The sequence below is a fragment of the Myripristis murdjan genome, chromosome 11 (assembly GCF_902150065.1).
Source record: "Myripristis murdjan chromosome 11, fMyrMur1.1, whole genome shotgun sequence".
NCBI classification, from domain to species: Eukaryota; Metazoa; Chordata; class Actinopteri; order Holocentriformes; family Holocentridae; genus Myripristis; species Myripristis murdjan.
Window position 1 is genome coordinate 9,694,257 of NC_043990.1, and position 243,793 is coordinate 9,938,049.

General features: G+C 42.2%; 9 protein-coding genes and 1 long non-coding RNA gene across 18 annotated transcripts; 5 read left to right on the plus strand and 5 right to left on the minus strand.

The window, feature by feature from the left end:
• The first annotated feature begins 19,055 nt into the window (after positions 1 to 19,055).
• Positions 19,056 to 74,480, plus strand: pleca (plectin a). 6 transcript variants are annotated; one of them, XM_030063396.1, is made up of 34 exons: positions 19,056 to 19,292; positions 31,552 to 31,613; positions 35,727 to 35,816; positions 38,327 to 38,404; positions 38,584 to 38,676; positions 42,886 to 43,052; positions 45,941 to 46,056; positions 46,347 to 46,453; positions 46,881 to 47,000; positions 47,295 to 47,390; positions 47,496 to 47,623; positions 48,370 to 48,463; positions 48,929 to 49,083; positions 49,540 to 49,876; positions 50,384 to 50,461; positions 50,738 to 50,899; positions 51,020 to 51,124; positions 51,846 to 51,941; positions 52,094 to 52,219; positions 53,214 to 53,366; positions 53,673 to 53,827; positions 54,215 to 54,341; positions 55,126 to 55,309; positions 55,556 to 55,576; positions 56,234 to 56,391; positions 58,260 to 58,438; positions 58,546 to 58,684; positions 58,940 to 59,296; positions 59,590 to 59,673; positions 59,776 to 59,880; positions 60,211 to 60,309; positions 62,577 to 65,927; positions 66,270 to 73,408; positions 73,542 to 74,480. In XM_030063396.1, exons 1-33 carry the CDS (start codon positions 19,190 to 19,192, stop codon positions 72,483 to 72,485), a joined length of 13,641 nt encoding a protein of 4,546 aa, XP_029919256.1. In that variant the 5' UTR covers positions 19,056 to 19,189; the 3' UTR covers positions 72,486 to 73,408; positions 73,542 to 74,480. The 6 variants fall into 6 exon arrangements, with proteins under 6 accessions (XP_029919256.1, XP_029919255.1, XP_029919251.1 ...); XM_030063391.1 differs by lacking the exon at positions 19,056 to 19,292 and adding an exon at positions 24,036 to 24,487; XM_030063393.1 differs by lacking the exon at positions 19,056 to 19,292 and adding an exon at positions 28,939 to 29,363.
• An 8,204-nt stretch (positions 74,481 to 82,684) lies between these two features.
• On the plus strand, positions 82,685 to 98,225 carry eppk1 (epiplakin 1). Its single transcript, XM_030063398.1, has 2 exons — positions 82,685 to 82,759; positions 86,893 to 98,225. The coding sequence occupies exon 2, from the start codon at positions 86,907 to 86,909 to the stop codon at positions 97,548 to 97,550; it is 10,644 nt and encodes a 3,547-aa protein (XP_029919258.1). The 5' UTR covers positions 82,685 to 82,759; positions 86,893 to 86,906; the 3' UTR covers positions 97,551 to 98,225.
• A 489-nt stretch (positions 98,226 to 98,714) lies between these two features.
• fbxl6 (F-box and leucine-rich repeat protein 6) lies at positions 98,715 to 103,946 on the minus strand. 2 transcript variants are annotated; one of them, XM_030063890.1, is made up of 10 exons: positions 103,794 to 103,946; positions 102,675 to 103,259; positions 102,364 to 102,522; positions 102,168 to 102,231; positions 101,882 to 102,013; positions 101,530 to 101,637; positions 101,291 to 101,404; positions 100,565 to 100,796; positions 99,919 to 100,162; positions 98,715 to 99,765 (listed from the first exon to the last, which is right to left on the minus strand). In XM_030063890.1, the coding sequence occupies exons 2-10, from the start codon at positions 103,199 to 103,201 to the stop codon at positions 99,636 to 99,638; spliced, it is 1,710 nt and encodes a 569-aa protein (XP_029919750.1). In that variant the 5' UTR covers positions 103,202 to 103,259; positions 103,794 to 103,946; the 3' UTR covers positions 98,715 to 99,635. The 2 variants fall into 2 exon arrangements, with proteins under 2 accessions (XP_029919750.1, XP_029919751.1); XM_030063891.1 differs by having other exon boundaries at positions 103,734 to 103,851.
• Positions 103,930 to 108,539, plus strand: LOC115367950 (uncharacterized). Of its 2 annotated transcripts, none has more exons than XM_030063888.1 (3): positions 103,930 to 104,010; positions 105,006 to 105,072; positions 105,402 to 108,539. In XM_030063888.1, the coding sequence occupies exons 1-3, from the start codon at positions 103,948 to 103,950 to the stop codon at positions 107,993 to 107,995; spliced, it is 2,724 nt and encodes a 907-aa protein (XP_029919748.1). In that variant the 5' UTR covers positions 103,930 to 103,947; the 3' UTR covers positions 107,996 to 108,539. The 2 variants fall into 2 exon arrangements, with proteins under 2 accessions (XP_029919748.1, XP_029919749.1); XM_030063889.1 differs by lacking the exon at positions 103,930 to 104,010 and adding an exon at positions 104,266 to 104,390.
• Positions 108,540 to 109,114: 575 nt separating this feature from the next.
• On the plus strand, positions 109,115 to 113,503 carry LOC115368339 (solute carrier family 52, riboflavin transporter, member 2). The gene is made up of 4 exons (XM_030064407.1): positions 109,115 to 109,469; positions 110,312 to 111,173; positions 111,575 to 111,698; positions 111,800 to 113,503. The coding sequence occupies exons 1-4, from the start codon at positions 109,340 to 109,342 to the stop codon at positions 112,007 to 112,009; spliced, it is 1,326 nt and encodes a 441-aa protein (XP_029920267.1). The 5' UTR covers positions 109,115 to 109,339; the 3' UTR covers positions 112,010 to 113,503.
• A 501-nt stretch (positions 113,504 to 114,004) lies between these two features.
• Positions 114,005 to 119,092, minus strand: LOC115367251 (uncharacterized). Its single transcript, XR_003928896.1, has 3 exons — positions 119,051 to 119,092; positions 114,389 to 114,553; positions 114,005 to 114,090 (listed from the first exon to the last, which is right to left on the minus strand). It is a non-coding gene; the product is annotated as an uncharacterized LOC115367251 (long non-coding RNA).
• On the plus strand, positions 114,718 to 120,733 carry LOC115367250 (riboflavin transporter 2). Its single transcript, XM_074933726.1, is given in 5 exon segments — positions 114,718 to 114,735; positions 116,466 to 117,507; positions 118,463 to 118,541; positions 118,543 to 118,587; positions 119,074 to 120,733. Coding segments are annotated over 4 exon segments (1,356 nt in total). The 5' UTR covers positions 114,718 to 114,735; positions 116,466 to 116,485; the 3' UTR covers positions 119,284 to 120,733.
• Positions 120,734 to 121,624: 891 nt separating this feature from the next.
• On the minus strand, positions 121,625 to 159,617 carry nfatc1 (nuclear factor of activated T cells 1). Its single transcript, XM_030064450.1, has 10 exons — positions 159,189 to 159,617; positions 156,542 to 157,577; positions 155,429 to 155,588; positions 150,711 to 150,913; positions 148,004 to 148,176; positions 146,778 to 146,918; positions 138,429 to 138,484; positions 135,069 to 135,201; positions 130,718 to 131,356; positions 121,625 to 123,204 (listed from the first exon to the last, which is right to left on the minus strand). Exons 1-10 carry the CDS (start codon positions 159,205 to 159,207, stop codon positions 123,149 to 123,151), a joined length of 2,616 nt encoding a protein of 871 aa, XP_029920310.1. The 5' UTR covers positions 159,208 to 159,617; the 3' UTR covers positions 121,625 to 123,148.
• Positions 159,618 to 166,909: 7,292 nt separating this feature from the next.
• On the minus strand, positions 166,910 to 219,327 carry atp9b (ATPase phospholipid transporting 9B). 2 transcript variants are annotated; one of them, XM_030063534.1, is made up of 30 exons: positions 219,230 to 219,264; positions 218,671 to 218,750; positions 213,920 to 214,093; positions 211,251 to 211,401; positions 209,960 to 210,073; positions 209,050 to 209,158; positions 208,214 to 208,272; positions 207,121 to 207,172; positions 204,750 to 204,844; positions 201,516 to 201,596; positions 197,648 to 197,723; positions 194,977 to 195,053; positions 191,709 to 191,869; positions 191,322 to 191,464; positions 189,621 to 189,733; positions 185,579 to 185,830; positions 181,410 to 181,571; positions 180,582 to 180,674; positions 179,477 to 179,560; positions 176,967 to 177,137; positions 176,302 to 176,400; positions 176,089 to 176,178; positions 175,457 to 175,601; positions 173,832 to 173,896; positions 173,344 to 173,499; positions 173,123 to 173,187; positions 172,666 to 172,774; positions 172,321 to 172,378; positions 170,498 to 170,701; positions 168,915 to 169,051 (listed from the first exon to the last, which is right to left on the minus strand). In XM_030063534.1, exons 2-30 carry the CDS (start codon positions 218,676 to 218,678, stop codon positions 168,915 to 168,917), a joined length of 3,303 nt encoding a protein of 1,100 aa, XP_029919394.1. In that variant the 5' UTR covers positions 218,679 to 218,750; positions 219,230 to 219,264. The 2 variants fall into 2 exon arrangements, with proteins under 2 accessions (XP_029919393.1, XP_029919394.1); XM_030063533.1 differs by lacking the exon at positions 218,671 to 218,750 and having other exon boundaries at positions 166,910 to 169,051; positions 219,230 to 219,327.
• A 1,251-nt stretch (positions 219,328 to 220,578) lies between these two features.
• On the minus strand, positions 220,579 to 230,612 carry sall3b (spalt-like transcription factor 3b). The gene is made up of 4 exons (XM_030064391.1): positions 230,408 to 230,612; positions 222,919 to 225,903; positions 222,342 to 222,685; positions 220,579 to 221,872 (listed from the first exon to the last, which is right to left on the minus strand). The coding sequence occupies exons 1-4, from the start codon at positions 230,487 to 230,489 to the stop codon at positions 221,480 to 221,482; spliced, it is 3,804 nt and encodes a 1,267-aa protein (XP_029920251.1). The 5' UTR covers positions 230,490 to 230,612; the 3' UTR covers positions 220,579 to 221,479.
• Between the last annotated feature and the right edge of the window lie 13,181 nt (positions 230,613 to 243,793).

The following is a 243,793-nucleotide window of genomic DNA, read 5'->3' on the forward strand; positions in this document are numbered from 1 at the left end:
TTTCCCCTCAGGGATCAATAAAGTATTTCAGATATTGATTCTGATTCTGAGGTTAGGTTTTAGCAGTGGGGTGGGCTGCCGTTGTGTCCAGGCGGTGAAATGGAAAAAAAGTGTCAATGGAATAAACCAAAATAAAATGTTAAAACGCTTCCCCATACTTGTGGAAAAGGCAGAGTGTACTGAGTTGACCACACCCCGTGCTGGCCCTGCAGTTCACCGATTTTTTGGCTTTTTATGATTTGCATGGTGATGAGTCACTGAGCTGCGCTCGATTCTAGGAAGAGACGGCCTGTTTTCTGTGTTGCCAGTAGCAATAACAGTGACTCTGACCACTGTTCTGGCCTTGTACTGTATTTACTCATATTTCTGTGGTGTCTCATGTTTCCACGGATACAGAGCATTCCTGACCAGCCACACCCTTGTTCGGGCTTTGATGACTCACTGCAGTGGACACACACACACACACACACTCACAATCTCTCAGATTTCCTCCTCCTCGGTTGCCATGGCACATTAAATGCTCTTATAATCACATCTGAACTTTGGCAAAGTAAAACCATCCATTAGCCGCTCTCACGGTCCGCCATTTTAGCTCAATGATTTTTCAAACATTAGGCCTGTCTTGTCGACACCCTCTTAATGTGGTGTAGCTGCTCTGTGCCGCTCTGCCTCGCCGCACGGGGCATCCTCTTAAAGATTCATTGGTTTTGTGGAACCCATGACACACAGCAGCACCAGCATCCATTAGCTGTTGGTACAGTCAGCCATTTTAAATTAAAAGCGAAATCCAGAAAGAAACTGCAGGCACTCATGGATAATGTGCTTATAAATAGTTTTAATTCAATGCATGGGACGCATAATTAATAGTCTAATCAGTCGAATTTGTTGTAAATAAACGGATACTGCTGCTGCCCATGCACTTAGTAAAACTGAACTGAATGACACTTATCAGTTATGCTCATCTAGACGGTGCACCCAGACTTTTTATATTGCAATTCATTGTGTTCAGTCAGTGCAACATTAAATTATTTTTTGTAAGAATCGTGAATGGATTGATTCCGAGCATTTCATATATATTTAGAAATAAAGAAATAAGAACAAAGTAAGAGGAGTTATTCTAATTCTAATGATAAGAAATTCTATTTCTTTCTTTCACTGTTTTTTTTTTTTTTTATTTATAATCAATGCACTGCTGCACACCTCTAGTTTGCATCATACAAATGCATTGTACTGACAACTAAAACCTATGTGTCTAGCTGGCCTGTGCTGCTCTGTTTCATGTAGTTTCAACATGCTAGTGAGGCCTTGGTGCATGATGCAGCTGCAGCATAAATTTTCATTTTTGTTGTCGAGGAAATTGCATCCAGAAAGCTTTGAGCCACTTGGCAAGTGAACTATTTTGCTCCAAATGATATTTTATTTACAGAGGCGAATGTCACGCATGTTCAAGCAGCGTTCCAGCTGTAAATGCTCGGTATCTTTCCACGCTCCTGTGCAGGAGTGGTGTTACAAGTCATTTGCATGTAGACAATTTGCGTCTATTCGTTTGGAGTTTTGTATGAACCTGAAATCTCCCCGTTCACGACGTTGCCCCGCAGCATAAAGTTGTTGCTGCTGTTGTGTTGTTCAGTTTCACAGAAGCCTCAAGGCAGTTTTTGACAAGTTGTGCATTAGTGATTCAACAGAATGGAAACCTCAGGAAAATATGTACCGTGAAGCATTAAAAGGATCCTTGAATTCAGTGAACAGGAGGGAGGCAGATGCACGTTTCCACTCCAGATGGAACAGAGAAGAAAGAGGAAGTTATAGGCTGTGATACATACTGTACACATCCACATGAATCATGTCTTTATTTCTGTGCAGACACTGCTTATCAAGCACAATGGCAATGGGAACTGAGATTTGAATATTGTGTGCATGCAAGTCTGTGCATGTGTGTGTGTGTGTGTGTGTGTGCATCGTTGCATGGTCTCATGTGTAGGCATGACAGTTGGGTGTGTTCACATGTGAATCTGTCAACTGATGTGTGTGTATATTGCATATGCACCAACATCCCCTCCAGCATTTTCCCCATTGCTCCGTTTCCAAATGTCACAATGCGGAGCTGAGTTTTTTAACGACTTGGAAGACAACCATGCATCTTAAATTGCTCATTATAAAGTAGGAACTGGAGCGGTGGGAGCGTTTCATTCGCCACAAGAGTTGAGCAAGTTCTTCTAAAAGAGCGTTAGAAGAAGAAGAAGTTGTTTCTATTCTCCAGCTCTCTGCCATCTCCACCAGGGCAATGACTAAACACTATTTAAAGCCTTGGATTAGTGATTTACGTCGTGTTTCTGGTGCCATGTTGTTGACTGATCTTGTATATGTGCCGGCCCATTGGCTCAAGAGTGTAAAAGTGAATCCACTGACATCACTGGAAGACATGACATTTAATGGTAAAATGAAAATTTAGCACCTTAAAGCAGAAGTGTTAGCTTTCATGTTTCAGCGTCAACTGCTAGACATAAGGCTTCTAGGCAGCAGTGTTAAGAGTTTACCAAGAAAAAAAAACAACAACAACAAAACACCCATGGAAACACAATGTAAGTCACAAATGTGATTTTAAACAGTTTAAACATATTTTAGGGTGGAATTTTCCTTTACGACGCCCACAGTTGGCAATTTATAAATTCTCATTATTCATCCAGGTAGGGGTTTAGGGTTCATAAACGCTTCGTATCAAAGTGCCTTGCTTATGGGCACGATGGCAGGAGTTGCTAAGAGGAGGATAGTACTCATCACTTTTGTTTTCCCATGTGGATTTTCTCAGTTGGATTCTCTAAGCTTAACTGATGACCTTCTTGTTGACTATGGATGTGTACCTTAATGAATAGCCTTTATTCACAGTGTATATTTGTGGTTGTGGTGTGGCCAACGGTATATTAAAGGTTGAGACTGTGATCTGAAGCTGGTTGCTGTTTGATGCCGGGATCGACTTTTTTCATTGTTCTCCATCTGGACTAGGTAGTGCAGTTGTAACCAAACAAAGATCTGTTGTTGCTGCTGTTTTGTTTGATTTAGAGCCACAGAACAGGTAATGGGGAGCACATGGAGATGGAATCTCTTTTTGCAGCGAATCAATTCAACACAGGCCTGGCGTTTTTTGATCAAACCAAAATACCCCCGAATTCCTGGACTGTAAATTATTTGCTCTCTTCAGCTTCATCATGAATTTTAACCTCTGCGCCCTACAATATATCAAGCCTTAAGCTATTTATTCTAGATAAAAATGAGGATTTCAGACATGTCCTATGATTCATTTTTTGTTTATTTCAAATATTTTTCACTGAAAGATTACAACATGCTATCAAAATACCAAAGAACTGGCAGCGCACAGTTTGCTGTGTGTGATCTGCACTGGCCTCCTGTCCCGGGGGAGGAGGCCGCTAATCATGTTTGTGCACCAAACAGACCGGCTTTACGCCACCTCCACACTTCACACAAGTTCAGGTAAGATGTCAATCACTAAAGAGAACAGGAAAATGACTTTCACGCACTTTCCCGTGATGAGCTTTGTTTTTCCCATATATTATATTTTCAGCTGTGGGGAACCACACCCATCTGGCACTTAAAGTCGATTAAACAAACACAAAAAATGATTTGCTAATGCCATCTCACCCAGGTTTAGTGCTTCTTTGGCATGCTTTTACTCCTAGTGATTTGCCATGAAACACAGGCGCACAGCAGACGAGGAATCTGTTTTGCATTCAGATGCACTTTTTTGAGAGTTTGCGACACACAAACATGCAAAAGTGCATTTCATTATGGAGGAATTATAAAAAGGGTTGCAATAGATAAATCATTTGGATGATGATTGCTTTAGACAACACAGTGGTGCCAGATGCTTGCAAAATGTGAGGCAAGTCTTGATTATCTGTCAACATTTTTCCATGTGTTGGTGCCATGTCGCTCTCTGGGTGATTTTCCTATTTATTTATTTGTTTATTTATTTGGTACGTCCCCGTCAGTAATCTGCAGAGGGCACTGTGGGCTGGCATGTAACACCCACCCTGCTCTAGATGCTTGTGTGTAAAACAGGATCATAGTGAAACACTGCAGTTGTCGGAGGAGGGCACAATTCCACCACCTTACTTAAGGCAAATGAAAAAAAAAAAAAAAAAATTATATATACTGTATATATCCACCAGAACCTCCAGACATTTTCCGAGCCGATTGTTTGTATTTTTAGCCCCTGAGGTTGGCGGCCGTGCTGATCCCGGGCTCCATCTTGCTTTCCAGTCTTGATCAGTCTCAGAGGAGGTTGAGTAACAGAGAGCTGAACACAGGCACAATTGTCCTCTTTCTCAAGACAAATAATGAGTGTATGTCTTTTTCCGTGCAGGTTGGCACACTTGGCTGGCCGGGGAAGTGGGCTATGACTGTTGAGGGAGCAGGAGGGAGAGCTGGGATTACCGACTTTGTCTGACTTGTCAGTGGCTGAACTTTAGCTTTCGTGTTTTATTGAGTAATCCAAAGGAAATATAAGAAAAGGAACAGGGATTTTAACACGTGTTGGGTTTTACCCTCCACAGTTAAACTACCATGCGGCTGATAAACAGTGTCCTTTTGTTAATTTCGAATCAAATCTTTTCATCAAATGGCATTTTACACTGACGTCTTAGTTTTTTTTCTACAGGCCAGTGGAAGACACAGTCCCTCTTGAACGTCATGTTTTCTATGGACGGTGGTTTCCCCCTCAGGCTTGTTCTGTCTATTGATAGCGGCTTGTGTGTTGTCTCTGCCACTTATAAGTACAACTTCCTGTTTATCTGTCAGCTCCCATCATCCTCTCCTCTGGACTCTCTTGACCTGCTCTTGCAAACAGGGCATCAATTGTGAACCAGTTTTCTCAGTAGGAGCTGTTGTAGGGTTTCTGATTTAAATCTTTACAACCCCAAACAAGAGGATCGAATGCTGATGACTGACACAAATGAGCTTTTTTTTTTTTTTTTTTTGTCACTTATGGTCTCGAAGATGAATAAATGAAGAGACAGAAGTAATTTTTGTCTTTGTCTTTGTTTAGTGGCCTGCACATCCAGGTCCAGTCTGTGAAAGTGTCATTATTTCTCAGCAGAGGATTTAAGCTCCTATATTTAAATACATGCCATACATTGTTTGCATTGTCAGTCATTTACATCATCATCAAACTTTTATTTCAACTCAAAGTAATCATTAAGGAAGACACATCATTTTCAGTGGTGTCACACTTACAGATAAAACACAATAAAATGATAGTTGTCCATATCAAGTAAGGACTAAGAACAGATAAGCTGCAGAACAGCAAAGGAATGTAAAAAATAAAATAAAATAAATATCTATCTGTTAAGACACTTTAAAACACAATTAAATATCAAGAGCATTTACAATCAGTGTCAGCGTGCTCTGAGATCAGGCTCTTGAACTGTAATATCAATAATGATGATGATGATGAGCAGAAGAAGAAGAAGAAGAAAGTATACTTGGTAAGAATTGTAAGTTTTGGTGCAGAAAGACGTTTTGTCGTGACTTTATCTTCCGTCTTTTGTTGTACTTGAACCTCCTCTGTCCACATCTGGTCCAAATTCTGCTGAATCTCCCTGTCAAGAGTTTGATTTTTATAAACTGTGCTGCACACATGAGCATCTGTTAAAAATGAAAGTTTGAAATAATTAAATAGTTTCACAACTGCCCTGTTAAATAACGTTAGTCTGTGGAACTGTCCTGTTGTTCCAAAGCAGACTAAAGCCGTGGTCAATGTGGAACTCAAACCAGACGCATTTTTGCCATGTTTTGCAAATCATTTCCTTGATCGTGTATGGGAGACGGTTTCCTTATAATTGTTAAAACTGCACCCTGTTTGAGATAGAGGTAAATTTTTCTTTTCTTCTACCCTGAATCACATGTGTCTCTCTCTCTCAACCTCAAAAGATGCATCTCTTATTGTTTATTACTAGAAATGGTGTTTTCTGTTCTTCTTTCATCATTTCATCTTACGGCTCTCCAAGTATACCACCATATTTAATTTGCATATTCCAGCATAATGGGACACAGATAATAAAGGCAGTTTTACCAATTAATAAAAGGAGGATTTAATGTTTTTTCAAATAGATGATGTCTTATTTTGTAAAGAAATGTAACAGCAAATGAGCAGGAGGATTCAGGAAACTTGCAGGAAGCTTGTAGGAAATCTTCCTATGTGTCCTCCGGATGGCAGGCTCCCTGTCTGCAGGTACATAACTGTGCACCTCTGATGTGGGTCACAGTGTGGGGCAGAGTCGCACCACAGACTGCAAACCAGGCCACTGGGACTGGAACATCATATTATGTCTGTTCCCCTTAGACTAGATACTAGATGTACCCATATGTGTGTCCTGATTCTGCTTTTTTACTGGACTGCAGAGGTGGAAGTAACTCAATGCTTTTACTCACACTGTTGTAATTGAGTAGCTTTTTTGTGTGCTTGTACTTTTTACCTTTACTTCAGTTGATTTTTGCTTGACTTTTATTCTTCACTACATTTTAAATCAGATCCATTACAGAGAACAAAATGATCAGCGACAGATTGTGGAACCTTTCACAATAAAAGCTCAGTCAGCAGAGATGAGAAGAGGAATCTACTTCCACTTTGTTTGTTCTACTTTTAGTCGTTTCCAGATTTCACAATAAAAGCTGCCCGATGAAACACTGCAGATGGTCGATGGAAGTGCCGACCACTTAGACTCAACTGGCAAAAAATGTGGAATTCAGTTCAGTTTAGTGTAATGTCCCTTTAAAAGAATGTAGTTTGCAGCGTGTTCTCTCCTCCTTTTCTAATTGCATGGAAAAGATCACAGCTAACACAGTTACTGTTTGGAAAAAGGAGCTCAGTCACTCTTTATTTTTACTGCAGGAGATTTTTACAGCAGTACTTCTACTCAGGTAAAATATCAGCAAAGTAACAGTACTTCTACTGCAGTAGTAGTTTGTAGTACTCATTCCACCTCTGGTCTACTGTACTGCATCACATAGTCTATTTCATTAATTAATAAAGGAATATCCTATTTTAGGCTTATTTAAGTTAAACTACAGCAACTACCAGTTGTTATACTCTCCATGCATTAATCCTAGCTTCAAGTTTTTATATGCTATGAGTCAGTATCGCTCTCTCTCTCTCTTTCTCTCTCTCTCGTTCTTTCTCTCTCTCTCCCTCTCTCGTTACTGCCCAGTCAGGATTTTTTCTTCTGGGAAAACGAATACTCCCCAACCAGTTTCAGCAATTGCCTTTAAGGTGCTGAGTAGTGCTGCAGAATTTAAACTCAACGTCTGTGTAGAATATCAAGGGACACTTTTAGACCACAGTCCCATGCAGTATGCATTTTAGCAACTTTAAAAACAAAAAATGTATTACAAGCCCATTATTTACATGTTTATGCCCAAATGAATGCTGACGGCTCAGTGTGTGTTATAGCACTGCAGTGCCAGCCTGCTGAGTGTCTACTGGTTTTCCCAATAAGTTCTCCAATACGTACTGTAGCAGCAGACTATTTACTTTCTTAAACCCGCAGGGATTGATTGACAGTTAACTTTAGCTTCATGCAAATGTAACTGCTACCTCTCCTCTGCCCTTCATAGTCATATAACTGGTGCTTGTTTTTGGATCAGTGGAACAAAAAGCATTCAGCAATTCAGGATTCATAAAGAGCTTCAGTGAAAAGGTCTGAGTGCCCAGGTTTGCCCAACAAGGCACAGGTGGAGGAAATCCAGCATTTTCAGTACCGATACAGTAAAGTGTTCATTGAATGCATCACACAGGCAGAGGCTGTTTTCTCTCCAGCTGTGACAGTGGTAGAGCCTTGAACAGTTTCATCGGGTAACAGTGGGGTAGGATGATGTGATAATGAATTAACCATTTTTTCAAAAATTTGCTGTGTTTCCTTTGTGTTCAGATAATGCAGAGACAAGAAATGTCAGTTTAGTATTTTGAATAACAGTCAGACATTATTGCCACCTATTATTACCATTATGATTTTGTTGTTTGCGCCAGGCAGCGTCCCCTTCATCTAACATTGCAGCAATTTCTGATCAAAAACCAATAATTTTTCCTGTTTTTGACTCTGAATTTCTTAAAAAGCTCATACTTGTCTGCCATGGAATTAAATGTTCTCATAAAATAATCAAAGACCAAGCGTGGATCAGGAATTGCACATAACCATTATCAAACCAATATCACTGTGGTACAAATCAAGCAGTGTTTGAAATTCCTTCTGACAGTGATATGCGGTTTGGATCTTATTATCTTGTTATCTTATTTTGTGTCGTGGACGGAGGCTGCTGGGCAGTGGTCACTGAAGTCTGAGAGGAAAAACACCATTAGATGATTTATGATGCTGAGGTCTACTGCTCAAGAACAGCGTGGTCTTTCCTGCATTTTTCAGATCCAGCCAAGTAGGGGAATAAGCTGTGTGAGATTTAATTTATTGCAGATCCCCCTTAATGATCAGAGGTTAGGTAAGAAATAATAATTTCACCCAGGATAAGAAATTCTGAATTGTCATAGCTGGATATCAAAGCAACTGAATCATCTATCACAGAGGGTAAATGATAAAATTCAGTAACAGGTAGCCCACCTTTCCACTAGGCTCTTAGGTCAAAACATTTCGGCTTAGATACAGAGGTAACAATGGAGACAGATAAACAATGCCTTCCGTAGTTATCATGACTAATTTCAGCTTTTTTAACTTTGTTTGACAACCAAGCTTCAGTTTGTTGTTCAGAATTTCCTCCGAGTGGAGTCACGACCACCAGAGCTGCAAGGGGCGCTACTCGTAAGCAGACAGCGTAGTAACAGATTAGTACTTTGCTTTGGTTTCCTGCTATAGTCCAGTAATCACCTCTCTAACTCCGGCTCACATGTGCCAGATTCTGAATGTCTTCTCAGACTAGTTTAACAGGCAACTTGGTCTCTCTCCAGCATTTACTTGTTCATGCCGTAAGCAGCATATTTGAAGTGCAACAGCCACATGCATATTCAAGTTGACTATGAACTAATTAAAAGATAACCACAAACTACCATGAAGAACACAGTGCCTTCATCTCACAAGATTTTTCATTAGTTTGCCAAGTAAGCTCTCAACTTTTGATTGATAACAGCCTCACTGATAAAACCCCTGTTAGCCACTGACAGAATAGTAGTCTGTTTTTTGGGTGTTTTTTTTTTTTTTTTTTTTTTTTTTTTGTGGGAGATTAATCCATTATTGCAATGGTAGTATTCTCTCAGGGAAAAGATGAATTACTTTCATAAAAATATAAAGTGTGGGATTGTACAGGATTATGCAACATTGAAGAATTCATCCAGCAGGACATAGTGTTCTCAGATGTGCTCATACAGACATACATTTGAACACGGCATTCACATTTGTGAATCAGTTATAAGAATTTGCATGTTGCATTGTTTGTCTGTAAGGACAGCTATCCGGCCATTCTAAGATGACTCAAAGCTTCAGAAAGACTTGGGAACAGAATGTACATTTGTGTCGCCCATTACCACGACTTTATTACTTACAGGACCCTGATCATTGCAAAAGAGGCTTCTAAAAGTGTCAGCAAGTCTAAGATGATCTGAACTGAGGATGAGTGAATGTATGGCGATGTTATTTTACAGCTTCTTATATCTTAAATACAATAAATGAGATTTGCTCATGTGCTGAATCTTTCACATTCTGCTTTAGGCTGCCTAAAGGTGGGTGTGTCATGGCAGTAATGGGGGTGTCCCCCTCAGGCACACAGTGTACAAACTCATGTGCTCTGTTGCTCAGGAGGTGTGTCACTCCTACCTCTCTTGCTTGCCTCTCCCACTTGGTTCCCTTTGGTTTCTTTGCATCTTGTGTGCACACACCCCCTCGGATTTTCCCCCTCTCTTCCCTCTCGCTTCTTGCCCAGGCTGTTTCTCTTTCAACCAGAGACAGAGAAAGGTAGGAGGGGTTTGTGGCATTGCTTTTTCTCCATGCTGACTCAGATTATTTTGGTAGACAAAAACCTTCTTAGTTGCAAATAAAATTGATTCAGAACGAAAGATTTCCTAATTTTGACAGGTGCTTTTGGTTTCATTGTAGTGCATGTGAAATGACTTGGCAATACAACAGTAGGCAGAAATATTTATGGCAGTTGGCCCCCTCATTGTGTATCAGAGAATGACAGTTGTGCTTTTTGTTTTTATAAGTTGATCAAGAGCTAAAGGAACAATAAAGACGTCAAAATGGTGGCTGGAATGGTAATGCCATTAGCAGACCTGAGGACCATCTATGAGCTCCTCTTCCGTGATGGTGTCATGGTGGTGAAGAAGGACAAGCGTCCGCAGTGCATGCATCCTGACCTCAAAGTGGTTACAAACCTGAAGGTGATTCGTGCCATGGGCTCTCTCAAATCCAAGGGCTACGTCAGAGAAACATTTGCTTGGAAACATTTGTATTATTATCTTACCAACGAGGGCATTGTGTACCTCCGTGATTACTTGCACCTTCCCCCCGAAATCATGCCTGCCTCCCTGCAACGTGTGCGTCGTCCCACATGGACCCTCGATGTGATGCGCCGCGCTGCTCGAGTCCAGACTGTGGAGGGCCCCACATCCTATGTCCCAAAGCCCAGGTATAGGGAAGAGAGCCAGGAGGCCATGACAGATCGTCAGAGTTACCGTCGCAGGAGAGCTGGAGACGAGGTGGGCCAATCTGACAGACCTCCAATGAGTTTCAGAGGCTCCTACCAGCCGAGTGCTACAGTTGGGCAGCCTGGGGTTCAGACTCAGACCTTCTTCAGGAAAGGCCAGCGTTTCCACAGAGGAGAGGAGCGAGAGGTGAAGGAGGGCCAGAGGAAAGGTTTTGGAATCTCCAATCTCCCTCCAGAAGAGAGAGCCAACAGATATCCTGCCCCAGTCAAGGAGGTCAAGCTACCATCAGTCCCTGTTGCTGCTCCAGTTATACCAGAGATCCCCAGACAGATGCCTGTGGCAGAGCTGGTGGCTCAGCTTCCATTGCAGGAAGTAGTGCAAGAAGTAGTTGAGGAGATTGAAGTTCAACCACCTGCTGCTTTTGAAGAGCCTGACTCTGTGGTGGATAAAATGAAGGTGAATGTGGAGGTGGAAGAGGCTGTAATTGAGGAGCCCACAGAAGAGCTGATTGCAGAAGTAACAATAGGAGATGTGCAGACACTAAATTTGGAGGAACCTGTTAAGGTAATTGAAGAGGTGATAACTGAAGTTGACACTAGTGAACTTGTAGAGGAAGACCAACAACAATTCCCCTTGGTGGAGGAGCCCTCCGAGGAGGAGGAAGAAGAGGAAGTAGAGGAGGAAGATGCTCTTGAGGAAGTGATTGTGACTGAGATGGATGAGCCTTCTGAGGAAGAAGAGGAAGTAGAGGAGGAAGAGGCTCTTGAGGAAGTGATCATGACTGCGATGGAGGAGGCCTCTGTGGAAGTGAAGGAAGTAGAGGAGGGAGAGGCTCTTAAGGAAGTGATCATGACTAAGATGGAGGAGCCATCTGAGGAAGAAGAGGAGGAACATGCTATTGAGGAAGTGATCATGACTAAGATGGAGGAGCCATCTGAGGAAGAAGAGGAGGAACATGCTATTGAGAAAGTGATCATGACTAAGATGGAGGAGCCTTCTGAGGAAGAAGGGGAAGAAGAGGAGGAACATGCTATTGAGGAAGTGATCATGACTAAGATGGAGGAGCCATCTGAGGAAGAAGAGGAGGAACATGCTATTGAGGAAGTGATCATTACTAAGGTGGAGGAGCCTTCTGAGGAAGAAGAGGAGGAACATGCTCTCGAGGAAGTGATCATGACTAAGATAGAGGAGTCTTCTGAGGAAACAGAGGAAGAAGAGGAGGAACGTGCTCTTGAGGAAGTGATGACTAAGATGGCCGAGCCGTCTGAGGAAGTGGAGGAAGTAGAGGAGGAGGATGCTCTTGAGGAAGTGATCATGACTGCGATGGAAGAGTCTTCTGAGGAAGAAGAGGAGGAAGAGGAGGAACATGCTCTTGAGGAAGTGATCATGACTAAAATAGAGGAGTCTTCTGAGGAAATAGAGGAAGAAGAGGAGGAACGTGCTCTTGAGGAAGTGATCATGGCAAAGATGGAGGAGTCTTCTGAAGAAGAGGAGGATGTGCAAGATGAAGATGCTCTTGAGAAAGTGATCATGACTGAGATGGCAGTTGTCAAAAATATCCCTGAAAACACTGCTGAGGAGGTGCCAGATGACTGTGATGCGACTGAGATGCTGAAAGACACTAAACAACTGAAGGTTGAGGCCTCCATCCCAATGACCAAAGCTGACACGATGGAGTCTCATTCTGACTTTGACTTAACAGCCCCTCCACCTCCAGCTACAGACGACTTCACAGAGCTGACAGAGGAACCACAGGTGGTCTATGACACCGTTGCTGATGATTTCCATAGCATGACGATCACTCATCAAGTGACTACGGTGGTGGAAGAGGCCGTTCTTACCAAAGTCATCTCTCAGTCTCATGTCGTCACAGAGACCTCCTCCTTTTTGGTGTCTGACATGGTTTCTGACCTTGGGCCTCATCAGCAGGAGAGTGCAGTCTTCGAGGCAGACAGTCCTGTCCCTGTTGTCCCCTCTGGATGCCCAGTAGTTGCCCTGAGGAGCTCTCTGCCTCAGGGAGACTGGGACTTCCTCACAGAGGACCCTGAGGTGGAGCAGGAGGTCATGAAGGTCTGGCCTGATTCCCTCGAAGGTTTGAACTTATTCTAGTTGTTTCACCTCCTCTTCTTCTTGCTGCTCCTCCTCCCTCTTGTCTTCTCCTGCCTTAATGACAGTCTGGGCGTTGCTATGGCCACTGTTTGTGTTTAGGAACATCTGTGAGAGTGAAAGCAGAATCATTTAATTTACTCATGATACAAGTAATGGTCTTGTCATTTTCCATACAGCTAAACAATAACCACACATCCAATTATGTATCATTATTTATAATGCATGAAGAATTATGCTTGTGGCTTCTGACCTGCGGCTTGCTTGAATGGCAAGTGTAAGTTTTATAACAAGTTTGAATTCCATTTAACACTTCCTTATCTAACTCTGGTATGCGTGACATCTTGCATGCATCTTGAATTCCTTTAGCCTTATTGTACTGTTTGTACTTGTCTTTCAGTATTGTTTATAACTGCTAACATTATGTATCATGTGTGCAAAGGACATGCAAAAGGCTGGAGATTTTTTTTTTTTTTTTTTTTATAACTGAACATATGCCCATTTGGCTTCACCATTCACCATTCACACTCACCTACTGACTGAATATCACAGTGCAACTAAGCGAAACCACCGATATGCAACTCAACTGGAATTACAATTCACAAACATTCACGAGCATATGACAATTGCATAGTACTTTTGTTGAGCCTGTGTGTTTTTGTGCTGTTTTGTTACCACGTTTTGCCTATAATCAATATGGCATGGAGCTTCAGTCTGAGATGTGTTGCCCCATGCAGCCCCACTTCCCTCCCTTGCATCTGCTCTTTCGTGTGGCCTGTGATGCTTAATGTCTGTTCTGTTTTATTCACGCTGCAAATATTTACAGAGGCTTTCTTTGTCCCTGGCTTCCCATTATGATAGTGTTAAGGGAGGTACCAAAAAGAAAACTGTGAATCATCTCTATATAGCACCTATTTCTATTTGTCCAAGGCAAACTGATATAGAAATATTCTCTGTACACAGTGGATAACACATGCACACAGAAAAGCACATGCAGATAAGCACTGGCCTATACTTGCCATTGAGCCTGCATGTCCAGTTTTTTGACATTAGTGTGACTAAGGGGTGTGCGATATATTTAATATAACTAGAGCCTTTTATCTCTGACAGATTTATCATAGTTTATTGTACTGGATTATAGAGTAAATTTTTAATGTAGCTATCTGTTTTATATAGATGTTAAATTAGTTAGATAACAGACATTGGAAACATGGATGTAAACTTCTCTCAGTGCTATGGAGGGAAGAGAGTAGTAATTTACTCCCACACAAACCGTGTGGCAAAGGAAGCCAACAGGGCTCATGAAGTCTGAACACTGGCAGGTCTTAATAATGTGAGCCTGTTGCTTTCAACTAGTTAGTATAACTCAATGCAGCATTTGAATTTGTTATTTTATTTGTTATTTTTAGTTTATTTGAAGCAGCACAGCCTAAGCAATCCCCCCTGGTAATGGAGATACTTGATGAAAGCAGAAGTATATAAAACTAAAAAAGCCTTCAAAAGCTCATCCCTCAACATCTCCTAACTAAAGTTCAATCCAAAGAAAATTGAAAAATAGGGACTTGGGATACTTTAAGTTATGCAATTATGTAATGTGTAGTTATGCAATTATGTAATTGATGTATTGGTTATGTAACATGAAATTTGCAGGTAGTTTTCCCCTTAATTATATATTTTAGCTTTTGGCTATTTTTTTTTTTCAAAGCTTTTACAGAATCAGTTTTGCAGACATTACAGTGTCTGCAAATGTATCCATGGATTTGAGGTTTTAGCCACTGAAGTTTCTGTCTGCATTTATAATGCAAACAGACACTAAAGACAGAGCCTGTACCCCCAATATCCATGTGCTTCCTGTTCTGCTGGTATTTGCACACTGTTAAAACAAGTGTTTCCAGTGGGGATGACTTAGGTGCACTCATATATCATGGAGTTACCACTGCCATCTGCTGGGAAAGTAACTACTCTACTGGAAATACTTTAGCTCTGCTGTTTATGCATCATTTATATGAGCCAGAATAATAAAAAACTAAAATGGTGATTTACAGAGCAGTATTTCTGCTGTAGACTCGTGTTAAACGTTAAAAGCTGACTGGCTCAGGCAATACCTTGATACACAGCCCGCTTGAGAACTTTCCATTCTCAGGGCTGATATATGACTAAGCAGAGACTGGGAAATGTGAGTCCAATTAAGCCACACTCCTTTTCCTGCTTGTATGCCTCCGCAAGAAGGGCGAAGCAGCAGAAGCAGTCCAGATGAGAACATGTGGCAGCTGCCACCTTTAGTCTGGCCTTCAGCGCTGTCAGTTTTAGCCCAGCCTTCTGTGAAAGTAAACTCCAAAATTTAGAGGGACTATTCCTCAATGGAGTAGCAACAGCAGCACACTGAGAGGAGTGTTAGCCACTCACTGTGTCACATCTCTGTGTGTTACATTTAGTGTGATGTAGTGATAAAGAAAAAATCAACAAGGAAAAACTACAGCTCCGGTGGAAATGAATTATCTTAGAGACTTCATGGAGACTTTGATTCAACATGGCCAAGGTAGGAAGCATTTAATGTTGGAACAGTTCTTCTTCTTACCAAGAGGTGTCAGCACAGAAATACTTAATGATCAGTCTCGACCAGGGAAGGGGAGTGAGGAGGATGGAGCAGGTATGGGTGTGCTTCTCACAGCCAGTGTATCATGTAACAGTATAGGGAAAAAGGCTATGGCTCTGTGGAAGAAGCAGCAACACACTGTTTTAAGTCGTCTTAAAACAGAATTTATAATAATGCATAACAGTGTATTGTGATTTCCAATGCATTCCCCCTGTATTTACTGTTGAAGCAGTATTTGCAGAATAAGACTGAGGAAAATCATAGTTCAAAACTTTTTTTTTGTTGAAGACCTTGAGTTTAACACCACCCACGCTGTCTGGAAGTGGCTGGGATCATGTTCGCTGGTGCTAAATCCAGGGGGTGTGAGCAGGGAGAAAGCCCCTGAATGGCTGCTCCCCCACCCTGCCGCCCTGCCCCTCATACATGATTATTGCGAGGCATCGTAGTGGGGCATCAGTCCCGGGTGGCCTGGGTGGGCTCTAATATGAAACAGTGTATAGCCATGTAAATGATATGTCTTTAAAAAAACACATTTTCCTTTTTTTTTCTTTTTGGTGGTGTATGATAACTGGTAGTGCAATGTGGTAGTAGTACAAGGAGAACTTAACTAAAATTGTGATATAACTGTTCACAACTATTATGAGATAGGGGATGTAGGCAGGTCCAAAGCATTACATTCATACAGAAGCACTGTTTGTGCTATGCCACATGGAAGCAAGACCAACATGTCAAATTTGGACTATTCTATTGTTTTCCAATGTTACTACAGTCTGCCAGGGCTCCTGTGAGCTGTTCCCATTGCCACCTTAAATCAAAGACGGCTCTAATTGTCCGAGACAGCATGATTTGAAGTTCCATATCCTGTGGAGATGCAGAGATAGCCGCACTGCCCCCCAAACCTATTATGGTCTCCACAGTGAAACCTTTGTTATAGTAGCGAGCTGGCGAAAATCATGTTTTCCGCTCTTTGTCTCCATGCTGTAAGAAAATGAATGTGTCCCTCGGTATTTGTGCAGCCCCGCACATGGACCCCATCCAGTGGTGTTCGTCAGAAAACCACCACACACACCAGCAGTGCTGTTTCCACTGCACAAAGCCTCACAAATTAAACCTAAACTTGCGAGGCTGCCTAGTTCTTTATCTCCCAGCCTTTCCTTTGCTCTTCTTTTTTTCATGGCTTTTTAGCACGCCCCCCTGGTTTTAATCAGCGTGCTGTGTCGTGAGGTCAGCTTTGACTCTTTGGCAGTTCAGTTTTTTCCCTAAATGATGAGAACACGCTGAATGAAGATGGACTTGCGCTGTTGTTTCTGTGTGCCGCGGCCACATGGTAGGTTTTTTTCTTCTTCTTCTTCTTCTTTTTTTTTTTTTTTTTTACAGAAATGGATCATTTTAGGATTTATATTGTCGTGGTTAGTGATGCTCCATGGGTGGTTAAACAAAGTGGAGTTGGTTTCCTCTGTGATGCATGCCACCACTGACACTCCCATCATCAGTATGTTTGTGTTAATCTGAAGGATTTTGGTTTAAAAACATTGCTGACATTCTTGTCATTGCTTTCCTAAACGTACCTGTGCTGTTCTGAGGATGTTGGGTGTGACTCCAAGTTAATTATTTTGGCATTATATCTGATCTAAAAAGGACCGGGACTGTAGTTAAGTGGTCGGCTCTAAGTACAGGCTGCATGTGAGAACGCAGCGCCTATATCTCAGTACGGGACTCACTGAGCAAATGCATACCATGTGAAGAGAGTAGGAGTGGGCGGACTCCTCCCGCGAAGGAGTGGTGGAATGAATTTATTCCAGACATCTGTATTGCTCTCTTGGTTGTAGTCCCATTGTTCACTGTTCGCTGCAACTCATTTTCATTTTACTAGTTTTCAAGGCTTTGGGGGATTAAGCTGGCATTTTCCAAAAGGGATCATCTAAGGTCTCACTCAGTGTGTTCTGCCAAACACTGCCAGCATGACTTTGTCAAAACCTCATGATCACGTCTCCTCAGCCTCTCATCTACAATCTGTTTTCTTTTGAGGTATAATTCATATTCAGTAATCTAGTGACTTAACTTTGTGTAATTCTGCCATAGTTTTTTTTTATAAGCCAAATGCCACTCGACATTCTCCTCGGCATTCAAACGGACACAACTCGAGCCATATGTGGCTTGAGGTCTAGGCTGTAGGGAATATTTCTGCTTTTTTATGGAACATGGTTTGCATGTGGCATTGCATAGCCATCACTCTGCAACCGTGACACTGGCCTTGGTGTTGGGTTTCTGCATGGCATTAAGGATGTAAGCCACACTCTCTCTGCTGTGCCTGAACCAAAGTTTACAGCAACCGTGTTCTGGTAACAGAAAATACTGACAGTGATATCATTTTGCCCGCAGCACGATGCTTTTGATGATGGCGTTTGATGCCTATGGGTATTATGTGTGTACACTTTTGCAGCTTAGGTCAGGAGTTACGGTTTGTTTCGTGACAGAAGATACCCTCCAATGTCAAGGGCTTGCAGTCACAGCGCAGTTCTAAAATGAGAGCTGACCCACATGAGCTTATGGAGCACTGATTACAAAAGGAGCGTTGCTTAACCCAAGAATCAGATGATATGAATACGGAAGAATTTACTGATGACACAGTGACAAAGAAAGCAAGTTGTAATTATAGATGTTTGACACACTGGTGAACTAAAATAAAAACTTGAGAGTGACATTTCCAGTATTGCCTCGGTCCACTTTGAAGAGACATTTTGCCCTAAAGCTGCTTACTGTCTTAATAATCGGCTGTCTAGAAAAACATGAAACGCGACTTCTGATTTAGACACACGAGGGTTAAGAAGCCCTGTGTGTGGTGACACATGATCCAGTTATACAGGCTTCTGGGAGGCTTATAGGCTCTGCTTGTGCTGTCCAAACATAAGGAAGCAATCAGCATTTTGAGAAACATAGTTAAGTTCGATAATGAGAATGAATGGATAGTGAACTGTTTTTTTTCTGCAAGGGGAAAATATAATGGGAAGCATGGCTTTAGTATAAACATTTGGAGAGAAGGGGGTTGGCTTTGGATGAGCTATGACTCGTAAACCACGATGGAAAATAACTGCAAGGGGCTTTACTGGGCAAAGAGGAGAAAAATTCTGTGGAGTGAATGAGTCGAAAACTTTGACTCCCGTTCAAGGTGTATCTCCTTTTCCTGCAGTCGCACTGCTTATCAAAGCTGGCCTGCAGTGAGAGTGTTGTGTGTGTGTGTGTGTGTGCCTGTGTGTGTGTGTTACACAAAACAGCCTCATGTATTATTAACTCCTGCAGATAGGCTGCAGCGAGCCAGCCGAGCACCGGGAAAGGCAGCGAATCTTCCTGTGAGGGCAGACCAGTGGAGCCACTTCAGATAGAGAACAGGACGAAACTTCTTTTCAACGTGATCAGGGCTGCAGTGTTGCTCGTGCTGGGGAATTAGACTCAGTTGTGAGCTTGAAACAACAAAAAGGACAGTAGATGGAAAAGAGAGGGGAGTTGTGTAAGAAAAGTTGAGTGGAAAACGGGAGAGAGAGAGAGAGAGAGAGAGAGAGAAGAGGGAGGGAGGGAGGGAGCTTGGTGACTTCTGACTGAGTCACAGGGAGGAAAAAAGAGGGAGGGGTGCTCTTTCATTCTGCTCTCTCTCGTAAAAGTCGTGGGCAACTTGGCTGCTGCTGGGGTTTTAAAGTCCGGGATGGCACCACACCCCTAGGCGCCCCCCTGCCCCGCACCCTTCCTCCACTCCCCCTCACCTTTCACCCCCCTGGCCGTCCCACCTGTCTCTGGAGCCTGTGGTGTCTCTCCACTCTGTCCCAGGCCCGATGCCGGCAAGCCCCCCTGGAAATGTGTTCCCAACCCTGGTGGTTGTGGGCCACATTGTTACTCTGATCGTCGTCTGGCAGTGGAGACAGCGTAAGAGGCAAGGTAAGAAAGCTGGAAAAGCGTCGCTACAGGGCTTACTTGTGGAGAGACGACGGTACGGTGTTGTCCCGCGGGTCTTAAAGGAAGTTAGATTAAAGGGTTTTTTTTCTGCGCAAATAAATACTTCTTCATCCCGTTGTCTCTGCCTTCCCTTGGTCTGTGCATTTGTGGCGCTCACTTCTTGTCTCTTCCCTCACTGCCCCCACTCCCCGTCTCAATTTCCTGCCCTATGGAGATGGTGTAGTTAACCCCGTAAATGCTGGTTTGCAATGTGATGACGTAGGGGGCTGGGGTATTTTGGTCGACTGGAGTGTTTTGGCTTCGTCAGGACTTGCACATCTCAGCATTAGCTCTGCTCTTCTACTGCACTGATTTGGTCTTTTTTTTTCTTCCTTCGAGGAGTCTCTGGAAAGTTGTTGCGTCATTTCGTGAAAATTATTTTGATGTTTTCACAGATTTGAATTGTCTCAGGGTTAGGTTCTGTTCGTGTGACTGAGCGATATTCTTTGATTTTTCACTGCAAACTTGTCCTTGATGGCAAGTCGTTTAGTCTCAAATCCAAGAAACAAGAAAGTGAAAAAAAATCTTCCAGTAAGATGAGATGATCCTGATTGTTTCAAATGCAGTTTCACTTGTTTCAGGTTTATCTCATCTCATTGGTAGATTTTTTTTCCCTTGTTTGTAAAAACAAGATGTTATCAGACTAAATGACCTCTTACATGTGTACATGCTGAGTTTTTTTTTTTTTTTTTTTTTTTTTTTTGCTGCGTTCACAGTGTTGTCATCTCAGCTATGGTTACTCTCACTTTGTTTATCAGCCTGTTCAACAAGCTGGTTTGTGGAATGCATACAGCAGTAGTTAAACATGTACCAATCACACACCCACCATCTCTTCCTGTGAAATGGGGGCCACAATCTGTTTTGTTCAGCTAACAGCCTCAAGGTTATCTCTCCAAAGCCGTGGATTTTATTGTCAGACGCTGATGTGTAATTTATTGTTGACACAGCCTGTCACAGAAGACGCTGTCAAGCATACCTTCACAGGTAACCCGACGAGCCACGCCCTGGGGCAAATTACAGGTTGTTAGACTGTCTGGGGGTGTCGACAGGGGACAATGTTTTTTTTTTTAACCATTATTATTATTATTATCCTTGTTATTTTTACTGCAGAAAGTATTTATGCTATGAGAAACTTGCTCAGCAGGCGGGCATTCTCACTTGTTCGGCAACTTCACGTAAGAGAAAAGACAATAACTCTCTTCCACCTGGACGGTGCCGGTGCCGAGCAAACCCTAACAGCTGCTCTGCCTGCGAAAAGGTGGGGCCTTAAGCTTCATGTACACAAACGGGGGTAGAAAATAGTCTTTGATATGATGCACGCAATCCTGAAATGGCATTTTGAAGCAGGTGCTGTGGTTTAGGAAAGGCAGGCATGACAGGTTTATTATCAACAGTCATCTTTATAATAGAGAGCACAGTCCCTCCTCCAGGAAGTCAAGCAACACCCACCCACGGCTTCCACCTCAGGTAGATCAGGGCAGCTTCTACAACAATGACTCACCTGTGTTTGGTATAGTGTTGAGGGATAACCTTGTTAATGACACACCTGCAGGACTGTGTAAAGTACAGTCAGTAAAAAGGAAAATGTCCACGCTTAGGCTTCAAACAACAGCAACAAAAAAACGTGACAGCTCTTCTTTTTTTTTTTTTATCTTCGGAGCAGTATGCTGCGGACTAGCTTGCACAGATGAAATACTGATCAAATAAAGGTCGCCCTGTAGAGAGCTTTGACTGGTAAATTGCAGGCAAACACTGCGTTGCAAAACTAGACCGGCTGCTATCTGCCCTCTGTCAATATTGAGCTGCTTTGCATGTGAGGAGATCTGCTTTCAGCACTGGACTTGCTGCAGTGCAGACAATGAACCTACACCCTGTGCTCAGGCAACGCTAATACTCCATTATCACAGTCTGTGCGTTGTTTGATGCATGTATTTTTTATCAGGAGTGGCGGGTGTTGCATCAGATTACCGGCCATCTGATAGCACGGTTACTATTTACATTGTAGGTCTAGTGCAAATCAAAGATCTGAAGTGTGTGTGTCACATGCTGGCTGACGTAAAGGGGACATAACCTGGCTAAGATCACTTGTGGAAGAAAGGCTGCAGTTTGCCAGAGCACCAAGGTGCCTTTGACGTAATTCTCTTAGGGGGGAAGGTGAAAGTGGGTAAAAGGGATTTGCCTAGAGCCAGGTTAAAAAAAGCCCAGTGGATGTCCCTGGCCCTGCCACACACACAGTTTGGGAGATGGTAGTAAACTCAACACTGCGCTCGGGCGTCTGTGTGTCTTAGATACGGTCATAACAAACCGGTAGCTGCCTTTGCTTTTCCTCTACAAGGTCCCAGGCTGATCCCCAGGACCTTTAAGGAATCTTAAGGTCTGTGTGTGTGTTTGGACGACCCAAGAGTCATTTGCACCGCGTGTGTTTCCAGACGGTCACAGTTGACTGGGCTGTGTGTGTTTGCTCAGAAATTTCCTGAGATGGAGCAAACCGAAGGAACATCAGAGCTGTTCCTAAACGAGTGGCTTTCCCTTGATTCGAGCCTCTCCTTGAATGCCCTCTCTTTAACTGTAAGGCAGCAATAAAGGTTTACACATATTTACGACTTTTTATCTTGGCACAGCATCATATCGCCTCTTTTCCACTGACTTTTTTCTGCCTTAGATTTCCGTCAACATTTCTTTACGATGGTCTGTGAAAACTCTGAGGATTAAAGAGAGCCATTGACTTTACAATTTAAACCTAATACTAAATTGGCCCGATCGGTCCGAGGAGCCACACCCAAAGCAGCATCAAGTGTCCGTGACGGACAGACGCAGCCCTGGGAAACCGGTGGCTGCATCTGCCAAAACCACACGGCACATACTTTGTAGGAATGGGTTCAGATTCTGGCTCATGCTGAGCTGCTGTGACTCATTTTTCCGGTCTCCTGTCACTGCAGCCTTCAGAATAACTAATAACAGACTTGACGAGGCCGGACCGCCCACTCTCCATTACGAGAAAAGTGAAAAAGATGCTAGTGAAGGACACCAATGTTGAAAACAATGCACGCCCATCGTGTCCTCACATGGCCTCCACAATAATCTACACACACACACACACACACACACACACACACACACACACACACACACGGGGGTTCACTAACCTCTCCAGCGTCTTGGCATGTCCTCTGTCATACGATGCATTATGCTTGTTGTTACTGATGCCATGTTGAGGCAGTGGAACAGCCTCTCAGCTCTGTCGATTATGTCTCATAGGGTGAAGAACCAGCTGCGCACGTCTCGTCAACGCCCTTTCTCAACAAATCTGGCTCGCTCTTTTCAGGGAAACATCACCAACTACCTCTGGCAAAATCTGGACTTGCATCCTCCATCAACCCATGTCTTAATCCAGGATAACTAAAGGGAGGGCTCAGAATAATCTAGTTTCTTTTAGGTGATAAGGATAAGTTAAGGGAGCTTTAGATCAATCTAGTTTCTTTTTGGTGCTAAGAATTTTAAAAATCATAACCTCATTTCTCATGGTCTTAAATATTGTTTGTAGTTTTCTATAAAATTTGAATGCTGCCGAAGAGCAGAGGTATGGTGCACAGAATTTATCAGACAGACTCAGTAGTTATGACTCAAACCTTCAATAGTGCTGAACTGAAATGTCGGCCTGTTTTTCAAATTTAAAACCTCCACAAAGAATATCATTTTTTACCCTGTGTTGCTTCTCTTTATTAATTTTACTTAAGTCATGCAGTTAAAGGGGAACAATTAGAGATATTTAAAGCAAATACATGTCATAATAAATATGTAAATTCATAATGGGATTGTCAGACTAGCAAATTGCTTAGTAACTACTGAGTCTGAGTGGATAAGTGAAAATATTTGGGGTTTTGCAATTTACAACTAAAATAGCTTCTTTGCATGTTTATATTGTTTTTACATTTACTTTTTTGGGGTTAATCGGTGACAGATATTTTGCTTTGCTGTCACAGGAAATTCACAGCCTATTTGTTGTTTCTTTAATGAATTAAAATACATTTGGGAGAACACGTGGCTGCTTTTTCTTTTAATAATTACCCCCGCTATAACTTTAAAAGGGACTTGTGTTATTGAATTTTATGGTTTAGATCATATCTCGGAGTCAGATTACGATATGGAAACGCCCCCCTTTTTAACTGCCATAACATCAGACTGCACCGACAGGCTTTGTGGGGGAAACGTGTTTACTGTCTTGATTTGAAAATGTGCCAAAACTTGCTGTTCTAGGTGAAATATTTCTCATTGTTATGGCGAGAGAGAAAGAAAACAAGACTCCTCTGTTGTGAAGTTATTTATGACTCACAGCTGTCGTGAAAGTATAATTTATCACCCATGGGCAAATGCTTGTTACTGTCACACAAAGGCGCTCTGCCCTTATGTGAAGTCACTTTGTGAGATAATGGAAATAAGGAGAAATTACACATGAGGATAGTGTGTTAGTGGTGGTAACAATTACATATGATATGTTCTATCCTGCCAAAAGTTAGTCTGGTTCACAATCTGAAAACATCCGTTATGTAATCTTTGGGGAGGCATTGAAATTACACCGTCATACTAAAATAGAGGCGTCCCGTGTCGGGCTCATGCAGTCCATGTAGCCCTCTGGACGGGGTATTTCGGGGATGTCCTTCACGGGAGCATTTCAATGGCACCTAACGGGAGCGCCGTGTCCCGGGGCGACGGCAGATAAGAGGCGCGTAAAAAATGGAGAAGGGGAGAGTTCTCTTGTTCGTGTCGCTGGAGAAAACAAATGTGGGCCGGGCTTGTGAGAAAGAGAAGATTTGACTCTGCTATCTGATACGGCCCCTCGCGTGTGTTTTGCCTCACTCCATGTGGCTCGGATAGGAGAGGGAGAAAAGTTTTGCGGAGTCGGGGGCTGCAACCGCGCGTATTTCTCTCAAGTTTGGGGGCGTTCTCCTGAAAGTCCAGCGCGCTGCGCATTACGCGCCGCGGCACACACAGGATGGCTGAGGCCAAAGAGACGGTGTGCGCCGCGGCTCCGGCTTGGCACGGAGACCAGGGATTTATTTATCAACGCGCTAATTTCATCCACGAAATGAGCTGCGGAGAAGTCGGCTCCCATTTGTACAGCAGGATGTGTTGTGCAGGTAAGCAGCTGGAGGTCCGACCGCTCGGCCATTCTCTCCCCATCTCTCAGCGGCTGCAGGAGGAGGAGTTCAGTTTGGGAGGGGCTGCTGGGTACTGATGATGACATTAACCTTTTCCGTGCCAGCAGTAATGGATACCAGCAAGCCTCGGAGGTCACAGCCCAGTTAGGATGGAGTGAGCAGTATTGTTTATCAGTGATTAACAAAGTGGGGCTCCAAGAGGGTCATTTAAAAAAGTCACTTTATCTCCTTAAAAAAAAAATACAATGACGCTTTTTATGATGACTGTTGTATGGTTTCACTTTCCCCACTTCTTCATCCCTAACTCATTGTCTATCTAACATATGGATGCTGTTATTTAGGACAAAATGTTCCTTTCTCTCAAATGGAAAGGATTGATACTGAAATGGTTCGGAACAACTTTAGTGACCATTTTATGAAATGATAGAATGAAAAATGTCACCATATCCTACCATATCCTTTTTCTCTTGATCACTACATTACCTCTGAAGAGGCCAGGATTTCCTTCAGTGTTGACAAATGATATGGCTGAGTGCATGTTTACTTTGTGCCGCTGAGCTCCAGGTGGACAACTGAAAAATGATAGCAGATGCAGATGATGCTTAGTCACGTCTTACAACTGCATTATAAAGTGAATTTAATGCCTTTGATACGACAAATTAATTGATTTCCCTGCTCATACACCAGTTTTACACTAATACACTGAGGGAGAAGCTTTGTTTCTCAAGATGTTTTACAGTGATTTCTCACAGATTCATTTTTTGTGGAAAAAATTTGAGGAAAAAATTTGTATGTTTGTGTGTTTTGATGGACATTATTCAATCCAATTATCCGCTATGGAGCAGTTCCCTTTTTCCTACTAAAATCCCCAACTCTCCAGTGGTTTGGGGCCAGAGGCACTCACTATAAATATTGCACTAATGGGCACACAGCTTTCTTTTGTTTTGGTATGTTGCCATGGCGACCCGTCTCAAACAGCCACAATCAGAAGTGACTCTCCATTAACATGAGTCAACACTGTCGGCTACTGGTGTACTTGGACTTTCTCTCTCAGAGGCAGTCGCACAAGGCAGAGGAGTGTTGTCTGTGATGAATCAAACATTATAGGGCCTTGTAGTAGATTATCACAAACTCAGATTTTGTAAATAATTCACAAAACTGACTGGGAATTGGTGTATTTATTCAGTTTATATGGAGTCACTAATCACTACCTCGAGGATCAATGCAAACAGGTGGAGCGCTTATCTTGCTTTGTAGTGGCCAAAGTGCAACAGCAGGGGGAGACAACCAGCGCTGCTTGTTAAATCCCTCTCCCCATGTTTAATTGATCTCCTCTGTCACTTCTGAAGATCCTAATCCCCCTTAATTATTCACTTATCATAGTTTCATAACCACAAGACAGTAAACACATTGTGTGCCTAACTGGTTTCATATGGAGTTTTTTTTTTCATGCACACTCTCTGCAAATGATGCTCACACTGCAATGCGTTTTCGAGGAGATTTAATGTAATTCGTCCCTTTATGCTTGGTAAAGAAAAACACATAACATGGACGGCCTCAAAGGCAATTTGAATGGGAAGCAGCGCCCGATATATTGCCGTAGTAATTTTGCTTTAATCACATTGATTTCCAAATCTGTGTCATTTAGTTGCTCACTGTGAAGTTTATTTTCCATATTTTCCATATAGAGAAATAAATACCACCGTAATAATATGGACAACAGATAACAGTGTTTAACGTAGTCATGCATATTTTCATGAGGTCCTCATTGCCTGTGCAGTTTGGATCTGCCCCATGATGCCTTGGGGCTGCCATTCCATTCCATACCTGGGCCAAGTTGCTCCCTGAACCATCCAAGATTCCTTCCACCGTTCCTCCATCATAAATCCAATCAGGACCTGCGAGCCAAATTATACCCAGTGTTTGTTAACATTCCTGTCCTCAGTGGGGCTGACACTGCATGCTGTCACTTGCACACACACACACACACACACACACACACACAGATACAGATATCTTGGTGGGCTGGGGTGTTATCGCAGGGAGGCGGCTCCCCCTGTCTGCGCGGAGTATGGGCACACCCTGAAAAGGAATGGATAGACTTACATGCTTCTCACGCCAGAACTGTCATCATATAACTCATATCAGCTCTTACTGCTTTGGCTTATCTCTTTTTGTTATCTGCAACAGAGAGGGGAAAAAAATTCCCACATTCACTCACTCAGTGTGTTACAGCCAGCCTGCTGTTGCTCTCAAAATGCCCAACAGTGTTTGAAGGAGAGGACTTTTCTCTTTTGCAATACTCTTATAATTACTTCATAAAACTGTTGCATGCCATAATGAGATACTGTCACCTCGTATCATGCAGTTGCACCAGTGTTAGAAGTCGTCCATTCTGCATTTGTCCCTCATTAGCTCTGCATCAGCAACTGGGTTCAAGCCTCTCTCTCTGCAAGTGTGATGCAAACAAACAACACTAGACTGTAAATCTAAATGAGTCTCACTTCAATGCTCGATTGCCTCACAATTCTAAGTTGTTTTGGATGTGGGAAAAGCCGTCCAGGAGCAGTAAAAAAAAATGCAGCTGAAGCAGGGAGAGGAAACTATTTGCAAGTGTATGTTTTCAGTTTGGAGCTGATGAGCTTCTGGGCAACTAGTTCTCGCCACTTTCGGACACAGTTTCCATGTAAAGCGTAGTGTATTTTTGCACCAGGCGTGACATTCTTTGATACACGTTTCACTTTGCCTTTAGGTGACGTTACAGAATCTAAAGCTGCTTGCTATACTTAGTAACCACAAGGAATATCTTTAGGTCAAGTGTTTAATTTCAGGCATACACTATACCAGTCTATAGTTGGGCCAAAGCCTGTGGGGAAGGTGTAGTATCAGCAGTACCGATTACTCGTGTCTCAACAAGCCGCCTCCCTCAGAAGGCATGCAAAAAATCTCTCATATAGTCTTGGGTCAACATCTTTTTGGAAAATAGATGCTTTTAAAGGTGGAAGGTGTCACAGGTTTTGAGGTGAGGTGGGACACATCTGCGGCAATGTGAATGTGCTGATCCAAAGCAGTGGAGACTTTGGCGTGGACTGCAGATTTTACACCTTGGATCATTTGCCCCTGCACTCACATTCATCGGAAGCCATTTAAGATTTTGTGTGAAATACCACATTGTTTGGGAAGACGGAAGATTTAGGAGTGCAGCTGTTTAAATAGTGTTACTATATGAAACAGATGCTGACCTAACAATCTTCCATTGCTTTAGTGCTCGTGCACATAGACGAGCTGTGCAGTCAATCCACAGACACAATAGGCGCTTTGTGATCGGACTGATTTGCTGCAGCCGTGTGATTATTCTCGTATGAGATGCTGGGCGACAGTCTTGCGGCCTTTTTAGTCTGCCTTTTGTTACTCCCTGCTTATTGACCGGGCTCTACAGACGCTTTGGCATAAGATTTGAAATCCATCTGTCCAAACCAAGCGCTTGAAATAAACCCTTCATCTGACACGATATATTTTTGTTAGACATGTAAAAATGCCTCTAGTCTTCCTGCTTCTTCTCTTCTGCAAACCCCCCACACACAAAGTATGCCGTCTCTCCCTCACTTGAGGAAACAAAGCCCTCAGCAGCGGGTTCCCTCTAATTGTGTCCTGATGGAGAAAAAAACATTCCTACTCAAGGTTTCATTCGTCATCGCGCCATGTCCTGAGATGGCTGCGGACGCATTTCCACAGTCCTGCTGCCTCGCTCTGCGCCCCCCTGGCCTGGCCCGGCCCGGTCTCCTCTGTTCAAGAACAGGTCTTTCATTCAGTCCTGTGGCGTTTCGTGGCCCGTCCTGCCTCTCCGCCTCTCACTCCACATTGGGACCGGTAGCTTGATGTTCAGTTCGTGCTAACACAGTTTCTGCAGAGCTCCCAAATAAAGTGATGCCCACTATTCTACATTAGCGATCATTCTCTCTAATTGTTTGGGATGTTTTTCACTCGCTTTGAAAAAGAAACGACACTGAGGTGACATTTGATACAAGAGTGAGACAGAACATCTGCATTTATAGAGCAGGGGTGAGTGAGAAGTGACTTTCCTTATGAACACCAATAAATAAATAAATAATATGCAGTTGTCATCTTTGGCAATTAACTGCTGATTTTGTCCAGAATCACTTAAAATCAATGAATTAGTATGTATTTTGATATACCCAGTGCAGTTTATGTAAGTACACCATTTGCTTTCTTCTCCTCCCTTGTCTTCCTCCAGTGACTGGGCTGGGAGATGCACTTGGTTTGGGGTTTTGCTTTGTCACAGCAGGCTTGGGTGGGGTGTGCTGGGCGGGGTTAGGGTGCACGGGGCCGGGCTGGGCCACGAGAATCTTCCCTCTCCTTCCCTGCACAGTCCGCTCTGTGCTGAATGACAGGTTCTGACATTGTAGCCTGCAGGCAGGCATTTTGCAAGAGCTGGTGAAAAACAAGGAGACAGGGCATAGAATGTCACAGGCAGCAAACGGAGAAAGGGAGGAAAAAAGAGAGTAAGACGTGCAGGAACTGAATCAGTGGCTTGAACACTCCCACTTAACTGCAGGCTCCCTCACTGTGAAGCAGCATTTTGGGCAATAAGGAGAAGTGGAAGTTTATCATAAAGTAGTCAGCGTCGCCTCTCAACCTGCATAGACTTCTGTTTGTTGTTTTTTCTTTTTTTTTTTTTTTTTTAAATCACTGAGTTAACGCCGCCACGGTAGCAGTGGAATGGCGATGCAGCAGAGCTTCAGACACTACTCCTCTGACAGTGTGAGTAGTGACGGGGTCTTCATAGAGGACTCCTGCTACCAGGGGATACTCAAGTCCATGGATTACAGGAAAGGTAGAGCTTTGTAATCATCTTTGATTCTTTCAGTAGCACTGCCTGACATTTTCATGTGTTTTTTTTTTTCCTGTGCAGTTCCCTTCTCTGACTGGGACATACAGCTTAATTTCACTAAACCTAAAATCTGTCATACAAGTTTGAAAGTCTTCATCATTCTGCTGTGGCATTCTGCTGTGTTTTGTTTAATAAGTAGATGGTAGTTAATGTGTAAATTTGCTCATCTTGTGGAGTCTTAATTTTGCCTGTGGTCTCCTAATGCCTCCCTTTTATCAAACGGGCCACACCCCTCGATATGTCACGGCTTTTCCTCTTTTTATTGGTTAACTATGCTGACACCCATATTCAGGAGAGAGACGGACCAAACAGCAGAAGATATGAGAGATTTTGTCTTTGTGTAACTTAAGCTTCACAGTCTAACCACTGACCGGAGCAAAATCTGCACTTTTCACAAAGGCAGAAGTAGAAATACAGAATAATTGAAAGATCATTGAAATGATTGAAATTTGCATTATGGCTACTGCTTTTCCCAGATCATTAAAGGTTGCAGTTGTCATCAGTTTAAGTGTTTGGTTTTTTTTAATGAACGTCTAAACAATGTGTTCTAGTTTAGTGCCTACAAATCCAGTTTCACATTGGAGAAAAAAATCTGTGTAAAGATGCATTTTCTCTAGAAAAATGATCTTCTTCAAAATGCTTCAGGCAAAAAAAAAAAAAAAACACATTTGGCAGCTCACGTCATATGTTCAGCACAAGAATGACAGCAGATTTGTCAATACCGCGCAGCCCAAGTGCAAAGAACAAAAATGTACTTTGAGGAGACCTGATATCTCTCACCTCATCTTTAAAGTCTCCTTGACTCGGGCGATGAAAGGCATCATTCATGGCGCAGTCTGCAGCTCCAAGCTACAAAAGTCCAGCAGACAAAAGCAAAACTTTCAAGAGGGATTAGCACGGTTTGTTTTTACTGGACATGCACTAAACAGGATTGTCTTTGCTGATCCTTTCTTACTCATTTGATGGCCCAGACAAGTGGAGGTGTCTAGTTCAAACAACATCAAAGTCTTAATTGGGTTGAACTATCATGTGTTTATTCAGGATTTCGGTTTGTTTTTACGGGATACCACCCTTCATTGCCAGGACGATTTCACATTGATCTCGCTTTTCCGTCTTTTGTCTTCTTCTGTTTGGGTATTGATTGCATGACCTGATGACATGTATTATTAATCGCTTGGTGCTAGGGTTTTTGTTTCCACTTCTCTGTTGAGGTTGGGATCTGAACCAGTCATGAGTGGGGATGTGAGTCATCGACACAATGCCACGCTGAAATGGGCGTTGGCACCTCGGGATGTTGTCCTCTTTGGTTGCTTTTTTTTTTTCCTTCTCCATCCGATCAGTTCTGCTAAATAAATAATGCTTAGATCGTATCCAAATCATGCAACCAAACTCCTGCCCCCATATCATGTATAAATAAATTTTCATTTTATTTTGAAATGCCATAACAGTGAGTTGCATGGCCTCAGATCTAATCATCAATTCTTGTTCCAAGACACATATTTTGTTAGATTACTTACAGCCGACTGTCTTTGACCTCACCGATACCTTAATCACTTATTACAGAGCCACAGGGAGGAGGAAAAAGCTCCTCTTCCAGTCATGTTGGGGTTTTAAAAAATAATTGCACAATATATGCCTACTGGTGTGTGATAAGAGGACAAGAAAGAGTCTGTCTAGCCCTGACAAACCCTTAGCTGAACTAATCAAAGTATGAAATCAAACCAGAGCGGCGATAATATTGCAAGGTGGAACATGTTCCTTGAGGATGTTGGAGGTAGAAAACACATTCTCTCCATTCACAAATATGGCACCTTTCTTTCCTTTGAATACCTCAGTTGAATCTGCCTTAAAGAAGCATACCAGCCACCGTCAAAGTCACTTTTATCATTTTCCGCAGTTTGTCGTCTCTGCAGCAGCAGTGGACGGATTTTGTTTCTGCTGCTGTCACATGTTCAAGATGTAGTTCTCTGGTTTGTAGCTCGAGGGGATTGGCTCATGTTCAGAAACACTGCATGGACAGACCTTGTTTTTAGGGGAAACATACATACTGTGTATGAATCTTCAGATCAGAAACTCTGCAGGAGCACATTTGAGCCTCTGCCTTAACGATCTCTACCTCTCTCTCCCCCAGACGAACGGGACCGTGTACAGAAAAAGACCTTCACAAAATGGGTCAACAAGCACTTGATGAAGGTAAGACCCCGTCGCAGCACCAATCACTAATACCAATACTGTAATAATTTGGACACTAAGTGGAAATATGCTGTTTGGCTAAAATAAATAAATAAATAAATACATTTTTACTACTAGTGCCGTTTGGAAGTTCAGCTCCACTTTGGCACCAAGATCAAACTGCAGGGAGTCCTCGTGTCCTTAAAGGACCCCAGGAGCTATCACATGGGTTGAGTCAAACTCAAACTTTCATATCCCTCGTGGTTACAAAACCTCACATTACGCAAAATGGTTTTGTGACGAGACACCAACACAATTTGAATCAGCAGAGAGTATGACAGTGGAACTACTTTCTTGACAGCGACACCAGACGAACCGGAGAGAGACTACTTCAAAAAAAAAAAAAAAAAAAAAGTGAAATCTCCTGGTGAGAAAGATTACCCGTACGAGTCACTTCTCCGCACAATGAGCTCCACACATGCTGGTTGTGTTAACTGTACACATGTGTGAGGGTGAGTCATGAACACCTGGTCTCGCTTTAGCCGGCTCTCAGGAACAAGCGGCATTGTGGGTCAAGCTGGAGCGCCGGGCACGGGTCAGGTTTCACATCTGGGCTGCAGACGGCCGGCCTGTCCTGTCGGGGCTCTGCGGTGCTTACGGAAGCGCCGAGATTAAACTCCTACACTGATGTGGGCCCACCCGTGCTAAAATCTGTAGCTGTGTTACTGTAAGGCAGTCCCGCCAAACCTTTTTTGGCCCGAGACGTGTAAACAAAACATTTCCTATAATTTGCAGGACCCCTGATGCACGTGTGCACACACAGAGTATAACACCCACCAGCGATTTTTATTTTTCCTTTTTCGGGCCGTTACACTTGATATATTGTTGCTGGGAGCCAAGAGGTGGATTCAGGCTCAGCAGAGATATTATTAAATGTTTTTTCCATGTTAGAAGCTTTTTTAATGGTCACCACTGATAAATTATGTCGCGACCACGCACTGGAGCCGTGGAGGTTGCGGTTGGAAGAGTAAGCCACTTTGGATAAATGCATTCAACGATGACTTGTACTATTTGTGTTGTTTTGACCTCCCAAGGAGAAAAGAACGGTCATATTCTCACTGACACCCATACATTTTTGAAATTGTATAACAGGGAAGTATCAGGTTTGAAGGACCTGGAGGTAATGAGTATCACCAAAGTTGCGCCAACCGGTGATATGCTGCAGCCTGCTCTGGCCATATTTTTAGGAAAATTTCTTAGCAACCGCTCAACAAAATACAGTAAGTACCGGCTGTGTCTTAGAGCTGCTGAACCAGCGCGGCCAAGTTGAGTCGAGTCGAGTCCTTGTTTTTCACCGGGGAACTCAAGTGTGTTAAACTCTGTGTGGAATGTCGAGTGTCCTCCGTGGCCGAGGTGCCGTGGACGTCCTCTGACACGGGGCTCCGGTTTACATGGCTCAGAGGCTTTGTCATTGTTATTCCTTTGTCGGGACATTCTTCTCATTTCTCTCCAAAAAGACGTGCGTGGGTCGCTGCCCTGGCTGCCCCCCCAGGGCTTTTTGGGCTGATGGCACAACAAAGTCATGGGATTGAACTGTAATGCCTGGCAAGAAACACTTTATTCTTGTGACCCTCCCGGTGTTTCAAAAGTGCCATCTGCTGCAGCACGGCTCACATGTCACCTCGGATTATGGAGAAGTAAAAAGTACTCATTATTCTCTAGGCTTTTATTTAACCGTCATTTATCCAGGTTGATCACACTGTGACCAAGAGTTGCGGCACATTTAGTTTGACTTTTTTTTTTTTTAAAGTCGACATTCTTCCATTAATCCAAAGTTAAGCTGAAACAAAGAGACAAGAGAGAAAATATCCTAAGAAAATGATCTCGCCTGTGTTTGTCTGTATCTGTCGAGTAAAACCGATGTCCGTGCGTTTCTGTTTCTTTTCTCTGTCCCCTCGTACTTCACAAGAACAAGTTAAGCAGATGTTTTATATCTTCTCTCATCATACTATTTCTTCTTTCCATCCTTCATCCTGTCTTCCCACCCTTTCCCACCAGCACTGGAAACCGGAGGTAGGTGCTGTCTGTGAGCAGAGTGCTGAGTGGACATCCCTTTGATAATTTCTGCCTGAATGTCTGTGTCGCTCTTTTGTCCCCCTCGCTCATTTTCGCTGGGTGTCCGAGCTTCTAACCTGTCCCGTCCCACCCCTCCCTTCTCATTTTAACACCTTGACACCTTTCTAACTGCTGCTGGAGCCTCTCTGCAGTGCAACAAGCCTTTAGCATGTGTTGTCAAACAAATTGCAAACTACAACAGTAAGAACATCTTCAGCTAAATGTCAGCGGAGTGACTGTGAACAGGCCATAAAGCTCTCAGCCAGTACAAAACGGTAACCAAGTACATTTACTCCAGTACTTTACTTAAGTACATTTTTCCAGTATCTGTACTTTATTTGAGTATTTTCTTTGCTTTGAAGTCAACTTTTTCTTTTTCTTATCTAAAATGCGATAGGCCACACGCTTTCTTTCTCACAGGAGAAAAAACAATCACAGTACCGAATCTCAACTGGGTTTGATATAAAGGTGGAAATGTGTCACTCAGAACATCCGCTTTTCAAAATAAAACGCATCTGTTCCATTTGGTTATCAGAACACAAATGACTAACCTGGCAATGGTCAGTGTGTTTATGTAGCAAAGTTGTTCTACAAGCAAGTCAATGCATCATTAAGCGGTTTCAGAGAGTTACCAGGTTCTGTAAATACATCGTGAAAACAATACAACAATGCGTTGATATTAAACAGCAAATGTACTTAAGTATTTTTAAAAGTAAGTACTCCAGTACTTTCACTCAAGTAAGAATTTGACTGAGCAACTTTCATTTGTAGTGAAGTAATATTTAACCATAAGTATATTGAGTATTTTGTCCACCACTGGGTTTGCATGTAACCTGTTGGCAAGTTTCGGTTCATAAAAAGACACAATCAGCACCTTTAACTTTACCTCAGTGGTTACAAGACTCAACAAATCCTCAGTAATGATTTAGTTGCCGCTGCAGAAAGCATCGCTCTCTGTGTTTGTTTAGGTCCCTCCCTTTAAAGGTCGCTTTATTTATTTTTATCAGGTGAGGCTTAAAGAATTTAGCCAAGTATGACTTTGCTTAAACACTGCGGCACAGCTTGCTCACTATTAATCTTGAGGCTACCCTGTGGATTATCTGATGTAATTATAGTGAGTGATGTGCTTGGTGTTACGTATAATAAATTAAATGACTCAGACGACACACGTTATTGGGGTCAGGCTTTTCCAGATTCAGTACTTTTTAATACACTTTCCAGAAGGAATTTTATCAAGCGCTGCTGCATAGCAAGTCTAAATCTCCCACATTTCCCACACACTCCCACATTTTTCCAGCCATTGATTTTCAAACTCTAGTTCTTCATCAGATATTTGAGAAGATATCTGAAGGAAGCCATGTGCAGTTTCGGTGGCAATGATCATTTTTGTAGCATAATTTTCATTTTCACTGTAAGAACTGCTAAAATGATGATGATGATGATGTGATTTTTGCTGGGATCTGTGCCAAGCAAACATGTTTTCCTACATCTGGAAAATACGGTTTGTAGGGCAGGGCACCTTTGCAGCATCAAAATACATCCATAATGGTATTTTGTCAAACATTTCTCCTTTATTAAAAAATGCTTCTTCTGGTATTTGGATAAGGCACTTGGCCATATTTTGAGTTCATGACGGCTTGACTGAACCTTTATTCCATTAAGATGAATAAAGTGTGTGTAAAAAAATGTGTACTTTTTTTTACATTAACATGCATTGTACCAATTTTGAACCAGATTTTCTTTTATTTGAACTGAGATTTGATCTGTTTAATTCAGAGTCATTAACTAGCAGACTGTCAGCAGAGCAGCCTAGTTGTTGTCATCTTGCGTTGCTGGACTCTTTGTTTTGGCACTTGTCGGGGTGCCCTTGAGCAACACTATGAATTCCTGCTCTATACTTGACCCTGACCTCTGAGCCAACCAGGCGGTCAAGTGATCACAGGGGTCAGTAGAGGGCCGTAACACACGTCCAGTGCCTTAAGTGATCTAAAGTGTGTGTGTGTGTGCTTCGCTCCGCAGGCCCAGCGGCACGTCACCGACCTGTACGAAGACCTCCGAGACGGACACAACCTCATCTCCCTGCTGGAGGTGCTCTCTGGAGAGACACTGGTGAGTGCCGGTGATCTCTGGCCCTCGGATGGTAGGACGTCTGCTTCTGCTGTAACCCACCTTCCTGTCTCACCCCGTTCTTCTTACTCCCCTCCTCCCCCCCTACTGACTTTCTTTGCGTCCCTGTTTAGTCGTCTCATCGGGAGTTTTTTCTAATGCACTTGAACTGCTGTAACTGATTACCTTGTCTTGTCTAATACTACTCAGCCTGTCGGATTTTCCTGTCACCACTCTTGCATGTGTTGTATTTGAACCTTAAGAGATATGTGAACAGTTCAGTACATGCTGAAGTTATGCGCACCATTTTACTTATCACTTATCCAAGCACTGGTCTTTTGGGAACTCACCCATGTGGTGACGTACCTCATAGCCTTAAAACACTATTTTTTCATTATTTGCTTCCATCTCGTAACCTTTTTGCACTGACTTGTTTGACCCCTGGTTTTTCCTTTATCTAATTCCTGTTTGCTGACCTTTACCCTGACCTTTCCCCCCTCTGCCTCTGCCTTCTTCTCTTGCGATGCTCTTGCTGTGGTAGCCGAGGGAGCGTGACGTTGTGAGGAACGTGCGGTTGGTGAGTGGCGCCTGGACTGTGGCTGGCCGCCTCCTCGGGCGTGGCATGTGTCACTACCCCAGGTGGCTGCTGGGTCGTGCATGATGTCAGTCACACTCCCTGTATTGTCCCTCTCTGTGTCAACATCGTCCTCTCCTTCCATTTTGTCGATGGGCTGCAGCAGAAAGTCTTAATCTCTTCTTAGGACTAAGTGCCGCGTCACGAGATAAGAAATCCCTCAGGTTGTGTTGTTACATGGCGCCTGTAGATTATGAAGTCATTTTTATTGCAAATAAACTGTGCGGTAGGACTTTCTCGCATGTGGAGTGGAGCCGCGGGTTCAGGTGAATTTTAAAGGGACAGTTTACACAAAATGCACAAAAAAATATTTTCCCATGTACCCCTTGCTCTTGGGATACTGAGGAAAAGAAGTTTTTTTGTATTTGCAAAATTTGCAAAAAAGGATAACAGTAGCATTATATATCTCTGCTCACTTTAAAGTCCCCCATCTAGCCACTGATAATCTCTGATCATCAATATTAAAATTTTTCCATGAGAAAAACATCCTTTACTAGCTTAAAACTGCTTAAATATAACTCCAAATCTAACAATGAAAAAAAAAATTAAATATTTGTTCAGTGAATTTCGTAGTTACACCAACATTTTTCATGTGGAGCAGCCATTTTGAATTATTCTGGTTGAGCTTTTCAAAATAAAACACTCATGTGGGTCAGCTTTGGGAACGTAGAAGAAGGAAGTCCCGTCCCGCGATATTCACGAAAACTGTACCATATTTGATAATCTAACCATGAAAAAAATGATCTTTTGTTAGTGAATCTCTTAGTTACTGTAATATTGAAGCCGCCATTTCGAGTTGGTCTTGTTGTTTCTTGGAAAACAAAAACTGCTCTGGATACACTGACAGTGACCGGCAGAGCTGGTGGTAATGATGCACAGAGCGCCAACCTGTCAGCTGACGGGATTGGCTGTCGGATTTGTGACGTTCCAAATCTCGCTGGCTCGGGGTCCGTCTGAATCTCAGAGTGTAACACCTCTCTAGTGACAGACATTTTAGCGAACATAAACATAAGAAAAACATCTTTTCGAGTAGAGGGGGACTTTAAATTCCAGCCCTTACACTTTTCATTTGTCTGGGGTCAAAAAGGAAATGCAAGTATTGGGTTAACTCACGATATTGAAAGCAAAGGCCAATGTTTCATCACTGCAAACTAATAATATCTCCATCAAACACTGCGGCACAGCTTGTGATTGGCTTAGGGCTTACAACTTGTAGCACCCAATGCATGCAACAGCCATCACACTCGTGGCGTCATTGTATCATGTGCTTTTCAGCAACATACTCAAATTGTGGATGCGTGGAAAATGCTGCTCGGCCTGGGGAGTCTTGCTTGAATGGACTGCGTTACAGATGAAATAGTGCAGTCGTCTTTTTAAGCATCACATGCTCAGTTATCAGTCGAGGAACGACAGCGAAAGACGGACCAGGGCATTTTAGCAGGCAGAGGGGAGAAAAAGGCTGCTCATGGGTGCCAGAGAAAACAAGGGTTTGTGACTGATGTGTTAAAGAGCCACAGAGAATTGTAGTTTAATTATCCATTATCATGCATTCACTTTCAAACATCTTGGCTGCATCTGCAATGCGTGTCAGAGTCATGTGCAGCCAGATGCCGCGTGAAGGACTGGCCAGAGGAAGTTGTACACAAATGAACGCAGCCGAATTTGAGCCAGACCTCAAATTCATTTGTGCTTTCATTTTAGTTTCCAAGACCATGACTGCAACGATGCGCAGGGTTAGGCCTACTGCTTGTTGTAGATAGGAAAGGTGTTGTGGGACACTCAAGTGCCTGTCCTCAGTCATGGCGCCGTGCAGTTTGCTGATTCATGCCCCGGGCTGTTCTCTCTCCTTTCAACTTGTGCATCGTCTCGTCTTTTCCAGCCGCGGGAGAAAGGCCGGATGCGGTTCCACAAACTGCAGAATGTACAGATCGCCCTGGACTTCCTCAAACACAGACAGGTGCGGAAAGTATCATCACTTTATTTTTATTCTGTCACCATCTATTCATTTTTCTTTTTTTTGGTGTCATGTATTCATCCACCCACACTGTATTTTCCCCACTTTTAACTCTGGAAATAAATTCAAATAAGATAAAACTTTACCTCTAAACCAGTTCATGGTCACCCACATCCTTACAGGTCAAACTGGTCAACATCAGGAATGATGACATCGCAGATGGAAACCCCAAACTGACCCTGGGGCTGATATGGACCATCATCCTTCACTTCCAGGTAAAGTTTGGCATCACACACTGCTGGGATCAGTTCACTTCATTTATTTTTAATTTTAACCTCCATCAAAAATAATCTCCACAATGACCAGTTATATCAGAAAACTGAATGAGATTCCTGCCATTACTTTATGAATGACAGTTTTGCTTCATGTTTTGAATGAAGTGTAATCTGCCTGCAGCTCGTCTGGCAGCTGCATCATTTTTACTTTTCAGTCACGGTGTTTATCTTTTCAACTCAGCGGTGCCACTTTATTGCGTAAGATTGGATCAAATTCTTCCTTTGTTTGAACGACATGCGTTTTGTTCATTTGGCTTTCATTACGTGATGACTCGCTTCCGTGTCGTGGTTGGGAAAATCAGAGTAGCGTTGCTTGTTTGGATTCATCAGCCTCAATTTAGCCTGATGTTGACACAGCAGTTAAAGCACGAGTCCAACACACAAATCATCTCAGATGGGCTTTATTCAGCATTTGGCAGCACTTATGCTCTTTATATACAACTACCACCACTTCCCGTGCTCTTGAGTGCACAAGACTAAACAATAAAAAAAAAAAAAAGCTATCGATTTACTCATTTAAATTGGAAGCTTCACTCAAGTCAGTGACTTTTTGGAGCCATTTTCTCTGTTCTTGTGTAGCTTTTCCTGTCCGGGGCAGTGAGACGGCGAAGGTTGTGGGTTTGATTTAATCATGGGCTACTCATACCATGACATGCATAGACTACTGTATATACCACCTATGGCAGTGTAATGCACTTTGGATTGGACTCTCGTGTGAGCAGTGTGTGGAGAGAGATGTTTGGATGCTCATTTCAGCAGATGTTTTTTTAGATTATGGAAAAAGAGAGGGAGCGCAGGAGGATTCTTTGATGCTTTAATGGTTATGGTGGTTCTGCTGGGATGTGGATCTGGCATCCTTTCCCTTTCCTCTGTGACTCAGTGATTCCCTCGGGAAAGCTGGGAAGAGATGTAGGCGCGACATTTCGGTGCTCGAAAAAAAATTGAAAAAAGGGGAAGCTGCATTCGAAGCGGGAGAATTTATCTCACGCTACCAGCAGATGATTTTAGAAACCACTTTGAGAATTACATAGGACGACATAATAAAAGTTAAATAATGGGCATTTTTCCCAGTGTCTTCTGTGGTGTCCAAGTGCAAAAAAGCGTTTACAAACTCCCACAGCTTAAAAGCGCTTAGTCATCTGGCGGCCATTATTTGTTAAAAACAAAATCGTATCTTTGTGGCGGCACATGGTAGTCATCATGAACAATGGTGAATTTCCTTTGAGCTCCCCGGGTGCAGCTTAAACTTTGTAGATACACAGGTGAGTGATTGAAATAATAGCTCCTGCTCCGTGACAGAGGAGGGGGGCAGGATTCTCTCAAGTTTTTTGAGATGTGGATAGAGAGTGCGAGGGCGGAGGTCCTGTTTCCACTCAGAGTCTGAGTCACTCGCTGCCCACGCACATAGCAGTGGGGTTTCCCTTCTGGAGGGAAAATAAAAGAGGGAAGGATGGTGTTCTTTTTCCCTCCTCCACCCTTTCCTGCAAAAAAAAAAAAAAAAAAAAAGTAAGTGAAGTGAAATTACTGCTGCTTCTGTGACTCATCAGCACGCCGAAAATCGTTGAAACTACTGTGCATTGGTAACAAAGACATTTTTGTTTCAGTAGGAGCCGCTGAAATCAATCAGGACCGGAGCTCCTGCACTTACTCAATGCTCCAGCTGCACCAAAGTATTTGTTTTCTGCAGGCAGTTTTGGGAGTACTGCTGAAAAAATTCTCATTTTTGAACAATCACCATAAGTGACCAAACACTTAAAGCTTAAATAGCATTTGCCAGTGATTCTTCTTTTGACCTGATTGGAGTGATTTAGGGGTTTCCTGCATCCCAACAATTCAAACTAGAGGATATAAAGTTTCTGAAGAAACTTTGATGTGCTTGCCTTGCGAGCGCCTAGACATGTGTAAACTGCCAGCCCTATGCTGTTTGAGGGTTGTGTAGTGTTGTGGCTCTTGTCCAGGCGGGGAGTTGAACCCTGGTCTCCTGCATGGCAGGCAGAGACTTTATCCGCTGTGCCACTGGTGCTTGTGTGGGCGGGGCCAGAAATGAGGCCCTATAAAGTGTGTGAGCACTCAGCATGAGTGACAGTGCTGCTTCTGTGAAAAATCACCTAAAACTAGTGGTCAAACAAATGCTTTCTTCTCAATAATAGTAAGTCCGAGCAGAAAATAAAACGTACCATGAGAAAGGCAAGGCTTTGGGCTTTCAAACTGTGTCAAAATTATTTCCCAACTCCCAAAAATTCCCCCGCCTAGAGCGAGTTGAAAAAGTGTGTCTTTCTGCTTCTCTCCCGAGACTTTGCATTTCAGATATAATGGGAGTCTATGGGGGAGAGAGCTGGCACTCCTGCCTCGTTAAGGGTCATAGTTTAAAAAGTTGAAGCTACTTTGCTTTTGTATTTACATTTTTCAAAGCACAACTATTTTTCCTACAATTTGATCCCAAATTTATGCATGTGGAGTGAAAATTGTGGCCAGGAGAGCAAGTTAAAGACAAAAGTTTTAGGCGAATTTTAAGGGCTGCTCCACTCTAGCCCTCAGGAATGCCACTCTAGCTCACGCAATACACACTCATTCAAAAGTCAGAGGCGGCTCAAAAATAACTCCAAACTTAAACTGTGTTTTATGGCAAACTAAAGCAGACATGAAAAATTGAAGATGACACACATAAAGTTGAACATCTGCTGAGTCATTTAAGCTTTGAATGGAGTCTGTGGGCCAAAGAATGAGGGAGCTGTGAGGCTTTGAAAATGCATGAGTGTCTGCCGATTTCCCATTCTTTTTCAATGAGGGCAAAATCGTGATTTAAATCGTGAATTATGAAAAATCGCAAAGTCCAATCGGTCTGAAAATTGACACACCTCTTCTTCTCCACAAGACACACATTTTTCGTATTTGGTGCGTGGACGCAGGTCCAAAGCTCTGGGCTCTGGAGCCTTCCAAAGTTTTGGCCATTCATTTCCTATGGCCGAAATTTTCAGAAAAATTGGAATTTTGAGAATTCCGTGAGTGGGATTCCTTATAAAAGTAATAGCACACTTCTCCCAATGGGGCCGCACATTTTCCCAATTCATTGTGTGGGCCTAAAACCAAAGCTGTAGGAGGAGTAGCGCGCCGAAAAAAGAGTGGAATAATAACCTATAATAAAAATAAAAAGTATGCAAGATTTTAAGATGTGTTGCCTTTTCAAGGCAAGCACATAATAATCAAGTCAGCTGTTAAAAGTGCATGCAAATTGAATTTAAGTACATTTTCCGCGACTTTTTTAACTATTTGCATTGTCCTGCGGGTAAAAACCCCACCCACCTGATACATGAAAGTGATGAAAACAACGTCCCTCAAAACTAATGCTGAATTAATGCGAAGTAGACGCAACACTTAAACTGTAAGCCAGCTGCAAAGAGGAAACCATGCCAAGTGTACTAATGTAAACACACTAGTGGCGCTGACCTTGAAATACCTTTGCACTGCTTAAGGCTACCGTGTGGTTTGTTATTTCATTGTTTTCTCTCAACAAGCAAAATTATATTGCTGAGGGATTTTCGGCAAGATGTTTGCATGACTCATAGCCTCGACTCCCAGCTTTTAAAAACGAGGAATTTGCCTGTGGAGGTTCTGTAACTAAACGAATCCAACATCCATTTGCAGCTGCCAAAATGGGTAGTGGAAGATTTACCTTTGTGAAAATCAGCAGCCTCCCAAAGTTTTCGCTCATGTGATTTCAATTTGGCTCTTATATAAGTATAAAGTATTTTTTTTTTGTTTTTCTCCAAAAACAGTAAGTGTATTGTATTTCATGTGCCCTTCAAATAAAACTGGTGGTGGTTATTTGAGGTTTGAAATGTGACTCATCTCAAGGCTGGAAGAAACCAGCAAGCATACTGGAAAAAGTTTTCCTTTCCCTCAACCAGCACTTCATCCGTAATGAATATAGCAAACCAGTTTATGCCGATATGAAAATTCACTTAAACATGAAAACATATTTAGCACATATGCTACTGTTTATGGCTGCTTTTATGAAAAAGCTCCTTCATTGCTTGTTTTTATTCGGCAGCCATGTCAGTGTCAGGTCTTTCCTCCCTCTGGTTGAAACGTTGATCACACTGATGTGTGTTCAACACGGCTAACCGGCTGCACCGTCTCCCCGCTCAGATCTCAGACATTCAGGTGAACGGCCAGTCAGACGACATGACGGCCAAGGAGAAGCTGCTGCTGTGGTCGCAGAGGATGGTGGAGGGATACCAGGGCATGCGCTGTGACAACTTCACCACCAGCTGGAGGGACGGCAAGCTCTTCAACGCCATCATACACAAACACAGGTGAGCTGCAGGAGCACGCCAGCGAGACGGCCACAGTCCCACTGCTGCAGCAAACCATGTTAAAATGCATGTCTCCATGTTTGTGTCTTGGATGCAAGTGTTCAAGGCTAAAGACAGCTGATTATAACATCACATAGTATAACAAACATTTTAGCATAACATAACAAAAGGGGCAAGATATCCACCACATGTATAACAGACAGTTTATACTGCATGAGAAGCCTACAAGCTTGTGGTTTGTGTTCATTCTTTGGCTCCTTTATTCGCTTTATGCACCACATGTGCAATTAAAGCTGCACTAAATGAACCGATTTTACATCCAAGGTACTTCCAATCCCCTTGTTTTGAGTATTTTCAGTCATTTTAGAGGCTTTTTTCCCCTCTTATTTTTAACTGGCTACTTGGATACACTGGAAGTGTGAAAAGATAAAGGAAGTTTTCTTTCATGCAGTGTTGTGAAAGAAAAAAGGGAAGGATACAGAGCATTTTACGGGAATGTGGATGCACCATAGACTAAACCAAAATTGCCTAACGGTGCTTTGGAATAGAGTCTGATTCATATTAGGGCCACACAAACAAACAAACAAACAAAAAAATTACCGCCTGTTAGAAATGAGCAACTAATGCAAATGTTATTGAAATGACAATATGGCCAGGTGCAGTGTTCAATTTGCAGAGGATGCAATGTTTTGTCAAAGGTAGAATGTTTTACAAAACATTGTTATAAATTAAAAGTGTTATGGTGCTACAGAGAAGCCCCGGCCTACAGATTACATTTTCCAGATGAAGGAAAACATGTTTGTTTGCTACAGGCCCTAGCACAAATTGCACCATCATAATTTTAATAGCTGTCTCAGAGAAAATGAAAATTATGATGCAAAATGTGTCCATCCTTCTGTATGTAAAAATAATCGCAATATGATTTTTTACCATATCACTCAGCTGCACTGCCAATATTGCAGTATAGCCTTTTTTGAGCCATGCAGAGGAATTTTTATGGTCAGACAGGCTTGCCTGAACTTGGGATCCTGCAACACCATTGGACATCAGTTTTACAGACTGTGAAAGGTCAAATCTGTGACCTTTTTAAGACTCTGTGTTATTGATGACTTTTTAATTTGTTGCTGTAGGTTCAGAGACAGGAATGTCAAATTCCTCTTTGCGAGCCTTACAGCTGGATGTCTGACTTGTCAGAACAGCCGGGCGATCAGACACAATAAATCCAGCATCAAGATAAATGTCAGCACTAGCTTAGCAGATTATGTTGACTCTCCATTGCAGGCGAGCAATCATTCACGCCTGGATTTAAAATGGCATGCTTTTGACATAACACTTGGGTTTCTATCAGCTGAGCAGAGCGCTGTTTGTTGTGAGAGGTCGTGATAGTTTTAAATCGTTGTGGCTGCACAGACATGCACTACCTGAGCTGGCACCATTAAATATGAAAAAGGAGAGTTTTTTTTCACACTGTGGGTGTATCACACCAATTTGAGAATAAGATGCCCTGAAGGAGTGGGAACTGCACTTTGGCAGGTTGTAGCAAAACACAGGCACACTAACCTTTCTGCCGTAGTTTCTTTCTCGGGGAAGGACGAGCAGGACGCGCAGAGCTTCAGAGCTCTCAGGCAGAGGCTCAGAGTATCGCAGTTTTATATCCCAACAGTGATGAAATCTATCTGACCGGAGAAAGAAGAGGACTTGGATACAGGCAGAAGGAATTACCAATCGACCAAAGTGAAGCTTCTTCCACGTCTTCAGGATGGGAATTCGCATCAGCTGCCGTTTGAAATGCATCTGCACAGTTAAAAGTTCAAAACAACAGTAAATCGTGGACGCCGCTCCGCTCGGAAACCTACAGTGCAGTGCAGCGTTGTGACCGTTATCGCAATGTTGAAGCTGAAGAAGAAGTTGCACCCGAAGAAGCGGCGCCTGCACAGCGCCTCCAGCAGTGTGGCGGGCTCCGTCAGCGACCTGGACGACAGGGTGGTCATGCTGTGCGAGGACGTCCCGCCTGAGAGCTCCTCCGACTCGGGACAGGGGTCTCTTAGTCCTGGGGCACGTTCCAGCCGGGGGTCCCAGAGCGGGGAGCAGGAATCAGGATCCGAGCCCAACATCATCCACCTGAGCAGGGACAGATACTCGTACAGGCAGGCCTGCTACGTAGACAGAGAGCCAAGCAGGGGCCATGGAGAATATTACATTCAGAGAGTTGTGAAAGTGTATGGACGCTTTTTTTACAAGCTTTTATTTCGGCTATGCTCACTTAACTTTGTGTCTGTCCCTCTGTGTCTTCAGAATCATTGCTGTTTTATTTATTACATCTTCATATCTTTCTCTCTGGTATTTCTCGTGCAAGAGATGCATTTATTTCATTTTATTTTCCAACAGCCATGGGGGTTTTCTTACCTGTTCCAGCATCCTTTAGATGCTCTCTGCTTGTGCCTGCATGCCATTGGACTGCAATTACCTTCTTGGCAGTGTGCTTGTAAAGTCTGTTTTCTGTGTATAAAATAATAGGGGAATTTTTGCTCTATATGGTAGTGAGGACTCTTGTTTTTTCCTGCCCTATCTGGCATCAAGTTGTCTCTTGGAAAGGCAAACTGCTCATCATCAAACTGCCTCCAGCAACATCTAAAATGTCTGAAAATGATGACCAGCAGCTAAAAAATTAAGAGATGAAGGACCTTTCATGGAGAAAATGTCACAATCATATCATGAGTAGCTTATATTACAGACATTTTTCATCATTGTGTACATCTTTACCCAATTTGGAGTTGAAAAAGCTCCATAATCTGTCTCATAACTCTGACTGATATTGACAGGCATAGTAATTAAAGCGCAACTACCCTCCTCACTTTACTTCTTTTCTGTCTGGTTGCTTCCTCCAGGCCCACGCTGATTGATATGAGTAAAGTTTACCGACAGTCCAACCAGGAGAACCTGGAGCAGGCCTTCAGCGTGGCAGAGAGAGAGCTGGGCGTCACCAGACTGCTGGACCCCGAGGGTGAGGAGACGATAATCCGCAGATTATTTGAATCTTCATGCAGTCTTTTTTTCCTGCAGCAGGCTGCTTCACACTCATAAAGTAACACACAGTCAAAATTACCCAGCCTTGTTTATGGTCATGTCAAATCCAATCAGTTAAAGGAGCATTCCCGCTATTGACTCAGTTATTTGTCCCAGTTACCAGTTAGCATCAACTCTGTCATAAAATCCCTCTTTACTTCTGGAATTCACTTGCAAATCAGTAAAACAAAATGTGTTTTATTTCATGTTTTTTGTTCCCCTGTGCAGATGTGGATGTGCCCCATCCGGATGAAAAATCCATCATCACATACGTCTCCTCTCTGTATGATGTCATGCCCAGAGTGCCAGATGTGCAGGACGGTGTCAAAGCTAACGTGAGTCCCTCTCATCAGCCTTTTCATCACTTTGCCTCTCCCTCTGCTTCACTGTAAGGCCTTATGAGCAGAGCCTGGAGATGAGCTGGTACATCTGCAACATCAGACTGCACAGAAACAACAGAGTCACATCAAAATACCAAAGGAGTCATCAGTGCTTCTCTACAAAAATAAACAATCAGTCATATGTGCTTTCTGATTTTAACCATTAGCCATTTTCTGTCATCAAAGCATGGCCAAATTTTACATTTTACATGTACACTGTGGGCATAGCTCATGTGCTTATCGAGAGGAACTTTCAGCAAATGCACAAGTAGAGCCAGTATAGAACCAGTGGCTCTGTGTTTATAACTGGGCTCTTTCAGCTCACGCAGATCAGCCTTATCCTCAAGGTAAACCTGTTTCTCCATCTGCTCCTGTCCTGCAGGAGCTGGAGCTGCGTTGGCAGGAGTATTACGAGCTGGTGACCATGCTGCTGCAGTGGATCAGGCACCACATCCTTGTCTTCGAGGAGAAAAAGTTCCCCACCAGCTATGAGGAAATTGAGGTGAGCGGATTTGGATTGTAAAGATTTAGTTGTCCAGCAAAAGTGGGTTATATCTTACATTTTATAAAGCCTGTACATCTGTTTTTCCCACATTCATGGTCAAATGTTAACTGAGACAAGAGATAGATAACTTTATTGTCATTTCAAGGACACGTGTAAAAAAAACATTCATTCATTCTTTCATTCAATCGAATTTCGTTGCAAATGGCTCAAAACAGCAGTTAAAAAGTACAATTATAAGATAACTTGAGTCAACAAGCGATGACTGAATTCATCCCATTTTCTTATCTGAAGGTTCTTTGGCGTCAGTTTCTGAAGTTCAAAGAAACAGAGCTTCCTGCCAAGGAGGCAGACAAGAACCGCTCCAAACACATCTTCAAGTCTTTTGAGGTGAGCGCTGTCAGCGTAGCTCCATTATGCAGTTTTATCATGTACGCAGCTGAAAATCTTCCGAAGAAACCGGTGTTTTTATTGCGTCAATGTCTTTTCTTACAGAGTGCGGTCCAGGCCGGCCACGTCAAAGTGCCACCAGGGTATCACCCCCTCGATGTGGAGAAGGAATGGGGCCGTCTGCACGTCGCCATCCTGGAGAGAGAGCGTCTCCTGAGGACAGAATTTGAGAGGCAAGTCGGCCATGTTGTAAATGGAGTCACATGCTTTCTGTTGCTAAAGCAGATTCATATTTATTACCACGAGGCATAAAAAAAAAAGCCATCAAAAATACATTCTGTGTCATCATGATGGTGACTCATATCCTAATGATTAAGTCCACTGAGGCATAAAAAAAAAAAAAGAAAAAAAAGGAAAAGAGACTGAGTCGGCATTGTGATGTGGAAGTAAAAAAAAACGTTAGGGCAACCACATGATGACTGTGCCACTGCCATGGCACAGAGCTTTCAAAACTCTGGTGATTTGATTGTTCAAAAACTCTCCTGATCACAAGTTGGGAGTAGTCTTTGCAAAGGGTTGGTCTTTTTTGTCACGAGTCTCAAGCAGCCACTGTGGACTGTTCAGGACATCGTCTCTGCATTAGTGGACAGTCAGAGCTTACACAGAGTAGTGGCCTCCATCATGGCCTTCTTGCATCAAGGCTATGCACTACCGTATTTATTCCGCCAGAGGACGGAGTGAGTGCTTTGCTTTTTTCACTTTTTGCCGTCTATTTATACAAGCACTGTTGCAGAAATGGACAATATATTTATATACTCTGTTTTAATTATTTTTAAGGAATATAAGACTTGCACTGCATTCACCAAGATAATGGTCGCAACTTTTTTTCTGGAAAATTTTACACATGAAATACTAACTGGACTGTTTGTTACTTTCTGTTGTCTGAACTGATTTGTGACCTCTGACCCCTCCGCTGCAGGCTGGAGCGTCTTCAGAGGATCGTCAGTAAGGTCCAGATGGAGTCGGGTGTGTGTGAAGAGCAGCTCAACCAGGTGGAAACTCTGCTGCAGACGGTGAGACTCACACCTCTGTTGGGAAAAAATAAAAAAACAAACCTCAAATAAAACCAGAGCATTGTTGACCATGCATGCTCACTTTCTCGGGATGCATCACTTAATGGTGCAACTGAACGTTTATTACACAGTAGTCAGTATGATCGCATGGGAGTCAAGTCACATCAGCACTGTAAGGATCTAGAGTTGCACCAGTGCGCCCCCTGCTGACACACTGATGCTTTACTGTTAGTGGTTTTAGATCATTTAACTTAGATTGCAGCTGCTTTTATTTTATAATATATTGTCTGAGCTTTTGAAACTAGGGTTGGCAGTATGTGACATTTTTAATGTTTGAGCAAACTAGATCTGAGATTAGTGTTTATTTGCACTTTCTTGATAAATCATAGCAGTATTCTTACCAAAAAATCATTGCAACCACTGTAGCTACATGCTTAGCTGTAACTGTGTGTGTCTCTGCTGCAGGATGTGAGGATGCTGAGCTCAGGGAAACCTGCTCAGCACACAGCAGAGATGGAGGCGGACCTGGAAAAGGCAGAAGGAATGATCCGGTTCCTCTTCAACGACGTGCAGCTGCTCAAAGATGGACGCCACCTTCAAGCTGAGCAGATGTATCGCAGGTCCGAAATACACATTGCTGTCAAAATCTACACTGCTCTCATTATTTGTAATATTGATTGAAATTAGTAATTTCTTACCACACTGATTAAATTGAAATCTTCATTTATTCTCCGGAGACAGTTAAGGTTTCCCTCCTTTACAATGCCGCCGAGATATCACTTTAAAATACATCATCAAATAAGCTATACCTCATACATTATAATGACAGGAAATACACGTAATAAGCCGTTAATAAAAGTTATAAAACTGGCATATGCAGAATACGGGTGCGCCTGGGCTTCAATTAAAACCGTTACAATTAAAAACACAGTGGCTAGTGAGAATAGAGTTAATTTCAGCATAAGAGGGTAGACTTTCCAGTTTTAAGGTGCTTTGGAGAGCATTCCAGGATTTTGGCCATCATGAGAAAAAGCAGTCTTTGATATGCTGGATTTGTGTACCTGCTGTGTTTCCAGAGTGTACCGTCTCCATGAGAGGCTGGTGAACCTGCGCAGTGAGTACAACCTGCGTCTCAAGTCGGGCGTGACCGCGGCCCAGGTGCCGCTGACTCAGACCCAAACCCTCACCATCCTGCAGCAGGCCCCCATGAGGGTGAGGCCCGAGCTGGACGAAGTGACCCTGCGGTACATCCAGGACCTGCTGGGCTGGGTGGAGGAGAACCAGCAGCGGGTGGACCAGGGTGACTGGGGCTCTGACCTGCCCACCGTCGAGTCCCAGCTGGGCAGCCACCGCGGCCTGCACCGCTCTGTGGAGGAGTTCCGCGCCAAGATCGAGAGGGCGAAGGAGGATGAGGTACGCTCAGTCGAGAGGAATAAAGTGATCCTTGATCCTTTCAGATGGCATTTGTCATTCACTTGCATGCAGTATCGTTGGGGTCGAAGGAAAATTGGGGATGCCGCCTTTATTACTTACGCCCCTAAGCTTTGGAACACACTACCTTTAGACATCAGGGAAGCCAGCTCACTAGACATCTTTAAAAGAAGATTAAAGACCCACCTTTTTACTTTAGCCTTTAACTAGCTCCTATTTTATTCCATACTGTTGTCTTTTATTGTTTTATTTGCATCTTTTGTTTTATTTCAAATTTTATTTCAATTTTTAGCCTTTTCTTTTTAATTCCACCCTGTGCTGTGTTTTATTCTTTTTAATGTTTTATTTAATGTGTTTTCAAATGTTCTTCTTTTTATTGTGAAGCACTTTGAGCTGCAGTTCTTGTATGAAAGGTGCTATACAAATAAAGTTTTATTATTATTATTATTATACTCAGTGTGTGTTCTTGTTGCCTTTCGTCCGATCCAGAATCAGGTCTCGCCTGCCGGTAAAGCTGCCTACCGTGACTATCTGGGAAAGCTGGAGCTGCAGTATGGAAAGCTCCTGGTAAGTTACACAATTAAAACAGAGACTGCAGACTTAATTAAGTTGCTAAATTTTAAAAAAGAGAGAGAGATTGGAATCTTACTCTTACTCTAATCTTTCCTAAACTCTTAAAAACCTCAGTAAACTGTGCCCTTGCTGAACAATCAGAAAGACCGTGGTGAAGGCGATGTATTGTATTTAAAACATCACTAATGAATATAATGAGCTTGGTTTTTCAATCCAAGCTCAGACTTTGAAGTTTCATCACACTTCTCATTTGTATGTTTTATCTTGTAGAACGCATCTAAGGCCCGCCTGCGCTACCTGGACCAGCTCCACGCCTTCGTCACCGCGGCAACCAAGGAGCTGATGTGGCTGAACGAGAAAGAGGAAGAGGAGGTGAACTACGACTGGAGCGAACGCAACACCAACATGACAGCCAAGAAGGACAACTACTCGGTAAAGTGACGCTGCCGGGGTTTACTGCATTGAGGCGATGGCGTCATGGTGACTTTGAGATACAGGGTGAAGCTGGTGATGTAATTCATGCTGGCGTGTGTTTTTGTTGCCACGGAGCAGGGTTTGATGCGAGACCTGGAGCAGAGGGAGAAGAAGGTGAACATTGTCCAGGCCACAGGGGACAAGCTGCTGCGGGACGGACACCCTGCCAGGAAGACAATCGAGGTGAGATTATTTAGGCCGGAGTAGGACTCACTACTAATTCACCACAGAACATTTACAGTATGTCATCACAATGTCAGATTTTTTTGTCTTGTGGAAATTATTTGCATCACTGAAGTGTCTGTAAACACAAAGGAACTCATTTTAACTACATACTGGACTTTTACAGTATTAGTTGACACCAACACAAGTACTGTGACGTCTTTTTCCTTGGATTTTTTGTTAATAACGACTGAGGGTCTGTAGGGTCTCTGCCTGTTCACGACTACCCAGCGTTCACTCTGTTTATTGTAAACAAACTGCTCTTGGTAATAAATATCACATAATCTCCTGTATCCCAGAGGATTTTTCCTGGGAAAAGCCAAACTGACTCTGTTCAGGACAGCAAATTTAGTAAATGAAATGAAATGAAAATATTTATGTAGTGGCTACAGGTTGAACAAATATTGTGTTAAAACAATCTGTCATTGAGAATGGAAAAAAAAAAAAATTAACTCATGTGGAAATGTCATGGATTATTTAAGATGTATGTCTTTTTTATATTGGTTTTAAAGGTGGGGTGTTTTAGAGTGTGTAATAACTTTGCCTCCCCATCAGTACACACTCTAAAGCTCTGCATGTTTTTTTAACCTCAGTGACACTTCAGTGGTTTTCCTGCTTTTTGTTTATATTTGTGTTTTAAAATGTACGTTGCCCGTGCTGACTCTGTAAACCTCTCTCCCAGGCCTTCACCGCAGCGCTGCAGACTCAGTGGAGCTGGATCCTTCAGCTCTGCTGCTGCATCGAGTCCCACCTGAAGGAAAACACCGCCTACTTTCAAGTACGTTTTTGATGCATTCCAGAGTCCAGTTGATGTGATGTGATTACTGTATCTATATAAGTAGTTTACTTTGTTTGTATATGTATTATATAAATCAATGAACACTGAACTCTAAAGGACACTTAAACTTAATTTCTCTTTTTTCCATCTAGTTTTTCGCTGATGTGAAGGAGGCAGAGGAGAGGATGAAGAAGATGCAGGACACGATGAAGAGGAAGTACACATGCGACCGCTCCATCACTGTCACGCGGCTCGAGGACCTCCTACAGGACGCAGCTGTAGGTTTATTCACTGTTACTTTAAAGACAATATCAGCACAGTGTTACCACAGGTAGGACGGGGGGTTTGGGTAGGGACATCTGAAGGGCTTGTAGGATTGGAGATGTGGGAAAAAATATTTTATTTCCATGTTCAGTCCTCACTTGGGAGTTCAGCTTGCTTTCTAGCTCAGTGCAGTTTAGGAAACAGTTTAATGTTTTGATTTTAAGGTTTGATTTGTCATTTCCATATTTCCACCAGTGACCATATCTGACACCAGAAATAAATTTAAGCAGATAAGGCAGATGGGATGCTCATGTTTTGCAGCCTCAGTTTCTGAATTTGGCTGATATTATTATTATTATTAATATTTTGACATAGAAATCTTGCCTGATACAACTGTAACTATATTAATGACATCCAGATTAAACACTCAGTGTTCATTTTAGATTAGGTCCACTTGTATAATCTAATGCAGTTCAGTGCAACAGCTCTGTCATAAATTTTTACCTTTTAACAAAGTTTATAATGTTCAGTTTTTCTTGACATTGTGGTGAAAATGTGTAAATTTAATTCTGTGTTTATTATTGTGGTTGTAGTTTACAGAGGTCTTGTACTGTACTACATTATATTGAGAGGTGTTTCTAATTTTTTGTCCTCCACTATTTATATACATGAGGGAGGACAGAATACTGGAAACACCTCTTAATAAAATGCAGTCCAGTCCAACAGCAGCACTAACTATGAGCTCAGTGCCAAACATAGAAGTGAATGAACACCTCTGTTACTGTGACAACAAGAAAACCTGAGCATTACAGGCAGCAGGAAAGTAAACTTTATGGCAGAACAGCTGGATTAGATTGGATTAGATTGTACAGGTGGAGCTGATAAAGTGGACACTGAGTGTATATATTATTCTCTAACAAGCTGTGCATGAAATACCACACAATATCAATTTGTATATTCACTTTTAATAATCCCCATATTCTGTTTTTTTTTCTGTGATCTTCAAAGGATGAGAAGGAGCAGCTGAAGGAGTTCAAAACCCACCTGGAGGGTCTGAACCGCCGCGCCAAAACAATAGTCCAGCTGAAACCACGCAACCCGGCTACCCCGATAAAGGGCAAGCTGCCGGTCCAAGCTGTGTGCGACTTCAAACAGATGGAAGTAAGTTGCAGAGAAAATGCTCCCACTGTTCATTCTTGTTAATCACATCCACATGTGCAGTAACAATCAATACATCAGCTGCAGTTTTCTACTCATCGTGAATATGGTTCAAATTCTTGGACATACCTAGGATCACCGGAGTTATAATGACATACGTTATTGTATTCTCTTTTTAGAAAACCACATTGGAGAGTTAAACATAATATTGTCCAAAAACATATCAATACAACATTTTAATTACAGGTTCAGGATTTGACTGCTGTGTATCTGAAACAATGAAAGAGTCTATTCTCTGTTTCCCTCCAGATCACAGTTCACAGAGGAGATGAGTGCGCTCTGCTGAACAACTCTCAGCCCTACAAGTGGAGGGTGCTGAACAGCAACGGCAACGAGGCCACAGTGCCCTCCATCTGCTTCCTGGTTCCCCCGACCAATAAGGAGGCAGTGAACAGCGTGGCAGGGTGAGCTCAACCCCTCCTGGCCCGGCCGTATTCTGTAAATGACTGAAAACCTTCGAGGAGCCCAGTTCTGATCTGTTTCATACTTGATATACTGAAGACATTAATCTATTTATGTGCACACACACACACACACCAGGGCTGGCTTCAAATCCTGATCCATTCAACACATGCAGACAATTTATTATAAATTTTCTGTCTGTCTGTCTGTCTAATTCAGATATCTGAGAAATTTTAAAGTGTTATCATGTGTCTATGTCATTAACAAAGACACTAATTTTACACTTCAAATGGGTGACTTGGCCCAGACACACACACACACACACACACACACACACACAGACACACACACACTAATTTGTGCACTAATCTGTCCTTCGCCGTCCCCAGGCTGGACGGTAACCTCCAGAGGCTGATGACGCTGTGGCAGACGATGCACGTGGACATGAAGAGTCTGTTGTCATGGCAATACCTGATGAGAGACATCCACATCATCAACTCCTGGAACATCACCATGGTAACAACACAACGCATTAGCGATCGCGACAGGAGCGATAAGAAGAATCACAAATGGCTTAATGAGAGGCTGCACCGCTTGATATCACTGTTGTTGTTTGTATTAGTGACATCTGGTTGTGCTCACATATTTCTGTCTGTGGTTGTCGCTGACCTGGGAGACAAATTACAAATGAACCCCGTTACACTATTATGTTTGTTTCTGTGATGTTAAACTACGCGGTAGGTTTTTCCTCTTTATCCCTTGTTATTGCGTAAGTTATCTGACACTGACTGTGACTTCGGGACAGCAAACATTGATTTTGGCATGAAAAAAATTGTAAGTCAGTATTTTTTTTTTTTTTTTTTTTTTAGTTGGCTCTATGTGCTCTGCTACTTAAAATGGACCTTTAATCTCCAAGACGCCTCTCAGCAAAGACACAGCTTTATTGTCAGACTGACTTTTTTCTGCAGGCAATCTTAAAAAAAAATCATGATTTATACTTTAAGAAAAAGGCACTAATAGCTCATTTAAAAGTGTTTTTTGGCTCTAATGTCACTGGCACCCAATGTGTTTATTCTGCTGTTAGTCAAAACAACTTGCCTATACTGTAATAAACAATAGAAGAACCCTTCTTAAGTAAACTCTATTTTTTTTTATTCAAAATACAACAATCAGCATTTTGTGCATTTCAGTGTCAGGAAGAGTTTTCCAAAACAAGTCAGCTGGTCTTAATCGAGGTGAGGACACTCTCTCATGCCTTCCTTGTTGTTTTACCCCGACCTCCCTCGGTGTATCTCTGCAGTTCAAGACCCTGAAAGTGGACGAGTACCGGCTGGCGCTGAGGAACCTGGAGCAGCACTACCAGGACTTCCTGCGGGACAGCCAGGACTCCCAGCTGTTCGGGGCAGAGGACCGCATGCAGGTGGAGAGCGGCTACAACAAGGCTAACCAGCGCTACAACACGCTGGTCAGCTCCGTGGAGCAAGGTGTGTATTTGTTTGTTGCAAGAAACAGTGTTTGTTTACAAGTCACACATCACCCTGGGGTCATTTCTCATACTAATACATGAATACTGTTTCCTGAAACAGTCATTGTCGGGCACATGCCTTTTGTTTTACATTTTTTGTTGGACACATGTTTTGCTATGAAATTATTTGTTGGCTATTTGCTGTGAGATTCGTCCATGGGCTTTTTTCTATAAGTTGTTGCTGACTGTTGAATTCACATTACAGGCTATGTGGCACCCACAGGAGGTAAGGAGCTGTGGTTCTAGTGCCACATGTGGTACCACTTGTTTGGCTGAGTGTAGGACTTGTGGCTGCTGTGCTGTCATGTTTTCATGTTTTCTGCATCGGTTTAGTCATCTAAATCATCCTCATTAATTCCAGTTTTCCTCCTAACCTGTCATTGCATTCTTGTCTGTGTGCATGGTCGTGATTGCAGGATGTTTCCAGAATCACTTTTAATCAATCAATCAATCAATCAACCAATTAATCAAATTTATCAAATAATTTGAAGGATAACGGACATGAAAGCAACCATGCATGAGGCAGTGAGTTTGCTGTGTGCAATACTACAGTATGTCAGTAATACAAATACTGTTAATGTGCAGATTTACTACTAATCATGCCCCTGCAGTTTTAACCATATTAATAATAACTTCTTGTTGTTTGCAGATGATTTCGACTGATTATACAGTTTCTATATTCAAAGAGTTTCATTTTAAAATTCTACACCAGAATACAGTGATTACATTTTCTAGATTGTAACTTAAAGATAGCTAATTGGTTCAGTAATGTGCCAAGCAGGTCTCAAAATTTTACATTTTAAAATGAAACTCTTCATTTATTGTTCTATTAATTTTACAAGTGTTATCTTGTGATGTAACGATCTTTTCCTGACTCATTCAGGCGAGCAAGACGAGTCTCTGTGTAAGACCTACCTGAGCAGGATCAAGGACCTGCGCCTGCGGCTGGAGGGCTGCGAGACTCGGACGGTCACCCGCCTCCGGCAGCCCGTCGACAAGGAGCCTCTGAAAGCCTGCGCCCTGAAGACTGCAGAGCAAATGGTAATGTCAGGAGAGGCAATCGTAGTTATGGAGTAATGGCTCTGTTTTGTGAAAGTAGCAGTGAACACAGAGGAAATGACACTTCACTGGCGATGCTGACTGGACTGTCAGCCTCTTCTGAGATCCAACAGCTGTCCTCCAGCCCAGCAGCAGCTGAGCTCCTTTTGTTTTCCTGGCAGTTTGTTCCTCCTCTTCCCATGTTTTTGTAATTTGCTGTGAAATGGCACATGACAGAGAAATGAAACTTTTCAGAATAATAATGTTGGAAACTTCCTACATGAGAAATATGACCCCAGTTGCCCAGCTGGTGTCAATAAAAGAATTAGCTTAAAAAGGGCCATAAATCCCAAGTAGTCAGTCTGATTTGCACAGAATGATCACACAGCATTCAACTGGACTCTAAAGCTTAACCAGTGGAGTCATGCCTGCTGAGATTCATTTTGTAGAAGTAGTAGCAGTAATAGTCGCATTTTTTTAGTAGTAGTGTTTTTATTCAGTCAATATCATTAAGAGTCTAGACAGTGTACTGTAAACAAAGTAATTAAAACTGAGAGTTAAGTAATGAGTGAAAAGGCACAGGCAGAAGCATAAACCTTATATATATGCGTGTCCTACATTCTTATCAATTTAAGCTATCCTCCAGAAATAAAAATTTAAAAAGTACAACATTATTCACACTTGTAACTCAAAAATAGCTTTATAAACCATTCTTTTGAAAACCAGATCAAGTTACACATTCTTAAGATACATCTGTGTTTAATCCCTTTTTTAACTTTTTTAAGAAATTTTTAGCTCTGAACATAATTTGCATTATTTAATAATATATCAAATAATTTAATATCATAATATGGGATTTTATACACAGTGGATTAGTATGATCATAGTAACCAGCTTTATTAATAATACATATGGCGTATGGTTTTGCACTATTTTTAATCAATTCCTATATTACCTGATTGCCATCAAACATTGCATTTTTGGACTACTTATCAAATATTACCGAGAACTTTTTCATTGGATAAATAATGCAATAACGCTGCAAAATACTTTTCAACTTCATGACAGTTCGTCCAACCATCATAAATTTTGGTGGACGATTTTAAATCAACCAGAAGGGGGCAGCACAAATGCCAAAAATTAACTTGAAATGGGGCAGGCTCAATTTATCTCACAGATGTAGGTGCAGGTTTCACAAATGAACTGGTTGAACTCTTTAGGATGTCAGTCTGAAATATGTCACATGGAGGCCAGCTGGCAGCGCGTTAGGTAGAGAGGAAGCCGGTGGCAGTTGGAGCCGTCACGTCATGCCGCTCTGACACCGACTCCAAATCTCTATCAGCACCTGAACCCTGTAATTACTACTTGCTGACGTGCTTTAATCTTAGTTCACCGTGCTGTTTTGTGGCCAAGATTTCAACACGCTCATCTGCAGCATGCTATCCTTACTATTTTTATTCTTTTATTTTTTATTAATATGTCTTATTGCTGAGCCTGTTCTGAGTGCCACACATTTAGGACAGTTTTATCGCCTGTTGTCGGAGGATCATCATTTAAGTTAATGCCTGCTTAGCTTTTATACCCCTCACATTAAATTCACAGCTGGTATTCAGAGAGTCATTAAGTTATTCGATTAGGCAAAATGTTTAGTACAGTTTCCATCTTTTTCCTGTCTTCCTGTTTTCCAGTTATAACACAAACCAGTAAAAGTATTTCAGCAATAATACAGACCAATTCCATTTATTTTTTGTCCACATGTTGCCGCTGAATGCTGAAAGTTCAGTTTATAACGCATGGTAATTGCTCATTTTGTATTATTAGTGATGCAGAATATTTGTTCAACAAATCGTCTCCCTTTTACTCGATGACAGAAAGTCCAGTCCGAGTTAGAGGACTTGAAGAAAGACTTGAACAACATAGCTGAGAAGACGGAGGAGGTGCTGGCGTCTCCGCAGCAGTCCAGCAGCTCCCCGATGCTGCGCTCCGAGCTGGACGTCACGCTGAGGAAGATGGACCAGGTCTACGGCCTGTCCTCCGTCTACCTGGACAAGTGCGTCTATGTGACTCTACGTCCATGCCCATAGTGACCAATCATGACTCTCAGTGACGGATTTAGTGTCGCTTAGACTTAATAGAGTGTATCCCTCTTACTTTCAGGCTGAAGACCATCGATGTGGTGATTCGAAGCACCAAAGATGCTGAGGACACACTAAGGAATTATGAGACTCAGCTTCGAGATGTCACTAAGGTGCCAACATCTGAAAAGGAGGTGGAGAGCTACCGCAGTCAGCTCAAGGTATTTTCACATCAAGGGGAAAAAAGATGCTACCACAAAGTGTAGATGTTTAATGGATGCTTCTATCCAGCAGAACTCACCAGGAGTGTGTATGCTTTAACACTGTTGTTAAAAAAACTTTTATGGCTTTCTTGAGAAGTAATCCTGTAAGTGACCATCAGGTCCAGGTGGTCAGTCATCCGGATACACTGCATTAAAGAGTAATATTGTTGTTGTTCTCTTACTCTCCCTCATCCTCTCTTCTCACTCTGACAGAAACTGCGCGGTGAGGCCGAGGCCGACCAGGTCGTGTTTGACCGCCTGCAGGACGAGCTTAAGAGGGCAACCACCGTCAATGACAAGATGACGCGGGTCCACAGCGAGCGTGACGCCGAGCTGGAGCATTACCGGCAGCTGGTCAGCAGCCTTCTGGAGCGCTGGCAGGCTGTGTTCGCACAGATAGACCTGAGGCAGCGAGAGCTCGACCTCCTGGGCCGCCAGATGCGCTCCTACCATGAGAGTTACGACTGGCTCATCCGCTGGCTGGGCGAAGCCAAGCAGAGGCAGGAGAAAATCCAAGCTGTGCCAATCGGAGACAGCAAGGCTCTCAAGGAGCAGCTGGCACAGGAGAAGGTACTGCAGACTGAAAAGGGCTCAGGCTGTGTGGGGTTCAGGGAGGGAGAGTCCATGTTGCCCCCTGGTGGTTAAACAGACTCATTGAATCACACATGACAAGGACGCAGTCTCCTTTTGCAAACAGTCTTCCTGTGTTGGTTTATTTCAAACTGTTAATAAGGAATTTACCTCTCTCCCTGTAGTCAATGTAGTTTTTTCATGAATTAATGTTGCATTTGAAATTTGAATGAGGGTTTTCAAGAATACAAACAAAAATAATAGTAAGCACAGATTTTTATGTCTCTTTACAGAAACTCCTGGAAGAGATTGAGAACAATAAGGACAAGGTTGAAGACTGCCAGAAATATGCAAAGGCATATATTGATGCAGTCAAGGTATGTGCAGATATGTGCAATCTTACCAAACAAACAAACCAAAAAAAAAAAACCTTTAAAAATTAAACTGCTAACATAACTTTTTCCATCTCCTCTGTTTAGGATTATGAGCTTCAGGTTGTGACTTACAAAGCACTCCAGGATCCAATTGCGTCTCCCATGAAGAAAGCCAAAATGGAGAGTGCGTCTGATGACATCATCCAGGAGGTGAGTTTGACAAGCAGGTTTGCCTCAGATGCCGCCTCTGTCCGCTGTTCTTGCATTAAAAGTGTAAAGCCTGAAAAGAGCAGAGATACACACACCTCCAGTACAGGTGCTGGGTTGAGTGGAACAATACTGTATATAATTATAAGAACCTGCACACTGTCAGCTACATTTTCATCATTATTGTAGGTCTTTGTGTTTTTGTGCATCTTAACTTTTATCTGCAGAACCCTGACAACTCAAATCTGCATGAATGCAATGTGAGCAAGACTGGCTGTAAGAAAATATGCTCACTTTACCGCTCACTGTCCTATACTGCTGAATTTATTCCAGTATGTTACTCTGAGAACCCGCTACAGCGAGCTGATGACTCTCACCAGCCAGTACATCAAGTTCATCATAGAGACACAGCGCCGCCTGGAGGATGAGGAGGTAATTGCACACACTCTGAAGGCACGCGGCGGCAGCAGCAGCAGCAGCCGCCTGTCAGAAAGTTCAAACCCCACTAACACAAACGCAGATACCCACAACCAAACACCTGCTATCACCGATTAATGTATGGGAAATCATTTGTCATTATTTATCAAATACTTGCAGAATGTTGGCACTCAAAATTTAGGAATCAGTCATTTTGAACATTGATGCACTGACAATGACGGAACAGCCCGCAGTGGCGAATGTGAAGTGTTTAGTGAATATTATACCAGTGTTAGTGTTGCAGCACATCACATCCCCCCAACAGTACCTGTCCTTCATTCCTCTACACTGTGTATTTAGTCAAGTCATAATCAGCCACTGAGTTACAAACCTGTATGTGCATACGCTTCTGATTTGGCACGGGCAGTCGACCACTAATTCAGCTGCATCTTCCAACTGCTCAACTGCTTGTCCTACAGTTTTACTTTGTTATTTGCTTCCTTATTTATTCTTGAAATCACCCACACATGTAATTAAGAGGCTTCCGTTTGGCTAACTCCCCTTTCAAATATATGGTTTGTCAGACTTTTCTTTGCCCTTCCCTTTTTCTCCTAACTTTGTATTTTGTTTTGTTCTTTAAACTGCCCACCAGTGCTTTGTCATGATGAATATTAATCATGAGCTTAAGAGATGAATTAACCCGAAAGCATCAGGTATTTAAAAAAAAGACCCTCTGTGTCCATATCATCCCTCTGTACATCAGACCCTTGTCTTGCTCTCATGAAAGGGAAGGTTTATGATTTGTGAGGTCTATCCTATTTAAGCCTCCGGTCATTGAAAAGCTCTAATAGCATAGTTTTTGTTTCTGAGAAACTGGCACCAGCTTCCTGTTAGCATTTGCGCTAGTGTCAATGGAACTGAAACTTAAATTTACAAGCCATTTCACAGACTTCCATCATCATAATACTACAGTGAATAAGTGCACCAGCTGTGTGAAAGGACCATCCTGCAAATTTTGTGAGGAATGGCCTGATTCCATTGACTTACTAGCATTGCTTATAGATGGTGTCAGTGTCTCAAACAAAAACACTGGGCTCCAGATGTTTGAATATCCCGAGACAGAGCTCAATTAGTATCAATAGGATAGGCTTCTAAAATTTGGAACCTTCCCTTTAGGTTTCTGTCACTCATGTACAATTACATGATACATGTAGTGTTATTAGTGAAGATTAATACCCATCACTTGTTGTTTACTTTATCTTAGACTCAACGCAACCTTATCTTGGATTTTTGTCATGTGAATTACATCACGCAGTAAAAATCCAAGCTCATTTTGTTGCTCTGTGCTGCGTAAAAATCATATTGTGTTTGCTGCATCACTATGCTATTCCTCATAATGAGGTTACTCCGGATTGGTGCACTTGCATAGCAATACTGCAACTCCATAGGACAGATTATTTATTTATTTTTGTTATATTACTGGGCTGTTTTGTAACTATTGCCTGCTTTATGAAGTTATGGTTAGCTTACTAGCTGTGCTTAATATGCTTTGCATGATGCTATTTCTTCTCTGCCTATCCATTTGCAGTTACAATACACATTTTACAGAACACTGATTTAAGGGCTGAGACTGATTTATCTTGAAAATGTAAAGGTTGTGTTGCAAAATCTCACCCCCAGATCTAAAATTATTGTGCTATTATAATATGGAATTATGAAACTCAGAGTAGTGTGCCTTAGAAACTAATTTTCATTATGGCAATATGGCAGCAGCAACATTTGTATCTTGCTGCATAAAAGTCATTAAATTAGGTTTGGTATTATGGTATTGTTATTGTTATAGTAATGTGTTTCTACATAACATATGTAGAATTTGCTGTAACTTGTCATTACCCCTTAATCACTATGTTTAATGCAAATTTATTTGGTGTACAGACAATGGGCAACTATCTAGAACATCAATATGGAAAAATACCTCAATTGCATGAAGCCATTCAAAATCCAAAGTGTAGTGTTGTGCCGTGTTGTGAAGTAAAGTCTCATTCTGTGTGCCATACATTAAATGAACATGACAAGCATTTCCCAATACAGTATTTTCCCAACCCAATATAAATGTTTACTTGTTGTAGGTAGATAGTCATAACCGTAACATATTCTCATGTATTTACATTTCTATGTACCTACATGTATTTATAACTTATTAGATAAAGAATATTTTATATTCTAACACCCCTAACATTGTCTCAATTCCCTTTGCTCCCTCTTTGCTTGTACTAATACAGAAAGCTACTGAAAAACTAAAAGAAGAAGAGAGGAAAAAGATGGCAGAGATGCAAGCGGAGTTAGAAAAACAGAAGCAGTTAGCTGAGGCCCACGCTAAAGCTGTGGCCAAAGCAGAACAAGAAGCCCAGGAGCTAAAGTTGAAAATGAAAGATGAGGTCAGCAGGAGGCAAGATGTCGCAGTGGATGCTGAGAAACAGAAGCAAAACATACAGCAGGAACTGCAACATCTCAAGAGCCTGTCAGAGCAGGAGATCAAGTCCAAGAATCAGCAAGTGGAAGAGGCTCTGCTCAGTCGTACAAAGATTGAGGAAGAAATCCACATCATTAGAATCCAGTTAGAGACTACAATGAAGCAGAAGTCCACAGCTGAGACTGAGCTACAGCAGCTTAGAGACAAGGCGACTGAGGCTGATAAGCTGAGGAAAGCTGCACAGGAGGAGGCTGAAAGGCTTCGTAAGCAGGTGACTGAAGAGACTCAGAAGAAGAAAAATGCAGAGGAGGAGCTAAAACGTAAATCTGAAACGGAAAAAGAGGCTGCCAAGCAAAAGCAGAAAGCACTGGATGAGCTGCAGAAATTCAAAATCCAAGCTGAAGAGGCAGAGAGGCGCATGAAACAGGCTGAGGTGGAGAAAGAGAGACAGATTAAGGTAGTGGAGGAGGTCGCCCAGAAGTCTGCTGCCGCGGAGTTACAGAGCAAACGCACATCATTTAATGAAAAGGCAACAAAGCTGGAGGAGTCCCTGAAGAAAGAGCAGGGCACTGTCCTCCAGTTGCAAGAGGAAGCTGAGCAGCTCAAGAAACAACAAGATGAAGCTAACAAAGCCAGAGAGCAAGCAGAGAAGGAGCTTGAAACATGGAGACAGAAAGCCAATGAGGCTCTACGGTTGAGGCTTCAAGCTGAGGAGGAAGCCCACAAAAAGAGCCAGGCTCAGGAGGAAGCAGAGAAGCAGAAGGTGGAGGCTGAGCGAGATGCCAAAAAAAGGGCTAAAGCTGAAGAGGCAGCACTTAAACAGAAGGACAATGCAGAGAAAGAGCTAGAAAAACAGAGGAAATTGGCAGAACAGACAGCCCAGCAAAAGCTGTCTGCGGAACAAGAATGCATACGCTTAAAAGCTGACTTTGAGCATGCTGAGCAACAGAGGGCCCTACTGGATAATGAGCTCCAACGCCTGAAAAATGAGGTGAATGCTGCTGAAAACCAGAGAAAACAACTGGAAGATGAGCTGGCCAAAGTGAGAAGTGAAATGGATGTTCTTCTTCAGATGAAGATAAAAGCTGAGAAGGAGACCATGTCTAACACAGAAAAAAGTAAGCAGCTCCTTGAATCTGAGGTGCTGAAAATGAAGCAGCTTGCTGAGGAAGCGGCCCGGCTGAGATCAGTTGCTGAAGAGGCTAAGAAGCAGAGGCAGACAGCAGAGGACGAGGCAGCTCGACAAAGAGCTGAGGCTGAAAACATACTCAAGGAAAAACTGGCTGCCATCAATGAAGCAACCCGTCTGAAGACTGAAGCGGAGATTGCTCTGAAAGATAAAGAGGCTGAAAATGAAAGACTCAAAAGAAAAGCTGAGGATGAAGCTTATCAGAGGAAGCAACTGGAAGACCAAGCCACTCAGCATAAGCAAGACATTGAGGAGAAAATTACACAGCTCAAGAAAACATCTGATACTGAGTTAGAGAGGCAAAAAACAATTGTGGAAGAAACTCTTAAGCAAAGGAAGGTGGTTGAAGAAGAGATTCGTATCATTAAACTCAACTTTGAGAAAGCATCAAGAGGCAAGTTAGATTTGGAGCTGGAATTAAACAAACTTAAGAGTGTTGCAGAGGAGGCACAGCAGAGCAAACTTAAAGCTGAGGAAGAAGCAGAAAAAATGAAAAAGCTTGCTTTGGACGAGGAGAAGAAAAGGAAAGAAGCTGAGGAGAAAGTCAAGAGGATCACTGCAGCGGAGGAAGAGGCAGCTCGACAGCGCAAAGCTGCTCAAGAGGAACTTGAACGCCTCAAAAAGAAAGCTGCTGAAGCAAACAAGCAGAAAGAGAAGGCAGACAAAGAAGCAGAGAAACAGATTGTTATAGCCAAAGAGGCAGCACAGAAATGCAGTGCTGCAGAACAGAAAGCACAGGATATGCTCAGTAAGAAAAAAGAGGACATTCTTGCTCAGGAAAAGCTTAAAGAAGAATTTGAAAATGCCAAGAAACTTGCACAAGCTGCCGAGAAAGCCAAAGAGAAAGCAGAAAAAGAGGCTGCCTTACTTCGTCAAAAAGCCGAGGAGGCTGAAAAACAGAAAAAGGCTGCTGAGGATGAAGCTGCAAAGCAAACCAAAGCTCAAAAGGATGCAGAGAAACTAAGGAAGGAAGCAGAGAAGGAGGCTTCCAAGCGAACAGAGGCTGAGGCAACAGCTTTAGAGCAGAAGCGACAGGCTGATGCAGAGATGGCCAAGCACAAAAAACAAGCTGAACAAACACTTAAGCAGAAGTCACAGGTTGAAAAGGAGCTAACAAAGGTTAAACTACAACTGGATGAGACTGACAAGCAAAAATCTGTCTTAGATGAGGAGCTTCAGCGAGTAAAGGGCGAGGTAAATGATGCTGTTAAACAAAAAACGCAGGTAGAGGATGAACTGTCCAAAGTCAAGATCCAGATGGAGGAACTCCTGACACTTAAGCTAAAAATTGAGAAAGAAAACAAGCAGCTTGTACAGAAAGATAAAGATAATACACAGAAACTCCTGGCAGAGGAGGCAGAGAAAATGAAGATACTGGCGGAAGATGCTGCCAGGCTTAGTGCGGAGGCTCAGGAAACAGCCAGACAGAGAATGATTGCTGTGCATGACCTGGCTGAACAGAGGGCACTTGCAGAGAAAATGCTAAAGGAGAAAATGCAGGCTATCCAAGAAGCTACAAAACTAAAAGCTGAGGCAGAGGAGCTCCAGAGACAAAAGAACCAGGCACAGGAAGAGGCTCAGAAACTACTACAAGACAAACAACAGATACAACAGCGCCTTGATCAGGAGACAGAGGGCTTCCAGAAATCATTGGAGGCAGAGCGCAAAAGACACCTTGAAATTTCCGCTGAAGCAGAGAAGCTGAAACTGAGGGTAAAAGAGCTCAGTAATGCTCAGTCTAAAGCTGAAGAGGAGGCTAAGAAATTCAAGAAACAAGCTGATGAAATTGGAGCTCGTCTTCAAGAGACAGAAAAACAAACTGTACAGAAAGTTGTTGTGGAAAAGCTGGAGACACAGAGACTGCAGAGCACCAAAGAAGCTGATGAGTTACGAAAAGCCATTGCTGACCTTGAAAAAGAGAAGGAGAAATTGAAAAAAGAGGCAGAAGAGCTTCAGAATAAGTCAAAAGAGGTATTGTGGCATGAATTAACACTGTACAGCAACATATTCAAACCCCCGAGGTTAACATTAATCTTGCCGTATGCTCTAACTATTACTACTATCATTATTTGTAGAAGCTCACATTAAGACATTAAGACCTCATGTAAATTGCAGAGACACAAATTAACAATACCCAGCAATTTATATGAATGTCATTAAAACCTAATATTAAATAATTAAAATTATACTTTTTCACATGTATTATACAAATGTAGGATTTTTAATCATTTGTGTAATTTAAACGAACATGCAGTTTTTAAGTAGATATTTTGTTGATATTGTACTAATCTTTTTTCTTCTTTTTCTAATTAGATGGAACAAGCCCAGCAAGAACAAATTAAACAAGAGAAGACTATTCTTCAGCAATCTTTCCTCACAGAGAAGGAGCTATTGCTGAAAAGAGAAAAGGCCATTGAGGAAGAGAAAAAGAAGCTTGAGAAACAGTTTGATGATGAAGTGAAGAAGGCCAAAGCTCTCAAAGATGAACAAGAGCATCAGATGAAACAAATGGGAGATGAGAAGAAGAAACTTCAGGCTACTATGGATGCAGCTTTGAAAAAGCAAAAGGATGCTGAGGCTGAGATGAAAAATAAGCAAAAAGAGATAGAAGAGCTTGAAAAGAGAAGATTGGAGCAAGAAAAACTTTTGGGAGAGGAAAACAAAAAGCTTCGAGAGAAACTTCAGAGTCTTGAGGTTGTTCCAAAACAAGCCACATCGAACACCAAGGAAATTGAAGTCCAGACTGATAAGGTTCCTGAGGAGCAGTTAGTTGCTATGACAATGGTGGAAACTACAAAGAAGGTTTTCAATGGCTCTGTTGAAGTGGACGGGGTGAAGAGAAATGAAGAATCAGCTTTAGCTTTTGATGGGATTAGGGGGAAAGTTCCTGCTGAAAGGCTCCTTGATGTCGGTATCCTGACCAAAAAGGAATTTGACAAACTTAAAAAGGGCAAAACCTCTGTGCAAGACCTGGGAAAGACTGATAAAATTAAGTCATGTCTCAAGGGACAAAACACTGTTGGAGGTGTACTCACTCCTTCGAAAGAGAAAATGAGTGTTTACCAGGCCATGAAAGAGAAGAAGATTTCTCCCAACACTGCCACAATGCTCTTGGAAGCTCAGGCAGCTTCTGGTTACATTGTAGATCCAGTCAAAAATAAAATGCTATCTGTAGATGAGGCTGTCCGGGAAGAGTTAATCGGCCCTGAGCTCCATAACAAAATGCTTTCCGCAGAGAGAGCTGCAACTGGCTTCAAAGATCCTTACACTGGAGCCAAAATATCTCTCTTTGAGGCCATGAATAAGGGACTAATTGAAAAGGAGCAGGCTACCAAATTCCTAGATGTGCAGCTTGCAACTGGTGGAATCATTGACCCTATCAACAGTCACAGAGTACCCCTTCAGACAGCCTATAAGCAGGGTCATCTTGATGCAGACATGAACAAGAAGTTAACTGATCCCAGTGATGACTGCAAATTGTTCATTGACCCCAGCACTCAGGAGCAAATCACTTACAAGCAGTTACTGGAAAGATGCACCAAGGACGCAGAGTCAGGCCTCCTAATATTACCAGTAACAGAAAAAGCTGCTCCAAGTGAGAGAACATACACAGATGAGGAGACTAAAGAAGTATTCAGTAATTCAAATGTCGTTGTGCCTTTTGGAAAATTCAAAGGGAAAACAGTCACCATTTGGGAAGTCATCAATTCAGAATATTTCACTGAGGAGCAAAGAAAGGAACTGATTCGGCAGTACAAGACAGGCAAAATCACAGTGGAAAAGATTATCAAAATTGTCATTACTGTTGTAGAAGACAAAGAGAAGAATAATGGAAATGTGTTTGATGGTTTGAGAGCTCCAGTCTCTGCCAGTGAACTTTTGGACTCCAAGGTTATTAACAAAGACTTGTTCAACAAGTTGAGCAATGGCAAGATAACAGTAAAAGAGATCTCTGAGATGGAGTCTGTGAAAAAGGCACTAAAAGGCACACCTAGCATTGCTGGAGTGATAAATGAATCAACCAAGGAGAAAATGCCATTCTATCAAGCTATTAAGAAGGAAATACTGTTACCTGAGACCGGCATGAACCTTCTTGAAGCTCAAGCAGCAACTGGGTTTGTAATTGATCCTGTCAAAAACGAGGAGGTCAGTGTTGATGAAGCCGTTAAATCAGGTCTTGTTGGCCCAGAGCTGCATGAAAGACTTCTGTCTGCGGAGAGAGCTGTCAGTGGCTATAAAGATCCATACACAGGCAAAAAGGTATCTCTGTTTGAAGCAATGAACAAGGGCCTTATTAAGAAAGACCATGGTATCCGTCTGCTTGAAGCACAGCTGTCAACTGGTGGAATAATTGATCCCATTAAAAGCTATCGCATTCCACATGAGATTGCTTGCAAACGTGGATATTTTGATGAGGAAATGAGCAAAACCTTAAACATGAACACTGATGAAACAAAGGTATTTTATGATCCTAACTCACAGGAGGATGCAACCTATGCACAGCTCATCAAAAAATGCGTCACAGACAAAGAAACTGGACTTCCATTGCTTCCTCTGTCAAAGAAAGCCTTACGCCAAAAGAAGCCAAAACAAGAGCATGCGATTACTGAGGCCAAGACAAAAGAAACTCTGAACCAGACAACAATGGAGTTAGAGTATGGACCTTTCAAAGGAAGAAAAGTCACCATTTGGGAGATCATACACTCTGAATACATTACTGAAGAACAAAGAATAGAGTTGATTAGACAGTACAGAATGGGGCAGGTGACAATCGAAAGACTGATTAAAATTGTGATCACAATGGTTGATGAAAAAGAGGATAAAACAAAAGAAAAGGCACTTTTTGAGGGCCTGAGAGCACCTGTCACTGCCAGTTCATTACTTGATGCCGACATCATTGATAAGGCTACCTTTGATAAACTCCAGCAGGGCAAAAAGCAGCCTAAAGAAATTAGTGACACTGACACTGTCAAGATGTACTTGCAGGGCACAGACTGCATTGCAGGTGTCACCGTGGGAGAATCAAAAGAGAAAATGAGCATATATCAAGCAATGAAAAAGAATATTTTGCAACAAAACACTGGGCTTGCACTGCTTGAAGCCCAAGCAGCAAGTGGTTTCATAACTGATCCTGTCAAAAATCAAAAATATACTGTGGATGATGCTGTGAAGGTTGGAGCTGTTGGCCCAGAGCTTCATGAGAAACTTCTCTCAGCTGAAAAGGCAGTGACTGGATACAAAGATCCATACACGGGCAATAAGATTTCCCTATTCCAAGCCATGAATAAAGAGCTAGTGCTGCGGGAGCATGCGATTCCTTTTCTCGAGGTGCAGTTTACCACAGGAGGAATCATTGATCCTGTCAGCAGCCATCGGGTTCCAAGTGACGTGGCAATTCAGCGTGGCTACTTCAGCAAACAGATGGCTAAGTCCTTCAATGAACCCTCAGGTGACGTTAAAGGTTTTACTGATCCCAACACTAATGAAAGTGTTACTTACAAGCAGTTATTGGAGAAATGCATAAGAGATCCCAACTCTGGTCTGTACTACCTGCCTCTGTCAAAGGCTGAAGCCCCTGCTCCTGTCGAAAAGTCCTATAAGTACACAGAGGAGCAGGCCCAAACAGATCTAGCTAACACTCAAATTGATATCCCTCATGAGAGTTTTGCAGGTAAGAGTATGACCGTATGGGATGTTATGAACTCAAACATGCTTCCAGAACAGGAAAGGCGTCGGCTTATGGAACAATTTCGCTCAGGGCAAATTTCAAAAGACAGAATGCTTATCATCATCATTGAAATCATTGAACAAAGGGAGACTCTGAAGTCAGAGCAGAGCATGTCATGTGATGTAATAAGAAGGAGAATTACCATCGAGGAGCTTTACAGTGCTAGAATCATCGACTTGCAAACATACAACCTGTTGAAACAAGAGAAAATTACCATTCGTGAAGTAATGGAAATGCCATCAGTGAAACAGTACCTCTTTGGTACTGGTTGTATTGCTGGAATTATGTCAGACAGCCCCCCAAAGATTAGCATTTACCAGGCTATGAAGAGAGGACTCATCAAACCTGAGGTTGCCTTGAATCTCCTTGAGGCCCAAGCAGCAACAGGATTCATGATTGATCCAGTGAGAGATGAACTTCTAACAGTTGATGAGGCTGTGCGTAAGGGGCTTGTTGGCCCTGAGATTCATGACAAACTTCTTTCTGCTGAGAGAGCAGTTACAGGTTACAAGGACCCATACAGTGGAAAAGTGATTTCTCTCTTCCAAGCAATGAAAAAGGACCTTATCCCTGAAGACTATGCCTTGAGGCTTTTGGAGGCCCAGATTGCCACTGGTGGACTAATGGACCCTGAATACTACTTCCACCTGCCCTCAGATGTTGCCATGCAACGCGGATACATCAACAAGGAGACTTATGACAGAATATCCGATCCTAATGGGGATGTGCAAGGTTACACTGAGCCAACTACAGATGAGAAACAATCCTATGCCCAGCTTCTGAAAAGATGCAAAGTTGATAAAGAAAGTGGTTTACGGCTGCTCTCACTGGCAGATAGAAGGCTTCTCTTTAAAGGTCTGAGAAAGCAAATCACTGTGGATGAGCTGCTTCGCTCTCAGATTATTGACCAAAAGACATACACTGAATTGACTGAGGGTGTCACTACAGTGGAGGAGGTCAGCAGAGACCTTAAGAAGTACCTTGAGGGTTCCAGCTGTATTGCTGGAGTGTACATAGAATCTAGCAAAGACCGGCTGTCTATTTACCAAGCAATGAAGAAGAACCTGATCAGACCAGGGACTGCCTTTGAGCTTCTTGAGGCTCAAGCAGCCACAGGATATGTCATTGACCCCATCAAGAACTTGAAACTAAATGTCAGTGAAGCTGTTAAAATGGGTATTGTTGGCCCTGAGTTCAAAGACAAACTCATCTCAGCAGAGCGTGCCGTAACAGGCTACAAAGACCCTTATTCTGGCAAGATCATTTCTCTATTCCAGGCTATGAAAAAGGGCCTCATTCTAAAAGACCATGGCATTCGCTTGCTAGAGGCTCAAATTGCTACTGGTGGAATCATTGATCCAGAGGAGAGCCACCGCCTGCCAGTTGAAGCAGCATATGAACGTGGACTCTTTGATGAGGAAATGAATGAGATCCTCACTGATCCATCAGATGATACCAAAGGCTTCTTTGACCCCAACACTGAGGAAAATCTCACCTACCTACAGCTCTTGGAGAGATGCTTTATAGACCCAGACACAGGACTTGCTCTCCTGCTGCTGAAAGAAAAGAAGCGTGAGAGGAAGACATCATCAAAGTCATCTGTGCGCAAACGCAGAGTAGTCATTGTTGACCCAGAGACAGGCAAAGAGATGTCTGTGTATGAGGCATATCGCAAAGGACTCATTGATCACCAGACCTATTTAGAGCTTGCAGAGCAGGAGTGTGAATGGGAGGAAATCACCATCACCTCATCTGATGGAGTTGTGAAATCCATGATCATTGACAGGAGGTCCGGTCGGCAGTATGACATTGATGATGCAATCTCAAAGGGTCTTATTGACAAGTCAGCACTGGATCAGTATCGGGCAGGAACTCTGTCCATCACAGAATTTGCAGACATGCTCTCTGGAAACATGAGTGGTGTCAGATCACGGTCATCCTCCTTTGGCTCCTCTTCCTCATACTCCATGAGCCCAGTACCTGCTCTGAAAACTCCAGCAACCACATGGAATGACCCAACAGAAGAAACTGGTCCTGTGGCTGGGATCCTAGACACAGACACTCTGGAGAAGGTGTCTGTTACAGAGGCTATGCACAGAAACCTTGTGGACAATATAACAGGTCAAAGGTTGCTGGAAGCCCAGGCGTGCACAGGAGGCATCATTGACCCAAATACAGGAGAAAAATTCACAGTTGCAGATGCAGTGAACAAAGGGCTTGTGGATAAGATCATGGTTGACCGCATCAATCTAGCCCAGAAGGCTTGTAATGGATTTGAGGATCCCAGAACAAAAACCAAAATGTCAGCAGCTCAAGCACTAAAAAAAGGATGGCTGTACTATGAGGCTGGGCAGCGATTCCTTGAAGTCCAGTATCTTACTGGTGGATTAATTGAACCAGACATCACCAGCAGAGTTTCCATAGATGAGGCTGTAAAGAAGGGCACATTAGATGCACGCACTGCACAAAAGTTACGAGATGTTAGTGCATACTCTAAATACCTCACATGCCCTAAAACAAAGCTTAAAATATCTTACAAAGATGCCATGGATAGAAGCATGATAGAAGAGGGGACTGGTCTCCGTCTACTGGAAGCATCATCCCAGTCAAGCAAAGGCCTTTACAGCCCCTATAGTATTAGCGGGTCAGGCTCTGCTACTGGTTCACGGTCTGGCTCCAGGACTGGCTCCAGGTCAGGCTCTAGAAGGGGCAGCTTTGATGCCACAGGATCAAGTTTCACTACAACAACCTTCTCCTCCTCCTCCTCTTACAGTTCACCAAGCTATGGCCGCCGATACTAATGACCTCACTTGGTAAAAGTAAAGGAATGGTTTTCTGAGGGAAGGATAAACAATATAACCACAGTGCTCACCAGATGCCTAATTCAAAATGGAATAAAGACTACCTTTATTCTGCTCTGCATGTGGTTGTTACAAGACTTTTAACATGCATTTCTTTTACAAGTTGAAACAATTTCTTCATTAATTTTTATGTTTAGTTACATGTATGATGATATCATTTAAACTATCATATCAGGTTCTTTTCAGAAATACCATACTTTAACCAATTGTATACATAAAAGCTGTAGTTTTTTTTTTTTATTTAGAATATCTATGACAAAGGTTTCAAGTATATATGATATATTTTCTATTTTTAAAGTTTGTTATTGAAAGTATATAGTGTTCTGCAAACATAAGATGGTATTTGCTTTTGATTTTTTTGTGCCATAACTGAAGCGTTCATGTCAGTTTACTTTTTTGTTAAAGTGAACCAAATTAGGTGTACAAACAAGCCATGAAACAGAAATTTCTGTATATGTGTACATTACTGAATTTTAAAAGGAAAAAAATTGTTAAAGAAAGATGAATGCCACTCTGCAGAGCAGAATAAGGAGTCTCCTAAAGAACACTAACACTAAAGGTGTCTGCTGTAAGAATACCAAGCTTCAAGATCTTTTTCCATTCTGGGCTACGCTGCTGCATTTACCCTGCCAATGCCAACGAATTCCGCCCCATTCCCAATTCTCATTCTCATAAAACCTGGAGTTACAGCGACATGAATAAACAAGGAGCAAGCTACTCTACATGTGGATTATGTAGCCCAGCATGACCATCAACACCCATCAACACCATCTGACAGCTTTCGACTTTTCATGCCCAACTCCACAACCATCAAAAACAAGACCATCACAAACAGGCCGCTGTCTTCCAGACATTTCAAACATGTAAGTGAAATTTCCACTTGGAAATGTTAAATATCTGATCAATCTATCATTACTTTGCTAGCTCTTTGTGTGTTTCCTTAAATCCTGAAGTCTAATTCTTTTGTTTGGCATTGTTATTTTCTCTCTATTTCAGATATGCCCCTCATGATTCATCCTCTCTCAAGCTTTTTCTTCAGATGTCTTCCAGTGACCCACAGGAGCAATTTGGACTGTGGCATATATTGTAGTCAAAGCCCAAGGCTGGATAAACTTTGAACCTGGAATCTAATCTGTAGGTCATTAACAGTTTCAGGGAAGCCCTAACCCAGTCTTTGGAAGTGCCTGCACAAGACTGTGATGAGATATTTAGTAGTCTAACATGGTGCAGTGATTAAACTGTAAATTGATTGATGCTTGACTGAAAGAGGAATAATATCCATAACCCATGACTGATATGATTACTGTGCTATCAGGTAAAGCCATTCTACAGTCCAGCTGTGTCACATTCTAACTTTAAGATAATAGTTTTGGTGTCATAATTCTCATATTCCCACAGGGCTAAAATATATGGTTTGAATGTTTAATGTCTGTAACATTTTAATGAGCAATCTTTTTTTTCTGGAAGAACTCTTCTCTGACAAATAATGTAATGTATTGTATTTACTGTATATTGCTGTTTAGATCGCACTATCGCTGAAAGCCATTAATTAACATTTCCTTGAGAAAGATCTTTAAGCTTTGTCACTTATTGCCACCAGACCCAATATTTGTATTTGCCACCAAGTACAATTGTTTTGATGTTAATTTTCCTTTGTAAAGCATTATATCCTATTGATATCACTTTATTTTCATATTATATATTTTTTTTGCTTTGCATGTTTTACTAACATTGGAAAGATGCAATACGAAACAGTAACATCCATTAAAGCATTTCTTTTGTTATTACATTTTAAAAAGTTTGAAGGATGTATTTTAATGAGTTGAGTTACCACGCCTTGTTTAAAATGGTGTATTTATAGTCAAATGGTAACAAGGAATTTTAATGTAACACCTTAAATGATGTAAATAAACATGGAAATGAGATATCTCTCAAGTCTTTAGTGATGATTTAGAATTTCTTTAATTTTGATCAGTCATTTTAAAGATTTTTTTGTGGGCATTTCTGCTTTATTTGATAGTCACAGTAGAGATAGACAGGAAAGGCAGAGAGGGAATCATGTGCAGCAAAGGACCTGAGGTCAGATTCGAACCCTGGTCGCTGCGATTGGGAGTAAGCCCTGGTACATGGTGCCCGTGCTTTACTGGTGAGCCACCGGGGCGCCCCTTGATCAGTCATTTTAAATATGCCCAGACAAATCTGACTTTCTGTCCACATGTGGCGTAGGTCTGATTTTCTGAATTGGATAGTTTCATGATCAGATTTGAAAGTGCCTCAAATTGGATACAGTTATGACACAAGTGACTTGCCTCTGAATGTTGGCCTACTTTTAATGTTATGTGTTGTAACAAGTATTATTTGGGACAAAGTAAAAGTGCTCCCTTTGATAGCAAACCTGTATTCATAGCGGAAAAAATAATGACCTCCAAAATTTATACAAAGATTAAAGAGGTTGAACTCCTTTTTTATTAATATGCAATCAAGTACGATCAAGTTTGAATGATCCTAGCTGGCTCTGGGCTATGCAGGCATTCTGTTTCAACATGTCCTAATGTGAACAATGACGCAAATCTGATCCATGCCACTTCTGTGGAACTGTGCATTGCCAGTTTATCAGTAAATCACTATTTTCACTGTTTTCATTTTCCATACCCACTAATTCTTAATCAGGAACAAAGGTGGATGGCAGGGAAACACCAGTCCATCATAGGGTTAACACAGAGACAAACACACCCACACATGTTGGCAACTTATGGTAGTCTGTTTGGTAGATAAATAAATAAACCTGGCCTACATGTCTGTGGACTATGGGAGGAAACCCTTGCAAACATTGGGAGAGCAGACACACTCTGCAGTCTGGACAGAAAAGATCATGGCTGAGGGTCAAACTCAGGAGCTTCTTGCTGTGAGGCGGCAGTGCTTGTTGCTGAGTCATCATGCCGCCCCAGAAAGTCATAATAATCACAGAATCAAGATTTTCCTGCTGGAGTGCATGGTTGCCTCATTTCCTGCTCTCCACAACAGTTGATACTATGTGACTGGGGATGTGATTTTAATCTGATATCCTGCATTAGCACTCAACTTGATTCTGTACTCTGAGATCCAGTTTTTTTAATCTTAAAGGTGTACTATGCAAAATTCTCAATGGTTGACTGAAGTGAGGACCCTCGAGACTCAACTGATTAAAAAAAAAAGTGAAATAAGCACGTAAGCTGTTATTAGACTGTAATACTCTATGGAGCCTTCTTATGGTGACATGGGTCTAACTCATCATAACATCAGAAGAGGAAGCTGCCCCCTTGATAAAAGCACTGACATGTATTTGTGCAACATTTACCAGCTACCTACTTGTAAATGGCATTTCTGCATTTCTATTGTGCTTTTCTAGTCTACCGACCACTCAAAGCGCTTTACAGTGTTTTGCCTCACATTTACCCATTCACACACACACTCATACACTGATGGCAGAGGCCACGCTGCAAGGTGCCAAGCTGCCCATCAGGAGTGGTTGGGGGTTTAGTGTCTTGCTCAAGGACACTTTAACAGACCCTGCAGGAACCAGAGATCGAACTGGGATCACTCTATTACCAGTTTTGCATAACAGACCTTTAAAGAGCCAGAGTTATTTTCTTCCCTCATTTCCTACAGTGTTACCTTCTGAATTTGATAGTGTGTGTGTGTGTGTGTGTGTGTGTGTGTTGTTTATGTGTAAGCAAGTGAGAGCCAACACTAGTGTTCATGTTTGTGGTTGCCTGTCTGCCTGCCTTGGTCTTGTAAAAAAGCGCAACATGACAATAGACCACATTCCACGGTTCAGCCTCGCCACCACCAAATACTTTTTCGTTGTCACAGGAAGGAGCTGATAAAAACTTAATCTCCGGACGCTCTGGTGGCTCACCGGTTAAGAGTGCCAAGGCTTAGTCCTGATCTCAGCGACTGGGTTTTATATCCGACCTCAGGGCCCCTTGCTGCATGTCATCCCCCCGTCTCCTCCGACTTTCCTGTCTCCCTCCACTGTGACTGTCAAATAAAGCAGAAATGCCAAAAATAAATCTTCCCCATCGAGGTCTGAAGGGATTCCCTGTCACGTAATGTCACTGGTTTACATTTTTGTGTAAATGAGGTAATGAATAAGGACACAGCAAAGCTAGTTCAGTAGGATGAGAGCCCCTGCTCAACCATCAACACCTGAGCTTGTTATGGGGTGGATCCCAGTTAGACTATTGTATGGTCCTGAATATAATCTACATGTCAGCCCGAGGCGTGAAGACATCCGGCCTGGAGGAACGATCATGCGTGTGCTCTGCAAGTGGTGTCAATGAACTCCAAACAGTGCAAAAACACACACTGGCTTCTTAGGAATTCCTATATTCAGACACACTGCTTTGACAGACTAACTGATACTGGTTGCTCCTGACAATAGACACAAACACTTCCACAGTTTTCTTTCACATAACTTACTCATTACACCTGTCTGCAGGGATGGAGGTGGAGACACAAGGCCCATTCTTTACGCAAAAATTCAAAGCATGAAACCAAGCATCCTGGGGAAATGTGAAGTAGCTCTCAACAAACACATTCCCCAGTGTCATCAACACACACACTTGATGGAATTCCCTCTTTGTTGCTTGTATTTGGAGCACTAAAATACCACTTAAGCTGTTGTAGCATTTGAGTGCAACATGCAAACCTTTCAAATGACTTGCTAAGCTCCACCCTGCTCCCAACCCACCCACTTCTATGATTTTGCAAGGAGATGATGAACATGAGGAAGGCAAACTACCACCAAGTGTAATACAGTGGGTCTGGGAAAAAAAAAAAAAAAAAAAAAAAACATATGAAAGAGTATGAAATGTCCATACACATTTTCCATACTAGCTTTACTAGAGTCAAAAGAGAACTATTATTGTCACAAATTCTTAATAACTCAGTGTAACAAAGATGATACTTCTGAAATAATCTGTGAAAAATCAACCACAGATCAACCTGGCAACACTGATTCAGTTCCATTTTTGATTCACTGGTTGGCAATTCATGAAAAAAAAAAAAAAAAATCAATTTGATTCATATTTGTAAACCACAATTCAAGCCAATGATTTAATTCAGTGCTTTTAACAAAAAAAAAAAAAAAAAATCAACAGCATTACTTTAACAGTATTTATTCTATAAAGAAAACACAGTGTATTTTAATAATCACAAAATGAACTGATTCAAAGCATTTCATTGTGATTCAAGTCCAAACATTTCTTTCTATTTGTTTCTTTTAGCAGATTGAAGTTGAATCAGCAGAATTTATAACCGATGCATCAATGCAATGAATCAATCAGCACACGCCTAAAACTCATATATCAGATATGGATATAGACTACACAAACATATTCATAATGTTAGCACCATGCATATTGACAATGGCAGCAGCTCAAGGCCGGCTTGTCTCAAATAAAACGGCTTTGAAGGGCTCAGATGTTTGGCCACAGCGGTTCCATCTGAGATACGGACGTTATCGCAGATATAAACACGATATCTCTGCTTTTATTGCTGCTACTATTATAACTTTAAAGATCAGGAAGTAATCAATTAAAAAATTTTAAAAAATGATTTCTAAAAAAGTAAAACATAGATTGATGATATCATATTGATTATGATACACAGAAAAAAAAAAAAATCAGTTTTGCAGATTTTGTACCAGTATAGTTTTGAAATGTTTTTACTATTGGGGTGGACTTCCGCTTAGATACATAAAGTGATTAAAATCCAGACTGATAAGGCAGGTGGAATTACTCTCTTCCAAAGAATCCAATGAGCTACATGCATCACGTCCTTCACACAATAGCTTGACAAATTATCTCAAGTTCACTTTCACTATGTGTAAACTGACAGGCTGGGAAGTCAGATGACAACATGACTCCTCTAGTTTTCACTATTTCATGGCATATGTCCATTTTATTTATTGCAATGAATTAGGAGGTGGGCTCCAATGGAGGTAAAGTGTAAAGGAGCATATTAATGATTAATTTTGCACATATTCTTCTGGTGCTTCTAAAGTGAGCTCCCCTGATCAATCGGTGGGCTGAAGCGTTACCATGCACAGTCAGTGGACACACCGGGGCTACTGTTCTCCGTTCATGCACTTAACACATCGGTTTGGGTGTGCCAAAGATCACAGCGGCTGATAAAAACCTGTCCAGTGTGCTCAAAGAATGTCGATCGCCTTGAGAGATTAAACAGTCAATATTATATTGAACATTTCAAGGGTTTATGAACTTTATGAAGTGGACAAATCCCCACAGCAGAACATTAACCCGGTGCGCTGAAAAACAGACAGTAGAGCTCCAAGTCAAAGCTAAATTTCATTATGGCATGGTATTGATCTCTCTCTCTCTCTCTGTATGTGTGTATGTGTGTGTGTGGGTGTGTGTCTTTGTGCATTCACTTGTTCTCACAGTTTGAGTTTTAGGGCTTTGGAGTGACATTTCCATAAGTGACACATGACTACGTCGAGTCATTTTGGGTAGTTGTCAGGTCTACAGTGGGTTAGCTGATAGGATTACACTTTGGGATTAGAATTGAAATTAGACACAAGAGTCACTTACTGTGTTGCCCCCTTTGCTGAGCTGAGATACGAAACTCACACTTGACTGGTGTGGGTGCTCTAATGGGTCAAGATCAGAGAACAGGGAGAAGGACGGTGCTCATTATAAGAGAATTTTGATCCTCTTTAGTGAAACAGCTCAAAAACAAAACATGATAAAAATCCACTTGGAAATTAGATATCCAGACCCTCATCTTCCACTGTACATACTGCATTTTGGAGACACCCTCCCAACCCTGCAGCGTAAATAAAGTTGACACTATCATTCCTGAGAAAAACAAGATGAAACAAAACACACATCCAAACTAAAACATGCAGAGCCCATCCCGCTCAGCAATGCTGCAGGGTTTTTGGAAATTTCTCCACTGTGGGACTAATAAAGGAATATCTTATCTTATTGTAGGGTGTGTAGGACCCGAACCCCTCACTTTGTTTTTGCAGGTGGCCAAAGTGTAAACACATTTTTTTCTGGCCCTTCAGCTTCTGCAACAAAGAGACACAGAGAGAGAGAAAGAAAGAGAGATCCTTCATTATCATCTGAATAGAAACACATAGTTTCACCAACACATTTTTTTTTTAAATCCTTCTGAACAAGGTGAGGACTGACCAGAAGCTGTCAGGGATTTTCCCCATGGCTCTCAGGGCCGGCAGCTCTGGGTGTGGTGTGGAAGAGAGTGGACAATAGAAACTCTAAACATTCCTGTGCTGCTGCATCAGGCCAGGCGCACTGGGAACGGACAAAGCAATATCCTGCATTTATGTGGAAGAGTGAGCTTACACCGGAAAGAGCTGCTCTGACCCTAGTTGGGCAACGACAGAATTATCACAGGGCGCACTTTTGCACAGTGTAGCTTGAGCAATAATAACTGCAACAGGGAGCTTTACTTTCAATAAAGAATGCAATTCATAACAATAGTAGTCATGCTATCATGTTTAATGGCTTTGTTAATATGATATCATTATTTAAGTGTTGGCTAATTTATTTTCACTTAACCCAGTTCTTACAATAATAAATCACACTTCATTTTTGACCTGGCATGTAGGAGGAAGGATCCCACACAAGGATTGGCTGGTTTATGAATGGTTCATAATTTAAATTTTAAACACTTTATAAATTGCTAATAAATGATTATAAACAGTTTTCATACATCGATGCAGGCTCACTATTTGGCAAGGTCACTGTATCTACTCGGTTAAATAACAGATCTTACTTGTTGCTTAGCTTACTTTACTTGATCTTGCCAAATAGTGAGCCTGCATCGATGTAGGAAAACTACCACAACTTGTTTATCATTGTTTGTTAATGATTTATAAAAGTGTTTACAACCTAATTAACAACCTAATGACAGACCATTCATAAACCCTGGTTGTGGTACCAACTTATCTTTTCTTTGGAGTTTAATGCAGATCACAACATTTGCATCACTTCAGTGCATCCATGTCTCCTTTTAATTAAAAATGTTGAATTTTTTCCAGTTGCCTCGGTTGACCCTGTGCAGCATAAATGGGTCATGCATGTTCACTTTGCTCCAGGCGATTTCTAATCCCAATTGGAATTCTGTACTTAATTATCTGGTAAATGGGTCTTGAAGCCTACAAAAAAAAGTCTTCCAGTGAAGCTCAGAACTGGTCTGACAGCATGGGTCCTTCCCTGCTGCCAAGGTTTCACTGATACAGATCAAGTGGAGTGTCAGACAAGCAGCTCTTCTCTTGAATCGGTGTTCAATTAAAACTGACAACAAAGACTCTTCCAGTTATAGTCAGTAGACCACCTTTTTTTCTTCGGAAATGTTTTTGGCCACCACGCCCTGATTTTGGCAGATAAACCCTGAGTAGGCATGTTTCAGGCAAAGTTATCCTTTACAGCAGGAATGGAAAACGCCAAGAGCGCTGGCTTGCCTCTGCCCGGTGTTGTGTAATCTCGCCTCCTTCCCCCTCAGGGACACGTCGATCAGTCAATCTCTTCACACAGGAGAGTGATGTTTGGCTTGGCTTTTATTTTAGGGACATTTTTCTAGTGTTTTCTAGTGCCAAATTTTTGTTTGTCCCATAATTATGGCGACTCCTCACACCCATTCATCTTCCACTTATTAATTTTAATGTCAGTCAGATAATCACTTCTCAGGTAACAAGAAAGTTACCCTTCACCGCTACTTTTACCACATATTCTAATTATATATTAAATCTACCAACTCCAGACCTCTGCTCACTCCTCTATTCCTTTCTATTCATTATAATTTAGTTGTGCAATGTTGTTTCAACTGCAGCTTCTGTTTAAATAATTTTGTAAGTCAGTACTTGTACTTTGACTGAAGCATCTGAGAAAAACTTTGAAACCTGCTTTTGGTTTAGCAAATTTCTCTTTTTGGCTATACAATACAATGCCATGTGTAATTTACAGCAATACAGCAGTCATTCTGAGGTTTACTTTCCATAGAAGGAATTTTAAATACCTTATTTAGATACCAAAACGAGTCGCCTGTTAATTTCAGAGATGACGTTTGGAACTTATACAAAACTTCAATGTCTTTTTAAAAGTGATTGATGAGCTCCTTACTTTTGAGCTTTTACCTCACACACACACTTTCCCACGATAAGTGCTCTGAGCACCTGCTTGAGTTGAATTTCATTAACACCTATCAGTGAGCTGCTTCCATGTGCGTAAAATGTTTTATCACTCTTTCCACCTCTGTACATTAGTCATTAAACGGTGTCACTTTTCATAGCATCATCATGACACCTTCTGCATCTGGTTTCTGTACATTTAAAATCAGACAGACGTTCCTATACAGGTGTTCTGTACTGTGATGTAATTGATTTTCGCCGTTCTTCACTCATGAATCCCGACTGCACCCTGATCCCGACTCCCACCCCCGGCTTCTCTGGCTAGTCACAGCTGAAAACCTGCCAAACCTGAGGGAAGCTCACACAATGGCGGTGCTGTCAACACTTACAACAGGGGCTCCGACTCTGCTTGTCACAACCTGGTATAGAGAGATAAGAAAGATAAGTGTCCACCTCACAGTTTACTTAGAGTATGTACATTGTAAAAAAAAAAAAAAAGAAAGAAAAAGAAAAGTCTTTACATCAATAAATGATAAGGAGGACCTAAACAGGGACCCTGTGATTGATCAGAATAATCTATGTGGCTTTAAATGCAATTAACGGCAAATCTCCATGCCCTGCCCTGGGCAACAAGCTATGAGATTCACGTATTATACAAGCCCAACATATTATTTAATACTTTTTATGCCACTACTACTGCAGGTTTCAAAAATTTGCTGACCTACAGTGTGATCAAAAAGGTTAAATCTGGTTGTGGTTATTGTTTAATAACACAATGGACCTGCTCTGAGGAAATCCAGAGGAATTCATGGCATCCTGGGTTCAAAACAGAAAGATCACTGGCCGTTACTCACTGCCCTGCAGACACAGCAGAGGAGGCAGTTCCTCAGAGGAGGAGGGACTTCACATCTGGACCTTTATATGTGAGCGGTGAGCAGTGAGCACTCTGTCTGAGATGTTGGCAGCACTTGGAAACCCTCACATCTGTCACAGCAGTTAAGGCAGGCCACTCTGCAGAGGAGCACACAGCAACGCTTTGAGTGTCCCGGGACACCCGGTAAGTGCAGCGTTCTTCTTTACCCTGGTGATGGAAAAGTGCAGTGTTTTCTTGGTTATGCTTCTATGTATTCAATAATGTAACGGCACCATGTTCCCAGAGGAAAGTTAATGATTTCAGTGAAAGTTTCGTATCAGTGGGCAAAACGTCAAGTTAATCCGCTGCTTCGGCTCTGTTGTGTAATACAAGTTTGAACGGGACAGACCTGTCAAAGCCAAAACAACATTGCGTATCCTGCACTGTGGGCCAACTCCCTCCAGATAAAAAAGAGAAAGTAAACATTCCTTAGTGGTTACCTTCGACCATACTTGTTTAAATAATGTTAAGCCCAAAGTTGTCTTTCAACGGTCTGTACAGTGTGTCTACACACAAACATAAAGACCTGAGGACTCTGCACTACACCCTACATTTTCCACAGTGGCAGCTTTTAGCAACTATTGTATGCACAGCTCAGAGGGACACTTCATTACCTCATGCATTCCTCTGGCGATCATGTCAAGACAAAGTGTCAAAGACAAGGATGATGATAATCAGCTTGGTGACGGATATATGGTTCAAAGACCTATGGGCATATAACCCTGATAAACAAGGAAAAGAGAGCATCTAAGCATGCAGAATGGATTATCATCTACCATAAAGTGTAATGGTGCCATTCAGGTGGACCCCTGTGTTCCTTGTGGCCGTGGTGTGAATCGGTGTGAGCTGCAGTGTGAACTAATTTTAGATAACATCAAGTAGGTGTGACGTACAATTGTATTAAAGACATTCATCACAATGATCAGGCATTCCTCGGAATGAGTGTATCAGTGGGTCAGCGCATATTTGGCCTTACAATATCAATGCTCTTGTTATCCATAAAATGAAAGCAGTTAACCAGAGGTGCAATATACTGTTTTTATGTTTGGGTTTTTATTGCTATGCCCTATGCTGATTTATAGGTTGCTGTTTTTGCTTAATTGTGTGGCTGGTTTTTAAAGTGTGCTTTATGCTTTGACTTATGTGTTATATGCCTGTGAGTGTGTGGTTTGATTTATTATTGTCCCGTACCTTGTGTCATGTCAGTGAGGTAATAACTGATTGAATCTTGGAACAAAAGAATATTTTTTTCATTATAATTTTTCTTTTGAAGAAACATAACAATATTACACTTCTTTTCCCCTTACCAACTACTACTGTCAAGCTCAAACTTTCCCGTCTATCCCGTTTAAATTTTAATTGAACCTTCCCATTGTTAGATCTGAGAGTATTGTATTGAGGATACACCTTAATGAGATGTAACAATAATTATTGTTGGCTTTTTTAAAACGTAAATCCCAGAGACTCAAAAGTTTCATATAATGCTATGCAGTGCAGTAACTATGCATGAACACTTAACCTACTGTGCCAAAGAACACACTGTTACGCAAGGGAAATGATTTTAAGTATAACCATGCATTTTAATATGGAAACTGTAATATAAATCACCCTGGCACCGGCTCAGTCTTGTTAAGAGTGTGGAGCAGTCATTTAACTGGGTCTGTACCTGCAACTGTGCCAAGAAAAAAGTTACTCACAAGAAAGTTTAAGTATATGCACATGCCATATTTATGTTGTCATTGTGCTGAATTGCATTTTGTTATGCACATTTGCCAGAAAATAAGAACTGAAAAGAGATCTTCCAGGACAGGACAGTGAATGTAGCACCTTTCTCTTTGTAAGCTTCTTTTTTTGTTCTCGTGATAAATGGAGGATGTGAAAATGGCAAAGGTGTAGTTACATGCAGCAAACTCTCTGGACAGTTTGCCAAAGGAGATGCATTTGCCTTTATGATATGATAAGTAAACTCATGCACGGTAATAAAGTTAAAGTAAATGTTCAATATCTTTCAAACATTTACAAAGTGGGCAATAGCGACTTAGAAGTGCTGTGGTGGAGGTTTGCATTCTTGCAATGACAGGCAGGCTTTCGTGTACAGTAATCCTAAGATGAACAGATATAACTGTTTTTGGTCTGCATGTTGTCATGGAGACGTCGTTAGAGATAGAGATGTCGCTCACTGGGGTTGCACAGTTTGCACACCTTTAACCCACTGACATTTTGAATGACAGCTCCCTCGTTGCTATTTTTAACTTGATGACACTCACCATTAATCTAATTGTGAAACAAATTTTGGAAAGGCAGCAACAGATTACTATCTCATTGCACATTAAGATGTGTGTTAAATGTCATTTCTTTTTTGACAAATTTCCCCCAGTGCATGGTGAAACATGCAAGAATAGAGCCTTGTCTACAATCTTGTTTCACTCTCTCAGTAGGGCAAAAGGCCAAGAAGCCCTTGTACGTTCTCCTCCACACCCTTCTCTGTTCGAGTGATTACACTCAGTGTGAATGTGCTCCCACAGGTGTCAGTGAGATCATCCAACACGTAAAACACTCTGCTACTACAAGGAAGGGAGTGGAGGCGTGGGGGGCACTGGGCCTATAAAAATGCCTTTCCTCCACTAACGTGTATATGGCAGCTTTACAGCTTTCAGTTCAACAGTGTTCTCATTTAAATACTGTATTCTCTTATGCGAGTCTACACTTTTGATTTTGCTGCTTTGCCAAAAAATGCCAAAGAGAAACACATCTAAAATGAAAACAAGCTGCTGCCTGCCACTAAAAAGAGGATTCCATAAATATTTTTAGATGAACTGTATTGATCCTTGCATTGCATAACAGGAGAGACTTGAACTTTCGTTTGCTTACAAGCAGGATTATATTGCTGAACTTTTCTTTTTCTTCAGAAACCTTTTTTTGTCTGTTTTTAGCACTATCATCCTATGATGTATCTTTTCAAAACAACATACAAAAAACATCTGATAAGTAAATGGGAAAGTACATTTTTTGTGAGTGTAATGCCCGTCACATGTTTGTGTTTCAAGGATATGACACTTGTGGCATGCTGGTGTCAGTACAGTGCATTGTCAAGTTTCAGGGCTTTGTTTTGATATGATAAAGCAGACAGAGGATGTTTTTACACACACACACACACACACACACACACACACACACACACACACACACAGGAACTGCCAGGGAGTAGGCCAGATTTTTTTTTTTATAATATGTGCAGGAACTGGATGAAGTTATGCTGAAAACACTGCCTTTCAAAATTTCAAAATCTATTTGCAGAAACTTTGACACTTTAAAATCATTTGCTCAAAGCTGGTCATGTGTCATTTGATGCAAATGCAGCACAAAGTTAACATAATGAGATATTTTGTCAAGCTTTTGCAGGGCATCCAACTGTCACTGGGACTATCCATGCAAAAAAAAAAAAAAAAAAAAAAAAAAAAGATTGACATATTACTGTCAGGTAGTCTACTTAAGATTTAATCCTCCCTCAATTTGCATGTATTTGCATAACTCGCTTACAGTTGACAAAAGAGGTATTCACCACATGTACTGTTTACACATTTTGTTGAATGTTAAACTGAAAATGACCTTACCTAGGACTGTCTTAGATCTAAGAAAGGCATTCGATTCTACCATACTGGAAAGGATACTCAAAGTGCTTATGAAGGTGGAAGGTTCAAAACAAACAAACCAACCAAAAAAACTAACTTTCATCTCCTTTTTTTCAGTTCTAGTTATTTACTGTCATGCATTTGCTACACATCTTTATATTATTGGGTTAGGGTTAGGATATATGACTTTGCAACTACACCTTCCCATCATTTGCTAACTCTAATTTGCACACTCAATAGTGTGCTAGAGTAATATGAGTTCGCCCTACATCTTTAAATTCTAACTCAGCATTTAACCTACAGAGGACTAATTCATGTACACTATGTTAAGTAATTTTTGTTATGCTTACGGTTGTTTCATTTAAATGAAAGTTCAGTGCTTACTCCTTTGAATGAGATGTTTCTGTTATTCTAATTTTATACATCCACACATATATCTAAAACTGCTGTGTGCAACAAGTGAAGGAGGATGCATTTTGTGAAGGACTGTATATCACTGGTACAGCATAAACTAACCTCTTGGCTGTATCTATAAAACTCTGTGTAGCAGAGATTTTCTTTTATTGATAATTAAATTATAATGAATTAATAGCACATATGTAAAACAAATCAACTATTAAGTGACTGTTTTCTGTTTTAACATAGGTATTAAAGTCAAGATGGACTCTGTCACTCCTGATACCGACGGGAAGCAAAATGGCTACACAAAGGTCCATAGCCCTGTGGCTGGGGTACTTCTGGAGAAGACAAAAGAGAAAATAACCATATATCAAGCCATGAAAAAACGTCTTCTGAAGCCAGGAACAGCATTAGCCCTGCTTGAAGCACAAGCTGCCACTGAGGGCATCATAGACCCAGTGAACAATCGAAAACTTCCTGTTGAAGATGCTGTTAAAGAAGGACTAGTTGGACCAGAGATGAAAGAGAAACTGACAGCAGCTGAGAAAGCTATCCATGGTTATACAGACCCCTACACTAACGAAACAATCTCTGTTTTCCAAGCTATGCAAAAGGATTTAGTCCCAAGGGATTATGGCTTGAGGCTGCTGGAAGCACAGATATCTACACAAGGCCTGTTTGATCCTGTTGAAAAGAGGAATATTTCAGTGGAGTCAGCAATAAATAAGGGCTACTATGAAAAAGACTTGCTCAGAGACCAGATGGAGGAGCTCAGAGTGTTCTACGATCCAAACTCACAAGAAAATCTCAGCTATCGACATCTCCTGGAGAAATGTATGGTGGAACCTGATACAGGCCTGTTGTTGCTCCCTGTTTGCGTCACCTTCAAAGGTCTGCGTAGAGGCGTTTCCTCCACTGAACTCCTTGAAAGTAAGATCATTGACAAAGAAACATATGATGACTTGCAGAGGGGTAAGACCACAACACAGGATGTGATGCTAATGGAAACTGTAAAAGAATACCTAGAGGGCAAAGGCAGTATCTCAGGCATTGCAATAGTCTCGACCAGTGAGAGAATGAGTATCTTTCAAGCCATGAAGCAAGGCTTACTAATGCCTGGAACAGCATTAGTTCTGCTGGAGGCACAAGCTGCAACTGGATTCATGATAGATCCTGTGGAAAACAAAACGTACAGTGTAGATGAAGCCATCAAAAACAAGCTTGTTGGCCCAGAATATCATGCAAAGCTGCTTTCTGCTGAGCGGGCGGTAACTGGATACAAAGACCCATACACAGGTGAAACCATCTCTCTTTTTCAAGCACTATCAAAAGATTTTATTGTAAAAGAACATGGGATCCGATTACTTGAGGCTCAGATTGCAACAGGTGGAATCATAGACCCAGTCAACAGTCATAGACTTCCTGTGGAAGTGGCCTACAAGAGGGGTTATTTTGATGAGAAGATGAATTCCATACTAGAAGACTCAGGAGATGACACAAAAGGCTTCTTTGACCCAAACACAAATGATAATCTAACCTATCTCCAACTGATGGAAAGGTGTGTGACTGATCCTGCCACAGGACTCTGCCTCCTCCCACTCTTTGATAAGTCAGATAAGGGGAGTACCATCTTCATCGACTACCAAACTAAAATGGCTTTCAAAGAAGAGAAGGTCAAAGTGCCATGTGGAAAGTACATGGGAATGACAGTATCTCTGTGGGAGCTACTAATGTCAGAATACTTTAATGAACACCAGAGGCAGGACATCATTCAAAAGTACAAACAGGGGAAGCTTAAAATCAGCATGATCATTACAACAGTTCTGGAAGTCATAGAGAAGTCTGTGAAAACTAATGTCACCTTTGAAGGCATCAGGGAAACTGTGACAGCAACCCAGCTTCTAGAGGCAGATATCATAAGTAAGAAGGACCTGGAAGATCTTAAAACAGGAAAGAAGACAGCAAAGGAGTTTACAGAGGATGAAAATGTAAATATGTACCTGCATGGGAAAGACAGCATTGCAGGTGTTCTGCTTCCTGATTCTCAGATCTTGACCATCTACCAGGCCAGGCAGAAAGGAAAGCTGATGCCAGGAACTGCTCTGATTCTACTGGAGGCCCAAGCAGCAACAGGGTTCATTATTGATCCTATTGGAAACAGAAGATTTTCAGTGGATGATGCTGTGAAAGCAAAGATTGTAGGACCAGACCTTTGTCAAAAGTTACGCTCAGCAGAGAAAGCTGTCACTGGATACAAAGATCCACATGACGGCAAAATTATCTCATTGTTTCAGGCCATGCAGAAAGACCTCATTCTACAAGATCATGGAATTCGCCTGCTAGAGGCCCAAATTGCCACTGGAGGAATCATTGATCCTGTGAACAGCCACCGCATTCCTGTCCATGTGGCTTATAAGAGAGGATATTTTAATGAGGAAATGAATCAGATCCTGAGTGATCCAAGTGATGACACCAAAGGGTTCTTTGACCCCAATACACATGAGAACCTAACATACTTGCAGCTCATGGCAAGATGCATCACAGATCCCAGTACAGGCCTGTGCCTCTTTCCACTCAAAGGCAAAAGCAATAAAATTATCATCGATGATCACATGAAGGAAACATTTAGGGCAACAACAGTCAGTGTTAGGTATGGCAGATTCTGTGGCAAGCATACAACACTGTGGGATCTCATTAACTCAGAATATCTGGCTGAGAATAAAAGACAGGAGTTATTCAAGCTCTACAAGTCAAGGAAAATCACAGTTGAGCAAATAACTGTCATTATTTTGGAGATCATTGAAAGCAAGGAGATAAAACAGCAGGAGGCACTGGATTTTGAGGGCCTACGAGGCAACATCTCTGTTGTGGATCTTTTGAAGCTGGGAATTGTGGATGAAAAAACATACAGTAGTATGGTAGATGGAAAGCTGACAAGCACTGATGTGATGAAGATAGACAGTGTGAGAACCTATCTACAAGGAAAAAGCTGTGTAGCTGGGGTGGTACTTCAACCGTCCAATCAGAGACTAAGCATCTATGATGCACAGAAAAAGGGCATTCTGACACCTGGTACTGCCCTTTGTCTTCTTGAGGCACAAGCAGCCACAGGATTCATTGTTGATCCTGTCAAAAACAAAAAATTTACTGTAGAGCAGGCTCTCAAAGAGAAGGTAATTGGCCCTCAGGTATATGAAAAGCTCTTGTCAGCAGAGAAAGCTGTCACTGGTTACAAAGATCCATACACTGATGAAAAGATTTCTCTTTTTCAAGCCATGAAAAAAGATCTTATTGTGAAGCAGCATGCCATCCGTTTACTTGAGGCTCAGATTGCCACAGGTGGTATCATTGACCCCTTGAAGTGCCTTCACTTACCACTAGAGGTTGCATACAGAGAGGGATATTTCGACTCAGAACTTAATCAAATTCTGTCTGACCCCAGTGATGACACCAAAGGTTTTTTTAACCCAAACACACAAGAAAATCTGACTTACATGGAAATGCTGGACCGCTGCATAAAAGATAAAGAAACAGGTCTGTTTCTCCTTCCACTGAACGAAAAGGCCAAAGCTAGGGAAATAAAGGAGAAAATACACACTGACACAGAGATAAAACAAGAGTTTGAAAAGACAGCTGTCAACATATCAATGGGCCGCTATTCTGGAAAATCAGTTTCTCTTTGGGAACTGATCCACTCTGGGTACTTCACACAGGATCAACGGCTTGAGTTGATAGAAAAATACAGAACAGGGAAGATAACCACCCACAGCATAACCACATTGGTAATTTCAACCATTACAAAACTGGAGCAAAGTGAGAACTGCAGAACAACAATGGGCCTGAGAAAGCCTGTGTCTGCCCAACAGCTTCTAGATTCTGATATAATTGATGCAAATACATTCAACAGTGTGAAAGAAGGGAAACTCACTTTTGAATCAGTAATGGAATGTGAATCTGTGAAAGGATACCTGAAAGGAACTGGAAGCATTGCTGGAATACTGATTCATCCATCCAAGAAAGTTATAAGCATCTATGAAGCAAAAACGCAAGGTCTGTTGACACCTGGCACCGCACTTGTACTACTTGAAGCACAGGCTGCAACAGGATACATCATCGACCCTCTCAAGAATGAATCCTACACTGTTGATGAAGCATCAAAAGAAAATGTAGTTGGTCCAGATGTACATGAACAACTCCTGTTAGCTGAACGAGCAGTCACTGGCTATGTGGATCCATACACAGATGCAACAATATCATTGTTTGAAGCCATGAGTAAAGATCTGATTCAAAGAAGCTATGGTATTCGTCTTCTTCAGGCACAAATAGCAACTGGGGGCGTCATTGACCCTGTTCAAAGTCACAGGCTTCCTGTTCATGTTGCAAAGAAGAAAGGATATTTTGATGAAGAAATGGACCAGATTTTGTTGGGTACCAGTGAAGAGACAAAGCAATTCTTCAACCCAAACACCAAGGAAAACCTTACTTACCTCCAGCTGATGAAAAAATGTGAGACAGACCAAAAAACTGGCCTTCTTCTTCTACCACTCTATGAAGAAAAATCACATGTTTTCCACACAGATGAACAAACAGAGCTTACATTCACAAACAAAATGATTGCCTTAAATGCAGGGAAGTTTCAAGGCAAAGAAGTGTCACTGTGGGAAGTGCTATTGTCTGAATACATTTCAGAACAAAAGAGGGAACAGCTCATACAACAATACAAGACAGGAGCTATGAAAATAGAGGAGATCATTGAGATAGTCACTGTAATCATTACTGAAGTAACATCCAAAGAGAAAAAATTCAAAGGCCTGAGAAAGAGAGTCTCGGCCAGTGAACTATATGAGTCAAAAATTATCTCAAAAGAGCTTTTCACACAGATAATACAGGGGGAAGTAACTGAGGAGAATGTGAACAAAATGGAATCAATTCAAAAGTACCTTGGAGCTACTAATTGTATCGCAGGTGTCAGAATTGAATCCACAAAGAAAGTCATGAGCATCTACGAAGCCAAGTCCAAAGGCCTTCTGACCCCTGGTACTTCTCTGGTTCTGCTGGAGGCTCAGGCTGCCACTGGCTTTGTCATAGATCCAGTGAACAACAAGAAACTTTCTGTAGAGGAAGCTGTGGCTCAAGGAGTGGTTGGCCGTGAGTGGAAAAACAAACTTCTTTCAGCAGAAAGAGCAGTGACAGGATACAAAGATCCCTATACAGGAGACATTATTTCTTTGTTCCAGGCCTTGAAAAAAGATCTCATTGTCAAAGACCATGGAATTCGCCTCCTTGAAGCACAAATTGCAACAGGGGGCATAATCGATCCAGTGTATAGCCATCGAGTGCCTGTACAGGTGGCATACCAAAGAGGCTACTTTGATGAAGAAATGAATCAGATTCTGTCTGACCCTGATGATGACACCAAGGGCTTTTTTGACCCCAACACCCAAGAGAATCTCACCTATCTCCAGCTGGTCGAGAGGTGTGTCAGAGATCCCATTAGTGGCCTTAGCCTACTGGTCATTGTGAAGAAGGGAGAGTTCTACTTCTTTGTTGATGAGGCAACAAAACTCATTCTGAAATCTACAACAACAACCAGAGCAGGAGGGAAATACCAAGGAAAGACTGTGTCTCTGTGGGATCTGCTATATTCTAAATACATCACAGAAGAGAAGAGAAGAGAACTTGTACAGCAGTACAAGTCTGGAGCTATCACAATTGAACGCTTCCTGGAGATAATACTGACAATCATTCAACAGCAGACCACAACCTCAACATCCTCAATAATCACCTGCCAAGCACCAGAAAAAACAACAGAGAGCAGCAAAACAAAAACTACCATCACCACTACCACAGCCACAGAGACAAGTCAGACCACAAATTTCCATGGGATCAGGAAGGATGTCACTGCTGATGAGCTGCTCGAATCAAAAATCATTGATGAAGATCTGTACAAAGATCTAAATACAGGAAAGGTCACAGTGAATGAAGTAAGTGAAATGGACTCGGTCCGGCAGTACCTAGAGGGGACCAACAGCATTGCAGGGGTGTATCTGCAGTCAAGTGAAGAAACCATGAGCATTTATGAAGCCAAGTCCAAAGGCCTTCTGACCCCTGGTACTTCTCTGGTTCTGCTGGAGGCCCAGGCTGCCACTGGCTTTGTCATAGATCCAGTGAACAACAAGAAACTTTCTGTAGAGGAAGCTGTGACTCAAAGGCTGGTTGGTAATGAGTGGAAAAACAAACTTCTTTCAGCAGAAAGAGCAGTGACAGGATACAAGGATCCCTACACAGGAGGCATTATTTCTTTGTTCCAGGCCTTGAAAAAAGATCTCATTGTCAAAGACCATGGAATTCGCCTCCTTGAAGCACAAATTGCAACAGGCGGCATAATTGACCCGGTGCACAGCCATCGAGTGCCTGTACAGGTGGCATACCAAAGAGGCTACTTTGATGAGGAAATGAATCAGATTCTGTCTGACCCTGACGATGACACCAAGGGCTTTTTTGACCCCAACACCCAAGAAAATCTCACCTATCTCCAGCTGGTCGAGAGGTGTGTCAGAGATCCCATTACTGGCCTTAGCTTATTGGTCATTGTGAAGAAGGGAGAGTTCTACTTCTTTGTTGATGAGGCAACAAAACTCATTCTGAAATCTACAACAACAACCAGAGCAGGAGGGAAATACCAAGGAAAGACTGTGTCTCTGTGGGATCTGCTGTATTCTAAATACATCACAGAAGAGAAGAGAAGAGAACTCGTTCAGCAGTACAAGTCTGGAGCTATCACAATTGAACGCTTCCTGGAGATAATACTGACAATCATTGAAAAGCAGACCACAACAATTTCAACATCTTCAATAATCACCTGCCAAGCACCAGAAAAAACAACAGAGAGCAGCAAAACAAAAACTACCATCACCACTACCACAGTCACAGAGACAAGTCAGACAACAAATTTCCATGGGATCAGGAAGGATGTCACTGCTGATGAGCTGCTCAAATCAAAAATCATTGATGAAGATCTGTACAAAGATCTAAATACAGGAAAGGTCACAGTGAACGAAATAAGTGAAATGGACTCGGTCCGGCAGTACCTAGAGGGGACCAACAGCATTGCAGGGGTGTATCTGCAGTCCACCAAGGAGACAATGAGCATTTATGAAGCCAAGTCCAAAGGCCTTCTGACCCCTGGTACTTCTCTGGTTCTGCTGGAGGCCCAGGCTGCCACTGGCTTTGTCATAGATCCAGTGAACAACAAGAAACTTTCTGTAGAGGAAGCTGTGACTGAGGGACTGGTTGGCCGTGAATGGAAAAACAAACTTCTTTCAGCAGAAAGAGCAGTGACAGGATACAAAGATCCCTACACAGGAGGCATTATTTCTTTGTTCCAGACCTTGAAAAAAGATCTCATTGTCAAAGACCATGGAATTCGCCTCCTTGAAGCACAAATTGCAACAGGGGGCATAATCGATCCAGTGTACAGCCATCGAGTGCCTGTACAGGTGGCATACCAAAGAGGCTACTTTGATGAGGAAATGAATCAGATTCTGTCTGACCCTGACGATGACACCAAGGGCTTTTTTGACCCCAACACCCAAGAGAATCTCACCTATCTTCAGCTGGTCGAGAGGTGTGTCAGAGATCCCATTAGTGGCCTTAGCCTACTGGTCATTGTGAAGAAGGGAGAGTTCTACTTCTTTGTTGATGAGGCAACAAAACTCATTCTGAAATCTACAACAACAACCAGAGCAGGAGGGAAATACCAAGGAAAGACTGTGTCTCTGTGGGATCTGCTATATTCTAAATACATCACAGAAGAGAAGAGAAGAGAACTTGTACAGCAGTACAAATCTGGAGCTATCACAATTGAACGCTTCCTGGAAATAATACTGACCATCATTCAACAGCAGACCACAACCTCAACATCCTCAATAATCACCTGCCAAGCACCAGAAAAAACAACAGAGAGCAGCAAAACAAAAACTACCATCACCACTACCACAGTCACAGAGACAAGTCAGACCACAAATTTCCATGGGATCAGGAAGGATGTCACTGCTGATGAGCTGCTCGAATCAAAAATCATTGATAAAGATCTGTACAAAGATCTAAATACAGGAAAGGTCACAGTGAATGAAGTAAGTGAAATGGACTCGGTCCGGCAGTACTTAGAGGGGACCAACAGCATTGCAGGGGTGTATCTGCAGTCAAGTGAAGAAACCATGAGCATTTATGAAGCCAAGACCAAAGGCCTTCTGACCCCTGGTACTTCTCTGGTTCTGCTGGAGGCTCAGGCTGCCACTGGCTTTGTCATAGATCCAGTGAACAACAAGAAACTTTCTGTAGAGGAAGCTGTGACTCAAGGCCTGGTTGGTAATGAGTGGAAAAACAAACTTCTTTCAGCAGAAAGAGCAGTGACAGGATACAAGGATCCCTACACAGGAGGCATTATTTCTTTGTTCCAGGCCTTGAAAAAAGATCTCATTGTCAAAGACCATGGAATTCGCCTCCTTGAAGCACAAATTGCAACAGGCGGCATAATTGACCCGGTGCATAGCCATCGAGTGCCTGTACAGGTGGCATACCAAAGAGGCTACTTTGATGAAGAAATGAATCAGATTCTGTCTGACCCTGACGATGACACCAAGGGCTTTTTTGACCCCAACACCCAAGAAAATCTCACCTATCTCCAGCTGGTTGAGAGGTGTGTCAGAGATCCCATTACTGGCCTTAGCTTATTGGTCATTGTGAAGAAGGGAGAGTTCTATTTCTTTGTTGATGAGGCAACAAAACTCATTCTGAAATCTACAACAACAACCAGAGCAGGAGGGAAATACCAAGGAAAGACTGTGTCTCTGTGGGATCTGCTATATTCTAAATACATCACAGAAGAGAAGAGAAGAGAACTCGTACAGCAGTACAAGTCTGGAGCTATCACAATTGAACGCTTCTTGGAGATAATACTGACAATCATTGAAAAGCAGACCACAACAATTTCAACATCTTCAATAATCACCTGCCAAGCACCAGAAAAAACAACAGAGAGCAGCAAAACAAAAACTACCATCACCACTACCACAGCCACAGAGACAAGTCAGACCACAAATTTCCATGGGATCAGGAAGGATGTCACTGCTGATGAGCTGCTCGAATCAAAAATCATTGATGAAGATCTGTACAAAGATCTAAATACAGGAAAGGTCACAGTGAATGAAGTAAGTGAAATGGACTCGGTCCGGCAGTACCTAGAGGGGACCAACAGCATTGCAGGGGTGTATCTGCAGTCCACCAAGGAGACAATGAGCATTTATAAAGCCAAGTCCAAAGGCCTTCTGACCCCTGGTACTTCTCTGGTTCTGTTGGAGGCCCAGGCTGCCACTGGCTTTGTCATAGATCCAGTGAACAACAAGAAACTTTCTGTAGAGGAAGCTGTGACTGAGGGACTGGTTGGCCGTGAGTGGAAAAACAAACTTCTTTCAGCAGAAAGAGCAGTGACAGGATACAAAGATCCCTACACAGGAGGCATTATTTCTTTGTTCCAGGCCTTGAAAAAAGATCTCATTGTCAAAGACCATGGAATTCGCCTCCTTGAAGCACAAATTGCAACAGGCGGCATAATTGATCCAGTGCATAGCCATCGAGTGCCTGTACAGGTGGCATACCAAAGAGGCTACTTTGATGAGGAAATGAATCAGATTCTGTCTGACCCTGACGATGACACCAAGGGCTTTTTTGACCCCAACACCCAAGAGAATCTCACCTATCTCCAGCTGGTCGAGAGGTGTGTCAGAGATCCCATTACTGGCCTTAGCCTACTGGTCATTGTGAAGAAGGGAGAGTTCTACTTCTTTGTTGATGAGGCAACAAAACTCATTCTGAAATCTACAACAACAACCAGAGCAGGAGGGAAATACCAAGGAAAGACTGTGTCTCTGTGGGATCTGCTTTATTCTAAATACATCACAGAAGAGAAGAGAAGAGAACTCGTTCAGCAGTACAAGTCTGGAGCTATCACAATTGAACGCTTCCTGGAGATAATACTGACAATCATTCAACAGCAGACCACAACCTCAACATCCTCAATAATCACCTGCCAAGCACCAGAAAAAACAACAGAGAGCAGCAAAACAAAAACTACCATCACCACTACCACAGTCACAGAGACAAGTCAGACCACAAATTTCCATGGGATCAGGAAGGATGTCACTGCTGATGAGCTGCTCGAATCAAAAATCATTGATGAAGATCTGTACAAAGATCTAAATACAGGAAAGGTCACAGTGAATGAAGTAAGTGAAATGGACTCGGTCCGGCAGTACCTAGAGGGGACCAACAGCATTGCAGGGGTGTATCTGCAGTCAAGTGAAGAAACCATGAGCATTTATGAAGCCAAGTCCAAAGGCCTTCTGACCCCTGGTACTTCTCTGGTTCTGCTGGAGGCCCAGGCTGCCACTGGCTTTGTCATAGATCCAGTGAACAACAAGAAACTTTCTGTAGAGGAAGCTGTGACTCAGGGACTGGTTGGCCGTGAGTGGAAAAACAAACTTCTTTCAGCAGAAAGAGCAGTGACAGGATACAAAGATCCCTACACAGGAGGCATTATTTCTTTGTTCCAGGCTTTGAAAAAAGATCTCATTGTCAAAGACCATGGAATTCGCCTCCTTGAAGCACAAATTGCAACAGGCGGCATAATTGATCCAGTGCACAGCCATCGAGTGCCTGTACAGGTGGCATACCAAAGAGGCTACTTTGATGAGGAAATGAATCAGATTCTGTCTGACCCTGACGATGACACCAAGGGCTTTTTTGACCCCAACACCCAAGAGAATCTCACCTATCTCCAGCTGGTTGAGAGGTGTGTCAAAGATCCCATTACTGGCCTTAGTTTACTCCCACTGCATAAATAGATAATCCAGGATAATCCCCCCACCCCCCACCCCCACCCAAAAAAAAAAAAGAAAAGAAATTGTTCCTGTGTTTTGCTTGCACTTTCAAGTGATTTTTTTTTATAGTTCTTTCAATATATATACACATTCATCCTTCTATGTTTCATAAGGAATCATTACATGTTTTGAAATAATTCTACTTTCATACTGACAAAATGTCTTTCAGTTTAGATGAAGTTGTACAAGTGAAGTTGATAAGAAATAGAAAAGAAAAAGAAAAAGTCAATTTTTAGTTTGTTTAGTATTGAATGTTGTTCAGTGCTTCTTTGTGAATACCACTGACTGGGAAAAAAAAAAAAAAAATTTACCTTTAAACACATTAACTGAAATTATTGCTGTTGCATAAAAAAAGTCATCTCAACAATCAATGGAGTTAAGTTTGAGTTTATATTGAAATGTTAATTCAGATTCATTCTAAGGTCTTTTTCTAATTAACTGATGCCAACATGTCACTGAACAAAGTATCATATATTATGGAGTTGTGATGCTTCTGTTTTTTGACTAATTTCCTTTATGTTGTTATGTGGGATGTTGATTGATGGACCTATGTTTTACTTTGCACTTACTTTTTTGTCTTTTGATGAGGGCTTTTCGCAAACTGTTTTAAGCATTTCATCATGTGCGCTGCAATAAATGGGTGACATCTGAGTCCTGTGTCAAGTCTTTTTTGTTCTCCCCACAATTTTGAATGTACTACCTAACCCTCTGAGAAGTAAAAGTGGATTTGACGTGTTTTTGCTCAAGACTCAACATACCATAATTTATTGCGGAAGTGTATTTCTCTCTGACACATGCAGGTGATAATACATGCTCTCTCAGCCCAGGACAGCACCCTCAAAACTTCCACTTCAACTAACAACAAAAGCAAATGAAACTGGAGGAAACATGAATGCTGAACAGGTCCCTCACTTGTAATTAACCCCATAAATTATATCTACAGTACCTGAATAAACCCCATGGAAGAGACTCCACTGGTCCATGTTGTAAATTGATCTTGACATTAGGGCAACCTCTAGTGGGTAGAGAGTATATAACCAACATTGCAGGGAAAAGATTAAAATTCATTTTAATGTTAAGAGATTTCTTACCAAACAACATACACTTTTTCTTGATTTTTTATTTTTATTTTATTTTTTTGTCGTTTTTATTATTCAGTGTTAAAAAACATATTTAAAAAAGGACAGATATTACATGTAAATGGTCCTGGTTAACTTTTTCTGTACTGGAATATTTCCTTTTTTCATATGCGTATATTTAAAATACAACAAAACAACATAACTGAAGAGAAATTAAAGTTTCTGTTTCCTGTGGCTTTACATGTACACATGGTGTGATTCATGCAAATTTATTCAACTCCTAGGTCAATTTCATCCCCCTGTTCTTCTAGCGCTTCATTCAAGCTTAATGTAGACATATTTAAACCTGAAGTATGTTTGTTATAACAGCACCCTTATGACATCACTGAGAATTATAGATGTCTCAACATGAAAACTGACAGTTAACTGAAACTAATGCTGTTCCTATTATCTCTTATGGTCAAGATTTATGAACACATACAAGTCTCTTCCAAAGCAAGGCCAGGAGAAACAGCTGTCTTCTTGTGGTGTGATCAAGAGACTTTTTGTTACAGGTCCACTTATATTGAATGGCACACTGACCTAATTTACACAATGACCCTGGGGATATTTTAAGTGGCTATGAGACAAATTATTATTATGTTATTTAGAACATAGCAATTCAATTCAATCAAAGTGTAATTGACTTAAGAAATGTTTAGCATCTCATTGTCTGGCAATATGTTATCCAGGGCTCTATCACTGTGTTCACAATGAGACTCACAAATCTCTCACTGACATCACAGATTGAAATTTAGCTGCATTCTAGCAATAGAAGAGTGTTGTTAGATTCACAAATATTGTGTGAGATTACTATGAATGCACCTTTGGGTGAAAAACTCCTGTCACTTATGTAAGACAGCTGACAAAGTAGCTTGGTTTTAGGTTATTCAAGTATACCTTGTGATTTCTGAGCAAATGAAGATGAATGCTATTCTAATTTGTCCAGAAGTTGGCGAATGTCTTCTTGGCCTCGGTAAACTCTCTTTAGGCCTCTTGGAAGATAGCGGCAAGAGGACAAGTTGAGGTAGTTGAGTCCAGTTGATTGGCCAATGAGTAACCTGCAAACACAGTGGATAAGGTTTTCATTTAGCATTGTTTTACTTGGTGGCCAACGCCAATCCTACACACTGTCACCTGAGTCATGTGAATGCATGATTTACACTCTGTTTCACATATATTTAAATTGTGACTTGTGGGAATTAAGCGTATACCTGAGAACGGGTGCTGTGATCTTGGTTCCGCTGAGGTTGAGTGAACGCAGTGAATCGGCGTTGGATGACTGAGCGAGGTAGCTCATTGCTATCTCCAAATCCTCCTCAGTGAAGATGTGATTTGTAATGTCAAGCTCTTGCAGGGTTCCACTCCATTTTTCAGTCAGCATGTGAAGTCCCTTCTTAGGTGATGATAATGCAACTTTGCTGTTGAAATACTGGCCCCAGAAAAGACACTCAAGCTCTGCCAAAAACACAAGCAGACAAGAGGCGGCAGCAGGTGTTAATTCATGAGGTTAGGATGCAATTATGAAACACTGATATTTGCTCTTTTGAAAAAGAGCAAATATCTATATTACCAGTAAAGTCAAAAGTATTCATGGACATTTATACCCATTTAAAAATCATGATATACTGGGACAATGAGATTAATAAATGACTATTTTTTTGATACTGACTAATTTTCAATGCAATATGGATTAAATATTATAACATTATAATAAAAAAAGACTAGGCCAAGCTTTTGATTATGAGTCCTCACTAAGTCCCATGTTAAATAATGTTGAAATAATGACAATAACCACAAAGATCAACTTTTAGTCAGTGTCCAGAAATTCCCAACAGTGAGAGGATAAAACTCGCCTACCGACACAGGGTAAAGTTGCCAGACCAGATGGTGTGATGCGAGAGCAGCCACGCAGATCCAGCACGCGGAGCTTGGTGGAGCCAAAGAGAATGTCTCTCAAATCTTTGTCAGTCATGAAGGAAACAGATGTTGTGGCCATGCACAGCTCCTCCAGCAACGGGAAGCCTGATGTGGAATCTGGCCCGTTACGCATCACCTTATGCATAGGTATGACATTCAGCATCCGAAATATCTGAAAAGATTAAAAAAAAAAAAATACTTTATATACCAAATACAATAATTATACAGGGCTTTATATTGGTGATAATGGTGACAATGGTGCTGAAAACAGCTTTGCCAAACTACTAAAGCAGTGCAACAGCTGACATAAGAAAACTAATTAATAAATTAATAATTTAACAACTCGAGTAATCAACACTAGTAACTATGATCACAATATCTAGCACAGAAATTATATCCGTGATTCTGAAAAGAATCAAGCTGCCTGATAAATATATATATATATATATGTATATTCAACACTCACAGCACAGTGCAAATTATACTGAGTGATAGCAAACCATGGGCAAGTAAAAATGAACATGAGTGTAGGATATTTTTTTCAAGTATCATGCTCAAAGACGGAAGATGTAGAGAGAAGTAAGAGAACCATAGTGTGTAACAGTTTAAAAAAAAATTAAAGGAATCATCACATAGATCTCAGTGATTTGTTGTTATTTTTTTTACCTTTAATTTAGGACATCCACTTTGGAGACCCTGAATACAAACAGGAAGTTGGCAATATCCACTGTCGAGTTTTGTGTTGATCTCCAACAACTCCAAATCAGGGCAGCACCCTCTCTGGAAAGAAACACACATGGGGTTTGTCAACCAAATTGATTTGTTTTCATTGGTTTCACTGGTTCACTGTGCACAATGCATACACAGAAAAAAAAAACATGCGGGGTAAAAAATAAGGGGCTTACAGAGATAGCAGCTAGAAGTCTGTCATTTTTGGGTCCATGAGTGAACAAAACTTGTTTGATTTGGCTGCCGCAGGATTCTAAGAGGGCCACAAGACCTTCAACCTGAAACTGCAGAAACATCAGGCTTTAACATGAATGATGCCACATTCTACATCTCTATGAAAATGAACCAAGGTGGGAAATAAACACTTGCTAAAAGACCAACCACAATTAGAGTCCAGAATCTTTCTATCTGGTAAAAACAATGCACCTGGCACTGTGCTAATTAACAGAAAGCTGCAAAAGCATTTATCAGCAGGGTACTCTAGGTGAATTCCTCACTCTATAAAAATGTTAAAATGGTCTGGTGTACCTCTGAGTACTGCACATTTATGGTCTCCAGAGAGCGGCTGTTTGCACCCAGGCTCTGGAAGGTCTTCTCTGTCACGCCTGTGCAGTACGAGAGCGTGAGGGAGCGTAGATGAGGGCATGACTGGGACACAACCTATTTGATCGACCGTTTAACACACAGGATGACATATTTCACAACTGATGAAACACAGCCTCCATCATGCGATATCAGAAACACAGGCAATAGAGTGAGTACATACATACATATAGGATATACGGAAACAAAAATGTCTAAATGTTTGACTTACTTCTACTGCATAGTCAACATTTTTCTTCCAGTGACAAAGTGAAAAGTCTCTTAGCTGAGATAATCTAGACAAAAGAAAGAATATTCAACATTGAATTGTAAGTTGCTGTCAGAAAAGCCAGTTTGTAAAATCATTTATGAGACATCATTGTGTGTGTTTTGCTGCTTCAAATAGAAAAAAAACTAGTAATACCAACCTATTCAGTGCCAGCCAGTTAACAGTGTCCTTTATCTTCATCTCTGTTCGAGGCAGCTGACTCTTCCCGGGCTCAATCCAGCAGTAACCGACAGACACTCTGCGCCACAGGGCAGGGCTGGAGGCCGCAGCATTCCACAGGTGACACACTCTTGCCATCCTGCATCAGGACACGAGAGCAGAAGCTGATAATGTATCGAATGGAACTTTTTGGTCATCACAAAAAAACAAAGCAAACACTGTATCTCAGCCTGCAGCGTTTTAAATACAAACTCAGAGACCACATGCATAAAAAAAAAATCCTATTCATACCTGCAGAGAAATGGCACTGCACCATCTTGGAGGACCACCATCTGAAAAATACTGATAAGCACCTCCTCTGGAAGACTCTGACCCCATCTGTGGTCTGTGCCTCGCTCCGGTTGATGCAGAGTGCCCTCCGCTTTCTCGATGGGTGGATTCTTTCCTGGTTTAGGCTTGAAGGGTCCTGCCTTTTTCTTCTTAATCTGAGCACCTTTGGATTTTCCCTTAATGAGCTTCTTTTTCCTGCTTCCTTTTTTCTTTGGACGCCATGCTAAGTTATCATACTGGCTGGTGTTGGATATAACCAGAAGCATATCATCCCCTTCTTGGACGGTGTAGCCGAGCCTAGGTGGCCGGCGGACTTTGGCCTTTTTGCGCTTTTTCGTCTTTGCACTCGCAGGCACACTGGACTTCCTCTTCAGAGGTGTCTTCTTCGCACTTGGTCCATCTCTTCCTTGAGCCGACGCCTCTGAAGTGCCTGGGGTAGTATCTGCACTTCCTTCGCTGTGGCCTTGAGCTCCACCTTCAGCATCCATTTTGGTCCTCACCTCTTCCTCGATCCCAGACACCAGCCGAGCATCAGCATGCCCACATCTGATAATCAGAATAAGATAATTGCACATCTTCAGCGTAGTTGGGGGGAAAAGTCAGGAAAAAGTACTCAGTGAAAAATGAAAGATGAGCAGCTGAGAGGCTATATCATGAAATGACTAATCAAAAGCATTTCTTTACAAATGTTTGCTCAGTGATCTTCTGAAAACTAGCACTGTGTTTTCCTCTAAATAGCACATCAGAGACTAAACTGGGATAAGAGATAACTAAACAAAACCAGGTCACACTACAGCATGTTAATATTTCATACTAAAAAGACGTTTTCATGAACATGGAGGGTTTAAAATGGATTATTTTTACACACGACAAGAAAACTTGCAATGTGAGTCCCATTCATTGTCAATTGTATTGCTGCTCACGTCAGTTAGTCGCCCTTTTAGGCAACGAAACGGTAACTTAGGTAAAATCCCGCTGCCTGGCCAACACGACTTAACACACCTGAATCATAAACAGTACCTTTCTATGTCATTACTCCTCACACTTCGACATTAAACAAGCCACCGTGCTAATTGTTACCTGCTAACAATAACGACAACAACTCCCAGCCTCCATGTTGGTCGCCCCGCAATGCGTTACACATTCGCGCAGACGATTGGTGGAGAGCCTGATGAAATCCCGCCTTCCGTGAAAATCAGCCAATCACGTTTGAGGCCACTGTTTTGGCTCGTAAATGCACGCACAGTGGTTATGTAGTAGGGAGCGAAGAGAGGCTACAAGAAGAGAGGCGGTGTTGGTGAGAAATGACACTTATAATAGTTGCTTTTAGTTTGTACGGCTAAAGTTATGTGTGAGTGTTTAAACATGTAGCGCTGTAACGTCTTCCTGGTGTTATTTCCAGCTGGAGACCGCGGGCTTTTTAAACTCGTGTTAGTTTTCAAGACTAGCAGGAGTAGCACTAGCTACCTTTTAGCATACTTTGGAAAAATCGTGCCCTTATTCTGAAAAAACAGGCCGGAAGTTGCTGAACACAGCCCACCCTGATGTGATTTTTATTTCCAGCAAAGCGAGCGGGTTATACACATTTTTAGTGGTCATTCTGGCTTATTGGTTAATGTTAGGGTTTGGCATAAGTTTATTATGGCCGACATTACGGAAACGTTGTAGAAAATTAATGTAAGTCAATTAAAAAAAACTCTATCCAGAGGAGCACATCAAAGACAGATCTGGCGTGTTTTGCGCATGGAAATATTATTTTAAGCACGATTTTAGATGTTTTCTGACTTGCCTGGAAAATTAACAAACAATTTTTTTTTTTTTTTGCAATCAGGCAAGATGTCAGCACACCCATGTGTTATGTTGCAGAAAAGGGGATTGCCCAAGTGTAGATGGTGCTAAAGTGTATTACTTAGCAGACACTTTATATACTGAGTTAAAAAAAAAAAAAATCTTGTAATATTATCATAAATCATTACTGAATTGCAAGAGCACTAATAATGATGAACCTTTTTTTGGTTTTATTTGAATGACGTCTATATTTAAATCAGGTGGGTTCATTTTCATTAACAAATGGATACAAGTAAAAGTTTCTTAAATTGTGGCACATGCACAGTTGAAGCTATTTAAAATAGAGTTAACAGATGTAACATGCAAAAAAAAAAAAGAAAAGAAACAGCAAAAACCATACTAACAAGTTAATTGTGTGACATGAATGATGGAATCATTAAAGGCTGAAATTGGCAACTGCTTCGAGTTTTCTTACCCAGGTTATCGACTTTCCTCTCTTTACAGCTGACAATGGAGGAGGGTGAAGACTTTTCTCTGTGTGGGAAAGCAGCGGTAACCGAGACTAATCTGAGTAAGTTTGAAAACAGTTAATGGATTAAACTTTTCACTTTGTTGACTGATGCACCGTAACACACATTTAGAGCAATAAATACAGAAAAGTTCAGTTTTTATAGTAAAATGACATTACTTTTAATGGTAAACAAAAAACTGTGCATCCTTAGGGGTTTCTTCATAGCAGCAGATATACTGGAAGAAATGTAGAACGATCCCCAACTGTTTGTGTATTTAATAGTTTTGATCAGTCTTTTCCCATCCTGCTCCATTCTCATCGCTCAATTGGAAATACTAACTTTATTTAATTATTTATTCTCATCATTCACCAGCATATCTGTGTTTCAGGAGATGATATCTTCTGGAAGATTGTCGCAGACTTCCTTGGTCCTCAAACAGGTGTGGGATTGGAGCTTGACAAGGAGCCGTGCAAAAACAGATTTTTGATTCAAGTAGGACTCATGAGAGAGGAAAATAATCTTCCCTGGACTGCCGTCATAAACTGGCTTCAGAGGATTTTCCCAGAGCGTCAGTCGACTGACTTTCGCTGCTTGATTGAAAGAGGCATCGCCACAACGCTGAGTCTGGGAAGCGATGCCAGGCTGAACTTCCTGGAATCAGACGTGAACTTTAATTTCGTCGGGCCGATCTGTGATAGCATTGGAGTTGAGCGAGAACATCTTCTGGAGATGAGAGATTTCTCAGAGCGAGCAAAGTCCATTGAAGTCACAAACGGGCTGGTTCTCGAGCTGAGTAAGTTTGTCACCAGGGAAAAAATTGACCCGGTGCATTTAGTCACTTGGCTCAGAAATTTCAACCCTAAGTTTTGTAAGGATGGGTATATTCAAAAGGCAAATCAGTTCCTTCGGTCTAAAATAAAAAAGTTAAAATTGTGTTATCGCAATCATGAAACAAGAAGTCACAGGAGAAATGCAGCAATGGAAAATCTACTTCAGAGTCCGTTTGAACTGGTGCCAAAGAGAGCTGAGCGTAAAATTGGCATGAAGAAACAAATGAAAAAAGACGCAGTACAAAATTATCGCAAGGTGAAAATAAAAGAGGAGTATGACAGTTATGAAAGTATGCAAGATGAGGAGAAACCCTTCCCTCACCACGACTCTGAAAGCAGGATAAAAGACGAATATGACTCCTCAGAAGATGGAGGTGATATGGAGCAGTTTAGCAGAGATAAAACTCCAGATTACAAAGGAGAGGCTTTAACCCTTCTTGACATTGCTATGCTCTCTGTCCAGAAGCTGACAAGCGTGTATGGTGGAAAAACGGATGCATCCAAGCAGGTTTCCATGGACCTTCTCAAAAATCAGTACACTCTTACATGCAAAGAGCATCCAGCCATGCTACAATTTGAGACAGAAATTGAATCACTTGCAGCAGACATTTCTCTGGCTTCTCCACTCGTCTTTTTACACCGCAATGCCCATTTCCTCGTTGACATACATGATGCAGTCGAACAGCAGATGATGAGCTTTGAGAGAGAGATCACGCAGACCACTGGACAAAAATTGGGCCGTGACAAGAATCCAAAATTCGCATACTTTGTGAATTTCTCAGAAAGCGCCACGTCACGTTACATCCACATGGCCTGTGACGTCCTGAGCCCCCGTGCCCCCTCTAAGCAAAACTACAGGAAACATTGGGTGGCTTTCTGTGAAGAAAAGAAAAATCCCTCCAGACTTGCAGTTAATCTATCAAACCGATTCACCAACTACTTTGAGGCTGCAGCCGGCCTCATTCATCATCACAAAGAGATTGCGCTCTTCTTCTCTGATCTGCTGTTGATGGACAACGACGACTGTCCCAACGTTATCTTGGAGAGTGTCACCGCCGACGCCACTGATGATGTAATACAGAGCCTTGTGTGTGCTGTTGCCATCATATACTGCAAAATCCTCGGTCCTTACTGGCAGCTTCTCAAGAGTGGAGGAGAATACTTGCTCTTCAGCCAGTATATACTCTGTCTCTACCAAAAGCTGCTTGAGTGGTGCAAAAATCCTTCAACCCTCCTGGAGCCTGAGGTGGTTGCCAACGTGTTTCTGCAGTTCCCATTGCAAGAGAAAACCTTCGACAGGATTTTCCAGTATTGCGGTCAGTGGCACACAAATAGGGATCTAATCAGAGCCTGCTTGAAGAAAATGGTAAAGGTGATTGCTGCTGTTATTGAGGAAAACCTGATGGATTTCCTGCCAGGAGGAAAATATTCCCAAAGGCCACCAGAAGAGGTCTCTTCACAGGTCGCAAGCTGCACATTCTCCGTCTTGATGGGAGAATATCCCTTCGGCCATGCGTACCCGTACAAGAGGAAAAGACCTGACAAGGCCTCCAGACACACCTCAAGCAATTATTCATCATCAGATAGCTCACAGGAAGATAACGACATGTCCAGCTCATCTGAAGATGGCTCTGAGGGATCTCCACGTCGGTCAGCTCATAAGAACACCAGCCCCAGCCGAAAAGGTGACCACTCTCATCCATCCAAAAGAGCAAACAGTCTCCATAAAAGCAACAACAAAGACAAGGTGGGAGGAAATGTGTGGAAACACCAAAATGAAACGGAGCATTTTGAGGAGAACATGGACCGAGAGTACATAGTACGTACAGTGATCAAACACGGAGGACCTTGCAAGACCCAGCAGGACGTCGACAAACTGCTCTTGCGTTTTGATGGAAAACCTCGAGCCGTCACACGGGAAGCTCTTCGATGTGAGATCTTGTACCAGAAAATGGTTCTTGACAACAATGACCTGAACTTGGAAAACGTAGGCACCACCAAATCTGTAATGGCTTATAAACTGAAGCTTTCACTTCCACGAGTTAAACCTGGATACAGTGTGGTCCTAGCCCCCAAACGTACACAAGCAAAATACATTCCTGCTCAGCCAACAGAGGCTCAAAGTGGTCAGAGTGAAAGCAGCACTGTGTGAAAGCTTTGATTTGGCCTGCAAAACTTGTTGGGGAGGAATAGATAACATGATTGATGCCTTGCAATGTCAGTGGACAGAAGTTGTGTTGCAAAAATGATTGTGTTTGCTCAACAAGCTAAGAAAGCTGTTAACGCTGTTACCTCAACTTTTTCTTGGATTTAAAATACATACTGTATATACAGCATGTGTGTTTCTGTATACCCTAGCTGTCATAAGTACTGTACATTTCATTATTGATGACAAAGAGTACATTTTGTGGCTTGATTAGATATATATTTTTATATCACAAAGTGCTAATTTTCATCATTGCCAAATTTCATGTGAATGCTTTTCACCGCTTCTCAAGAAAGTTGGAAATTATGTCGCAAAAAGTAGATGATGTAAATATTTGTTTTATATCACATAGTATACACTTTGATCATACAAAGGACAGTTATGTTGAAGTTAACAAAATAAAACCCCTTTTTTTTTTAACTCAGCTTTTTGTTGTCACTGCTTTGTCATGTCATCAACCTACATAATAAACTAGAAAAAGACAGCCTCATGCCAGGGTATTGTTGAGTTTGATCACTGTGATTTCCAACTTGGCGTCAGTGTTATTTTGAGTCTCAGCTACCTTGATGGGATGTCTCACATGTTTTTTTTTTTTTTTGTTTTGTTTTGTTTTTAAATTTGTCAGAAATGAAGGACATATGTGATTACATCAGCTATGTCAGTGGGTTCATGCTTATGAAAGACTGGGAGGGTCCAAGAAAACAGGGAGGCTGTGGAGACTGTAAGGGGCTTATTGGGGTCACGATGCCACAAGTCAAATCACCCCAGCCCCCACCCTCCTGTAGTGTCAACATGTTGATGGTAGGGCAATTGGAAAATGAAAGGGTTGTATAACTTAGATTAAGGGTCATGTACTGATTTGTGTTAATTATTAAATTGTTTAGATGTCCTGTTTGAGCACAAAAAAAATGGTCAGATCAAAACAATGCAACAACAAACACCCAGATCTTTTCTCTATCCTTTGTATCATATCAATTTCAACTAAATTATCAAGAAATTTAACTGTTCCTGATTTTGCTGAGGACCTGATTGAAGCTTGCCCCCCAAACTAAACATGCACTTGAATGTGGAGCTCTAAAGTCTGAGCTCTCCGGGAGCTCTTGAACACAGCATACGGGGCGGGGCTTTTGCGTAACGTTCACCGTCCATTTGTTTTCACCGCCGCCGAGTGAAGTCATGGATCTGTAGGGAAACACGGCGGCGTGCTCACTCAACACTGTCAGCGTCACACCAGGAGGAAGTCATTATTTTGTCCAAACGTGTTTTTATTGTGTCCTGGAAGCAGCGACGATGTCCGGCGGCTGGTGGAGCAGCGCGGCGGTGACTCACGGGCTGATGGCTCTGTTCGCCATGGGCTCCTGGATCTCCGTGAACTGCCTGTGGGTCGAGCTCCCGGTGGTTGTCAGTGTCCTGCCCGAAGGTCAGTGAGGCTCCACACAGTCAGGTTTACCACCGGCAGGACTGAAGTCTAATAAAACCAGGCATTAAGTGGAGGATTTTGCCTCCTTCGTCTTTTAATTGGTGGATCCGTGGGAATCAATGCCCTCCTGTCCCTAGCGCTTAGATCCACCTGCACAGTCTAATACAATCCAGTGAAATGTTGTTGTGCGATAAAGTTTACTTTCCTGCTGCCTATAATGCTCGGGTTTTCTTTTTGTCACCGTAATAGAGGTGTTCATCAGTCTTATGTTTGGCATTGAGCTCATAGTTTGTGCTGCTGTTGTACTAGAGTGCATTTTATTGAGAGGTGTTTCCACTATTCTGTCCCCCTCATTTTATATAAATAGGGAGGAACAAAAAATTGGAAACACCTCTCAGTATAATGTAGCCCAGTGCAAGACTTCTTCAAGCTACAACCTCAGTAATACAGATATAATTAAATTTACACGTTCTCCACAATGTCAACAAAAACTGAACACTGTAAACTTTGTTAAAAGATATAATTTATGGCAGAGCTGTTGCATTGAACTTCATTAGATTGTACAGGTGGACCTGATAAAGTGGACACCGAGTGGATATAATAGCTGAGCTATGGTACAGATAAGTTAGTAATACTGCTTTGACTTAATTTGCATCATATTGTCTCATGGTTTCACGTTTGATTATGTTCAACAAACTGATCAAATAGTTTTTCCATGTTTGAATGTCACTGGGTTGCTGATCATGTCAAGTCTATTCAGCCAAATCTAATGACGCATAAGGTCAAATTAAGCATCATTGATACTTGCACAACTGATTTAACAGCCTTTTCTTGTTCTGCAGGGTGGAACCTGCCTGCCTACCTCTCAGTGCTGATAGCCTTTGGGAACCTGGGCCCGATAGCAGTGACCATTACGCACCACTGCGCTCCAGGCAGGTTAAACGAACGCCTCCTCATCCACTGCATCCAGCTGCTGGCGGTGGTGGTGTCTGCTTTCCTGGCCGTCTTCTGGTCACACACAGTCACGATAGCCGGGGAAGAAAGATCGCTACCGTTCCTGCTCTTCACCTTCATGTTGTCTCTGGTTTGCTGTACGTCCAACGTCACCTTCCTGCCTTTCATGTTCCGTTACCCCCCTCAGTATATCCGTACCTTCTTTATCGGACAGGGCCTCAGCGCCTTGTTCCCTTGTATTGTGGCCTTGGGGCAAGGCGTCGGGAAGGTGGAGTGTAAAACGGTGAATGGCACGGTGCAGCCCGAGTATCTCAAGGAGAGCTTCCCTGCCCAGAACTTCTTCTGGTTCTTGTTTGTCATGCTGTCCATCTCAGCCATCAGCTTCCTGGCTTTGACACAGAGACAGCCCACATCGCAACAAGACACACCGCAGCAGGAGTCAGGCACTGCAGCAGGAGCAGCAAAGGAAAACGGAGAGGAGACGCACCCGCTGCACAACGGAGGGACTCCGGTGTCCGAGGACCAGGTGCAGGTGGAGGAACAACCGCCGGTCCCGACGTTTTGGACACTGCGTAACGTCTACCTGCTGCTGCTGCTCGGTGTGTCCAACGCCCTCACCAACGGGGTCCTGCCCTCTGTCCAGAGCTTCTTCTGTCTGCCCTATGGCACCATGGCCTTCCACCTCTCTGTGGTCCTGGGAAACATAGCGAACCCCCTGGCCTGCTTTGTGGCCATGTTTGTTCTCCTCAGGTGAGAAATGATGAGGAGTGATTGATCACAGAAGTTGCTTTTTGTCCCTTTTGTGTTGTTTTTGGCAAAATACCCCTTTTCAGATTTACCCTGACTGAGACAAGACGTTCAATACCATTTTCACCTCTGTACATCCACTGATTCGGTTCCTGTGGGTAGCGTTTTGTGTTAGCTCAGCATAAAGACTTGAACTTTAAGGGAAGTCAAGTCTCGAGGAGCCAAACCACTGGAAGTACAGAGGTGAAGATGTTATTGAACATCTTGTCTCAGTCTGGGCAAGTCAGAGTATTCTTTTAATCTTTAACATATTTCCAAGAGTTTGTCCTTACATTTGATAGTTGTGTTTTTCCTTTGAAAACCTCAGACTACAGTCTTGTGATCATCCCTCCTTTGTCTTCCAGGTCCTCCTCTGGTCTCGGGATCATGTCTCTGGCAGGAGGAGTATTTGCTGCGTATCTCATGGCATTAGCAGTCCTCAGCCCCTGCCCCCCTCTGTTGGGGAGCCATGCTGGAGTGGCATTAGTGGTGAGTGATTTCTCACATCAGATCATTATCATGTAAAAGCTTTAGTTTAATCTTTTTTTTTGTTCCTGTTCCTCATGTCCATCACTCTCTGTGCCCCACAGGTCATCTCCTGCATCATGTTCACTGGCCTCTTCTCCTATCTGAAGGTAGTGATTGGGACGCTGCTGCACGAGGCGGGACACGCCGCCCTGCTGTGGTGCGGCATCTCCATCCAGGCCGGCTCCCTCATCGGAGCACTCATCATGTTCCCCCTGGTCAGCGTCTATCACGTGTTCTCCAGGTCTCAAGAATGCGTGGAAAACTGCAGTTAACGATGGCGAGATACGAAAGGTTTCCTCTGGGTTTCTTTTGTTTTGGACACACAGCTCCCATTCATTTCTCACGTGATGACTGTTTCCCCCTGCTTTTTGGGGGTTCCTCTGCTAAACACCAGATAGCCCTTATCATTCCTGGGGCTCATGCTACGGGTGAGGCATCCTCTCCCAAGTCAAAGAACATCTTGAGAGGCCTGGGATCTTGTGTAAGAGCATTCCCAGATAATGGGAGCATTGAGTTGCTGTACACTGGCCAAGGGGATGTGAAATGCCCATGACCCAGTAATACCACAAGTGCTTTGTGTGGTATTTTGTAATGAATCTCTATGTAGTTGAAGTTGTTTACAATAGCAAGCAGAGCTGCTGCTGGGTATTTTTTTTTCCACTACCCCGTATCATGTGAAGAGTATGATTTACTCAGGGACAGAATCACTCACTCATTAATCTACGTTGTTGCCCCTGGGCTGAAAAAAAAAGAGAGAAACATATCCAGAAGATACAGTGGCACTCTAAGCTACAAACAACCCCCCCTCTCCCAGCAGCACTGAAAGTTATTGTAGTCTTTTAATTTTTGTGGCACATCGCTGGCTACCTCTTCTACGTCATTCCGTTAGATGAAACTGAAGATTTTGCTAAACAGATCACACTCAGTCTTTGATTGTCAGACTGAGACGCACAGCTCAGTCACCCTGTTGAAGTCAATATTTAATGACTTGAACCATGCAGTTTATAGACGAAGACACACTTATGTGCTGTGTCATTTGTTAAAGTCAAGCCAAAATCATTTGCGTACACCTGAGAAATTTTATCTCTGCAAAGTATGGTTTTTTACCATTTTATTTCTCCTTTAAATTTGATTGTGTGTGTGGTTTGTCAGTGTTTTGTACTAACATTTTTTTTTTTTTTTTAAGATAACCGATCGTTTTTGAATTTGCAATCGTTTCAAATGTACAGTAAGATCATGTCACCTTAAGGGAAAAATATCCTACTTTGAGCATTTGATTCATCAGTTTCTCTGTAATGCTGTCAACAAGGGATTGTGTCATTTCAGTGCCTGAAGGAATAACATTGTATGTATGTGAATGTGTCTACCTTGTTGATTTTTTTTTTGTTAAACATGCTGCTACAGTACATCAAATTTATTGGAATTTTGCAAGAGTGTCAAAAAATTTGCCTTTCCTTTTTGATGAATAATAGGCGTGGAAATGTTAAGTACTGTAATGTTTGTACTGATTTACGCTGATTAGCAAAGGGTAAATAATGTGATTAATAGTTTCTCTCAACACATTTGTGTTTGTATGATGGTGCACATTTGAAACCTTCCTCAGTTCTCATTTTGTTTTGACGTTTTGACTTTATCCATTGATTTCCATGCCAACCTTTAATTCTACATGAAATACACCAGGGATGTGATATCAAACGCCTTACAGTGTGTTAAGTGTAGTGTTATGAAATGATTGATACACAATAAAGGATTTTTTGAAAAACAAAGGCAACATTTAGATTTTTTTTTTTTTTTTTTTTTTTTTTTAAGTATGATTAGAATCAGAAATACTTTATTGATCCCTGAAAACAAATTGGGTATGATGCTTAATCTTGGTCTTGAAACACACTTCAATTTGTGTTGCTGGACACAGGTGTGTGTGTGGTTACTGGGCAGTGGAGTATTTGCACTGGCACCTCCATGCAGGATTGTCATGTTACCTCTAGATGGTGCCACACAGTGACTTGTTTAATTGTCACAATAATGTAAAGTAATCTAAACTTGCAAATTACACAATGTGAAAAAGTAATACTGCTGGTCTAGGATCATTGGTCAGTATATTGAATTACACTGATTATAATCCAATAAGGAGGCAGTGTATACAAATCCAAAACACTGATGGGCTGCCTGAAACAAAAGGAGAAACAGCTGCAAGATGAACCATATAAAAGTCAAAAAGCTGCTGAATTCACTGTAGTATGCAGGTGTAATTTCACTTTAATTTTTAAATTTACTTGCTGAAAAGGCCAAACTTCTGTTCTAAGTTGAATATGGGATGGTGCATCATTTGTGACCTGTGAGGGCACATCTGAATCTGAAGTAATGACATGTACACATCAGCATTAGTATAATAAACACTGACATTATTAATACTGTACAATGCATTTCATTCCAAAATGAGATACCAAGCGTTTAAAAAAAAATTACACCTAATCTGAATGAAATCCTGGCATTAACACACACATTTGGTCTCGTTTTATCCCCTTTACCAAAGCGTTACAATTAATAACAATAATTTCTTTTTGAAAAATGGTGCACTGTGTAATGCCCTTTTTCACCCTTTCATCAAGTTATGTAATGTACACAGCAACTCTGTTGAAAACAATTTTCACCTCTTAGCTCAGCTCCCATGATCCCCTTAAGGAGAATTAATGAATTCTAGGGATTCAAATGTGTTGGTTCTCTCAGGAGCTCCCTTCACTGAGAGATGACAAAGGGGTCCTTGATGATAATGTGGCCGCGGACACACGTGATGCCTTTTGACGAAACTGAGAGGCCTGACAACACAAATATAACAGGTTAAGAAAATGGTCAGTTAAACAAACACGTGTCATGGTTGGCTAAATGCTCTCACACCCCCCGGCCCAAGGAGGGTTTAATCCCCTGGCTCTGTGCGAGCGTTTACTGCACAGGACTTTGACTTCCCCCAGAAACCTGCAAACTCTCCACTGAGCAGCATGTGAGTATCTCTGCAGGGATGCACTACTCTCTCTTTTCACTCGATTCAAATGAAAAATAGCGCCTGATATTACTGATTTCAAAATAGTATATGGTCCAGGGTAAAAAAAAAAAAAAAGTTTATTGAAAGCTAAATTATTTTTCATAAATGCATGGAATATTTTTTGGCAGTATGTTGATTCTTTAAATGTTTTATTTATTGATCCCACATCTTTCTAACGTTAATTTTGCAAGGTAAATAGTCAAAATCACAGTTATGTAAGTTTAGCTTGAAAATGTCAACTGATTTTTACAAAATATGATAATCATGCTTCACTGTCACCTGTTGCATCAGTTTTACGTGATGCCAAGTTTTGCATTTTAGATTCACTGATCTAATTTAGTGCATGAATTTCCTGCTATTGTCTTCTCAGCCTTTCATTGATCAAAAGACCCTGCACAGCAGGCCTTTTCCTTTTCCACAAACAATGTGCTGCTCAAATGTTTTCTTAGATTATGTAATTCTTGTGTAAGTTAGCAGAGCCGTAGGTGGTCATGTTTATCCTGCCGTTTGCTTGGTATTTTAAGTAAGTTTAACTCGCACACTGCCTTTGATCAAACAAAACATGCAAGGATGAAATTTGGGATACAGCATGTGTCAGGTCACACACGGTGCCCTCTGCTCCGGTAACGCACAACAAACACTGGTCAATATAAAGATAAGACACAAAGCAGGTGCAGGAGAGGGTCATTTTAAGGTCTGACAATGCTTTGCTCCAAAAAGACTCCTCGGCAAACATTAACCATTTGAAGGAGAGAGCCACATAACTGATTGGCAGAGAGACACTTCCTCGTGGTGAGCCATTAATCTGTGATGAGGCACGTGAGTTTACCACGCCGCTCCCTTTGTTGGATTCATTTGTTGTCTTGTCTTCAACATCTCTGTGAGTGAGCTTGCAAAGTGCCATGTAACCTTAAAGTGAGGGCACTTGAGACAAAAGTGACAAAAGATTTTGAAAAAATGGGCCTTTGTTAAATGATACCTTACTCTACATGGTTCTAATCATTAATCACTTAACTGATGAATTACATTTTATTCCATGTTTTTGTCACTTGAGTCTAAATGGTCCTGATTTAAATCAACCTTAGGCAGTTTTGCATCGTGTCCCATGTGATCCTTGATGTTCCCTGTCATTACTGCAGCAAACAAGAGGAGATAGTTGAACAAATAAATACAACAAATGCTTAACTAATTCTATGGCTAACTATTTCTTCTTCTTTGCTGCTCTAAAGGCACAAGGATCAGCTAAAAGGGACATTGTGCAAAATGGTGTTGATTTAAATTTAAATCAGCACCATTTTGACTCAAGTGACAAAAACATGGAATGAGCATGTAATTTATCAGCGAAATGATGAAAACCATGTATAGTCAACCATTAAATTACACAGGCCTGCTTGTTAAGGCTATATGGCACTTACATGGCCAGATTATTTGAGCCTTTCACTCATAAGATGCTATCATTTGAAACGGTGTGATTATCTGTGTTTAAAATATTTATTAATATTAACATCACAGGAACTTTCATCTCAGTATAACAGTCTCATGGCAAAAAACATAAAGGTGCACTAAGCTGAGGGTTGATTAAATAGTGACTTTCATGCCACTGTTAATTTTCTTTAATGTTCTTTAAACGCCAGATGTTTTATTTTGGCATGAAAGTCACCAGGTGTCCTGTGTTATGTCGTTTACAGACCGTCTCCACACGTCCGACATGTCTCTCCTCACCCACTTGTTGGCGTGCCTGTTTGGCATGGGCTCCTGGGTGTCCATCAACGGCCTGTGGGTGGAGCTGCCCCTGATAGTGCCCCAGATACCCGAGGGCTGGTACCTGCCCGCCTATCTCTCCTTCCTCATCCAGATGGCCAACGTGGGGCCCCTCTTCGTCACCCTGATGCACCGCTTCCGTCCGGGCGCGCTCAACGAGAAGGCCGTCATATACGTCATCATCACCTTGGGTACCGTGGCGAGCTTCCTGCTGGCCTTCTTCTGGAAGGAGACCGTGGTGGTGGCAGGCGCCCCACGCAGCGTGGCCCTCCTCGCTTTGACCTTCTTCCTCTCCGTGGTGGACTGCACCTCCTCCGTCACATTCCTGCCCTTCATGATGCACCTCAAGCCGCAGTATCTCACCACCTACTACATCGGGGAGGGTGTGAGTGGCCTGCTGCCGGCCCTTGTGGCTTTGATCCAGGGTGTCGGGGTGGTCCACTGTGTAAACAGCAGCCAGTCTCTGAACCACACCCTGAACTTCTCCCACAGCGCTACGACCTATGAACTCCAGGCCCGCTACCAGCCGGCCAAATTCTCCGCTGAGGTGTTTTTCTTCTTCCTGAGTGCCATGATGCTGGTGTGCCTGGTGGCGTTCCTGCTGCTGAACCTCCACCCTGCTGTGGCAAGGGAGCACCCGAATGGCTGTTACACCAATGGAGTTAAAGAGAAAGGCATTGCAGCTCAGAAACAGAGGAAGTGGACCGAGCAGAAGCCCATGATCGATCCGTACAGGGTTGCCAACGTGAACCCCAAAAGCAGCTTTGGCACGGGCACTTACAGCTGGACCCAGGTGCTGTACATCTTCATCGTCCTGGCCTGGGTGAACGCCCTGAGCAACGTGGTGCTTCCCTCGGTGCAGTCCTACTCCTGCATGCCCTACGGGAACAGAGCCTACCACCTATCAGCTACCATGGCTGCCTTGTCCAACCCTGCCGCCTGCTTCATCGCCATGTTCCTCCCTCTCAGGTCAGACGAGAGTGTGGCGAGGGCAGCAGAGAGTGTTGATGTTTTTAAAAGCAAACTCAAGGCCCACCTTTTTAGCCTGGCTTTTCATTGAATTTTAGGAATTTAGTTCATTTTAATATCCTACCTTTTATCTTCTGTTTATACTCACTTGTATACACTCAGTGTCCACTTTATTAAGACCACTCTAATGCAGTTCAAAGCAACAGCCTTAAAATCTACCTTTTAAGAAAGTCCACAATATTAAGGTTTTTTGTTGTTTTTTCTGTTTGTTTGTTTTCTTATTGAGGTTGTAGTTTGCAGAGCTCTTGTACTGGAATACATTATATTGACAGGTGTTTCTAATTTTTTGTCCTCCCTATTTATATACATGAGGAGGGACAGAATATTGGAAACAGCTCTCAATAAAATGCAGTCCAGTCCAACAGCAGCACTAACTATGAGCTCAATGCCAAACATAGAAGTGAATGAACACCTCTGTTACTGTGACAACAAGACAAGCTGAGCATTACAGGCAGCAGGAAAGGAAACTTTATGGCAGGACAGTTGGATTGGATTGGATTGGATTAGATTGGATTAGATTGTACAGGTAACCCTGAGAAAGTGGACTCTCTTTAGTATTTTATTATTTATCATTAATTTACTTTTTTATCTACTGTGTTCATATCCTACTTACTTTTATCACTACTTTTATTTTGATATTTTGAGTTTTGCTGTTTCTTATTGGTCTTAATTCTGCATCTGGTGGTTTTGTGTGTGTGTGTGTGTGTGTGTGTGTGTGTGTGTGTGTGTGTGTGTGTGTGTGTATGGGAGGGTGTTGTTTTATTGTTTTACTGAGTGAAGCACTTTGTGTATGTATTTATAGGAAAAGTGCTGTATAAAAGACTGATTGATTGATTGATTGATTGATTGATGAGGCCACCGCTCCAAAGTAACTGGTATCATTTTGTGGGCGCAGGTCTCTGGTCCTGATGGGAGCTCTGACGCTCATTGGTAGTGCAGTTGGAGCTTACATCATGGCCATGGCAGCGCTGAGCCCCGTGCCCGCTGCTGGTCAACGACGCCTCAGGAAGTGTCATCATTGTGAGTCTTTTGGTATTTAATGGCACAGTTACTCAAGTGAAATACACAATCCTCTCCACTATCTTATAATTCAGCAAACAAATAAGCTTTTTACTCTGAAATGCCACATAACAGTGTCTATTTTGAAAAAAAAAAAAAAAAAAAACACATCATCCACATCAGTATCATGAGATTTTGGATATCATAATATCATGATATGGTGTAAATGTATTGTCTATTCTTGGTTTTAAAGTCTGCATTGCAGTTAAGGAATGCAATTTTCTGAACTTATTAGACTGCTCTAGCTGTTCTTTTATTTTATCTACCTGCTTGGACATCATACATAACTAATGGTTGTTCTTGTTCATCAAGAAATGTCTTGGTCAAAGATATTATGATATTTGATTTTGACTAATAGTGGGTTATTCAAAGAGCAGGGGTCACATTTTCTGCCTCAGCAATGAAACTCTTCAAACAAACTCACATGCCTGTCCCTCTGCTCCACAGGTGCTGGCTTGGATTGTGTTTATTCTCACTCTGTCCTATGTAAAGGTCATCATTGGAATCATCCTGCGTGATGAGGGCTACAGCGCCCTCGTGTGGTGCGGCGCCGTGGTGCAGCTGGGCTCCCTGCTGGGTGCTGTCACCATGTTCCCCCTGGTCAGCGTGTACAGCGTCTTCTCCTCAGGAGACCCGTGCACCACCACGTGTCCCTGAGTGAGGAGGCCATGCACAGCACAGAGACTCAACCATCACTGGCTGCACACACAGCACAGGCCCTCACTTTGTGAATTTCTCAGCTTTGTTTGAGCTGTAAGGTCAGAAACTCACCTGGAGGGATTCCAGAAGTGAGTTTGAAATAGTCCATTTGTTGTTGTTGTTGGTTTTATTATTTGGCCACTGTTATTCATTTAGCATCTGAATCTGAGTCTGACCATGAATATTTGACAGTTTAATGGCCCTTAAGAGTCTTCAGCATATGAAATAATGCAGGTAATGTGGGCATAGAAATTACTATCTAGCTATCATGTAGTGTTACTGACTGTGCTGCTTTTTCATACTCAGTTCTCAAGATGAAATGGTCCTGAAGTAAAGCTACAAACTCAAATCACAGCCTGACAACATTGTACGTGGCTGTGTATTGCAGAGCCTCTGTGGTACTTCATGGGTACAACCTGTAAAAATTTGGTTAATAAGCTCACTGTTAAAATGACAAGACTGTAATGCCGGTACAGGTCATGAAAACCAATTATTCCTGATGTCCCACAAAATGAATCATTTGTGAATATAACTGGGCAATCACATGTTTTAAGCATAGTGTGCGCTGTATATCATTGTCTCATTAAGGTGCAATGTAACCCCGCTGTCACTAAAAGGATGTAACGCATCTGTTTTCCTCATATGTTGACTTAGCCGCAAACTGGAAATCATCATGGACATAAATACAAACAAAAATCCAGAGACACATTCCACTGCACATGTCCAACAGTCAACGGCATGTCCAAATATCCCAGTTTCTTTTGCTTGCTTGGCCTGCTGGATGTTTTCTTTAAACAAGTCGAGGTGACCCTGGTGATTGGCTGGGTCTTTTTCAGGCATGAGCGCTTCAAAATCTGAAACTGGCAAGATATTAAACCCCAGTCTTTAATATACTGCCAGGCACAGAACCAATTTTTGTTGCTACACCTCCAGCTCAGGCCAAAAAACATCTTTGTATTCCATTCCTATAGACATTTATTGCAAAAGGAATAATTATGTTCTTTGTCCGATGTAAAGGCATGTAGAGGAAAAACTCGCTGGTAAATTATGATGTGAATTTCGAAGTCTGGGGAGTTGCTGCTCTGGAGGCAGAAATAATCTAATAATCCCGTTGGCTGAGGTAAATCTCAATGGGTGGAGCCAAAGAGCCACATTTCCCTCAATGTCAAGAAAAAAACTCAGTGGCAAACTTGCAAAGCAAAGAAGAAACTGTGGTTTAACTCAACCAATGAGGCTGCTTTTGTCTCCAGGAGCTGCAAAACTCCAAAACTCGGCTGTTTGAAAGCCTAAACTGAAAATGAGGTGACAGGTGCCATCGGCCTGTCAAGCTTCAGATCTCTAAATCAGTGTTCATTTTATATTTTTGCTTTAAGTGTTTAAGTGCTTTGTAACTTTTTTTTAAAAAAAATATTATAGAAATAAAGATGATGATTATAATTATGATCACTGGTAATACTGTTGTCATTATTTTCTGTGGTGTTATTGCACAAACCACTAACCTGCATGTCAATTAAAGACTGATTTTCATATTTTACTTCCTCAACACAACATGGCAGGAGGGAATGTATCAAAACTTCTGAAATGCTCAACTTAAAGCATCAAAATTCTGCAACATTCATACTTACATCTAACCAAAAATTCGGTGAAACTGAAGCCTTAACATTTCCCCAAATCCTCCAATTAATAAATGACCAGTTTGTGTACCTTGGTGGTTGGATGGTTTCATGTAAGTGAACTGACGGTGCTCTGATTCATTAAACTCGCCGAGTGAAGCGGAGCTGCGACGGGCCACAGGGTGTCAGTGTAGCTGTGTGATCCAGAGCTGTCTCTGCACCCAGAGGCTCTGCTTGACCTCAGATGGCACACACTGATTTCATACAGTACACTACCTGAAAGCTGCAAACTGGAGATGTGCTATTGCAGAGCTGTGATCAAGTGCACTTCACTCTAATTATATTTCCTTAAGAATTATGAGTCAACAGGTGTTTGAGCGGTGAGGTGGAAGAGCTGTGGTAAAAAAAAAAAAAAAAAAAAAAAGGAAAATGTGTGTGTGCTTATACTGATTGTCTCTTTCTCTCTCTCTGTGTGAGTGTGCTTTCTCTTCAAGTGTACTCACAATCAAATACAGTCAACTTAAATAACAAAAGCTGACATTTGGAGTCACGTCCCACGTGTTTGTGGCTCCAAACGGCAGCGAAAGGTAACATTTTGAAAAATGACATGCGCTGATCGCTGAGCGCCAGCTTACTGGTTCCAGTCAGATACGAACCATTCAACTGAAAGAGATGATGGCTGTTTATTGACAATACACAAAATAGTTCACAAAGCAGAATTATGAGCTGGAGACAAACAATAACCTTTTCAGTAAAAATATCAGTATGGCTTCGTTCATGCCCTTTAATTATATGGATTAAGACTCATAAATACACATAAATATGCCAATACTAATGTGGGGAAGTGTGTGTACGCCTATTCCGTTTTGCTAAAAGTGCACAATGCACCCTACAGATGTTTGGTACATAAACCGCAGTATGTCGGTAACCATGTAAAAGAAGCTGTATGATAACCATGGATAAACAGAGCACATGCTAATAGAATAAATATGAAAATACAAAAAAAAAAAGAATTCATACATATTGCTGTTCGCCGTCATTAACTATTCTTTGGATTGAGGAACTTCTCCGTTACAATCGTGAGTGTGTACATTCTTCGAGAGACTAGCGTTAACCTGCGTGTTGCATAGCTTCCAGGGAGTAATAATAGTCAAGCTTCGTCAAAATTGAGATGATTTCTTTGTCTTCCTTTGATATCGATCGAGCCGTTATTGCTTCAGCACACAGTTCATGTTATTTTCAAGCTTAATTATTCCCCTTGTCATAAGGTATAGTACATGTCTATGCATTCTATTGTATTTCTATTAAGAAAATAGCACAAAAATGGCGCTCTTCTCAGTATCCCTTGAGTACATCTGCTTTGTATCTACAACAACACTACATATCAAGCCATTGGAAGTATGGAGGGTGAGGTTTATGCAACATGTCAGCTGCAGGGCGAGCGGCACGTTGCTTAACGGGACATCCTCCATCGCTGCGGGACTTCACAAGGCACTAGCTTGTTGTCTCGACGGCAAAACTACAAACCGAACCGCGACTCTCAGTGGGTTTTAAGTGCTTGCTGTTGGTTGTGGATGAAGAAAATATATCCCATTGTATTAACCTTAAACTTTATCTCTCCTTGCAAAAGTCCATATCAAATTAAAAAGTCCAAGCAAATTTAAAAAAACAAACAAAAAAACAGTTTTTGTTTCGAATTTTTCAAAGTTGAACTTGTCAAACCGCCACTTTCTGTTTCCAGTCAAAGGCACTTTTCTTTTTCACTGTCTCTCTGCAAAGCCAGATATGCAAACTGAAGCACTACACATATATACAAATTACATAACTCACAGGCACATTTACAAACTGCAGGAAAAAAAAAAAAAAGACGTACATATACTGTATATAAAACAACAATGCTTGGTCCACTAAAAGCATACTTTGTGTGGGGTTGGGGATGGCAGCTCGGGGTGCTACATACCTGATTTACATGTCTAAAAAAGTCAGTCCTGTGATCGATTCCTTGTGTAATTTCTGTGTAAAGGCATTATATATAAGAAAACAAGGCACACGCTGGACCCTGGTCCTCTGGACAATACATCTACATTTGTTCTCTTTGGGTTTCCTTTCGTTGCTTCCAGCACACTGTAGTCCAAGCATGCAAAGCGTAGTATCAAATTTTTGTTTGGTATTTCCCTCCACCGACTTGTCGTTTTGGTTCCGGCGGGAAGCTACGCATGGCTGTGGACGGAGATGCTCGACAGGTCGTTCCTGATGATCTCGTTTACTGTAAAGCAAAGAGAAACAGAAAGTTAGTGCGCGTCTCAGCAGCTTTTCTGTGACCTCCATGTGGAATTAAGCCACCATGCTGAGGCTGGGTGCATGAACATGACATAAGCCATTTATTTGGTTGAGGCTTTTATCCAAAGCGCCTTACAGTAGTACCATGAGTGCATTTTCAGCATGGGTGGCCCCAGCGGGGATGAAACCTCTAACCATGGCAATGTTAGTGTCACGACATACCCGCTCAGCTACACGAGACCGCAACTGTTATTTCCTGCGAGTCCAACTAATGGAACCATATCCAGTGAGTATCAGTTTATATCAGGGATGCCAGACCGGTTTTATCAGGAGACAGGATGTAACCCCCCCGCAGAGTATCCAGGTGCACTTGTTTATCTCTTTTTATCGGCTGTGTTCTTTGGCTGATAGGCGGGGATGATTCAGTATTGAGCAGACGGGCTAAAGCCAAACCAAAATGAAAAAAAAAAAAAAAATGAAAAAAAAATAAAAAAGTTAAAATTTGTGGACCTGCTGATAAGAGTCAAAGGGACAAAAAAGTCATTTTTATCCACGCTTCCTCCTCACCCTGGAGGTTGGAGACGGTTTGTTTTTTATTAGCCTGTACCATTCTTATCTGTGAGCTGATTTATTGCGTTGATGAGACCGTCTCCGGGGTTCCTCCCTGTTTAGTCAGCTTTGGACGAGGTTGAGGTGGAGGTTATGGTTCAGTCTCAGGTTCAGGTGCAGGTTCAGGGCCCTTTTCGCAGCTCGCGGTGGGAGCAGCTGGAAGAAATGCGAGAGGGGAAGGGGGAACACCCCTGGAGTCTGCCTGTGGAAAGCGAGCCAGCGAGCCTACACAGGAATTCCCTCTGACTGGACACAGCAGCCCCACAGCACTGCCTCAGCCCAGACAGCCAGGTCTGGAAAAGCAGCCTGGAAACCTGAGATTCCCCCTCCACACAATGGAACTGCATTTCCAAAAAAAAAAGAAAGAAAAGAAAAAAAGAAAAAAAGAAAAAAAAAATCTCAGGCAAGCAGTGCCGCCCTTCCCTCGGTGACCCAGCACTCACACAGCCGCTTCCAACCAGAAATCTGACTTGCTTCCTTTCACGCCAAGAGTGATGGGCGGCACCTCATATCCGATCCCACACCAAAAAAAAAAAAAAAAAAAAAAAAAAAAAAAAAAAAAAACTCAAGCTGTTTACAGGTTCAGTTTGTAAGAGAAGCCACTGTGGTAAACAAAAACACACTGTAGGTACTAGGAAAATAACTTAAAAATAGTCGAGGCACAGTTTACCATGCATTTACTAAAAACTTGAGCACAGGCCTTGGGTACACACATGGGGTGGGTATGGGTACATACGATGATTAAAGCCTCTTATTAGCCAATCAGCTGAAATCCGACTGAAGCTGTTTATAATTACAGAGCGCCGTGCAGCACCTCACACTCCCTCCGAGGCCTCCAGTTGTCTAGACACAAAGTTAATGTGTTTGGCTGCCTGATTGACTGCTGCTAATAAAGGAACAGGAAGAACTCCTGAGTGTTGGATAACCGCGGCAGCGATCTCGCATGAACGTGTCATAGAAACACATGGACACATTGAACCTATTATGTGACTATGAGGACAGGGTGCATTTCGCAGCAATATGTCTTTGTGAAGAACTTGGCACCGGAGGAGATGCTTGTCAGGGGAGTAATGACATTTATATTCAGGTGCTCTAAATCACGTCCTCTTGATCTGTCATAACAGAAGGCCAAAAGAAAAAAAAATAGATGTACCTGCTCGGGTCCCAAAGGTTCATCTTAGTACTTAAATTTTTATCTGTGCAATACATCACAGGCCAGTGGCGTCCAAGCCTATCTTTTAGCTCGCTGTGTAGCATGTGCTGTGTGAGTGAAAGGCTCCGAGGGGTGCAGGCTTCACATCTGCCAGCGAAGACCATGAAATCTTCCTCCTGAGCAGGCCTGTAACTAAGCCTCTGCGGGGAGAGGAGAATTCACCAGAGTTTAGCTTCAGTTTCACAGAGATCAGTGACAACTCTGTTATGATAACAGCAAGATTAGAACGGCCCATTTTCTTGTGTGCACAGTAACACAAGACACCCTGTAAAGCACCTCGCCATCGGGGCAGCACGCCGCCAGCAGCCGAGCGGATGTGAAAAAAAAAAAAAAAAAAAAAAAAATGACCAAATTACAAGACGAAACACTTGAACCTCGAGAAATAAATACTGGAGCTCCATCTCCACCCTCCTCCGGTCTGTCATTCTACTGCCATGTGTGTTCTTCCCGGCCGAGGCTGAACCGACTGACCTCCGCTGCTCTATTTGATCTGGCTTTTAACCTTCTGCGCATCTGGAGGTTGAAGGATATCCTCTACGAGTGCAGGCCTCAAGGGGCTATTATCGCCGCCGCTCCTCAAAGCCTGCATCGAGTCAGGATGTCAGCTGTAAATCCGGGACATCAAGGCATCAGAAACCTCATACATCATGTCATCACCTGCCCGCATACGATCAAAATTATGGATCAATTACGCGGCTCAGATATGCCATATGTGGTGGAATGGATTTCACTCAACAAGAGGATTATGGATACTATAGAAAATAGGAGCTTGGATACTAACTGTTTATTCTGATATGATGAAAAAAAAAAAAAAAAAAAAAGCAGAAGGATGTGATACATGCAGCAAATCGCTATCACATGCCCCACAGAGGCCACAACACCTACTGTTTATGTGTCCGTTGCTATGGCCCACTTTTCATTGTGCCGCCACATTTTATGCAGAGGATCTAATTGAAAAAAATCAATTCATTGATCTCTAAGTGTGTTTACAACAATGTACTAAAAATAGGCGCAACACCAGCACAACATCAGTGTCATGTGGCTCGGGTTACATTGATTTGCTCAGGAGAGAATTGAGTGATAAAGATGCTGCGAATAACACAGAGCGAGCAAAACCCCGTGGATGATAATCGCCCGGTGCTCCTTCTCTATTCATGCAAAGACTCTTCAGAGCAAAAAAAAAAAAAAAAAAAAAAAAAAAGGATGAAGGCGATTAGGAGTTGATTTAGAGAGAAAATAAGCTTTATTTTATCTTATTTTATTTTTGTCTGTTTTGTTTTACGAACCTTGAAATGTTTGAATGTAATGATGTTTAGCTCACTGTATGAATCACTGTACAGCAGTGGGCTGACAGCACAGTATAATTCTAACAATTTCATAATGCCATAATAAACAAAGTTGTTCATGATGGAAGTTTTGGAAAGGCTACTTGTCCTTTATGAAAAACACTAAGGATTAAGGAGGATATTATCTTCCTCATTTAGTTAAAAAAAAAAAAGAAAACTTGGATACATTTTGATATCCAGCTGTGGTCGTTTATATCAGAGTATACTTACACAAAATGTGCTTTAACTTGCATGACAAATTGTTTTAAACCACACTGCTACATGCTTTGTGACAGAAAACAAATAGTACAGAGAGGTTGTGTGTGTGTGAAAAATTATTTGAAAAGCTATTTTCAACACTCCATCCTATAATGTCCTAACATGTGATTATCCTGACACCATTGTTACTGATTAAACATGAGGGATCGCACTGTTCGTTAATTTGTTATTCTTCGTGTCTAACTTTATGGTTACTCAAGTGCAGTCGGGGCAGCGGCTGATATGAAGTAATCCAGGAACCGGCTTCCTGTCCCAGCGAGGGCCGCGGCAGCTGGAGCCGCCTGATAGAGCCCGGCTTTTCCACCAGGAAACCCCGGACAAATGAGGAACTCCAAAACAATTAGCAGGACAACGCTGTTTGCCTCATTAAAGGTTCAAACGCGTCAAAGTAATCCGGCCTGTAACGACGGTTTCTTTCGACACAATGCTACAGGAGGACCGATCTACCGGTGTGCCCTGAGCGCTCTGAAAACTATAAATACATCAGCCGACGGGCCAGAATTGAGACAATGAGCGAGGAGAGGATGGGGGGCAAAAGCACCACAAATCCCCCCGTTCACTGCCACGTCAGGTCCAGGCCACAAGCCACAAGATGTTCTTGGCCCGCACACTGAGGCTTCTGCTGGGTTACTGTTAGTCAGTCCCACAGTGCGGTTCTGTAGTTCACCCAGGCATCTGCCAATGAAACGTTTCTGTTGTTTTTTGGCATTTTCTTTTAACCCAGGTATTACTCAGAGGCAAATTTCCTGAACAATAGTGCATTGGAAGCTTTGTCAAGCCTTTAGAGATGAATGAAAGAGAGAGAAAGAACTCCTTGTACGAAATATTGCTGCAGTGAAAACGTTCCCTCTTATTTGGGAATGCACCAGTAATTGGCAACTTTCCTGGAAGCAGTAAATAGCAGTTTTGTGGCCGTTACAGTATGTGATAACCCAATTGAGGTATTTCCTCCTGCCCACACATTAATAATAGGCTAAGCTAATAGTTAATTTCAACTATCAATGTCACATGCTGTGTGAAACGAGACAGTGCATGCTCCCTGTCTCTTTGCATTATCTTGACGATGACTAAAGACAGCAATTAGTCTTCTTCCACGCAGCGTATTACCCAATACCTAACCCGTGTTACTACAAATGTGGCTGACATCAATTCTTGTATTAGGCTCGTTTTGCTAAATTAAATTTCAAATACTTTTCCTGTCATCGCCTTAACTTTCTGGCTATCAGCTGTACTGCTCTGACACCTAACGAGGCCACAACAAACCATAAAAAAGCATTTGGCCACGGTCTTTTACATGCATATGTTTCGTTCATGTTACCTCACCAGCGGGGGAAAATTAAAAAAAAAAAAAAAAAAAAAAAAAGCCTTCAGTACACTACTGTGCAGCATAATGTATGGCTTGATCCACTCCTTCCAGACTTTTTCTGGGCCAAAAGGAAGCATGCAAACCCTTCCAGTCAGCAAGTTTTATGGCCGTGTGGCCTGTCTCCATCTCCTTCAGCCTCTGGAGTGGTGGAGTACACCCTGCAGCCTGTAGCCTATAGCTCAGGCTCTGGGCCAGACAGCGCTATTCAGACTTTCCATGAGCGCAGTTTGTTTGTAACCTCCCAGAGGACAGCGGGAAAAAATGCGAGACAGCCAGAAGAGGCAGGGGGGTCCTGAGGAATATTAGAGGGCTGTCCAAACAGTGGGACAGATATCAGTTATGATAAAAAAACAAGAGTGACGGTGCTGCGCCACCTGATTGTGCAGGAACTTTATTATAACTATTTAACAGGATGTATCATTTAAATTAATGTGTCAAATTAATGTCAAATTAAATTTAATTGTGCAAAATTTAAAAAAATACATTCAAGCTTTTTAATAGGTAATGATTTCTAGGAGCAGTGATGAATGCATGACTTCCAAAAATAATGTACAAATCATTATATACTAAATTACAGCCCACAAATGTATTTGCACCCACTCCCCACCCCTTGCACACACACACACACACACACACACACACATGCAGAACATCATACTTTGAATGAATACTTTCAGTGACACTAAGTGTTACAGTTCCCTAAAAACCTCATATAGCGTTATGTGCATTTTAACGAGTGCGGTCGACAAGGAATTACAGTATCACCACACCTGAGTGAGGCCGTAAAGAAAAAAAAAACAAAAAAACAAAAAAAACCGAATCAAACTCTGCCAAAGATTTTAATGAAGTGAGAAGCCACATTAAGTTTGGAATGCTTGGTAAAATTTCCTCCAGTTTGCCAATGAAAACAGTGTAATTGGGGGGGCTAACTCCTCAGAAATATCCATTATATCCATGGTGGCAAAGTTAAATACTACTTTAATGCTTTGAGGATAATTTCTTTACCTTAAGGACACCTGGTTGGAGCCCAACAGCCCACAAGAGATGCGAGCAGCGGTGGCACAAGGGTCAGGACATAATTACAAATCAAATCTCCATTGACACGGCTGTAGCCAGTTAAATCTCCCCCAGACAGAGCTAACAAGTGTTAATGTATTTACCCAGACCGTTTACAGGATGTGGCATGGGAGCGATCTGAGCCATACGTCTGCGGCGCAGCACAGCCGCCCGTTCGCCATCTTCAAGAAACCTCGGCCAGACAATTCAGCGGGGGCTCTGGTGAGAGATCAAAGCCGCGCTGCTCTCTGCACTGATAGCTGCTGGTTAGTGTTTCTTCATCTACTGCACTGAGAGACGCTTTCCTCCCTGTGATTTATACGGGGCCAGGCACTGTTTTCTCTTGCCCCGAGGAAGATCATTTATCCCATTTATTTCAAATCACCGCAGCGCAGAGCACACGGCCCCAGAGCCTCAGTGGCGAGCGCAGAGGCCCAGACCAATGAGATCATAAAGTTTCTGCTCCTAAAAAAATCCCTCTCTTGCAGTCGGCGCGAGATAAATAAAGGCGGCTTTGAGCAGCGTTGCCTTACTCGGGATTTAAAGCAAGATATATCAACCACAGGACTACCAGATTTCTTTGATCTAACTGCTGCGTACGTTATTGGCCGACGGCGACGGGGAAAAGACACAGTGCTACCTAAATATTGAGACTTTCTTTAAAGGGGGCATTAAATAATTTATGACCTTTAGGAGCCTTTACTGACAGCCAGTATGAATCGGTTCAGCGGTGACACAGCTCTCTGGCATAACTTGAGTTGATTTTGACACACATTTTTGGATCGAGTCTAGTTTTCTTTCATTTTTTTCCTCGTCATGCTGTGATTAATAGTTCCAGTCACATTTTAGTCATCTCATTTTTATTTAGTCTAGTGTGACTTGCAATTCAACTAAAACTCTGATTGCATTTATTTGCTCACTAATTTATTAATGTAGTTTTATTTTAGTCACAATTCAATCATTCTATTTATATGCCTAGCTTCCTTGTATTCGCTCTCCTTTCACAATCATAGATTTGCAGATAGGTCTATTGCAAATCTTCTGTTTGGTGATATAATTTGAGGAAAAATTCCACTGTAATGTGCAAAAGACAATCACTGGGAAAGCAAACCAATGACAGGGTCCAGATTTATACATAAAGTTTTCTTCATTGTGCCAACTGGGCTGAGATACCTGAGAAAACAAACTTGATGCAGTGACTGATGTTTTTGCTTGGTAACGCTGTCGTCAACCTTCCCCACCAGGAATTTATTGTTTTTTCAAGGTATTTAAGTCGGTCTTCATCATCGCCACAAAAAGTGGAGTCTAGAGAGGTGGATACGAGAGCTTATCAGAGCAGAGATCCAATAGAAATATCTAGTGAAGAGGTAATTTATCACCAAGTAAAATATTGTAATAATAATAGCGTTTTGTCATTTGCTTTTCTGGCTTTGTCATAGCTTCAGGGTTTGAAAAATTCTCACAGGCCTCCATCTCTGAGACGTGTTGCAACACTGATTTCCCTCACTGCTGAGGAGTTGAAAATGTGTGTGTGTTTTGGAATGTGGGGGTCGATTATATGACAGGATTAATAGAATAAACATTGTTATGTGTAAAAAAATGAAAAGTGCAGGGAGTGTGTGTTGATGTCTGCATATTATCTCTGTCTCACCGTCATCAAGGTACATCTGGTCCAGCTCCTGCGGTTCCTGTTTGATGCTGACAGCCAGCGTGGGGGGGCTGCCCTCCTCCTGCAGGGAGGGGCGGCCCCTCTCCGGCACCTTGGGGTGCTGCTGCTGGGCCCCTGGGCTGGCGCTGCCGCTGACCGGCGGGGCGGGTGTCATGCAGTGGGCGGGGGAGAAGGGGGCATCGGGGCCTGCGCCGGGGGTGGAGGGCTGCGAGGCCGGGGAGGAGGAGGCGCTGCTGGGCGGGTAGAGGCCGGACGGCGGGTAGCGTCCGGGCGCCTCCTGGATGATGGAGACGTGCGGGATCGGGGACTGCGGTCCCGGGTGCTGCGGCGGGCCAGCGGAGAGGCACTTGGAGAAGGATGTCGTGGAGAGCTCGTGCAGTTTGGGGCTGGTGCTGGGCGGGGAGGAGGAGGAGGCTAGCGAGGAAGGCTTGGCTCCTAGTCTCTGCTGGCTGACAGAGTAGGCCCCGCCCACCACACACGGCCTGAGGTCGGCGCTCATCATGGGGGTCATGACTTGTGGGGTGAAGTATGGCTTCGGGTGCAGTGCCAGGCCGGGGCCGCGCTGGGCGCACATCAGGGGGGCGTCGTAGTCGTCGTGCGGCTCTGTCTTTATTGTTGGAACTGATGCAGGAAGAGAGAGCAACAAGACAGGAAGGGCGACACGAGTAAATACATGTTCCAGCTTCCCTGCAAGTGTGAGAGAGTGAGCAAGTGTGAGTGGAGTGAGTGGGTTTGTGGCTAGGATACCCACTGCCAAACAAACACTCTCATCAATGAGTCCCTGTGTCTGGGCTTAAGCTCTCCCACCCCGCTGAAAATATTCACAAAACAAGAAAAAAGACGAAGAAAAAAAAAAAAGGGATGAATCATCACTGCGAGAGACATCCAGCTGGTTCTATAATAAAAGAGGCTATTTTCTTTGGATCCTGCTCTGGCGCTAATATCCTCTAAATGTGCGATATGAAATATGCTGCTGCTGCAGGAGCTCCATACTCAACAGGGTTCTGCAATTTTAAGTAAATTACGGCACTCTCATCGAGACACAGTGAAAAAAAAAAAAAGTTAAACTCGATGTGAAGGCTTATTATTTAACAGAGCCACATATTTCAAGACGTGGCTGCGTAAGACAAAATGGTGGCCCTGCAGTGCAGTCATCACACACTCAGGGATCATGGTGGAGTTCAGATGAGCCAGGCCTTTTCTCCCCGGCCTTGTTCCTCGTCTCGGGGACTTGGCCACCCATCCGGATTCCAGCGCAGACGATGTCGAACACCGAGTTTTTAAAACATGGACACGGGCCCTCAATCTGCTGCTGTTTATGACACGACATTAATCTTATATAACACGCGACGCCGTCCAGTTACAACCCAACGACAGCATGGCTCTGAACCTGAGATTCATCACTGCGTCAGCTTTCTTTAATCACCACAAACTGGATCTAATTCTTCTTCTCATGGTTGCGGCTGAGCTGTTTCAAATTATAATACGGAGCATGTGCTTGGATTTAAAGCTGCAGTAGTAAATAACTCCCGCTTTCTTCTTCTCACTGTGATTCTTATTGCGCTTTCTCAATTTGTCTGGTTACCCGCAACAGAATCTTTCATGTGATTTATACGGTATGAACGCTGAAGACTGTTGTTTGTCTTGTTTGTTTGTTTGTCATGATCCCGCTCTCTCAGGCAGGTGCCACAGATTTTTAATCCCTCATATTTGGAAGCTGGTTAAATGCAGGTAAAACTAGACCAAAAAGCGAACCTACTGTAGGAAGCATCATGTAACATTTACTGCCGCCTCCACTGTCAACAACTGTACAAGAGGAACTCTGATGAGATGGGTTACACCAACCGCAGGACGAAAATAGCACACGCACCCCTATTTTAGGCCCAGTTAGAGGAAGTGTGTCTGTCAGTCGAGGACACACAGATGCACAAATGAGTGGAAGAAGTGCAAATGTTTGTCTTGCCACAAAACCCTGAGAGCCTGGCCCTTGCGTTTCCGCGCTGTGAAAGTCAGTGATGGGTACGTCCCAAAATAAATCACTTGGTTTTGCAAGACCTTGTTGTAAGAGCCGCTGGTTTTTTAAAAAAAAAAAGAAAAAAAAAAAAAAAAAAAAGGTGAGCATGACGTGATTCAGAAACCTGGAAAAACTGAAAATTGATTTACATCTCATTAATGACAAATCAAAGGTTTTGCTCGCTTTTTCCACTTCCACAGGTTTTCACTTGAGACTTGCTGCTGACTTGTTCCTTTCGTCTAGACTGGCAGATGATATTGTTCACCCAGCTGGCTTGTTTCCTTAATAGTCGCTGTCCCTGTGGGAGACACTGACCAGACTATCTGTCCCTTAGTCTGTCCCCTCCCTGACTCTCCCTGCATCCCGAGGACAATGCTCCACTTTCACAGCGGGGCACTCCAGCGCCCACATACAGGGCTGGGCCAGCTCAGTTGAATCAGAGCTTTGAACCACCCACTGGATGCTCGCTCCAAGCCCGGAGTGCAATTAGCAGCGGTTTTTACATTTCAGTTGGTGGGTCAGCGTTTATATTTAGTTTGGCAATAGGTTCGCTATTCAAATAACATGCTTTTCCCATGCCCCCTTTCCCCGCCCTCATGCATCCACTCACTGCGGCGCTCTTATAGCTACAGGTATGGAAAAGAACAGATTTTATGGAGATGGATTTTTACAATGGAGGAATAATAGCACTGCTTTGTTCCTCCCTAGCAAACCACCAGACAAGGGGGAATACAAACTGTTTGTTCTCCTCTTCTGATGTAAAATGGTGGCAAAATGTTTCTAATTAGTCTGGGATATGAAAGACAAGGAGCAGATGGGAACAGTGAGGGGTTGGGGTGATGACAGGAAAGTAAAAGAAAGGAAGCGAGAAGGAGGGGAGCGACCTCTACCCCTTTAACGCTGACCTAAAATCCCACATCAATCTGGGACTCGAGCGCGGAGCCGACCCGGCATTTCAGCCCCGGTGTCAGAACCCTGCAACGGTCCGGATTATGGGCTTTGGTTTTCGATCGGCAGAGGTGTAAATGGGTTGCCTGCCACCTTTTTTTTGCGTAGGTGCAAAGCTACAGGTCATGCTTTACATCTTAGAAAGGTACGGTTACTGAAACTGCCAAAAAACACGGACCGTTTAGACCCGGCTGACAAAAACGAGAGCAGCTATGCGAGCCACGTCGACTCCGTTTATTCCAAAAGATTTGTCAGCCGAGTCTGCAGTCCGCACTTAAATCGTCCCTCCGCCATTTTGATTTTTTTGTAGCTTTAAAGGTGAAGTCAGCGATTTTGGACAGAGATCACTGAAATTTGAAATATAATCAGTTGAGCAAATATCTCCTCACAGTCCTCTGGCTGTCTGTTCTGTGTGTGCGCTGAAAAAAAAAAAAAAAAAAAAAAATGGTGTTCGTTCTCAGCCCTGGCTCTGTAAATGGTTCGGACCGGGCCACGCACCACCACTCCAGCCAATCAGCAACTGGGGAGCGTTTGTGCTCGTGCACAGGACAGGAGGAGGGAGGCGAGGGAGGATGGGGAGAGGAGGCCGTGTGAAGGAGCGGGACGGTAAATCTGGCTGCTAATTTCAAAATCAACAGTCTTTCTCCAGAATTGCTGACTCCACTTTTAACCCACATTAATATGACAAATAAGCAATAAATCTCCGCGTTTTGGATCCGAGTGTTTGTTCATCGTGTTGTTGTAGCGAAAAACCGGCGGGGCGGAACGTCTGAGAAAACACAGCGTTTCAGTCGGCTTGGAAACGTGTGGATCGGTTAACCTGGAGGTGAAATATGCATTATGGGACATCTGCTTATGCACATTTGCTTTTTCTTGAGTGGATAGACTTGGATTTAAAAAAAAAAAAAATTAAAACCCACAAATTTGCTTTAAAAGTGGTATTAGAGGATAGAGAGACTCCCACAGCAGCCACACACTCCCTCATTGTTAGCTCTTAAATAAACAACCACACACACATTTACACTATAAACCAAAATCTGAATTTGCACCCAAAAAGAACAATGATTATTACAGATTTATGACGAGAACAATTTGACACACATTGCTGAGTTGCATCTCAAATTAATCCCCACGCTCCCAGCTTTCAGATGATGAATACTACTTCTATAAGGCTTCAACTTAACATCGTATCTCCCCCTGAAGATCCCCTGTCCCCTGCTAAAAGGCTCCTGGAGCACAGGCCCTATGTGCAGACTGCCTGGCATCATTTCGCCTGAGTCTGACGTCGATGTGCTGCAGGCGGTCAATGGGGCAAATGGCTGTTACAACTAAGATAACCTTGTCCTTTAAAGAGGAAATGGAGACATTTACCGTTGGCGGGAACATAAGTGAAGCGCTGGTACTGGCTCCGTTTCCTCTTGCCGTTGCACACGTAGAAGTTCACGTGGACCGGGGTGGAGAGTCTCTGGTTCCGGTAGGGAGGGATTTCAACGAGAAGTGAGTTCTGCAATCAGGAGGTAGAGTTGAAGCAGAGCTGTGTCGTGCACGCTCGCGTTTCTTACAGAAAAAAAACACAAAGGGCAAAAAGAGCAGCTACGCTTTGTGGGGGTGCAATTAAATGTCACTGGCTGAAGGCTTATGGCAGTGATTAAGTGAAATAAGAGGATGAGGTTAGGATGATTCTTCTAATTTTTGGTTTGTTGCTGTATAATGAGAAGGCACTCAACAACATAATGTCTCTCCTCGTATGTTTTGAGTGAGAAACAAGGAGAAAACATCCTGCCTTATAGACACACGCCTGAATACTTGCAGCATCATGGGAACTGGGAACGTCAGATTCAGTCTCACGAAGTCTGTTTAGTCTCAGCCGATAAAAAAAAGCGAAATAAAAGCGTAATTTATTAGCCCAGGCCGGCTATGAGAACCATGTAGACTCAACCGTGAACGTGTTTCTCCCACAGGTTTGTGAGTTGAGTCTAAACAGTCCTCATTTCTGCCGTTCCCTTGGAAATTTGGATGATAAAACCTCATTTCATCACAAACTACCTTACAAAACACGATCAAATCACCAGAGTGCAAGAAAACTTTATGATTAAAAAGTAGAAATAAAACGTAGAATTATAAGTAATACTAATAATAATAGTAAAATAAAAACATGGAAAAAAAAGCAAGATAAAAAAAAAAAAATCCTGATTTAAGAAAATAAAAGTGAGAGAGTAACAGTCAAAAGAAAAAAAAAAGCTTTAACATAAATGTAAGTTTTAACTTGAATGATGATACTAATGAAACTAGCATTCAAGCCATTCTTTTACTATTTTTATGATATTATTCTATTTTATACATGAGCATAATACAATGAAATTAAAATGTCTGATCTGACAAACAACTAAATGATCTGAAATATTAAGTCTAAATTGGCCTCAAGTTCCCCTTTAAAGGCACGGACATCAAAAGGACTGCAAAGGAGGTTAAAAATCTGAAACTGTGGCCTTGGGAGAGACAAAAAAAAAAAAAAAAAGAGAGACAGTGGAGTGCGGTTATAAAGAAGCGAGGTTGTTTTCACAGTGAATAACTGTAAATTCAACTAGGGAGTGTCCAGATAGTTTATTTCCCCAGCAGAGCTCCCCGCTGTTTGAAGAGCGAGCGAAGGCCAGCAGCGGCCATGTGTGTCTGCGCTCAGCCCGGGGCCCGTGTGCGCCTTTACAGTCAGAGGCGCATGTGCCGTGTTTGCGTGTCGGCGTGCGTGTGCGTGTGAATATATATGTCTGAATGTGTTGGAGGTGCAGTTCGGTAGCCAGCGCGGAAGTCATCTGTCTAAAAATTAGGCTGCGGAGGAAGGCTGGCCGTGACATGTACAGGTGAGAGCTGACACACGTTACATTAAATCACTGCAGTCGTAAAAGTCAAGTGAAGCCAGATGAGGCTCTCCTCCTCGCTTCTTCAGCGCGCGTCCGTCTATTTCTCAGTGCTCGCGGCGGATAAAGACAAAAAAAAAAACCTCAGGAAACGGTCTACTCTTCTCAGACTATTTCAAACAGTGAATAATGTCCAGGTTGAATAGGAATATGCACAGTATTTCACCGCTGCTGCTATTGTCAGAATGACAGTTTTAAAGGAATTACAAAAAAAAATAGATCTGTTTGTGAAATGACAGCCACGCACTGGGCTTTTGAAAAGGTTTTTCACAAGGATGAGGGTTATAAAACTGCCTCAGCCCACAGAGGACCAGGTAAGCTTTCAATTTGGGTAAAAAAAAAATCACCACAACTGGCGCTGAGTGTTTCTCACCTGTTTCTTTTATATGAAGTGAAGAAGGAAAATTGTGACAAATTGATCATGGAGGGGCATTTTTTTTTTTGACTATTAAACAAATCCCATCTATTGTAAATCTGCGTGAGTAATCCGACGCATCAGGTAGCGAATTCTTGCGATTAAAAATGAAATGATCCCTCTGTCTTCCCCGAATCTCCTCCTGCCGGGGGAAAGTTACTCCTCGCAAATGACTGAAGTGGTGAGGTATGCGGCAGAAATCGTAGGGGTTGAGTTTGTGGTTTGGTTTACTTTGTGGTGCAATAGCTGAGGTTCGACCTGGCCAAGGCACCGTCAGTGTTTAAAATGGGACGGATCCAGCAGACTGGGCTGCGTTAGGAGGGAGCCCCTTTGTCTATTTGAGTAGACAGATGTGTCCCTGCAGTAACTCTGTGTCAGCTTGCGTGTGTGTGTGTGTGTGTGTCGGTGCAGCGAGGAGACACAGGGAGCAGGTGCAGCGCCTCACATATAGACACTCTCTAATCCCCTCGTCTATCTCCCAGACTCCCACAACGCATCCTTCTCTCTCTCTCTCTGTCTGTCTCCGTGTCTCTCGCTCTCTGCAGCCCGAACCCTAACCCAGCTGTCCCAGGCCAAGACGGGACGCGCTGCCAAGCTCAAACTCCCACAGGTTGAAGGTTGAACCCTCGAAAACCTTCTCCACATATTTTAAACACAACACCGCCGTTTCCCCCGGAGGGCCTTTACCCCGGTCCAAGAAAAGAACAGTGCAGCTACAGTCATATTCCAGTTACAGCTCTGTGTGTGTGTGTGTGTGTGTGTCGTTAATAGACCAACTTTTGTGTACTTAGTGTTCATTTTAATTTTGTTATAGGAATGGATTAAATTGACTTCAATATTACTGTGGATTCTTGGAACAGCAGCCTCATTGGACCGAAAGAGGCCTAAAAAAAAAACAAAAACCGAGGGGTCGAGGTGATTCAGTAATATTATTCTTTTTAGTATTCGATTAGGTTTTAGATCAGAGCTGGATTTAATGGTAGATTGTGCCTGGATTAGATTATATTGGATTAGTTTCGATTAGATTAGTGTTTTCGGCTACTGCTAGCAGACAGGGGGATTTCAGAATTAGAGATATGAGGATAAAAACAAAGACATAAAACGCTAAAAAACGGTGCATCCAGACGTATTATTTTCACAGAAATACAGAATAACTTGAGTGTGTTATTTCAATCTGCAGCAGGCAGGGTAATGGCCCCATTCGCTGCGGGTTCAATCAATTTATAAATCGGGTTTTCTTTAAGATTTTCAAGCCGAAAGTGTTTTGCCAGTAAAAATAAGAGGGTCTTATATTCAGCCCGTGAAGAAATTATTGAGAACAGCTGCTGTACCATCAGTAAGTGCCGTTTCATTTTGAAACTAAACAAGATTCGTCATAGTAATGTCATGTTTATTACTTACAGACTTTGAGGCATCTCTCTCAACCTTGGCCTCAGTCTCCCATAGGTGGTGACCATCTGAAAAAAACAAAAACAGGGGGGAAAAAAAAAAAAAACAGAAAAAGAGTGAGAGATTTTGCATTAGCGAGAGATAATTCAGAAAGTAGTCCACCCTACTTGGACCCCAACAGTGATGAAATCATAAGAAATGGGATGAGTGCTGTTATTATTATCTGTTACATCAGTGATATATAAAACAGCCACACAGAGCCAAGGTATTGCAAACGTCATGCTGTCTGACCCACAGCTCATGAGCTCATATCCTCAGTCTGACTGGGTAACAAACCTGAGACAAAAACAGAGAGAAGCAGACACACGGACAGACAGAGAGCGAGCGAGAGAGGCAGAGAGGGAGAAATCTGATGCAATCCCCCAAACCCGAGCCATACCAAAAGGATGAGTGACAAATTTGGCGGATGAGAGAAGCCTTGACTTCATTGTGTTGTGGAATCCCAGCATGCATCAGCAGCTGGTGTGCTTGTTAATGGAGCTGAGTGGGCACAGGATGGCTGGAAAAGCGACGAGCATCAAACTGTCAGAGGCTTTTTCTCAGCTCGTACGTTCATACGAGTGTCTCTATTATATGACGATTGTTAAATGTTTGAGAGCGCCTTTTTTTTTTTTCTTTTTTCTTCTGGTCATTAAACAATAAAGAAGCTTTCCCATCAGCCAATAAAACAGGGAATTATATCTTGTGTTGGGGAAAAAATTGAGCTCGATTTGTCATTCTGCTGCAAGAGATGGGAGTAAAAAACCCAGCATTTTTCCCCCCACAGCCTCACAGTTTATGAGATGCAGAAGGAAACCATCGAGCTTCCCTACACCCCCTGACTCATTAACACGCTCCTCAAAAGAAATGAAATGACGGTGAAAATGACTAGAGGTGGAAAGGAAACTGCAGTTCAAATTTAACCCAAATAAATAAATAAATAAAGGGGAAAAAATAATGATATAAAAAAAAAAACTTGAGTTGCGCCCCAATATCCGTGCCAAATTTCTTCAAGAGAATTAACTGAGATATGTGCTGTGTTACTCAACAGGCTGTCTGCAGTTATAATTGAGCCGACAGCTCGGTGCAGATGGATGGGGTATCCCTCGTCTGAGTTGTGAGGTGGCAGAGAAGGAGGAGGCGGAGGTTGGCACAGAGCGCTCCCATTGTTTGGAGACACTGGAAATCTATTTTCCTCTGCCTGCCTGTCTGTCTTTCTCCAGTTTTCCCCTCTCCCACCTTCTCTCTCTCTCTCTCTCTCTCTGTCTCTCTCTCCCTCTCTGTCTGTTGCAGATTGCAGTTTTGTCTATGCAAACATTTTTCAGAGTCAAAGCCGCTCTGGAGGCCGAGATCATCTCACTTGGTTGGGCTAAACCTCAGCGGTCAAAGCCAGAGGAACCACGGTTCGTCAAAGCACGTGTGAACAAAGTGGCAACAAATGGCAAAGAAGGATCTAAATAAAGAAAGAAAATGGCGAAAAATTAGTTTTTATCATTTCATGGTCACGCCATTCACGGTCCCGGCATGCCAGCAGGTACACGAAAACATCCATTTGGGTTGTGCGGCTCATCTGTGATTTGAAGGAAGTCAGTGGAGCATCTCTGTGACCCATATTCTAGTGATTACAAAAACACATAAGCATGAATTCCTGACGAGGAATGGCTAAAATTCCCCAACCCTGTCCTGAAGAGTGCACCAGAAAGTGGAAAAAAAAAAAAAAAAAAAACCCTTCAGGGACATATTTGTTAAAACAAAGAAAAAGCTAGCCTAAACAAAAGCAGTACATGCAGTACGCACCTAGGCACAAGCGTAAAGCACAAACCGAGCGTGAATTTACACGGCGTGTAGCGGCGAAACCGCCGAGCATCTACCAGAAACAAGAGGAGTCATCAACCACAAGGAGAAAGAAAATGGAAAAACTGATTTTGAAAGAATAAGAATTTCTTAAATTATACAAGGCGAGTCTGACATTTGTAAAGGGAGAAAAAACCTTTCCTAGTGTCCTCTAGAAACATGCATGTGGCTTCGCAAGCAATGACCAATAGATGTTATATTTTAAGATGCAAAGGTACATTCTGCCTCCAGCATGGTAACAGGCTAGAAATGGCTTCTCTCCTCATTTCTTCAAAACTCTAATCCCTTCATGCTACCCTCACATGGACTCAAAAGCTGCACTATACAACACAGCGGGTGCAAAGCAAACTGAGACCAGTTAGCCAGAAAAACTGTGGCTCTTTGGCTCTGCCCACTGAGGTTTAATTCAACCAGTGAGATGACTTCTGCCTCCAGAGCCGCTCCAACTCCAAGAAACGTTTAACTATAAGCCTGTCAAGTCCATCTCGTTCTCTCTCTCTCTCTCTCTCTCTCTGCCAGTCTTTCTATCATTATTGCTCTGTCGTTATTCTCTGTATCTCTTGTCTCTCCTCCCTCTGGGAACTCCTCCAGAAGGGGAGCCTTTGAGGACGATGTCAATCCGCAGGAGGTAAACATGTTTTTCAGATCTCTCCCTCCCTGTCTGCTTCTCTCTCTCTCTCTCTCTCTCTCTCTCTCTCTCTCTGTCTCTCTCTGACACACACACACACACACATCATTTTTCTGGGCACACATCAATGCAGAGGTAGAAAAATGAGATTGAGCAATTTGTTCTCTTTGCCCAGCTATTTATTGCCAGGAAAACTACTTTTCAGACACGAAAAAAAAAAAAGAGCTTTTGAAAGTTGAATGCATGGGATACCACCGCTTGAAAAGAGCATGCTGGATAATTGATAACCACAGAACATTCCAGAGATCGGGCAACATCTGCACAACGCTTTCCTACCGATCCCCTGAATAAACTTCAGCAGCAGTTCCCCTCCTATTCAATCTCAATGAACACAATACCACTTTTAGCTCCCCAGCCCACTGTCCTGGATAAGATCCAATATTATCTAAGTTACACAACGCAGCCTAAAGCCTCTCCCCTAAACCACCCAACCATATAAACCCAGTACCCCTCTCAGACTCCACAACGCCCAAACTCCCTTCGACTTGGCTGCAGCGCAGGCTCGCAGAAGTCTGACAGTTCACATTTCGTTAGCAGTGGTCTATATACAAATCATTACCTTCACGGGACAGACATAACACAGAGTAGCCAATGACACGGCGGTGGTGTGCTGCATGCAGTCATGGCAGCCGAGGGGGATCAAACAATATACAATACAGTTATTTGTCATGCTGGGTTTATAAAGGGAATCAAACAGCTCCTTGTGCTCCTTAATTGGGGTGGGGTGGAGTAGCGCTGGTGCCCAGAGCGAAACAGCGGGGTGGCATGTGCCCAAAGCCCTCATAACGTACAGTAAATATAAACACATGCTCTACCCAGCCCCATGTGGCACGCTGAAAGAGTTCCCTTGTCCTCCGCCTGATGACTGAAACTTCTTCCTTCCTACTGGCCTGAAAACACGTGGATCGGGGATGTTGCATGCAAGCTGCTGTCGTGTGGAAGGCTGTTTTACGGAGGCGAGCCAACTCTCCGAGACAAGCCTGATAAATGGCAGCTGAGGACGAGATGCGAAAATTCGGCGTTCAACACAATACAGGGCCTCTCTCAACAGCGGCGCCTGTCACTGCACAGCGTCATCTGCATGCAGCGTGCAACAGATCAGCCCGGCTATTCATCAAAAAATCAAAACTCTGCTCTTTGTCAAGAGGGCCCCATGATTTTATGAATCATACGCTGTAATTTATAAAAACATAAGCTCCCTGTTTGCGAGGCTGTAATTGATTTGTTTATAAGAACAGCCATTGTTCTCTGAAGTGTCAGGGCCAGCCAAAACCGCTGAACGACTTCAAGTGGAAGTCATTGTTCTATGAATGCGATGAATCCCATCCAAAGCCTACTGACCATGTGCACCACCAAGGAAAAGCACCCCTCCCACCAAACAAAACCATTGCTCAAAGAGACCCGCAAACCACCAGCTAGCAAAATATACTGAGTGTAACCCAGGACCCTCGCTCACCGTCGGCTGCTCTTGCAGGTTTTCACTGTTAAAGCGGGACGGTTATCTATAATTTTCTCCAGGTAATTCCGGACACCATCTGGCAGCCTTTCCGTGTGATAATCCCCTCACAATTCAATTTCCAGGTCCTCTTACTTCTGCATTCGCTCTGGCCAAGAGCAACTAAACATAATTGTTGGGATGTACCAGTCGAGCCAGGTCCCTGGAAGTTTGAACCTTTGCCTCGTTGGCTCACAGAGAGCCAAGGGTCAAGGGTCACGGAGTGGGGGATGAAGTGACTCAGGGCCCTTTGGACTGGAGCAGAGAGGCAGCGAGTGACTTATTTGCCGTGATACTGACTGCAGTTGACCAGGCAGCCGTCCAGTGCGCCCGGCCAGATGTGAAAGTGCTCTTTTCATGAGGGAGTTTCTCAATGTCTGACTCTTCAGCAAGGATTCCCTTCAGGCTCAGCTATTATCCATCATGGTGGGAAAATACTGAGCTCAATTCAAAACTACACTTCACTATAAAACACTTATACCAGGGATGGGACGATATATTGAAACTCAATGTATCACAATATAAAAATGTGGTGATACGTATCGTGGGCAAAAAAAAAAAAAGAATTACAATGTTAGCTTCATGCATTTGCACTTTGTAATGACATTTTTCGATTGTTTACATTCTAGCAAGCCGGTGTCACTGCTAGAAAGATTTACGGCTTAGAGATAAAAAAATAATTCTGCAAAGTCACGCAATAGAGCCAATTTTATTATTGCAATTTATTAGGAATACATATCTCCATGCTATCGCAATGCTCCAGAGAGTCTCTACTGCAGCCCGTTAGAATTTGAATTCGCCAAAAAACAAACAAACAAAAAAAAAAAAAAAAAAAAAAATGAAGCTGTCATCTTGCAGCAGAAAAGCTCTTTGGAGCGGAAGGGGATGGAAGACATTAGTAAGTCCTAGCTATAGTCTTCAAGAAGTTTCCAGTGGGATGCGGATGTGGGGAAATGACCTGGTATCCGCCCTCACTTCCTATATAAGCTACAGGCTGCAAAAATACAAGTAGGCGGAGGCATTTAGAGAGAATGCTAAACTGCAGGCTATGTTATACTGCACCACTATGCTAAATGATACATGCACACTCGTACTGTTCGCCTCTTCGTGCACATACTGTAACGGTGGATGGTGCATGTGGATTTTGACATTGTTGAGTGCAGGTTCACCTTCATGCTTCATGTTTCTTTCTTTATGTTTGCGGCTGCACACCTTTATCCCCTGCTCGCAGACAACAAAATGAAAAGCCACCGACTCTTCCATAACACCGATTCCCTGAACGCCACTCCACAAAAACAGAGGTGAACAAAGGACAGCGGGCCAAACCCTAATTTCCCAAATGGAGCGACTGGGACTTATCAGAGACAGCATCTTCTGGGCAGGCTGGGGCAAATGAAAAGCGAGGTCAGATTGAGTCAGGTTTAGATTACAGGCTGATGTCTGCAGCGCCGAGCCCGTATAGTAATCTCTTATGACTGATTGGCTGTAACCAGGAGTGACAAGTGAACCGATGCTATCTCAGTTATTTCTACTGTGGATTGTGCATTGAGACGGGAGACGGGAGGGGCAGGCAGGCGTGATAGAGCAAGGCTGACGAACATCAGTTGCTGTTTATAGATGTTGTGCTGCAGTCGGGCAGAGGGACAGGTGACATTGTGTCCCTCTCTGCAGGGAACAGGGATTTCCTCCTGCATGACTCACGGATAGCAACAACAACACACACAGGCAAAAACATAAGTATGAAACTGTACATGGCACACAGGGACCAAAACACACATGCACACACCCACTCAGCTATCCACCCACACACACACACGCACCAGTGTTTCCCTCAGTATTATATTCCTGGCACGGTCAAAAAGTCCTTGACACAGCATTAAAACAATCATTGGACACGAAAACTAAAATAGTTTTCAGGAGGCTGGCAGCCGCTGAAGGCAGTGTGAGCCACCTGATCTTTTCACGCAGCCACAGGAAACGCTCACACACACACACACACACACACTCACACACACTCGTATGCGCAGGTTACATACAAACACACAACTTCGGGTCTCACATGCTAACCGCGGCTTTGTGAGCGCCGGGACTGTGGGGAGCACTTTATTGGAACTTTTGCAGGAAAATCGTCCATTGGTAAAATAAAATGGTTAAGCTCTCTCTATGGCAACAAAATCCACCACTCGGGATTTATGAGAGTGATCGTTAAACAGTTTCTCAGAACTAAGCTTTGGCATGCACAAAATAACAATAAAAACAGCATGATTAAAAGTAATGCATATTAAAACTGAAATGTATTCAGCTTTACGTGAGCATATGCCAAAAAAAAAGACTAGTTGCACATTATAAATTAACATATGAGCATGCAAATTAGTTGTTTTGCTTCTTTATGCTGTTCATTAGCCTTACTCTAGCTTTACTAGATGTATCTTATTATACCACTGATGACGCCCCCTTGGGATTAGTAAAATATCTATTTATCTGCCCATCTATACCATATATCCAGAGAGCAGCTGTAAAGAAGAGCCTGTAAGATCCGTAGGGAGCCCACAGCTTGCAGAGTTAATGAACTGGGAGCTGGAGGCACAGAGGCAACTTGGAGAGAGAGAGGTGGAAGGATGGAGGGAAGTGGAGGGGGGTTGTTGTGGAAGCCTGGCTTAAGGGTGTTTCCATGGTAGGATTGCCCAGGAATCTGATGCTGGTGCCAGACGCGGGGAAACCCTCATCAAAAACAAGGGAGCACACCCATCAACACCAGGCCAGAGACTGTGCCTGGCCCTAAAGACAGTCAGCTTCGAGGCCCAGCACGAGCGGAGGAGCTGCCGAGCCGCCGCACGTGGACACAGAAACTACCGACCCGAACATGAGCGGGATTTAGTTGCAAGCGTGGTAATTATGTTTTCTGTGCTGGCACGACACAAATATACCAGTTCCTTGTGTGGCAGATCGGAGTTTTAGTTAAACAAACATTTCACTGCTCTGGAGGCAGGAATAATCTCATTGGTTGATTAAATTGAAGTGGGCGGAGCTAAAGAACCACAGCCCGGCGATAGAAATACAAGCGGTGAGAGAGGAGGAGGAGGCTGGTGTTATGAAGTTAGTGCGTTTGCTAATGAGTGAAAAAATGTAAGCTAGCCATAATGAGTTGGGTTGGCTGGTTACCTTAGCTGACCCCTGCAGTTCAGTCCAGTCCAACTGGCCTGCAGCTGTGTAGGTAAGCGAGCCTGCTGACTTTTCACGTTTGAATGAAAATAGAAATAATTTCCATCTATTTTTTTGTAATGAAATTTCGACCAGGGCTCCTTCTTTGCCATTCATGTTGGCTGGTGAGCCGACTTGCTCTCTAAAAAACTGTGGCTCTTTGTCTCTGCCCCATTGAGGTTTGCCTCAGCCAATGCCTCCAGCGCAGTTCTGCCTCAAGAGAAATGTTTGCAAGACTCCAATCTGCCCTCGTCTACCCAAGAGTTCGGGGTTAATCAAAGAGATCGGGCGGAAGGGAACAAAGCCATTTCTCATACAATCACTTCTTGTTTTGATAAACAGTCTCACTACTCTATTGTGCAGACGGTGCGGGGGCTCGAGTGCCCAACCTGCCTCGAATTCTTCTTTTCACAGGTGGAACAATGCGAAGGCTTCCCTCCTCTGAATGACTCGCCGGGCCGATAGGATCACACGTGTTTACACTGCTCAGCCTTGGCCCAAACCATACCTCACGTTGCTTTTCTAAAGCTAATCAAGGAAATTACTGTTTGTAAACCTCCTTGCATCAACATCTGGGAAGAGTCCCTTCTCCCTCCAAACCAAAAAGGCTTAAAGTAAGAAAAAGAGAAACAAATACTGCGGCATGGCACACGTGCACACACAAACACACACACACACACACACACACCCACACCAGTGTGTAAGCATACGCATCTGCACCAATGCACATGCACATGTGCGCATGCATACCCACACACAGACACACACACACACACACACAGAGCACATGCTGCATTTGTGATCCATTCCTCTGCTGAACAGGCAATGGAAACTTCTGCAAATGTAAATCTGCTGGGTTAAAAATACAGCGCATTAATGTGCACCACATGTGGCACTCTGGCAGGATGGAGGATATTTTGACGGCGGGGGAAGAGGAGGGAAGAGGAGGGAAGAGGGAGGGAGCAGTCCTGGGGTTTCTCCAACGACGGAGAGAGGGAGATACACACACCACACACACACACACACACACACACAGAGCTGCCTTAAGACGATGCAGCATTAACTCCACAGCTCCTCCTTTTACCTTGAGCCTTTTCCACGAACACCACCTTGGAGTCGTGCTGAAAGTTGTGTCCGTTAAGGAGCATCCTCTCCCCCCCGGGGGCGGGACACGTCTCCAAACTCTGCTTATCCACCAGCGGCAGCTCTTGGGCCGATCTCTGGGCTGTGGGAGGGGAAAAGAAAGCGTCCTCATTGCCGAGCTAATACACACCCACTCCCCATGCAGACCTGAGCATCCAGACCGAGTCTGAATCACTACCTAGACAGCTTTCAGGGAGCTGTCACTGCCTGTAAAGCTCTAGCTCTCCATGGCAGAAATAAGCTGCTTATTTGCCCTGAAGTAGGCACACAATCCCTGTTGCATTTTTTTTTGTGATGCTGGTATTTGTCTCAAATTATCACTGAGTTTTTTTTTTGGTTTCAATTATTGCTTTAAAAGTTTTGTAGGACTCTTCTCCCCATCTGTCTTCCTCCTCTCTCCTCCTTCATCTCTCATTCCTTTCTCTCAGTTCAGCCTTAATTATCTATTATTTGTCATTAAAATATTTTTGCTATTTCCCCCCATATCACTACCTGCAATACCGCTGTCTTAGCCAAATCTCTCTTAAGAAAACAGATACCTGAATCCCACTGTGATGAACCTGGACAAAGACAGGTTCAATAAAAATGAATACTTTTAAAAAATTTGACCTTCATCTTTTGGTAACGTGAAGCTGCTCAACTGGGATTCCAATAAAGCTCTCATTTTTAGTTTTTGGCAACAATGAATCTTTCCCACATCTCTCACTCTCACTGTTTCCCTCTCTGTCTGTCTGCCTTTCACCCTGCCTCTCTCTGTCACACACACACACACACACACACACACACTCCATGAATTTTGGTCAAAAACAATTGCTTTGTGGCAGGGTTTCAGCAGCTAACAATGGTCTATTTCAAGGGGCTGAGATCATGGTTTAACTACTGTCTTTCATTTACCTCATAAGACTTAATCTCTATGGCAACTATCACTGCCAGAACCACATGAAGTGGTTGATCTGCCTCGGTTGATCCCGGCCCACTGAGAGGTCAAATCAAGTGCAACATAAAGTCAATGGAGCTTATCGAGCAAGGCCTAAATGGCCTTTACATGGACGGATATTGCCAAATGGACAGGTTGTGTAACAGGCCTTGTTTAGACGCATTTTGGGGACAAAGGGGATCGTACCTTGATGCTCTCAAGGTAAGACAATGTTGAAAATGTGTACTCACAGCACTCAATGGGGTTGGACGCGACCTGCAGGGACACAGTTCTTCCCGTGGGCTGGTTGATGTGAACTCGGAAAACCATCCGCACCCTGGTGTTCTTACGCCCGATGTCCGTCTCCCCCTTTCGCAGCTCTATGTCCGAGTTACGCAGCTTCAGGATCCCCGCGCAGTCGATTCTGTGTTGTGCAGACAGAGATCGAAAAGGTAAACTTGTAGTCTGGCAAAATCCAGCCACAAAAGAATCATAAAAGGTCCCTGTGACATAATCTCCCCACGAATCAAGCTGTCATTTATGGGCTTGTACTGCCAGATCAGTTAAAGTGATTTCACCCGGGACAGAGACTGCAGTAATTTCAGCAAAAGATTAACACCCGTGCCCCTAACAGAGGTTTCACACCTCTCTCCGACCAAATCCACAAAATTCCACAGACAGAAACATCTGTGAACCCTAATTGTTTCATGAATAGCCTTTTAATCATCCACATGAGAGCGCCTGAAAATATCTGCCCTTCCACAAATCTCACAGCCAAGAAGCCTTATTGGCTGTAATTATTATTTTACAGTCTTGAAGTCTTCATGAGACACTTAATAAAAATTTCCCCCTAACCCTTCTGTCTGCACTGCGCTCATCTAACTTTTCACACTTAAATAGCCCGAGCCTTCCTGAACCGTCTCAGGCTTTTCCATCGCCGTGCTACTTGATGCCGCATTCCTCAAAGCCTAGTTAATGTCAGCTTTTACACGCATTCGAACACTCCCTAACATTCTTTGCCAGACACCAGGGTCTGCTTCACTGGCGAAGCAATCAGGTGTTGATGCTAAGGACCCCAGCTGTTCGGTTCCCCGCCTACGCAGACAGGCTGCACTCTGCTGAGTACAAAACCACATACTGAGGCGTCCTTTCAGTGCCTGATGAAAAACCGGGCCCAAGTCTATCCTTTTATTTTTTTCAGTGACGGCTGCATTTGTACCTATGCATAGTATAGGCTATCAACTTTTGTGGCTTCATAGAAAAAAAAAAAAACTACAGAAAAACCCAAAATAAAGATGATTGATGGTATTTTTCAAGACATGCCACTGATGCTGACAATCTAAATCACCATGAGTAAGTATTTCAGAAATCTAATAATGCGTCTATTCTATACCATATAATTTAACATCCATACGTCACACTTGAGCACATGTCAAACTGAATAAATCTCACGCAAATCCCTCGCCTCCATTATAACTGCTTTGAGGTGTGTCCTTCCTAAGAAGGAGAAACCAAATCCTGAAGTGAAGTAGTTGTATAAGGGGAGCTTATGTGTTACATCCATTAAAATGTGGGGAAAGTGCTGAGCCTAGCAGGCTGCTACTGCCTGGAGCCCAGACAGACCCCAGGTCCCTGTTAGCAGCTTTGAGGTTCTCCAGTAATCTGATCTCTGAGGCTTATAAAATGGGAAAGCCACCCTTCTGTGTACAGAGGGCAGCCCGTTCAAAACACACAAATGGAGACATGCGAGCACACACACATCGACGCAGACACTCACAAACACATCACGATGTAAATATGATTGCACATGACACACATGCATGCACGCATCGTTGGTGTTGTGAAAGCCCCGTACCTCCAAAATACAAACCTCTCAGGAACGATGAAAAACAGCCTTGTTTTTCGTTTGATAAGAATGCATTTTGACATTATCCATTGTGTTTGAAAAGGGTTTCACACTGCAAGCCCGGGAGGTTGGAGCAGTTTCACTCACACTTATTTCACTTAAGTTGAAGTGAAAAGATGGAAATGACCAAAATTATAAGGTTTGTGTACTGTATGACAATACCAATTATTCTCCCAAGCGTTTCAGGGGTTTTGGCTTATATTATATCCAGAACCTTTTTTTTTTTCCACCTTCAGTGACAGCGAATGGGATTTCAGGATCCTGTTGGCCAGTGGTCCTGTTCTTAAAATAGATTAAATAATTTAAGCAGAAATGACATGTTAATACATACATATGTATTTTAGCACTAACATCTGGGACCGGGTGATGTATCACTATTACGCTGATATTGTGATGAGGCCAGATATCATCTGTGATTCTGGTCATTGTAATATGGTGATATGGTCCATATGTTGTCTCTTTCTGGTTTTAAAGACTGAATTATTCAATTTTCTGAACTTATCACTGTCGACTGTCCAAGCTGTTGTGTTACTTGCCTGTGTCCGCTTGGTTATCATATCCATATTATGAACAGTCATCCCTGTAAAATCGTAACAACATCGATATCAAGGCAGCCGGTCAAACGTATTGTGATATTTGATTTTTCCCATAGTGCGAACAAAATACAGGGATGCTAAGCTAAGTGCGACAAGTTTTGCCTTTCTTTTTGCGCCTTTAAAACCCATCGCAGCCCATCTCAGGGAATGTGCAGAACAGAGGAAGCCCAAGGAGCAAAAAATAGTCAATATTAGTACTGGAATTAGGAAAAGGCTATCGTCTTACAACCCTGCTCTTTTTCACATGTTACTGAGAGGGGGCAGGATGGGGAGTCCTGCCAAAAAATTATGTCACGCTTGAGAGCATAATAAGCATCTTGATGGAGCAGCTGGTGTTTATTAGGTGTCACGGATGCAGCGCTTTTCATGTTGAGTCCATCATGGCGGCGGCGGCGGTGGCGGTGGTGGTGAGGAGCGAGGGGAGGGGGGGTTGTTGTGCCCTCTGATATTACTCACATAGCCCGCATGTTGTTCTCTGGCAGCAGCGGGATCTCCAGCACCTTGGTGTTGTTCTGCAGGGCCTCGTGGCTGGGAGTGGACACCGTCTTGCCGGTGATGCGGTGGACCTGGTAGAAGGCGTGAGGCCTCAGCAGCCTGTCGTCGGCTGTGCCAATGAACAGCTGCAGGGTCAGAGGCTCGCTCTCCATGTAGCCGTGCAGCTGAGAGCAAGGAGAGAGAGAGAGAGAAGAGGAGACACGGTCATGATTAAACCCTCTTCTCTTGTCCAAACAGCACCCTCTCCTCACACAGTGAAACACAAACGAGGGTTTCCAGGAGGTCAAGCTCTCGGGGTGAAGGCTTTCAAACAAAGTACCCATTTAGGATTTTGTTATCACTCTTTTCTACTTTCTTTCTAATTTACTACCAAGAGCCCATATACGCTTCCTCCATTAATGTCAGCTCATGTCAGGCCTGAGAGGCTGTTGATCCTCCAGTAGCTGAATCTCAAGGGCAATTGCTACCAGAGGGCAGTAAAACCACCTACAGCAAACAGCGTTATGATTTGTGGGGGCAGCACTGCCTTGTGACAAGACTGAGGCAGTGTTTCACAGAAGGAAAGGTTATGTCAGTTCCACAGAGCTCCAGCGAATCAGGGTCAAGGAAAAACCCTCAGAAGTGACCCTGCTCTGATTTTTATCAGTAAAACGATCCCAGCAGGATTTGGTTGGAGACGGTGCGCGCGCGACGGCCGCATACTGTAGCCGGCGGGCCGACACAGTGTTTCTAAACACTCCCAGACCTCCATAGGTGTTGCTTGACGGGAGGCCTCCTGCCAGGATGACCTCAACCACCCAGACTGCAGAGCGCAGGCATGGAGCCCAAACCCACAGCCTGAAACCTGAGAACAGCGGCTACTACTGACTCACTTGTCTGAGAGCTATGTATGTTATCCATACACTGTGACAGCTGAGAAATTAGGGGAGGATATTTGGCATTTTGACATCAAAACAACAGAGTGAAATACAAGGGGGAGAACCAGAAATTAAAGGGCCCCTGTAACTGATATTCACACTGTCCTCTGTGTATGTGATTATTATCAAACATATTTAATAAAGACACTGCTAACATCTGATTGTGAGCGAAGTTATGGAAAGGTGGATTCAGAAATCCATCCTTCACATAACATCTGGACTTGGTTGGCTCCCCTCACTAAAATCCTTCCAATTAGGCAATTTATTTTTTTGCATTTGAACCGCTGCCCATCCCTCGCTCAGAGGCGCACTATGCACAGTGGGCTGACTGGAGTGGGAGCCCTTTACACTCCACTGACAATACATCAAATCTTAATTTTGTCTGTTGAGTCTAAATAGTCTTCATTCTACTGACCCTCAGTTTTGCACAGTGCAGCTTTAACAGGCTTGAATCAGAGGAGCTGCTTTTATCGGCCAATCAGGATCCAGTATTGTGGTCATAGCTACAATGATAATACATTTATTCTATATATAAATATTCTATCCTGTAGATATTTTTCAGATATATTTCATTATACATACATACTCTATGCAAACGATTAAGGGTGGAAAGTTTATAGATATTCTAGAGATATATTTTAGTATATTTTATTCTCTTATAGGGTATGCAAAGATTTTTTTCTCTACTATATGAGCTACTTTATATATCTTTTCATTCAATAAATATCATTTTAATTAACTATTTTTTGTGAAAGAGAATAAAAAGCATTATTCTTATGGCAAGCCATAGCAGATTTGAAACTGAAGAAGTGGCTTGAACAGGGCAGCTTGAGCTTCCACACCCCACCATCTACATGTCCCATAAACGTATTACTGAGAAAGACACCCCTATTAATCACAAGCCAGACTAGATAAGAATACAAATTAAAAGCAAAAGAAGTGCAAGTGAGGTCCGCAGAGTGAACTCGCACAGTGAGAGCCCTGGAGGCGAGGGGCACCCACATCGTGAGCGCGGCTCAGCCCGGGGAGGCACAGCATGTGACCTGGAGGAGGATCCCTGTGAAGGTTAAGAGCCTGCAAACGCTCTGTATATTTGTGCAAGGAAATGGGTTGCTGCCTAGCAATGCTGTTTATTTGGGCAGAAGGGAGTGTGTGATGGAGTGAAGTAGTCTGTTTGCAAGTTGATTACTCTCAAAATGTAATTAGTTACAGATTACTGATTATGTGCTCAAACGCAGTGATGTAATCTGATTGCTTGCAGATATTCTTGTGGTTGTTTTGCCTCCAAAACTCACAGCACACAGCTGAACAAACCATTTATCATCATATCTAAACTATAACTACTTTGTCATCATCAGCAACCAGAACTAATATTAATTCATAACAGGCATAACATTATGTAAACTGCAATGATCTGATAATCAACATAGCATTTCGAAGCAGTGTAATCTGATTGCTGTGTTTTAGACAGTAGCTGCAACAGAAACAGATGTATTTTTTTTTTTTTTTTTAATTGTTTGATTACTGTAATCTTATTGCATGTAATCCACTGCTCCCCCACCCTGTTGGTTTGACATTGGCATTACAGCCACCCCTCCCTAGTTCATATTATCACCCACAAGAGGAATGCTGAGACTCTGGCTGCTCAAGGCACCAAAGAGGAGGAGAACGGGGTGAGGGCAACTAGGGCACCCTCTCCATTCCTATCACAGGCCCTCCCAGCTCAAAGGGATGAGCACACACACACACAGACACATACACACACAAACACACACAGATAGGCAGATGTTGCATATGTTTGGAGAGAGGGTCAACCCAGAGCGGCCGTCACGCTGCGTCACGGTAACGCTTTTCAGTCCACATTAAATTTATTCACGAGCCTTTGTTTGGAAATCTAAATTTGCGAAACTAGTTTGGCGATGGCGACAAGCGAGAGCAAGAATCCACAAGGCCAGCAAAGCAGAGACTGATCTCAACATATAAATATGGATGATGTTCAGTTGTCCGTAAACGCGCTTTAACACAGCTGGTCTCACTTGTATTCTTCGGCAACAGACGGTGCAAGAAAGCTCACTTCAGACTAAAAAAGCAGACCTCACACACATGAATAGGGGGTATTTCCTCCCCACCAAAGTACAGCATGAAAAACCCCGAGCATAACTGCGGTGAGGACTGCACACAGCACTTTAGAGAGGGCATACTTGAGTCTGCTATTGGCGTAAGGGCGGGTGCGGTTAAGGCAGGCAGTGGCGATGGCATTGAAAAAGAACAGAAAACAGCCGGCTGAGCTGTGCTGGATGCTGGACGTGGAGAAGAGGGAACCACACGGAGCGGCAGCTTCCAGAATAAACCCTGTAAAGTCTGGGCAGAGTTTGACTCAGAGAGGCGAGGGGGAAGAGCCAGAGAGGCTTCGTCAGTCAGCGTCCGCAGCACAGTGTACCATGTAATCAGGAAGTCACAGAGATCGCGCTGCCTTGTCTGAGGCTCCCTCCAACATCTCCATCAGAGCCTGCCAGAAACGTGTGTGTGGTTCAGCCCCTGCCGCCTCCGCAGGACACGGCGCGCGATGATGTCAACCATACACACGGGAACTTTCCTAAACAAAGGGAAGTCTGTGCGTTTGGGGTGGAAGTTGGCGGAAAAAAAGAGGGGTGGGTGTGTGTGTGGGGGGGCTGGGTTTGGGTTTAGAGAGAACACATACTCTCTCTATTTCAGCTGAAGCGAACCCAGACCCCTGTCATTAAATAATTAACACCTTATCGTAGACAGAAACATGTGTGTAGCTGAAGCTGGGACACGCTGGGGTTGGTCAGCTTGTCTCGGGCCGCTAACGCCTGAATACACGGCTGCCGCTTCAGTTAAGATCAAAGCGCGGTCACAAAAACCCACGAAAAGTGAGATGCGCTTCTGTCCAGACACATTTCAACACTTCTAAAAACTTAACTTAAAGGGATACTCTGGCATTTTGAATTTGGGCGAAAAAAGTTACAACACTGGTCACGCAGCTCCCCTCAAATGGCTAGTTAGCATTGTTAGCATTCCCCATTCAAACCAAAAGGACATGGGTGGCTGCAACTCTCGGTTCCAACTGGGAAAACGAATACATATAACAAGCCGTTTTAATGACACCGAAGAAGAAATGTCGAATACCGTGCCTCCAATTTGACTCCAAGTGTCTGGCGAATTTGTATTTGTATTGAAATGTATTCAGAAAATGTAAAAATGTATTGATTAAACTGACAGCCTGGCTCACAGACCTTTTATTTATTCAAGGACTGAGGTCAGTGGTGTGGGGTAATGGTCCTGCTTATACCCAAAACGTATCTGCAGTTGTCCAACTGTTTTTTTTTTTTTTTGCTTTTGACTCGACCACCAAAGCTACTGCGGTTAAAGCTCATGACTAAGCTTTTACTGGCCACACTACATCACTTTGTAACTGTCTGTGCTGCACTAGAGAACGCAATGGAAAAGTTTGAGTCACCCTCGTCTGGACAGGAACTGACTGAGCGCACTGGTCTGTCTAATAGCATACCTATGGTATTCCATTCAGAAAGGTGACATCTTTGAATAGCATAATAGCCAGGTCATGAAACACACACCACCCAATCTATTTTAGAAACTTGACGTAAAAAACAGGCAGGAGAAAGCGGTAAGTTGAGAAGTGACGGGGGTAACGGTATTACCAGCAGGAAAGTAAATCGGCCTAATAGCTGTACCGTGTGTTGGACTAATCATCACAGGAAACCAAGCAGTCTAGCAGACCTGAACTACTGGGTGTCCTCCTGCCAGGGCCTTGACGGCTCCCCTGCTGCCCTCCGTCTCATAGTGGGCCCGATGGTGGGACTTGGGCTGCACCTCAATCTGTAAACTGTAGGGTCCCGAGCTGGATGGCAGCTGCCAGTCGAGAGCCGGCAAGGATGGGCTGGAAACAGGGGCGAAAACACATCTGACATGTCAGTTCAACAAGCAGGGAGCACGGCTTATTTTAGATGCACTTATCAAGGTAGAATGTGCAGAATGTGAAAACACGCGCGATGCCGCCGGACCTTGTGATATCTCTGAAAATGTTTTGGAGTCATCTTGAAATTTGTCATGAAATAATGAATATGCTTAAACTGAAGTTCCCTCAGTAAACACTTGAAGAGTAGATACACACACCCTTGTCTGTATGCACTACAAAAATCCCCAGAACAAGTCATCTCATCTAGTTTTGAGTATTCAAAGCATAATTTTTGAGTGAAAAAAAATCCGCCTTTGGGTCGAGATAAACTCTCTTGTTTCCAATGCTAATCAACTCTTTCCAGAATCTACTTGAATCAATGTCATTTTCTTGACACTCGTGGGCTGATCTGCCTCATTCTGCCTAATTTCAAAATATTTACACTGAAAAAAGTGAAACAGCATTGGAAACAAATGAGATTATCTCATCCCACTGGCAGATTTTTTCACTTATTTTCAGAGAAACAAATGACAAATGAGTTGTTAAGATGGAGATTTGCTTTCACAGTGATTTACTTCAAATTAGAGCTAGATATGAATTCCTGACAAAGCCTGACTGGACCTGATGAGTCATGCAGAACTTCTCACATCGTGCTGGCCTGGGAGCAGGTACCGAGTAAATGTTGTGGAAAAATACTGTCATGCTGAATTTATTAGCAATTCGGTGCTTTAGTCAAGCTTGAAGACACAAAAAGCTATTCTTCTCAGGCTTTTTACAATTTTTCTCAGCTGATCAAGATCCCCAGTGGATTGAAACATTGTCAGTAAAGGTGATTGTAGATCGTGGAGCCTAGCCTAGCACAGTGAGAAGGTACATCTTTGACCTTTTCACAGGTTTGAACAGAAAACGTTTTTTTTTTTTTTTTTTTGGCTTACCTGACATATTGCTTTGGCTTGGACCAGGAGTAAGGGTGCTGTGGCACGTCCAGGAACCCACCACAGTAGCCCTCCTTCTTTAAGGGCAGCCGGGAGGAGGGGTGCTCGTCTTGAACGAGCTCCCCTGGACTCAAGTCATCGCCTCCAGGCTCCACCTTCAGGCTGTGCTCCAGGCTGGTTTTACGGGCCTTCATGGGGATTCCCTCCCCGATGTCGGCCACTCCATCTGTGGTCAAGGCGTTGATGGCTGCCAGGATGGCGGAGTTGGTGTACTGGTTGGTGTTGGGCAGCCAGGTCTCCTCCGTGACGCTGAGGCGAGGGGAAGTCTGCGGGGATGGGCCAGGGGAGTGGTTGGGCGAGTATGGGTAGTGCTTGTGGACCGTCCCGCTGCCGTTGAAGCTGTACTTCCTCTTCGCACCACAAGGGGAGTTGGGCCTGGAGCCACGTTGACCGATCCAGGTGTCGTCTGTCACGCTTGTGCGGGGCGAGGTGGAGGGGGAGTGGCGCGGGGAGCCGCCCTGGGCACAGGCGTCACCTGGCAGGGCGAGGGTGGAGCCCTTGGGGGACACGCAGGGCGACTGCCAGGGAGAGTTCTGAGGGGAGTTGTCGTAGTTGTAGGAGAAGTTTGACTCGTAAGAGGAGGCGTCGGAGTGGCAGCTGCGGGATGAGATGCTGCTGGCTGGACTCAGGCAGCTGGGGTCACGGTACCCATCTGCATTGGGCAGAGTGAGCGTCACTATGGAGTTGACGCGCTTGGCAACAGGGAGGCTGCTCTCCTCCACTTCATCCTCTGGAAACTGACCATAAGCTGTGATCTCAATACGAGGGCTCTCCAGAGTCGGGGCTCCGTTGGGACGGACGCTATTGGACGAGTAGTAACCAGCGGTTCTCATGTTGTCTTGGGTGTCGTAGCTGTGTGGCTGGCTGACAGAAACAGATATAGTGGGGCTGGACTGCAGGCTGTGGTACTGGGAGGGAAGACAAGGGTTGCCCAATGGGAGGGAGAGACTAACATTTGGGGTGTAGCCATACGCATCTGGAAATCAAACAGATTGAGTTTGTTACCATAATAATCAAACACACATTCACTGGCTCCCTTATTGAGAGGCATACTGCAACAGTTGCCAAGTTGAGTATTATGGGAGCTGCTGCAGAGGTGTTGCCTATAATGGCAAGAGAACAGCATGCCTACTGGATTTGGCCTCAACTACTCCCTGATGCAGAAGGCATGTAAGTTTCTCTTTTGAAATGAGAGCAAAATTACAGACCTCGGAGCCTCATCTATGGGTTTCCCCCAAAGACAGTTACAACATGCCAGTGGCATATAACCGGTCTGAATGGCACAAATTGTACAAGGAGGTTAGGAGAAAGACGCAAATAAAGAGCCAAAAATAGCCCTGTTCTAAAACCATGTACTAAAAATAACCAAAGGCAAGACCAGGTGTTTTTTCCACTTCATGCTGCCAGATTTATGCCACATTATGTACATGCTGCAGCCAATAAACTGTAACATTATGAAAACACACACTGATGCTTTTGTTGGCCAGTTTCATTTTCCAACAGCCTTTTTCGAAAATAAACACAAGAGGGACGTGAATTAGTTTATTTGCATGCTGTAAAGGTGCAAGCTGTACATAGCTGGGTAACTTGGTGGGCCCGTGCCAACACCCCTGCTGGCTACGAGGCCGTATGAAACTCTTGTCTTGCCACAAAATCTGTGGCGAAGGCTGAGGTCACAACCAGGAGCAGATGAAGGGGAACATGGGAACAGGAGTTGTGGTTAGGGAGCACGAGACTGAGCTAATCTGACCACAGCGAGGCACACTGATATTGATGAGGACTGCTGCTACAGACAGACAGATGCAGTCAGACAGCGCACAGTCACCACAGTTCCTGTCTGCTGTAAATTAAAGAGAATTAGGGGCCCAACCATAAAGACTATGACATCAGTGCAGCACCATATGAGCCCTTGTAATAAAAGAAAATTATGCTTACATTTAAAGTTGCGGTGTGTGACACAGTAGCACTGAAATGTCTGTTTTCTATAATTAGATTGAACAGACTGCTGTGAATTAGCTGGAGGCTGCCTTTCTAATAGGTAAGTGGCCTCTTCATTTAATGACTGAGCATGATCTCTGAATCATTCAAAATACCTAATTACCCACGATGCAATGACAACCATTAGCACTGATGCAGCTCTAACTATTTTGGGAACACTTATAGTCATGAGGGGCTCACGGCAGAGCCACGCCCACCTTGCCCAAAATCAGCAGGGAGGGGCACGCACACACACACACACACACACACGCACACGCACACACACACACCCCAAATTGCTGTACCACTGCTTTAATAAGAGCAGACTGCTGCACATTCACATCCACCATCCCTAACTGCAATGCACTGATGTTGAAACAGAGGCTTTCAAAAGCGAGACAAGTGTAGCCGAGATCCTAATTCAGTGTCACATCACAGTTCAACGTGTCACATCCGCGTGCGAAGAGTCCGACACTAATGAGAAGTTCACTAATTTCTGCCCATTAACTGGCTCCTAAGTGCGCCACGGAAAGAGCTGTGCAGGACTTTGATGAGAGAGAAAGCAGCCTCATGTAGGTGACTGGTAAGTTGGTAAGTTAGCCACACTCACCCTCTTCAGCGGATTTCATTTTCTTCTTATTGCGGAGATCACCGTCTGAATTCAAACTTGGAGTGCGGCAGCAGATGCGAGCAGTCCTTGATCCATATAGCGGAGTTTATATTTCCCAGCTGTTGCTCTAGATCCTCTCTCACTGTAGATCCGAGGACGAACAAACGAGAGTGAAAAATGGAATCAAATAAAAATGAAATAAAATTCAAAAATAATGTCAGAAAAGGCTTGCGTACACGGGCTTTACTGTTTCAAAATTTTGGAAAAAACTGGCATCAAAATTGGGGGAAAAACTATTTGTGATGCGTCAAATTGTCAAAACGTGCCGAATACGACCAGTCCCGAGATGCACACGTATGCCTTTGAGATGGCTATTTCTGTCCGTGTGTTGAAATATCTGATTTGGTGGAAGGGGATCCTGGCTTGTCTGGGTCGCTATGACGCACTGCTCCGGCGCACTGAGGACTTCTGCGCTTTTAAACTCGGGGATCACCTCGGTGGCGGCGCGCCGCCCCAAACGCTGACGCATCTCCACGTCCGACCACCAGATGGGTCTAATGGAGATCCTCTCTAACAGCGGGGTTTCCAGAGGCAGAAGAGCCCAATTAGCTAAGCTGGCAATGAAGCCCGAAGGCTCCGAGATGAGTAAAATTAGCCTTGCCGCTGGAGAATCAAATGCAGCCTTCAGTGTTTTGGAAAACATCCTGTAACTCTGCAGGCGAGCTGCTGCAACAGAGTTTCAAGGTTGTGACTATAAACAGCAGAATAACTTGTTGAAATGAAACTGGCAACACATTCACTGGGACCACCTTCACTTGATAGATGATGAATGTTAAAAGAGCCCCTGTAACTCTACACCCCCCCACCACCACCCAGCAGCCACAGCTGACTGCATTAATCTGCTGTTTCCACCCACTTTGTCCATCTGCTCCCTTTGGCATCATGTGCAGCCCCTGCAAGACTGAATATCCTGTAAGATACTGCATGAGGCATCTCCTAAATCAAGATTTACGAGCAGTCTAATCCTCAAGAGCATTTTGCATTAAACTGCTGCCATTTTCACCCTGATAGAGCCATTCATCAAGTGGTAACAAAAAGATTGGTTGCTGGTTGCTCGGTTAAACGGCCATCGGGATCTCATATTGCAGCTGGAAAAGCAGCGGACACAATGACAGGTGAGCTGCAGCAAACGTGTCAGAGCGTATAACTCAATACGGTTAAATAAGGGCTCTGCCTCAGAAAACATATAAAAGGAGAGCTTCCTCTAGATCTTGTATGGGCGTCCCATGGGCTTTGAACTTATTGCAAAGGCAAATAATCGCTTTTCCACTTCCTTTTGACAGACTGCATGTCTGCGGGGCATACAACACATAATTATCCGTTCTTGCATATAAGGACTATATAAAAGTTAAGTCCTATACCCATTCATTTGACACGGTGAACTGAGAATCTTCATAGAGTTTTCCATAGGCCACTCTCTGCGGTTGGTGTATACTTATTCGACTTCACTTCGCAGCGCTTGCAGTCCCAGGCAGGCTTGTTGCTATCTTTGGCAGGTCTGGACATTTCAGCAGCTGGCAGCAGGCCTGTGGTTTCGGTGATGACAATAGTCACATGGTGGCTCTCTGAGAGGCTGTCCATCCCTGGAGGTGGGAAGCTACACTACAACACTATGGCATGTTATCAGCTGGACGTGGCCGGTGTAATCCTTAGCGGGGCCACAGTGCCGTGTCATTGTCACTTTCAATTTGGGACCGCCGTGGAGTCTTTTTTTAAAAAAAGAAGTTTTAACTTCCTCTTGTAAGTTGGGTGTCCAAAGTCGTTTTTGTCATTGAGGTCTTTTTCCTCTCTTTGGGGCATTGTAGTGACGTGAGTCAAATTAGTTTTGGGCTCCTACTCTGTGTATATTGCAAAACTAAATAGAGGAAGCGCTTCATGCTGAAAGTGGCAAACAGTGGTAAGACATGGAGAGTTTCCTCTGTTCAGTCTTGCAATACCAAAGAAGAATGCTTTCTAAGCATTTTGAACGTCTCAGCTGATGACAGGCAGCAGTAAGTGGTGAAGCGAACTTTCACACTATCAAAAAAGGATTAGAGGTTTTTGATAGGAGATATGAATCCATTTTGTCTCCAAGAGTAAAAATGCAAAGCTCACAGCAGCAGATCTGGTTGATGGTGTGCAGGTTTCCCACCACTCACTACATCTTTTTTCAAGATCCCACAAACTTTCCATGCTGTAACCTTGGTGTCCAACTGCATGCTTGCCTTTAAAGCATATCTGTTTTCAGCTTTGTGTTTATGTGGGATATCAGTGCTGGACTTCAGACAAACTGTTTCAGAAATTCACTCTTAACCCACATTTGTCTCCATTGTGCAACGACGTGGCATGCATACCCCACATCCAAAGCAATATTTCCTCCTTTCCCAATGGTATCTCATTTCAATAGAGCTCTCCAATATAGTATCCCAGGGAGTGATGGCACTTGTGAAATCCTAGCTGGCTGTTTCATCATGGGGACGTGGCTCAGTGGCTCCCCAGTCATTTAAAGAACCCCACTCGTCTCTTTGACCTCATGGAAATCTTTCGCCCAGAGGCTGGGGGCCTAATTGGGGCAGAGGGGGGTGGATGGGGGAGGCGGGCCGCTGCTGGTCCCAAGCTACGTATGTGTAACTCAAACATGTGCTGCAGTAAACACTTCCCCCTGTCTGCAGTTAATAAATAGCTCTGCTGTTGCTGATTGACGCGCGGGCCCGTCTACGTCAGGGCAGGGCTGGAGCTCATCGTCTTTCCACCCGGGCCTGGTGCTGGTTAGTGGACACGCTGGTAACAGGCCCCTGCAGACCGGATGGTTCCAGAAACACAACTTAAGCAGGACGGTAAATCATGACAACACCAATGTCCCGTGATGATGATGATGCAGGCAGGGCGGGATAGGTAACCGACCCACTTTGACACTGAAGATGGTTTTTACTGGCACGTTGCTAAAGAGACTTAATTTGTCAACTGACCTCTACATACTGAAGTGATACGCAGGGCAGTTTCTGGGCATCAGTGCCTGAGGAGCTGGCTCAGTGTTGTCGCTCTTATCCTTTAGGAGCATCTTGTTACCTCATAACGTCTGAATCGACCCTGCAGCTCATGTGTTTGCATTTCACCTGTGTGCATTGTCCCATCTCTCTGTGTCTCCTAAAGCAAAAGGATTATCCAGCTGTTTGCTGCCGTCAAAAGACAGCTATATTAAAGGTCATGTCAGGTGTCAAGCCCTAAGTTAAAACAGTGTTTAGAGAGAGACCTTAAAACGGCACTAATGTGTGACCTTCACTGTAAGGTGAGACTGAAGCACAACATAACATAAAACATAACCCAGCTTAACCTCAAGTAACTTAACTCAACTTTGAGGTCGCTTTCTTTTTGGCATGCATTACTTTTTAATTTAACTTTTAATTTAACTCTCTTTTTGGGGCACCTATAAACGGCAAGGAGCTGCCGTCACATTAATCAAATACTGTAGGATCCTCTTGTATCCAGGAAACATTGAAATAGATTTTTGACCTTGTGTCGAACTTTGTTTCCTGTAGCTCAGAGCGCTACCAATCAGAGTTGCCCAAAATGTTGCCTGGTATGTCTTCGCCGTGTGAGTTGGGTGAGGGTGTTGGGATGGGGGTGGGGTGGGGGGTCTGTGTCACAAATCCACACAACTTGTCTGTCATTCTGTTTCTGGACAGGGCCAGACTGTGCGAGTACCGTGCCTGGTATGACGTGGTTTGGCCGCAGTGCGGTGGAAAAGACCTCGACTCGCTTTTCTTTCCACAGTTCTCACCCCCAGATCCAGTGCCTGGCTTTATTTGTGTCTGAACAAAAACACGATGGAACATTGGACAGCGTCGTAGGTTATTCAAAAACAGAAAAATAACAAATCCAAATGTTGCCTTTCCCACTGCTGAATCACCTGTTTGTTTTGGAAAAATGAACGGGAAGGAAACTGAATGAAAAAAAAAAAAAAATTACTGTACGTCTTTGTGTTATTGAGCCTCCACACACATCATACAGAGTAGCCTCTTTCCATATGTGTACTCATAACAGCTATTTTATTATGTGTTTCTGGATGAAGCATCATAAAAAAATATAAATAGTTTGTGCCATCACAGTTAAAGTTCGGGCTGTCACAGTACAATGACCAGAGAGCTGACTTAAAGAGGCATTAAGTAATCCATGATCCTATATTGGTGACTAGCAGGGATTGCAGCAACATTGATTGTCCTCTGGCACAGTTTACAGTGGCCTGCGGCTGACATGAATAATAAAGTATAAATAGTAAGGAGCAGGGTGGGGCTCAAAGTAGGTGAGGAGTTTTGTTCCACAACAAAATACAAGCTAGAAAGTGAGTTTTGGAAAACAGAAATCCGATCAGGTAATCATGGTTTCATGGGTATTGCGTTGGTATTACAGCAGCCCGGCCAACCCCCTCCCTGCAGGTATATCATGGCCCATCTGTGCTGTGCAAAATTTTGCTTTTTTCATCTTTAAAATGCCTGTTTTTTGCCTCGGGGCAGGCTGGGGTGGGGTGTGTTGGAGGTATTCAGCCGGGCAGAGGAGGGGCAGCGTTGAGAGGTGCCCCCCCTCCTTACAGTCAGACTTCCTGTCTCCCATCAATGTTCTCCTTTTTTCTCAGCCGCTGTGACGGAATCCCCTGCTCTGTTTCCTGTTGTGAAGGCCCGTTGCCTGGTTACGGAGGAGGGGGGAGGAGCTCTCGGAGGCAGCGGATCCCTGAATGCTGAGGGAGTGCGAGCAGAGCAACAGGAGGCTCATATTCTCTCTCTCTCTCTCTCTCTCTCTCTCTCTCTCTCTCTCTCTAACAGTCCCAGAGCCAGCATGAAGCCCAGACACAACACCGAGCAACAGCTTCCCCAAAGCTCACAGCGCTTCACTGTCTCTCAGCGACTGGTTTTGGTTACACAACGTGCACACGGCCAAGGACTCTCATGTAAATCAAGAGCCGAGTTAGCGTTGCTGCAGGGAAGTTTAGTTACCACAGTCCAGCTTGTCTCTATGGTACACAAAGAGCTACACCGAGGACGCAAACTGCAAGAGCAGCTCATAAGCACATGGACAAAGTTGGCACCAGCATAACACCCGGGGGATAAAATCATAATGTGATTTTCTGGTGGTATTGGTCGATATGTTGAAATACAAGTGGAGACCATTTCTTGAGCATAATTCCTCCATTTTTTGGCTTTGAAAATGTCCAAAACAACTATTTGGGTGTGGGTTGGAGCCGGAGTGGGGATGCTCATGCTTGAATAGAATGAAACATTTTCTCCCAAGTACAACTTGATTTGTAGGCCAGAGGCAAAGCAATGCCATGTTTGGAAAGTTGTCTGAAATACCATGCTGGCGAAGAAAACTGATGACACTTGTAGTTTGAAAATTACAGTCGATATTAAAATGTGATCTTTTTTTTTTTTTTTTTTTTTTTTATTCATTGTAGAGTTTTAGAGAATGAACAGCCAGAAGACTTAACTGGCAACATTTTCCTTATCAGATCCTTAAAGTGAGGAATGGTCGTGCCTTATTTAAGACTTCTAAACTTCCCTGTGCATCGAGCCAGTCAGGGAATATCATTACCGGTAACTTTAGCTCCGCTGGTTGTTGCTTCTTAATTCAAACAGGGTGCTGTGGAATTTTACAACAAGCCCAGTCAGATGGAATATGGCTAGAGAAGCCACTTAGCCGTTTAGTAACAAGATAGCATAATGGCATAATGGCAGGTCTCCCTCCAGCATATAAAAAAAGCACCAAAAAATGTCTTTGAGAAGAAAAAAAAAAAAAAAAAGCAAAAAAAAAAAAAAAAAAAAAAAAAGCTAATTTGACAAATGTTCCATGCATCTGAAATTTCTGCTTGCTAAGTGTTTTTGTACCCCACTTATGGGATGGATCAAATCTAGTTTAGTCGAGAAGCGTTTCGCAGAAAGGCCTCGCGCTGCAGCGTTTCAAATTAAGTTATGGAGTCATCTTTTTTGACAGGAGACAATTTGTCGTAAAACAGAGGAGGCATTACGTTATTAACTTCCATTCTGACAGCGTAACAGCTCCACTGTCATGTCTGCGCACTCACACAATCACTTGTGAGGCCAGAGTTGTTTCAACAGCCTCTTCGACAACTGGAGGCTCAGAAACCCCTCCTGGAGCTGCTGGCTGAGGCCTGGACTGTCATCTGTGCAGGTTTTACATAACAAATGCAGGGAATGTGTGTAAACACATTTGACTGTCAAAACGCTGTAGGGGCTGCAGAGACGAAAACTGGCCTTGACTGAGGTGGAGAGCATGAGCGAGCAGTCTGTGCTCTCAGCAACAATTTGTACTTTTCAGATCTAAATCTAAATCTCAGCGTCATTATGTAACACCCCTCATCAGGGATGCAGCACCGGGTAAACAAATCTAAACTCGCTCACCTTTTTATTAGAAAAACAGAGGCTGTCCATGCTTTAGGAAGTCTTAATAGCATGAATTCATGATGTACATGATCTAAGCCGTATCAAAACAGTCTTTTGAAGAAAAAGGGGAATAAAGGAACACTCAAAGTTTACATGAAATTGAAGAAGAGCCTTCCTTTTTTTTTACAGCAAAGACAAACTTTAAAGACAAACTGTTTTCATTACAATATTAATCATCCATCCTTTGAACATCCCCATTCCATCCCTGCTCCTCATCTAGTACATTAACACTATAATATAGCCGATATGGAAAACACACTAAACTGACGCACATAGGAACAGTTAAGTACAACTTATAGGACGGTACCGCTTCCCCCCTCTCGTGAAGTTGCAACGTGAAAACAGGGAGATGAAAGAGAACATTTCTTAACATGTTAGAGCCATCGGACCATCACATTCATCACTGGGTCACCCACCATCCACAAAGTACTTCCTACTCTGTGGGGGGAAATTGATAACACATTGTCTCTTTGCTGAATGAGGGCCTCAGATTACATGGTGAAAAAAAACAAAACTCTTTTACAGTATTCATTAAAGCCCTGTCTTGGTAAGCACACAGCGTAGAATCTATACTGCTGGCAGTGAAAAGCCTGGCGTGTTTTTGTTGTGTGGTGACGCGTTGTTGGAAAACGATGGCTCTCTCTGCTGGATTAAAAAACTTTTGTCGCTCCAGAATTGTTTGAATTCGTGATATAAAGACTGGAAAAAGATGTGACAGCTAAAGATCAGGTCTATAAATATTTAAAGGTCTGTGAAGAGAATGTTAACACTGATGTAAAACAGATTTTTTTAAATGCCCTCGAGAGTTTACTTTCCACCTGCAAGTCAAATTCAAGGGTACAATACACCCAAAAAGTTACACCTCCATTCACCGTCTATGGGACTGGCACTATTATGTGTTTGAAAATTTTGGCACCATGAATTCAGTAAGAAATATTACTGAACCAAAAAACTATGGTCATGGGATATTTCAAATGCAAATTCTGTTATGAGTGCCACAATTATAATTTTTTTGTGTGTAAACCAGACATGAACTATCACTTGTAACAACTCTGAAAGATGAAGTGCAGTAACACTGTATTTATGTATGCATGACTGTCACACTCCTTTACATGAGCTCGAGTGTTTAGTCTCTATCTCCATCTTGTGGCCAGACGTTGTTTCTCAGGAGTGAGAGGCCGTGGTGACACACAGCGCCAAACACAAACAGAAACGACAACACTTTGGCATTTGTTCGTTCATTTTATTGCTCGTTAATCAATAACAATACTATAAATAATGGACATACTGTTAGAAATTGCAGTGTTGGGACATGGAAAGCAAGTTCACAACAAAGGAAAGGTCGTACAGCACCACACACACACACGCACACACACACTCACACACACTCACAGGACACAAGTCTCAACAGAGGACACAGGAATCAATATTTGGACTCTCTCGTCTTGAGCAGGTCAATCACATCTTCAAACCCATGAATCCACTTGTGTTAAAGTGACTCAGCCAGACGTTTTTTTTTTGTTTTGTTTTTAAAAACTCTTTCTCAAATAACCACATCCACTGTCTTTCTTTTTCGTAGTGTAGCTACATTTTAAAGAAGGGTTGCCACAATTTAAACAAAATAATACAGTCGTACTTAGGAACCTGAGTTAAACTCAATCAAATTTAGAAGAAAAAACAACACAAGACAAGACAACCAAACAAACAAACAACATGGCCATACAGCACGACACCCCCGTTTCTACACTGTGCACACAGGAATTCAGCTGAACACGTCTCCTCGTTCATGTTCAGCAGAACAACTCTCTGCATCGAGCTCAAACACACGCTCGAGCTGACAACTCAAGTCATCCGCAGAGTGAATGATAAAACTCATCCCTCCATGACAGAAGCAGGAAAACAACATCAACTACGGATGAAAGTCTCACAGAAGCCCGGGGAGGGTCGTACAATTGGAAACTGTCAGTAAAGGCCTAAAAAAAACACAAACAGCTGTCAGCATGTCAGGGTCCTCCGCTGTGACGCTCGGAGAAGCATTGTCATCACAAAAGGTTTTGTGAGAGGAGCGGTTACAGCAGGAGTCGCGCTCCTGGAAGCTCCGATGTGTCTGTGCAGGTAAGAAAAACAAGAACCAAAACCTCAGACTGATTGTTTCACATCCAGTGCTGTGGAAGGCGGCTTCAGTACATTAACACAGATGATAATAATAACAGTAATAATGATGAGGCACAATGCGAGCGGCCACATCCGGCAGCCGCCAACAGACATCTCAAATGTAAAATTACGCGATATAATCAAGGCCAAATATTTCAACGATATGACAGTTTATCGACGTTAACTATGGAGTGCTGGTTTCATACTATCAGGAATTACTGATGTCATTCTCTTGTCTTAAAAACGTCAAGGACATACAGTAGCAAATGCACAGAAAGAAAGTCTGGAGCCAGGCCTACAGGAGGCTGTTCCCAGGACAAATCGTTTTCAGTTTCTGAAATTGTAAATATTCTTATATTTGGTTAATGCACATTTGTACAAGGAAAGTAGTTAAACGCAGTGAGGTTTACATTAGTAGTACTTGTAAAAGCTCTGTGTATGTAAAGGCTTTATTTACAGTCAGATGGAACAACATAAATCACAATATCATCCCTTGTAGCAACTCAACACTGTAGAAAGATGCAGGCCTGCAGTTTGTAATTTATAATAATAATAATAATAATAATAATTACAATAATAATAAAAAAAATAACGCTTAAAAAATTCTTAACCTCACATACAAAAAGTTAAACACCAAAAGTAATCTATCTGAATTGTATAAAATGACGCTTGAAGCTGATTTGTTTGAAATGCTTTAAAACAGAAGGCGGCAGATTGACCCGGGACCGTCCCGCCACCAGGGGGTCAGTCTCTTTCAGGCCTTCCCACTGCAGGAAGTCGTTCTGCTCTGTTTCTTGTGCTGAACAAAAAATTTCTTTCTTTTAAAGTCTTTGTTATGTGCTCAGTCTTTTCAAGTAATCCCAAGTCCCTGTGACATAAATCCAAAGAACTTCTTTTCTTTTTTTTTTTTTTTTCCTCATTTTACTTCCAATATTTCCAGTGGTCCCTTGACCTCTACAGGTCACCTATCCATCACTGAAGATCAGTGAATTTAAAAAAAAAAGTGCCAAAAAAGACATTTCAGTGAAGCACAAAGACAACAAAACAAACAGAAGGAATTCAGGGTGTCTGGTTTGGCTTATGAAGACAGCTTGGAGTAGCTGGGTGGTGAAAATTTGCGCTTCAGGTACTTGATGATGTAGAGAGGAAGACAGCTGACCAGCGTGATGGCACACACCTTCCAGAGGAAGGCCCGCGTTGTGATGAAGGACAAGTCTGGGAAAGCGCAATAAGGAGAAGACAAAAAGTTATAAACCAGTCCAAATATTGCACATCGTGAGTATTCAAGTAACACAAGAATCCACAAGAATCTGAGCATTTTGCATTCATATGATCACCAGGCAAAAGAAAAAGCAATGTGCACAGAAAGAGAGCTTAGTGCTTCAAAGTCAGATGCTTGTCATGTGTTGAATTCAAATTCATTCACTGCTTCCACTTATTAGTACAATCACAATGCGAACAATAATGTTAGAGCTCGGTCACTTGACAGAAATTTGACACAGCACTATAATGAGAACTGAATGGCATGATACCAATGACATAAAACAATTAAGATCCATGCTGTATACCACCCCCCCAAAAAAACAAAACAAACAAACCAAATAAAATAGATAAACACTGATGAGACGGTGAAATATCACTGGGACATTATGCAGACACAGAAAAAGAGAGGTGAGGGGAGAACAGAGAGCTGCAGAGTTCGCAGGCTGCACACCTACCAAGGAAAGCTCCAAAGGACACCCTGCCTATGCCTGTCGCCACGGCAACATACAGAAGCAAAAGAAGAAGTGCAGCAAAGAGAGAGTGAGTGCAGTGCAAGGGAGAGAGAGAGAGAGAGAAAGAGAGAGAGAGAGAGAGAGGAGAAGCAAGAAAAGCACAGACCTCTGAGGGCTGAACTAACACAAAACATTCAGTGCATCAAATTAAACACAAAACAGGTGCAGTGAAGAATGCAAGAACTGGAATTAACCTCTTGAACAGCTGATTTCCCCTTAAATTTCCCCTTCAGTACAGCTTCAAAGTTATTAAAAAAACACTTTTTTGTCATATTATATTGATAATATCACATATATAATTCTGCATGTCTAGATTACAACACTTCAGTGAGGCAACATCACATTTACATTGAATGAAATATTCAAACCCCAGATTGTTTAACAGCTGTACCGTCACATTGAACACAAAATTCTGGATAGCTTATGCGTCATTTTATGCCCACTTTCCTGCAATTTAGCAGGACATATTTGGTAATTTTGGAAACTTTGTGTTCTCCACTGGAATTTAAAATAAAGTTCTGTGGGTTTGAACAAAGCTCGGCTGCACAGCAATGATGAACCCACCGACGGGACCGGCAAAGTAGCGAAAAGTAGCCTAACTAATCTCCCCACGACTGTATTAGTAGTTCACTTGTGTTAACAGAAGGTTGCAGGAAAACCTCAAATGTTGCTGATATTTATCTTCTACTAAAACTGAACACTTACAGGCACTTTGAGCCCATGCAGTCTGTCCAATATCCATGACAAATGTTCCAAAAATGCACAACTGTCAATATAAAAATAACCCTGCTTCTCTAAACGCCTTAAACACTGACTTTTTTGAAGGATGTGTTGCAGAAGAACCGCCCTGAAACACAGAAACTGCGGTCACTCATGGTTCTCTTACCAAAGTATTCGTTGAGGAAGGCGAGCGAGGCCACGTAGCAGCCCAGACTGAAGAACTCGGCCACCACCATGAGCCAGTGCCAGGTGCGGATCGTCAGCGCCACCATCAGCAGCTCGGTGAGGATGAGCGCCGTGAAGGAGATGGCAACCACGTGCACAAACTCCGACTCAAACAGCACCAGCGCGCCATACATGAGGATACCACCTGGTGGCGCCAGAGGAAACAGCATCCAAGGCGACAAAGATCAGCACACCAATTTTGATTTATTTGCTTGAGGAAGTTGAAATAATTAAACCAGGATGAATCCCAAAGGAGTTATATCTACATTTCCTTTCATTTCTGTGATTTCCTGCAGGATTTTGAAAAAACAACATTCCACAGGATGTTTGTCAAGGTTGCCTGTGTACCAGACAATATTTTTACATTTTTCTTATTGTTTTAACTTGCGTGCAGGATTGTATGGGTGGGGTTATCTGCATCACAACAAGCCAGATGGTGTCAAGAAATTAGTCAGTTACAGAGAGGATGCTGTGCTGATTTTAAAATATTTTCCTGTGATTGTTAAAATTTTCTGTCACTCATTGTGTTACTGTATGTGGCACTCATTTTGCACCACAGTAACCAAAAAAAAAAAAAAAAAAAGGATTGGGAAATTACTGTTTGGCCCAGGTCTGTTCTTCCCTGCACAGCCGGCTGACTGGGACCTTGTGTAAAGGTTTAATGTCTGTCTGGAGATAAGGATTGATTTGATAACATTATTTATAAACACACAATGTGCCCTAGTGTCTCTCACGCTGGTAAACTTCTCTGAGTATCCAGACACTCACTCATCTGCGGGCGCCTACTGTATTTTGATAGCCTTTCATTTAATCATAACACTACGCAAATTGGGCTTAATAGCCTATAACTGATCACATAATTACTTTTTCATACAGTCTTCATACAGCACATTCCAGCGAGTCACACTCTGTAATAAATTAAAGTAGATTGGTGCCTAATATTTTCCTTCTCTGTCCTCTCATATCTCCTCCCCGTATCTTTTTTTTTTTTTTTTTTTTCACTGGACCTGGTATTGGCCTTTAATTAAAAACCCAGAGCTGTCAGGAAGTCACGCTTGAGCAGGAACATAGATCTTTCTCACATGCTGCATGGCTTAGCGATTACAGAAATATCGATTTACTGGACAGACAAAAGCCTGCATGTAAAAGCGGATGGCGCTTGGAAACCTAAGCTACTGAGAAAGGGACTGTCTGAGAGTTTGAAGGGGCCAGGGGACCCCGGTATTAGGCATAGGAGAAATGATTAAATGTTAGATGCAGAGTTGCTTTGACAATCTGCAGTGACTGCAAAGGCTGGTACTTCACAACAGGTACTGTTATGTGACAGATTGGTCCTGTAATAATCTTTTGGGTTGATTTCATGAAGTTTAATTGGGTTTCAAAACAAAGTCAAGAAACTAATGTTTTCATCGGCCAACGATACTGTCTGATGGACCTTAAATTCCAGCAATCCCCTTCACAATTTTCACAGCCAAATATGAAATACTAGAACTCAACCTCTCAACAACCGCTGGTTATCTGCTCACGATGGTGCAGTTGACAAATTACAACACGGTTCAAATTTGCCAAAATTTGGACTGGGTGACATATTTTGTGATATTTACACCACAATATAGGGGTAATGATGCAATAATGTAAGTTTAGGTTTAAGGGCACCTGACTGACACCTTTACAGTCTCATTTCTGTAACCCATTCACCTAACCGGTAGACTTTTGATGCAAAATGCTTATCAGCTAGAGAGTGTAAGTATGTGCAGACCTTACCTTGATATACACTGACCAACACCCAAATAAGGAAAGTCTTGAAAGATAATGATCGCCCCTGAAAGAGAGAAAAAACATCTTTGATTGCAACATAATTTTCATATGGTACAACCTGCTGAGCTTTTTAAGAGCTGAATCTGACAAACAGATCACAGGTACAATCTGGAATTTATGTAACCGTACACTCACGTATATTCTTTAAGAACTGAACTTGTAAAAGAAGTTTTTGACATTTGAAATTTTCTCAGAATCTATCCATAAAAGCTTTCATGGAGCTGTGTACTAACTTGTAAATGTCAACCACCATTCTTTTTTTTTTTTTTTTTTTTTAAAGCTGTTCCGTACCTTGGTCAGGTCTTTATAAAGCTCTGGGTAGAGCAAAGCCATCTCTGGCTTCACATCCTGGTCCAGAACCAAGGAGAACACGGGGAACATGGTGTAGATGGTGGCATACCTGCACAAGCAGTGATATACAGAGAAGCAAGCATGGTTAAAGATGTTTAAGATACTCATCCAAATCACACAGTTAGATCAAAGAAAATTTAGAAATGTCTGTTTTGTATTTTTGTGAAGTTCTCATGAGATTAGCTATGTTATGTATGGTTATGTTTCCTGTCAAAATACTGTAAGGCATTAGGACTGTGATGCAAACAGGCAATAAAGAGAGGCTTGCAGCATAATGAGCAAGTTAGCTGTCCCTGGATGGGCTACGGTACAATAATGAAAACAATATCTCCTCATTGTTAAACTGAAGTCAGTTTGTACCAAAAAGATTCACTGGACTTTTGAAGAGGGCACATACCCAACCATGAGGAAACCCTGGTACAGGGGCACTGAGGCAAAGTAGAAAATTGAGGAGAAGACAGCCTGCGAACAGAACAAATCAAATAGTATCAATTCCTAAAAAGCTAATAATCTAATCATTAGGAGATTCTCATTTTTATTCCACATTCATTTACAGTGTAAAAACAAGTTTTGTCAAAAATGTTGAAGATACTTTACCAGTGTCTTTGAGTTATGTACCTGCATGGTGGAGATGATCATGCCTCTGTGCATGACGAACTGGCCCAGCGCTGCAGAGCGCTTGTAGCTGTTCCTGCCATGAACCATCAGCAGGCGCCCGATGTGCTTAAACTGAGTGATGGAGAAGTCCGCAGCCAGGGACGCCTGCTTCCCCTCCTGTTTGGAAAAGTACAGAAGAAGTGTTAAAAAAACTATTTTAGCACAATATGTGCTGAAAAAACATGTAAATCTTTAAACTGAAAGAATCTAGCAAATTTATGGGTTCATATTTTAAGCAAAGCCATTGTGAGTTATCAAAAGCCATCTTCTTAAAACTGTCAAGATCTGCCGCAAATGGCCATCAGGTAGTACTATTTTTAACACTTAAAGAATGGAGTGTTTCATGTATTTATTCAAGATATGACAAAATTCCTTTTCATGATAAAACATGAGAGTATGATGGAAAGAGAGCCCTGTGAACTGAGTGCCAAGCTGTGGCAGCTCTTTACCTTTCCTTCGATTCCAATCCCGCAGTCAGCAGCCTGGATCATGCTGACATCATTTCCTCCATCACCTGACACAGCATTGGAGAAAAAAAAAAACTTTTAGCCAAAAGTTTCTTCTGCAATGTAGATGAGGTAGATGAGGTGTTAAAAGAGCAGCAGACTGGCTGTGATTGCCACCTTGTGGATACAAGAAGTACTTGATCTTATTTCCTTGTTATCTGTCTCAGTAGTGTGTGTGGTTCTGTATGAGCATGTGTGTGTGTGCCTTTCTGTCTGTGTTTAAAAGTCATTTATCCTCGGCATGCTTGCATTTTTCAGCAAACATTCTGTTCCACATTCACGAGGCTATGATTTTATTTTTATTTTTTATTTAACCTTTATTTAACCAGGCAAATCATTAAGAACAAGTTCTTATTTACAATGATGGCCTGTCAAGAGGCATAAACCTCTTGGGGGAGGGTGGGGGTGGGGGGGCTGTAAAGGAAAGAGGTTTGGTTAGTGGAAACAGGAGAATAAAGTACGGCAAAACAGCATACAGCAAGACATTACACGACAATGCGGACATACAGCAAACAACAACGGTAAGACAGGGTACATGCACGGTAAAGATGACGGCTGTACAGACATACGGTAAGACAAAAAACAAAAAACAAAAAAAAAAAAAAAACAAACAAAAAAAAAAAAAAACAAAACAAAACAAAAAAAAAAAGCGACAACCAGGCAAAACATGCAGCGGGGCACAGAAACCAGCGGAATAAGTACAACAATATAGACAAACACAGAGAATACAAAGACAGGCAGGGTTAAACAATACAAGTAAGATGCAGGGGAAACACCAACAAGGTACAAAACACCAACTTGGAATACGGTGACAACCGTAACCAGGCTATACATCTACACACTACAGTGAAGGACACAACCACAACCATACAATAAAAATGCAGGGGGGCATTTGGACACAACCATGCGGGAAGACAGGTACACAATGAGCAATGTGAAAGAACAGGCCAAGCAGGTTAACAGGCAGGATGACAAGGTAAACTTACAAGGGGATAAAAAATTTAAAAACATAGACTAGAACATGGAATGAGGAATATTTACAACATGAACAACATATTTACAGCATCACAGTGTGACCTGGGCGGCGTCAGCGGGTATAAGCGTACAACGTGAGGTGGGGGCTGAATTGGATGGCGGAAAGCAATTGCAGGTTTCAGTAAGTATGTGTGAGATGGCCTCCTTGAAGGTCGGGATAGAAATGAAGTTGTCCAGTTTTAGGTGTTTTTGCAGAGCATTCCAGTCAGTGGCAGCAGCTGATTGAAAAGATGTATGACCAAGGGAGGATCTGGATTTAGGAGTAGTTAACTGTATGTGCAGGGAGGACCGGGTGTTGTATGTGACGGGGAGTCGGTGCAGCAGACGAGACAGATAGGGGGGTGTGCGGTGAAGGAGGGTCTTGTAGATGAGAGTGAGCCAGTGAATATGGCGGCGGGTGTGAAGAGAGGGCCAGCTTACCAGTGAGTAAAGGGTACAGTGGTGGGTGATTCACACCTCTAACAGAGCAATCTGACAGCTAAGTATCTTGCTCAAAGGTACCTCAACAGTCCTCCAGCCCTGTAAACACTCACCGATGGCACAGGTTCTGTTGGCGGTGTGCTGCTGCAGGAGTCGGACAATCTGAGCCTTCTGAGTCGGCGAGCAGCGGCAGCAGACCACGGCCGGACACTGACACGCCAGCTCCACAAACTCATGCTCATAGTACCGCAAACACACCTGCCAGAACACAGACAGAGAGATACAACCATAATGAGTTGGACCACCTAGGTTCTGGGTATAATTGCATGTTTTCTTTGCGTATATACATGTCACTCCAGTTTGATTTATAGAAGAAAACGAGCTCTCTGAAACTTTGAAACTCAATCTGCTTCATACTAGCAATCATGAAACATCTGATTGCTTCCAAATAAAGGTAAAACTCTGATTTAGCTGTAACAAACTGTCAGTGATTGTACAATAATCGGTGTTTTGTGACATGAATGCGCGCAGTGCATCTAAAACTAAGGACATAAAATGGTTTCTGGCTGGTGAAAAAATCACTAATATGTTTTTGCTTCAATCCCATAAAGTCCTCGGTTGAACTCTTAAATATTAGTTTTGGCCGTGGATTACTTGTTATTCTCTCTTTGCCTGTTTGGCTGCATCCTCAGTATCATCTGCTGTGCGAGGCGATGTCACTGTGTGCTGCACTGTGTTGTAGTACCTCTAAGGAGTCTCCAGAGATGACCAGAGCACAGTCGTGTTTCCTTCTGAAGGCGTTGAGCTCCAGATGGGCCTCTCCTCTGTTTGAGACCTGATCGAGAGCCACACAACACAATTAGCCATGAAGAAACATATAGGCTGTCTTTGCTTTAATCTCACATCAAGTTAAATGTTTATTATCAGAATATCAAGAGGGTGAAGAGCGACAACGTACCGGCCTGAAGACATGGATGTCTTGGTTTCTGGAGACCAAATGGGAGCTTTTGGCAATGCACGTGGCTGTTTCAAGCTTGTCCCCCGTCAACATCCAGATCTAAACACAAAACAGCAGCATGGAGGTGGATGGATGCTGTGGCATTAAAAGCACAGGACAGTGACTGTTCTTTACCAATTCTAATGCTTTCACTAATGAGTTAAAAAAGGAATTCAGGGACTTAATAGTTCTTCTTAATGTCTTCTTGTTTTATGGATTCACAAATGCTATTCATTTCTAAAGGGTGGTGACTGTTTTCCTGCATTTTGTGCTTCTGATCACATCCCAAAACAATTACGGTTGAGCTGTGTGGGGTTTATAGTAACATCTCCCTCCAAGATAAAAAGCACACCTACAGTGTGAGGCTGCTAACAATAAAGGTTGAGCCTGGTGATTTTATGGCAGGAACCTTTCTTTTATGTTCCAGGTTTGGAACATAATAGATCCCAAACACGGAAAAGAATAAATCCCAAAATTCAGGTGCTACTTTATGATTTTTTTAAGCCCATAAGATTTCTGGAATATACAAATCTTTTAGAGTAGATTAACTTTCCACTCCACAGGTAAACTTTGAGGGAATTTCGTTGATGTTGGTGTTAATTTCCCACCACGGCAGCCTTGCTAACCTTGATGCCAGCGTTCCTGAGCAGCTCCAGCGTGGGCCGCACGTCGGCCTGTAGCTGGTCCTCGACCCCAGTCAGACAAAGCAACTCCATCTCCCTCTCCAAGCTCTCCACCACTGCTGCGACCTTCAGGGCTCGGTCATGGATACTCAGCTTGGCCTGGTTGTAGCGATTCTACATGCAGAAGTGAGACATAAGGAAACACAAAATGAGAAGAAAACAGAGGGTTTATATGGGCTGGGGCACTCAACTTACAAATTACAATATACCTGCCAATGCGAACCGAAATAAAACCTCATTGCTGTACCAGAGCTCCCACACTCACTAAGACTTCAAATTAAAGATCAAAATTAGAGCAGCAGCTGCAGCAGTGCCAGTTTTTTAACATGTGACCTTGCCAAGTAAAGCGGTTCTCGTGAAATCCATTTTATATTGCTGCTATATCAACACAAACATCCATCAGTACTGAACCTAGGATAGAGCTGCGCCATATGAATTTGAGTGCTACGTTTTAATGGCAATCAAGCAATTTCAATGCTAGCCATTCCTTTTTTCAAACTTTTTCAAGAAATATTTTAATTTTTGCAACTACTGAAGAAACTCTGCTGGACTGAGACAGACAAGCAGAAAAAAAACATATCATGCTTCAATTCAAAGATCAAAATCAAAATGCAAGAGAGTAAAGGAACAAGTATGATGAAGAACAACACTTTATAGAGAGTTGGGTGAAGAGTATGTACATGCCCAGTATGGTTCATCCATATGGAGGACTAAAAGGGACAGAATGAAATAAATAAATACATCTTTAAATAAATACTTAAAAGTGTCATTAATTAATTAAAATGGGAATTAAATAAATAAATGTGTCATTAAATAAATAAATATGTCATTAAATAAATAAATGTGTCATTAAATAAATAAATGTGTCATTAAATGTGTCATTAATTCATTAAAATACCAGTTCATTTAATGTAAAAACATATATATAATTATTTCATTATTTATTTAATTATTTCATGGACCGGTGTTGCAGTGCTTCATGAATTAATTTTATCTGTCAAACTCACCCATCAAAGTCAGTGGGCGGATCCTAACACCTGATTGGTTACCCGGCACAGCAAGCCAAGACAGATCGACTTCAGATAATCGATTGATGCAGAGCAAGTAAACATATTCTAGAGTGAAAGTTTTTAACTGTTTTGCTTAATCCAGACGCTCAGGTTGCATAACCTACAGCCGAGAGACTTTACTAAACATCAGGTAAAGCATGCTGCAAGAACTGAGGCTCTCTGCTTTGATGTGGACACACTACGCCAGCACGGGATTTTACCTGCGTCTACACCGGCAGCCACCAGGGAGAGGAGGGAGCGCAAGCGGTGCAAACGTAAACAAATGAGGGGGAAGAGAGCCGGGATCCACGCTAGGCTAGAGGCTACAGGCTACAGGCTAAAGGCTAAAGGCTACAGGCTAAAGGCTACAGGCTAAAGGCTACAGGCTAAAGGCTATAGGCTAACCCCTCCAGACCAGCAGGACCGTCGCTCTTGCTCTCTAATGTTCGCTCCCTCGACAACAAGCTGGACGAGCTACGCTTGCTAAGAGACACCCGCAGGAGAGAGACTGCTGTGTGCTTGCTTTTGCGGAGACATGGCTCCATGGAAACATCCCATCCCTGCAGGAGTAGAGCACTGAACATTGCCAGAGACCCTTCTCACCCGCTCCACAAATACTTTGAGCTGCTTCCATCAGGCAAACGGTGAAAAGCAAAACCGCTAGAATGAGCAACAGCTTCCTCCAGAAAGCTGTTAGACTTTTAAACTGCTGACTTTACCATCAGTCGGGGTTCCCAAGTGAAAAACTCTATCTCATTTTGTGTGCACTACGGCTGTATGTGTAGCTTAATGACAATAAAGCTTGATTTGATTTGATTTGATTTGATATTCTGACACACTTGGTGGCGCAACCTTTACTCGGTTCAAGCAAATGGGGGATTTGCAGGAGCAAATGTTACTGCGGTGCGCGTGCTAGATAGGTGCAGCCACAAAATGTCGAGAAGTTGCCCAGAACTACTCAGAGAAGCAGCAACTTTAACTGGAGAGGCTCTCAGCAGAACTCCCCCGGCTCCGGCAGACTTCCAGGCTTCAGACCTAAGCAATCGATTGGGCTAGATTCACGTTAGTCCCGCCCACTGACTTTGATGGGTGAGTTTGACAGATAAAATTAATTCATGAAGCACTGCAACACCGGTCCATGAAATAATTAAATAAATAATGAAATAATTATATATATGTTTTTACATTAAATGAACTGGTATTTTAATGAATTAATGACACATTTAATGACACATTTATTTATTTAATGACACATTTATTTATTTAATGACATATTTATTTATTTAATGACACATTTATTTATTTAATTCCCATTTTAATTAATTAATGACACTTTTAAGTATTTATTTAAAGATGTATTTATTTATTTCATTCTGTCCCTTTTAGTCCTCCATACATCCATACCTCAAAGTCCTGATACTGCTCCTCAGACAGAGACTTCTTGGCCACCACCAGGGTCCTCAGGCCCTCCCTGGCCATGTTCCCACACTGAGAGTAAAAAAGATTAATCTATTACAATATATATAAAGGCACATCGTGTTTTAAGGAACATTTTCAGGGAATTCTAATATTTTAAAACTTCTAACTTTCTCCAGTGCTTAATTTCAAAATTTTTGGTTCTCAGTACTGATAGCTTGGTGATATGTAGTCATGGAGGCAACTCTTCTATTTACAATGTAGTTGTGCTTAATGACATATGGCAATTTTTATTTGTTGACAATGCAGACAGGCTAAAATCAATGTGGCAGCAGAATTTATTAATTACAACGATACTGGTGAACCCACTCAAATTTATATCACAGCTATTCAAACGTTGTGTCAAAAAAAGCTAACGGCCATTTTTCCAAAAGCAATTTAAATCAAATCAAATATAGGACAGCTCATCTATTTTATTAGGGCAGCTGCTGCATAAGTACACCATGTACAGTACTGTCAATAGCAGCATATTGTCACCAAACACCAAAAGAAATCAATAGTGAATAACGTGTCCCGTGGCAAAATTCAGAGGAGCCAATAAAACAAAGGGATGGATGATGGTTTATTTTTTTATATGAAACATCAATGGGCTGCATCTATCTTGCTGATTGGTTATTGACAAGCAGAGTAACCGTAACGCCAGCTCATTTGACAGTGGGATATTATAGCCAGTAGGACATCATTAGCACCATTGTTCAAGAATATGACATACTGTAATTACCTCAACTTTATCTAGGTCACTAATTAAATCAAAAGCTGCCCCCGGTGCTAAATGACTCAATAATGCCAATATAATTATGAACATATGCACACACGACTTTCGACCACCAAGCCGGTGTTGCCGCTGCCTGTTGATCTCTTGATGAATGGCCTGATTAAAAACACGTAATTGACCTAAAATAATGACGGCTATGAGTAACTACGCTCTTTTATACATCAATCATTTCTTAGCGGTGTTTTTTTTTTTTTTTTTTTTTTAATTCACCACTTAACTCCTGATTATGAGATGTTATTCCTACGATGGGGACCTCACCTCCTCTTCCAACCAGTCATTGTACTGGACAATGCTCGCCATGGCAACGTCAGCACCCTTCATATAAAAAGTGATGTCTCCTGTAGACTCCTCCTGGATCAAATCACAGATGTACAAAACAAAAACACATGAACACATGAACTTTCCCACTACTTAAGAATCATACAGCATTTTATATCAAAGATTTTGAATGAGAATAACTTCACTCTCTGCATACAGTAACATCCATTTTACTCTGACCTAAAATAACACTAAAATCCAGGACTTGAGCTCAGTGTACATGGATCATCACAACATTTCAGTCCTGTGTTCTGAACCCAGCAACACTTCAGTGTAATTTTCATCTTTTCTCTGACCAGCAGGGGTGTGAACAGGTCATCTGCTAATTTGTGACTCATGCGAGCGCAATGGTGCTAAACATGCTCGACATTTTAGGTGGACAATCAAACCCTTGGTGTCACTTCAACCTTTGTAATATGATGCATTGCCAATAATTCACCACACTTTGGCTTGCACTGTGACTTACGTTCATGGTGTAGTAATAATGAGACATTGCCAGGATGGGATAGCAGAGAATAAACTGCGCTTTAGTCAGTTTGCTAAACCTGAAGGCTTTTTTTTTGTAAATAAATAAAAGAATGTGTAAAAAAAACTGCCTGCTTGGTGTAAAAGTGGTTTAAAGGTGCAGGACTTTGGTGTAGCAAGACTACTAACAACTTATGGCTATCATAGAAAGCCTGAGAAACATAAGGCAATGACAACAGGACCAATAAAACAAAAGGCTCAGTCAAATTGTAGCGTCAGGCTGCAGGTTATGTGGGTTAATACCCTGACGATGATGCCCATCCTTTTGCTCTCAGAGGTGAAGGGGAAGATCTGCAGGATGTAGAAGGTGAGGATTTGTCCGGAGGGAGTCTTCAGCTGCAGCGAGGTCAGGTCTCTGTTCACCAGGGTCAGGCCGACGCTCTCCGTCCACCGCACCAACGCCACCTGAGGCGCAGACACACAGAGATGCAATCACACAAACACACACACACACACACACAGATTGTCATTATCTCAAGCGCTGCTATCTTTCAGCCCTGCATTTCTTACTATTTGTTGCTTTGTATGCTGGCGTTCGAGAGATTTCAGCTGATTCCACTGCTGAACTCATTATAAATTGCTCAGGAAATGAGTGTCCTAAATGCCTAAAATATTAATACAAACAAACAGGACAGAAAACAAGGGAACACAAACTCTGGACCTCCCAGTAGAGGTCAGCTAAAAACAGTGCAGAGGGTTGTAGGACAAAACATAAGCATTTGTTCATTGTAGGTTAGAGGTCAGCTTTCTCAACATCCTGTTTCAAAGCCTCTCCCTCCCCAGTGGAGGAAGAAATCGAGCACATAAAAATTACTTGTTCATTGTATCACACACACCTGAAGGGGAATTGAACTGAATCAAACTGAAAGGCTTGTGTGTGGCCCAGATTTTTTTTCAACCTTTAACCTTCGTTTATTCAGGGAAGGATTATTGAGCATGCATCCATATTAAGCTCACAACAAATATTTATAGCTAGGTGGGACATACAGGACATGTGTTTTGCAGGGAAATTTTCAGTTTTTCAGATTCAGTTCAATCAGTAGACAGTGCAGAAGTTAAAAAAAAAATAATAAAAGAAAAGTCATACAGAGTCAGGTAAGGTACTTCACCATTCATAATTCAGAAGGACATAAACGTAATTTGCTTTGCCTGTATAATTTGTGGTTATATAGCATGTACGGTCAATAATAATAATAAAACAACAACAACAAGAGATGCACTAAAAATGATCGCCATGTAGCAGATCCTCTCTAACAAGGTTATAGTAATGAAATGGAGATTTAGACGGAAATTCCACAAAACAGTGATTTAGGTTATGTTGTAATAGCAAATATTTTTTTCAGTTTTTACCAAGTTATTTTCTTTTGAGTTGTGAGGTTTATGCACAACCTCTTCAAACAGTTAAATCCATTGAAATCCCTGAACTGCAATATATGAGATCCTTAAGAAAACGTTTTATGTCCTGTCTTGCTGCTGTGTTAAGAGGTGGAGGGAAAAGACTGTTCATAGATTTTCCTTTTAACAATGTTAAAATAATTGCAGTTTGATGACATTAGGTTATCCTTAATGCACAGTATTGATAAAACAATAGAAACTTTGAGATATTTGCAGAATAAGAGTCTAAAATAAAATTCTGTCAGTCTCCATTAAATATGAATAATAAATAGGGATATTAACAAGGGACAAAACTGACTGCAGTTACATTTTAAAACAACGTGACTACATAGACCATGATCACCTAATTTAAGTGATGTGCTGCAATGGCAAGACAAGGCATGAGAGAGCTGCCATATCTCTGGAGCTGCTGAGCTCTTCTCATTCAGCTCCAGATAAGTGTTTTTCTGTTTCTCTTTCCTCTTTTTCTCCTCAGCAGGAACTGCGGCCCCCGAGTGAGCGTTCAGCTGCACACGACTCAATTCTCAATGGGTTCATTTTCAATTTGCTCACTCAAAGGTTGTTATTATACTCTGACCTACAAATTGGAACTTCCTGCTAATACCCCATCATTTCTCCTGCTCCCCCTTTGAGCTCCGTAAAAGAGCTGCCTATATTTACTTAACACACATCTGTGTGTCATTATCCTGTGTGTGTACGTGGCTGCGCACACACACACACACACACACACACACACACACACACACACACACACACACACACACACACACACACATCAAGTGTGTACAGAGGATCTGAAACCTAGCTCTTCAATCTGTTTTATCAGCTCTCCAGGAACTATTTAGAGGTGTGTCAACTTTGATACAAACTGTAAGTGAATCATGTGTTACAGCAGTAATAGAGCTGACTGCCCGTGACTAGTTTACGACAATGGCAGACCGGTTTAAACAACTCCATCAGTCATTTCAAGAGTGTTTCAAACCCTCTAGTGATCATGTAAATCAAGATGGCAGCACTGCCTTTAAAATTAACAACACCTAAAGCATGTCATGATGAAAATGGATCCCTAATAGTTAAGCTTTCCAATAACGTCACTGGCAATATAAAGGGTGCATACTCTGAGCTGAATTTATTCTGGGATAGTTGTTCAGTTGTGCCTTGCTTTTAAGTGGTTATTATTTCCATTGCCTTCCAATTGTACCTACACCTTGTATGCTCCCTGAGACAATCTATCTAATTCACTCCAATTGGAAATGATAAACACCCACTTTCTGGGACTGCGCAGCCGTTAAAGGCCACGGTCAGACGCTCCTGGCTGCTATCGCAGGGGTCAAAGGTTAGAGGAGGGCTCTGTTCACAGCGTGGCCCAGCAGCAGGTCAGGTGACCCCTGTTCGGCCCGCCGCAGCCGGCCCACTTCATCTCCTTAATGACGGCTCATTACATTAGAGAGGCTGAGCTCGGAGCCAGAGCCAGACAAACTAGCACTAACGGAGGCATGGTGGCTAGGATCTGATGCTAAGGTTAATGAGACTGGGGAGAGAGGGATGAAGGGGGGAGAGAGAGAGAAAGACAGCGTGGAAAGAAGAGGGGCAGGCAGAGAGAGTAGAGAGAGAGTGAGACAGGGAAAATGAGGCAGAATGGAGAAGAGAAAAAAAGGGCAGAGACACAACAAAGACTACGGTGAAAGGGGAAGGTGGGGGACTACATGAACGGCCACAAACCTCCCCCTCTCATCACCTCTCAGAGAAAATTAAATATTGATCAATCCAAGCAGTGTGAGACAATGGAGAGGAGAGATAGAGCGTACAGGGATATAAATAAATATATACATCAACTCAGTGGGAGGACAGACAGGCAAAACGGGAAACTGAGATTTATCTTTTGTTGGCTTTTATCTTTATTTTGATCGCAAGACTTGGCAGACGGTGCGATGCAAAGCACAAAAGTCTAACAAAGGGTTTGCAAAGCCTCTCACAACGTCATGGGTGAAAAACATGCCAATGGTGCTGAACTTTGTGTGCGTGGGGAGATTAGCTCCCCTTCAATATCTATCGGAAAACTCTTCTAACGAATAATGACAGTGACTTTCCTGATCAACAGTCTTTCCCTGTGTTCAATTCTCATCAGGGCTCTCCTTGGATTTCTCTAAAAACACGGTCTGTATTACCATTACAAAGGCCGATAAATGAAAGGCTTAGCAGCACCCTCGTAGTCATAAATGCCCAAACTCTTGGGTTACACAGAGAGACAGCGAGAGGAAGGGAAGCTGTGGGATGCCTTTGGGGTAGTTACCGTGCAGGATTCCTCCTTCAGTTGGAGCAGTAAATTATCAGGAAGCAAACACTGATGATTAAATAGCTTAACCTCTAAAAAGGAGTTCACGACCTCTGACTTCACGTTCATGAAATGGCTATTATGACAAAGTATGGTTATTTAGTATCAGCTATAAAACACTAAGAGTGGGAGGAAACACTGAAGTAATTCCTGAGTCTCAGATGCTAGATTTTCTCACCAGTACATGAATGCAGCATAATACTGCAGCTAAAAAAAAAAAAAAAAAAAAAAAACATAAATGACTAATGCTGGAAATCAAATCCAATCAAGTCATCCACAAAATTTTAGTCACAATCATTCTTATTTTTTGAGATATCTTTGTAGCAAATATGTAGATTGCAGAAAATACCATGTCTTTCTTTCAGCTTTGTAGACAAAACAAATTATTTTATGTTGGATTTCACAAGGAAAGGGACAAGTTTTTATGCTCTTCTTTTCCGGTGCTTGCTCAAGGGCACGTGGGTAGTGATGATGGGCACTGTAGATGTAACATCAGCCACCATCTAATTGAAAGTTTCAAAGGAAACTCATCTCTTTTGATAAAACCTTGGCAATACGTTTTAGTTTTGGTCAGCCTTTCTGTATAAAAGCCAACTGGCCGACTGTGATGCGTGATATCCTCATTTTTCTCTCCATTTCATCTAACAAAGCTGAGAAAGAGTTCACGGTGGTTCATATTTACCTCATCAGGGCTGGAGGCCTGGTAGGTGCGGTTGTCATCGCTGAAGTCCTGGTCGGCTTCAGCTGACTCTGTCTCTCCATTTACGCCAGCACGAGACTCGTAGACAGGCGTGACGTTGTGGCACAAGGCAATGGCCTTCACTGCTTCATGGATGCGACTGCTGACGCTCTTGCGGACCTTCGGAGCTGCTGCTTGCGACTTCCGGGACGGTGTGGCGCCGCTGCTGCTGCCATTGGATGGTTGGGAGGACGGCTATCATGGCAACAACCAGAAGTGTTAAACAAACTATGATATTTGAGTCATATTTATGACTAAATGGGTTATTTTAGTATAGCAGCAAATCAGATTTACCTGATTTAGTTTTAGAGACTAGAATTCAATTTCAGCAGGTAACAGATTAGCTAGTACTTGTACTCAAGAAATACATTAATCACTTGAATATTCGTGATCTTGATTTGGGGTGTGATGACACTTGGAAGTTACATAGTCAAAAAAAAAAAAAAAAAAAAAATCAAAGCTTGTGACTTCTCCATTTATTCAGTGACCACAGGAGCCCTGCCTGTGGTGGAGCACTAGATGAAATCGCACACTCACAGCCAATTCACTTTAACATCGCCTTTCAAACTAAATGACACAGTGAGGGGAAGCGCTGTATCACCATCTTTATCATGTCATATCAGGTTTGAGGGCCTTTTATGTCTCCCGCTCTTCTGACAACAGCCATCAATTTAACTATGTGGTGGCTAGCGTGCAGGCAGACAGCCCACTGTGCCAGCTGCGTTTGACAAGGGCTGATGTGCTCCAGTGAAGCGTGTGATTTTGGCTTATTATTAACCTTCAGTCCTGCCAGGAAGGGAGGGGAGAGGGGAAATCCTGCAAGGATGCAAGATGACAACCTTCATGAAGAGCAACTGAGGGGCGTATGGAGAGATCAATAGGTCAAGTTGTCAGACAAGTTATATTTTGTGGCCGCGACACACATGGGGCATATAAATGGATATGTGTGGTACACTGTTTTTTACAAGGACGGATACAACCAAACGGATATAACACTGCGCGTTTTTAACTTCTGGTAATTATTTTCAACAACTGGTATGCATAAACAAGATTAGATGTCCTTGCTCAAGAGCACTTCAGCACTAACTGTTGAACCAGCAACCTCTTCAGAATAAAACAACCACCACTAGTCTGCCAATCTCTCACTCAGGTATGTTTCAGTACACTGTATATTATAAGTATTCTATATTATGTCACATACAATTTAAATTATTACTCATAATTAAACTATTTAATTATTACTAATAATGTAACAAAAATAAATTGTAGAGCACAGCATACTGGGTTGCCAGTAATATGCCTGAAAATATGATACGACATAATATATTCTTTCCATTCACAACTTTAATTCTTTCCTAGCATACTGACTGTTTTTCAGCTTTAAACTGTGTGATTCTTCTTATCTTTTGTTACATAGAGTCATTATTATTATTTTTTTACCATCATCACCATCATCATCATCATCATCATATTCATCATCTTGCATTAGAAGTATTTCAAGTTGGCCTTGCTTTAAAACAGTGACCATGCATGTCAATGTGAGTGTTTATGGGCAGAAGGGCAGTGTTGACAGACTGTCCTTCACTGTGACGGCTGAGGTTTGAGTCCAGGTGAAAAGTAACAGGCATCCGTCTTACTGAAGTTTCCTTGAGTCCTCAAACTGGCTCTCTACCCTACACTGACCTCTGACCTCACCACTGAGGGTGCAAATGAACGCAGAATTGAATTAAATCTTATTTTATTCATTTATTTATTTATTTATTTATTTATTTATTTATTTATTTAATTATTTTTTTAAAATATGCTGAAATTAATTTATGACAGTACCCAACTTTCCCTGTCTGGCATGGAAACAAAACCCTATTGATGAGGATTCAGCAGCAGAAAAAGACAAACACATTGTAAGCCCACACACACACTGATATGAAAGAAGCAATAAAAACATCCGATAATAATAACAATGAAACAACTGACCAGTAAAACAGAATGTGAAGGGTTTTGTGGTTATAAACTGTAAGTGTATGCTGGTGACAGTTTAAACACACACTGCACTGTGGGAAGTGTGGGGGAGGATTGTGTGTTACATATGGATTAAGTTAGAGCTGTTACCGCAGTTAATTACAGCTGTTACATATAGATGTAGAAATAGTGGAACTATCCACAGTATACCTTGCAATTTGCTGTTGCATACATACAGTGAGGATTATAAATTTCCACAATCACTTGGTCACACCATCGCCAAAACTGTCACCATATTGCTGTATGTCTAATGTTAATATTAATCTATAATAATGTGTTACAAAAAGATAGTAAGACTCACATGGTTCAAAACACCCCCATTCACCCCCTGGCCTGCAGGACAATGTTAAATATAGGACAAACTCTTCTACTTAAGTGATACTGTGCCTACAGCCAATTTCAAATATTACATGACACCTCAGTGTAAAAAGGATGAAAGAAAAAAAAAAAACAGCAGTCTTAACACAAATCAGCTAGACTGAAGCATTGTTGCTCTGCCATGTTTTGGCTGCGAAGTGCTAGAAAGACTAGTCATTTTTCATTAGCTGGGATTACAAATAAGGGTGTGGGCAGATGGTTTCAGAGTGTCGACCAGCTGTTTGGAGCTGGCTGAGAGCGAACAATATCATTCTGTCAAGCCTCCAGCCACATCTGAGCCACCCAGTGAAGAACACACTGGCTTACAGTACAGGGAGCTGCTCGGGGACACGGCATGATGAATGAACAATATGGGCCTCTTTCCCGGAAATGTTATCCTTAGCTAAAAAACTGATTAAATAGATACATAGACAGAGGTGAGGCTGAGTAGGGAAAAAACATGGAGTAGAGCATGTATTCATCCCCCATTGAGAGCACCCATTCCCATTCCACCCAGATACAGTTACAGTAGATTCGCTTTTTCGTTATACTGCTGTCATCTGTCCACATGTCTGGTTGTTTTCCCTTTCAACAAATTCTGAATTAGTAGAAATTATTCTGTATTGCTACTGAAATGAAAATGACTGGTGGAACTGTGTAGGGATGGAATGACAAAAGGTTTTTTTAGAGACTGATACTGTTATCCACTGTCTGATATCTTCCCTCCTATGACGGGGAATACAAATCCCCAGATGAAATTTTGTAAGAACAAGAGTAGAAATGCAGGTGTACAACAGGTTGAGCCTATTGGACAAGCTCATTTTGTTTTTAAATTATTTTTTGCCATTTCTGATTTACTCAACAGTGACAGTAGAGAGACAGGACTGGCAGGGGAGAGAGAGGGATGACATTTGGTAAACAGCTCGGCACTGAACCAGGACTGTTGCTGTTAAGTTTTGTTCCTTTGCTAAAGTAACAGTTGTACCAATGACACACTTCTAGATTAACAGGTTAAAAAATGCAGAATTTCACATTCAGTCAAACATCAGCAGTAAAAATATTGATACTGGTTTTAAATCTGATATCTGCCGATATACAGTATCAGTCCATTCCTATTAGCAAATTTTCCATGGTAATTTCTGCAAGCTGTGCCCCAGAACTACCTAGATGGCGTTGTATGTCTCCATAGTGAGAATCTTAGCACAAGCCCCTTAAATAAATAAATTATGAGAAAAGATTTGGTCAGTCAGTGAGGGACACCAGCTCTCAAAAACTTAAGAGGTTAACTGGTGAAGAGGTTAAAAATCATCTGTAATCTCTTCAAATATCATTTTCTGTAAAGTCTGTTTAGGAAGTTGCTGCTATGAACACCCCTCTCAGACCCAGATGCATGTACACATTTCACCAGAAGTTTGGTAATACAGATGTTCATCAAAGTCTTGCTCAAGGAGCCTTGAACAGAAGTGACACAGTGGTAATGGTGAGTAACTAACCAGTGACCTCACTGCTGGAATCCAGTCTCTAACCTCCAGGCAGCCCCGCTGACCTATCCTTATCCTTATATATGTGGCCTAATCCAAATGTTGCATTAGACAATAAGGCAGCTCACCTGTGCGTATGACTGGACTATGTGGCTCTGTATCTCGTCCATGGTATCAGTCCCATAGGACACCGTCCCTAGGTGCAGCCGCTTGAAGATCATTTCGTTTTGCGTCAGAGTGCCTGCAGTTCACCAGTCGTAAAATAAATAAATAAATAATAAATAAATAATCACAAAACAAGTCATGAGGAAATGAAATGTCTGCATAGTTCTTTTGGAAGTTTTTTTTTTTAACATGATTATTTCTCTTAGCTGTATTCTTGTTAGTAAAATAAGGTACATGCCAAGCTCCAAATACCAGAAAAAAAGTGTCTTTGGCAGATAAATCAATACGGGCTGGTAATATTCTGAAACAATAACGCAGGAATCCACTTGTTATACAATCTTTGGTCTTTGTTTGCTCTGAAACTTTGCTGTACATCTGTTTACCTGAAGTGTATGCAGCTCAAATCAAAATGGCTCAGTATAACAGGTAGGATAATGTATGTGTATTAAAAAAGTGAAAATAATTCTTGTTAGGTCATTTATTTTGTCCATCAATCTTTAGGAGATGAGCCAAAAAAATTTCAGACTTTGGTTATTATTTTTGTGAATTCAAGAAACCACAACTGTTTTATTACTAATTATGTGGCACTTCACTTAATCAAATATCCTTTTTATGGCTCATTATTGGATACAAATCTCTTCAGGGACAAAAATACTTCAAAGATATCTTTATTATGAAGCTGCCATGAGCTCTCCGGCAGCGATGTGGTCATCTTAGGCCAAACACACACATACAAAATGCACAATGTTTGTCCTCAGAGAGCTGCCTAAAATGCGTCATGGGACCTGCAGGGTGATGTGGCTCCCTTCTCATTGACCTAATCTAATTACCCATATGGACTGCCTGTCCTCTCTAACTAACAGACAAGACACAACATCGCATGCACAAAGACTGAGTGTTCAGAAAAAAAAAAAAAAAAAAAAACTTTGAAAATGGGGGCAATGGCCTTGTTTAATGGATGTTGGTTGCCAGAATGTGTACTGATAGAGCGTAAAGCTGATTAGAGGGCATCTACCTTCCAATAACATTAGAGCCACAGGGTTAACCAATTCTAATGGATTGATTGTTTGTTCCTCTTTCCGTGTGCTTTAACTATCAACTTGGATGAATAGGCTCCAAAGCTAATCTATCCCTACCTAGATCAGCGGGGTAAGACAATGAAGCATGCTAGGACCACCATAGGAGTTTATCACCCTGATACAATGTCTGGCATTAGTAAATAACACTCATTTGTTATGAGAGAATCTGGCTGTGATAGTGAAATGAGCTGAGCTAAAGGAGGCCTGAGCGACTCCCGGAAACTCTGTGGGTTTTTGGAAATGTCACCTTTTGTCCTCTCCTGTTTTTTTTCTTTACCTAACACATCTCTATCATATGTAATCATTTTAGAGCAAACAGAACTATTTGTTACTCTATTAGGCTCTGAACTTCTCATTTCTTACCTCTGGTTGCTTCTGATAGGCCTACTGAGGGTCTAAGTATTTAAGCTAATTATGGTGCTGCAATTAGGTTAGTTAATTTGTGCGTAACGTAATGACATTTTTATGAGGTTTGCATTTAGCACTGATGAGCTATTGGCTCTCTGTGTCACCTTATCAAGTGATGTTTGTCCCTATGGTGTACAGGTTGTTTTTTTTTTTATTTTCCACTGTGTGCACTCCTACCCGTTTTGTCTGTCAGTAGATAGACCAGCCGTCCCAGCTCTTCTGGGATGGTGCTGGTTCGAACAACAGTGCCAGGGATGTTTTCATCTTTCATGATCATCCAGCCATAAGCAGATTTCCCCATGTCGAGGTTAACACGGAGGCTAATCATAGGGGAAAAAGGAGGTCAAAAAATTTTTTTAAGTATAGTAAATCTGAAATAAAAACTGGAGCTCAAGTATGCTTGTAGAGCTGGAAAAAAAGCAAATGACCAGGTAGATCTCAGTTATCTTCAAAGATTGTGTATCTCAACGTCTTTCCTATTTATTTTTAATCTATCCATTTTAAGGCCATATGCATTCCTTGGAAATACATTTTTGAAGAGAGTCACAAAGCACCAGAAAATACCTGATGGGGATGATGTACGAGAACAGCACGACGAATCGGAACAGGTTGCGGAACCAAGGACCCACAAACCCTTGCAGCGCTACCATGACAATAGACAGAACCACCTGGGCCAGGAACAGCGCTTTGGTGAGGCGGTTCAGCTCCAGGTCAAGAAGGCCGACCTGTGCGGTAAGAAGTCAGAACAGACCGGTCTTAGAAAGAGGTAAAAGGGCAGATAACATCGTGTACAAAACATGATGGTCACACCTGGATCAAATAACCTTCACAAATACTTTGGAAGACATATTTTATCCTATTCATGACCTTTGGCCATGTACTGAGTGTCAGAAAAGTAAGAAAATCAGGAAATTTTAAGTAAATTTTAAGTAAGCTTTAAGGAATTTTTTTTTTGCCCTTCTCTTTAAATTATAAACTGAAATAGCACCATCTGAAATGTCCTGCTCATCTCTTCCAAGCAGGTTAAAACAAATAAAAAAATTAAAATAAAATTTGACCACCATCTAATGAGTATGCGTTTTACTGCAGAAGCACCCAAGCAATTCATAAGTATACAATATTAGATAAAGACTGTAGTAAAGAGTCAATATTTAACACTTATTCCATTTCTGACAAGGATGCTGTATGAACTTATATTAGTGAGGACTCTTTGTTTCCCATCTGCCTCAAAAACCTTACAATTTGCCCCACAGGGAGGAAAAGAGACAACAAATGAAAGACATTCTTTGCTGCAGGCTTTTATCATGCAAACTGTGTATACGGCATAAATGAGTTTATTGATGGCGCTTTCTTGCGGCAAACCCCAAACTAAATTATTGCCGTGGAACTCCTTGAATGCAACAGAAGGTCAAAAGCCTCAAAAATAAAGCAAGTTCCCATATTGAGATGGCTCTCTTGGAGAAGAAAAAAAAAAGGTCAGAGTTTTCTTTTATTTTTCAAGTGTATCTCCCAGCCAATGGAGCATGTGGGAAAAAGATGTCAAATAAAGAAGCGCCCTTCCCCTTTCTGGCAGCAGTCACAGCAAAGCCCTGTACACAGAGGGCTTTCATCTAACGCACCACGCTTACAAAAACAGCAGAACATAACATCTCCGCTGCCTCTTATAAAGGAACTGGTCTGAAAAGGAGGGGAGGGGGCATACACATATAAAAAGCAGGAGAATTCCTCCACTGCCTAAGCCCCCACCAGCCTCATTCCCCAGAGGACTGGGAGAGCTGGGAGACCAGTGTGACTGATTTATCAGTTGCTGTTAAACTCCCAGTAGCAGAGTGCGCAGAAGGGAAGGGTGAAGGGAGCGGGCGGGTATCTCCCCACCCCGGTGCCTCACTACATGGTTCATGGTTGAGCTATTGAGAAAAATAGGGGGTTTGGGTGGATTAAAATGAAGAAAAATTAAGACAGAGAGCACAGTGCATGCCTGAAAAGCAAAGGATCCCCTTCTGCTTGAACAATGGCCAGTCTAAATTTTCCAAGGCTTGCCGAGGATCAGATGAAGTCATTATTCATTCAGTCAAGGGGGGAAAAAGGACTCAATTACCTCAACCTAAAGATGCTATCAATGAATAAAAGTGCATATTTTACTCCATTCATCCCCGAGCCATTAAAAGTGAAAGGAATGATTCGATCTGCCTGTGCGGCTTGTATTTTAGCATGTGTGTGAAATCTGATGTAGAATTGTTGCCCTGGGACATGAATATTCATTGAGTTAAACCCAAAAAACAAAAAGAATATCAGGATTTGAGTCAGAAAGTGGTGTAGCAGTGTATAGGGCTTGAGACACAGGCAAATCAAAGTCAGGAAAATTAACTGATACTGATTCCTGAGATCATGGTGAACATTTTTTCATTTTTTTCCCCCCACATTTTAACACCATGGAAAATACATCTGAAGAGTTCAGAGTATTGGAACTAGGATAAACTTCAAATAAACAATCTTTATTGAAGAACAGACTTGTCAAATGACATTGTTCTGTCTCTGTCCTCAGACAGAGGTCCGTCTAACAATATTGAGACAAAGAGTGAATCTGTGCCTGACGTCCTGTCAGATAGATCAAGTGCGGGCATTGTCCTGGCCGGTGTCACAACAGATTATATGAGGCCAAAACGTTCTTGCGACTTTAGCCGCACTGTATCGACTTTCTCCCCCAATCTCCAGTCTCCATATTGGCACTTCTGACATCATCTCCTTGAAATATTGAATTCCTCTCAGCTGTGGAGCTTACACAAAACACTGGCCCCCGCCGTTCGACTGCCCACATCAGCGTTCTTATTAAAAGACTCTGGTGTCAAAACTGTGCTGCCGCAGGAAGGGGCCATGTTGTGCTGTGGGGAGCTTTGGAACAACGGACATTTGTAGGTGATAACTTTGTGAGTAAATGTCAGTGCGCTACAGAGATAGTCTTGCACCGCAGCCAAAAACATTGCCACTGAGATCTCGCTGATGCCTGCCTCCATCAGCTGATCCATGTCTATCTATCCTGATGATCTTCCAGGTAAAATCTTATATTTAGAAGCAAATTTTCATTAATCTCCTCAATCTGGGGACAAAACGCTCAATGGGGATTCTGTGGGATTAACTTTCTGCTGAAAATGTCATTTAAATCCTCGGTTAGTTAATTTCCCTCTTGGTTAATTAGCAACTGGCGGCGACCTTTTGCATTGACAGGTTCAACTTTATCTAGAAAGTCAAGGTTAAAAAACCACCTCGCCATAGTGATTGATTAGTGATTAGAGGGAGGGCAAAGGCACGAAGGGAACTTTGAGCAGACGTTACTTTGTGAGGCATTTTACTATCTGCGGCTTTGGGACATCATCTCCACTTATGATGACTTATGATCACCTCATTATTAGTATTGTTAAGTTAACTCATGTTTGGGGATATAAGTGAATGACACCTTCACTTCTCATGCTTGAATAAGATGTAAAATAAAGGTGTCACTCTTTACATGGAACAAACTTTTCTTTCTTTTTTTTTTTTTAAGTAAAAGCAATGCAAATCAACTCAAGAGCCCAGAAAATAATAAATATTTAGGTAGCATTTAAGTGTTTTAATTAAGTATCTGTGTTGTTAGAAGAGGGGAAGTTATTTTCTGCATTTAATTGGTTGACTCCAGTAATGAGACATGATTTCTTTCTTGTTTTTTTCCCGCTTGGTCTTCACAAACTTGTTTAAAGCTTAAAGATTATGCTTTCATTCAAGGAATCTTTGAATAATAACTCTCACAAATCACAGAACATGCTTTCTTCCTACAGAAATACAAAACAGTATTCACCTTGTTCTTGGCATAGGACGTGTTCAGTACACTTCTGGTCTCTTTGCCTGTGTAGATCACCACCCCTATCACTGTGCCTGCCAAAGAGGGAGACAAGGAAAGTAATGCTGCTCATTAACTCCCCCACCCCCCACCTCACACACACACACACATACACATACACACACCCATCTTGGTCAAGTAAGATGAACTGCATGAGAAGAAACACAATAAGGCTGAGCTGAGGCAGTTCTCTCTCATTGCCACTCAACCCAACAGACAGGGCTTTAATACGCTTAGGCTCCAAGGGCCTTCAGCCATCCGATGGAAGCTCATAAAATCTGATCAATACGCCACCATCTTTATTTGCCGATTCATTAAGGTGGCCTTATTACAAAGGATTAATGAGTCATTAATATTAAATGAGCTTAATGGGACAGCAAGGGTACTAATAAACTTAAATACAGCCCGTGGAATCCCCAAAACTATAAAAGTGGCAAAAGAGGAAGTTGAGAATGAGTAGAAAAACTAAAGTAGGAAAGGAAGGTGGAGTAAGAGACAAAGAGAGAGAAAGAGAGAGATGAAAAGAAACAGAGAGCACAGGGGCCGGGGCAATATTTCAATAATGTATCGATATTGTGAGACTAGATACTGTTTGGGATTTAGGATAACATCATTTCATGATATGGCATATGTGTCATATCCTAGTTTTAAAGATTTCATCACAGGTAATGGATGCAATTTTCTTAAAGGCAGACTATGCAGTTTGAAATGGACGGGCACACCTCTTTGTTTACTGATGTGAAGGCGGAGGTGGAGGAAAGGTTTATGTCAAGATTAATAACCCATAGAATTAACTGCACACTTTTAAATGCCTGTTCTGAATCTAATGTTTTTTATGTTAAAAGTACACAAAAACACAAACAATGGAGCAAAATGCTGCTGTATTTTTTGTCCTCAGGCATTTTTAAGTTCTGTTCTTTTGAGGATTGAGTTGCATTCATCATTCTTTACCACATCATAACAAACTGGGGGGCCCTCCTCAACTGCATAGTCTGTCTTTAACTAATTAGACTGCTCTAATTGTTCTGTTATTAGCCTCTATCTGTTTGGTCATCACATTCACATCACTCATGAATGTTTATCAAAAATGTTGTGTGTAAATATTCAGTGAAAGCACTAACAATCACCCCCACAATATCCATATCGGGGTATTCAGTCGAAAAAAAAAAAAAGAGAGATTTTTTTTTTGTCTGCATCGCCCAGCCCTGGGCCAGTGGCTGTAGGACCTGAAGAGAAAGTCAATGAATTGTTCCCTTTTGACTTCGGACCACAGAAAAATTAAAGAAAGAATGTGACAAATGGTGTGTGGCACAGCGTGCTGAAAGGCTTTCATTTCAATATGCCAACATCTAATTCTCCTGTCACAGCTGGAACTGGGCTCACAGGAGAGTGGACCCATGGTGCTCCAGCCCATTTAAAACACCCAGAAAACCACTGTAGAGGCTATCAAGTGTCCAACAAGGAGAGGCTTGCAGGGGACAATGACATTCTCAAGCACAGATGATGTAAGGGGTCTAAGTCAGACTATGCGCGTGTGTGTGCATGTGTGTGTGTGTGTGTGTGCTGCTGGTCAAGGTCAGGCCGGGGTCAGAGAAACACCGCAAATCAATGCTGCGGCCATCGGTGGGAGGGCCACAAACACTCAACTGACACAAGCGTTTCTGTGGGGAATCGCTTCGCTGGAGCAAGGGAGGATTACCTCAACGGTACATTTCAGAGAGTTTCTCCAAAGTGCAGATAGCAGTTTCAGACCGATCCCCATTGTGGTTTAACGCTAGGGGTCCATTCAATCTACATATATACATTCAGTATTCTATTAATGTGTGTGACAACAGTACGCTGCAGCAGCAAAATGTGGCACCATCTGGAAAAACTGCCTATCTCAGGCCACATCCAGACTGATATGTTTTTGGTTATCAAACAGAATTTTAAATCTAAAACTATCTTTCTCCACATAAGCGTTTTCGCACTCTGTCAAGACATAATCTCCATCCATACTAACTCACCAAAAACACAAATCACATGACCATTTACATACACTGGGCATGCCTGTGCCAGTTTTAACAGGAAGGAGATTGTCAGGTACAGTGGATATGCTAAGCTAAAGGCTAGGCTTATGGAGAAATGCAGGAGATATAAGCAATCTATTTCCTTGGTGGTGATGTGGAATGTGAAGTGGTTAGCAAACAAAACGGAGGAGTGGGTCTGATTAGAAATCAGAGGACCTGCCACTGACTACTCTGTCTATATGTCTGTTTCTAAACATCACATGGTGTAACCCAGGGCATATGAAATTTGAGAAGATAAGAGCATTGTCATGGTTATGGGAAAGGAGTACCCACACATGAAGGATGAAATCACAAAAGGTATGTAGGCCTAGCTATAATATCTTGGCTTGCCATGCTTTTTCGATGCTTGTCAATGCTTTGTCTGGGTCATCGTATTAAACCACCTACCTACCCACCTGTCCACACTACTACACAAACATGGAGTATCCAAAAATCGATGTCTAAGTGGCTCAAAGACGCCGGACCAGTGTGGACGCTAAGCCCAAACGTAGTGAAAATGTATCAGTGTGGATGTGGCCTCAGTCTTGAAACGAGCACTGGCTGACAGTTTGTTCACTTACCAGATGCAACGACTGTGCTGGCCCAGAGTGTGTTCTCAATACTCAGGCTCTCGTGGATCTGAGGGTCTGTGTCCTCCTACAGGGAATATGAACCAGAGAGAAAAACATTTGTTTATTTTATGTAAGTTGAACTGTAAATATGATAGTGGAAATGAGTGTATCCAGAGTTTAAAATTTAGTTACTTTATTATTCAATTTAATACGGACTGCATGTATATCCCAGTACCCTAGTACCCTAGTACAAGTGTTGTGGGTGCAAAGTTGTGTGTGATTCCTTAATGAACATGCAGACATTTAAGCTCGTTCTCTTAGTGAGTGGAACAGAGCACAGGATAACAGTACAGATTCTCCCGTCCAACTCCTCAGTTTCTCATTCCCCTCTCTACTCACTCCACCCAGAAGCCGAGCTACTCAGAGCAGATTTGACCAATAAAACTGTCATTCAACATGCAATAAATCCAAGTACAATACTCACAGTAGACTATACCAACCAAACAATATGACATACAAAAATTAACTACGTTGTCAATATGAATGAACTAACATCCATGTCAATATTAACTCTTTCATTAGTTTGGCTGCATTGTTATTGACATTTCATTTAGTCAGCTCAGTATCTAATCTTTGCTCAAGCAGTGATATTTCTTATTCTAGTAGTTTTCAATATCACCCGGCTGCTAAAATACCTTCTGATCTCCACTCCCTTTGTGAAGGAAATGTAACATACAGCTGATTGCAAACAGGCTGCCTATTCAAATTATAGTGTGGGTTATGTTTCACACTTAATATTCAGGATGTGTTCCCTCTGTCAGTGTGACTCAAGTAGGTACAAACACTCCACTAACACTCTAACACTCTGCACTGCATCATAAGGGCAATGAATCATGGTCAGTGGAGCTCAACAACACACTCTCAGTTTTGTAAACTACGCTGATAGAAAACACATTGTCTTAGTGCAACCCAGTAGTGGAAATGAATAAAACAAGATATGTATTGCTTATTTACCTGTGCCTATTAACCATTATTTGCAATAGTTACAAATTTGTAAATGTGTTGATTTCAAAATAACACTGGTTGTTTAGATTAGCAGAATTTATTGTCCCTTAACAGTGTAATCTGTTGTGCAGGAGGAGCACAAACAAAAACATTCAGAGCCAAAAAAGCTGCTGGGTGCCACAGAGCAGCGGGCCAGAAATGAAAACTACCTGCTAGGAGGAAATACCTCAATGCTGTGAATTTATTTCTGCAATGAGCCAGCTTCTAATTATTTCTGCTGTGTGCAGCCCTGGAGCAGACATGAAAACAAAAGAACGAAAAGAACGAAAAAAGAACGAAAAAAAACTTGGAAGCAATGAATTTTGCTTTGAGACAGTGAAAGGCAACGAATGCGGCTGAACAATACTGTAAATTTCACCAAAAATCCATACAGGGGTTGACACTGATTTAGACTTTCACTTTCTGATTAAAAACAACTGTAGAGGTGCGTAAACTGATCGCAGCAAACTTTAACTTTTGTTAGCTGGGAGTGTCCTGACAAAAATGTAACAAATGTGAACAGTTTTTAGCAGACTTTTAGCAGGACATTTCAATTCTTTTGTAATGTTAAATTACACATCTGGAATAACATCATGACCATGGAGTGATGAGGTCAAAAGTGTGGGCATACACGAGAACAAAATGCATAGAAAATCTTATTTATTAGATCTTATTATTAGAATGCATTAATTATTGTAAAGGCATTAAAATGCTACATGGACTGTGTGTGCTTTAGTAGTTGCATGGGTAAATCATTATAAATTTTTTAATAACATATTATGCATTTTAAATGAGAAGATTTGATGAGGTTGTAATGAGTTTCATTAGCTTGGAAGTAGTTTGTCTTGAACAGCATTACATGGCATATTTCATATAGAGTTCTGCGCTATTTTTGTAATGTTTCACTTGAAGTTTGCATTTTTTTGTAACTCTTGAAGATATAATTTTGGTGAGGAGATTTCTGCCATGACTACCTTTGAAAAGTCTAAACCCAATGATATGTTTGTCAGCATCAGAAGCAACACTGCAGGTGTGCTCTACCGGCCAGGAGTCACAGTAAAATGAGACCATGGCTCAGACGACTCACAGCCTTCTTCACACCAGGGCTACTGTTAACGTTGGTGTTTCTAAAGGACCACATTTTCCATGAACGCCCTTGTTTGATGCTGCAAAGAAAATATTGTTACATGTCCCATTTGTGCTGGAAGGACAGCAATCTCTTCCAGCTTTAAAGTGATCAAGGAGATTTGCCACTACAGTTGCAACCAGCAGTTATTTTCATTATCAATTAATCTGTCAATTATTTTCCCAATTAGCTGCTTGTTCCATAAAATGCCCATAAAAGTGAAAATGGTGAAAAATGTTGAATTACTATTAACTTTCATAGTGGACTGAAGAAAGCAGAAAATATTTACAGTTGAGAAGCTGGAATCAGATAATTTGGAAATCTTCTCTTTATCAAAACTATCAAAATAGTTGGCGATTAATTTAATAGTTGGCGACTAATTGATTATTTGACAAATTGTTGCAGCTCAGTTTCCCACCAAATTCAACATGGTGGCACATGATGTGAAATGCAGGGTAGTGGGGCTTCTAGGCAACAGTGTTTTTTGTTTTTTTTTTCCAGTAATTATACAATCAATCCAGCATTACCCATATGCCACATTAAAATAATTTTCAGTAAAACTGAAATACATTTATAGTGTGGTTTATGCATCAAGTGATATTGTCAGCTTTGTATATATGTGTATATGTGAAGATTTCAAGTGAAGTGAAATAAAAAGAGCTTAACTAGCGAAGTATGCAGCTTGACCATGGCCAGGCTCTGCTTTGTGCCATTAATTTTCACAAGCACCTGACACTGTAGGGCCGACTACAGCAATACAGTACCTCTTTTATCAATACTTCCGCTTGATTTGGCATCGCGATAGAGGCTCCTTTTTAAAACAGTATATAGAGTGAGCGTAAATGAGATTTTCAGTGATAAATAAGCCCCCGGAGGGAGTCTTGTTTCACCCTCCTCCTTGCTTATCCCTCTCTCTTAAATTAAGACGAATGCTGAAAATGGCTTGAGTCAGGACTGCAGAGTCAAGGCTCCAGTTTCAGCTCAAATTGCCTGCCTGATATGATAATTATGATACCTAAGCACCCACATCCTGTCAATCCACTCAAACATGGGAAGAGGTGCATGAAAAATAAATGGCAGGTCGCAGAATGCTTGACCGCTCTGACATTGGCTTCATACTATCGTGTTCATAACTACTGAGGGTCTTGCTAAAAAGCACAGAAACAAAGCCGCCATATCCGTCTCAAGGAAAAAAAGGGGGAAAAGAAACCCTCATAAATAGGTAAGTTCATTTGCTGCGGGTCTGTGGGAACCCATTTTTTTTCCCATCCTGCTCAGACTAAAAGCACACGCTATGCAAAGGAAGGCCGCGGAGGATGAATGAGCGGAGGAAGTGCTCGCTCACTAAGCCTGGTGTGTGGCCAAGAGTGAAGACGGACCACAAAGCCTCCCTTTGTACTGGAGCTCTCCTCTCTGTGGGGGCTGCGCTAATCTGCTATTAATAAAAAAAAAAAAAAAAAATCACTGAGCAACGAGAAGGCATGGATGGAGCTGGAGCTGGAGCTGGGAGGACCTGCCTGTGATGTAAGAGGCATGCTTGCTAGAGATAACAAGAGGCCCGGATGGACACACAAGTCCTCATTGTTACCACTTGTCAACACATAACAGTGATACGCATCTTTCATGTCAATCTAATTTCTATGGAAAATCTGCACGCATTTAAAATCTTGCTTGAGGAGTCATAAACATGTCAGCGAGCTACTCTACCCTTGTGAAGTTTCCCTCGAAGCTGTGGATGTCCAGCTGAGGCTTCTGGGCGTAGACATAGGCGCTGATGGAGAAGAGATCCTGGGGAAAGGAGAAATGACAGATAAGGAGGGATAAAGTGTTCAGTATTGGCCAATAAAGGCAAAATTCAAACACAGGCGCCCTTACACAAGTCAACAATGATCAGGATGTTCCCCACAATTGGTGCCTTAGGTGTATTTTTTTTTTTTGTAAGCGTGTGAATATTGTATGTTTTTTTCTTTTCTTTTTTTGTGTGATGTGTGGTGTCTGAAGCTTGGTCAGTCACTTTTAAAAAAAATGGACTGCATTTCTAAAGCAATTTTCTATTCAATCGACCACTAAAACCGCTTTAAAATTTTGCCCTCACATTCACATGCGCTCACACACACTCATGGCCGAGGCTACCATGCAACATGCCAAGCTGCCCATCAGGAGCGGTTAGGCGTTCAATGTCAACATGCTCTCTATAGGAGCCGGGACTCGAACCAGGAACTTTCTTCTACCAGATGACTGCTCTACTTCTTGAGCCGCGCCGCCCCATGACAGGATTTTATGTCCTGTTGGTGGGCACTCCAGTTTAATTTTGTGGATGCTGGCTAAAAAAGTGAAAATGCATCATTCTCTAAAGGTTAATCAAACTTGACCCGGCTGTGTCAGAGATATTGAGCACAAAGCTGCTGGCCCTCAGGTTTATATTCAAAACGCTGGACCCTGGTGTCAAAATCTGGCATTCCCCCAAGGTTTCGTCCAAAACAGGCAGGCAGAGGCTCAGACATTGCGCGTAACGAATAAACGATTTTCAATTGTGAAGGATCCATTAATGAAACTAGCCCTGCAAGCGGTTCTTGCAGGGGGTTACAGGGGTTGAATTCTCATGCCTATTTTTTTGAGACAACACACTTTCACATTTTGTCCGGGTGCTGCTACAACCCTTGCTCTATTTACTATAGGATGCTTTCAATGTTTACTTTCTATAAATTGAGGCTCATTCTAGTGTTGCATTCATTTTAAGCCGCTTTGGATAAAGACTGTCAGCTACATGCCTCTGAGCCATCCAAACAAGTGAGATTGCAGCTATGACCTGTCAAGCATCTAAGACCAGCCTTTTTCACCATGTGGAACAAAATTGATTGTAAACATTAAATTATTCAGGCAGGCAGGCAGCCTCTGCAGCGGCCAGGCAACCCTCAGTCATGCTCAGATAGTGTTATCCTGGTGAGAACATGGGCAGAGCGGTTAAGGAGGAGCAGGGCAGATTATTTTACTCAGCCCCCAATGGAGAGTAAGGTTGCTCCAGCCTTTTACAGATGAACGCACTGAGATACAGAGGAATAATATCACCTTCAGAGACATGAACATGGCTGCTTAAGTTGGACACTGAAACTGACTAGATTTCTTTAGAGATGGAGAGCTGATAGTGAAGGAGTGGAGTAAAAATCTACTTAAGTAAAAGTAAGAGGTAACTCATTAGAAATGTACTCAAGGTAAAAGTTACTGAGTTACTTTTTCGATGTGATCTTTACCAATAAATTTCTAAAAAGGACGAGAGCACAAAGTTCAAACTAGATTATTTTAACTGCAAATTTTGGAAATTTCAAAAAAGTGCACCGCAAAATTAAAGACAGATTACTCCTCTAAATTCTGCTACCTGACCATTTACTGTGAGAGGCCACAAAATCTGTCAACTTATGAACGTCTAGTTTCTGATGCATGCAGAATTTGTACTCTGTGGTGGATGTGATTTAAAAGGTATCAAAATGCAATACTTCAGCAAAAATTCAATTGGGTAAAAGTAAAATTAGTTTTAAAAATACTCAAAAAGGTAGAAGTACACAAAAAGCAACTTAATTAGAGTAACATGAGTTAATGTAATTAGTTACTTTCACCCCTGCTAAAGCCTCGAGTTATATGCTACTTGGTTTCTTTTATATTTGACACAGTTATGATGCTCTATGTCAAAAATAAAATTTCCTGACTTTTCCATGACCTTCCATGACCAAAGGCTTTAATTTACATAACATCTATGAACTTAAAATAAAGTTTGTTTTTCTTTTACCAATATTTTAAACACACTTTAAATTCAGCTGCCTTTTAAATGTTTATTTTTCTGTTGTATTCTGCAGGGGAAGTTCACATCATGTGAACAAAACAGGAAATATGTTTGCGATTAAATGATTATGTTTGGTGAGTAACTGGTTACTTTTTTCTATTTTACTTGAGGCAGACAAAATTCCATGATATTTCATGACTTGTCCCAAGAATGTATTAAATTCCCTAACTTTTAAAAAGGAGACTTTTTAAAAATAAATCTTAAACTTTCCAGAAAGTTAAGGATGACTGGCGAGTACCCTGTATCATCCCAGACATCATGGAACATGACTCAGTGCAAGTTTTTGATACTGATAAAAGCAATAACACCAAACACTGACTTTTTGTATGGAAATCATATAAAACGACATAAGGTTATCATTATACACAGATATAACTATATCAATCCAGCACATCGCTGTATACTAGAGACAGAGAGACCTTCTAGCTTTGCATAAATCCAAATTCCTGAGTGAAAGAACTTCTGATAATGATTTTGAGTATTCAGCGTATTCAACGGTACGATCCACGAATTAGAATAAACTATAAACTTCGGCTAGTACTGTTATTTGAGCTCCTATGTCAAAAATGAAACACACTCCACTGTTCAATATAGAAATCTAACATCTGTCTAAGTTTGAAAACAATGACAGAGGAACATCAAACGAATTTACTTTGATTCCTAACATAGAAATTTTCTAATATAAATACCCAGTTTAACAAGGTACCAGCTGTTGAACTGGTCTGGTGCATCCTGAGGTGAAAGGTTGACAGCATGATGACGACATGGTTTGAATAATGACTAAAAGGAAGACAAACTTTACCATCCTCAAGCCTCTAGAAACCCAATATGGATGGTCGAGCTCAATCATCAAATGACTCGCTGAAACTTTAATTCTGTGATCACATTAACTGGCAACAAAAAAAGACATCAATTCGACTTAAATCTTAAGTGTTGAGTATCACCTCCAGTTAAAGGAAACTGCTGTCAGGTCTAGATTGTTCCTGCTGTCTGTCACTGGTGATTAGGTTTCCATTACAGCACAGAACAACCTGATGAGCAATGCCTTTAGTGATAACAGAACACTAATTCACTTGTTTCACTTGGTCGTAACTTATCCATACCCCTAGAGCTGGCAGCCGCTGCGTACAGCTGACGGCAACTTTCAGCTTCCAGTCTGTTTCTCCGTCCAGCTGATCCGTTCTGATGAAACATGCACCTGGAAAAAAAGCACAGACAGAAAAAAAGAGGTTTGTATGTCCGTTAAATGTTTTACACTGTCTGACTGCACTGAGGCTGAGGTCATGCTGTCTCTTCTAGGAGTGTAACGATTTTGTACTGCAACCGAAAAAACACGACTGTGCAGCCTTGGTTCACTGACCTGTACTGCTGTTTTTTTGTTTTTTTTCTCACCACAGTTCTGCAGTTCCTACACTTAAAGTTTGTTAAAGTAAAGTTTTGTTTTTTGATTTGCACAATGCAAAATTACCAGAAACACATTCATAATGTAGAACATTCAATGCTGTTTTTGATTCATCCTAATTTTTGGACCTAATCACTCACTTCCTGTTGTTATTACACAAACTTTCCAGAAACCTGAGTGAGGCAAAAGCCACATTCAGGTTTTTTTCTGTTGAATTGTTGATGTATGTTTAAATTAAAAAGAAATGATTTGAATTGTGAATCAGTTCAATTTGTTTCATGCAAAACTGACATACAAACCAAACTGTGGCCTGAAAACTGAAGTTGACACCAATTCATGAAAATGGTGGCCAATGTCACAGACAAATCCCTGTGCATTTAACGATTTTTTTGGCATTTCTGCTTGGTTCAACAGTTACAGCCGAGAGAGATAAGAAAAAGAGGGAAAGAGAGGGGATGACATGCAGCAAGGGCCTGGACTCGAACCCAGGCTGCTGCGGTACAGACCCAGCCCTGGCACGTGGTATGTGCTCCGCCAGTTGAGCCCTTTATCCCTGTACGTTTCTTTTGCTTCACACAGTTATTCTAATTATATAATAAATCACCTTAGATGTCTCAGAAATGACAGGGGCAGCCAGATAGGTGTTGCATTAACTGAATACAAATTGAGCAAATGTATTTTCTCTGGACTGATACGCTGATAGTCATGTGAGAAAACGATGGGCTGTCAATCTTTTTACACGTCAGGTCTACATTTTAATTTAAACCATCCAAACTTTTTTTCAGACTGCAGGGAACTCAGACATCTGTTAAACGTGTAGCAGATTATGAGCCTGGCTAAATGTCCATCCTTTTTCAACATCACCACTCCTTTATTTTTGTACCCAATTTCCTGTCAGGGATCAATAAAGTACTTCTGAATCTGACTGTATTCCAATCGCAGGCAAAACATATCGTATATGACATTCAATAGTTTCATCCTTTTCCGTCTGGGCACCCTTAAGTATACCATATCACATTCTTCAATATGCACATTACTATATGAGACATAATCAAGACATGTGCTGATCGTAAAAAACGATGTTGCTGTGATTAAATGAAGTATGCTTTTAAGTAGAGCAATGCACAGTACAGAGCTTCTGTGGCCCTTGCCGACGCCACAAGGCCCAATAAACGCTCAGCTGCCGTGACCTGTATTGATCTGAGGTAATATTACATATGAAACTGATGGATGAGAGCAACTATTTGACATAGAGGGTAAAGGCCAGCTATAAACGGTCCCTGGAGGCTTGAGTATGATGGAAAACATTACCACGAGGAGGATGATTCATGCTTTCCTTCTGCTGCAATGGCAGCTCTAGCCCTCACATAACACCACTGAGACATGTGTTTGTGAGAGTGTGTGCATGTGTGAAAGAAAAGAGTATGAGTGTATGTGTGTGTGAAAACAGTGAGATGAATGTGTATGTGTGAGGCATAAAGTCATCAACAGCACCCTGCCAAGCATATTGGCACATCAGAGATTGATGGAAATGGTGTCCTCAGAACATTTCCTCCCGATGCCCCTTAGAAAAGAGCCAGGATCTGACGCGGCTCATTGATTAATTGGAATTTACATCATAAGTCACTGGGAGACTGTGATATAAATCATATGAATCACAGGCTGCCTTGATCAGATGATGTCAAGGGGACGGGAAGTGTGTGGGGGGAAAAAAAGTCATATTTCTCACCTAACTTAGCTTGACACAGTCCGTTACTGGCCCTCAGGAGAGACAAAGCCATCGCTTGGTGTAGCATTTTGTTCATTTTCTAAATCATGCCAATCAAACTAAAGATTGCACTGCTGTGGGCCTTGTGTCAATGTATTCTGTCTACAAGTATACAAGCAGAGGGGTTGTCTCATGAGACAACTGATCTTCCTATGCTTTTCAAGGTGTTTTTTTTTTTTTTTTTTTTGTCTCTCTTAACCTCTGTTTATCCCGTGAAAGGTTTTGCTGATTGTGCATGCTCTTTTTTCCAGCACAGCCCCACTTCACATTCACACAGTTACAACAAAATATTTTCTCCGCTCACCATTTTTCTCTGTTGTTCTCAGGAAGATCATGTCCGCTGGAATCCTTTGGTTCTACAAAAGGAATAATAAAAAAAAAAGAGCACAAATGGTGGGTTGTTATTGAGCATGGTGGCTGAGGCTCTTTGAATCTTCCTGAATAATTGAACAAGGTCACTGCCTTGACCAAGAGGTGAAGGAGAACCAGTTCTGTCAAGTCTATCCAACAGTAATGGAAATTTAACGTGCCCACTTGCCAAAAGGAGCTAGATTTCACCTTGAGCTGAGCTGAAACTCAAGATCACAATTCCAACAGGTGAGGGGGATTTTCATCGTGCCAAAAGTGTATTCTCAGTATTCACAGCAAGAGCACAAGCACTCAAATAACAGTGTGCTGTGCATTTCAATTCACTTTTTGTTGTCTTTATTTCCCAGATTTTGTCCACCTTGATGCGGACTGTTAATTACCTAAAATAACACTTTTTGGTTGCCATGCAGGTAGGGAGAAGAATTGTAGCTGATGTATGCAAGTCGAGACAAAGGTAAAATGAAAATGCAATTCAGAAAACTGACAGAACTATCAAGCTATGTTTTTTTTAAAGGAAGATTCCACCCTAAAACACATTAACACTGTTTAAAAACAGGGATTGGTGACTTGCATTGTTAAATTAAATAAATTAAACACCACTGTAGCTCCCTTTTGGTTAGTTACCACACAATATGAAAAATACAATGTCAAATAACAGCATGGCACCAGAAATGCAATGTAAATAGTCAACCTAGGGTTTTTAAACAGTTTTAATGTTTAACAGCTATACAGTGGAATTTTCCTTTAAGAGAGAGATATAATACTTTTCATGTGAACTCGAACTCAAAGACAATTAAAGATGGATGAAGGGCTAGTGAGGTAGTGCTTCTTATTCTTTATTGAAAAAGATTTTGCAGTGCAGCCATTCACTTCGCTGATGAACTCTCTTGAAGATGGATGAAGGCAAGATATAGCCATTTGGACAGGATAGTTAACATTTATATTAGGAAAGTCTGGCCTGTGCCCAAAAGTGGTCCCTTCTAAATCTTGGCAAGCTAAGTCATTTACTGAAAATAATAAAGGTTCACCTTTTCAACAATGATCAGGTCTCCCACTTGTATGTCAGAGCTCTTCACCTGAATTTTACCTGTGGAGAAAAACAGATTTTGTGAGGAAAAAATGTCCACTGACCACTGTCAACTACATGTAATCCTAAATTTACTGAGCAGGCACATTCAAAATAGACTGACAACTCCTTAAGATGTGCTCTGAATTTTTAAAAGCGGTGAAATAAAATGCACTTATTGATTTCTGGTCCTTGAAAATGATGCTGACTTCAGACCACAACTGTGTTTTTCCTACTTCTCTTCTCTTCTCTTTCTCCCTCAATTTCTGAGGGTTTGATTACCTTGGCCAAGCAAATGTAATACCCCTGTGTTTGGTCTCTCTCTGGTCTGAGGCACAGGCAAAAATATTGGGACACAGGGTCACTCTCACTTATATCATCTCAAAACCCTCCAAGTCCCTGCTTCATGTAGTGTGCACACAGCAAGCACACCCAACTGTGTACATGTGCACACTCCCTCACACACACACACACACACAAAGGGTGTGAAAGTTACATCCTCCAACCACGGTCACAGATACCACACAGGGGGATTTACCACACGTTCAACAAAGGAATAGATCTTAGATCATACAGTCTTGAGAAATTGGAGAAAAAAAAATCAATGCAATTACAGCGAGAAGAGTGACCTTTGTTACAAGTGTAGATCCAGTGGAGTGTCGTCCCTTAATTGCATGGGAGATCTTGACTATACACTGAAATATCCGTTACCATAATGTCAGCAATCGGTTACAGGCAAGAGGAAGAATAGGGATAGATTTGTTTTCACCCACTCCACCTCCCCATCCCCCCGCTAACCTCGCACTGTGAGCTTGCTGTAAAGTTGAGAGTTCATCTCCTTATCCCGCTGGTAGCGCCGCACTTCGTCAACAGCCTCTCGCACCATTGTGACCGCTAACACAAAACCCTGAGTGACAAAGAAAACCACATTAAGATAATATACAGAAAAACACACCACAAAAGGACACTTTGTACGATGCAAACAAAAATTTGATTTTTTTTTTTTTTTTTTTTTTTTTTGAGAGCTAGTAGAATACAAAACAAATCACTGATCATCTAAAGGGACAGGGTGACTGCAAAATACGTTAATAAATATACTGGTGGAGAATAAAATAATTTGTAATATTCTAATTATTTATCAGCTCATTATTTATCAGTTCGTACAGACTGTCTTCTCACTGGGCTTGGGCCAATATCCAAAAATATAGAATAATTGAGATATTGTGCTCTCAAAATATTGTAATATTACATTTGGGTACTGCCTGAGCCTATTCATAGCTTCCATACAGAAATCAAAATCAAAAGTCAAAATAATGATGCACTAATCCACAAAGGATGACTTTAGAGGGCATCAGGTTACAACATCATTCACTAAAAACCTTGTCTAACTATTACAGGCTTCAATGTGTGAATGCAGATATGTCAGATTAAACCAACACTTCCCATCACAAAGTAGGCATTTTTGTTCTTGAATTCAAGACTCCCTTGTGCCCTTGCCCTCCAAACAAAACAAAGTTATCTCAAAATATTAGACTTTAACTCAATTTCCCTCAAAAACACAAAAATGTACAGTCTGACATTTAGAAATGGTAATTCAATCATATTGGGGCAAATGAGAATAGTTTCCATAATGCAAACAGCTCTAGACCCCAAATTATCCCAAACTGCTACAAATCAATTACAGAGTAACCACAAAGAGCGCATTTACCAGAGGTGCCCAGTATGTGTACAAATAGCCGATTTTCAGCGATGGCACAAATTGGGAACAGGCCACCACCAGAAAGTAGAGGTTCAGGAAGAACTTGAACTGCTGGTACAGAACCTGAGAGGGGAAAGGAGGCAAGGATTCCACAAGGTGAGTGAATATGTCAGCGAGGTGAGACAAAGACGACGACAGCTGCCAAAGAAGACAAGCGGAACGCAGCCAGCAGTCATAACAAGACAGCAAGCGGGATGGGTTACATGGTCCAAGGTGGAAAAAGATACAACTTAACTTTACATTAACTTAATGGGAACTCGGGCACTTTCTGAACTTCTGTTTCGAGTGACGTTCAGGGTACAGATTTCATGTGACTTGGTAACTTAATGTGTAGGGGGGTGGTTACAGTATTTCCTGAGCGAAGAGTGAGGCCACAAGACACTCACGGCTGCTGATCAACACAATAAAGAATGAAGCAGGAGAACAAGCCCGTTCTCTTGAGAGAACACGGCTGAATTTGACTCGATCAGATATTGTTTCAGGCTGAATTTACAAGACTGAGATCGCACATACAAAAGTGCCACCTGTGATGTGCTGAGGACCCTTCACTAACAGACTATCAAGTCATTTGTTGATGATTAAATTAAGTGACTTTTCCACTATCTAAGAGACCTTTAGTACAAAGCAACACGCTATTCACCTAAGGTCAAATTTTGACTAATGTTTGCAATAATGAGAGCCTAGCATCTAGTCACAGATTATCAGAGACAATAGGATCAATGGACGATGCTCTGTAGTTAATGAACCTCCTGACCTTTAGGGAAAAATGCGCACTGCTAAGCTCAATTTGTGTGTATTTAATAATTCAAAGTGGAGGGAGAAAAACAGAGGCGTTTGGCTCATTATCAATGTGAATATCTATGTCTCTAAGAGACAGTTGACATTTTATGGCTTGTGCGAAAAAATGTGCCTCTTAATCACAGAGCCAATTGCTTTTTAATAAGTAACTCTGATGGATCTCTAATGTCCCCTGCAGAGTAAACCTTCACCTTAATGACAGAGCAGCAGTTAGGACACTTCCAGTGCATGCTACTGTACTCTGAATACTATTAATCTGTGATAACAACACACTTCAAGTGGAGGGATGAATTGCCACTGTAGGTCATATGAAAGATAATGACAGTAGAAACATATAGAGCATTAAATATACAGTTTGAAATGTGCATTCAGTTAAAATTAGGCAGGATATTTAGCTTGACACGTGCTAAAAATCGAATCCACTCTTGGAAAGCCAGCTCACCCCAGGCACAAAAGTGAAGATGTTGTACTTCTGGTTTTTAATGGCGTTCCTGGGGTACTTCTCTTCACATTTCTCGGGGCAGCCCAGCCACACCGTCCTGGCCTTCAGCTCCTTCTTCCTCCGACACGTATGGGCCAGGCAATCGCAGCAGCTGAGAGGGGGACACGTTGGACACGAAGGGTGCAGGGTAAAAAAAAAATGAGCAGTAGCTGTTAGCCAAATGCTTTTAAATCTGCCTGCCCTATCAGGCACTTCCTGTTCTGTTCTAAAAACATGTTATCTGGTAAAATAGAGAAATATAAAAGTAGTATTCAACTTTAAAATGCCTTAAAAACTAAAGCATTAAATTTGGTTTGTGAATTATGGTAACTGCCAAGCGCTGTGGCCTCCCAATGTCTTTTTTCCATGATAGTGTCACAAGGCTTACAAAGAGGGATTAGACTGAATACATGAATGAAGGCACTCAAGTAACAAAAGACATCTTGAATTAAAATTATAATAAACTAGAGGTCACATTTTCAACAGATACAGGGATCTCTGTCTCAGTCAAACTGCGGGCTTGACCTCGGTCTGCTCATGTTTTAGAGAATCATGACCAATGAGCTGCACAGCCCGCACCGTCCCACAATACCTAGTTATTTATATCCCTGGTCTTGTCAGTGTTAATTAGAACTTCAAGGCCCCTTTTGACAAAATTTTATAAGGAAGCACTTTCCCTCTAGCACTTTAAATGATCTGAAAAGGTTAGCAGCTCTCCAGGAGGGAATTCCCATGGCAATGCTGTGGGAGTCAGACACTTGCAGAGCTGAGTGAGCCAGTTAACCTCAAGAGCCAAACATACTGTATGAAGAGCCTGTTTTGTTGGCACAAGGTGCTGCACATTTGTCTGTGTATTTATTAGTTCATCTCCCTAAAACTAATCAGCACCATTGCTGCAATACAAAGAGCATCCTTTTCTCTATGCATGTGTTATTGTTTTGTTGTTATTGTTATCATGAGATGGTTCTAACAAGAGATGAGAAGGTTAGAGAGGTATTTCAGTGAACTCTTTCAAAAAAGTATTTGACATTCTGTCAAGCTGCTAATGGCTAAGTTGAAGATTATCTAGTATATCTCCATGAAATGCAAACAGTCTAGTGTGGGGGGAAATTACAATCAGAGCAGCTTGATGTGAGCATGACCTGAACTGGCACCTGGGGGAACAAGGGGAGAGTGTCAGTGTATACCGTCATGCTGATCGCCTTGGCTTTTCCACTTTTTAAGCAAGTTGGCAAAACATAAAACAAAATAAATCAACCTTGGTAAAAAGTCTTGTTTGTATTGGCCTTGATGTTCTCGGTCTCTACGCGCCCCGAGTCCAGATTCATAAGAGCGATTATTTGCGCAAATGAATGCTATTCAAATAATATGCCATTTGAATAGGCAGGGCTTATTCAGTGTGAATTATTTGTGTTTTATAATCCGACGCTAAACACACATAAAATTACTGGAAAGCATCAAACTGGTCAGCTGTGAAAAATCCGATTTGTTCATTAGTGGGGGGAAAAAATCAATATGCAGCTTGAACTGGAAATGCACAGCTAATAACAAAATGACAATGAAAACAGAATATTCTATGGAACTCATCTTCGATTAAAAGTTGCTTTTTGGGCACTGAAATAATGTACAAACATTTGTTTACAAATGTTATTACACTTCATTGTGCAGGCATAAACAAATATTCCTTTCTCACATGCAACGGACATTTTTAGAGGGCAAAACCTGTCAAATTAATCATTAGCTGGATAAACCTCCCGATTGTGTTTGACCTGAAAATCTTTTTGGACTGATGGTGCGCATCGAGGAACTCGACCAAAAAGCACGCCCTCATCCTCTCTTTGCACTTCATGCACAACTACCGGTGCGTTTGAAATCCAAACTGATAATTGGCATACTTACTGACAGTATACACTACACACGCACACACATTTACAGATTGACAATACACAACTTTCAGCTTGCATTAAAGGTTTGAATGGAAGTGTGCTGACTCTAATCTAAAGGTATAAAATGAGGTTACTTTGCAGAGCTGTGCAGTAATTTCTAAGACTGAAAGCATTATGCAACTGTGTATTTTTCTCTGGAAACACCTGAGGTGGCAACCACACTTTGACTATATGCTGAACATTAGTTTTCCACTGAAACTGCAGATAATGCAACTGTGGAAACTGATACCACTTTCCTTTTTTGCCATCTTCTTGTGCTTTTTTAAAGGTCAAAGTTGTGGAATTTATCTATATTTTCACAACATGTATAAATGTTGTCTGTAGTCTGCCTCCAAGCAAGTTTCACTGAGGAATATGATTCCTGCTTGTGATTTGGGGGTGACAGATGATTAGCTTGAATTGTTTTTTCACTGTCTTTTCTGTCCTCCATACACTGGGAGGCACAACCTCCTGGGTTTGAATGCCGCTGGGATTGTGACTGGCTCAAGAAACAGCAACTCTCTTGAGAATTTCTGATTTTGTTCACTAGACAGTGGCTTCAGCCAAACGTTTCCCTAGGGCCAAAACAGAGCTAAAACACAGCAAAAATAAATAAACAAGCTGAGCTACATGACACATCGTGCAGGCCCGTTTTGAGAAATGACAACACAAAATCTAAGCAATAATAAAATGTCCGACACACACCTGCCACAGAGGACCTTCCACCCTCCCAGGAGGAACCAGCCGAGGCCTCTCTGCCTCTGGTTGACCCGGGCCCTGGGCAGCGTCTGGTAGTCGCTCTCATCGTTCTCAAAGCCTTCCTCTGACATCATCAAAGGCATTTCATCCAGGTTGGAGGGCTCATCTTCTAGGGAGTATCTGTGGGGACACAGTACACTGAGTTCAACAGGAAAACTGAGCTCAACAACATGGCAAACAGTTTGGAATTGTGAGAGCTGCTGCTGGCGGTTCTGATCGTTTTTTAACAACTTTTTTCCTGCCATTTATGAGGGTGAAGATACAAATTCAGATACAGATTCTTCCACTTCACAAAAGAAACTGCTTGGTGTAAAGAAAAAAAAAACAAATAAAATGATTTTCATTTTTATTATTTCAAATGTTATGTCATGGTATTTCTTTGAATTGAATTGAGATGACAGAAGCCGTGGAAAAAAAGATCTCTGTAGACAAAGTGTCTAGAGTTTTACATTCTCTGTAAAATTGTAGACACTTTTTAAGAATCTGAGGAAAAGCTTTATTTTTTCCAAGTTCATCATACCTTTAATCTACATGGACCTTGAATTGTGCATGTTTGAGATACAGGCTGAGTGGCCAAAGCCTGGCAAATCTGAACATTTCTAAGGCGTCTGACAGTCAAGAATGAAAGAATGTTCTTCATAGCACAAGATGTGGCAAATCTATTAAGTGGGAGTGAAAGACTAAAGAAAAGCCTTGTCTAAAGCTAGTTAGAGCAGCTGGCTCCGTTCCTCTATCAGTAAGTACTGTAGAGTACACCTCCCATTCACATCACTAAGCCATTTTTAAAGAAACACTGGAAACACTCTTGAGGAGCACATAATGTCTTATTCATGAGGCCCTTCTGAGAAATCAAGAAAGTCTGTAGCTAACAGCACGGCCTCACAATATTGGCTAAATCACTATAAAAAACAGATGAGTAACAAGGATTATGTTCAGTGTGGTTTGCTTTATTTGCACAGTGCAAAGATATAGAAGTGAAGTGATAAAATACTGTATTTTGACTGAAACAGAAAGAAGAGACACAAATAAAGCAAACTGCACTAGATGTACCCTTGATTTTCATTTGTTTGTTTTAGCCAAAATTGTGATTCATTATAAAGTGTTTTCCCCTCAAAACAAACCAAAAAATAAACCAAACCACCACAAAACTGCAGATGACAAGCAAAGAGACACCTGAACTAGATAATACAAGAAAATTATTTTCTAATACTACCATGATCTATGACAGTCCTCTATTGCAATGCAGCTGAATGTGATAGGTGGCACACTGTAAACCCAAACCACAATGAGGAGCAAAGGGAATATCAGGTTCACTATAAGAGCTGCTCCCCTGGTTACTGTAAAGTCAAGGCCATTTTCCACTCTGCATGCATGCAGCTTAGAATATACCATTCTGTACCTGCTGTAAAGGAAATCATATACACACCACACAGACTGTTTCTGCATGCCTAAGTATCTTTTACAAAAACTCAGGCACCCTACATGCTCCAGAGTGTGACTGGTAATGCTGCAACCAAGCAGTCATTTCAAAGTGTGGTAGCTCAGACACAGCTTATGTGCACTTGGACCAAATGTAGTAAATACAAAGAAAAAAAAAGAATAATCTATTTTAGGTAAATAATAAGCAATCTCATTCTGACAATCTTGGATTAACAGCAAATTATCTCGGCATGATTTACCCTTGGCTAAAGTTTTCAAATGTATCATAATCAGCCAGAGGTGATATGGAGAACTTGCTGTTTGTTTTGCTGAGCAACTCAAAACAACTCCATATTCAAGTGCTGTTGCGAATATAACAATTATGAGTTGGGCGCACAAGAGGCCCAACTACAAGGTAAACACAATGAAGAAAATGGGTGTTTTCTATAACACCAAAGTTGTTGTTTAGGGGGCACAGAAGCTGTATCACCAACTGCTGTTAAAGGTGACAGGCGTGAATATGTTCTGTACAAGGAGCACATGAACGCAGCATAACTAAGGCAGCTGTTTTGGTATGTATACTAATCATTTTTGCTTTATTCAATCAATTTCTGATTCAGTGCAGGCACATACTGACCTGTTGATTTTCTAAAACACAAGCCACTGTGCCATGCAATTACAAAGCCCTATTTCAGCAGTCACAGGACAGCATGTTGACCACTAATGTAAACCAGCCAATTACTTCAATTTACAGCTGGCCGGCTGCCTGCGTCCCTATTAATCACACTATTGTAGAGTGTAAGCCCGCCATTAGCCAAAGCCTGATAGTCTGGTGTGTGCAAAATAGGTCTTTCAGGTCTGTCCCAAGGCAGACTTCAGTATTCAGTATTCTGAGATTACCCTTTTGGTTAAAAAAAAACAAAAAAAAAACTAATGAGAAACCACTTCAAGATGTTACAATTTAAAAAAAAAACAAAAAACAAAAAACAAAAAAAATTCAGCACTGACAAATCTGGAATAAAGAAAATTTGAACGTGTCTGTGTTGATTCACTTGATCCAGCACAATGCCAGATTATAGAGTCACTAGCCTTTAAAATTAACATTCATATTTGATCGTTTCCAATAGAAAACATATAAATTAGTGTTTGCTAAGACCTTTTCAGACCAAAATACGAGTGCCACAAATTAACAGTATCCAAACTGGAGTCCCAATGAGGTGGACTGACCTCTTCAACTAACATGAACCTGATTTTAGAAAAATTAAATTCATCTGTTTCCAAAAACAATGAGTGAAATGAGATAAATGAGTGCTGATCATGTTTTCTCATATTATCATATCACTCAGGATACAGTACCTATACAAGTAATTCTTGTTTATGTGTAGCCTAACGTGAGAGTCAGACATTGCAGGTTATTTATTGCGTTTGCAAAGACAAATAACAAAACCAAAAGAATATTTGTTGACTGTTTGAGAGTAATGAATAGAAAAAGGTTTGATCACAAATTGAAAAATGCCAACTGACAACATCCCAGTTTTAAATGTAAAAAGGTGCACGAGAGAGTAAATTCAGGACTCAAGCATACTTCTCTCCAATATAAGCATACTGACAGTAAATGCACAGAGGTGTCTGCATCACTCGCAGATGATGCACAGAAGTGAGCGACTGGCAGGTTGTTGCCATGTAAATGTTAACAGGCAGAAAAGTCATCCAGCTGTACATGAATGAGTGTCTTGTACCAGCAAAAAAACGACATGTGACATAAGAGCAAGCCTAAAACTAGCGTCAGGGGGATTATGACCTTAAGACCAACCATTCACAGAAGTCCTCACTGGTGCAGCCCTAAAGAGCAGCTCATCACGCCAAAGCAGAAGCCATGCGACCTGACGTATCTGCTGACACCGCCTGCAAATTTCAGGAGGTGAGCAGTTACACTGTCATCCTGTAGGAACCACTGACTGTCAGTTATGAAAACAACCTGTTATCTACCCTTGTACCATGAGTGTCAGTATGAACTCTTCTCCAATTACGCCAGTTTGTGGTTCTATGACTCTGATTCTGGCTACACAGTTACAGGATTTAGTGTCATGTGATAAAGGACGGGTTTCCAATAGAGACTATCACAGTGTCAGACACTTCAAACTGAACCTGCAAACTACAACTGTAACTTATTAAAAGTGCTTGATTTTACACAAGTGCCCTTTTTACTGGCTTCTCCTGTGGTTGGTTGTGAGTGTGCAGAGGACAAGTGAGGATCATTTTCTTAGCATACATCCCTGCAGGCAGTTTTACACAACCACTCCTGAATAACCTGTAGTAAACACCAAACCAGGAAAAGACAACGCCTACGCCATGTCACAATATTACGATATCTAGTCTCTAACCACAGTATGAATCTAACACCAATATATCACACAGCCCTCTGCCAGACACAAAGAAAACCAGTGACAGTCTCTCTCTCTATAGGCTGTGAAGAAATCCCTCTGTGATGATGAATGATAAAACATGTTCTTTTGGACAGTCCTACAGTAAAGAGGGAGTGAGGCAGCAGGATGGCACTTAAGATATCTGTCAGCTGAAAGGCTTGCACTCAAACCCGGGGTCAGACACTGAATCCCTACCAGTTTCAGGATCGCTGCTCTGTAGCTGTACCTGCAGTCTGACCTCCAGCTGACGGGAGCAAACGAAAAGTATCATCATATTGTTTGCACTAACGGCATGAGAATGGCATGTTGGTGGTGTTTATGATCAGAACTACGCTGGCAGAGCGTGAAGAGATAAAAATAGACGATCAAGAGTTATAAACATAGCCTGGAAAATTATTGGGAGAGAGCAGAGACTAGTACGATGTGTGTTTAAAATGCAGGTGAAACAAAAAGCAGGACAAACTGCATGTGATCCTGTTCATCCCGTTATATAAAGAATTCATAAAACTGCCTCTTGAGTAGATGAGAACATTTACAAGAAATCTTTCACACCAAAAGCTATAACTCTGCTAGACTCATAAACACCATTCACACCGTTTCTGTTGTCTAGACTCTGCATGTTGTATTTTTATTATCATTATTATTATTATTATTATTAATAGTATGTATTGTGATTTACTCTGATGTGATTTAAGCCACTTGTTCATGTTCATGTGCAGTCAGTTTGGGAGACTGAGTCCCTTTAAGCTTGGAAAAGTGAGCAGAAGCAGCTGCTGTTGGACTAAATTGCTTTTTAACAGTGTTGCTTGTTTACTAGCGGATGTTAGCTGTCAGTCTGTGGCCTACAGGTACCTGGTCATGCAGCTACTTCACTTCCTGTCCGTCTCTTATGCTTCGTACAAGCTCAGCATGGTCCAGTCCTGCGGTCCAACCTGAAACTTGGACAGTAAGCTGGTGGAACAGTGCTCATATTCATACTAAACTTCTACGAGCGGTGGAAAAAAAAACTTGGTCAAAATCCTGAAAGAGACACCAGGAGCCGTCATGTGACTGTAAAAGTCAGAGGGCACCTGGTCAGTGCAGTGGTCAGCACAATGTTTTCACACCAAGGTACGCTGCCTACATCACTAACTAGGTACAAAATGTGTGTTAATGTATGGTTAATCAGTTTCAGATGTAACGCCAGAATGGTTGGTGGTTTTACCGATGGAGGAGAGAGCAAATCAGCCAACTGTCAGGCGAGAATCTGTGGAGGAGCTGTCAGTGTGTCGGTTACAACAGCCGAGCTAGCCGAGCTAACGCACCCCAAGCCGCGACCCACACACAGCCTGCGAGCCGGAGCAAACAAAATATCTGACAAATGACCGCCTCTTCGGCGCTCGACCGAAGAAACGGTCAGCTTCTTCCGTACCTTGAAAGTCTCGCTGAGTTATAATACGGGATTTTTTTCGAGTTCTTCCGCACCGGGTTTAACGGGATGCTGTCAGCCATCTTGGCTGGGCAGTACACATCATGACGTCACACTCAAAAAAAACGCTCAGGGTCTATGGTGCCTTCAGGTGCTGCGCAGAAATATGGGAGTCCGCATGACGCACAAACAGCGTGGTACACGGGACTGGGAGAGAGGGAGGCGGCAGCTCGAGTTGCCGAAATGAGCCATAATGGCAGAGAACATGGGACCCTTGTCAACAACTGATCCTACATTTGACATTTTTTATAATAATAAACTATAACTATAATAAACTTGTTATTATTATCTGGCATTATGTGTGACTAATTAGTTATATTGTTTATTTGTTTTCACTGCATATTTAAATTTTAGTTGCTGTTGTTTAGTTGTGTTTGCAATAAATTAATATAAGCATAAATTACATGCTTGATGTGTGGTTTCTTTTCTTGACTCTGTCACTGTTGCACGAAGTTTTTTTTTGCCTCTTGATTTATAAAATGAAACAATACCAACTGAAATAACGAAGAATGTTTTTATGTTGTGTTGTGTAATCACGTTTTGTAATATTTTATACTTATTTCTGACCAAAAACGCTTGAATGTGAGGCGTCTATTTCCGATTTTCGATCTGGGAAGTGCCGGTGAATGGAGCACCTGAAGGCAGCATGTGTCACACATCCTTTGCCGAACCTCTTCTTGGTGACTAAAATTAAAGTAAAGTGCTAAAAATAAATAAATAAAATAAAATAAATAAAATAAAATAAAATAGTTTCCAACAAAATGAGTGTGAAAAATAGCACAATGCATTAATGTGCCATCTGTGATTCATACTGTTTTTGCACTATTATAATTAAATTTAAGCTTTAAAACAATCCATCACTAAAATAATAAACTCAAATTTAAGTTTCTTCATTCCATTTCACATTTCGTAATGTAAATCCCTATGTGATGAGTGAGCTGACCACTTTATCATAATTCCTCTTGTCTTTTATTTAATTAAATAGATATTGTGAACCAAACATGTAAAGTGTTTTTAATCTGCATTTTGTCAGCCCAACAAAACCGGTAATAACGACTTATTGAGAGAGACTTGCACTGCTCCTGTGTTTCTGCTGCACTCTAGAAAAATAGTGTCTCTATCCTGTCCCAGCGTAGGCCTACCAGCGAGCTGATGCCTCTTATTTACATCAATGAATAGACATCCACCATTTTACAAAGGATCACCTACTCTTTAAAAAGTAATTGACTGCACCAAAATAAAAAATAAGACGGTGAACGCTAATCATTTTCTGCTAAAATACAGTGTTTTGGAAGAGTATTCAGCGATTGAGAAGATGACTTGATGCAGGCCTACAAGAGCAAAGAAGAAAAACAAAATACAGAAACGTGTTCCCAAATACATTCTGTTTATGAGTGTGCATCTGTACACTACAGTACTTGATCCTCTCCTAATTTACATTGATTGCAGACAAAATAATTTATATCAAGGATCCTCGCTGACACAATGCATAAGTAGGCTAAATTTAGCGAAAGCAGTTCTTGGTGAAATGCATCTCAGCTAAATGAAACAAAAGACCTCAATCCATGTTGAGCATTTCGCTCAGGTGTAAAGTCTATCAGGTACTCGGTTAAATGACATCATTGTAAGTAAACTCTGCTCAGTGTTTAAACATGAAGACATTTCTTGTCATTGAAATCCTATTGACTAACACAGAGTGAGGTAGTGGATTGAACATACAGACAGTTGTTTGTTCTTGTTTTTATTCTGACCAACGGATGTGTAAGAAGAATGGTTCACCGTAATGTTGAGGGTAGCTCATTTCAGCGTGTAATTGTGGATATTTATGAGTGTATTTTGTGCTTTGCACCAGCTAGCAGCATTGGGCAGCTGTCCAGAGGAGAGCAGACACTTTGCATCACTGATTTCATCGTGTTCCCCTCTGTAGAGTAACAACACGTCTCCTGGTCAGCACCGTAGGATTCTCAGAGACAAATGAAACTTATGTACTTATAGAAAAGAAACAACACCCACAAATGACTGCAAAATAAAAAAACAAAACAAAATGAATAGCCTACTACGCTCTGTCAATTGATAAAAAGTTCTTCTTTAAGTCTATATTTAATACAACACATAAGAACAACAATATGTCTTACAAATATTTCAACTTCCATAATAGTTTGCATAATGAATTTATTCACCATTCACCTTTATTCAATTAATCCCAATTTCTTTACTGTCATCAATCAACATAGTAAAATGTCTGTTAGTTCCCAGGTCCATGCCCGTCTTCCCTAGACTCGTCACTGGGCTTCCTCCAGCGCTCACTCTGTCCATGCCTGCACTCATAGGATGAAGCTGAGGGATGCCTCGATTCTGAATCACTGAGATCTCATTGTTCTTCATGGCCAGGCCGTTGGTGATAGCTGCCGCATAGCGGTTCCAAAATCCAGGATCTACATTCATAGCTCGAGCGGCCAGATCCTTCTGAAACATTTCCCCGAACTTCATGGCGTCTCCGCCCAGCAGAGCCATGGGGTTTTCCACCGAAAGCCGCCGGCCTCTCCTGGCTGGTGCATTGTTCCACATGTGAGTACCCATATGAACCTGGAAAGGAGGCAAGGAGCAGGAAAAATATTATGAAATTTGTCATTTTGTGGATGCTTTTAATTCAAGTTTCCCAGTATTACAACATCACTGAAATGCCGGTGTACGCATCAATCCCAAGTAGAGTCAACGAGGAATGACAAAATGTCGAAACCCACTCCATATTAAACTAACTACGCTATTAAATGTATTTTCTAACTCAGATAAGTATTTCCTGGACAACATTTGCAAACTGAGCCACTGTTAAAATGGTCCAAGACCTGACAATACTAGGGTTAAACCAATAAAACAGAACCTTATTATAAAGTTTATAACCAGGTTTACCGACTAATCCGTCATACCGTCAGTGGACGACATGACAAGCCAATACCCAATATTTAATAGAAGTCAATTATCCGCCTGATACAACAACAAACTGGTATAGTGGTCTAACTCTGGATAATGCACCAGAAAATTGTCCTTTCACTACCTTTAGATTGCCTTTAGTGGTGAAAGCTCTGCCGCAGACCGAGCAGACAAACGGCTTCTCCCCAGTGTGTGTGCGCTCATGGATCTGGAGGGCGCTGGCTGACGAGAAGTTCTTCCCGCAGACGTTGCAGTTGTGCTGCTTCGGCGTCCGGCGGGGAGGAGCGGGGCCGAGCAGGGCGGTCATTCCTGGGCTTCCGACAGAGGGATAAACCGGAGGGACGTGGAGACTGAACGGTGGGTGCTGCCCCTCATTTGGGTTGTTTGGTTGACTGTGTCCATTCATCTCGGTTTTAATCATGCCCGATGAAGTGCTGGTAACCAGGCTTGGAATGCTTTGACTGGCAGCTGAAATGAATGAATAGAAGTGATGTTTTCCCCTCAGCTGTAGCCACTATTCTTTGAAAACACAGTGTGACTTACACACAGCAAAGCCACTATTCTGCACACTCTCAACGGATTAGCGAAATGTCCCGAAAAATGAAAAATGCTGTACAATGCATTTTTAACTTTTGTCACCTACAACAATCTATGCATCATTGCTTCAGTCAATACACAGATATATGACACTGTAACTTTACCTCGTTCTCTGCTCAGCTGGAGGGACATGCTGTAAGGGTTCTCCTCCTTCACACATAGTTTACTGGACTGGCCTCCTCTCAGCTCCTGGGCCGCTGCAGCCGCTGATGTAGACGTGGGGGAATCAGACTGCTCTCTCTTCACTGCGGCAGCCAAAGCCTCTTGAGACTCGGGCCTGTTGTTGGCTGCAGGAGATTTGATCGTCACGCCTTCAGATTTGCTTTGTGTCGGGGATGCTGATACATGAGGTGAAGTGGAGGAGGATTCGGACCCGTTTGAGCTGTCTGCATTGCAAGTCTCCATCTTCTTCTCTGTTGAGGAGCAGTTGATAGCGAGTGGGTCACTCTCCATAAAACCGTTAGTCAGTGACTTTAGGCCAAACGAGTGGTGTAGGCTTACTGTGGAGTCAATCATCCTCATTTGGTTCTCCAGCGCTGCTATACTTGAAACAATGGCCGAGGACTTAGGAGGTGAATTACAGGCAGAGCTGAAGGGCTTCGGACTTAGACAGTCTTCCATATTTTCTGCTTCCTCGTCTTCTTCCTCATTATCGTCTTCCATTGAAATATCATCAATGAGGTCATTGTCGTTGCTGCTAAGACTGTCAAAGTTCCTCTCGTGCAAGGATGTATCACTGTCCATCTCTTGCAGCCCATCCATGAGGGATGAGTCTGGAATCTGCCCGCCCATGTGCATACGGATGTGCTGCTGCAGAACAACAGCATTGGTGAACTTCTTCTGGCAGATGGGGCATGAGTGTTGCACCCGGACCGGAGGATTTTCTCTGTGAACACCAATGTGAGTCTTCAGGTTGCCTTTGGTGGTGAAAGCCCTGCCACATACCTTACATTTATAGGGTCTCTCCCCAGTATGGATGCGGTAGTGCATCTTCAGCGCACTCTGGCAGCTGAGAACACGGTGGCAGAGGACACACTGATTGGGGTCTGTAATCTTTTTGTCAATATTCTCCACCAGTTGCTGAAGCTTTGAGGTCTCAGATGTTTGCATAGAGTTCAGGAGGTCGCCGGACGGGAACCTCATCTCCTCCAAGTTGAGTGAGATGGGTGGCGAGTTGGAGACAGGCGATGCTGGGGTGGCGGGCTCTGGTGTGGTGGCCACAGTTGGTGTTGTGGTGGTCGCTGCCACAGTAACTGGGTTTGCCCTCAGTGTCAGGGTGCAGTTTTGGGGCAAGTGCACTCCCTCTGCTTTCAGTACACTGGAGGGTTCTGTCTCGCGGTTAGATTGCGGAGATTCTGAAACAGGAGGGAAATGAGGCTCACTGCCTATACGATTAGGTGACAAAGACACTGATTCACCTGAGGCTGACCGGTAGGGAGATGGTGTTACACTTACAGGGTCATTTGAGCTTCCTATACTTGTAAGAGTAGAGGAAAGCGGAAGACCCATAGGGGTGGGTAGAGTTGCAACAACAGGTTTGCTATCCAGCCAAGAGGAACCCGGCTTTTCTGGGGGGAATGACATTCCATAGGGAATACCCGAACTTGTTGGCACATTGTCTAGATACTCTGGCACAGGATAGGGGTTCATCTGAACATGAGGATACTTTTCTTTATGCCTCTGGAAGTGGACCTTTAAGTTCCCTTTCGTGGAGAAGCGGTTGCCGCAGATGTTACATTTGAAGGGCCGCTCGCCTGTGTGAGAGCGCAGGTGGATCTGCAGAGCGCTATCGCTGCCAAACACTTTGGCACAGAACCTGCACTTATGCTTGAAGAAGGGCTCCTCTGGGCTGGGCTTGGTTTCGAACAAAGATACGTTGGGCAGTTTTCCTTTCCTGTGCTTCATCAGGGCTGCAAGAGGGTCAAGTGCATTAGCTGTGGCAGCAATGCTGGCCAACGGGTTGGGGAAGATGACACTGCTGGGGGGGCTCTGAGGTAGAAATGGGAGGCTGGAGGATGAGTTGAGGAGGCTGCTCTGCCCCAGGGACAACGGGCTGGAGGAGCTGAGTGTCTGAGTACAGCTAATGCTACTTGTGTGTGAGCCTGTATAAGGAGATAGTAATGTGGAAACGGTGCTGCTGCAGCTAGCAGGGGGTTGGGCTGTGTTTTCTGAGGAGGCAGAGGTACATCTAACATCTCTATAGTTGGACTGGCCACATACAGTTTGTGAGGAGAGGCTTTGTGACTTTTCAAGTACAGATGACAAAGAAACAGAGGCTTGCCCATTAATGGTCGAGGGCATTGTCCCTGACAGTGGAAGGATAGGTGGAGGGATGATGCCTTGAGATGGGAAGGGGTTAGGTGCCAAAGAGAGAGCTCTTGAGACTGGGTTTAACGCTGCTTGCGTTGGTTGTCTGTTCATGATGGCAACCTGGCTGCAGATCTGCTCAATAAGCTGCAGCTGGTGAACCTGCTGTTGCTGCAGAGCTAGCAGGTGCTCCAGGATCACTGGGATGGCTGCCGAGGCCGCCTTCCCTCCAGTCCCACTGCTGCTTATTCCCTGGGAGAACTGAGCAACAGCCACCCTTGTGCTGTGAAGAATCTCCAGTGTCACATTTGTACTTGGGATGCTGTAGTTGCCAGCAGCCGTCACATGAGGGGAAGAGGACTCAGCAGAATCTGGAGGCTGGGGGCTGGAGGCCGCTGTGTGTTTGTCCTGTGGACGATGCTCAAGCTCCATGACTTCATCGCGCTCCCTCATTTCCTCCAGATTGTCCAGGCTGTCGTTGTCGTTCACCAGAGTCTCCCCAAGCTCAAAGCCCCCGTCCGTGGACTCCGCGGCGGTCGAGTCACTGGGTGCCATACTGGGAACAGGGGAGGGCCTGACCGGAGACTCCTCAGGAAGAGGCATCCCGTCATCGTCCCTCACGATCAGCACCAGAGGGTCCTCGGTGCAGACGGCCTGGTGCTCGCTCAGCTCGCTCCACGTGAAGAACTCAGCACAGCACTTCTCACACACATGTGTTTCCTTGCTGCCCTGACGGCCTTCTCCTCCACTCATCTCCTCTCTGTCCATGCCCTCCAAGATGCCTGAAAAGGGGAAATAAGCAAGAAAAGAATTTATTATTCATGATTTTTTATAACAGTCATTTATAACAATCTTGTGTAATTTGCTGCTACTGGTGGCTGCTATATTTTCTTTAAATATGTAATTTAGTTTAGAGAAGGCAATAGTTGCCCAACTTTTATAAAAGTTCATAGTTGCATACAGTGTTGAAACAGTAAATACTGTGGAAAACAAAAAAAAACAAAACAAAAACAAAAACAAAAAAAAACATAACAGGCCCCAAAACATTGATTTAGTGCCTAAACAAATGGTTTTTCTCATGGAAGTCGAGCACTATTCACTCTCCTTGTTTTCTGATGTTAATATTCTTTCAAAAATCAATAAAGTTCAGTACAGTTATCTGACCTCTCAATTGTGTATCCAGACAGTTAATGAAATCCCATACAGTTTATTGATCTCCAGTCCATTTATATAATTCACTATACTGTCACATCTGCGGTCAAAAATTGGATAGTCACCACGTTTTGGTGAAACTGTACCCGCACATTGTATTTTTTATTTGTTTGTTTTTTTTTTTCTTTGTGTGTGTGTAGGTGTGTATGAGTGTGCGTGTGTGTGTGTGTTCATTTTACACTGCTAAGAGTACAGTAACACACGTGAGGAGTTTATTGCATTAGGACAATATGGATTTGTGTGAGAAATGTACACTAAATTAAGTCTCTGAGTGACTGTATTGTTCTATAGGGCACACTCCATCTATATTATTGTTCAAACAGCTTAATACAAATTTTCCAAATCATTATTATTATTCCATTTGAAACCAAATCAATATTTTTTCTAAAATCAAGTAAAACAAAACTGTGATTCTGGAAAATGGCATTTGACAGTCCAGAAAACAACAGCAGGCAGTGAATTACACAAAATTATCAATAATAGACTTCAAGCTTGAAGATGAAAACTTCAATAGGTAGGATGATTATTTCTATTAGAAACTACCCCAGAATGTCTTAGTGACATATGGGCCAAATTGGTAAACAAGTTCAAAATTTCAAAGACAGTAAAATAAGACTGAAACCCGTAAATGGCTCCTTAGGCATGTAACAGAATAAAATACAATGTTTAGATTTTCTGTTCTCATTATTATCTTTGTTTGAGCGTTTTAATTAGTCATCGCAATTCACAGTTACTTTTTGATGAAATTTAGTTAGATACATAAAATTTGCTACATTCAAACACACCTTGAACATGAATGTATATACAATTTTTCTTTTTTTGATCTCTTTTAGCTTAAAGATGATCCTTCAACACACTATTTCCCTGTTCAGCAGAGCTGACATGTAATATCCTCCTGAAAAGATTTTAGTTTGAGAATCAGTGTTGCATCTGTTCAGGCTTTGGCCCATTAGGAAACAGACAGTAACACCAGATGGAAAGATTCTGGGAAATTAATAGTAAATTAAGGTTACAAACACCCAGGCCTCCCACTTCCATTTTAACTTTTAAAAAAGAAGCAACACATATAATGCAGCTGGATTAATTCATACTTCTTTTCGTTAAACACTGAGAGCCGTTTTTACGAAAACTTTTTATCACAATATTTTGACAAATAATTTATTCAAACATTTAAAAAATAAATTAATTTACTACAATGATCCTTTCTACCAGGTTACCTTACATTTTATAAATTCGTGTGTGTGTGTGTGTGTGTGTGTGTGTGTGTGGCTGACACATGAAACTATTAACTATTAAGACACATGAAACTAAATAGTTTCATTTACTATTAAGTAAATGAAACTATTATGCATCTTTTTTTCAATGTTTCTTGTGTTAGATAAATTTGTGCAGACATAAAGGAATTCAAGTGTGCGTGTGTATAGGAATATATTTATGTATATGTGTGTGTGTGTGTATGTTTACGTGTGTGTGTGTATATATTTGTGCGTGTGTGTGTGTGTGTGTGTGTGTGTGTGTGTGTGCATTTTGAGTCGAGGTAAATGCACTCCAATAATCACCAGGTTTCAACACTTTCTTGCCACATGAACCAAAGTTGCTGGGAATCAGTCCCAGTCTGCTCAAGATAAACACAGAGCAAGATGTCAGGTGTATAAATATATCAATACACTCACACACATTCCCACTGCAAACATACAGTGTGATTTCTGCATTCCTCCACAGAGAGAGTAAGCAAGTCAGCTAACATCACCCAGGACTGAAACCTCCAACTCTCTTACATCTACAATTCACCAAACTGATGTTAACTTTTTTTTTTCAGCCCAGAGAAAAAAAAAAGAGGAAAAAAGAGCAAAATCTATTCAAAACTGGACCAAGTCAAAAGTAAATAACCAGAGTCGCCGGCTGACCAAGTGGGTGGTCTGAAGATCACCAAGGCAATTCAGCAAACACAGGGAGTGCAAACGCTTTAAGAGTTTTAGCTCACGGTTTTGTCTGTGGTGTGCTGAGCTTTACTCGCACAAAAACAACACACAGATCGAATGTGAGTCAGTGAGCATCTGACACTGTAAATATAATTTCAAATGTAACACTGATAAAAACATGTATTCATGCCTCAGAAGTCGCTTTTTAAGAACACAAAACTGATTTGCACACTTCTTATTGTGTGTTTAAAGACGAAATCATCAGCGCAGCAGAAAACCAAGCAGGCACTGAGCACAAAGCTGATGCCTCTTTGCCTCTTGGTGTGACCTGCAGGCTCCAGAGGTCAGCGGTTCACATGTACTAATTGTATTATGATCCAGACATGGAGCACTTGCCCCTAGCAGGGTGAGGCTGACAAAGGTTAAGTCAGCAGGCTCAAATCAAAGCCCATCTCAGAGTGACTGAGCCCCCCGCCTGGCTGCATGGCAGTGGGAGGGCCTCACAGGGCCCTTTTAGCCCCTTTTCACAACCCCAAATAATACTGAGGTGACATAACATCGTGTAAGAAAACATGGTATAAGAACCGAGATGAAGAAATGTTCAAAAAGTGCATTAAAATAGCTTAATCTTTCACAGGCCTTTTGCTTTTGTAGGACACACCGACTACTGTGCTACGAAAGACAAAACAAAAGCCACTATCATAAAAAATATGCACCTAAATGTGAATTGTATCATAATGCATTAGCTAAAACTAGTTTACATTAATTTAGATGAACAAATGTGAGCCTAACAGGCAATTACAGATCTTGCTCAGGGGTTCTGCGCCAGATTTAGAAAGAGAAGGCCAAATTCAATTATAAGTCAGCTAAATTTCAATAAAGTGTGCAAACACTTAAATCTGATCCAAAATCTATCTTACAGGTCAATTTATGGTTAAATCTTGGTGTTGATCAGGCTGGTGTTTGCCAACATTTCAAAATAACAGCTGACTCTGGAGGTTGCATGAGATAATAAAATAAATAATTTAAATATAGAAAATAATTAGGAATGAGGCCTATTTCTGATTCAGAAATGGAGATCACCTCACAATTATTTATTTTCAGTGACAAACAGTTGATTTATTGAAGATTATAATGTTTTTGTTAGACAAATCTGGCAAAATGTTAAGATAAAGAAATACTGAAATCTCCAATGAGCCACACCATCTTAGATTTTCCTATTTATTAATTAATTCACTTAGGCTAGGCCACAAATTATAATAAAGATAAATAAGATCCCCTGCAAGTAAAACGTCAAAAAATAGAAGTCTGCATTAGTTAAAAAACCCATTCACAACATTTCCATATGAGATTTTTCCCTCCTGTGTGTATAATATCATGTAAATGTTGTCCTCCATTTAGGTGTAAATGTTTAAATATTTGTAGGAGGAGAATACACAGCCCTCTGCAGGAAACACAGAGTGCCAGGACAAAACTTTGAAATGAAAAAAGTATAGGCGGTTTCCTTTTGGGAAAACGTGGCCCGGTTTTATTCTGAATTTTGGTGTTTTCACCGGTCAGATCAGGCTTTATTTCTACACTTTCTGAGTTCGTAACCAAAAACAGAGGAGAACAAAGACATTACAATGCAAACAATAAGATATAAAATGGTTTAATTTGTCTTAAGTCTGAAAATAATCCCGGAATATCCTCAAAACATAACGCCTATTAATAAAATCCCTTTTCTTGGCCTAATCATAAAGCCTGGCTGTATTTCATTTGGCATAATTCAGATCTGTGGGGCGTACTGAGGCAGGTCGATGAGAATTAAATGAAAAATATTAATAATTTTATCTGTAATAAAATGTTTAAACAGGGTGTAGAGGAGATAACGCAACTAAAGTCATTTTCCCTGCGTTTTACGTGTTCACGGACGAGTTTATCCGCCTTTTCAGCCCGGTGCAGCTCCACAGGAGGCACAGCCCAGCACCGCGTCAGCCTAAATAAAGTTACATGAAAGCAGGTTCTTTTCATTTAACAGCCAAAGCATTTCTGGAAAAAGACATAGTTGGGTTTTGTGTACAGTGGCGCTGGCTTGGCTCCTGATGACGACAGCCTCTAGGCAGCGTGTGAAGGAAATACAGTAAAAGTCAGAAGATTCCCGGTCACATACCGTTTCTGGAGCGGAGGCCAGCGTGTGGGGGTTCTTCATCTGACTTGAGGTGCTGTGGCTTGGCTTGCTTGCGGCGGGACATGTTGATATTTCTCTAGGAGTTGCTCCTGCCTTTTGCCGATTCATCTACAACCAACAAATGGGACCCTTCAGAGCGAGTGGGGTCGGTGAAATAAGGGAATAGGGGCTGATGTTGCCTGTGTGCAGATTGCGCATGTCAGTGTAATTATGATGGAGGAAGGATAATGCTTTTACGACTCTTGCTGCCCTTCGGTGGGTGATTGGCTGCGGTCCAGCCGACTCACACTGGATATGGAAATGAGGGATGGGGTTTAATAATAATTAGTTCACTTCCTGTCCGGTGAGCGGCTGCTTTTACGCACAACTCCAACCAGCACGGTTTTGCCCTGAGTTTCACACGCGGTCAGGACACTCCTCGGTTTGACTTGGTGTCTGTGGCCAAACTCTTCAGCCTGATGTTCGCTCGCAATCCGCAGGCTTCGGGCTGACTTGTTTTCCGAGCTCTTTCGCTCGACGAGTTTACGTGAAAAGAGACGCTCCGGGTTGAGCTGACTTCTCTTGCTGCGGATGGATGTCCCGGTTGGATCTCTTGCCTCACACACACACACATACGCGCATACACAGCTACACAAATCGTGCGCTTCACCTTACAGTTATCCCTCCACAGCAGGGTTGTGTCTTCTAAAGTGCGTAAATTAAGGTCCATAAGCGACGCGATGCGTGAGGTTCATGCGTAAAACCAATGGGAAAAAGCCCGTGGATGTCGCTCGTACAGATATAACCAGTCTTGGTGGATTGTATTCATGCGTAAACACAAAGGCTGTGCGTAAAAACCTCACTCTGGTCCCTAATAGGACCGATCTGAAACTGGTGGTTGATGCAAGCGCGACTCCTTGGTTTGTCCGAGGCTCCGGCGCTCTCCTTGATTCCGCAAAGTTGCCTCCGCCTCCGGTCCATCATTAGATGCCCTTGAGCCGACTGCGATAGGCTACTGCCAGGATACCACAGGAGGTGTTGGAGCCTTTACTTCATTTGTTACGACCTCCCACTATTTGGCGCCATAACAGACTGAAAAAATGTCTGCATCTTGGCAAGAAAAAAAAAAAAAAAAAAAAAACTTCGCCTCTTCCTTTGAGTCATGATCAGGGTTGTAGTGGAGTGAACCCACCTGAATCCAGTCTATCCATACTCTAAGAGAATGGAGTTTACTACCTTTTCAGGCTGAGATAAATGGTTAAGATGAAAATCAAGTCATACAAGGTTATATGAGGACAAGGGGGAAAAAAAAAAACTTGAGTCAGAAAATGTAACTGATTTTAATCCTAATGGTGGGCTTGGTGTGCCCAGGTTTCACTGTCACAGGTTATGATATAAGAACTGAACAAAGACTAATCTAATGCCAGATTGTTGGGTGTACAATTAAATCTGTTTTGCTGTTACTCCCTTTTGGCTGTCCTCCAGTCGCACGTAACTATTTCAAAGCTGAGAAGAATGAAGCATACTTCACCAGAGCTGTAATCCCTTTGCACCAGGCATTGTGTTCAAAAGTTGTAATTATGTGGTATTAAAAGATGCAGCCGGAGGAGGACAGAATCAGCTGTTGATAATTGCAAGTACTACACAACAGCCCCGTATTGATCGGCATGTCTCCTATTCCCCTGCTATGGAGAGATAAGAAGGCCCCACTCCTGGTGGAATATAATTTCTTCTGACCTATCAGGTTTCTACAGACTTATGATGAATAGCCAGAGTGGCCAAGAGCGCTTATCTGGAAGTTCAACCCTCCTTGATTTGATATTGATTCCTTGTAACCAGCCTCGGCACACAAAATCAAACCAGCGACTACTTGACTACCATCTCTGCCAAATTCCAACTAGGGCCTCCACCAGTGCAGAGTATACTCACATCACAACTTCAGGTTCATTAGTGAGCGCACAGAGGACAGAATATATCCACTGGTATAGTGTGGAGTCTGATAAGCAAGGAAAACGGATCCTGGTGGAGAGGGAGGTCACCGCTGCGGGTCAGGTCAAGTCAAGTGTTTTTCTAAAGGATTTAAAGGAAAATAAATATGCATTTTGAGCCTGTTCTTGTGGATTGCTTGGTAGTTAGATGCAAGATATTTCACTGGGATGAATCTTTAAACAAATATACTAGTTTCCATAAATTTATTTCACTGCAGGGCAAAGGTTATCAAAAGCCGAGTCATTAATTAAAATGAGAGAAGCATTGGACACAAAGCATTTTTAGATTCACAAAGTTTATTTAGTTTAAGCTCCGTTTTCTGTGTGTGTTTGTGTGTAAGTGTGTGTATGTGTGTGTGTGTGTCATGTTTGAGAGATAGACTCACCAAGAATTATGCACTGTATAGAATTGAAAACGGAGTCCACAGAGTTCAGCCGGAGCATTGGAACATTTTTCCTGACAAGCTCTTCAGCCTCCCGCTTTCTGCCCATATGATGATTACAGTAGGCTGTGATTTACTACCAGCCAAATGGAGGAGCAGATATAGCAGCCTCCTGTCAGGCGGTGCCAGCTGAGGAATGTGAGTGCTCCTGTACTGTGAGGCCTTCGATGGAGATATGACAAGCTAATGGCCCCTGACCCGGCTCTCAGAAAGCCAGTGATCAGCAGCAGACAAAATGCAAAGCTCCGCAATAATATGTCAGACCAAATGACATGACAGCACCCCTGGCGAAGGCAGCGCAGGGAGAATTATTTTGGGATGCTTTTGCGCTCATGCTGTTGCATTCACAGGGGGAAAAAACTTCCCTCCATTAGCGGTCTGCTTTGCTGGTGCACTACAGCTTGCTCCAGAAATGAAGATTGGGCTCAGATTTTGCATTTATATTACATTTTAGGCATGCAGTTGACATTCTTACCCAAAATGGCTTAAATGCATCAGTAGAGTAAGCTGAAACTGCCAAAATTGCACACAGCCAACAGCAAGAAGTGTAAAGCAGTAGCCACAGTGCCCAGACCGTAGCCTTTTGTTGGTCTGGTGGTTCATTTGATATATTGTTCAGTGGAAACCGACTGCATCATAACTATTTTTTAGTTGAAAATATCTCTCCGCTGAGGGGCTTTCAGGGTGGCAGTCTGTTTAGCCGTCCACTGCCACACCACAGAATAGATCTAAAAGAATTACACACACTCAGGGTTTGTTTCCTCGTATAATCACACAAAAGGATTTTTTCTTGAAAATGATCATAAATCACGGGCCAGATCAATACAACGGGCCCTGGCTGCACTGGCCTGATAACACAATCAATACGGGGTATTTGGGTTTTAATTAATACATGACAGTGTCTCAGCCATGAAACAGTGAAATATGATCTCGCTTCCTTTTGAAATAAGCCCTGTCCTCCTGCAGAGCACCACATATGTCGCTGATATCTGCTGCGGCTCATCCGATGTCGTCGTGGTTGTGATCTGGTACCTGAGGAGCTGCAGAAACAAAGAGGACGAGAGAGAGAGAGGGAGAGAGACAGGGAGAGAGAGGGAAAAGGAGAATCACAACATATGTTGTTCCTGCAGCGGGGAAAAACAAGAGGCTAAACACATAATCCATCCACACATCTCTCCTGAGAGGCCAGCAGTTGTCAAAGTTGATACCGCAGCTCAGACTCAGACGGGTTCCTCACAATATCCAAAACCTTCATTCAGCAGTTATTGCAACTGAACGGGAGCAGGTCCTCCATCCCAAAACACAAAGAAAACAGAGAATAGACTAAAAACTAAATCAAAAGTGAACAAAGAGGGATTGAGGCGAGTGGAGAGTGATGGACAGCGCTGAGACAGGGCTGTTAGGTTATGTAGACTGAGGGCTGAGTGGCCTGGAAATTTCTGATCGCTTTAATTCACTACACCCAACTGGGCTGGCTCTCTCCCCCCTCCGCTTTTATCTAACACTGTGTTTCTGTATTGATTTTTTTTCTTTATCTTCAAGGCTGGATAAGAGGACAGAGAACTACGGGAGTGAGAGTGAATGGAGAACTTTCCTGAAGATTGCTGCTATTCTCCAGCTTATTGCCTCCTGTCGTTCATGGTTTCACATGACGTCCCGGGTGTCAGGATCGCCTTCAAGCTGTAAATGGGGAAGGTGATGATACCAGCGGACTGCGATCAAAAAGAGGAGATGGGCTGAGATAGAAAATAGCATAGCATAGAGGAAGAAATGGAGAAAATAAAATAAATCTTGTGGGGTAAAATAAAAATCGGTGTAAATATTTGGTGGAGCCCGGGCAAGAGAGAAGAAAACTTTGGTGTTTTTAGTTTGAGGAAGCTGGGGGAAGGTGTCATGATAATCTGTCCATTTAAAGCAGCATGAGAGTAGCAGGAACGCAGATTAAAGCGCCTCTTTAGCTGCTATTTTCTTACACATAAAAGCTCCATAATGATGTGTTTGGCCCTTTGTTGACACTCAGGCTTACATGACAACCAGCCACCGGTGAAAAAAGCTGCAGATTTCAGGAACAGAAAAAAAAAGGAAATCACTCGTTCTCACAACCTTGAGGGAATAATTAATTACAATTAATTACAACAATGGCTGCAATAAAACAGTAGTTAATTACAAGCTTTGAGCAATTAACATCTAAGGTTGGAAGAGGAAGGCTCAAAGTATAAGATAATGTGAGAAGGACCAGACCTCGCTGTCACAGAATATGGTTACACTTTACTTCAACCGCCTTTAATCTGCTCTTGAAGCATTTGTAAATACTTTGTAATACACTATAACAAAACGATAAGCACATATAAGGTTAACTTTTAATATTTATGAACAGAAAATTCACAGTTTTTGGTGAGCATTGTGTGGCATGTTTCCCAAAATGGTGAATTTCCGGTTTAAAATATCCTTATTAATGTAAACTATATCCTTACATGTATTTACTGCTGTGTTGTGTGTTAGAGAGCATATGCTAACTTTTATTTATACGCCATTTATAAATGCTTCATGGAGACGGTAGTACTTTACTGTATCTCACCGGAGCCGAATATTTTCTTATCGTAGCCTAACGGCTCCAGCATTTTCAGACTGATCATTAAACTTCTTAATGGCAGAGATAGCATAAATGTGAGAAGTCCCTAAACTTTTGAGGCTCTGGATTTCTTGAAACAATGAGGGAGATATTCCTGAATGCACCAGCAGGATGCCCCGCTTTCCACCGGGGATCCCAGTAACAATTAAGCAGCACAATTGTTTTTTGAATAAGAATAGATGGTTGCAGATCAAAGTACAACTTAAGAAGTTCTTTCAGGAGTTTGTAACAAAGCAGCCGACCCACTGATCGCCTTTGTTTCATGTGTTGCGTCGGCAGAGGAGAGAGTTTCACATCACTTATGAGGAACAAATCAGTGGTCAGTCCTTTACTCTGAGAGCCCGGCCTCTTGAAAGCTTTCATTTTGTAGGGTTAAGTAGTGTTTTTCATTTAAACGAATCAACTAAAGGTGATTACACATATTTTTCCTAGAAACCCCCCGAGACTTTGGCTGATCGCTGTAGCTTGCACAAGGTGACAAATGCACACAAATACAAGCAGTTGTATCGCACTTCTGTTTTTACGGTGTGTTTTTTGGGCCTGAATGTGACCAGGACCAGCACACAAACACATATTGAAGCAGTAAGACGGGTCCCGCAGGCATCTTTGACACATTAAAGCAGCATATGTGAAGATTTCGGAGGGTCTTGGTCCGACGTGGCTCTCAGTAGGAGACCAGGGACAAAATAATGATTAGGAAACTCATCCTTTGTAAAACGCACGGGGAGAAACACATAACTATGTTAAAGCGCTCATAACTCACATTCAACTGCCAGTAACTGTCGGTAACCACAACCCCAAAATTTCTTCATGCCACATCAGCGGAGATGGAGGCACCAAAGTGAACAAAGTGAAACCAGTTGTCTCCTGGTCGTTTGTGGCTAACAGAACTTAAAGAAGTGCATTCCAACGCAGAAAATTGTCGTTCATAAGACAGAAAATCTCTCGGCTGGTGTGAAGCTGATTTGTGTCTTAGGCGCGAAGCTGCAGCTCCTTGTGAAATTCGAGGTTAAAGCTCACAAAGCCCCTGCAAACAAATAAAGGTGCTGTCTCCCGCACGGTAAAGCCCTAAAAGTTTTGCCACTGTCTACATACTGTACAATGAGAAGGAGGCATGAAAAGGTGGGGGGGGGGAGAGGAGAGAAAGAAACGTCCCAGACTGATTTTTATGTGAATGTTGACTAAGAATGGTCTCCATCTGTGTAAACCGTCTCAAACAGTGACTTCCTGTGAGTCACAGTCTGAAGCCTGGAGCAAATCACTGATATTTATCATGCAAGATGGCACACATTCCCAGGGCTACAATTTGCCTACTGCTGGTCTCCAACTCCATGCATTTGGCCCTGCTGTGTCCACTCCGTCTGATGGAGATGAAAAGTCTGATTTTTACGGGGGATTTTTCAGCGTTCTCATAGTTGTGGGTAAGATTTGTTTCTCTGTTTGCTTATTTAAAGGATTAGGAGTCACTGCAGTCACAACAGGCATTACATAGGCGCTGGGGATTATTTCCTTGTATGAGAGTTAAAGGCAGACCATGTAGTTTCAAGGGGAGGGCACATCACATTGTTGTGATATGGTAAAAGATGATGAATGCCTATTAGTTCTCAAAGAATTTAACTTACACATGTCTCATGAGTTTAGCACAAGTCTTTTACCCTGTTGTAAGTCAAAATATAAGAGCATTTTGCTAGTTTTTTTTTTAAGTGTTTTTATGGATATGATACCAAAATTCAAAATTCAGTGTTGCATGAATGCCGTTGGGTATCAGAGCTCAAACTATGAAGCTGAGGGGTTTTATCCTTCCTCAAATGCATCCTTTACATTAGTAACAGAATGGTGTGCTCTCTCCTGTGAAACTACATAATCTGCCTTTAAGATAATTACTAAGGGGGTCTTGTTTGCGTATCCAAAATCCAGGGGAATGGTACAAAACGTGAGATAATGAAATTAAAAGGTGGCCTGAATGTTTCCTTCAGACCTACAGGGATGAGGTCACTTCCACTGATGGCTAAAGCCAAGCTGTTTAGGGGAATTTTTTAACCCCTAAGGTTTAAAAGACAACATCCAAGACTTAGATAATTTTTGGATTCACCAGCATCAGCATGAGTCACGAGCCGACGCTGCTAACTCAACAAGGGCAGGCACAAGCTTGTGTTATGTGTCACTGTGGATATTTGGCAGTGGACTGGTGCAGTGTGTTTCTTGTATATGCTGTGTATGATTAGAAAAAAATATATTTTATATGGTGCCAGCGGCAGCACTCAAAAGCAATTTGAGCACAACATTTTCCCTGCATCCAAATTTCTAACTGTGGAAATTTACAGCCCCTCCCTAAGTTTCCGTAAGTCTTTTATCGTCCATCTTTCTCCTGCTCCTCTGAAAATCCTCATAAAACACCGCCTTGGTGTTTTTTTTTTTTTTTTTTTTTAAAGTTCAACATAATGACATGCAGAGTCTTGCAGTTGTTTGCATCCCTAACAGAGTCCAAATGAACTCAGGAGGTGGCACTGAAGGCAGCATAAACAGCATGACAGCTACCCAGGGTCCTCTTTCCCTCCCGCTCCCCCCTCTCTCTCAGATATTACCATCTCACCATGACTCTATCCTATAAATGTTAAAGCATTCCCATCCATCACGGCAGATGCAGAAGTGATGCGTTGCTCCTGTCTCCTTATTGAGACTGTAAATAAATGCCTTGGCATCAAAGATACGGCCAGGACGGCGTCTCTTAGATAAGATAGACATTTGTTTTGCTTTGTTGCAGCTGTGAGATGTTCATGTTTCCTTTACAGTGACTGTAAAAAGTATAACTTGATTATTTTGGAAAATTAGTAGGTTCATCTAATCTTTTCTCCACAAGTTGTGCTTTTTTTTTTTTTAATTACCCATAGATGCTGAATGTGTTGTGTAGGGTGTTCTGATGTGTTTACAGACCCTTGGGGTGAACAATAAAGATGAATATACTGATCTTTTTTTTGTCACACTGCCTGGAAAAAATTGAATATTAGCACAATGGTTTTCAAAGTGGGTTCCCAGGACTCTGGTGGGTCCTCGATGGGCTTCAAGGGGGTCCTCAGTAATTTAATTCATTAGAAATTGTCATTATACAACAAATGCATGAGTAATGATTTTAAGATTATGTTTTAATCTCACCGTTTGTCAGTGTTGAAGTATAACGTCTAAACATTTTCACACTTAACACAAACCAAATCATCTTTTCACATCAGGGTCTCGAGGGCAAAATCACTTCAGACTGGGGTCTGTGGTTTAGTGAAAGTCAAACTGGGGGCTGAGAGCATGAAAAGGTTTGAAAACCCCCGCATTAGGATGCATGTTAGTGGAAGCACGAACATGAAAGAGTCTTTTGAAAGTTGCCACTAGCCGTAGTCACCTATGTAGCTTCCCACGTATTAATGATCCAATAAAAGGCAGCACAGGCGGAGTAAGTTACGGATAATTGCAAAGTCATGGTCCATGGGACCAGGGTGGTTTATTTGATTAACCTCGAGTGACAGGTCAGATGTTGGGAATATGTTTTTCAGCCAGATGATCATGGGTAATTTATGACCTCGTGCTGACGGATAATCAATAGGTGGACAGACAGACTGTCAGACAGCCAAGCCCTTGCTGAGACAAAATCTGTCTTCGGTGTTATGTTTGTATTATGTCTGGAGCCCGCTGCATCGTAACACTGCATTGCCTTGCTGGCACCTTTGTGACTGTATGGGTGTTTAGAGAATAAACCAGAGTGAGAAAGACTTTTTTTCTCATAAATTATGGCCTGAATTAAGACTAGTAAATGTTTATGTTTTCACCTGCCTCACGCCCTTGTTCTCTTTCAGCCGTACACAGCTGACAGTGCCACAAAATGGCAGCATGTGCGTCAAACAGCCCATTCAAAGACAGGGGCAGGGGGAGAGGAGGGAGGGGGAGACAAAAACAAATGTCATGCGATGCAAACAGTAAAACAGAGTCCAATCTGCTTTACAGCAGTTTTACAGCACATCCTGGGCTGAGGCTCACCGGCTGCCTGCAGACAAACCCGCCTCATATCCGGCCTCCTCGCTGCAGAACGAGGCTCTCTGCCGTCCTCGCCGGCTGCTGCACTTTAAACTGCCACCCGCTTTGAGTTCCTCATGCCTGTAAACAAATGCAATTTTGCATTTCCTGTAGTCTAGACACAACTGAGGCCGAATTACAGCAGTGCTCACTGGCAGTGTGTAGCAGCACTGAAAAGGTGAAGCGTTGTAGCATAATTAAAATGGTAATCATTTGGTGTTTCACACAACAAGTACTTATAAACACTGAATGTGCAGCATATCAGAGACACTCTCGCTTTTCATGAAGTACACAGAGGAAGTGAATACAGGTAAAAGCAACCGTCACTGATTTCCCCAGGCAAGAGGAAACAAAGTAAGACTTTCTAATATTACTGTGCTGCATTTCAGAGGAAGAGATTGTACTTTACTACTCCACTATGTTTATCTGATGGCTGTAGTCTCTAGTTTACTTTGCAGAAGAGGCTTTTCCGCACAAACCGCCAAACGTGTAAACCGTTAGAGTGTAAACCAGCCAAGAGGACGTGGAGCAGTGAGAGCTCCAACATTAAATACTTCTTACAGGTTAATGCATCAATAATTTAACTCTCTTAAAGGAGCCATTCTTGAAAATGACTACTTTTGCTTCTTATACGTAAATAAATTTTACTGATAATACTTCTGCACTTTTACTGAAGCAGCATTTTGACTGTAGGACTTTTTGACTTCTAATGGACCATTTTTCCATCTTGGTTCCCACTTGTTACTGAGGTGAACGGCTCCACTGTTCATTTCCCTCGTTAAATCTACATCAATAAAGAGGAGACGGGAGATAAAGACACAAAGGGGATTTGCTAAAGCGTCTTTTGTTGTCGATTGTGTAAGAGGACCAGCTAATACTTTATACATTCAATTTAATTAATATGTGTTAATAATAATAACAGGCTATAAATTGTTTTAGAGATGCTTCATTTTTTTGTGGCCTCATATCGGGACAATGAACGTCTCATGCCTTTGAAATGAAAACAGAGTAATTGCTTTCATAGCTGCAACAGTTGCCTCTCTCTTATGCCGCGCAGCCAAACGCGAATGAATCAAAGAGCCTTGGGAGAAATGATCATTGATTTAATCACATCAGCAACTGCAGCCACTTCAGGGCCAAAGTAGCTAATCCATAACCAGCCACACAGATTTACGCCGCCGCCTGCAATCATAGCTAAATGGGGATCAGGAGGTGTTTCTCAGGATATCAGCTTCTATCACGCTCAGATGTGTTATGAAGTGTCCCAGTATTGATCAGCTGCATGTCCCCTGACCGCATAAGACATAACTGCATCGACGAGAGAATTAGACGGATAATTGTTCCCCTGTCATCTAACTCTTAGCATAACTGTGTCACTGTCTCTTCCCCCTCTCTCTCTCTCTTCTTCTTCTTCCTCTCTCTCTCTCTCTCTCTCTCTCTCTCTCTCTGTGGTTGGCTGCTCACACACAGACATAAGCACTTTCTCTTGTCTTTCTGTCATCTGTTGTCTGTCTGCGTTACTCTTTTTATGTTGCGTTAATCACCAGAAACAATCATTTGCAGTCGGTTATCAACCTTAATTCTGAGAAGCCAAATTAAGTGTCATTTTGATTTTATTTTCTTGTTGTGATTGTGCAAAAAAATAGAGCCGTACACGAAACATTTTGCAAAAACGATGCTTTTTCAAAACTTGTGAAAAAGGGGATAATGTGAAATCGGCCTTTCCCCCCCCCGTTTCCTCTTGAATCCCGCTGAGGCGCTTAAAAGTGCAAGATATTGTTGCGCTAACTTAATTTAAAAACATGAAGTCTCATTAGTTTCTCAAGATTTTCACAGAGCAAACCCAGAGAAAAAGATTGGAGGGGAGGAAAAAAAGAGAGAGTTAAAAAAAAAAGCACTTCCTTTTTATCTGATATCGAGGCAGAAAAGACTTCCTTCGTGTCTCCTCTTGGGTGAAAAATACAGCCCTGGGAAAGCTTTGGGTTATTATTGGATGTCCACTCTAAAAGTATTTCCAAACAATTCAATGTCGTGCTCTAATAGAAATCTATGAAAGCTTCTCAGGGGCAGAGGACAAAGCTACGCCGGGGCTGTACATCTGTGAGTTTTGAAACAAAGCTTTGTTTGTGAGCCTCAATCACTTGTGCTCATGAAAGCAGACACTTACTTGAAAAACTTTCTTTTTCTTTCAGGGGGGAACACTCTAAACCTACATCCTGGTATAAATTTGCAAAACGCAATACAGGCCTGATTGTGTGTGGAGTCGACGCAGGATGCATACAAATAGAATCCCTTCTGAAATGTCCCCTTCCTTGCATGGCTCAGTGGCTAATGTACAATAAATCAACAAAAGGGGGCTTTAATACCAGCAATGGGCAGGGCCAGGATACTGTTATTTTATCTTTTTACAGTATTTAATTGGAAGTTTTCCCTGAAACATTACACCATGCTTTCAAATGACTTTGCCCAAATCTAAGAGGAGATTGATAAGAATTTCTTTTCCTCCCTCCTCCCCTTCTCTCTCCCTCCTCTCTTAAAGTTTTTTTTTTTATTTTTTTCCACCCCTCTGCCTTTCAGGAGAGAGCAAGTTTTTGCCGAGGGAGACTAAAGTTACAAGTGTGTGGCATTTTGCGGAGGGAGAATGAAATTGGAGGCTTGGAGGGACGGATAAGGACAGGCTGGGAAAAAGGGAAGTTGGCAGTGGTAGCGGGTCAACAGCGCGCCTCAGAGCCTTACCCACTGCACCAGGTGTCCACTTAATTCAAATGATACCATTATTCATAGACAGAGGAAGAGTATTGAAACGACCCCCCCTCCAAATCATTTGCAACTGAATACAGATATAATCCTGGAAATATAAGTCTCCATTAAGGCTATCCCATTTAGCAAACAAGGCTCCCATTGTGCAACATGTTGTGTGTATAAATCACAGTCTGAGAGAAAGAAAAAAAAATGGAGAGAAAGTAAAACATTCGGCCCAGGACGATATTTGAGAATGTCAGTTTCTTGCACACAATAACCAAGAGTGTCTTTATCTTTGCGATTTTATTGTGGCATTTTTCCTTTTTTTTTTTTTTTTTTTTTTGTTTTGTTTTGTTTTGTTTTAAGGAGATAGACAAACAAACCGGAGGATATTGTGAGATAATTAGGTTATTAAACATTTATAAACACGATAACTGTTAATTAGAGACCGGCAAACCTCTTGTTTAGTGTTTAATATCATCTACTGGTGGTTAGAATAGATATTTATCTACTTTCCATGCTAAAAAGTGTCTCATCTGATTAGTGCAGACGTATAACCACCAGTTTTTTTAGCCGTACACATCATCATCACTCCTGTACAGCTTAGGAAGTGACACTCTGGGTTAGAGTTAACATTTTTGGTCTCAGCTAAAGAAAAGGACAAAGACACCTTCGGGTCCACAAAATCCCCCCCACCCCCGCCCCGGCTCTTGGCGTTGCTCGGTACAGTACGGACACCCAGATGCTGAGTTCATCTCAAGTCAGCGGATCAATCTAATCCTACAGAGAAATGTGTGATGGACCGGTGCAATCATGCCCAACAAAAGGCAGATGGAAGCCCATTCCCCTTCAGCCTGTAGCTCAAAAGGTGAAGAGATCAGCCGCTATAAAAAGTCGACAATACACGGCTCCTGATTAGTCCTTTTTTTGGGGGGGATTTCACTTCAGTTCAGGCTGCTGGCTTCAGCTCACTTGTCTAAACATCCCATGAACGAAGAGTGTTTTGACAGACGCTTCAGATAAACACACAGGTGGAGAGATAAAGTGGGGATCCAGGACTGCACGCAGAGTGATAACACACTTCAAAAAAAAAGAAAAAGAAAAAGAAAAAGAAAAACCCTTCCATCTCAACAAGTCATTTAGCCTCACATTCATTGTTAAAATATTATATTCTCTTCTTTCCCCCCCCTAAAACAAGTGAGAAAAGCTACTTGGATGAGATAATCCCACTTGTTACCAGAATTTTTTTTGAATCAAGTGTCGTTTTCTTGTTGCTAGTGGGCTAATCTAACTTATTTCTGCCTTGTTTCAACATATTTATACTTAATCCCAGAAATATAATCCTGAAATAAGTGCTACTATCTCATACCACTAATGGATTTTCTCACTTGTTTTAAGAATTAAAAATATTTCAACACTGAATAGGAGATGAAATTGACTGAAAATTTTGTTATTGATTTTTTTTTTTTTTTTTTTTTTTACAGTGTGCTCGCACATCTCTTTTAAAACTTGATATTTTATCCTG

What these genes read in the sequence shown, in the direction of transcription:
- pleca (XM_030063391.1), top strand. Translation starts at nt 24,343, where the DNA reads ATGGCTGAGGCCAAAGAGACGGTGTGCGCCGCGGCTCCGGCTTGGCAC. An exon ending in CTGAGGACAGAATTTGAGAG is followed by an intron (nt 47,624 to 48,369) that starts GCAAGTCGGCCA and finishes CCTCCGCTGCAG; the next exon opens with GCTGGAGCGTCTTCAGAGGA. An exon ending in ACCTCCTACAGGACGCAGCT is followed by an intron (nt 52,220 to 53,213) that starts GTAGGTTTATTC and finishes TGATCTTCAAAG; the next exon opens with GATGAGAAGGAGCAGCTGAA.
- eppk1 (XM_030063398.1), top strand. Translation starts at nt 86,907, where the DNA reads ATGGACTCTGTCACTCCTGATACCGACGGGAAGCAAAATGGCTACACA.
- fbxl6 (XM_030063890.1), bottom strand. Translation starts at nt 103,201, where the DNA reads ATGGATGCTGAAGGTGGAGCTCAAGGCCACAGCGAAGGAAGTGCAGAT. An exon ending in TAAATGTGCAGTACTCAGAG is followed by an intron (nt 101,638 to 101,881) that starts GTACACCAGACC and finishes ATGTTTCTGCAG; the next exon opens with TTTCAGGTTGAAGGTCTTGT. An exon ending in GACTTCTAGCTGCTATCTCT is followed by an intron (nt 101,405 to 101,529) that starts GTAAGCCCCTTA and finishes GTTTCTTTCCAG; the next exon opens with AGAGGGTGCTGCCCTGATTT.
- LOC115367950 (XM_030063888.1), top strand. Translation starts at nt 103,948, where the DNA reads ATGCACGCACAGTGGTTATGTAGTAGGGAGCGAAGAGAGGCTACAAGA. An exon ending in CAAGAAGAGAGGCGGTGTTG is followed by an intron (nt 104,011 to 105,005) that starts GTGAGAAATGAC and finishes CTCTCTTTACAG; the next exon opens with CTGACAATGGAGGAGGGTGA. An exon ending in GGTAACCGAGACTAATCTGA is followed by an intron (nt 105,073 to 105,401) that starts GTAAGTTTGAAA and finishes TCTGTGTTTCAG; the next exon opens with GAGATGATATCTTCTGGAAG.
- LOC115368339 (XM_030064407.1), top strand. Translation starts at nt 109,340, where the DNA reads ATGTCCGGCGGCTGGTGGAGCAGCGCGGCGGTGACTCACGGGCTGATG. An exon ending in TGTCAGTGTCCTGCCCGAAG is followed by an intron (nt 109,470 to 110,311) that starts GTCAGTGAGGCT and finishes CTTGTTCTGCAG; the next exon opens with GGTGGAACCTGCCTGCCTAC. An exon ending in ATGCTGGAGTGGCATTAGTG is followed by an intron (nt 111,699 to 111,799) that starts GTGAGTGATTTC and finishes TGTGCCCCACAG; the next exon opens with GTCATCTCCTGCATCATGTT.
- nfatc1 (XM_030064450.1), bottom strand. An exon ending in GTTCGTGGAAAAGGCTCAAG is followed by an intron (nt 138,485 to 146,777) that starts GTAAAAGGAGGA and finishes TGTTTTTTTCAG; the next exon opens with ATGGTCACCACCTATGGGAG. An exon ending in CACTTATGTTCCCGCCAACG is followed by an intron (nt 131,357 to 135,068) that starts GTAAATGTCTCC and finishes TTCCTGCATCAG; the next exon opens with TTCCAACAATAAAGACAGAG.
- atp9b (XM_030063533.1), bottom strand. Translation starts at nt 219,309, where the DNA reads ATGGCTGACAGCATCCCGTTAAACCCGGTGCGGAAGAACTCGAAAAAA. An exon ending in TCTTCACTTTTGTGCCTGGG is followed by an intron (nt 210,074 to 211,250) that starts GTGAGCTGGCTT and finishes TTCCCCTCTCAG; the next exon opens with GTTCTGTACCAGCAGTTCAA. An exon ending in TCGTACATCATCCCCATCAG is followed by an intron (nt 191,465 to 191,708) that starts GTATTTTCTGGT and finishes CCCTATGATTAG; the next exon opens with CCTCCGTGTTAACCTCGACA.
- sall3b (XM_030064391.1), bottom strand. Translation starts at nt 230,489, where the DNA reads ATGTCCCGCCGCAAGCAAGCCAAGCCACAGCACCTCAAGTCAGATGAA. An exon ending in TGGCCTCCGCTCCAGAAACG is followed by an intron (nt 225,904 to 230,407) that starts GTATGTGACCGG and finishes TCCCCTTTTCAG; the next exon opens with GCATCTTGGAGGGCATGGAC. An exon ending in CCACTAAAGGCAATCTAAAG is followed by an intron (nt 221,873 to 222,341) that starts GTAGTGAAAGGA and finishes CCTCCTTTCCAG; the next exon opens with GTTCATATGGGTACTCACAT.